The 274,273-nt window shown below is 56.0% G+C and overlaps 9 protein-coding genes and 3 long non-coding RNA genes across 36 annotated transcripts in view; 7 read left to right on the top strand and 5 right to left on the bottom strand.

Annotated features, from left to right (window-relative positions):
• Nucleotides 1–31,052, top strand: part of LOC104050256 (H(+)/Cl(-) exchange transporter 5) — a 43,044-nt gene extending 11,992 nt beyond the window's left edge. For 3 of the 6 annotated variants that reach the window (XM_064463491.1, XM_064463493.1, XM_064463492.1), the window contains 12 exons: nucleotides 3,976–4,125; nucleotides 15,649–15,800; nucleotides 18,030–18,129; nucleotides 20,345–20,529; nucleotides 21,141–21,263; nucleotides 21,760–21,966; nucleotides 22,858–22,938; nucleotides 23,835–24,377; nucleotides 25,575–25,761; nucleotides 27,096–27,494; nucleotides 29,610–29,826; nucleotides 30,688–31,052. In XM_064463491.1, coding sequence (XP_064319561.1) covers nucleotides 3,976–4,125; nucleotides 15,649–15,800; nucleotides 18,030–18,129; nucleotides 20,345–20,529; nucleotides 21,141–21,263; nucleotides 21,760–21,966; nucleotides 22,858–22,938; nucleotides 23,835–24,377; nucleotides 25,575–25,761; nucleotides 27,096–27,494; nucleotides 29,610–29,826; nucleotides 30,688–30,778 — 2,435 coding nt within the window. In that variant the 3' untranslated portion in view covers nucleotides 30,779–31,052. Of the gene's footprint in view, nucleotides 1–1,054; nucleotides 1,162–3,975; nucleotides 4,126–9,342; nucleotides 9,364–9,898; nucleotides 10,083–15,648; nucleotides 15,801–18,029; nucleotides 18,130–20,344; nucleotides 20,530–21,140; nucleotides 21,264–21,759; nucleotides 21,967–22,857; nucleotides 22,939–23,834; nucleotides 24,378–25,574; nucleotides 25,762–27,095; nucleotides 27,495–29,609; nucleotides 29,827–30,687 lie in introns of those variants that run through there. The other 3 variants (XM_064463490.1, XM_064463496.1, XM_064463494.1) reach the window with 3 other exon arrangements.
• A 1,931-nt stretch (nucleotides 31,053–32,983) lies between these two features.
• Nucleotides 32,984–36,393, top strand: LOC135315409 (uncharacterized). 2 transcript variants are annotated; one of them, XR_010374875.1, is made up of 3 exons: nucleotides 32,984–34,669; nucleotides 35,319–35,398; nucleotides 36,166–36,393. It is a non-coding gene; the product is annotated as an uncharacterized LOC135315409 (long non-coding RNA). The 2 variants fall into 2 exon arrangements; XR_010374876.1 differs by lacking the exon at nucleotides 32,984–34,669 and adding an exon at nucleotides 34,688–34,952.
• Nucleotides 36,394–39,749: 3,356 nt separating this feature from the next.
• Nucleotides 39,750–46,548, bottom strand: LOC135315408 (tumor necrosis factor ligand superfamily member 10-like). The gene is made up of 5 exons (XM_064463497.1): nucleotides 46,244–46,548; nucleotides 42,644–42,790; nucleotides 42,299–42,335; nucleotides 41,652–41,759; nucleotides 39,750–41,395 (listed from the first exon to the last, which is right to left on the bottom strand). Exons 1-5 carry the CDS (start codon nucleotides 46,478–46,480, stop codon nucleotides 40,953–40,955), a joined length of 972 nt encoding a protein of 323 aa, XP_064319567.1. The 5' UTR covers nucleotides 46,481–46,548; the 3' UTR covers nucleotides 39,750–40,952.
• LOC135315410 (uncharacterized) lies at nucleotides 41,919–43,351 on the top strand. Its single transcript, XR_010374877.1, has 2 exons — nucleotides 41,919–42,370; nucleotides 43,081–43,351. It is a non-coding gene; the product is annotated as an uncharacterized LOC135315410 (long non-coding RNA).
• Nucleotides 46,549–60,890: 14,342 nt separating the features above from the next.
• On the top strand, nucleotides 60,891–134,027 carry LOC135315406 (contactin-4-like). Of its 4 annotated transcripts, XR_010374873.1 has the most exons (8): nucleotides 60,891–61,377; nucleotides 62,142–62,471; nucleotides 62,594–62,863; nucleotides 63,058–63,117; nucleotides 64,162–64,213; nucleotides 64,923–65,028; nucleotides 65,334–65,614; nucleotides 134,016–134,027. XR_010374873.1 is itself a non-coding variant. In XM_064463488.1 (6 exons), the coding sequence occupies exons 1-6, from the start codon at nucleotides 61,290–61,292 to the stop codon at nucleotides 65,342–65,344; spliced, it is 807 nt and encodes a 268-aa protein (XP_064319558.1). In that variant the 5' UTR covers nucleotides 60,891–61,289; the 3' UTR covers nucleotides 65,345–67,176. The 4 variants fall into 4 exon arrangements, 2 of the variants coding, with proteins under 2 accessions (XP_064319558.1, XP_064319559.1); XR_010374872.1 differs by lacking the exon at nucleotides 134,016–134,027 and having other exon boundaries at nucleotides 65,334–67,176; XM_064463488.1 differs by lacking the exons at nucleotides 64,923–65,028; nucleotides 134,016–134,027 and having other exon boundaries at nucleotides 65,338–67,176.
• Nucleotides 71,088–91,255, bottom strand: LOC135315405 (uncharacterized). Of its 4 annotated transcripts, none has more exons than XM_064463476.1 (12): nucleotides 91,156–91,255; nucleotides 89,303–89,363; nucleotides 83,903–84,015; nucleotides 82,412–82,753; nucleotides 79,161–79,430; nucleotides 78,830–79,018; nucleotides 77,645–77,746; nucleotides 76,708–76,830; nucleotides 76,372–76,467; nucleotides 75,906–75,998; nucleotides 73,623–73,699; nucleotides 71,088–72,833 (listed from the first exon to the last, which is right to left on the bottom strand). In XM_064463476.1, exons 3-12 carry the CDS (start codon nucleotides 83,934–83,936, stop codon nucleotides 72,786–72,788), a joined length of 1,374 nt encoding a protein of 457 aa, XP_064319546.1. In that variant the 5' UTR covers nucleotides 83,937–84,015; nucleotides 89,303–89,363; nucleotides 91,156–91,255; the 3' UTR covers nucleotides 71,088–72,785. The 4 variants fall into 4 exon arrangements, with proteins under 4 accessions (XP_064319546.1, XP_064319548.1, XP_064319549.1 ...); XM_064463478.1 differs by having other exon boundaries at nucleotides 71,088–72,830; XM_064463479.1 differs by having other exon boundaries at nucleotides 78,830–78,946; nucleotides 91,156–91,254.
• On the bottom strand, nucleotides 96,742–105,630 carry LOC135315404 (carcinoembryonic antigen-related cell adhesion molecule 7-like). Of its 3 annotated transcripts, XM_064463473.1 has the most exons (11): nucleotides 104,167–105,630; nucleotides 104,020–104,074; nucleotides 101,718–102,062; nucleotides 100,478–100,747; nucleotides 99,847–99,963; nucleotides 99,204–99,305; nucleotides 98,561–98,683; nucleotides 98,262–98,354; nucleotides 97,867–97,959; nucleotides 97,535–97,592; nucleotides 96,742–96,923 (listed from the first exon to the last, which is right to left on the bottom strand). In XM_064463473.1, exons 2-11 carry the CDS (start codon nucleotides 104,072–104,074, stop codon nucleotides 96,872–96,874), a joined length of 1,308 nt encoding a protein of 435 aa, XP_064319543.1. In that variant the 5' UTR covers nucleotides 104,167–105,630; the 3' UTR covers nucleotides 96,742–96,871. The 3 variants fall into 3 exon arrangements, with proteins under 3 accessions (XP_064319543.1, XP_064319544.1, XP_064319545.1); XM_064463474.1 differs by having other exon boundaries at nucleotides 98,262–98,349; nucleotides 104,020–105,630; XM_064463475.1 differs by lacking the exons at nucleotides 104,020–104,074; nucleotides 104,167–105,630 and adding an exon at nucleotides 102,633–102,905.
• Nucleotides 106,028–119,811, bottom strand: LOC135315403 (uncharacterized). Of its 4 annotated transcripts, none has more exons than XM_064463469.1 (6): nucleotides 119,325–119,811; nucleotides 118,190–118,591; nucleotides 116,893–117,300; nucleotides 115,325–115,426; nucleotides 114,558–114,598; nucleotides 106,028–113,530 (listed from the first exon to the last, which is right to left on the bottom strand). In XM_064463469.1, the coding sequence occupies exons 1-6, from the start codon at nucleotides 119,374–119,376 to the stop codon at nucleotides 113,315–113,317; spliced, it is 1,221 nt and encodes a 406-aa protein (XP_064319539.1). In that variant the 5' UTR covers nucleotides 119,377–119,811; the 3' UTR covers nucleotides 106,028–113,314. The 4 variants fall into 4 exon arrangements, with proteins under 4 accessions (XP_064319539.1, XP_064319541.1, XP_064319540.1 ...); XM_064463471.1 differs by having other exon boundaries at nucleotides 114,558–114,592; XM_064463470.1 differs by having other exon boundaries at nucleotides 116,899–117,300.
• TMLHE (trimethyllysine hydroxylase, epsilon) lies at nucleotides 130,364–148,923 on the bottom strand. Of its 6 annotated transcripts, none has more exons than XM_064463483.1 (9): nucleotides 148,803–148,923; nucleotides 147,868–148,128; nucleotides 142,781–142,971; nucleotides 141,120–141,296; nucleotides 140,083–140,362; nucleotides 138,838–138,957; nucleotides 135,467–135,703; nucleotides 134,606–134,744; nucleotides 130,364–133,427 (listed from the first exon to the last, which is right to left on the bottom strand). In XM_064463483.1, exons 3-9 carry the CDS (start codon nucleotides 142,959–142,961, stop codon nucleotides 133,296–133,298), a joined length of 1,266 nt encoding a protein of 421 aa, XP_064319553.1. In that variant the 5' UTR covers nucleotides 142,962–142,971; nucleotides 147,868–148,128; nucleotides 148,803–148,923; the 3' UTR covers nucleotides 130,364–133,295. The 6 variants fall into 6 exon arrangements, with proteins under 6 accessions (XP_064319553.1, XP_064319552.1, XP_064319555.1 ...); XM_064463482.1 differs by lacking the exon at nucleotides 148,803–148,923 and adding an exon at nucleotides 148,437–148,534; XM_064463485.1 differs by lacking the exon at nucleotides 148,803–148,923 and adding an exon at nucleotides 148,382–148,513 and having other exon boundaries at nucleotides 142,781–142,962.
• A 35-nt stretch (nucleotides 148,924–148,958) lies between these two features.
• Nucleotides 148,959–155,562, top strand: LOC135315407 (uncharacterized). Its single transcript, XR_010374874.1, has 2 exons — nucleotides 148,959–149,074; nucleotides 151,114–155,562. It is a non-coding gene; the product is annotated as an uncharacterized LOC135315407 (long non-coding RNA).
• Nucleotides 155,563–165,871: 10,309 nt separating this feature from the next.
• Nucleotides 165,872–173,750, top strand: SPRY3 (sprouty RTK signaling antagonist 3). 3 transcript variants are annotated; one of them, XM_064463466.1, is made up of 2 exons: nucleotides 165,872–166,003; nucleotides 170,175–173,750. In XM_064463466.1, exon 2 carries the CDS (start codon nucleotides 170,222–170,224, stop codon nucleotides 171,140–171,142), a length of 921 nt encoding a protein of 306 aa, XP_064319536.1. In that variant the 5' UTR covers nucleotides 165,872–166,003; nucleotides 170,175–170,221; the 3' UTR covers nucleotides 171,143–173,750. The 3 variants fall into 3 exon arrangements, with proteins under 3 accessions (XP_064319536.1, XP_064319537.1, XP_064319538.1); XM_064463467.1 differs by lacking the exon at nucleotides 165,872–166,003 and adding an exon at nucleotides 166,029–166,393; XM_064463468.1 differs by lacking the exon at nucleotides 165,872–166,003 and adding an exon at nucleotides 166,959–167,271.
• A 73,276-nt stretch (nucleotides 173,751–247,026) lies between these two features.
• Nucleotides 247,027–248,801, top strand: LOC135315306 (brain-specific homeobox/POU domain protein 3). Its single transcript, XM_064462731.1, has 2 exons — nucleotides 247,027–247,146; nucleotides 247,784–248,801. Exons 1-2 carry the CDS (start codon nucleotides 247,027–247,029, stop codon nucleotides 248,687–248,689), a joined length of 1,026 nt encoding a protein of 341 aa, XP_064318801.1. The 3' UTR covers nucleotides 248,690–248,801.
• Nucleotides 248,802–274,273: the final 25,472 nt, after the last annotated feature.

Genomic DNA, 274,273 nt, shown 5'->3' with positions numbered 1-274,273 from the left:
GCTGAAGCTTCTCTCATGGAGTGACCTCCTGCGCTCTTAAAAAAAAGCCCTTTTTATTTTTTTAAGGGCAAGGTGAGCCACTGGAGTGCTAATCTTGCAGCAAAGCCTTGCTCTGATGGCTCCAGTATTGGCATAATGGCTAAATGATTTTTTTCTCTCCTTTTGGTTTTTTTTTTCAGTTACAATTGGTTTATTCTATCTTTCTCCTTGCTTGTGTACCGTTGGATCTGGTAATTGTGGGAATTTTGGATTCCAAAATGTGGGGATAATTAGAGGGCACCTCCCCTGCCCCTGTGAAGAGATGCTGTGGGGATGGAGTGGAAGAAGGGCCCTGGACCGTCAAAGCCCGGCTTAGATTTGCCGATCTCTGGGGATAAAAAAAGACAGTATTGTGATCTGGGCTTTGGTTTTTCACAGGAAATAGCCGCTAGGTGGTAAGCTCGCTCCTTCCCCCACAGCAGCAATGACTCACGCAGGCGGCTCTCAGGGCTGCTCCCTGCTCCTTTTTAAGTGGTGTTCTCGTGGTGCGATGTCTCTGTGGTGCCGGCGGAGCCGGAGCCGAGCATCCCGTCCGATGGGGGCGGGAAAAAATGCAGCGGGAACTTTCACCACGCTCTGGCTCGGGAAGCGTTGGACCTGCATGCTGGAAGGGCCGCTCCGAGCCCTCCGTCGGCGGCGGCGGTGGTGCCCGTGCCAGAGCTCGCCGGTGCCGCTCCGCCGGCGGCTGCCCCTGCAGAGAGGAAGGGGCGACCGCGCTGGTGCCGCGGTGGCAGCGGGGACGGGTGCTGCGCCGAGGCTGGGGGAGCAGATTTGCTGGATGTGCCGGCGATGCCGAAGCGTGAAGTGGGGAGAAGAGCCTGCAACGTCTGGTGTTGATTGAAAAGCGCTGGGAGGGCTGAAGCTGCCGCCATGCGGGGGCTGGGTGTGCTCTGCAGGATGGCAGCAGGGTGCTGGGGCTTCCTGGTGCCGAGGGCTGTCATCTGAGTCACTTCCAGGCATCGCGGGGCTGACCCCGTCAGGTTTTGCTTCGTTGCTTCCCTTTGCTTGGCTGCGATGGGAATAAGCAGGACGGACTGCAGAAGGCAGAGGAGGTGAATGGGAGCAGCTGGAGGAGGATGGCTTCTCGCCCAGGCAAGCGTTGGGTGCACCAGGAGCCTTTTGGTACGTACACGCCTGCTGCGGGGGCGTCCCGGGCAGTGCCGCGACCCGGTGGGAAGGAAGCAACCATTGCCCGATGAAGCACTGCAGTGAATTAACAGCGTAGATAAGCTTGAGAACAGTGGTTTAGTTTTTGAGGTTTTTTTTCTCCATGTTTTGGTGCACATGGTTTAGCCTGGAAAGGCACCGCTTGCCCGTAGAGGGAGCGTTCTTGTAAGAGAAAGTGACTTAAACCTGTAGCCCAGGGACTGCTTTAGGACTTGGGAGAGAAGCAAGCACTCAGTTATCATCTTCTGAGTCCTTCCTGTGCTGCGTACGTGCTGGGTGTTACCTGGACGCTGCTGTGACTGGAATGTGATGTGCTTGTTGGCTTCGTTTTGGTTTTTTTTAAGCTGTAAATGAGCAAAAACTTGGGGGTGGGTTGGGAGGAGCAGGAGGGGACGTTGCTCCAGTTTTCAAGCGGGATTTCTGGCCGCCTGTGCTGGTGGTGCCGTGCCTTCTGCCGGCCGCGGCCTCTGGCTGGGCTACAAACTTACGCTTTTTGTGCAAAGCTAATATGTGAATACTGACATATTTTAAACCTCCCCTCCTACATAGATGTATATATACACACACACACACAGTGTCTTATTGGAAAATACCTATCAAACTGCGTTATGCTGCAGACAAGCCCTGCAACACACAAGTACAGAGTTTCTTCAGTTCTCTGCTGGGGTGCAACGCGCCATCCCTGCCTCCTGGGCTGGCAGCCGTCATCCACTGTGCTCCCTGGAAGCAGCTTACGGGAGGTGCACCACAGCACTTCAATGAAATTTAATGGTTTTTAGTTATTATTAGCTGGCAAATAACAGCTTTGAATTCCTCAGCTTCTGCTGCCTCGGGCTCTCCGTGCACGCTCCGTGCTGCAGCCCGCGCCGCCCCTGTGCTTCCAGCGTGCGCTCACAGCGTGGCCGCTGGCGGGGCGGCGTGCGGCAGCTCGCGGGCCTTCCCGAAAGCCCAGCTCCCCTCGGTCGGTGCTCGGCGCTTTCTTTACTGGGTATTCCGCACCAGTTTAATGAGTAAACATGGCTTAAAAGTCAAGTAACATCGTGTTCCGCAGAGCAAAGCTCAGCAAAGAGCCCAGTGCGTCACTTCGTACGATGCCAAGACTTTTTTTTGTGTGGAGTGATGGCTTTTTTTTTGTAATAGGAAGTGCTTTCTGCCGAGTGTGTAATTCATACTGTTTGCAAATGCTGGCTGGCTTTCTCCCTTCCTGAAATAAGGCTGAGCTGCATATTTGGTTCCTCTATAATTCTCTTGAAAAATACGTATGCTCGCAAGAGAAAAGCGAACACGGCCTGTCGTCTCATTAAGATGAAAAGATTCCTGCTTTCAGGTTGCAAGAGCTGTTTTTGAGGCTGAGACCTGAAATTTTTTTTTCCAATTTAGTTTATTATGTTTTCAGAGCTTGTGCTTTTGTAGTTCCCCTGCCATCCTAGAGAAGAGGAGGGGAGATGGCGGCGTCTTGTGTTGTGGCTTGGCACGGGCAGCTCCTTGAGATGGCTGGGTCTGGCAGCAGGTCAGGGGTGCTTAATTAAGATTATTTTTGAAGCTTAATAGCACGCTTCCAGATTGCATTTTGCAGCTTCGTGTGTGGGGGGGTAAGAATCATCATTCACTTGGGTTGGTTTGATAGTTTGCCTGCGTGTCAGAGGAGGACGGGCAGGTGAGCTCGGCACATCTGGAGGGCATCGCAGCCGCGTTCCTGCTGCGAGGATCCTCGCTCTGCACGATGCTCGAGCAGTAACTACAAGGACACGGGGGGAGGTGAAATGGTCAAAAACAAGTCACTACAAACCTGATGAGAGCACGTGCGGAGGTCATTTAGAAAATACCTCAGTGGATGTCTCGCGCGGTGTTGACCTGAGTCATTTTTCACCTGCTGTTAGAGTGGATTTCTAATGGCTCTGTCTGGTAGCGATCAGCAGATAGAAATCGATTCACAGCCTTTGTGGGAGATACAAAGGAGAAAAAGTAAATACCTTGAGAGGCCTTTTAGACCAAGAACTTAGAAATAGAGTTGGTTTTCTATAGAAAAAAACATTACCTGAGGCATTTGGGCTGCTCTTGTGTTCGAGATCGTAGTCGCAGAAGTTAGCGCTAACTTGTACGTGATTATCAGATAGTGGACTTCGTATGACACATCATTTTCAGGACGATCCCAATCCCACCTCCAGCAGAGCTCTGACGCACCCGAGTGAAAGCCGTGGCGGTGGGTGACACGGGACAGCGCACCCGAGCTACAGCCGCTGAGACGAGGGCGGTTCCTGGGTTTTGGGTCGGTTGGTTGCAGTTTGAGGCTCTCATTGCCTTGATTAAGCCCGTCTCGTGGCTGGCAGCTGGTTTGCCAGCAGGCGGTGGATTGAGGAGCAAAGGATATGTGTGTAGGATCCCTTATCATGGAAGGACTTTCCTCTGCGAGGCTTAGCTTCGGTGTGCGAAGCTTTCTAAAGCCGTTTTCTTTTAATAACCTGGGCACCCTCGTGCTGCTGTGTTTGTATGTCTTTCCAGTTGAGTCCAGATGCCATACTGGGACTTGATGTTTGTTTCTGGCATGTGGCAATATGAAATCTAGTGCAAGAGCTGCGCTTGGAGTTGTGAACACCCAGTTTTGTCCTGTTCTAGCCCAAACTTCAGGCGGTATTGCTGCGTTTCTTCACGTGGGGAGAGCAGTGCGGCCTCCTGGTCTTCAGGACAGTGTCAAGCGGGCGTCAGTCCAGTTGCCTTAGGAAATGAGTCTTCATGCCTGTGCCCTAAAAATTTTCCCTTTGCTCCCAGGTTTGGAAGCTCTGGCCATGGATCAGAAAGGCTATCGACGGGGGAGCTTCCAGAGCAGCACTAGTGATGAAGATATGCTGGAAATAGCAGGAGCATCTCTGGACTTCTCCATGGCAGATGATGACCCGCCACTTGACAGGGAGATGGGAGGTAATACCTGTGCATCTCTTCACTTTCTGTTTGTCATAATGGCTTTCGATAGGTTTTCCCATTAATATTTTCTGTGTGGGTCCCGCTGGCCTCTGCCGAGGGTGGGAGCCTAGCGTTTCACAGCACCAGTATGAATAGTTTGCAGGATTCTGCGCTGCATCGCAACCATGAATAGACTTCTGCAGAACAGCTGAGCGCCTGCTGACGTGCCACAGTTGGCTCCCAGCACCGCTTTGTAGCCGAGGCTGGTGGGAGGCACGTGTTCTGTGCAGAGTAGAAAATCTCCTTAAAATAAATGGCAATTGCGAGAAGCGTGTGAGTGACTTCATTGTCGTGGGGAGGCACTGCTTGTCTGTCTCCAGCAGCCGAGCTGTCGGAGCTCGGGCTGTGTGCATCCAGTAACCTGTCGGCGGGGAAATCTGCCCTCTGAGCCATCTGTGTGGTTACGTTGCTCTTTAACGTAGCATGTCCTCTCCCACCACTTTGCTTTAGGCCTTCTGGATAGTCCTCTCTGGAGTTTTCAGAAGTAGCTGCTGTAGGGAAGAGCTGGCTGTGCCACGAGGGAGGTGGCGTAAGCGTGGTGGGCAGGGATGATGGCGCAAAGCGATTCCTAGGACTTTGTGATATGACAGAGGCTCTCCCCTCCCCTTCTTCCTTACCTATAATTTCAAAGCATGTGCGTTGTGGAGAGACTCCTGAAGTGTAACAGCACAGGGGTTTGGTGCTGAGCTGGCACGCAGTGGGGCGCTGGGCTTCCCCTGCCACCGCTCGTCTGTCCAGAGGGTCTGTTGCTGCCTCCTGGTCTGAGCCTGAGGTTGTGAAATTAATGGGGGAGGAATGACTCTGCATGGTTTTGCTGAGCTTTGGCACTAGACCAGCAAGTTCTGCCTGATTTTTGTCTTCTGTGAATTATCGTAAGTTAGTGTAAAAGCAAAAATCCTTTGGACAGCAGACTGCAAGTCCCCATGACCCCATAAACCTTCTTGTTCTCTTCTTCCCCCACCCCTGTTCACTGTAGGGCAAAAATTAAAAAGAAATCCTTCAGGTTTTGCTTCCCAGCTATGTGGTCTGCCTCCAGGTAGTGCAAATGAAGGCAGACTTCCTCAAATGTCACCTGTCAGTAGCCGAAAGAACCAGCTTCTGCTGCTGGAGATCCTGTGAGGATGATTGTTTTCTGCATGGCTTGGTCCCTCTCACCGCTTTCAGGCTCAAGCAGAGGAAGGATCACCGTGTTTTTGTAGCCGTTGCGTTAACTCTGAGCGATAAGCCTGGGTTTGTAGTTAAAAACCCTCTGTCGATGCGCAAAGGGGGCGTGTGCAGGGTCCGCATCCCGAGTGCGGTGTTCCCCGGGTTCCACCCGGCGCGAAGGAGGGTGGCTGGTGCGCGGGGTCGGCTGCGGCGTGGGTACCGGGCAGCGCACCGCTCCAGCCTGACCCCGTGGTGGAAGTCACTTTTAAACCGGGACACGTCTGGGAGTCCACTTCAAAGCTCCACACACAGAGCTTGAAATAATGGCTTGTGACCGATTTTGCTTCTGAAGATCTATTAATTACAAGGACGTGCAGAATTAGGTGCCCGGACGTAACCACGTTATGCTCATTGGTAACGGAATTGTAAATGTTCTCTTACCTGCTGGTGAGACTCATTGGGGTATCGACTGTCTGAAGTTACACGTGTGCTCGTGTTTAGTATTTAGAGAGAAGGAGCTGAATTCTTTAACTCCTTGTAAGGAAATTATTATTCTGTGGAGCTTGGAAGCAGTGGTGGGTAATCGAGTGGACCTGAAACAGCGCTCGGTTCTGTCCCTCCTTGCTTAAATAAGCTTTTCCCATCTCTGCTCAGGGCGTTTGAAGGCCTGTGGCTACTTCTGTGATAAAAGCCTGGGGACAGGAGCCCTCGCCAGCGCGGTGGATGGCCCTTCAGCCGGGGCGGCACGCGCGGCTTGCGGTGGCGGCGCTTTGGAGGGCTGCCCTAAGCCCCGTGGCCGGCTCCCCTGAAAGAGGCGTGCTCTGTCGGTGGGATGCTTAAGTCTGCGAGGGGAGACACAGAAGTAAAGGATGAAACTGAAAAGGGGAAACTGTTGCCTGCCCGAATACCAGTTTCAGTTCACTCTGTGAATTTCCCCTACCGACTTCAGGAAATGTTTGCTGGCAAGTGTTTGGGTGCCGGGTGCGCAACCTGAAGGTGTGGTGGCATGGGCTTGACTGGAGCTGGAGAGCTGGTAACCGAGGTTCTCCCATGGTGGAGTTGGCTGCAGACCTCTGGCTGGGACCTGCTGCTTTCGCTGCCTCGTGTGTTGTCGGGTGGGGGTGAGCTAGTGACACCTTTTGGAACCAGAACCCAGCCCCCTCTTGCCGCCTTCTCCAAGACTGTCAAACTCCCCTGCAAGAGTGGTGGCATCTCAAGTTGAAAACACAGCCACAACTGGAGCTTTTGAGTCCTGTCCAGTGACTGGAGGAGGAAGGGTCACCGGCTGCTTGGTGGATTTACAAATCTGGAGTGCATTTGGCAGCCGGTGCCCCTCCCTGCTTTCCTTATGAGCCCTTGAGTAACGAGTGACAGGGCTTCGGTACTGTGTCAGGTCCCTGGTGGTACCACCAGCCTCGCCTGCTGCCTGGAACACAGGGTCCTTGTGTCGAAAAATACCTTCACGTAGGATCTAGACTGTGAAACTTCGCTCCTAACTGGTATTTGCAAGAACGCATCTACTTCCCAAAGACTGGAGCTCTTCAAGAGCCTGAAGCAAAACGTAGATATTCCAAGCGCTTTGGGGTTCTTTCAGTTAAAACGATTTAAAACGGACTGCAGTGCCTTTTCACGCCTGCTGCTGTGCTGTTTGCGTCATTGCACGCGCGCTGTGGGCAGCACGTTCTCTCACTCTTATCTTCCCTGGTTTGGACTTCAGCATTTCACCAATAAAAGGTAACAATAAGACTTTCCTTGATCCCCGTGTGTCCCCGCTGTTAAGTTGTGCTTGGGAATCAGACCTGGCTTTTTGATAAAATCCCCTGACACTTCTCTAGTTGTCCTCGTACCGAGGTGATGTTTTTACGCCAGGCAGCAGGGGAGTGAATCTTAGCAGCGCTTTCTCAAAGTTGTGGTCAAAGCCTGGGTTTTAATCTTGGCCAAAGGGTTGGGGGGGGTGGCACAGCCTTTATAAGGATACAGCCATGCTTCCTAGAAGTTGTTTCATCTTACTGGCATCATCACCTTCCTCTGGCCAGGACCACACGTGATGTTCAAGGTACATTTGTACAGCAGTAAATCTTTTCTGTTTCTTAGTTTAAGTGATTAAAAAAAAAAAAGCTATTTGCTATTTCCTTGTCAACTGTTTTCAAGTGTTGAGCAACTCCTTGCAGAGCATTATCCGCAGACACTTGAATTTTTAAGTCAGGCATGCTGACTTGGAGCGTGACATTGTTTACCGTTGTCTCTTCCCCCGCTGTATGCCTTGCTGCATTGGCACTGAGTTTCTTCTGCTCCCTCGCAGTCCAGCTGCAGTCCGTCAAAGCCAGCTGAAGAGATGCTGGTTACCCAGCACAAGGTACCGTAAGTGTAGGCACCACTTTTCCAGACCGCTTACAAATACATCGAATAGTCCAGTACAAGCACGAATGAATGGAATTCCACTGTTGCCTTCCTCCTGTTGTGGAAACGTAGGAATTTATGCCTTTAAAAGCTTGTGTCTTCAGCCAGTTGCTTTTCTGTGAGAGAACTTCCCCTGTTACTCCCCGAGAACTTAATTTGCTTAAGACCTTCTAAAGGAAATCCTGTCCAAAGCCTCGTGGATACCCAAACACATGGTCAGTTAGATTATATCTGCAGTCCTGAGGGTTTGGGTGGGGTTTTTGTTTGTTTGTTTTTAAGAAATACAAGGTTTATGAGGCTTGATGCCTTTAGCAAAACCTCTGTTGGAACAGCTGCCTTACCAAATAATATCTCCTACATGAGGGGTTGCTTCTGTCAAGTGGTTTGTTATGAGGGTGAGTTGTTCTGATTTCTGATTCCTTGACATCCCTTTCCAAAACTATTAAAATACAAATGGTTTCCTCTGAGCGGGTGAAAGCAGTTCTGGTTGGGTGTGTAAGTTGGGCAGCGATGCCGGCTTACTTTGTGCTTTTCTTTAGGCCCTTTCTCCGCTCGCTGCAGTGGTGAGGCAGACGTGGGCTGGGAGGAACAAGATGTCTGGGCATCACGGTTGTCTCTGTGTGCTTTAAAGTGTGGGGAGCAAAGGCAGGACTGTGGTTCCCACTTCTTCTGGAGGAAGACTTGAAAATGTTTCAGTGGCTGGAAGGTCTCCTTTTTCCTGTAGGATTTAAGAAGGTTTTTTTCCTCTTTGAGCTCTAAGGGCAAGAATTGAGAATTGCAATAGCAACAAATGACACCCAAAAGCACAGCAGGGTTAGTGAAGCTTAGTTTCATATGGGTTTTTGGTTTTATCCTCTAGCCCTGTCCTTGACTGTGCTCTCCAGACACCCTTGCTCTATGCAATGGGAGTGGAGGTGGGTAGCGTAGCTAGCGGCGATACTGGGGGCCAGCCAGCTGGCTGCGGCTCTCGGAAGGATTAAATACCTTTCCTTGGTCTGCTAGCCAGGGGATTTCACCCAACTGCCGCACCTCGGCAGGTTAGACTTAACTGACCCACCCATTAGAAGTGCTAAAGGGCTGACCTCAGAGAAACCCCCCAGCTCAGGGGTCAATCTGCCCTGGCTTTTTCCTTCAGCCGCCTTCCTCCTCGACCTCCAGACAGAAACCCGCGGTTGTCAGAGCAGCCTCCGCCAGCGTATCGGGTGAGAGCAAAGGCAACGTTTGTTAGGGTGTAGTGTTTCAGACTTGCCAGACAATGTTTAAATGACAAGCTATCGCTAGCAAATTGGAGCCAGAAGAACTTAATCACCAGCCCCTTTGAGCTCTTATGTATGTTGAATGGCAAGATAAAGAGTGCTCGTGGGGCCCGGGAGGGGTTGGGGAAAGCGCTCTGAAGTAGTGCCTGTGCGGAGAGGACAACAGAAAAATTCAGTGCCCGCCTGCTTTCTGGAAAGCCTGGGAGCAAACGGCGTTGCTGCTGGCCATTTAGCAAGCAAAATGCCATCTGGGTGGGAAGAGAGAGGGTTTTTTTTTCCCAGTACATCTGTGACTGACCCACCGACGTCGGGAAACTGTCGATAAACGTGTGTTTTGCTTGTGCTGAAGCTTGGCTTGGTCCAGACCGTTGGCAGTGTGCGGGTGCGGAGCAGGGTATGTCCCAGGCTGGCGTGCCAGGGCAGCACCGCTCTGACGTGGTTCACCGGGTGCTGGCGGCCGGGGCGCCCCACCACGGACAGACTGGGGGTGACGTGGTTAATGCTGGGTTTGCCGGATCTTTGGGGTTGGGGTGACGGGGATCCGGAGGTCTGAGCGCACAGCTTGAACCTGCCTGACTTGTAGTGCTTACAAGAGCAAACAGCGTTAGCAACGAGCTGCTCTCCATCTTAAAGCCCTGGCGCAGTCAGCTTCAGCTGTCTGCCGTACAAGTCTGTGTAGCACAGCAAACGGGCAGATTTTAGTCCTGGGGAATATATCCTGCCAGATAAAACATCCTGAGCGCTGTCTGAGCGGCTCCGCTCGCAGCTTCGGGGTGCAGCCTCCCTTCTGGGCGCATCCCTGGACGTAGGCAGCTTCCCCTGTCCTTGCCTGCCTGCCTGCAAGCGTGAGCCTCTCCCCGTGCCGCTCAAATCCTGCCCCTTCCAGCAAGGTGCAAGGGCTGGCTCATGTGACGGCCGCCCGTGACGACACGCCGGGCGTGCAGGGAGGGCCCAGCGCTGCTGCGGGCTCGTCTTCGGCCGAGTCCGGAGGAAGAGGATGCAGCAAGTGCCGCTGTAAGACGAAAGAGCGCCCGCCGTCCCTCGACCCGCGCGGCCATGGGACGGACGGGCTGCCGAAGGCGCTCCCGCGGGAGGAGGAGCGGTTGAGCGAGGGTGAGGAGACTCCTTCCACGGAGGAAGAGGGGACGTGAGCCGAGGGGGATTGTGGCTGTCTGTGGGCGCGCCTTGCGGAGGCTGCGGGGCAGCAAACTGCTGGCGGCAGCTCCAGAGCTGCTCCGCCGGGATGGAGGGGTGGCTGGGCCGGGCGAGCAGCCGGGGTGGTCTGTTGGATTTCTGCTGTGTAATGGTTGGTTGTTTACTGCCGCTCTCCCTTTTGTCTGCAAACCCCTTTCTTTTTCCAGGTTTGCTAGAGCCAGGGAAGCGGTGCGGAGGCAGACCTCTCCCAGGTGCCGTTGCTGTCATCTTGCTGTGCTGGCAGGACAATTAATAAAGCCCTGTGGGTTTGCTGTTCTGCAAATGACAGATGCCTGTAACTTTAACAAGCACTGCCTTTTTTTTTTTTCCCTTAAGCCAGGCAGAGTCTTTAAAGTGGAGAATTAACCAGTCTCGGGGAGAAGAGGTGATCAAAACGCTAACAAATCTGTGTTTAAAAAATGAACTGTACTTCCCTAACAGGGTCGCATTTAACTTGCAGTCTCTAGGCATTAAATACTGATTTAGAGACATTAGGAACCGGGGAGACCTGAACGATCATCTTGACAAGGCATTACTGAGCTCATTTTCTTCCTTTATTCCTAGCTGGTTGTCCTAGGATCCTTGATTTGCAACAAGCCATGGCAGGAAATATAATCTTGATAAATATTTAGCTTGGCAGCCATTTTATAGCTGGGTATTACTCCTGGAAAAAAATATAAGGACATTTTCTCATTATTTTCTGTCAAATGGACAGCTTCTCCGGCAAAGGGCTGGAGACCTTGGGGTTCTGCTTTCGTAACATAAACCCCTGGGGCTGTAGGGACGGCAGGCTGGGCTGAGCAGGGCCGGTGTCTGGAGGGCAGGATCAGTCTCCAAACTGCACCTGGCTGGTCCCGAGCGTGCAAGTCGAGCCAGACCGGCCCTCCTGCGCCTGGCCTCACCGCGAGATCCCCGTGTAGCTGCCGGCTGTGGTATGGATGGGGCCGTGCGAGGTGGTACCATGGGACTTTCGGCGCTGTATAGCGGGGTAGATCTGAGGATGCGATGACTTGCAGCCCCTCCTGCCTGGCGGGCAGTGCTCTGTGCTGACTTTGTGCCCCCGGGGTCTTGTTCGTGTGGCTCTGCGGCAGCTCCGAGCTGGGAGAGTGCTCCCAGGACAGCTAAAAGTTGCTGGTCTGGGCAGTTATTCCAGAAGAGTGAGCAAGGAATGACCCTGATCTCATCTTCTTACGGAAAATGCTTCTCAAAGTAGTCTCAGTTAACTAGGTTGAGCACTGCTTTATTAGCACTGGTTTGTTTGGTTTTGGTTTTTTTTAGGACAACTATCTTTTTACCTTTAGGAAAGATTGCGGTAGGTCTGCCAAAATAAGACTGAACAGACAGTGAAAGCCTGCTGTCTTGCAGCGTGGAGGCAGGAGTTGTTGCACTTTTCTAGAAGAGCTGGTCCTTCCTGTAGAAAGAAAAGCAAACCCTTGTGGCTGGGCTGCTTGGCTTTGAGAGGTGAGCATGCAGGAGGTAGTCCTTCATCTTCTGTTTCTCAGGGTAGGCTCAGTGTCGTCTTCTGCATCGGTGGGCATGGTAGAAACCCGCCGCCCACACGAGCAAAGCGTCAAAGACCCCCCGCCAGAGCCACCTCATTACTTGTATCTGAAGCCGCCGTAAAAGTGATGCGGCCGTGGTGGTTCCCTTGTCTGGGGGCAGAGCTAAAACGAATGCCTGGGTAGATGCTGGCTTTCCATAACACCTTACCGACAGTGGGTAACCACCCTTCCTTCCCCAAATCTATATTTCAGCTTTCCCAGAAAAGCAGCTCTTGCCTAAGCGAGCATCATGGTTTAACCCCAGCTGGTGACTGAGCCCTATGCAGCTGCTCGCTCACTCACCCCCCGGTGGGATGGGGGAGAGAATTGGAAGAGTAAAAGCGAGAAAACTCATGGGTTGAGATAAGAACAGTTTAATAATTGAAATACAATAAAATAGTAATACTAATCATAGTAGCATATGCAAGGCAAGTGGTGCACGGTGCAGTTGTTGACCACCCGCTGACCGATGCCCAGCCAGGCCCTGGGCAGCAGCCCCTGGCCAGTTTTCCCCCAGTTTGTGCTGGGCATGATGCCATGTAGTATGGAATATCCCTTGGGCCAGTTGGGGTCAGCTGTCCCGGCTCTGCCCCCTCCCAGCTTCTTGTGCATCGCCAGCCTTCTCAGTCGGCAGAGCATGAGAAGCTGGAAGGTCCTTGCCTTAGTGTAAGCACTGCTCAGCAGCAACTAAAGCATCAGTGTGTTATCAGCGTTATTCTCATCCTAAATCCAAAACACAGCACTAGACCAGCTACTAGGAAGAAAATTAACTATTTCAGCTGGAATCTACAACCTAAATATGCTAAATGAAATATTAAAACATTCTTTTGTATGGGACTTTTAATACTCCTCTTCCCCACTACCTTCCAGTTCTGACTGGGTTTTGGATTTGTACTTTTTATTCCCCCCCCTTCTGGGTGACTGTAAATGCTTAGTGTCTTACAGAACCATGATTAGATTTACTCTCCTGCCCAGGTCTGAAAACCCAGCCTCCCTACTTGTGTCTCCACATGTATGCCTTTGGAAGCTTTTTGTAGCAGCCTATTGCCAGAGGAAGAGCGTGCACGGTGTATGTTCTGCCAGTACGGGTTACGAGGAGCATGAAGTCACGCTTGCTCTGCGGAGCAAACAGGGTATAAGTGGCCTTGGTGTGCTGTGGATTGCCAAGTGAATGATATGTGGTGATTTAAGGCTGGGGCTCCCAGCGCTGGTGAGAAATGGGCTACTGAGGACTTCAGTCTCCTCCTGCCTTCTAGATTTTCTGTACTCCACTTCTCTTTGGTTTGCTGCTGGCTGGCAACCCCTTACTGAGACTGCTCAGCGTGCACGTTAGCTGGCTGCCAGCACCTTACTCTTCCCCTTTTCTGACCAGCAATATATGTTGTACAAGGCTGTTTTAAAAGGTTTTCAGAGCTGTGGTGTCAGGGAGTTCATCTGTGCAGCTCCCTGCTGCTTTACAGCTTGTTGCACAGCTCCTTTCCCTGTCCCCTCCAAATGCTGAGTGCAACGACTGCGGCTCGCTGCTGTGCTGTCTTCCTGCACGCAGAAGGTAGAGGCCGGCTGCAGGTGCAAAAGGAGGGGTTTATCAGTTGCATCCTCCCCTCCTTCACATGCCTCAGTTGTGTCCTTTCCACCTTCATGTCTTAAACAGAAGGGTAGTGCACAGCAGGTAGCCTGGTAGGTCGCTGCTGCCTTCTTCTAGGGGCATGGAAGTGAAACAGTGGCGGCCAAGGGTGCCAGAGATGCCTGTGCAACTTGGGGGGTATCAGACAGCTCCAGAGTGTGCATTGGTAATCGGCTGGGCTCAGCGTAGGAAGCTCACTGCTCTCTCTCCAGTTTGCTTATGACAGAAAAGGTGTTCTTCTCCCGAGCTTGGTTTGGATCCGGGCTGTGTTAGCGTGGGAAGGATGCTGTGCAGAAGAGCTCGAGTCCTGCGGTCGAGGGGACGGTCAGCCGGCAGCTCTAGGCAGCCCGTCCTGCTTCGTGTGCTTTTGTAACAGGGATTTCCCTTTAGCATGGCTTTAGTTTTTAGAAATTAAAAAAACAAAATCCCCAGGTAACATGACAGCAGATGTAAATCTTAGGAGGTCCCCTGCTGTCAGGGCCATAGAGAGCCTTTGGGAGTGACAGTAGCACGAAAGACATCTTAAGGGAGTTAGAGAAACTGGTATTCAGTGTGTAAAGTAGCGTCACTCATTTTCTGAGGGTGCTTTTGCGCTGTGGATAATAGACTGCAGGGAACCTTTTATCTCCACTGAAATTTAACAGACTGTTTCTTGGAGTAACCCAGGGGATTTTTGCCCTTTCAGCATTTGGTGACTTAGAAAGAAAAATATCTGGAGTAATTACTGAAGGATTCTCTTGGTGTTGACTTGGAGCAGGGGCCTCAGTGCTTGCACGAGCAAAGGGATGAAGCTTAGGCTGAATTGCACAGAAAAACTTGTTCCGTGTCAATCTGTCAAGAAAACCTCTTGATTTCCTTGGATAAGGTTTAAAAGACCTTTGCTTTGTTTTTTCCTCAATGTGTTTCGACACCTTCAAAATACTTGCAAGGGGCTTTAAGAAACCCATTTTTAAAGGAGCAAGTGCTACTTTAATGGGGGTTTTAAGGTTCTTTTCAGGTCAAAGATGCTCAATATTTTGTTCTAGGAGCAAATGAAAGCAGGAATAGATTTGTGGCTGTTTTCCAGGTGGAAGGGATTTAAATGTGTTTCCCAGGGCAGGTAAAATCCGCTGGGGTCGCAGGCCCCTGCCCCAGGTGCCGCAGGGGCAGGCTGTGCTCTGCCTCCTGCCCAGCCGCCCTCTCCCCCAGGTACCAGGGGCAGCCGGGCGCTCCGGCGGGGGCGCAGCACGTAGCAGGCGGAGGGGCTTGGGAGGAGGCAGGGGCCAAACATCAGCTTGGCTGGGAACTGGGGACATGGAGACAACGTTAATCCACCGGATCTGACCCGTTTTCTACACTGGGGTCCAGGACTAGGGGGTTGGACTTAGATGATCTTTAAAGGTCCCTTCCAATGCAAATTGTTCAACGATTCTACGATGAATGCATTTATTTTCTTGGCAGACCTGGGGTGAACGACATGGGAGGCTTTGCTTGGGAGCATGGCTTGTACCATGCGTGTGTTGTCTTCAGAGGGACCTGGGCAACCCTTGTCACGCTGTAGAGGAATAGTTTTCTGTAGGTCCTCGCATTACCCTGCCCCACACCCTTGGTCTGCGCTCCTAGCTGTGAAGAGACTGTCTTGTCGCCAAAGTTTTGGGAACATACATCCATGCTAAGCATCGTTTTCCATGGGCTGGAGCAGGTTAGGCTGAGCTTGAGTGGTTTGGCCAAGTTTGTTTCAGCTGAAGGGAGGCTGTGAGCCCCGATTTGGTATCTTCCCAAGCCCCCATTTGGTACCACTCCCTGCTTTTCAGGCCCTCCTGGTCCCCCACCAGTGACGGGGAGGGGTTGGATGCTTTGCTTCCCGTGTCCCGCCCGCCCTTCCTGCTTTCATCTTCCATCTGGGACTCCCTTCAGCACTCCTGGGGCTCTTAAATATTCACCTTCTCTCCCCTCTGCTTTCCTCAAATGGCAAAATATCATCGTGGCAAGTCCTGGGTTTAAGGAAAACCTGACATCTGGATGCTAGTGTTGATGTACTTTGGTTCCTGGACAGTCATCTCCAGGAATGACCCCCACCTCTACGCGAGCTGCTGGAGCTGGGGAAGGGTGTACCTGTGCTGCCCAGGTCAGCCCTGGGAGGTTTGCTTGGGCTATTTAGCTCAAGGAGCAGCTTGTTAGCTCTTTGCTTCCACTGAAATCTGTGGTTTTCCCCCTAAGTTAGTGTTTTGGTGATGTGCTTGGGTTTTTTGTTGGTTGGGTTGGGTTTTTTGGTTTGGTTTTTTTTTTCTAAAAAGGGGGAAACTAAGAAATGCTCAATTTCCTCTTCCTCCCCCACCAGGGTTTTCCTCATATAATGGAGGAGGGATGAACGGCACAAGCACAATGATGGATTTCCTGGAGGAACCTCTTCCTGGTGTGGGCACCTACGAAGATTTTAACACTATAGATTGGGTGCGAGAGAAATCCAGGGACCGGGACAGGCACAGAGAGGTAACACTTCTTACTACTCCTTGCTGGCACTGAAGGCAGAATAATTAACTTGATGGGGTGAATCTTAGTTCTGATTGCCGGACTAGGGAGGCGCGCACTAGAGACACCTTTGATGGAGGGATTGCCCTTAGCTCGGCAACTGAGAGCCTCTCCACAGGGTCTCTAGTTCGAGCTAAAGGAACACTAAACTGAATGTGTTGCAGTTCATCAGTTGCTACTTCTCACTTGAAGGCTTTTATTTAAAAGGCTTTAGTGGATTTCTGATACACATCTTAAATGCCTTAATGGCACACTTCCTTATGCTGTGTTAAACTCGCTCGAGACAGAAGCAGAGCAAAACCTAGGTGCATGCATTATTTGGAAGAATTACATTGCTATTGCATGGTTTGTAATGGAAGAATCCCAGCACCTGTGGTCCTGTTTATCGATAAACAGGCTATTTTTCTGCTCATGCTGTGAACTTGCAAATGATGCTCTTATATTGGAGGGGTTTTTGTGCTGCATGTTTGAGAAAACAAAGTGCAGTTCTTTCAGAATTCATTCCCAGGACTTCACCGTGCTCTGCAATTAAAGGAATCTGCTTAGAAAGCAAGGGGTGCCTTAAATAAAGTACCGATGTCCCCAGCACGCTCCTGATTCACGAGAAGCCCTTGCTGGCAGAACTCTTGTAGGGTGATGACTGAACTCACGTTGTCCATTTGCTTGCCAAAATATTCTTTTAATTTTTTTTTCCCCTGAGCCTCACAAAACAACTTGTCTCAGTAACAGCGCACAAACGGAAGGCAGTCCCTGCTCCGTGTGTGAGTACGTACAATACGGTGTAAAGGCCACACCTGAGCAGGTACAGACCCAGTTAGGGGGCTCCGTGCCCCGCTACCTCCTGCCCAAAGCTCTGTTCCCGTCTATGGATTAAGAGTAAGACCCAAAAGACTTCTCGCACGTATGCCCCCACGCACAGACGCATACATACAAAATGATGCCCATCAGCGTGGAACAGGGCTGTTTCCTATCTGCAGAGAGATGCTTGTGTAAAACAACCGCTTCTGTCGTTATCAAAAGAAGTTGAAATCGGGTCAAGGCAGAAGTTTTTGCTGGCCAAAGAGGTGTGGGGTTAGTGCAATGATAAGAGATATAAAGGAGGTAGTTTTGGCACCGGCCCCAACCCCTGCCTTGATTCGGTAGCGGTTCTACTCGTGATCAGTGTGGCATCTGAAAGACAAAAATCCGGAGAAGAAAAACAAACGGCGCTCATTCAGGCAGAAAGGATTCTTACTTTATTTATTCCTCATTTAGTGAGTATTAGTTGTTTGCATTAATGTGCCTTTTTATCTGGGAATAATAGTGGTGTGCCGGAATGTTTCCCTTGGGAGAGGCCGCCAGGGCACTGGGGCACACAATAGCTGCTCTGTCACCCTTTTGTCCGCCTGTCGAGAGCAGTGAGACTGACAGGCTTCAGCCGTCCCTGCCCGCCACAGGCAGACAGGGCCAGAGCCTCTGAGGAGCTGACCCTGCTGGGGCATCTTGGACGGGTCTGAGTCCCGCTTCCCAGTGCCGCCAGCACAGCCTGGTTCCCAGCCTGACCATTCCTCTGCGGTGGTATCAAACCTGCGGCCCCCTCGTGCCCGGCTGAGCAGCGCTAGGAGAGTCTCCTCCAGCTAAAGCAATGCCTAGTTTGTGTTTCAGATGTCGAGGCAGTAGCTGGAGGCTGTGAAATGCTGGCAACAGCTTCTCTTTGCTCTCCCAGTTGGTGGGTATCAACGCCCACGAGGCAGCATTGATGAATTGCTGGGGGCAAAGTGCCTGAATGGTTTCTTCAGTGTTCAGATATGCTTGTGGCATCGGGATACTGGTAACTCGCTATTACTAACAAGTAATGGCCTTAAAAGATTAAGGGATGAATTTTGTCTTCATTTTATGCGGAAGACACCTAGGAGGAGAGCGCTACTTGAGTGCTTTCTGTTTTGCTGGGAAAATGGAAGTATCCGTGACGGTTCCTGCACACCTGACGGGAGCTGCCTTTGCCGTACCAGCTGGAAGAGCAGGCACTGCCTGATGGTTTTTCTCTCGCCCCTCAAAGCAGAATGTCACGACAGCTGCTGTTTTGAATGTTAGGGGCTATCTTCCACTAATGACGTCAGCATGTAGTTTTTAGAGCATTTACGCCAAAGTAGGTCAGCGTCTTAACAGATTGTTGTTTCTTTTTGAAAAAAAAACACCCAACTTTTCTAGATCACCAGTAGAAGTAAAGAGTCCACGTGGGCACTGCTGCACAGCGTGAGCGATGCCTTTTCTGGCTGGTTGTTGATGCTTCTCATTGGGCTGTTGGCAGGTAAGAGCAAACCTCAGTTTAAACCTAAGTCCTGGTCCTGCACTGCAGCACCGGTATCGATTCCTCCCACAAAGCCTGGCAGATCGCTGGAGCGGCAGATTTGGCCCTGGAGCGAGGGCCGTGCAAGGGGCTGCGCTCATCGGTGGCTCTGCTGCTGCTTTGCAGTTTATGGAGAATTATTTTTAAATGCTTTGAGGCTGGGTTTGTGTAAATACCCAGACACAAAACTGAGACTGAAAGCTGTCCTGGCCGCTGCTCTGGATCTGCTGCTGGTACAGAGCTCTGAAACAAAAACAGACAAAAACCACACATAAAAAACCCCAAAACAAAAGACTATTCATGAAAGCAGAGCTGATCAAAACGCTGGGCCAGAGGAGGGTGTCATGCTGTACATCGTCTTTGCCGAACGGTCTTCATTGACACTGGATAGGTTAATGCCAAGGACTGCTAGCAAGATTTTCTTAATCTATTTTTTTACTCTCCCCCCTACTATGCTTAAATATAAAAAGTGAGGGGCGTTTCTTGGGAAGTCGGGCTTCTCTCAGAGGTTGACTGGCTGAGGCCTTGTAAATGATTTCAGAAGCAAACTTTGGACCCAGTGCAGCAGAAGAAAATCAGTTGGATACAGATCTTCCCGATAGAAAGCAGCTAAGCATTCATCACGAGGAATGAAGTGAAATCTTGTGTTAATATTTACATAGGAAAGCTGCTAGCCAGTTTTTCATTAACTGGAAGATTTGCTAAATACTAATTGCTACCTCTGGAGCTTGTGCTAGCACTTGCTCTGAGAGATCAGAGGTCTCTGTTCCTGGCCTTGGTGTTATTGTGGCATTTTTATTGACAGCAGAGCTGATTGCAGCGTGTATCTTTGGGGCTTAGAGGAGTTATTCTTAACAGAAAAATAAGAAATTGCACGAAGATTCCTCTTTTAAAATCAGAATTACTTTCTGTACTGGCTCTGCTTGCTTTGTTTCACTTGGCACAGTTGTAACTTTCCCTTCCCTTTTTTTTTTTTTAACACTGGGATTGGAAATTCAAAGTTATTCCTGTCACAGCCTTAGCGTTGTTGGTGTAACTCCTGGATTCCAGCTCTGCAGCAACCCCAGGCAGCGCCCCAGGCCTGGGGCAGAGGGGCTGGGAAGTGCCCGGCGCAGAAGGCCCTGGGGGTGCTGGCTGACAGCCGGCTGGGCATGAGCCAGCAGTGCCCGGGTGGCCAAGGAGGCCACCAGCCCCCGGGCTTGTGTCAGCACTGGTGTGGCCAGCAGGAGCCGGGCAGGGATGGGGCCCCTGTGCTCGGCCCTGGGGAGGCCCCACCTCGAACGCTGGGCTCAGGTTTGGGCCCCTCGGGACAAGAAGGGCCTGGAGGGGCTGGAGCGTGTCCAGAGAAGGGCAGCGGGGCTGGGGCAGGGTCTGGAGCACAAGTGTGCTGGGGGGCGGCTGAGGGGGCTGGGGGGGTTTAGCCTGGAGAAGAGGGGGCTGAGGGGAGCCCTTCTCGCTCTCTGCAGCTGCCTGAGAGGGGCTGGAGTGAGGGGGGGGTCGGTCTCTGCTCCCAAGTCACCAGTGACAGGGTGAGAGGGAACGGCCTCAGGCTGCGTCAGGGGAGGGTTAGGTTGGGTGTGAGGGAAAATGCCTTCCCTGCCAGAGGGGTCAGGCCCTGGCACAGGCTGCCCAGAGAGGTGGGGGAGTCACCGTCCCTGGGGGGGTTCAAAAACCTTGCACACGTGGCCCTTGGGGCCATGGTTTAGGACGCCTGGGTTTGTTGGGTTGGCGGTTGGACTTGAGTATCTTAGAGGTCTTTTCCAACCTTGATGATTCTATGATTCTTGTGCTGAAGACCCATGGCACATTTTGCCTGTGTCCTCCAGAAATGCCATACATCCCTCTCTGCCTCTGCTTGCTGTGCTGTGTTTAATAAGTGCTCTTTTGGTGTAACTGGGAAGAATTAGTTTCTAGTGATGCATTTGAACACATTTTGTAATGGTCAACCTTTGAAATACTATTAGGCATGCTTTGTTTCCTGACCTCCTCTTTTCAATATATATACTCTCTCAAATCTTCCCATTTAACTCTCTATAGAATAAAAGTTAACTCTAGGCAAAAATACCAGTACCACTGTATTTGTTGGTAGGTGAGTCAAAAATTAGTAGGGCAGATGTAACCTTCAGGTATTGGAGTCTGCATAAGGCGATTATTCACTTTTTTTTCTTTAAACTAGGTTCCTTAGCAGGCCTGATAGACATCTCTGCCCACTGGATGACAGATTTGAAGGAAGGAGTGTGTTTAGCAGGCTTCTGGTTTAACCATGAGCACTGCTGCTGGAAATACAACACAACCTTCACGGACAGAGACAAGTGCCCCGAGTGGAAGAGCTGGTCCCAGCTGATCCTTGGCCATGGAGAGGTGACGTGTGCCTACAACTGGTTTTGCTGCCGACTGTCCGGTTCCCCTGGCCTGTACCATCCCCTGCTTAGTGATCTGGGTGTATGTGCCACAAGTGCAAGCTCTAGGTGGCTCGGTGACTTTAAGGTTCACCATTGGGGTCTTCCAAGGGCATAAATAAACTCAAGTTACTTATGTGTTGTCCTCGGAGGGGAAGCAAAGCACTGACATGTTTACAAGTGCAGTGTTTTAGCTGTGTGTCAGAGACTTGTGGCTTGGAGGATGTTTTGCCCATGAACGTTTCAGAGGAATGCTAGATGAGCTCAAGCCTTGTGTTTCTGGCAGCTCTATCCAGCGGAGCAGCCCGCATGACTGGGGCAGCACTTATCCCAGTGCCAAGTACTTGTGTACCCTGTTTGCTATTTATATAAATGGTCTTTGGAGATATGATTGGTTCGTATCCCCCTAACCCAGCAAACGTAACTCGTCCTTCAAACCTCACACCTGCTGTAGGTCTCTTCATTTTTTGGCTGAGGGATTACCTCCTATTTCTGCACGCTTGCTTCAGCACACAGCTTTGATGTGATCTCAGCTGAAATGATCTAATTTGGGTAACGTTCTCTGCATTTCAGGGGGCTTTTGCATATATTCTCAACTACTTGATGTACGTTATCTGGGCCTTGTTATTCTCCCTTCTTGCTGTGTTACTTGTGAAAGGCTTTGCTCCTTATGCCTGCGGCTCAGGGATCCCAGAGGTGAGTGAGGATGACAGTGGGCTGGGTTTTTTTAAGGTGGGGTAGGGATCCGCCATCCAAGGGTTACACGTGCCTGCTATGGAATAATAATTTCTGGCACTTCAGATGGTGGCTTAATACATGGGGCTTTTTTTTTCCTGAAACACGTCTGAAGTACCAAAGTGTCTATGCAATCCCGTTAAAAACTAAAATGTTTATGGCATTTACTGCAGGAGGTACAAACAAAAGTGCACTGCTTGCGTAAGATGGGCTACAAAAGCTGGGCTCAGACTGTTCTTCAGCAGGCCTAGTGGCCCTGAAGGGAGGGCTCAGATGGCTGTTTCAGCCTTTGCACGGAGGGATATTTTTACTGACTCTACGTTACTTTTGATGGCTGGGGGGGACTCTGAAAGCTGTAGAGGAAAGTTCAGGGCAGGGTTGGGAGCGCCTAGTAAAACAGGAGCTCTGACCAGGGCTTGAATGAAAGCCTGTAGAGCTTTGTGTGCTTGACTTCCAGATCAAAACTATCTTAAGTGGTTTCATCATTAGAGGCTACCTGGGCAAGTGGACGCTGATCATCAAAACCATCACCTTAGTGTTGGCGGTGTCCTCTGGGCTGAGCCTGGGCAAAGAGGGGCCCCTGGTGCACGTCGCCTGCTGCTGTGGGAACATCTTGTGTCACCTCTTCACCAAATACAGGAAGAACGAAGCGAAGCGCAGAGAGGTACGGAGAGACACCGATGTCAAACTGCGGGGGTGGCGCGGGCAGACCGTGCGCTGTGCTGTTCTCGGTGTGCCTCAGCGCGGCCCCTAGTTGGAGCCGAAGGCGTCTCGGTTAGGAAGGGACACCACAGCGTCTCCTCAGCGCAGGTCAGCGTCCCGTTTGTTTGCCATGCAGCTCTATAAACTACGTTGGGACTGTCTGGGGGACCTGGACTTGGCCGTAGGAGTAGAATGAAGGGCTCCGCTTTCAGGGACACAGCGATGGGCATGGTGTAAGAACCAAGCTAGCGTCTAACGTGAAGCTCAGGAGTGTTTCCTCACAGCGCTGCATGCTTGTCTCTGGACAAGTCACTGGAGAACAGTTAATGTGAGGTGTGTAGTATCGCATTGGGCAGTTTACATTCTGCAAAACCAAGACCCGACAGAATCCACCCTGCGGGCTGCAGGATTTGGGGTGACCCCACAGCACCTCTAGTTACACTGTGTTACCCTATTCTGAGAAACAGGATGAATGTGAGACAGGCAAATGTGGCAAAAGTCAGCGTGAAATTACTGCTATTCTGTTTTACTGGAGCTTTATCTAAGGTGGAAGCGTAGCACGAGATCAGCTGAAACAGGAAAAAGGGAATTGCTGGTGATGCCACTTCTGCTGGCTTTGGGGTGGGACTGGTGAAATGCTCACACCAGTGTTTTTGTAGCTACTTGCAGCCCTTCTCCCTAGGGAATCGGCTCACTCTGTCTTTTCCCTGCTGCCTTTAAAATGGGTCTGACCCTGGCTTACTGTGCTTGCGCTGGAGACAGAAGTTGTACAAATTTAAGTCAAGGCAAACAAAAAGGGGGAATGTTTGGAGGGGGGCTGAAAACGTCTGACTGGCTTTGGTTTCTCCCTCAGGTTTTATCAGCAGCTGCAGCTGCTGGTGTGTCTGTAGCTTTTGGTGCACCGATCGGAGGAGTGCTCTTTAGTCTGGAAGAGGTAACATCAGCATTTTCTATTAGCCCTTGGCGAGCTGTTTTATTGCAAGAACTGACCCTGCTGGTTTAAAAATACAGTCCACTCATAACTGCTTGGGTGTGGAAAGGAGACCGTGTTCAATACTGATTGGTGATGTATTTACAAGGCCAAGCAACCTAAAAGCTTATTGGGGTTTCAGGTAATTCTTGCAAATACTGGAGAGTTTATTTTGGATGATGTCATATCCGTAGCTTTGCAATAAACCTGTTGGTTTCCCCCGGTGTGCCCGTGCTCAGCAACACTGCTCACAGCCACAGCCTCTGTCACGTTTTCCGTGTGTCCACGATCCCCTGACAGCTCTGTCCCACGGCACCTGGGAACAAACTTGTCTGGCTTATCAAACCCCTTTTCTTCCCAAGGAACTTCTAATCCTTGGTGTTTTGATCCAGACGTGAAGTGGATGACCCCTGCTCGCTTCAGGGCTTAGCTCGGAGGAGGAATGGGATGGGTTTGCTCAGCTGAGCAATAGTTGTGGTGGCAGCCATGGCAAGCACTGTTGTTTGGCACTTTTGGACTTTGCAGAGCATGCAAGGCAAATAATTGTCCGGATTCAGCTCGTAGCTGGTTTGTAACAGCTTTTGCTATCTGAGTAAGTCGCCTCCACTTCAGGGATCGTAGAGGGCACTTGCCGCGCTGGAATTATGCAGGCCAGGGCTCGTCCTGGTCATTGCAATCCGCATTGAACGGGAGCTCAAAATAAAGCCTTGGGGTGCGTGGCTGGAGAGGAGGGTAGGTGGCCAGTACACATCGATCTCAATCCTTGCCTTTACCTCATGCAGTGGTGATTGTGTTACTGGGCAGCCTTCGGTGTAGTGACAAGTGTCAAAGTGACTGAGTCTGCTTTGGTTTTCCTTTAGGTCAGTTACTACTTTCCTCTCAAGACACTGTGGCGCTCCTTCTTCGCTGCTCTGGTCGCTGCATTCACCCTGCGCTCCATCAACCCTTTTGGGAACAGCCGCCTGGTTCTCTTCTATGTGGAGTTCCACATGCCGTGGCATCTTCTGGAGCTTGTGCCATTCATCCTTTTGGGAATATTTGGTGGGCTCTGGGGAGCTTTCTTCATTCGCAGCAACATCGCCTGGTGCAGGCGACGCAAGACGACCAAGCTTGGCAAATACCCTGTGCTGGAGGTGTTTGTAGTGACCGCGATCACAGCCATTCTGGCCTTCCCCAACGAGTACACCAGAATGAGCACCAGCGAGCTGATTTCTGAGCTCTTCAACGACTGTGGGATTTTGGACTCCTCCAAGCTCTGCGAGTATGTGAATGATTTCAACAGCACCAAAGGGGATGACCTGCCAGACCGAGCTGCTGGCCCAGGAGTTTACACAGCCATGTGGCAGCTGGCTTTGGCCCTCGTAATGAAAGTCTTCATCACGATCTTCACCTTTGGCATGAAGGTGAGAATCGCCTGTAAAGGAGCTCACGGGGTTCCTGCAGAGAATGAGAAGAATCACATCTTAGAGTTTTATTTGCTCAATAAACAGACATGTTTTCCTCCCTGAGCTCTGTTAAGAAGGGGGCGAGGTGATAGACTGCAGTTACTTCTTCTGTTGCTGGTAGCTGAGGGCAGCAGAAACCTTTTAGCGTGAGTGTGAGCGTCAGATGCAGTCACTGAAGCTGGCGTCTCAGGGCTCCACGTCCCATTTGCCAAACACGGAATGCTTCTAAGTTGTCCTGCCGTAAGCGTTTTTGATATGTATGCAATATATGTGCAATAGCTAATTGCAAAGCAGTCGATATCTTAATTTGTAAATGCGTACTTATCATAGCTGTTCCTTGGTCAGATGGTTCTGAACTTGTCTGGTGGCAGCCTCCCGAGCTGTGGATATACTGCCTAGGTCTGAGCTTTCCTGCAGTGGGGTTCAGTGGGTGGAGCTGAGCATCTCCCCTGACCCCAGTCCTCGAGTGGTCTGTCCAGAAAGGTGACCTCACCACAGAGGTTTGGACATCATCGTTGCCGTGAGGTGGTCGCTGACATTCGAGGACAACCAACAAGTCTGTGAGAAAGGTGTACAACGTGTGAGGAAAGCGGTGTGGCAAATGTGTAAAGGAAAGGGGGGGAGATTCTCCGACTTCAAAGGACAGGAGCTTTCAGAGCCCCAGAACAGCTGAAGTGCAGAGGTGAAACTTGCTGGCAGTGGCTCTGCTGGGCGTTGCCTGTGCTAATTCCAGGCACCCTCACTTCCACAGTGGAGTCTGAATCCTGCCAGGGAAGCAGGATGATCCCGCTGCCAGTATGGGAAGCCAGCAGAGTGGGAGAATCCCGTGGGTGCCATAAACAAGTACTTGTGCGGTTGGAAAGGCAGGGGGAGCATTGACGGTGTGCAGGGGAAGCTTTATTATATTCTCTTGGGAAATAAGCTTTTGAAAAAAGGTGGTTCTGCGCCACGCAAACCTCCCACGTGGCTGTTCCTCCTGCTCGGGAAGGAGCGTGTTTCAACCCTGTTGCAGGGAGTAGGAGAGCGCAGGAAGGGCAGTGGTGGCAGAGCGAGGCGTCCGTGCCGATTTTAACTTCTCAGTCCCGTTTCGAACGTCCGTCTCTAGTCTTTGCGAAGTCTGAGGAACGGCGCGTTTACCGGCGGGTGTTTTCCCAGGTGCCGTCGGGTCTCTTCATCCCCAGCATGGCGGTGGGTGCTATAGCAGGCAGATTGCTGGGAGTAGCCGTGGAGCAGCTGGCCTATTACCACCACGACTGGGCCATCTTCAGCGGCTGGTGCAGCCAAGGAGCTGACTGCATCACCCCTGGCCTCTATGCGATGGTCGGGGCTGCAGCGTGTCTAGGTAAGCAGGATGTTTTCTGAAGCCCAGGTGGTGGTTTGGGTCGTGGTTGGCCATGTACAGAGGTGTCTTGGGGAGATGCTGCGGCTGTTGTCGCAGTCCGTGGAAGCTGGCTTCAGCTGGAGAACAGGGAACTCCCTAGTGGAAAACGCAATGTTTTTCTCATCTTGTTTGCATTCTTTTGCCAGCACCACCCTACGGTTGGACATGACCGGTTTCAGTGGGGAGCCTGCTGAATAGGCAGCTAGAACAAATGAGGCTGGCCAGGGGCTTCAGATTTTCCTGGGCTGGTTTAATTCACTTTACTTTCTGTTCTGGCCCTAAATCTTATGATGCAACTCTTCTTTCAAGCACTTTGTTTTTTTGGTAACACTTCTTCTGCTTGGATGAATTTGAGAAATTGGGTGCATGTGACTGAACTTCACTTGCACTGTAATTCCCAATCCTTTCCTCCACTGAATAATATGTTTAACTCCTGAGGGAGTACTCTATCAGGAGAAACTTTCATTTCAGGAACAACAAAAGCATGCTACCAAAGCCCCACCTTTGGTCTTTTTAAAGGGGATACACCTTCTTGTTTGCATGTAGTTGATGAAAAATAAATATGGTTCCACTGTTCTGTTTACCCCTGGACAGTACTAAAGGGTTGTGCTCCTTTAGGAGATTGGTTATTGGAGTAAAACTCCTCTAAAATATTTGGGAGTAGCTTTGGGACTTGAATCTCAAAAGCATAACTAAAATATGCTGAGACAAAATGCTGTTTTAAAAAAAAAAGTCAGTATTTAAGAAGATTCATCTCTTCTCCAAATGCCTCAACTGTTTTAATGTTGAAAACCTACAAAAGCATAATGACCGGTAGTTAAAATGTCGGCAAACTCGAAAGGCAGGTTGTCTGAAGCCCTCGCTATTGGGGGAGTTGATGCCAGCAACCAGAGGATGCCCGGATGACACTTGCCTTTCGTGTACGGCTTGTCAGAGGTTGCGTTTCATGACTCTGCCTATGGATAAGGCCCTTCTATGGCATGGCCAGACTGAGGTTGCTTCAGAGGTCAGGGAAAGACCCAGCAAAAACACGTAGCAAACCCTTAAAGCCAGCCCGTGGCACGATATTCTGGAAGGGAGGGATGGTTTCAGTACTGCATTCTGCTTGTGCTTGGCTTCCACTGCGATGCTCAATTAGATGTAGGGGTCCAGCAGCACCACCGCTTGCTGAATCAAGGCCTGCTCTAGGCGCGCTGGCAGAGGGCAGCTGTAACAAACCTCAGAAGAGCTCTCCTGCCTGGAAACCCCCAAAATTGCCTGTTCACGTCAACTGTCTTCCTGTGCTCTGTTTGCAGGTGGGGTGACCCGAATGACTGTGTCACTAGTGGTCATTATGTTTGAGCTCACCGGTGGGCTGGAATACATCGTTCCTCTGATGGCAGCAGCCATGACCAGCAAGTGGGTGGCTGACGCTATTGGGCGGGAAGGCATTTACGATGCCCACATTCGCCTCAACGGATACCCTTTCTTGGAAGCCAAGGAAGAGTTCTCACACAAGACGCTTGCGATGGACGTAATGAGGCCACGGAGGAACGATCCTCCGCTGACTGTCATCACTCAGGGCAGCATGACCGTAGAAGATGTTGAGAGCATCATCAATGAAACCACGTACAGCGGCTATCCAGTGGTGGTGTCACGGGAGTCCCAACGGCTTGTTGGATTTGTCCTCAGGAGAGACCTCATCATTTCAATTGGTAAGAGGCAAGATCCTGCATAGATAAGTGATGCCATCAGAGGCCTTAAGTGGCACCAGCTATACCTTACTTGATGAGTTTAAACACCCAGTGGTGGTGGTGGCTGTGCTTACTGGGGCAGGCATCCCATCCCTGAGCAGCAGGGATCTGCATGCAGTGGGTGCGAAGGACGGCATGGACTGCCCGGCACAATTAGCGTGGCTCTGCTGCCTTCATACGCCTTAGGGCACGGTTGTGAAGCATGAGGCTTCTTGTCAGCAAGAGTAAGGCTTCCCAACTGTGTGGGTGACTGGATGCAGAAAGCTTTCTTAACTGTTAATGTCTCAAACCTTATTTTATTTCATTACGGAAAGAAGTCCGGTGGGCCCATGTACTGGGTGTTGGGTCACTTCTGAGGCGGTGCTGTCAAACCTACAAATATCGATACTGATGTTCAAGTTGTCCATCTCCACCACTGAAAGCCAGCCTCGTCCTTCACTTGTGTGCTGGGGGCTGTGAGGCGGGTGGTGTGCGGTGCTGGCAGGACTTGGAAAACCCTGTCCTGGCATCACTCAGATGCAGTTTCCATCTGTGGTGTGAGTTGAGCTCCTTTGGAAATAGCATTGTCGTGTTACATAGGGCACATTCAGTTTTCTCATGCTCTCCAGTTTCTTAGAAACTGCAAGTGCGGTTTCCCAGCATGAGACCCGCGTGGAAGTTCTGGTGATGTTCTTGCTGGCTTGGGTGAGACAGTATCTCTTCTCTTGATGAAGCAGGAGACATCTGTGTGTTAGGGTCAAGGGGCACGCAGGCATGTAAGTCCTTACAAACTGTGCCTGCGTTGAAGATTGGGCATGAGGGCACCAAGCCCCACGCTTGTGCCAGCTTGAGTCCCTGTGGTTTGTGCCCAGCTGTAGCTCAGACTCCAGGCATCCGCGCTGGGCGTGGGTGAGCTGGAGTTGCCCAAGGCAAAAGCAGAAAGCGATTGTGGGAACAGGGTGATCGTGGAGCACTGAAGACGCCCGAGCTGTGCGGTGTGTTCTCCAGCGCGTGGCTGAATGCACTTAGCTCAAGCTTGATGACTTTGTGGGTGGCGTGATGGCTCAGCCCTGAGCTAGCTTTGTCCCCTGGCAGAGCTAGAGTAGTTTTTATCACTAAGTTGCCTGTAGCTGCGAATCAACCCCGTGTGTTCCCTCTCTCCTTTAAGGTAAGTTTTCAGTGTCAGTTTTAGGATGTGCAGCACAGTCTTTTGGAGCACTGAGTGTTGCTGTCGTTATTCTGATAAGTATCTGGCCAAATGCTCATGGCAATGTGGAGTGAAATACAGAAAAAAGTGCACTATCATATTATAATTATGCACGTTGCCTTCCTTCCGTAGGGCTGCCTTGTGGTATGACCACAAATCCTTGCATTTGTGTTATTCTCCAGGACTTAAGAGTAATTATTCCCCCAAGGCAGGCACAGTAACGCGCTGTCGTGTGCCATGGGACTTGGCTCTTGATGGCCAGCTCCGAATATCCCGCCTGGCGTTTGGGCTGCCAGGCTGGCCCCTTCCCGGTGAGTCTTGGAGTGCACGCACCAAATCGAAGCTGCAGTGTGGCAGATATCCGAGCTGCCCGTGTAGCAGGAGCGTAAGGCACGACTGTAAATATCTGAGTGAGGGCAAGTACTTCACTTGTTTTCTATTCTTGACCCTAGTCGCGGGGCCTGAGCCAGTAGGTTAAGTGCTTAAAAATACTTCTTCAACGACTCTGCGTGGGACCCAAACTGGTGACTGATGAAATATGAAGCATTTTATCTACATCCTCTTAAAACCAGGAAGTTAAAGATCTCCAGAATGTACATTTACGTGGCCAGAGCAAAATGCGTGGCAGCTTGATATTAGGCAAAGCGTGTGCTCATCCCACCCCTGGGGGGAAACTTTGGAGACCTTAGAGGTTACGATGTAGTGATCAGAAGATGGGACAGAAACACATCGCGCCCTCCGTGGCTCACCCGTTGCCTTGAGAAACAGCGCAGGTGAAAGGAAGGAACGGACTATTCGGGCCATCCCGGTGTGGGCAGAGAAAAGGGTATGCTCTTCGGTTTGGGAAGGGAAAGGAGGGTTGATACTTAATCAAATGTTTCTTCTTTCAGAAAATGCCCGGAAGAAGCAGGATGGGATCGTGAGCACTTCCATTATTTATTTCACTGACCACTCTCCTCCGCTGCCTCCAAGCTCCCCCTCCATGCTAAAACTCAGGAGCATCCTGGACCTCAGTCCTTTCACCGTGACAGACCAAACCCCTATGGAAATCGTCGTGGATATATTCCGCAAGCTGGGATTGCGCCAGTGCCTGGTTACTCACAACGGGTAAGAGCGCTGCAGGCAGAGCCCTGGGGCCCCGGGGTCGCCTGTAGACCTGAGTCAAAACCTCCTCTCCCTCAAGTGACCAAAGGCCTCTGGCGTGAGAGCACTGAGCATCTGCTGGAGCAGCTGTTACCTGCAAAAAAGCAGCTGTGGAACCCCTGAGCTGCTTTCACGCGAAGCAGTAACGTAGCGCCTGTAAGGCGGAGGCACAGCTCTGTCGGGTGGTGGGTGTCTTGAGCTGAGGGAAAGGGCTCACAGCCTCCTCTCAAACCTGGCCACGTGTGTCATGTAACTGCTTGAATTCGCCTGGGTGTCGATGAGAAGCAGTGTGTTTGGTGAGGCGGGAAGGAATGAGGGCAAAGATGGCAACGGAGGGATCTGTTCCCCGAAGTGTGGCACCGGCAGGACTCCTCTCCCTGTTCCCTGCTCTGCTGCGTTTGGACCCGCTGATCTTGTCAGCCGCTGACGGGCAGCTGCGTTGCTCAGCTCCGCGTCGCTCCCCAACAGACGCTCTGCCTCGTTCCCCGGCTCCTGGCGTGCCTCCCGGCGCCTTTTTGAAAGCATAGCTACTGAGAGCACTGGGGCTTAAAATACAGCGCTAGACGTTCAGGTTGACCTTTTTGGAGGAGGTGGATGTTAATAACAATTAATATTTGCCTTTTGGTTATAGCCTCCTTGCCTGTCTTTAGTGTAAAACACTGGCAGAGTTTCTGTTGGGGCTTGTGAGCGCCGTGCTTCGTGCGGAGTCTCAGCGCTGTGATCCAAAAGGGCACTTGAGCTGAAATTGCCCTACGTGAAGCTATGCGAGAGCAAGGGTTCCTCCTGTGGGCGGTGAGGCACTAAAAACGTGGTTTTGTTTTTCAGGAAGCTACTCGGGATCATCACCAAGAAGGATGTATTAAAGCACATCGCACAGCTGGCTAACCAGGACCCAGATTCTATACTCTTCAATTAAAGGCAGACTCGTAGGTATTGTGTGTTCAACACAAGAGGAACTTTATAGAAGATCCTGGATATACTTCTCCGTTTTTATTGAGACCATGGAACTGTTTTCAGCGTTTCCTTCCACGGAGCTGAAGATAATTTTTTTTCTATCAGATAACCAATTGCACTACATAATCTGTGGAACATAATCTTCTTTTTAGAAGAAAAAAGACTTTATTTACGTTGCTTTTGTGAAGTTGCATTGGAAAGATTCCATGAAGGAGTAAAAGCAAAATGCTAAAGAATTATATCTCTTATTTTATTTGAACCCTTGTTACTAACACGGGGAGGAAAAGACAAGGTCTATACCTTCAGAAGTCTTGGAGGAGAAGGATGACCTTGCACACAGCATTCAGGTGGTGGCAGAAAGGTACAGTTGTAACTCAGGGCTGGTGTATTCCCAATTAGCCACTTGATAAAAATAAGGACCTTGTAAAGTCAAAATAGGGGAGGGGAAAGAAAAAATGGGCTAGCTGAGACTGTTTTGCTGAAAGGAAGAGAAAAAAAAACCACAAAACCAAAACCCCCAGAAGACCAGATCCCCTTAAAACTGGGCCCAGTTTCTGGTTGGGAAGAAGGTTATTTTGATTAATCTTCTGTGAATGTATTGAGTCAGTCTGATGCTGCCTTGCCAGGAGAACCCAGAGGAGGAGGCAGAAGGAGTTAACAGCTGTATTTCATCGCGATCCCTTCTTTAGACATATGCCTAAGGATTTCTTCTCGATTTCCCTCGAGCGTGTAATTTAAATCGCAAAGGCCACGTCCTAAGTTATCGCCCCACCTTTACTGCCCTTCCCAGTAAACTCTGATCACGCTAGATATTGCACAACTGCCCCTTTCCTTGATCAGCAGTGTCTTAGGTGGCTGAGGAGGCCCTGCTGGAGAGCCCTGCGCCCGGGACGTTCACGTGGATGCCTGTGCTGTTCCCTGCTCCTCTCCTCAGCCCCGCACCCAGCTCAGGCCCGGACCCTGGCTCTAGGATCGGCAGCGCTGCCACTTCACATACGAGCACCGCTCGGTGCCTCCTTTTGCCAACAACTATGCAATAAGTTACTGTCAGCCAAGTAACTCCTTCCCCATCTGTGCTCCTCAAGCCCCTGTCCCAGATCTTATAAAGTTATTTTCCTGTTAATAAAATTGTGACCATTTACTGGAACGTTGAAGGTATATGAATGCTTTCGGAGGTCGATGTTGTCCACCACGGCTTCAGCCTGTAATGGGTGTTGCTTTACGGTCTGTGGCTGAGGCTCGTCGGTGGCAGCAGAGCTTCCTCTCGCCTCTGGCTCGCCACCGAGGCTGCAGGAGGGAGCCAAGCCGTTGAGTAACGGCTGAGAACTTGGAAGTGGGGGCTTGTGCTCTGCCTCCTGAGGGACAAACGTCGGCTGCTGAGCAGGTGTCGCGCTTCAGCCGGCCTCGGCTGCAGAGGCTGCGGTAACAAGGGCCCTCGTGTCCCCTCCCGGGCACTTGCAGCCGCGGGCTGGGGCGTGGTGGCAGGAGGTGACGGGATGTCCATGGGGGGCTGCCGCTGCCTGCGATAGCCCTCTTTGGGGGGAGCTGCCTAGAGCCGTCTGGGAGTTTGGTCGATCTTTACATCTGAGAGAGTTTAACAAATTCCTCATCTCTACCTAGAGCAGAAGCCAGCTTGCTTGTTTTCCAAAGCCACCCGACAGCGAGGACCTGCTGCCGCTGCTCTAACCTGGCAGGGAGGTGGTGACGCCTTGAATGCTTGAGTAGCTTAAAGCTGAATCAAACCAAGATGGTACCACTGGGTCAGACTCCTTGTGCTCTGCGAAATAAACCCCTTGACTTTGTCTGTGGTGGTTTTGTACAGCAGGAGGTGGTTGCTGAGTTGAAACCAAGACCGCGGCGTGCCTGTAAGTGGCTCACGGCTCGAAACGCTTCACGTCCTGCCTCGGCCGTGCCTCTTGGCCGCCCTTGCCCAGTGGCAGCAGCTTTACCTTTAAATGCTTTTTTCCTTTGTCCCCTTTGGAGAGGGTTGCCCCCCACTTGCCAGCTGGGTGTTCTGGGAGTCTGGGTCCGAGTCCAGGCAAGAAGCTGCTACATTCCACTTCCCTGGGGTCTCCGTCTGGGGGACGTCCGCGCTGGGAGGGGTCAGGGATGCCGTCCCGTGCAGGCAGGCTTCTCTCCTCAGTGGCGTGCGTGGGATACCAGAAAGACAAAGCTTTTTTCTGCTGTTCTACTTACCTTACAATCTGCAGGAGGGCTCCGGCTTGACAAATATGGTCCCTGCTTCCATTTGATCCACAATACGTGGGAGCCCGTTCCTCGTTCTCGCGGGAAGGCTGCGGCAGCCCGGTGCGAAGGTAAGGGCAAGAGGTGCCGAAAGGGAGACGCGCGAGCGGGCTGGAGCGTCGCAGCTGGCCGGTAGGTTACCGCGGGCGCTCCTGGGGAAGCGGCAGGGCAGGGGGCACGCCGCCGAGGGGCACCGCAGCCGCCTGGGCGTGGGAGCGCTGGAAACGCGGCGGAGCTCGGGGCAGGAAACACCTGCCCGGCAGCGCTGGGGCTGCGCCGTCAGGCAAGCTCCCGGCTCCGCGGCAGCCTTCGGCGCCCCTATCGAGGGGCTGCTTTGGGTGGAAGAGGTGTCCTCGGGAGGCCGGCCTGAGAAAATCCTGTGCAGGAAGGTGGGAGTGTGGGAAAACACAGCCCCCGGCTTTGCGGGAAGGCCTGGTAGAGCTGGGCTTTAGAGCGGCTCAGTCCTTGCTCGGGCAGTGTTTTGTGTCCTCACGATGCCAAACCAAACGCGCTGACGATGGACAAGCAAAAGAGAAACGTTGCAGTGTCTTTGCAAGAGTCTTTGCCTCTTGCTTGAGCAGATCTCACCACTCCTTGCTTCCTTCTAATGTGGAAACCTGTAATTTTCCTGTGAACGGGGATGCACGCTTTAACGGCTGGAGGTCTGGTACATGTGGGCGAGGTGGAAATGGGAGCTTGGGGCGTGACTTTGTAGCTGCTCAGTCTGTGTGCAGAAGCCTGCTGACCCCGTTAACCAAGGTTGGCCCTAATCAAGAGGGGTTTCCTCTGCCCAGGGCGGTTTGAGCTGCTGCGAAGGGTTTTGCCCTGTCCAGCTCTTGCTTTTCCATTGCTTTACCTTCGGAGTGACTCCAGGAGGAGCCCTGGGGTTTCTCTTCAGCAAACAGCTGGTTATACAAGTCAGAGCTGGAAGCGATCCATGCACTTGATAAATAACACCGAGCCTGGGATCTCCTGAGCTAAGCAAGAAAGGTTGCTTAAAGCACTGGGTTGAACAAACAGAGATAAGGCTGGGGTTGATACTCTTGTAAATGCCTTTGTCATCTGTTGCTAAAACCTCCTAACTCCAGGGGTGCGAGGAGGTGGCCATAGGGCACCCTTCTCTTTACCGACCCCCAGAAAAGGCAGGGACCCGGCGGGGGGGTGTTACGATACCATATTTATGAAGTACGATAGTGGGGACCCTTCTGGGGAGAGGCTGGATGCCTGCTCTAGCTGTCGGCCTTCTTAAGGGCAGGATGTGGGTTGGGGTAGTTGGCTCTGCTCGTGCCCCCGCCTAGCGCCGGGGTTTGAACGGGGCACAAAGTGCATGGGGGAGGTTGTTACGGGGCCAGCGGGCTCTCGCCTACGCTCTGCTGCTCGCCTCGTCTCTGCTGTTGGCGGCGAAGCTCCCATCAGAGCTTTGCCTTAATGAAATGTGGCAGATGAGGGAGCCCTTTCCACCCTGCCAGGTTCCCAGCTGGGCTACGGCAGGGGATACGGGGGTGTCCGTGAGGGGTGGGCTCCTGCGGGGGTCAGGGCTTGCTTTAGCAGCTTTGCCCGGCTGCCCAGGGCCGGGCTCCTCCTGCCTGCCCCGCGCTGCAGGCGGTAGGTAAGTGGCATTATTTTTCCCTGGTATGTCCAGCTTGTCTCACTTGGGGAAATAAAGGGGAAAACTGCGTGTCCTTCGTGCCCGAGATCCATAAGTCTGGATCAAGCTGGCTCAGCTGGTTTTTTGTGTACCGCTCACTCATCCCAAGGGCAGAGCGGGGAGTTGTCGGTGCTGGCAGGGGAGCCTGGGACCACGCCAGGCAGCGGCGGTGATGTGTCTGCGAGTCAAAAAGGAGGAATGGCCGAGCTGCTGGCACCGGCTTCGCCGCTTCGGCAGCCCTGAGGTCTGTTGCTCAGAATCCAAGGTCTGAGCAGTCAAAGGCGATTCACTCTGGAAGGGGAGAGAAATCACGGTCAAAGCAGTGTCTTTCCTCTGGGGCTTCAGTGGGTCCTCGGCACCAGCGCCCGTGGGGCTGCAGCCGGTTGGGGAGGGCACTGTGAGCAGCACGGCTCTGGGAGACCGGCTTGGACGGGATGGATGAAGGCGGGCTCCTGCCTGCAGCAGCACAGGGGTCCCGCTGCTCGCTCACGCTGCAAGAGCGTTCTTGTTTTCCCATGTAATGCAATGAGCACCCTGCCTCTTACGGCTATTGCAGTCCTTGCTGAAGGGAAGAGATCTGCTCTTTCATTTTCCTCTTTTTTTTTTTCAGGCTTAATTAATGCTTGGGGGAGAGCCGTGGCTGGGTGAGATGTCCCGAGGTGCCCCCAGGACTTGCATCAGGACGGAGCGGTGGGTGCCGGTGGCGTGTGTGTGATGGTGGGGTCACAACCCCTGGCTTGCTTTCTTTGTACGCTTTGTTTACAATGTCCCAAGAAATTATTTCCTAGGGTGTTGACGTCTTTTTTCAGTGTGGATTTCCTCCTTCCCGCTGCGAACTTGTTCTGGGCTTGGGACTTGAAAGTAAAACAAGATCTTGTTTGGAAGGGAACAAAGGACTTGGGTGTAGCGGTGAACTGGTTAATAATAACAGAAGGGGGAGCTGGGGGAAGAGTTTTCAGCCCCAGAATTTGTTTTGAGCCAAAGGGCAGCGCAGTTAGGGCTGTAAATGCCGCTGGCTGGCTGGCACATTTCTCTGCATTGAATTGAAAGCAGAGCTTCACGGCGGCAAAGATAAGACGGTCCTTTGGCAGCGACTACAAGGAAGCAGCGTGTGTCTGGAGCAAATAAACACGACGAAGCCATGAGAAATAAGGTCAACCTGAAAATGTTATTAGAGCTGCAGCCCCCCCATCACCACACCCCGGCCTCTTTCAAAGCAGCAGGAAAGGGCAGGGGAGGTTTCTGAGCCGTCGCCGGCAGGGACGAGGCGCCCGAGCGGGCTGGGGAGCTGGAACAGCTTTTGGTTTTGGTTGGTTTTTATTTTTTTTTCTCTATGTGGTCCTGAGCTTGACGGGCGCTGTGCTGGCAGAGGCCGGGAAAGGCCCCCGTGAAGCGTGCGGGCTGATCTGCGCTGCCTTTGGCACAGGAAAGGCAAACGGCTTTTTTCCCTTCGGCAGTGCTTGTGTAACCAACTGGCCTGCTGGAGCCGAGGCTGAGCACCGATCCCGTTCCCTGAAACCACATGTTCCTGCAGGCAGCGCGGGCGGGCAGCGCGGCACCCACCTTCCCCAGCATTGCCCCGGCTGTGCCCTCGCAGCTGCAGGGAGAAGTCACGTCGGAGCAAAGTAACCCTGCCGGGGGCAGCCGGATGAGTAATGCAACAGGCAGTGTCATTTTATACGCTACTAGGTGTCAGATGCTCCGTATGTATTTATACACACACACTTTTTGGCTCGTGGTCCTTGCCTGGTTGTGTCTGTGGCACCAGAAATCCACCCTGAGGCTCGTGAGGCTGAGCCCCAGGCGCCTCCAGTGTGCTCTTACCTGCGGGTCTTGGAGCCTTTTACAAAGACCAGTGTCCGTAGGCACCTTGTGCAAGTGGGGGAGTTGAGGCACGGAGGCTTAATGAGCGACCGGGTCTTCTGGTGAAGAAGTTTAGTGCCCACCTGTGATCTCAGTTCTTGCCCAATGCAATCCGCTTTCTCCATCCCCAGCAGCTGCAGAAAACGAAGGTGCTGAGGGCTAACAGGTTATGGCTCTGACTTTGAGCCCCCTTGATTAAAGATTCCCCGTCCTCATCACACCTCCGGGCTGTTCTGCAGGTATTCCTGAAAAAAAAATAATCTTTGCATAATGTTGTGTCAATGAGATCTCAGCTTGGAGCAGGGCACGAGCTGGGTTCTTCCAGTCACTGCCTAAAATGAAATGCTGGATTTCTGAGGACGATGCACATGTGGCCGTTGGGTTGATCTTGTCCTGTCGTCGGGACTCTCCATTAATGTCAGACTTAGAAAACCCAGGACCTGCTTTTGTACAAGCAAGCGGTGAGGCAGCCTCGCCTGCTGCTGGGAGCATCAGCGCGACTGTGGGCGAGTCCATTCCCCACTGGAATGAAACCAGAGAGTCTCTGCAGGGGCTGGGCTGGGGTGTGCCGGAGCAGGAGGGTCTGCATGGGCACAACACGGTTTTGGCTCCGATGGCGCCTGCTGCTCGTTGTTAAATGTCAAACGAGTTTGGGAAACTGAAAACCATCTTCCAGTTTGGCGCGTGTCAAATGTGCATCGAAGTCCCGGGATTGTTTTGCTTTTTTCAGCCTCCTGGGTTTGGTGGGGGTTTTTTTTGTGTTAAGCCTCCTCTAAGCTCACGCTGGGAGGGTGAGGCTGCTCTGAGAGGGGAGATGCCCCATGGGGGGAGATATGAAGAGTCAGGACGTGGCGAGTGTCCTGGAGCAGCCTGTGCCTCTCAAACCCGCCCGTGTCCGGGGCACGCAGCTCAGGGGGATCCCCTCACCAGGCGCCCACGCTGGGTCTGCTCCCTGCGGCAGCTCCGCCTGGCGCTGGCAGGCTCCTGCGGCGGGGGCTCTGCAGGAGCGTGCCCCCCGCCCAGGGGCCCCTCGGGCCAGGTCCACCCTGCAGCTCCGGAGGCGCTCGGCAGCAGCTGCGGGGCGGGGGGATGCCTCCAAGCCCCTCTCCCCACCGCTGGCCATTGCGAAGAGCCCAGAGCAGGAGACCTGGAAAAGCTGCAGCGCCGGGACCTTGAGAGCACCCTCCCAGGCCAGGGCCAGCCCACACCCCACCCTGCCACCTCTTCCCCTCCCCGGTTTGTGCCGTCTCTCATTTCCCAGGGCCGCTTGGCTCTCACCAGCCTTGCCGAGGCTGCCATTTGGCCTCATGCTCGTGGAGTTTGTCTCCTCCAAAAACATCCGCCCACAAGTCTTCTCCCTTCCAGGAAAGCGAAGCGACCCGTTGGCGCCGAGCCGGGCTCTCCCAGCTCACACGAGGGGCTGCTTCACCTGCGCCGCCGCCGGCTCCCGCTCGCTGCCTTGGCAAACCCTACCCGCTCCAGCGGGCTGGGGGCTGCTTTCGGCCCCATTCCAGAGCAAAACTTTGAACCACCTGCTCCGTTTCCTGCAGCCCCAGGTTGTCTGATTCAAGGCTGAGCTCCCGCAGCTGCTGCCAAAGACAGCTCAGGGGCTGGGGGTGCGGGAGCCCGGGGTGAGCTCGGCGCTCCCCGCGGGGGGAGGTTTCGGGTCGGTAAGGATTTTAAGAGCCCTGGGAGCCTGATTCCTGCTGGTGGTGAGCAAGGTGGTTGAGAAAGCAGGCGGAGGAACGAGAGGTGGAAGAAAAAGGGACCACTTCAAAGGTGGTTTTGGAAGGGAGGGGTTGGCGGGGCTGGGCGCGTTTGGGGGTCTTCGCTGAGCGATGTCATGGGGGGGCCCAGCTGCGCTGCGGCACTTTTGGGTTTTGTTTGTGTCGGGCAAGAGCACAACGCGCCGGTCAGGGCCGAGGCTCTCCTCGCCTCCCTCCACGGGGCCGGGGGACCGTGGCTGGGGGGGAGCAGGACCCTGCAGCCCTGCCCGGAGCGGGGAGCAGCCGTGTTACCCCTCCTGCAGACAGCAGGACGGTGGTCTCGGTGCTCTCTGGCTGGGTGCGTTTGGATGAGCTGGGAAAGCTGCTTGTGCGTTTGGGGCTGATCCAGGCGCTTGTGTGCAGGGTGACGGGGCCACACTGTGCCCCTGGGGGGGCTTTTTGTATCATCAGCCTCGCTGGAGCAGGAGCTGGCCGGAGCTGGAGGCTGGTGGGTGGCAACAGCCAGTGCCTGTGGGTGGGGGGACGTGGGCGCCGACGTACCTGCTCCCAGCCCCAGCCAAGGATGCAGAGAGGGGGCTCCAGCCTGGAAAGCTGTGGGACGGATAGCGGGAGCAGGGAGCAGCCCCTGCCTGGCCACGGCGTGATGGGGAACAAGCCCATCTTGGCACCCTGGGGTTTGGCTGTGCCTTGGGCTGGGCTTGGCAACGGCAAAGCGGGGAGAGGAGGAGCAGGACCGGGATCCCCTGGGGCAGCGGAGCGAGATGTAGCCCCCAAGAGCCGATGGGAGCAGGGGAGGAGGAGGAGCAGGGCCGGGCTCAGGTCCCGGAGGGGGTCTGCTGGAGCTGGTGGTGGAGCTGCGTGGGGTCCCAGGGGAACTGAAGGCTCCGGGCTCCGGAGCAGGAGCACCCTCCCTGGGAATGCCCCAGGCGCCTGCGAGGGGAAGGCGGCAGCGGAGCCCTTTGAGATGTGCTACAGATGCAAGATGAGGCAGGACCCGGTTATGGCCTGCAGCCTTCGCTGAGCTCTGTTTGCAGCTCTCAGGGCCAGAGCTGCTGGGAACCGCACGAGCCCGTTCCCCCAGGCCGCCTTGGCACCCAGCAGCTCTGGCACCGCACCAGGGCTGCTCCGCCACCGCCGCCGGCGTCCCGGCAGCACCGGGCTGGCGCGGCAGGGCTCTGCTCAGGCAGGTGTGGAAGCGCGGCGGGAGGCTGGCGGGAGGCTGCAGGCAGCCGGGGAGAAGCTGCCCCTCTGCTCTGCCCCCTTGCAGAGCTCCGCTTGCAGCCAGCCTCTGTGCCGGGCCGGGGCAGGGACAGGGAGAGAGGGGGGCAGATAAGGCCGAGCTGCAGCGAGGGGGGCTGCTGGGCCCCAGACCTCAAGATGTCTGGTTTGTGCAGCAGCGTGGCCCAGGGCGCTTTGCCTGGGGTGCCTGATGCAAAGAGGTGCGAGACCAGTGCTGGAGTACAGGCTTTATTTAAACCGGCACTGAGAGCCCCCCCGCAGCCGTGCCGGCGCGGCGGGGTGTTTGCGTCCTTCGTGGGAGCCTGCGCTGCCGTCCTGTCCGTGCACACCAACAGTCTTAATATGATACAGAGAGTATACAGGTAATTACAAAAGGGGGCTGCGTCCACCCCAGTGTCCGTGGGCCGAGCCAGCTTGACCACACTCTGCCCTCCTTGAACCCACCTCTTGCATCTGACGTGGCCTCTGACACCGAGGGGTTGGTCTTGTCCCTCCTGGGTCCTGTGCTGCTACCGCCGGGGCTCACCCACGAGTTGAAATCCTGCAAGTTAACGATTGCTGGGGCGAAAGGTGTCAGTAAGCGGGTGGCTGCGCTGGCCCAACAGGGCTGGGAGGACCAGAAACCCCAAGGAAAGAGATGCTTGGCCAGAAGCGAAGGGGAGGCGTGATGGGAAGCTCCTGGGCTGGATGATCCTGTGCAGCTTGGCTCGGGCAAAATGCACCTCTCTGCCACGTGCCTAGGTGCGGTTGTTTGGGCTGGTGATTACTCCAGCTTCATCGTCCTGGTCTTTGAGCTCCCCTGAACCTGATTGCTGGAATCACTCCAGGTTTCTAATTAGCCTGAACTGAAACTCCTTCACTCCTTTCGAGAAGCTGATGCCTCGTACCTACAGGCTGGCCCCGGTGCTTTGCCCTGGGGGGGTGCCAGCCCTGCGCCCGCGCTCGCTGCGCTGCTGCTCTCTGCTAACCCCGGCTTCTGTCCCAGCGCCTCCAGCTCGGGGTCCCCGAGCGCTCGCAGCCTGGCCGGGTCTGCGCCTGCCAGGCGTGGGGGTCAGCCCTGCAGAGGGTCATCCTGCCGCGGGGATGCTTTGTCTTGCGGTTGCAGATGTGACGCCGGTGCCTCTCCTGCAGCAGGGAGCCGCTCGGTGCTACCTGCCCCGCGTGCTCCGCCGGCAGCCAGGGAGGTGATGCGCTACCAGGGCTGCCACGTCCCCCCTCCTGCCTGCCTCCCGCGGGCCCCTGGAGACCCTTCCTGGCTCGTGGGCTTCCTCCCGGCCGGATGGCGGGGCCCCGTGCGGCACCGAGCCCCCCGGCCACTCGGCTGTTGTCCTGCTGGAATAGCGGCTGCCCCGGGGGGGCCTCACGGGAGCGTCGACGGGCAGGAGCAGCGGGAAGGTGGGAGGCGGGGGCGGCCGTCACAGGTCGAGCCGGAAGGCCCCGAAGTAGCTGGCTGCTGCATCGTTGTAGTCGATGGCCAAGGAGGAGACGGAGACAAAGAGCTCATCGCCGGCCTTCAGCTCGAACAGTCCCCCCTGGTAGAGAGCGTGGAGCCCGTAGTTCGCCTCGGGCGCCCAGCACTTGGTGCCGACCCCTTTGAGCAGGAGGATGGGCTGGCTGTAAGACGTCTTCCAGTTGATGCACTGCACGAGCTGGGGGACAGAGACTCGGGCGCTGGCCCCGTCGCTGGGGTAGCGAAAGTAGATCTGGGAGTAGACGTAGTACTTGCCCGCCTGGTTGACCCGCAGCCGGCCGTCCCGGTAGGTGATGTTCTGCAGGTGTGAGTGGATGGTGCTGTCTTCCCAGCGGGCGATGGCGTGGCGGCAGGACTGGGAGAGGTTCCCGAAGCGCTTGGAGTTTCCTGGGGAGAAGGAAGGGTCACCGAGGGGCGCGAGATGCCTTGGGGAGCACCCGTCAGGGGCAGGAGAGAGGTGGCTCTAACCCTCTCCCGCCGTTATCGAGCTTGGAGGGGTGGAGAAGGTGGTCTTGGACTGGAGAAACCTCCCCATTGCCACCAAACGCATCCTCCCATCCTGGTCCCCTGCCATTTGGGGGAGATCTTTCCCCTGTTCCCATCTCAGAAACCCCCTGGTGCCCAGCGGGGCTCCCCGACTCACCCTCCTGGGCCAGGCTCTGCGGGCGGAGGGTGAGATGTGCCGAGGGCTTGCTGGCTGTTTTGGGAGGAACCTGCCCCTCCGAGGTGTTGAAGTAGCTCCTCCGGGCCTCTGCGAGAAAAGGGACACGTGGCTGTGCAGGACAGAGAGCGTGGGGACCCCCAGCCCCGGGCCGGCAGAACAGGCCAAATGTACTGAGCAAGCAAAGTGAGCTGGGCAGGGACGTGCCCCACTGACCCACCGAAGAGGGAGGTTATTTGGGGATGAAAACGTCTAGTCAATCATTATCTAATATTTCTGTGCTGTCCCCTGTGGCCCTGGTTCCCCAGACTCCAGGCAGACGCACATGGCTGTCCCTCCAACCGACTCCCCGGGGCCGTACGCCCTTCACCCGCCCAGCGGGACAGTCCTTGCCCTCCCCTCTCCTGCCCCAGCTCGCAGCACCGTGCCCGGCGGAGTTTGCCCCGGGAGCAAGCGAGCCCCGCCAGCCCGCTGGCATGCCCACCCGCACGCCGAGCTGTGCGCACGTGGACCACGGCTCCGTCTGTCTGGCTGCAACCCGGCCCCAGCAAACGGGTTGTCGACGCTTTGCGGCGCCGGCGAGCGGCACCCCGGCCGCTACCCCCGGTGCTGGGCCAGGAGGGACTCACCCTTCACCGCGCTCCTGCGGATAACGTTCTCCGTCACCTGGAGCATCAGAGAAGAGAGTCCCAGGGTTAAAGGTGAACCAGGCGCTCCCTGCGCCCCAGCTCCCCTTGCCTCTTCTAAGCCTTCACAGCCTCGTCTTCCACGCTATATGGCTCTGGGCTCCACCGGCTCCTCGCTGCGGCCAGCCCCACTCCTCCGCCCCCCGCCTTAAACCACCCTTGCGATTGCCCTCTGCCACCCCTCCGGTGAGGCAGAAGGGGAAACTGAGGCAGGGAGGCAGACAGAAGCCCCCCCCATCGGCCGCCCCATCCTCCCCTGCTCCCCAAAGCTGGCGGGTCCAGGCTCACCGTGGCCACGTAGGCTTTGATGGTGTTGGCCAGCTTGAGGCAGGGCTCGTTGCTGATCAGCTCCTCCAGGCTGGATCCCTCCTGCTGCTGATTGATAACCTGCAGACACCGCAGCTCCTCCGTGCTGCCCGGCGCCTGGGCTTTCAGCTGGAACAGAGACACCCGGACACCCCCTCGTCAAAGCGGGCAGGCGAGGGCGGCGTGCGCGGCTCGGCTGGACGGAGCAGCGGGGATGCCCGGCGGGGTGCGTGCACGGGGCAGCCGCCTTCGGCCCGGCTCCTCCAGCGCCAGGGCGCTCACAGCCGCACCGCGGGCTGGAGAACAACCCCGAGCTGCCCTGGTCCCAGAGCTGTGGGGATGCTGTGCTGGGTTAGGTGGCAGGAGGCTGGGTGGGTCCCAAGTCCTGTCAAAAATCTGTTTTTTTGTGAATTTGACAGGTTGAATCTCATCCTGACCTCCTGCGATCCCTGGTGGAAGCGAGTCTTGCTCATCCCAGCTCTTCAGGAAATACAGAAGCATAGAATTGTTTGGGTTGGAAGGGACCTTTAAAGGTCATCCAGTCCAACCTCCTGCAACGAGCAGGGACATCTTCACCTAGACCAGGTTGCTCAGAGCAACGTGACAGCCCCTTTCCTGAGTTACAGCGCCGAGCGTGAGGAGGAGGGGAGGCACAAGGACTCTCACAAGCTGCAGAGCACCGGGTAAAGAGAGAACCCAAAGTTCCCATTCTCCATCTCCTTCACCCCTCCCTCTCCTGCCATGGGGGAATGAGGCTTCTCGAGCAGTAAAACCCAGCCTTAGCTTTGAACGAGATGCTCACGGCTGCTGGGGAAGCGGTTGCCCTGCGAGGCTTGGCTCCGTACAGCGCGCAGAGCTAAGAGCTGCAGCTGGAGGCTGAACGTGCCCAGGCAGCCTGGTCCACGCTCGTCGTGCTCTCCCGCTGCTGAGCTCAACTGGGGGTTGCAAAACAAGCTCTCACGCAGCTCTGCCCTTCCAGCTGCCGAGCCGCGCTGGCTGGAGACGGGACCCCAAGCGCTCGCAGTGCTGCGTCAGCCCAGGCAGAGCTCAGACACTCTCTAGCCTGTGCTGGCTTGTGGTTTGGGCTGGGAAGCCTTCCCTCCACGTGACGCTGGCTGCTGCACGGCAAGCTGCCCCTTCCCAGGCTGTCCCGGGGCTGACCCAGCTCGGCTCTGGCCGTGGCGTCACCGTGGGCACAGGCACGGCTGGCTGTGGGGTCTCACCACACCGTGCCGCTGTCTAGGGCGTGGGGAAACTGAGGCACAGATGGGACGGCTGCCCTGAAATCAGCGTGCCAGGAGCTGGGAAGGAACACTGGCACCTTGACCGCCCTACCTTTATCACCTGGGTCGTTCCCAGATCCCAGGACGGGACCCAGGAGTCCTCGGGCTTGGCCACGTCGTCACCTGGGGCTTGGCCTCCTCCAGCACCCCGCACTTCCCCCACATCCCTGCTTGCTCTGAGCCCCCACCAGGCTCCTGCCTGCCCACCGCCCTCGGCAGCGCTTTTGGGCACTCGCTTTGCCTCGTACCAGCACGCGCTCCTGCTTGGGATCAGTACCGACTCCAGGAGCAGCAGAAAGACTGTGCAAGGTCAGATAAAAAGGGGTTTTTTAAATTATTTTTTGCACTATGGGGCCAACCGTCTGCCCCAGCACTGGCGGCTGGACCTGCCAGGAGCACGGTGGCTGGACGGGCTGCAGCGGCGAGCTCGGAGGGCTGGATGGCTGGCGGAGGGCGCGCGCAGCCCTAGCAGCGTGTGCCCCTGGGCTGGGTTCAGCCAGCCGGGCTGCCGTCTTGCAAAGACCTGCCTGCCCGAGTGGGCGGATGCACGGTGCCCGCCGAGGCAGCAAACCCCCAAGTGATGGGGGCTGTTCCCATGAAACGGCACAACGCGGGTGCGTGCTCGGGCAGCGCCAGCGCGGGCAGCTCCTCCGTGCTGCCAGCAGCGCTAATTACGGCGCGTGCCCACAGACCCGGGGCCAGCCCTCTCCCGAGGTTCCCGGTGAGGGGGTGGCACGTTCCCGGCAGCAGCATGGGGTCTGCAACCGCGTGCCTCGTCCCTCTGGCTTCTAACAACCGCCTGGCACCGCCTGGGCACGCTAATTGCCTCGATTAAAGCTTGCCGTGAGGGGCTGCGGGTACCACCAGCACCCCTCTCTTTGCAGGGTAAGCCCTCCGCCTGCCTCCTCCGTCCCCCCTCCTGGGAACCTTGTGCTGGGTGGGGTGTTTCAATTAAGGAAAAAACAGGGAAGTTTTGTAAAACTGGAGGCACGGGAAGTACCCCCCGAGAGGGGGTGAGGGCGGGCTGGCCATGCTGAGCGACTCAGTGCCCCCAGAGATGCTGAGCTCTGACTACCTAACCCCAGCACAGATCCCATGCAGGGATCCAGTGCCTAGCCTCTGAAATTAGCCCAAAAAGGTCAATTTGAGTGGCTTTCTCCTCCCTTCAGCTCTTCCCTGCGGCTCTGTCTGCCCGCATTCCCCTCCTCCCTCAGTGCCTTTCATGCAAATCCCTTGCAGCGGGTGCCACATGGGATGGAGGGATGGAAACAAAGCCCAAGTGAGGGCTGGTCTGCTCCAAGGGATGCGCTGCTGGCACCAGACGGGCCCTTCCTCCTGCATCCATGGGCTTTTTCCCTTTTTTCCCTGCCTCTGTTGTGGTTTTGTGCAATGCTTGGCGGGACCCTTTTCTTGCTGGGCGCTCCACCACCAGGGATGATCCATCCCTGGAGGAGCCCGGAAGTCCCAAATTTCCCTCTCCCCATAGCAAAGACCTCTCCTGTTTGGAATTTTCCCCTCCTTGACCCTCCTGTTGCTCGGGAATTGCTGAATCGGCAGCTGGCAGGGGGGTCTGTTAGCAGGATACGTCTGTGTTTGGGAATGGCTTGGCACGAGTGACACTCATGGGTCATGGGTGGGGACGTCTGGATCCCCACTCAGTCATATGCTGTGTTTAAACTGGAGCAAGCACCCAAGGGCTGCTGGAATGGGGGGGGTTTCCCAGCCAGGCCGCTTCCAGCATCGCACAGTGTGGGTGAGGAGGATCCCGGCGGTCCTGGAGCGGGGGTGGGATGGGAATGGAGGGGGCAGGCAGGGGAAGATGAAGTAGGAACCAGAGGTGAATGGGGCCTGGAGCCCCGGGCAGCTCCCACACCTGCAGCTGCAAACTCCGATGGGACCCCAGGGTAGGGCCCCCACCCCACCCCCCAGTGTGGACCCCCAGCTCTGGACGGAGCCCAGGACAAAGGCTCCTTCTCCACATCTGGAGGGAGCGGCCGCTCTGGGCGGAGCCGGGGGCAGTGTCCACCCCCACTCCACATCTGGATCGGCGGCCCCCAGGGGAGCCAGGGCAGCGTCCCCCCTCCACATCTGGATCGGCGGGCGGCAGCGGCGGTAGCCGCCGTCCCGGGCGAGCGGAGGCGCGGAGGAGGAGCGGGCAGACCCCCCCCCCGCGCAGCCGCCGGCTCTCCCGGGGGTGCAGCACCCCGCCGGCCCCGGCCCCGCCCGCACCGGAACGGCTCCGGGGAGGGGGCGGGTGGCGCGGGAAGGGCAAAACCCCCCCTCGCTCCCCCGGGCTCACCTTGGAGATGGCCATGGTGAAGTAGACGAAGAGGCCGGTGGTGGAGGCGATCTGCAGGGCGAGGATGGCCATGACGGCCACGCTGCCCCACAGCGGCCCGCACCGCCGCCGCCGCCGCCGCGCCCCGCCGGGGTCCCCGCCGGGCCCGGGGCCGGGCCCCTCGGCCAGCACACGGACCTCGGAGCCGCCGCTGTCGGAGCGCAGGTACTGCCCGGCGCTGGGCTGGTGCGGGGCCATGGCCCGGCCCGCCCCGCCTGCCGCTCCCGCGCCCGCCGCGCTCCGGCCGCAGCCTCCGGCCGGGGGGGCGTGGCCGGGGCGTGGCGGGGGGCGTGGCCTCCCCACCCGCGGCGGGGAGCGAGGGCGACCCCGGCGCTGGGGACGGGGTGCGGCATCAGGTGCCCCGTGGGAGGTGGGCGGGGGGGGGAGCGGGTTGCGTGGCCTCGGGGAGCCCCCGTGAGACCCGCAGGGCGGCGTGGGGTGACCCCACGGACACCCCGCCTCCCCGTGCTGCCTGGGCTCAGAGCGGGGGGGGCTCTGGGCTGGGGGGACGCGGCCTGGCACGGCTTAGGGCGATCCCTGGGGGGGCCAGCAGCGCTCAGGCGGCCGCCCCCAGAGCTCAGACGGGTGGAGCTTTGCAAAAAAGGGGGGCAACTGCTGCTGAGCAGCTCCGAGGGGCCCTGCCCGGGTGGGGGGACGAGCCCGTCCTGGCCACCGGCGAGAGCCCACCCTGGGCCGGGGGCTGCAGCGCGGGGCTGGGGGCGGAACAGCATCCTCTGTGCACACCGGTATTTGGCCGCTGAGCCCCAGTGCTCTGTCCTGCGGGAGCGTAGAGCTCCCAGTCGCCCTGGAATAGGGGTGCGGGGTTGTTTGGAAAGCAAACAGGCTGGAGAAACAAACGGCTGCCCCCCGACGGCTGCGATAGCCGCTCCGAGGTCAGGTGAGGCTGTGGCTTTTAGTGCTTTCCCCTCCGAAACGAAAGCAAGATCGTGATGAAACACACGAGCACTTCAGTCCTTGTGGAACCGCTCCCTCTCCTCCAAGGATGGGGCATGGGAAAAGCGGGCTGGCCTCAGCCCAAAGCCCCAGGCAGCTCTGGCAGCCCCGAGCCTCGTCCCGGGGCAACTTAGGATTGGTGGCGAAATCGGGACGCGACTGTGAGTTTGGACCCAGGTGAGACCCATGACGGAGGGAGCTGCCCCGTGGCCACCCCGTCCCCAAGACCTCAGGCCCTGCAGCCGTCCCCAGGCTGGGGCACAGGCCAGTGCCGCAGCCACAGCTCTTCACAGGGACGTGCCACAGGGACGCGGCCGTGAAGCCAGAGCTGCTCCGAGTCCACCAGCACTGGCCTCCCTGCGTGCCACGGGGGTCTCCAGCTCATGCTGCTTCCCCTCGGCACGAGCTGGGAACCAAAGCCCTGCCAGGCTGGGCTTTGATCCTCAAGGGGCTTAGAACTGTGATGTTTAAGCAACAATATTGGCTCAGGATTTGGCCCTTAAGCCTGGACTTTCTGGGCTGGGTCTTGCAGAGCATGTGTCATCTAAGGCCCCCCCCACCTGGGGAACAGGGAGAGCTGGTGGGAAGGGGCGCCTCACCAGCACTCGCTTCTCCAGCGCTCTCACACAAAGACTGGCATTATTTTTCTTCTTTAAAAAAAAAAAAAAAGGAACTTGTCCTGTTTCACATCCTGCCTGCCAGGAACGGCACTGTCTCCTCCACCGAATCCTCTTGCCTCCCTGAGGCTTCGTGCAGACCAGTTTCCTGCAGGGAGCCCCAGTGGACACAGGGGACGAAGGCGAAGGCAGCTACTCACGGGTACCGCTTAATTAAAAGGGAAAGAGCAGGTCCGGTTTCTCTTTTTAATGATTGGTGGGGCTGGGGGGAAGCAGCAGCTCTCCCTAATTGCCCTGGGCTCGGGTCGGGGACAGGAATTGTCCTTCCCCTTAGCGGCAATAGCAGGAGCTTGATGAAAAAACCTCTCAAGCATCTTTCCAGTCCGATGTTTCTGCTTATGCGTTCGTGTCCCCGTTATGGCCGGTGTCGTTGCCCACGCGGCGCTGCCAGGGTCTTTGCCCGCTGGTGGAGCGAGGCAGAGCCCACCCTCCCGCAGCTCAGGAGGATGGTGAGGCAGCGGGAGGCTGTTCAGGGCTCCCTCCCCAGGAGATGGAGGAGATGGCCCTTGTTGGAGGCCGCTCGGGGATGAGAGCGGGTCCCCTGCCCACCCCCAAATACGGCCATTGCTTGGGGTGCCGGGAGCTGAGTGGGTGGCCCATGGGTGTCCCTGCCCTGTGCTGGTGGCCATTCCTGGCAGCGGGTGTTGTCTCTGCAGCGGCTCGCCCCCATCACGCAGGTGCTGCACCCTGGCACGGGGCTGCTGAGCACCCAGAGAGGGGAGCCGGAGGTCGAAGGTGGCTTTTGCGCAGGAAGAGTTGTGCGGAAAGAGCCAGCAGCGATGTGGGGGTGCCGGAGCCCCCTGCCCAGCCCCTCGCCCTGCCCAGCCCCTCGCCCCACGTTTCTCCTAGAGCAGGCGCTTGTTTCGGGCGTGAGGGCTGGCTGCCCTCGCCCCTGGGCAGGGCTCCGGGCAGGGTCAGTATCGGCTCCCTCCTCGCTCCTCAGCTGATGTTGGTGCACGTGTCCTTCCTCCCGACCCTTGCTCTCTGGACCCGCCGCTGCAGCCTGGCTGGGTTGGCATCACACGTACCCCAGGAGCAGTTCTGAGCGGGTCTCCTCCACGAGCCTCCCTCCACCCGTGCTTGCTGTGCCACGGGGCGAGCGTGGGGACGCTTAATCTCAGCACGGTGGTATCCTCAAGCCTGGTTTTATCCTTAGGCATGCACATAATGGGCAGTAGTCCCTGCAGCACCGGCCAGGCATGTTGGGCTCCTGCAGGCTGCTGCTCTGCCCAGCACGCAGAGGAGCCGCGTGACCAGCTATCGTGACCTCCCAAACATGGGAAAGTGGGTAACTACTCACCTTATCTGCTTTTATTGCTTTTGTAAAATACTTTGCCAAGCCTTGAATAATGCAACCTCCATACAGATGTCTTCAGATCACTGATCTAATCGCTCGCTGCACGAGGGTCTCCAGTGGACTGTGATGTGCGAAGGGAGAGGATGGGGGGGATTGTGTGTGTGGAGGAGGCTGGCGGTTTCCTCGGCACCTTCTGGGGAGCCAAAAGGTTCTTCCTCTCAGTATTTTGCAGAAAGGCAGCGCCGATGCTGTCTGGGGCCTGAGGTTCCCCACCTCGTGGGGACCTGCACCAGAGCCTGGCCAGAGCAGAGCTGTGGGAGCGGGGCGAAGGAGGTGGGGCCAGATGCGGACCACAGACGTGGAGGCGGATGCTGAAGGGCTGAGGACTGATTTATTACCAGCTGTCCCAGCCAAAGCCTTTCAGCTTGGGCTGCTCGTTGGTCTTAGTGGCCACCCTCATCTCTCCCAACTTTGCTGTCCTCCCCTCTTTCTGCAGGGAAAATGCTGCTGAACTCCTGGTGACTTGTCTTGCAGCGACCTGGGTGGGGAAAACGCTGCCCCTTCCACCCCCCAGGCTGTGTCAGTCAGGATGCTCCTGAGACAAGGGGATCTTCCAGCCAAAAGCATCTGCCAAGTCCCCGAGCGGTTTCTCCCCGGCTCTCTGCCAGCCCGATGCATGACCCGGTGCCCAGAGCCCGTGGAGGCAGGCGCTGCTCTGCTCAGCACCGGTGCGGGCATCATTCCTGCCCTGGCAAGTCGCTGTTGCTCCAGGCGAGGTGCCTTCTTTGGAGTCGGGGAAGGGCACCGAGCTAGGGGAGAGATGGCTTTTAATTTCTAAACAGTTCAGTGAAAAATGAGCCCTCCTGGTTGTTGTTCTCATTTAAAAAGGCTCAGGGCCTTCAGAGCCAGGTGGAGGGGGAAGAGCTGGAAAAGGTGCATCTGTGGGACAAACTACTTGCAGACCTTGCCCTGGTCTCAGGCAGCAATTCTGCCTGCTTCTGGTGTTGAAGGTCTGCAGGCACTGGGGGCTTGCAGGGGTCCCCCCATGCAAAGGGCAGTGTTTGCCTGTCAGAGCAGCCAGCCAGGCAGGGTGGAGAGAGGGCAGACATGGCCAAGCTCCGGCTTTTGGTGGCGGTGAGCTTGAAGAGCCAGATGCATTTACAATTTGGGGCATGGATGGACGTGCAGAAGCAACCTGGGTACTGCTCGTCCGTGCGCTGCAATCCTGGGCCACACGCTGCTCCGTCGGATGGGGCCAGGGCACGTGTGGGCTCTGCTGATGAGCAGAGGGAAGCCTGGAGCTACAAGAACTTGGTAGCTTGGGGCTGTTCTCCGTGCCTCGGAGGTAGGAGGTTTGCAGCGCAGACAAGCCTGTGAGCGAGGGCAGGACCAGCACTGGAACTGTGCAAAGAGAATTGGGTGGGAGCCAGATTTAAAAAAAAGCCTCCTGATACTGGCTGAGGAGTTGTTTTTCACTTTTAATGTTTCCTGGTCTGTGCACTAGGAGAGCCGGGTCAGCTGAGCCTGGAAATTTGTTTCCTCAGCACTCAGTGGTGCAGAGCAAGTGCAGGAGAGCGGGAGAAGGTGTTTTGCTGGGGTCTTGCCAGTATCGTCAGCGAGGCACCGGGGTGGGTGGGGGGAACCAGGCGGCGAGCCCCTGCATGGAGATGCGAGATGTGTGCCTGGGGTTTTCCATCCCTTGGATTCGCTTCAGCTTTGCTTCAGGCAGCATGGTGGAATGTGCAATCTAGTCATGTTATTTTCCCATGGTTTATGGGGGTGATGTGCGTGCAGGAACTGTTGGGTTAGCCTGGACCGGACCCCTCTTGGGCTGTGTTAGCGACAGGGCATTCGTCCCTGGTTCGCATCCTCTGGAGCAGAACTCCAGTGCTAGGTCTCGGCTTCCTGAGGCTGTTCCTTTAAGGCAAACCACAGCCTGGCGTCTTTGCTCAAGCAGCCGATGATTTCTAACATGTGTTGGCTACATGATCTTCAGTCAGGAAACAGCACCCCCCCGGGATGTGAAATCATTGCGTGCAGCTCAGGACAGCCTTCGCTAACCGCCCTGGTATGCTCTCTGAAACATTTGTCTTTCGATTAGAACTGATCGATGCCCGTGCTGAGATTGTTTGGGGGGAAAAACTTCTTCCGCATCACACCGCACTTCCAAGGCTCAGCTGGAAGGTCAGTGCTTCCAGCCGAGGCACCGGGTGAGCTCACCTTCCTGACCAGGTCTGCCCCGACCACGTGGAGAACCCGCTGGGACCTCAGTGCCGGCTCAGTTCTGCCCTCGCCGCGGGGAGCAGCCTCCCCTGGGGAGGCAGGGACCGGCTCGCCTCCTTTGGCCTCCTCTTCCATGGCCCAGCAAAGCCGGGGAGGTTCACCCCATCTGTGGGGCAGCGCAACATTGCACCTTGTAGCTGTGGCAGGAGCCTGGGAAACAGGAGGCTGCAAGGATGTGCCCTGGCCCCCTGCCCTTCTGCGCCTCAGTTTCCCCCCGTCCAGCATAGGTTCTCAGCGGGCCTTGCTTCCCGCCTGGTTTCCCAAGTGCTTGAGATCACTGGCAGGATGATGTCCAGCCTGGACGATGCCCAGGGCCCCTGGACAACGTTCATCCCGGAGACCGCCGCAAATGCTCTGCTGCAGCAAAGTGCCCTGACTGAGCCTGTTTGGCTTTGGAAGCGGATGAGGGATGCTATGAGAAAAGACTTAAATAGCAGGAGGGCTCCCGGAGAAATTATTATGTAGAAAGGCGGGAGAAGGGAGGGCCAGCTCGCCCCCTCTGAGGGTGGTACCACATTCCCTGGGTGATGCTCTAACCCGTGGGTGGAGGCCTGGGAGCTGGTGCCTGCACACGGTGGATCTGGCCACTGACACGGGGCTGTGGGGTACGTTTGGCTGTGAAGTGGGTCAAGCTTTCCAGCGGTTGTGTGCTGGGACCTCTCCTCACCCACCTGTGCGGTGCTTTGGGTATCCAGCTGCAGTGGCAGCACGGGGCCCTCATCGCCATCAGCCAGCACCTCTGGGAGAGATGCTGGTGCAGGGTCCTGGGGAAAAGAAGAGCCTTTGCGAAACTGAACTGGAGACGGGTCTGTGGGGACCGGGATGGAGACGTGGGATGGAGCAGGGCAGGCAACCTTCCTCTTGGCTGGGGCAGCTCTACAAGGCCACTGCAGAGGGGACGCTCCTGGGAGGTGTGGTGCTCAGGTGGCCTGGTGCAGCACAGCTGAGTACTGACCTTCCTGGGGGGATTTTCCAGCCGGGGCCGTGCCAGCTCATCGGTGCCTCTCTCTGCCTGTGGAAACCAAAGCGTGGCACTGGGATCAGTCTGGGAACGAGAAGGGTGTTGGGAGGCCCAGAGGGCAAAGGGATAGATGCCAAGAGCAAAATGCCCAGTGTTGGGATGCTGGTCCCAGCTCCTGCAGCCAGTTTTGAGCTTTTCAAGAGTCAGTGTTACCCCTTGCCACACATTTCGGAGCAGAAGGTCACCATCCCTGCATCAGGCATGGGCAGAACACCCCTGGAGATGGCCGTGGCAGCCCTGCTGCTGCCTGGAGCAAAAAGGGACGATTAAAGCCGTGTCTTTTATGTCCTCCCCTACCCAGAACAGCGGTGACTTTACAGCACGTTTAACTTGTGGTGAAATGTGGAGGGACCCATCTGCCATGGGGCGGTCTGCTGGGAGGTCCACTTGGTGCTCCAAAGAGCCAGCAAGAGGCTGGGCTGCTGCAGAGGGTCCCACCAGGGCTGGGAAAGAGGGGTCTGCTGGGTCTGAGTGGGGAGAGGGGTGGGAGGAGGACACATCTGGTTTTGCCCTCTGGCCACGGGCAGGCTGGGGACACACAGCCCCTGGGCAGGCTGCGGGCCGGGGGGGCCGGGGGGATGTTGCAGAGATGCCAGGCTGGGTGAGAGACTGATGTGGTGGCCACTTTTGGATGAAATAAAGCCTCAATTCAGAATGGGAAGAACTGAAGTATTTCAGCGCAGGGCTCGTGGTGCCCCTTCGCGGTCGCCGGTGGGACCTCGAGGTGAGGAGCGTGGGAGCACACGGTGCTGGGCGATCCCGCTGTGGGATCCCCCCGGCAGCACGGCTTGGGGGCAAGGGTGTGCCAGCGGGACCAGGACCGGGTGACCCAAGCAGACGTGACTCAGCACCCAGACAGCGTGACTCAGCACTCCAGAAATGCTGCCTGACAACGCCTGAGTGCTGGTGCCGCAGTAACTGGGCACCCAGTTTCTCCCTAGGATTGGCAAAAGTTTGCAGGGTGGGAGGGATCGGTGTCTTTTGAGAGATGCACAGAGAAGCTCTTCTTTCCCAGCTGCATCCAAAATATCCCTCCAGAAAGGGAGCCCCAGTTATGGGGCGAGAAGGATGATGCAATCCTGGCTCAGGGGTGGTCCTGGAGGGTCTGCAAGCGTGAGCACCCCACAGCTCCGGGGGTCTGGCAGTTTGGGTCAGGCCGTGCCGATGCTCCCAGGAAGACTTGTGGAGGACTTGTTTTAGGCTTTATGAGCAGTCTTACCTGTCTCACCCCTTCTGCCCTTCCTCCCACACAACCCAAGCACATGGTCGGGCTCAGTTCCTTGCCTCAGTTTCCCCCCAGCACTGTGCCATATACCGCATCCTCGCCGCCACGCTGTCGTGCCATGTGGCAGTGTACAAACCACAGTCCCAGCCCTCCATGTAAACGGAGACTTTGCTTTTCAGCCTTGTCCTTTCCCCTAAAGTCACCTGGGTCAGCCCCAACCTGCCCAGTTTGGGCCAGTCCCTTGGCCAGACCCGTGCAGAGCCCTTCAGCCCGAGCGCCAAGAGGTCCGGAGACCCTGCCCTCCCTCACGCAGGCACAGGCACACTGATGCAGACGGGCGCAGGGTGCTCTCGCTCTGCGAGGTGCCGAGACCCTCTGCTTTGTTCCGGGGAATCTGGAGAACTGTGCGAGCCATGCCGAGGCTGGGGAGGGGGGACGACGGACAGGTTTCAGCAAAGCTGTGGTTGGAACTGACTCAGAGCTTCCCACCGCAGGTTTCCGTCTGGCTCAGGGCTTTCTCATGCCTTCCTCCCTCCCCCTCCCCAGAACTATCCAGCTCCTTGTGAGGATGCTGACATACATTTACTACCCGCAGCGCTGCGAGAGGCCCCTTCCCCTTGTCGAGGCAGCTCACGGGGGGGAGCATGTGCTCACTGCCTGCCTATATCTTAGTAGAAACACTCTTTCTGGGTGAACCTTGCTCATTCTGGCTTGACGTACCCCTGGCTTTGGCTGCGCAGCGCTGAGGGGCAGCAGGCTTCGGCCCCTCCGCCTGCTCTCAGCCTGCAGCAGAGCTAAAGCAGCCTTTGGGCTGCCCCGCTGCGTGCTGGCTGTGGGGATGCAAGGGGAGGGGGCTGCATCCTTCCCCCCCACACCCCCCCAGCCCCCGTCTGCCCATCAGGTCACTCCCTGCCTGCGGCTGGGGCCGGGGTTTGCTTGTCCCCTTTATCACAGGGAAGGGAGACCTCCCCTGCATCAGGCCAGCTGCTCCAGCCCCACACTTTGCTGGGCGCAGGGCTGAGGCTGGAGGCCCTGGCGGTCACCCCGGACAGGACAGGATGGCTTGGATGGGCACAAGATGGCCCTCGCTGAGCAGAAGCTCCCACTCCCAGAAGCTCTGATGGAGCTGGTGTGTGTGGCCTCCTGTGAACCAGCAGGATCTGGGCTGGTTCAGCTCAGCTTCTCCTCTCACATGGCACAGCTCAACCCCACGGTCCGTCATTGCATCCCGAAGGAAGATGCCTCCATCCTAGGGCTGCTCCTGCCATCCCTCAGCTGTTAAGCTGGGACACGGCGCTTGGCTGCTCCTGGGCTTCAGAGGGTAAAAGGGAGCTCCGGGTTGGTTTGACTCATCGCCTGGGTTTTGCAACCTCCTGGCAAAGCAAAGCGCTAACAAAAAAAAACAAAAAAAAAAGAAAAGAAAAAAAGAAGAGGAAAATGGACAGCCAGAGCCCAGGCGAGCTGGGGTCCGGGTGCGTCAGCCGCCTGCGTGGGCCAGCCGTGCCTCCTGCCCCTGGCCTCCGCAGCCCACTTTTCCTAGTCCTCCTTCAAGGCGGCTGTCTCTGCTCTTGCTCTCACAGTGGGAACGCCCAGCAGAAGGCATTAGGGGTAGCCCCTCTGTGTCCTGCCACCCCCCCCCATGGCATCCCTTGCACAGGATTACATCCATGCACATCTCTGCGTGAAAGGAGGGTCTCGTGGTGCAGGGAAGGATGGGTATGAAGGCGCCAGTTCGGGGCTCCGCGTCCATGGTGTTAGCGCAACGTGGTGGCAAGCCGTGTGCTAGGAGGGGGTACACGGGTGGTGACCAAAATGCCCTCAGCCCCTTTTCTTTCAGAGGTTCAGGCCTGGGAAAGGCTGTTTCTGGGATGCTCAGTGGGCAGCCAGGCTTCTATGGAGCGGGAAAAGGAGACAGAGATCCCGGCTGCCTTCACCCTCCTGCCGCCTTGGGGGTCTGGGCTGGGCCGGGCTACGCTAAACCTTTTTCTCAAGAACTTGCTTGTTTTTAGGTTCCAAGCTTCAGGATCTCCGCAGCCAGACCTCCCAGGAGTCGTGCACGGAGCAGCTTTGTCCTCTCCGCCTGTTCAGAGCTGCGGGCTGGCTGGAGGCGCGCGGAGCCCTGCACGCCGGGATGCGCCCGCAGCGGTGCCTGGTAGGGCTCCCTGGCAGGCACAAGGCAGCCCCGTGACGCCGGCTTCCCTCCAGCCTACCTTCCTTTGCTCCCTGCCACTGCCTTCGTGAGGCAAATTGACTCCCCAAGGGGTGAAAAGGAACTTAGGTGGAAGGTGCTGGGAGCTGCTTGACCCGTCCAGGAAACGCTGCCATCATCTTGGCCTTCCAGGCAGCTTTGTACTGCTTTGCCCAGGCAGCTTCTCCCCTGGCCCTCCAGGTCCTCTGTCCTGCTCTGCATCCTGGATGCTCCATCCCACCTCCCCAGGCTGGGAGCCTCCCTGCAGAGCTCAGGCTTAGCAGGGCAGTGCCGGCCGGCTGCTGCCAGCTCGGCGAGGGCTCGGGGAAAGGGTAGAGCTGCGTTCTGCGGCAGCCTTTGCCTTTGATGCATAGAGTCCGCTGCTGCTGCCCGTGTGAGCCCCCCGCACCCCGTGCCCTGGGTCTGCTGCTGGAAAGCACCGGGGACATTTTCTTCATGGTCCTTGGCAGCCCAGGTATGGCTAGAGATGCCTCCTCCTGGCTCAAGCACTGGGGTGAAGGATGTAATGCTGGGAGAAAAGGGGTACCCCGGGGGTGCAGGGGAGGCAGCAGTGGCTGGACAGCCCCCACGGCGTGATGCCCCAGGCAGAGGGGAAGCTGCGCCAGGGCCTGGACAGGAGCATGGCAGAGGGTCTCAGTTACCTTGGCATTTCTTCTTCCTCTCCCGTCAGGGCCTGGCCAGGGTCTCGTGGGACATCCAGTCTTAGGCTGAGGCTTTGAGCAGGGACGTGCGCCTGTGTTGGCTCTGCCCCGCTCGTCGCTGGCTCTGGTCATCACCTGCATCCGTCTGGCCAAGGGCATGCCGGCCGTCCTCACAGCCCTTCCTGACCCGCAGGCTGGTGGCGGGACCTGGAGGTAGCTGGGGTGAGAGCCAAGGGGTAGCGAGGGAGGGACAGCAGGGGCAGGGAGGCTCTGGGGGAGCCGCGCTGCGCCCTGCTTTGCTGGCGGGAGTTGGTTAGCTTGGCAGCGGAGGGATGGATGAAGGGGGAAGACTGGGTCCGGCCCCACAAAGCCACAAGCACCCCCAGGAGGGATGTAGAGCCCTAACGCTGCCGACGCAGCCGCACGCTGCGTAACAGCACAAGGTGGGACTGCACCCTCCCGAGACACGCGTGCCCTGGGCAGGAGCATCCCCAGGCTCGGGCGGGGGGTGAAGGGCCAGTTCTTCCCTGCAGCACCTTCTCTGTGTTGGGCTCCCTCATCCCAACTCTTCGCTTGCCTCCTCCGACAACTGGTCTTCTCGCTCCCTCTAGTGGGATGGTGTCGGGCCTGTGCACACACACGCGTGTCCACGCTTCTCCTCTTGCGTCTCGGTGTCTTCCTGGAGATCTTCCTCTGGCCAGGCTGGGTCGGGTCCCTGGTCTGGCCACCCCCCTCCTCCCTGCAGCCCTGTCCCCCCCACTGTTCCAAGTATGCAGTCTGGCACCTATGGAGGGAGCGGAGCATCCTCCAAGAGACAACCCAAAAGCCTTGGGTTTATCGGAGGGTGGCTTGTGACATGGTGGCTCAGTCCCTGCCCTTGAGGTTTTGTGCACCCACAGCTGCCAAAGGCTGTGAATTCATGGCCTGGGCAGATCCAAGCTCCCTGTTTCCAGCTGGAGCATCCCCCAGCACTGCCGCAGCCCAGCTCACCCGCCCCTTGGGAACACCTTATTGCGGCTACTTTCACCCCAAGTCAGAAGTCCCGGCACAGCATTTCCCCTCCGAGGAGGTGCAGGTCGCAAAGCCACTCTCCTCCCAGGTGTAGGGACGCTGGTTAACCCCTCGTGGGACAAGCAGCTCGCAGAGCGGACCCTGATAACGCACCACCCTGTGCATGGAGGCTGCGTCTGTTCCCTGGGGCGGCCGCATCGTGACATCTTGGGAAGCACCTGCACCGCAGCCCTGATCCCCCACGAGGTGATCTCCGGCCTTGGCCCGCCTCGCTGGCCGGGCAGTCGTGGTGGTGACCACCCGGGCAGCCCCGCTGCCCTCCCACCACCGTTCTCTGCAGCAACCACCTCAGCGTGGGACTGCGGGGAGGCAGAGCCAGAAACCCGAGCGGGTTCTGACGATGCGAAGGCCAACGCAAGGGGCTTTGGGCTAAGCGGGTCTGGAAACGGGGATAGAAAGCAGCCTGCTCCCTGCCTGCACCATTGATAGGCGTTATCCCCTGGGATGTCTCTTGGCAGAAGCAAGCTGGTGAGATGAATCCTACCTCCATCCCTGAGGAAAAGAGAGGTGGAAAAGGTGTCGGTGTTCTTTGCACTGAGCCTGTTTGCGTGGCAACGAGGACCATCGAGCTATGACAGGGCACGTCTCCCGGCTCTCTCCGCGCATCTCCGCTGGCTCCCATCAGGACCTGTTCAACCCTGGGCACGGCCCTTCTGATATCAAACATAAAAGATGCAAATCCCCAACCACAGCTTAAACTGGCCTCCGAACCCGAGCGCCAGGAGTTTCCTCAGTGCATTTAATGCGCGCAGAAGCCTTGCAGAGCGGCACTGGAGGATGTTGGATCAACATCTGCAGCGCAGTGATGGGGCAGGGGCTCTCCTGGCTTTCTCCAGACAGCTGCTGCCGTGGTTTAATGGCAGCTAACCCTGAAGACCCCAAGCTAACAGAGGACACGGGCCAGGAAAACAGCTCCTCCAGCAGGGACCCAAAGTGGCTTTACACCGCGGCTTTCACTGGGAGCAGGATCAAGGCCAAAGGCAGTTGTACTGCGTTGCGCGTGGTTTTGCAGCTGCTGGCAAGGGTTTGCTGTCCCAGCGGGGATGGCGAGCCCCTTCTTTGTCTACGGGAAGATCTGAGGTCTCCCTTAACCCACGTGCTTGCTGGACTTGACTGAAACCGTCTCTTGGCCCAGACCAAAGCCCTGTGAAATGAGGCAACTGACCCAAAACAGCACGGTCGATTTTGTTGTGTTTTCCTCGACATGCTTTCCCTGCCCTCATCTACTCGGGAGAGGTGGCAGCTCCGGGGATGAAATCACGGGTGCCACAGCCATTCCTCTTACGGTACCAACTGCTGTCATCACATCATTGCTGGAGATTTCTACCCTTTGGGTTTCATTTTTTAGGCAAATTCTAACTGCGGTCTACAAGGGTAAAGAAGCCAGAGGCCTGTCTGTTCTTCTACACACCTCTGACTGCTACATATGTATGTATATATATGTATATATACACACACACTTTTTCAGGCGAAGCTTGCAGCATTGCTATACTCACAGGGTTTAACAGTGTCCTTCTAGCGGTCTCAGCACACCAACCACTATCTGTGTTTCACCAGCCACAGGTTCTCCGGGCTGGGCTTGTTCACAGAACATATTTGCTTCTCCCCAGGGTCACTGGTTTGGCACGGAGAGCAGCGGTACGAAAGCACAGCTGGCAAGCAAAGCTGCCCAGACGCTGTCGCGGGGGTCCTGCCCTCACCATCCCGCAAAGGACCCATGGGGCCAGGGAGTATAGCGACGCCGTGGCCCCAGCACCCTTTTGGACCTGGGATTTGGGGTTTCTGACCGCAGCTAAGGGCTGTCAGAAGAGCAAGGCACGGCCACCTACACCTGGGTGTAACCTGGGTGTACCCCAGGCTCCCCAGCCTCTGCCAGCACCCACGGTTTCTGCAGCAATTATTTTCAGCCGTTTGTTCCTACTCCGGCTGCGCGTTAGCCGGCGCTCGCGCCGCGCGCGTTGGCCCGTGCAATTCGCCAGGCGCAGCAGCTTGCGGGGAGCCCCGCTGCGCAGCGGGCTGATGCACGGCTGCCCGGAGCAGCAGCTTTGCGCAGCCCAGGCGTGCCCGTGCCGCTTGTGGCAGCAGGTCCTCGCAACCCTTCAGTGCGGCGCGTGCGCGCACATTCCGTTTGTGCGGCAGCTTTGTGCGTGTCCAGTTAGAGCAGCATTTGGGGGGGGGACGGGACGTTGGGAGGCCCCCCCAGCTCCAGCCCGCCCATCCCACCCTGAAGGTGTCAGGAAGGGACCGAGGGGACCCAGCTGTGGCGGGTGTTGAGCTCATTCTGTTTCTGAAGCTGCTTGGGGCCGGGAATAGATGCCGCGGTGGTGTCTGAACCTGCCTTTAACAGGAAGCTCTCCTGCATGTGGGTTTCTCAAACCAGTTTGGCTTGGATTAGGTTTTTTTATATATAAATATCTGCAGGGTAGGTTTCGTCAGACATCAGGCCACGCAAAGCACCGCGTAAGGTTTTGCTGCAGCAAAACAGCTCTGTTCGTGCACCCTTCGCCGCCCTCCTAAGCTGCTACGGCGATGGAAACAGTGCGGGGAAGGGGAAGTAAAAAACCCCACCCGCCTTGTACTTTAACTGATAAACCTGTGGGAGCAGCGGGAACCTCTGCGGCCTCCCCTGGGCAGGCAGAGCCGTTTCTCAGCTACAGCCCCGTCCTCTCGCGCAGCCCTGCCTGCAGCTGCTCCGGGAAATTATTAAAAACCCGTTCTTTGCTGCTGCATGGGCTCCTCGCCTGCCCTCCGCGTCCTGCAGAGGACCCACGGGGCCAGGGACCACCGCGTCGCCGTGCCCCAGCTCCCTTGTGGGCCTGGCTTTGGGGCTTCTGCACCGTGGCAAGTGGAGCGGGACCGCGAGGGGCGGCCGGAGGCGCTGCTGTGGCTTGGTCGGTGCATGTTGGGTTTGGGCGCCCTAGGAAGGAGAGGGGAGGGGAGAGGAGAGAGAGGGGAGGAAGAGGAGGGGAAGAGGGAGAGGGAAGGAAGAGGGAGAGGGAAGGGAGAGGGAGAGGGAAGGGAGAGGGAGAGGGAAGGGAGAGGGAAGGGAGAGGGAGAGAGAAGGAAGAGGGAGAGGGAAGGGAGAGGGAGAGGGAAGGGAGAGGGAGAGGGAAGGGAGAGGGAGAGGGAAGGGAGAGGGAGAGGGAAGGGAGAGGGAGAGGGAAGGGAGAGGGAAGGGAGAGGGAGAGAGAAGGAAGAGAAGAGGAAGAGGAGGAGGACGAAAGGAGAGGAGAGGAAGAGGAGGAGGACAAAAGGAGAGGAGAGGAAGAGGAGGAGGAAAAGGAGGAGGAAGAGGAGCAGGGGAAGAAGAGGAGAGACAGCCCAGCGGCCCGCCTTTCCACCCCCTCCCATCCCCCTCCAGCCCCTCTCATCCCCCTCCAGCCCCTCCTAGCCCCGCAGTCCCTCCCAGCCCTTCCCAGCACCCCCCAGCCCCTTCCCGCCCCACCACGCCCTTCCCAACCCCCCAGCCCCTCCCAGTCCCCCCAGTCCCCTCGCCGGGGGGGGGAGGCGGGGCTGCAGGAGGAGCCCCGCTGTCCCGCCCCCCCCCGGCCCTTCCCGCCGTCCCGGGGCGGCTCCCGGCAGCGGAGGGTCCCGCTGGCTGCGGCGGAGCTGCCGCCGCTCCGGGCCCGATGCTGCCCCCCCCACCCCTCCTCCTCCTCCTCCTCCTCCTCCTCCTCCTCCTCCCCGGCAGCCCGGCGGCCGGCCCGGCGGTCACCGGTGAGTCGCCGCGCCGGGGGGGCGGGGGGGGGTGTCGCGGTGCCCCGGCGCCGATCGCGCGTGGGGGCCGGTCACGCGCCGGGGTGGGGGTGGGGGTGGGGGTGGGGTGGGGTGGGGGTGGGGGTGGGGGTGGGGTGGCGGGGGGCCGGAGCACCGCCCGTTTTGGGGGCGTTTGGGTGACTTGCGGGGGGGGTGCGAGCTGCGGCGGCAGCTGGAAAACTTTCCTTCTATAAAGAGCAAAGGCAAGTCCCGGACTTGGGCGCTCCTTAAGCCCGACTTTTCCCCGGCCAAAAGCTTCCCAAGGAAGATCGGGACAGGGCTCGCCGGCTTTCCTGTGCCTTGAGCGCGGTTCCTTGGCAGCGATCCGACGGGAAAGCGCCTGTGCGCGGAGGGGGCTCCTGCAGCCCAGTCACCCCTGGGCTTGTGCCCCGGCAGAGCCGGGGGGGGGGCGGGAAAGGTCCCCCTGAGCCGGAGCTGGGAGCGCTGGGCTCTCGCAGCCGTCCCCAGCTGCTGGAGCTGTGCGGACACACGGTGGGCCGCTACCGCCAGCAGCTGTGTTTTTCAGGTGAGAGATACGAAGGGAACTCGTTGGCAGCCGTCGGGACCTTCTGCCTTTCCATGTCGCTGCTTAAAGCCAGAAATAATTAAGCCCGAGCTTGGCTGTTGGCAGAGCGGCTGAGCCAGGGAGGGTTTCTGCGGCCACCTCCCAGGTGGGTGAAGTTGAGGCTCTTTAGCTGCAGAGCAATATCTGATTTCTTTTTCAGCCCGCACGCTTTCTCCGTGCTACTCTGCTGACCTCAGGCCGGCTTCGGAGAGGCTTGTCTCGGCCGTGGGCTGCACTGTGCTTTTGACAATACCGCCGCTGAATGCCACCGAAGCTGTCTTCTGGGAATACAAAGCCGGCCTGCAGGAAGGAGTCATCGTCAATTATGCTTTCGACAGACCCGCCAACACGTCTCGCCCCTACAAGGATCGCACGAGGTTCAACGAAACGGACTTCTCGCTGCAGATCGTGCTGCAGCGGGGAGACGACCGGCTCTACCGGTTCAGGTCCGAGTCGGAGGCCACGGGCTGGTTCCAGCTGCGCGTTGTCGGTGAGTGTTGAGATGGCGAAGCCTCTGCCAGAGGGCTTGAATCGCTGCGGAGGAGGGTGCTCCGGGTCTGGCGTCTGGGCAGGCGTGGGTTTGAATGCTGACAGTCGCTCTGTCTCTCCCAGAACCGCTGTCGGAGCCAGAAATCGTGGGCAACTCATCGGTGAAGGCAGGAGGCAACACCAAACTGGTTTGCAATGTCCAGGAAGGGAAGGCAGACTTGTACTGGTGGAAGAAGAACGGGGAGCTGCTGCTGGGAAGCGACCACATCCAGTTCGTTGACAATGCCACCCTGTGCATCGTTAAAGCCTCGATGAACGACAGCGGCTACTACGCTTGCGTGGTCCGCAACGAAGTCAGCCAGAACGAAACCTCCTTCCTGCTCCACGTCCAGAGTAAGTGGGGTTTCTTCCTGATGCCCAGGGAAAGAAAGAGGGGAAATAGCCCCAAAAAACCATATCCTCTCGCCTGGTGGCTCCATGCCCCTGCGCCGAGCGTAACTGCCCGGCGGCAGGTTTTTGCTTGGAGGGTGTGAGTAGGGGGTTAAATTCAGTCTGGCCGCAGAGATTGTGGATCCTCTCCTTCGCAGACGCTGCGAACGTGGTGTTGCCCGTGATCCTGGCGTGTGTTATGATCGGCTTGCTCGCAGGTGAGTGCTGGGGCCGACTCTACCCTGGCTTTTTGGCCGGCTGCTGCATCGCTGGTGGGTGCTTCGGCAAGTGCCGCCTGCGAGACGGGATGGGGTGAGAGGGTCTGTGCTGGCGGACGTGCACGTCCTTGCTGGGACCCGGGTGTCCCGTGGGCAGGGGCTGCGGCTTTGTCACTGCTGTCATTTCACGCAGGGTGTCCCCAATCCGAGGAGGTGGTTTTGTCCTCCGTTGCCTTCCCTTTCCTCCCTGCTCCCAGGCGTGGGAGGGAGGGATGTCATGAAAACGCCACCTGCGTGTCCAGAACAGCCACGAGATTATACTTTACTTTCCTTGTGTCGGTCAACCCCCGCCAAGTCCCACGGGCACGGGGGGGTGTCACACATCCCTTCTAGGGTGAGAGCACTGAGCTCCCCCAGCGCAGTCTGCGGCAGTTTTCTGCCCACAGAAGGGAAATGTGCTTCCTTACCCAGCACTCTTGCTTTTCCTCCTTTTTTGGAGCTGGAGAGCATTTTTTCCGGCCGATCCCCAGTCCCTGGCAAAGTGGGGAATTTAATTCTCAGATTGCCAACTGGAAACTTGGAGGGGGGGAAAAAAGGAAGAAACGCCCAAGTCTGGACCTGAGAATAGGATCTGGCAGTGGAAAATGGAAGTAGGAGGTTCTCCCTAGGTGATTTATATGTATGTTTTGCTATTGCACAAAGTTTTCAGGTATTTCCTGTGAAAAGCCTCCAGGCGCTGGGTAGGTGCTGGAGGAGCTCATCGGCGTGTTCCTGCTCCCGTCATCCCCGTGACGCTCCCCTTGTGCCTGCTCACACCTGGCCAGAGGTGGTGGCCGGCTCCGCTCCCCGGCCGTCGGCTGGGTGGGGGGCGATCGGTGCCCGTGGGGTGGGGCGTGGCCAGGGGTGGTTTCCTCCAGACCCCCAACACCAGCACCGCCTCAGGGAGCGCCGACGGGTGCTCCCGGCTCGAGGTTTCCCTGCCGAGCGTTGCCTGAGCACCATCTCTAGGGCGTCTAATGGAGGTGACGGCTGGTTTGTCCCCAGGTGTCTTCGTCTGGTGCAGGAGAAGGGACCGCCAGTATCACGATGGCTGTAGGTAAGATGCCTTCATCCCGTCCCTTGGGGGTGGCCCTGCTCCTCCAGCCACAGCTACAAGCCAAAATTTGGCTGGAACTGAGTAAGCTGGACAAGCGGGAGGGCTCGGGGTCCTTTGCCAGCCTCTCCTGGCAGATGTAAGGGGCAGCTGAGGGGTTGCTCTCCCCGCTCCAGGGGGTCAGAGGATATGCTGCCCCCCCATTTAGTCCCCGCTGGGATTTGATCTGGGAATACCCTCAGTTCCCCCCCCCAACAGACCGATAGTGCTGGTTATCTCCGGCAAAGCAGGCGCTGGGCAGCCTGGGCAGCGCAGCTCACCGGCAGCGGGGAGCCTCCCAGTTCCTCCTGGCCCATCGTCCACTTGCTCCATCCCCCGTTCTCCCTCTGCACTGGCTTTTTAATTCCCGTTACACATTTTCTGAAGTCAGGTGTGCTGGGGTAGTAAGTGGCAGTCCTGCCCCAATTCTTCCCATTGCAAAAGCAGTCAAAAACTCACGCTATGTTTTTTGTGAGAGCAGAATCTTGCCCGGAGGGGAAATGCTCAGCTTCTCCAAAGCACGTCTGTGGCTCAGATGGGGCCAAACTCTGGTTTCCAGTAATGCTTTCCAGATTGGCATAAATCAAGCTGCAGCAGCCTCCGGGGCGGAGGATGTGCGGACCCACTCTGAAAAGTGCTCCTTAATGGCTGGGTTTTTTTGAATTCTCCAAAGGGCTTGAGAGGTTTCTGGGAAGCGAGTGATTCTCAAAATCTTCTCGGAGCTTGCTCACTCTATGTGACCACAAAAAGCTCAGGCTGTTAACTGAAGCTTCCTGGAGGTGAGGACAACGACACGATTCCCTAAGGGTAGGAAACCCCATCCCACATTGTGGCCGGTCAAAAATAAGAGAGGTCTCAGTTGTCTTGTGCAGCCAGGCCCCAGAAAACCCCTCCGAGAGATAAGTTGGCTGAGGTAGCTCCTGAAATTTGGAGTCGAGCACAAGCCCAGACCTTCTCAGCGCTGCCACCGCCAGCACGCGACGCCTGCAGCTGCCTGAGGCCTCGGAGGGGGTCTGAGTGAGGGGCACGTGGAGGATCCACACCCAGGAGGTGGCTGGGACGGAGCCCTCTCTTCTCCTTGCAGGTAGAGCGTGAGCGGCTGTGCCCTTGCTGCCTTCCCCTGATGGTGGTGGTGGGTGCTGCGTGGGGAGCCGCCGGCCGTCTGATGCTGTCCCGACCCCTTCTGGGCTCACCTCTGAACCGCTCAAGCTGCTGAACCCCACAGAAGTTTGTAAAACACTGGCTTGGACTATTTCCGTGTTGTCCTGCCCTTCCCCAGAGCCCCTTGTGCATCCCTGGGGGAGAGGTGGGCCCATGGCTGGAGACCCGGCTGCTGCTGTGCTCCAGCCCGGCTACATCTCCCGGGTAGGTGCTTGCACACGGGCTGGAAGGAGCCACCGTCCCCGCCGGACAAACACACGGTCCTGGGGCTGCTGGCGAGTGCCGCGGTGCCAGGGCTTGAGCCCCTCGCCGTGGCCGCCTGGTGCGCTGCTGTGCCTGGCATTGCCAGGGCGGCTCGGGCTGAGGCCGTGGGCATTCTGCTCGGTTTGGCCCTCGGAGCGAGGCAAAAAGGGCAGGATTTTGCTGTCCTGTGCGCTGGGGAGTCCAGGAGATGAGTGGAGCCAGCGGAGGGCGGCAGGGATGGAGGAGCAGCGAAGCAGTTTTGTTTTAGAAAGCAAACCCCAAAGAAATCCCTGTGGCCGGCTGCGTTAGAGCCGTGTCGCAGCCCGGTGTGGGAGGCGTAGGGATGCTCCCGAGCCCACCTCCTCTGTCTTCCAGCCTCAGGCTCCAGTGGCACCTGGGGACATCCCTTCCTCTTCCAAGCACTAGCCGCCTGGGTCGTACGTGTGCCGCTGCAAGCTTGTCCTTTCCTTTTGCCGCTGCTGCGGTGGTGGTAGATTTGATCTGGTTCGATAAGGCCAGGGCAGCCCTGCTTCCAGCCCCTGTCACTGTTGCCTCCCTTGCCCGTGCTGCTTCTGCAAAGCTCTTCTGGGTTTTGCTTGTGAAGGGGTCTTTATTAGTTCTTGTAGTTGAATTACTTAGCCTGGAGGCTCAACTGGCATCTTCACCCTGGAGAAAACTGGATGCTCTCCCAGGAATGCTGGACCTCCCACCGTGCCTTGCTCAAGGTCAGGCCGGGGCGTTTGCACCCATCTTTCGTTCTGATGGGGACAACCCCAGGTCCAGCACCCTGTCTGAGCCGGTCCCCAGCACCTCTGCAGGGGGCAGGCGTTTTGGGTGCCCTGGTCTAGCCACTGGATGGTCACTCCTGCCCCAGAGCAGCTGGTGGCTTGGGGACCTCTCCTTGCCCCGAGCAAAGGGAGAGCGTGCTTGGGTCTTGCCTGGAGACCTGATTCTGCAGCAAAGGGCTCTCCTGGCCAGGGGAGCAGCGGGTTTCCCTCTCCTGGGGGTTACCCCTTCCCTGTGGAGAACAGAAGCGCACCTGGGAGAGGCTCAAATTGTATCCCGCGGCGGCAGCAGTCGCTAAGCTGTCCTACGCCACTTTCCGGGGCAAACAGGAAAATTATGAGAGAAACTGGCTCGTGGCTTGACCATCTTGGACGCTGCCTGCTCTGCCCCTGCTCTGGCTGACGGTGCAGCGAAGCTCTGTCCCTGGGTGATAGCCGGGATATAAAGGGGCTGGCAGCAGAGGTCCATCTCTCAGCCTGGGATTTCATGTTGCAGTTAAAGCGTTAAAGGGAGCAGAGCAGTTTGGGTGGAGCAAACTAGATTTCAACCTCAGTTTTAAGCTGCGATGCAGGTTGTCAAGTTCCCTGTTGCACTTGCAGGAATAAGACGAATGCAGCCACAGGTTTTACAAGAAACACTTTCCTCAACTTTTTGGAGAGTCGTCTGTAAATCATTCTGGAGCTGCTCTGTGTTTTTTAATGTCTGTTGCTACTATTAAAAGTGTGTGTGTTATCCCAGCTGATACTCTCGTGACCTTCAGGGGTGGGAAATAACCCCTCGGGGGTACCCAACGCCTGCGGTAGCGGAGGGACGTGCTCCCCGCTGCCGGACCCTGCGTGGGCTTCAGGCTTCGCTGGCGGGTTGCAGCTGGTGGCAGACCTTGGAGATGCTGGGTTTAGCCCTGCTGTGCAGCCCTGCGGGAAGAGCTGCCGCGCTCGGGGAGGACATTTGCTACCGCTGTGGGACTCCTGCATCCCCATCCCCTCCCTCGCCCCGGCAGCCCGGCTTCTCTGGCGGCGGCCGCAGCTTGGGGAACTGAGCTGGGGTTAAAACCAAGCCGAGAGCCTTGCTCCAAAGCTGGGTGAGGATATTTTTAACCTGTATCAGTTCCCTGAGTCATCGGGACCTGGCAAGCAGCCGCCCTGGCACGGTCCGTAGTCCCAGCAGTAGCTGGACTTGTAAGAAGATGCCAACCGAGTGAGACGGGGTCTGAGGTGCCTCTGGGGTTCACCCTGTGGGTGCTTTTCAGGGGAGGTTTTAGCTTCGAGGTTAATCTGGTGGCCTTTGTGTGTGGGTTCATGCATAGTAGCTGTGTCTGTGATTAGAAAAGCCTCCTCTAGGCTGTAGGAAATACCTCTGTGCATTGTAACAGCTAAATGTAGTGGGGAAAATAGCCTTTGGGAAAGATAGAAAGGATATGCAGAGTTTAAATGTGCCCTGAGTAAATAGGTCCCTGCATTCGTATACCGGAGCGTGAGATGCGCGGGGACGTACCCGTAGAAGGGATGTTGCCAGCATCCACCTCCTCTGCGTCCTCGTGCCCGTGCCTTCGTGTCCTTCCCTCGTGTGTCTCTTCCCCCTCCCTGGGAAGCCTTGGCGGCGTAACGCACCGCACACCTAACTAGCGAAGCTGCCAGCAAAAGACTGTGAAATTCAAACATTTTCCTGTAGCAGTGTAGAGAAAATCTGAGCAAGCCCTTGTCCCAGGCAGCAGAAGCATTTTGGCACGCTCAAGTTTGCCAAGCAAACAAATTACTACTGGTAAAGCAAGTATATATTTCAAGTTACTCCCAGAAAAGCAAGTATTTCAAAGTACTCCCTAATTACCACTACAAAAGCAGCAAGTATCTACGTACCTACATATCTGCATCTTCATATTAAAGTATGTGTATCTATTATTAATTTATCCTATGAATACCTATATATATAGGTATTATTTGAAATGTTATGAGTTGCGTGCTCATCACAGCGCTCCCAGGAGTGAGGCCAGTCGGTGATGGACAAAGGCTCCCTGCAGGGATGACCCATTAGTCGGGCAGGCATCCCCTGGTGGGGGTCCCATCTCCTGTAGCGCAATTTTTGCAGGCAGAGGCTCCGTTTTGGGTAGAAAGCGAGTAGTTTTAATTCCATAGCGACATGAGGGGGCGTAGGACACCAGTGCTTGGAGCAGATGTTCCTATTTCACGCGGAGCAGCCCATAGATGATGTTGTTTTCTATTTTACCCAGACCAATCTTTGCTTTTTGGGGCTGTTTCTCTATTCCTCCAGCTGAAGCAGCCACTACCTGTCGCTGATTCCTACCTTCCCAGACTGTTTCTCACCTTTTTTGACTGATTTCCCCCTTTCTGGATGATAAGTTTGTTGTTGTCGTTTCTTGTTTTTGTGGTTATCGAGGCTGTCTGGGGCTGTTTCAGGTTCTCGGGTACCCAGCTACACTTCAGATGCCAGCTGTGCTCCCAGGGCTGCTGCTGGTGCCCAGGCTGGCAGCGCCCAGGCTTGCAGACATCTGCTCTCAGAATTTCAGCAGGCGTTTTCTGTCAGTATTTTTCTCGTTATAACCTTGATGGCTGCTCCCATCAGCTGCTCCCACCAGTCCCCACCCAGCACTGGCACCGAGTCCTTGCTGCACATCCCACACAGGATGCAGGGTGAGATGACACAGATAGTTAAGAACAGCTTTAATAGGAGGCTGGGGCAGACGGCGGTGGTCAGGGCTTGGTCAGGCAGGCACTGCTTACACACAACCGGCCCCTTTTACCCTCCCTCTCGACCCCTTCCCCCAGCTGTTCCTTAATACGTTTTGCACAGTGCCACATCCGCCCTCAAATAACCCGAATCCTCATCTTCCTCCTGTTTCCCCCCCTTACCAGTTGCAAACTCCAGGTTTGTCCTCTCCAAAGCTCTGCCTGTCAGATCTTGGTGGCCCATCAGTCAGTGGGTTTTTGGTCTTTGGCATCATCTCCCTTCGCGCCAGCGTACCTGGGCTGCATCGCCGTGTGCTTTTGTTTATCCCGTCCCCCTTTGCGCCGGCAAGGTCCTTGATCAGGGAACTGAAATGAGCTGGGACAGGATGGCTGCAGCTCTGGCCCCCTCCCCAGCGCCTGGAGCTCGCTGAGAGCCGTTTCACGGGGTTTGTAGCTCGGTGTAAGAAATCCGTTATATTCCAGCTAATGGCTGGAGCTCGCTGGGCTTGCCGTGTCCCTCGCCCTGGTCCCCGCCGCGGGGGTACAGTGACACGCAGGCTCCCAGCCCAGTGCTGGCTGGCTGGAAGGATGTTTTCCTCCTTACTACAGGGCAGCAGCCCCTGCTGCCAGCGTTGCTCTGGGGCGCAGCCCTTCCCTGGCCCCCGAGCAAGCCAAGACCCCAGTGGATACCCCAGAGGTACAATCAGCCTGCCCAGCCTTCGCTGCCCCGTGCCTGGCCCTGCCGTCACCCCTCCTCCCCATCCTCCTCCTCTGTGTGCTTTGGGCTCAGTGGGGGCAAAAACTGGGGAAGTCTCAGGTCTGCACCCCGGGGCTGATCCACGGCATCCCAAACTGCTCCCCGTTTGCTGCCTGCAGTTGCACTCTAACAGGCAAGCGCTGCTGGATGCATGTCCCTGCCCCGGGCTTTCCGTCCCTGTCCGAGCCACACCGGCGGAGTGCCAGCCTCCGGCTCTGCCACAGCCCTGCCCGGCTGCGCTGCTGGTGGGAAGGGGTCCCCTGCACCCCAAATCCAGCCGGGGAGAGGGCGGGTCCTCCTCCAGTGAGGAGGGGCACCCAGAGTGCAGCCTGGTGTGCGTATGCGGGGACGAGGGGTGTCCCGATGCAGCCAACAGGGTAAGTGAACGTGGGAAGAGCCCGCTGCTACCCACAGCATCCCTGCCGGCACGGCTTGGTGGGGTGGGGGGTTCGGCAGGGCCACGGGCGCTCCCCAGCTCAGGCAGGGGAGGCAGGGCTTGAAGTACGGAGGTCGAGGGAGGTGGTGGTGTCGGGGGGGAAGCCCCCCCCAGCCAGGGCGCAGCACCCAGCACCCTCCTGTGGCTTCACAGCCTGGACGGTTCCTGGCTGCACCAGGGGAGACCTTGATGCCCATCCCAGCCTCGCAGCGCTCGGCAGCCAGCAAGAAGCAGGTCCAACACAGGGTGAGAAGCCGGCTTCTTCCCAAAACAGCATTCCCCACTCATCGATGCAAAGCAGCGCCCGGTTGGGGAGCCGAGGGCAGAGGCAGCTGTGGGAAGAGCAGCAAAGCCCTAAACTCAGACCTGGGCAGTGAAACCTGGTCCAGCACTCGCCGGGGCAGGGCCCATCTGTGAGCAGGGTTGGGAATAGGATGGAGCTGCCTTCTGCTTGAGGAAGCAGGGTGGGGATACACACAGAAGTGTCTGTGAGAGATATATTAGAGCAGCTATAACAAAGCAAAGAATAAAGCCAACATAAGGTAGTTTTAGAGCTGACATCCCGTCCAAGGGGGATAAAATAAAAGGACCTTGGCAGCACTTATGCCAACTTCACCTAAAATGCTACAAGCTGCAATGGAAACTGCTGAAAGGCTGTTGTGGTTTAGCCGCAGCCGGTAACTCAGCCCCACCCAGCCGCTCAGTCAATCGCTCGCTCCCCGGTGGGGTGGGGGAGAGAATCAGAAGGGTAAAAGTGAGAAAACACGTGGGTTGAGATAAAGGCAGTTTAATAGGTAAAGCAAAAGCCACGCACACAGCACAGGAAAACAAGACACTCATTCCGTCCTTCCCACGGGCAGGCAGGGGCTCAGCCATCCCCAGGAGAGCATCACGCCTAGTGGTGACTTGGGAAGACGAACGCCGTCACTCCCAACGTCCCCCTTCCCCCTCCTCCCCCCAGCTCCGTGTGCTGAGCATGACACTGTGTGGTATGGAATATCCCTTTCTTTGGCTTTGGATCAGCTCTCTTGGCTGTGCCCCCTCCCCTCCCGGCTTCTTGTGCACCCAGCAGAGCGTGGGAAGCTGGAAAGTCCTTGGCTAGTAGGGGCACCACTTAGCAACAACCAAGACATCAGTGTGCCATCAACACTAGTCTCATACCAAATCCAACACACATTCGACCAGCTAGAGTGAAGAAAACGAGCCCTATCCCAGCCGAACCCAGGACATGGCCATGGCATGAATGCGAGGTTGGTTAAGAGTCCCGTGGAAGGGAAATCAGCTCAGGCCAATGTAGCTCAGGGGTGCTTAAATACATTTTAAAAGTCCCAGCCCGAAGGTACAGAGGGATGCTGATGGAGCTGCCTTTCCTGGTCGCCCTTCCCAAAGGCCAGGCATCCTTGCTAAGGGTGGGAGTGTGGGGTCAAAGCTGTGCCCGGAGGAGCTGGCAGCAGACAAGGAAGGGCAGGAGCGAGCGTCGGACAGACAGACAAGGGCTTGGCCTGAGTTTTCTGGGGAAGGTGGTGTGACACAGGGACATTTGCCTTGCAAAACTGAGGGAAGGCAAGCTAGAGGGGAAGGTGCGATTGCAGAGCGGAGCTGCCACGCCTGAAAACCACTGGCCTGGCTCACTGCACCTTAAAAAGGGCCTTACCGAAGCAGGCGGAGGAAGGGTGCAGAAAGCAGTAGCACACATGGGTGGTGACACCAAAATCTTCACATGGACAAAGTCCAGCAGAGCTCTGCTGAACGCAAACCAGGCTCAGCTTAAAGCTTCAGCGGCAGGGCAGCTCTGGCAGCGGCACATCTCGGCAGTGCTTGGGCAGCATGGTGCGCACGTCTTGTATGCTGGAACAAATACTGACTGGGCCAGCAGCTGAAGGTGAGAGTTACTCTGATCTTCTGCAGTTGTCTACACTAAGTAATAGCAGAACCACTCCAGTTGCGACAACTCAATCAAATTCCTTGAACCACTCCAGAGCATCAGCTTTTTCCCTTGATTGACATTTGCCTGTCTTTTTGGTCTGGTTTTTTTTGTTGTTGTTGTTGTTGACTCATTAACATACTAAAAATGAAGGCACATGGTGCAACAGCATTAGTGAGGGTGGCTAACTGCCAGCTTGGAGTGTGATACAATTTCTAGCCCTTGGAAAAGCTGCCCGTGCCTGGGTGATGACCAGCACTGGCAAGAGCAGTGGCTTCTATTCTCTCTTAGCCTGGGCTTTATCGATAGAGGGCAGGGAAAGTGAGGTGGGGGGAGTATCGTTTGTCACCTGGACCTATTGCTTGGTGATCTGGGTGCAACGTTTTGGCAAGATTTTTGCCCCACGCTTGTCTTGCGAGTGCTGGGGTAGAGGCAGAGCTTACGGCTGTCTTGCTTTGGCCAACAGCAGCTTCCCAGGTCCTCGGGGCTCTTCCTCCGCTGCCCATGGTGTTTAAGCGCAGCTGCTTGGCTGGTAGAGGGATGGCTCATTGCTCCCTTTCCTGCCTCTGTCTTTGGGTTCCTTCCATCACCTGCTGAAAACACAAGGACAGTGTCCTTTGGTGGCATGAAAACGACGGGGAGCTTTTCGGCCGCACTGTGAAGCATCCCATAGCAAGCCGCGCTGCTGGGGGGGGCAGGTTGTCCCAGCCCTGGGACGAGCACCTCCTCAGCACACAGTGCCATTGCATGCCTCTTAAACATCCCAATCCCTCAAACCACCCCAGATACTGACCTGGGAGAAGGCAGTGAATCCCCCACCTCACACCACGACCCCCTCCAGAGGCGGGGGAAGGCTGCAGCTGCACGTGCACCAGTGCCCCCGAAATGCAGGGGTGCAGCGTCAGCCCCTGTGCCGACATCAAGCCTTAGCTCGGCTGCAGGAGAAATAAGGGGGAGCTCCCCTGACCCTAAAATCATTCTGGAGCCTCTGAAGTAAGGAGGCAGGAGACAAAGATGGGGCTGGGGCAAGCCTGCCCCAGCTTCAGCGAGGCTGAGCGCTGGTGGTGCTGGTGTGGGAGGGAGGGAGGTTTCTCAGAGGCAGAGCAGGGCGGAAAAGGGAGAGAGTGAAGCGACTACTGGAGGCGTGTGTATTGAGTGCTTATGTCATGGATAAAGACCTGTGGTTTTCCTTTGTGCCTTATTTGTAGGTGTTTTGGGTTATGTGTAGTAGAAGACTATGTTTTTACCCAAATCAAAGTGCAGCAGCCCTGAGAACTAGCTTCCTTGTAATTATGAATTAAATACTCATTATTAATTTAATATTCATCATTAAATAATAAGGATTTGCAATAGTGGGGAACCAGCTAATGGCAGTGAGTTACCAAGCTGTCCATGACTTCTGTGGTCTCGATCATATGCGGGTTTTTCATCACCATGCTCTTCTGCTTATTTCTGTGATCTGTAAATAAAGGAAAGGCCAAGTAACTGGTGGGTTTCCAACAACGCCACAGCAATTCTGGCCACTCCCTGCATCTCATGGGATGGGTGAAGAAAAGCTGTCTGCAGAGAGATCCATGAAAACGGAGCCTTTCACCGCACAGGGTCCCTCTGTTTCCAAAACCAGGAAAGCCCTGCTTTGGGGGGACGGGGGGAGAAGCAAGAAGGCAGCATGGAGAGTGGACTTGTGCCTATGACACCTGCCTTGCCTGCAAGCCCCGCAGTTCTAACCCGCCTCCTTTGGCTGTATGGACTAGGTGCAATGTTTCCTATACTTCAGACTTGGAAATGCTCTGTGCACTCTGGGAAAGCAAGAGAGTGTCCTTTCAGTCCTCCCCTCGAGGGCGTCCCCTCCTCAACGTGCTACTGACCTTCCTTGTCACTACTTCTCCCGAGATGCTACACGTCATCCCGCAGGCTGAGGCTGAGCCAGCATTTTTGGGAAGCCCGCTGGCATGGCCAGCCAGCCCTTGAGTCCAGGCCACCACAGAGCCTGTGCAGGGGGAGGCCAGATACAGCTGCTACTCACGGCAGTGGGGGGATTCACATGGCGAGACCACAGAAACCAGGAATGTTAAAAGGATAAACTGGGAAAACCACTGTAGACATGTGGAAATCACCTGCCTGATCTCTTCCCTCCCTTCTCAGAGCTGGAGGGAGGGAAATGAACTACCCAACCTCACTTGGCAAGCCCCACTTCACTGGGATGACTGGTCAGCGGCTCTCCTGGCTCATCCTGGACTGGATGGCCGAGCCCAGAGAGCCGTGGTGACGGAGCTAACCCCAGCTGGCGGCCGGTCACGAGCGGGGCTCCCCGGGGCTCAGCGCTGGGGCCGGCCCTGTTTAGTATCTTCATCAATGATCTGGGCGAGGGGATCGAGGGCGCCCTCAGGGAGTTGCAGATGACACCAAGCTGGGCGGGAGTGTCGATCTGCTGGAGGGCAGGAAGGCTCTGCAGGGGGACCTGGGCAGGCTGGATCGATGGGCCGAGGCCAGTTGTGTGAGGTTTAACAAGGCCCAGTGCCGGGTCCTGCCCTTGGGTCACACCGACCCCAGGCAGCGCCCCAGGCCTGGGGCAGAGGGGCTGGGAAGTGCCCGGCGGAGAAGGCCCTGGGGGTGCTGGCTGACAGCCGGCTGGGCATGAGCCAGCAGTGCCCGGGTGGCCAAGGAGGCCACCAGCCCCCGGGCTTGTGTCAGCCCTGGTGTGGCCAGCAGGGGCCGGGCAGGGATGGGGCCCCTGTGCTCGGCCCTGGGGAGGCCCCACCTCGAACGCTGGGCTCAGGTTTGGGCCCCTCGGGACAAGAAGGGCCTGGAGGGGCTGGAGCGTGTCCAGAGAAGGGCAGCGGGGCTGGGGCAGGGTCTGGAGCACAAGTGTGCTGGGGGGCGGCTGAGGGGGCTGGGGGGGTTTAGCCTGGAGAAGAGGGGGCTGAGGGGAGCCCTTCTCGCTCTCTGCAGCTGCCTGAGAGGGGCTGGAGTGAGGGGGGGGCTGGTCTCTGCTCCCAAGGCACCAGGGACAGGGCGAGAGGGAACGGCCTCAGGCTGCGTCAGGGGAGGTTTAGGTTGGGTGTGAGGGAAAATGCCTTCCCTGCCAGAGCGGTCAGGCCCTGGCACAGGCTGCCCAGGGAGGTGGGGGAGTCACCGTCCCTGGGGGGGTTCAAAAACCTTGCACACGTGGCCCTTGGGGACACGGTTTAGGAGGCCTGGGTTTGTTGGGTTAGCGGTTGGATTTGATGATCCCAGAGGTTTTTTCCAACCTTAATGATTCTATGATGAGATGTTCCCAGACCTATTTCTGTCTGTTTATCAGAGAGTTTTCTCCTCCCAGAGCTTGCCATAGCTGAGTTGTTTTTAACCAGGGTATGGCTAGGGAAGATCATGGCAGGACATTCTGGAGGAGAAACTTGCTTTCCTTGAGCATCTGTTGACAAAGCAGAGGTGCTGGAAAGGACCGCAGACCTACTGTGGCTTTCCTAAAAGGATGGACACCAGAGCTGGGTCCTCAGCTGATTTGGACTGTCCTGCTCTTTAAAAGAAAAATCTGGCTTTTGTCTAACTGAAAGCACCTTTCCTCATACCCGCTGCTGGGGGGGGTGAGAGCCGAGCCTGGGGGCTCTCGGTGTCTGAGCAGCTCGTTACGGCTCCTGGAAGGAAACTGTGGGGCTACTTACACCGCAGGAAGATGAGCAGTAGCATTATGAGGATTGTTGTTGCAGCACAGACACAGCTGACGGTCAGATCAACGGCCTCCGAGCAACCTTGCTCTGCCAAAGAGAAAAGGAGGACTTGTCAGCAGCTGCTCCTCTGGCCAACATCCCCCTTTGAACACTTAGGCACCATGAATTTAATCCACCAGGGACTTCCTATGCGACGCAGAGTGGGGATCCCTGTGTTTCAAATCACAGAGCCACGGGGACGAACCTTGCTTTGCTACGTAAGAGCTACGACCTTCCCGCTCAGCGCGAAGCTGCCACGACTGCGTCAGCTACGACAAGGCTTCTTGCAGGACCGGCCACGTGAAGCCACCTAAGGATTCCCTCTGCCCCGTGTGAAGCCCACCTCCCCCAGATGCCCCACCGCTCCCCAGAAGAAAGGTGAGCAAGGGTACGAGCGGTGCAAACCCGAGCCACCCCTTACCATGGAGCTCCTGGATATTGTGGAGAAAGAGGGTGGCGAACAACAAGTCGACAGCAAGGGTTGTGAGGGCTGTGGAGCTCTGGATGACTTGGTACCCTGGGAGAGGGAAAAATTGCTGATGGATGAGCGGAAAATGGGTAAGGAGTGCAGGCTGGCACAGGGGGGAGCTGGGCTTCAGTGGGAGGGTGAGCAAGGCATAGGCAATGTCTCTGGACGCGCACCACAGCAGCGTGCCAAGCATCTGCTCCCTCCTGTGAGTAAAAACCTACAGAGTTTACTCCTGGGCTCTTATCAGACCTTTTCCACCAGAGGTTTAGATCATAAACAGCAACTTACACATTTTGCTTTTGAAGTGGTAGAGAGCTGCTGGTCTCCACACTGCTGCTGCTCCCACCCAGGTGGTGGCTATTGCTGCAGCAAATGAGAACAGCCCAAGCAAGATGTAGACAGCAGAAAGACCTGCGGGAGCAGAAATAAACCAGAAGGTGAGATGGAAGCTGGCGGGGGCAGTGGTCTGAGAACAAGGCAAGGGAAGTTGGCCTGTGGTGACCCTGCACCCGACTGCTGCACCTGGGAGTGCAGGATCCGTCCCCCTGTGCAACGAGGCTGCGCAGCAGGAGCAGGGCTGCAGGCTGCAGCCCAGAAGGGTCCCCATGGCCTGGGGGCAGGTCTGGAGGTGGGACTGGCTGGGCGCCTCTGGCCAGGGGACCGTGACCTACAGCTGAGGACAGTTCTTACCCTGGAAGTTGGTAGCAAGCAATATTTATTATAAATGTACACATAAGCAGCAGCTTTCTTTGAACAGAGAACTGGGAGAACAGCTGCATGTTTTGGGGGGGATTTCTTTGGGCTTGATTGCCTTAATGGCTGCTTGTAGCTCAGCACGTAGCAAATGAGCACCCATGTCATGACAAATACAGGCCTCAGTCTGGGGCAGGGAAGAACTGTCTACGGAGCAGTGTTAGAACAGCTGAGTTTTGTGTTTGTCTCCTGTGGTCCCTTAAGGTCTGGTGGAAGTCGTTTCTGAACTGCTTTTTGATTTTTGAGAAGTCCTGGGGAAGGCGTAGTGGTACCTGAGGAGTGCAGAGACAAATGCAGCCCTTTGGTTTCAAAAGAGCAGAGAAAGAGGAGCCCGCAGGCTACAGAGCAGTGACGTCTAACTGCAATTTCTCCAAATCAAACACTGCTACATCAAAGACACTAAAGACCTGGAGGAAAAAGAAAGATAAAACACTGAAGCAATCAAGAACAAAGCACATTAAATTACTCCTACCTTTTTCCTGCATCCAGATGATGGACGTGGCAAGCATGAGGAGAGAGGAGATACACAGCAGCCCGTGGATGGACAGATTTAAATGTTTCTTTGCCTCTTCTCCTGGGAAAAAAGGCAAACGTACTTAGTAGCACACAAACAGGATGGGTGCAGCCTGCAAAGGGAAGATAAACAACAGCACAGGTTTTCTCTGTAAAGAACTGAATCTCTGAGGTTTAGAAACCCTGAGAAGAAAACCTGGTGAACTTTCAAGGGCTTGCTTTGACTTTAGGAGGAACCAGGAGAAACCAGCTGGATTTGGGGTTGTTCCACACTGAACCAGACACCAATTCTACCTAGTGAGACACTTTACAACCCTTCTGCTCAAGTTTTTGCCTCCTATAAGGACGTGACAAGTGCTGGATTTCCTCTGGAGACCCACTTGATGGGGGAAAGCCCACGTGGCACAAGCTCGTGCTACGAGCACCAGGCACGGAGAGCTCCTCAGGGGAGATTACCCGCAAAGGCAACGCCTAATGCCACAACCTGCGCGTGTCCCCAGTGTTAACGCTGAGAGACAAATACACATGGGAGAGCTTTCCTGCAAGCTGTAGGACTTCACCTTTGCTCTCTAGATGGTCTCCGTTATTCTGAGGGTTATTCCTGGTGGGTAGAAGCAGCAGATTACAAAGACTGTGCAGGAGGACTTGCTGTTGGCTATGTCTTTAGGTTTGTTTTCTGTTAATCAATATGTGTGTTGCTTCTGAAATGCCCACATTAACCTGTACGGTACTCTGGTATGGATCCAATGCCATGACCCAAACACCAGTGTGCTTGGTCACCAAAACCCGAGACATGACCTTTGGCCAGCTCCAGGCAAGAAGGCTCTTCCCATGCAGCCTGTGTCCCCTGCACATTTTATTTCTCCCCAGGAATGGGAGAGGACGAGTCATATTCTTGGTACTGTGACGTTTTTGGCTCCATCTCTCGCAAAGCCATTTGGGATTAGCTGTTTCTAGGGAGTTTTATTCTCTGAGCAAGCTACAGAGGCATAAGAAATGCACGAGCTGAGCACATTCCCTCCCACTACCGAAGTGAACTGGTACAGGGGAGAGGGAACTTGGCCAGGCTTTCTGCTGTCTGCCCTGTCCATCGTGGGAGAGAAGGGTTCGGGCTGGGGGGCTGGGGTGCAGTCCTGGCACTCACCGTAGCTGTGGTCTCTGGGCTGACAGAGCAGGATAACGAAGGTGACGGTGGAGACGGTGACGAACATCAGTGTGACGACGACCAGCTTCTGCATGTGGTGTAGAGGAGGCGTGAGACCTGCAAGGCAGGGCAGGAGGGAAACCCCATGCTGGGGGCAGCCCCGCAACACAAAGTGGCGATCCCAGGAAACTGCAGAATGGTAGACAACCTGAGGGACAAGTCCTGGGGCCTCCTTGCTCAGGAAAGCCCATGAAAGACAGTTGTACCCTGCAGGGTGGACCTGCAGCAACATGATGAACTGCTGGACCCACCAAGGCAGGGCAAGGCTAACCTGTCACCACCAGGTTCCGGGCTTCCTCCTTCCAGCTTATTGCGTTGCTGACGTTGCAGGAGTAGGAGCCACAGTCTGACTTCTCTGCTTTCCTTATCTGCAGCTTGGTGATGTTTTCAGAGAGCAGACAGAACTTTTCAGGGGGAAGGGGATGTCCATCCTTCTTCCAGGAGATGGAAGTCACTGTTCCTTCTGGCACCATGCAGACCAGCTCAATGGGCAAACCTACTGGGTTCAACCTGAACTGGAGCTCAGGCTGGGGCACAGGCTCTGGAAAGAGGAAAGCAGCATGGTAGCACTTGCAAAAAGCATGAGTACTGCCTTGCTTTGGACCTGAAAACTGGCCAACATGCAAGAATACCAAGCCCCATGGGGACTGAGCAGGTCCTTCCCTCCCGATTTACAACCCAGGTCGGTCTGGAGAGAGAGAAGATACTGCAGGAGCAGGGCAACATCTACCAAGTTCAAAGCAGAAAGCAGATGTCCCCATCCCTGCCACCACCCCACCCCTAGGATGGACACTACCAACCCCTGGAGATCAGGCACGGCACCCTGGGCTCAGGGATACCGACCCAAAAGAGCCGCAAGTTGGGATTATGCTGGGAAGAGATGACAGGGGCTTTCTGGACGCTGGCTGCCATGGGGTGTCCCAAGAGAAGAGGGCTTTACCCACACAGCAGTGGCACAGTGACATATGGGAGGGGTCGAAGAAGTCATGAAGTCCAGCCAAAGAGCGGCAATGTGGGACTCCGCTGCTGCCTGCGTCTAAACGGGTCCAACTCCACGTGGGCCAGGGCACAGAGAAGCAAGCCTTGCATGCTGGAGACCCCTGCCACGTGCAAAAGGAGGGCTGACCCCGTCCCTCAGCTAAGGCCTTGTTGCCTGCACCAGGTGCGGCTGCTCTTAACTACACCTGGACTTCCACTGAATAGCTCCCACATGCTCCTGAGGTCCTTCATCCCTGGATGACCTACATGCTCATGTAGTGATGCTGAGCTCTAGGAAAGGGCAGTTCAAAACAGGGTGAGCTCTCATTTCTGTTTATCTTTCAGCGAAATTCAGAGGCAGAGAAAGGCAATGCTGGCGTGAAGGTAGGCAGTCTGCAAGGCCCGGAGCTCCTGCAGGGAGCCACAGATCAGCCACATCTGCCTGGCAGACCCACCCTCTAGTGAAAAGCATTCATAAACCCAGCTGATCTCAGGATCTGATCCTGAAGGGGTTAGTGGGGCAATTGGTGAGGCAGCAGCTTATTCTGGGATTGCTGGCCCCAGCTCCAAGGGACCAGCCACAACCTGCAGGTCCTGAGTTTCTCAAATCATTACCATGGCGTTTGTTTTGCTCATCAGATGTGAGCAGAAATCCCTTCTCTTGAGGGAATTTTATGCCATACACTTCCTGTGAGTGGCTGTCCATGACAAAACAACTAGATAAAAGTTAAGGCAGGAGGTGTCCCCCGTTCCGTCACTCCAGGATGAAGGCACCATGCAGCCTGATGTCCCAACCAGGAGCAAAACCCATAGCTGGAAAAAACCCTCTGGCATTTCCCAGCAGCTCCAGTCTGTGTCTTTCAAGGCAGCGATGATACCAGAAATCCTCCTCCAATCTGGGACTTGCTGCTCCAGCTGGATGCACGTAAGCCCAATGGGATTCATCCCAGGGTACCGAAGGAGCTAGCTGATGTTATCACGGGACCCCTCTCCATCATTCTTCAGTGGGCTTGGGCTTGGGAGAGGTCCCAGGCAACTGGAAGCTGGCAAATGTTGTCCCAGTTTTCAAGAAGGGTAAGGAGAAAGACCCTGGTAATTACAGGCCTGTCAGTCTCACTTCAGTGCCTGGACAAATTATTGAGAAGGATATTCTGGGAGCTATTGAAGTACACTTGAGACACAATGCAGTCATTGGCCAAAGCCAACATGGGTTCACGAGGGGAAAGTTCTGCTTAACTAATTTAATCTCCTTTTACAACAAGGTCACCCACCTAGTTGACCAAGGGAAGCCAGTAAATATAGTTTTTTTTGAATTTTAGCAAAGCCTTTGATACTGTCTCTCACAGCATCCTTCTGTGACGGGTGTCGCAGCACACAGCTAGACAAGTCCATAAGATGTTGGGTGAGCAACTGATTGACAAGTCGGGCTCAAAGAGTTGTAGTACATGGGGTGACATCAGGCTGGTGGCCGGTCACCAGTGGGGTTCTCTGGGACTCAGTTTTAGGGCCAGTGCTCTTTAATGTTTTTATAAATGATCTGGATGCAGGAGTCGAATACATATCAAGTAAGTTTGCTGATGATACCAAACTAGGAGGAGCTGTGGACTCCCCTGAGGGTAGAGAGGCCTCACAGAGAGATCTGGATAGACTAGAGAGCTGGGCAATCACCAACCGTATGAAATTCAATAAGAGCAAGTGCCGGATTCTCCATGTGGGATGGGGTAATCATGGTTATACGTACAAAGTGGGGGACGAGAGGCTGCAGAGCAGCCCCTCGGAAAGAGATCTGGGGGTTTGGGTTGATGGCAAGTTGAATATGAGTCAACAGCGTGCCCTGGCAGCCAAGGGGGCCAACCGAGTCCTGGGGTGCATCGAGCACAGCATCGCCGGCCATCGAGGGGGGTGGTTGCCCCTCTCTGCACTACACTGGCGTGGCCCCACCTCAAGTGCTGTGTGCGGTTGGGGCACCTCAATACGAGAAGGACATCAAACTATTAGAGTGTGTCCAGAGGAGGTGACCAAGATGATGAAAGGGCCCGAGGGCGAGACTTACGAGGAGCGGCTGAGGTCACTTGGCTCGTGCAGCCTGGAGAAGGGAAGGCTGAGCAGTGACCTCATCGCTAAGGGGTGACCTCACGCAGCCTCCACCTTCCTCAGGGGGGCAGCAGAGGGAACGTGCTGGTCTCTCTCTGGTGACCAGCGACAGGACATGAGGAAACGGAATGAGGCTGCGCGAGGGGAAGTTCAGATCGGACACTAGGGAAAGGTTCTTCTCTGAGAGGGTGGTTGCTCACGTCACCAGGCCTGTCAGAGGTCGGGGAGCATCTGGATGATGCTTTTAGTCATCCGGTTTAGTGTTAGGTAGCCCTGCGAGGAGCAGGGAGTTGGACTCGGTGATCCTAATGGGTCCCTTCCAGCTCGAGATACCCTATGATTCTATGACTCTGGTCGTAGAACGCTGGTTGCCATCTTGTGGACTTGTCTGCTGCACCGACTGGCTAATCCTTGGCTGAGAAAACCATCCTCTCAACACATTTGACTTACTGATAACTTCAAGGAGGGTTGTCCGAGTTTTATCCCTCATCAGATCAACTGTTGCTTTATAGATGCCACTGTCTGCCTCTTGTAACCTCTGCAGGAGGATCGAGCCATTCTTTGGATAGAAAATCACTCTGCCTTTGTAAGCTGGGTAAATGTTCGGAGACGGGCTATCTGCATAGTACTGCAGGATGAACTCAGGGGTGGTGTTTCTTATATATTCCCACTCGGTGAACTTTCTGTTCTTGACATCTGGCGCATGCATCAGCGCAGAGGATCCTTCAGCTGCGACTCTTCTTTCTGTGGTTTCCACCACTGCAGAGGAGCCGTGCAAAACCAGCAACAAGTCTGGAAACAGGAGAAATGCCAGAACAGGATGGGTCAGTTCTAAAGCAAAAGCCACAGAGCAATTTAATTTGCTTGTACTTCTTTTCTTTTGTGGTTTGGTGTTTTTTTTTTTTGGTACAAGTTCCCAACTGATTTCCCTAAAGTGTTATGTCACATGTGTGATTTCCTTCCTCCTTTGTCAAGGCAAAACCTAACATTTTTGTTGGTGTGTTATATAAACGCTTCATAGCTAGTTAAGACAATTCCTTGCCCTTTGGAATGAAAATTATGGGAATCGGGACTTTTTGGCATTTTCTGCCCATCAGGAGTTGCTAACAGGGACCATAATCAGTGTGGCTTCACCCCTGGATCTCAAGTTGCTCCCTTGGCACCTGAAAGGAAGAGTATTGCTTGGAAAACAAGCTCTGAAATGCACTTTGTTGGGCTGTTGTAGTCCTGGCTGCTGAATAACAGGTGTCTGAAAGCTGAGCTTTCTGAATGCTAAAACCTACAGGTGTTTTTAGCCTCGGCCTCACCATCCTCTCAAGAGGAGGGTAAGCCCTGCAAAACTGATGCTCCCGCTCAGCGAGGCACCCAGCGACCCTGTGCATCTGGAAGGTGCAAATTCATCATGCATTCACATTTCCCGACACCTCTGAGTAATGCAACGGCTGGTGTAAAATGACTTAGCAAGTGGAAAGTCACGTCTGGTATCTCCAGCCCCCGGATCCACCAGAGCTGTCATCCTAGAGCTGCTTTTAGCATATTTAACAGTTTAAGCTGGTTGTTGAAGAGGGAACAAGCTACAGGAACAGAGCGCAAAAGGAAAGCTTGTCTAAGCAAAGAGGAAAGATGATGGAGGGGAGGCTCAGGAAAGGGTACCAGAGGGTACACCATGGTGGGAGAGCAGAGAAGAGGCTCACAGGGAAGCAATCCTTAGGCGTACAGTGGAGGAGAGCTGCTTGTAAGAAGTGGTGGTACCCAGGTACGGTGATGCTGCAGCACTGGAAGGAGGCACCTGCCGGGATGGCACCCAGAACACATGCCTTTACCAACACGGCAGCAGAGCAGAGCAGGGATGCAAGAAGAGCACAGAAATGCTGCAGGCATAGGCTCCAAAGGAGGTGCGCAGCCAGTGAAATCCCCACACAACTCCCTTTTCATACTCACAGCCTATGATGGCCATCTGCAGCCAGGTTAACATGGTAAAGCCCTGCAGGCTCCTTCAAACAAGCATGAGGGATGAACTCCTCCTGCAGCGACGTGCTCTTGGAATGGCCACTCTAGGCATAGAATCATAGAATCATTAAGGTTAGAAAAAACCTCTGGGATCATCAAATCCAACCGCCAACCCAACACCCCCAGGCCTCCTAACCCATGTCCCCAAGGGCCACGTCTACATGTCTTTTGAACCTCCCTAGGGATAGTGACTCCCCCACCTCTCCGGGCAGCCTGTGCCAGGGCCTGACCCCTCTGGCAGGGAAGGCATTTTCCCTCACACCCAACCTAAACCTCCCCTGACGCAGCTTGAGGCCGTTCCCTCTCATCCCATCACTGGTGCCTTGGGAGCAGAGACCAGCCCCCCCCTCACTCCAGCCCCTCTCAGGCAGCTGCAGAGAGCGAGAAGGGCTCCCCTCAGCCTCCCCTTCTCCAGGCTAAACCCCCCCAGCCCCCTCAGCCGCCCCCCAGCACACTTGTGCTCCAGACCCTGCCCCAGCCCCGCTGCCCTTCTCTGGACACGCTCCAGCCCCTCAAGGCCCTTCTTGTCCCGAGGGGCCCAAACCTGAGCCCAGCGTTCGAGGTGGGGCCTCCCCAGGGCCGAGCACAGGGGCCCCATCCCTGCCCGGCTCCTGCTGGCCACACCAGGGCTGACACAAGCCCGGGGGCTGGTGGCCTCCTTGGCCACCCGGGCACTGCTGGCTCATGCCCAGCCGGCTGTCAGCCCCCACCCCCAGGGCCTTCTGCGCCGGGCACTTCCCAGCCCCTCTGCCCCAGGCCTGGGGCGTTGCCTGGGGTCGGTGTGACCCAAGGGCAGGACCCGGCACTGGGCCTTGTTAAACCCCATACAGTGACTTGTGAGTGTCCAGGTGGAGCAGCAGGTCCTAAACTGCTTCCTCCTGGAATATGCGGTGTTTGTTCTACTCCCCGTCCCTGCCTCCCAGCTCCAGGGGCTGGATGCCCCGGGGATAACTGGTCTGATGGTTAAAGACCGAGGCAAAGAAGGCATCGAGTACCTCAGCCTTTTCCTCATCCTCTGTGTCCATGTTCCCCCCGCATCCAATAGAGGACAGAGATCCTCCCTGGCTCTTTTTGTTGTTAATGTGTTTGCCAAAACACTTTTTGTTATCCCTTACAACAGTGGCCAGACTGAGCTCTAGCTGGGCTGTTGCCTGTCTAGTTTTCTCTCTGCATGGCCCAACGAGATCCCTGCACTCCTTGAGTTGCCTGCGCCTTCTTCCAAAAATGGCAAACTCTCCTTTTTGTCTGAGCGCCAGCCAAAGCTCCCTGTTCAGCCCGGCCGGTCGTCTTGCGGCGCTCGGGGACAGCGCGCTGCTGCGCCTTTCAGGCGTCCTTCCTGAAGGATTCCCGGCCTCCGGACCCCTCTGCCCTTCAGCACTGCCCCCCGAGGGACTCTCCCAGCCGGAGCCCTGCGCAGGCCAGAATCCCCCTCCGGAATCCCTCGTAGCGTTTGGCTGACCCCCCTCCGCACTTCTCTGGGAATCGAGACCTCTGTCACGTCATGGTCGCCGAGGCCCAGGCGGCCTCCGACCGCCACGTCCCCAGCAGCCTTCTCTGTGTGTGAAGAGCGGGGCAGGCCAGGCAGCTCCCCGCTGGGGTCCCCGACCCCCTGCCTCAGGAGGTTATCTTGTCTTCCACACGCTCCAGGAACCTCCCGGACGGTTTCTTCTCTGCTGTGTTGTATTTCCAGCAGACCTCGGTGAATGAAGCCCCCCACGGGAGCAAGGGCTAGCGACCGTGAGACTTCTGTGTGCTTCGGCGTTGGTGCGCTGGAGCTGGGCTAGCACAGGCATGATGGATGGGCCTGTGAAGGGCACTGTGAAAAGCACCACTGGCATCCGCCATGCAGGTGTTGGGAAAGGCAAAGGGTGCTCAGTGCGGCGATGGGGGAGCCCCCAACCTTCCCCGCGTGTCCCCACAGCACCGGCACCTCCGCAGGCGCACAGGCTGAAGCAGGGGGTTGCTGTATGGCAGCCGAGCCCACGCCACTTGTAACAGCACAGCGAAACCATCACAGTCACATCTGTGTTCAGCACCAATTCACCACAGTGATTAAAAAAAAAGAAAGCTCTCCACACAAAGACCAACAAGATCCAACAGCATCAAGACGGGCACAGGCGCGGCAGTTATTGGGGGGAGAAGAGTGGCTGGCCACTTTCTGCAGCCCTTCCTGTGTGCTGCAGCTTTACAATGCTAGCAAGTACAGCCCTGCCTCGTCCCTTTAGTATTTGTTTTTGCACCTGCTGGCTGTGAAATGCCCCACTTATTTAGCAAACACCTCCACAGCCTCCCAGGGTAGCAGAAGCCACACGCGCTCACACCTTGCTGCCTACACAAGCACTTTTGTCTTCTCAGGTTTAGCCCATTTCCTCACTTGCTCGAGCAGCCCTGACCCTCGTCCCGTGGCATGGACTGAATCTAGGCTCCGCATCTGCCTTATGCATCGCCTTCACGACTCTGAGAACCTCCATCCCATCCCCTTTCCCACCCTGCTTCTCCAACCTGAAGGCTCCCACACTTTTCAGTCTCTCCTTGCAAGCTCTTGATCATTTTGGCTGCTGTTCTCTGGGTCTTCTCCAACTTTTTCCAGAGACCTTTTGCCTTAGTTCCTTCATGACAGAGGCTGCCACACACCCCGCACCAATCGGTGGGCATGAGGGAGCTCGAGAGCAACCTGCCTTCCTCCAACACGCCTCACAATGGGGTGGTATTTGAACAGGAACAGCGCTTGGAGCTGGTCTGCAGACCCAAACAGAAAGCTTTGGCATTTGGACAACAGGGAGTGCTTTCACTGTCGGGTTTTGCAAGGCTCTGGAGCGAGGGGGAGGGTGGAGGACAGTGGGAAAGTGGGCAGTGGGACAATTGTTTGCCTCAGCCGGGGCCAGGGGAGATCAAGATGGCCTGGTTTTAGAAACAGCCTGAGGCTGGCGGAGACTAAAGCAGAGGCCTTCTGAGGCAGCGGCGTGGAGGTGTGTTTAAGGCTGAGCTCCCTCCCAAGAGGCATCACCACCTGGCAGCATCCAGAATTCCTCTGGGGAATCCGGCAAACAGCAGAGCAGCATCTGAAAGGGAAGCTGTCTCCACCGCGGCGCTGCCCATGTGCCCAGCGTGCTCTCCCGGACCCAGCCAAGCAGCCCCCCAGCCCAGACCTCCGAGGCCAAGGAGGGGAAGAGGGCAAAAAAGAAAACCCCAGAACCCAAGGGAGGAGAAAGCAGCCAGGGGATGTCATGTTCATCCCTGCAATGGAGACCTCCAGCCCAGGCCGTCCCCACCACCAGAGGAGCCAACTGCACGGCCCTGGCTTCTGCCGTGCTCAGAGGAATTCCGGAAACAAAGTTCTGGAGAGAAACACCAGAGTTAAGGGTGATTTAGCTTCTGTGCAGCTAAAATTTACATTATCTGGGACAGCGTGGCTGCTGCAGGCTGCAAAGCCATGCCAACGCATAGAAAGCTGGCTATTTGAATGCCTTTGTGTCTTCCATGAACTCCTAGGTGTGCTATTCCTAGGTTAGCGGGTACACGGACACCATGAAAAATCCTGTAATTTCTGTTGAAGGATTTCCTCCCAGCTGGCATTTTATCTGCTTGTTAACCAACGGTCCAACTGGAAGTCGAGAACAAGCAGGAGACTACGTCTTCTTCTGCTTTGTAAAATACCTGAGATCCTGGGAGGGGAGTTTGAGAGAGGAAGGTTGCGGGGCTAAAATTAGCCTCTTTTTTTTTTTGGCCATTTCTCTGGTATCCTCCTGCTCTTTCAGGCTTGGGCAATAACTGTTTGTGGCTTTTGACAGCAAAACGAGAACTATATTTTGTTTTATATCTCACAGGGCTGCTTTAAGGATATAAGAACAATAGCTGTGGAAAAAGCACTTATATGCACTGGAAATGGATGGTTTCCTTTATCCCGCCAGGATAAGGTCAGAGATTTTATCCAAGCAAATGCAAATAATTGTGGAAATGACCTTTTTCCTGCAGCTGGGTACGACAGCCCCTCCCTGTGCCTATGGAGAGGGGAAAACACTTATCCCAGGAGATGGAGAATAAGGTGTATTTGGAAGGAGGGCATGTACCGCACCTCCTGCTCGAAGTGCTGCTGCTTTTCTGCAAAATGAATCCCTCCTCCTCCTCCCTTCTCCCCTCCACCAGCAGAGCAGGACTCCTCAGATACAGGGCTGGGGAAATGGATGAGAGCTGTCGGGTAAAGAGACGCCCACGCAAGGCGGAGGGTGGGTTAGACTTGCCTGCGATCGCAGGGGCTGTTTTATCTCTTGCAGAGAACCTCTCGGCTCACGCAGGGCGTTAACACGGTTGGACATTTGCAGTCCGAGAGGCGGCTGCAAACGCGAACCAACGCTTTTGGTAAGGGGCACATTTTTTCAGAAGTTTTCAGGGAATCTTATGTGAACAGGCAGAGGCATCGGACTTGGAGATGCACATACCTAAGGCTGTCATGTTTTCCCCTTGGCCTCTAGCACCATTGCTCTGCTGTGTTATCTTTCATTTTTACAAAATTCACATGGAAAAGCTGAAAGAGAAGCACGCTGCAGCCTTCTGGAGTTTTACAAAGACATCTTTTTAAGAAATATTTTATGATCTTTGTTACGAGGCATGCATGCGGTACTTGAAAAACATATCTGAGGCACTCCAGCCTCTCATGCAGCCTTTCATAGGATATGCATCAGCTGTTTTTTGGCTGCAATGGAAAAGCTTATTATGTGAGCTGGAGCTATGATATCACTCAGACACCACATATTTCTAAACAAAAATGTCATGTGGGAGTAAGGGAAGCTTCCCAGCACTACAAAGCCCTTCCAATGCTTTGACCACTGTTGAGGACATTAACTGACCTTTTGCTAGCAAGGCAGCGAGTCCTTCCTGCTGCTGGAGAGGGGCGAGAGGCTCCCTCAGGGATGGGGGGGGGGCAAAGAAAGGCTCTGCCTGTTTTGTAACTGCCTCCTCATCCTCTGGCGGTTTGCATGGGGCACAGACGTTGGCAGCTGCCAACGGCTAAGCGAGACAAAGGGGCCTGTTGTGGTCTGGCAAAGCGAGCGGCAGCTGCACAGGGAGCAAGGCCAACGCAATCAGCGCGGACGCAGGGGCTCGGCTGCTTAGCTCTGGTTATCATTTCGCCGGTACCCCCGCAGTCATGCTAGGAGACTAAACGTGACAGTTAAAGAGGAAACATGGTCTTTATCGGTCCCTAATGAAAGGAGGAGTGGGGAAACACTTGGGTTAGGCCTTATCTGAGCACGGGACAGGGGCTCCGTGAGTGTTATCTGCAGGGGCTGGCTGGCCCCACATGGGATGGGGCTGCTCAGAAAATATCTTTACCTGGAGGCATGTCTCCCGAACGAGCCAGTCAACACCGGTTCCTGCAGAAGGGTGCCGGGTCCTCCTGCATAACACATGAGTTTATATTAGCAGTCATTAAAAGGATGCACTTCCCCTGACCTAGGCTAATGGATAATTAGAGCTTGTAATGACAGACCTTGCGATGGGAAGAAAGGGGTGATTTGCAAGGACAAAGGCCGCACATCAGGTAGCGGAGGCACCTGTGGTAACTGGCTGGTACCACCAGGCCCTCGATAACGATGTGTGACAAATGTTTGCTCTGTGACAACAGTGACACTGTGCTCTTCCTGCTTCTACGAAAAGCCCTTACTGCAAAATTATAAGGAATGATGTTTGGTCCTCCCCCACGTAAAAAAAAAAAAGGCAGCAAATCATCCTATTATAAGTCATCCCACAACTTGGTATGATTAAATATCACATGAGCAAATATGAAAGCCTACTGAGAAATGTCTAGCTATACTCTCAGTCTCACATCTGCTAAGGCAGAGCAAAGCAAATGGCAACAGGGAAACTGCCGCTACTGATGACAAAGAGGAAAACTGTAAAATGCTACTTAGCAGTACTGGTTTGCATGGAAGGGAAAATACCTTCTGCTAGAACCCCAAGTTTGCTGTAAACAGCAGGACTGTCATGAAGGTATCGTCACAGCAGATACGAACTGTGAGAACCTAAAAATTTCACAGATTTGTGCTCAAACCAGAAGTGAGAGCAACGAAAAAAGAAGCAGGTGTAATACCCATCTAGAAAAGGACAGTTTTATGCATGAGTGCCAATCTAAATAAACCAAGAAATCCCCTTTCTCATAAACAAATTATGAGTTATTTCAAAGACTTTTTTAACTTTACCCTGGCCTTTTATAATGCTCTTCCCATCCTGCAGTCAGGACAGACAAATTAAGCTCAGCAGAGTCCTGGGACCAAGTAGCCCAAATCCACGTGCAAAAAGCCACCAAACCCAACCGCAAGTGCCACGGTGAGTTCCTCCACGTGCGAGGGGGCTTCAGCCAGCCACCGGTCCGCTACCCGCAGAGCGGCCGGCTCCGATGGGGCCGGTGGCGTGGGTGAACAGGGCTCAGCAGGTAGCTGGGCAAAGCCAGCGGACGCACGGTCGCAGCGGCGAGGCTGCAAACGCTCGAGCAGAGCTCTCTGTGCGCGTAACCAGGGAAGGGACCGGGGGCAGAGGCGCGTTGTTTAGGAGCTATATAAACAGCACCGTAAGGACTTCGGAGAAATCTGCCTGCCTGTAAGAATTTGTTTAATATTTCTGGTGCTGGTTAGGAGGGGAAAGCGGAGCCTTGGGAGCAGAGCCCAGATCCAGGTGGGGAATAACGCCTGTGGCCCACAGGGAAGTGCCCAGGGGGGGAGTCTTCTGGCCCCTGTCTCCTGTCTCGTCCCTCCATCCCTGTTGCTCCGGTAGCCATCCCTATCACTCCAGTACACATCCCTATCACTCCAGTCCCCAGCACCACCTCTCTAGTCGCTGGCACCATGGGACCACTATCTAGCCCCCGCTCCAGCCGCCCCCCCAGACCCCGCTCCCGCTCCGCTCCCCCCGCTCCGCTCCCGCCGCTCCCCCCGCTCCGCTCCCGCCGCTCCCCCCGCTCCGCTCCCACCGCTCCCGCCGCTCCGCTCCCCCCGCTCCGCTCCCCCCGCTCCCCCCGCTCCGCTCCCGCCGCTCCCGCCCCCGCTCCGCTCCCCCCGCTCCGCTCCCGCCGCTCCCGCCCCCGCTCCGCTCCCCCCGCTCCGCTCCCGCCGCTCCCGCCCCCGCTCCGCTCCCCCCGCTCCGCTCCCGCCGCTCCCGCCCCGCCGGAGCCCACACCGGCCCTCCGCAACACTCACCGTGGCACCGGGGCTGCAGCCCGGCCGGCCCCGGCCCCGCCGCGGGGTGCGAAGGGGCGGCCGCTCTCTGGGGCGGGCTGTGCCTGAACTCTTTGCCCCCGCCCCTGGCGCAGCTGCTGGTGATGAATGAGATGTTTCCCCTGCTCCACTGCAACGAGCTCTCCAGGGACCTGGACCTTCAGGTTTCCACTCCACAGGAGACATTTCGGCTCCAGGAAACATCTCCAACCTAGCCCCGTCCCCCAGGTCTTCTGGCTCCTCACTAAATGCCTTCTGCACCCACCACCGTCGCACCTGGCAAGCTGATCTTTTGACAGTCTCTTGTAGCATCCTCATCGCCAAGTCCGGGTGGGATCGGTGGGCAGTGGGGTGGGCTGAAAACCAGCTGACCAGCCAGGCCCGGAGGGCTGTCGCTAACGGTGCATCCCGGGGGTTGGTGGTGGGGCCGGTCCCGTTTAACATCTTCACTGGCGACCTGGAAGATGGTCAGTGTACCGAGGCTGCAAAGCTGGGATGAGCGGCTGGTACACCTAAGGGATGTGCTGCCACCGAGAGGGACCGCAACAGGCTGCAGAAATGGGCTAGAGAGGGACCTCTTGCAATTCAACCAGGGGCCATGCGAAGTCCTGCCCCTGGGGAGGAACAACCCCAGGCGCCAGGACACGTAGGGGCTGGCTGCTGGGAAGCAGCTCCGCAGAGCCTGGGGGTCCTGGTGGGCTCTGTCTTGACCATGAGCCAGCAACGTGCTCGTGCAGCAAAGGTGGCCAGCGGTGTCCTGGGCTGCATTAGGAGGAGCATCGCTGCAGGTCGAGGGATGTGGCCCTCCTCCTTTGCTCACCGCTGGTGAGTCCCCACCTGGAGCGCTGGGTCCAGTTCTGGGCTCCCCAGCACAGAAAGGACAGGGTTTTACTGGGGAGAGTCCAGCAAAGGGCCACAAAGGTGATTCTGGTACTGAAGCATCTCTCCTCTGAGGAGAGGCTGGGGCAGCTGGGACTGTTCTGCCCAGAGGAGAGAAGGCTCAGGGGGGCTCATCAAGGGAGATAAATGTCTGAAGGGGGTCTGTAATGAAGGAGCCAGACTTCTCAGCGGTGCCCACTGGCAGTCCAGGAGGCGATGGGCACACATTGCAAAGCAAATTAAATCCAAATAAGAAAGCGCTGTCTTACTATGAGGGTGGCGGCGGTGTGCTGGCACAGGTTCCAAGAGGTTGCAGCGTCTCCAACCCCGTCAGCATTCAAAAGCCATCTGAAGACAGTCCTGAGCAACCATGCACCTCAGCATGTCTAGTTTAGCCTGCTAGATTAAATCAAACACACTAATATTTTTTTAGCCTTAATGGTATTACAGAAAAACCAGAGGCTCTGCTGATGGGAGCTACGCAAACAAAGTCAATAAACAACTTGAATTGAGTGCTGCCAGGGTAACAGGAGATAAGGCTCGGAGATACATAGAAGCCTAGAATCCTAGAATCGTTAAGGTTGGAAAAGACCTCTAGGATCATCAAGTCCAACCCCCAACCCAACACCCCCAGGCCGCCTAAACCATGCCTTTAAGTGCCACGACTACATGGTTTTTTGAAACCCCCCCCCAGGGATGGTGACCCCAGCACCTCTCTGGGCACCTGTCTGGCCCCATCCCTGCCCGGCTCCTGCTGGCCACACCAGGGCTGGCCCGGGGGCTGGTGGCCTCCTTGGCCACCCGGGCACTGCTGGCTCATGCCCAGCCGGCTGTCAGCCAGCACCCCCAGGGCCTTCTCCGCCGGGCACTTCCCAGCCCCTCTGCCCCAGGCCTGGGGCGCTGCCTGGGGTTGGTGTGACCCAAGGGCAGGACCCGGCACTGGGCCTTGTTAAACCTCACACAACTGGGCTCGGCCCATCGATCCAGCCTGCCCAGGTCCCCCTGCAGCACCTTCCTGCCCTCCAGCAGATCGACACTCCCGCCCAGCTTGGTGCCACCTGCAACTCCCTGAGGGCGCCCTCGATCCCCTCGCCCAGATCATTGATGAAGATACTAAACAGGGCCGGCCCCAGCGCTGAGCCCCGGGGAGCCCCGCTCGCGACCGGCCGCCAGCTGGGGTTAGCTCCATCACCACGGCTCTCTGGGCTCGGCCGTGCAGCCAGTTTTTACCCAGCGAAGGGGCCACCCGGCCCAGCCACGAGCCGCCAGCCTCTCCAGGAGGGGGCTGTGGGAGGCAGTGCCAAAGGCTTTGCTAAAGCCCGGGCAGACGCAGCCACAGCCTTTCCCTCCCCCACCAGGCGGGTCACCCTCTCACAGAAGGAGACCAGGGTGCTCAGGCAGCACCTGCCTTTCATGAAGCCGTGCTGGCTGGGCCCGATCCCCCGGCTGTCCTGCACGTGCCTGGTGAGCGCACCCAAGATGAGCCGCTCCGTCACCTTCCCCGGTACCGAGTCAGGCTGAGCGGCCTGTAGCTCCCCGGATCCTCCTTCCAGCCCTTCCTGTAGACGGGCGTCACATCGGCAAGCCCCCAGTCGTCTGGGCCCTCCCCTGTTAACCGGGACTGCTGGTAAATGATGGCGAGTGGCTTGGCCAGCTCCTCCGCCAGCTCCCTCAGTGCTCTCGGGTGGATCCCTCCGGCCCTTCCCGCTGCGGGGGCTGGATGCCCCGGGGATAACTGGTCTGATGGTTAAAGACCGAGGCAAAGAAGGCATCGAGTACCTCAGCCTTTTCCTCATCCTCTGTGTCCATGTTCCCCCCGCATCCAATAGAGGACAGAGATCCTCCCTGGCTCTTTTTGTTGTTAATGTGTTTGCCAAAACACTTTTTGTTATCCCTTACAACAGTGGCCAGACTGAGCTCTAGCTGGGCTGTTGCCTGTCTAGTTTTCTCTCTGCATGGCCCAACGAGATCCCTGCACTCCTTGAGTTGCCTGCGCCTTCTTCCAAAAATGGCAAACTCTCCTTTTTGTCTGAGCGCCAGCCAAAGCTCCCTGTTCAGCCCGGCCGGTCGTCTTGCGGCGCTCGGGGACAGCGCGCTGCTGCGCCTTTCAGGCGTCCTTCCTGAAGGATTCCCGGCCTCCGGACCCCTCTGCCCTTCAGCACTGCCCCCCGAGGGACTCTCCCAGCCGGAGCCCTGCGCAGGCCAGAATCCCCCTCCGGAATCCCTCGTAGCGTTTGGCTGACCCCCCTCCGCACTTCTCTGGGAATCGAGACCTCTGTCACGTCATGGTCGCCGAGGCCCAGGCGGCCTCCGACCGCCACGTCCCCAGCAGCCTTCTCTGTGTGTGAAGAGCGGGGCAGGCCAGGCAGCTCCCCGCTGGGGTCCCCGACCCCCTGCCTCAGGAGGTTATCTTGTCTTCCACACGCTCCAGGAACCTCCCGGACGGTTTCTTCTCTGCTGTGTTGTATTTCCAGTAGACCTCGGTGAATGAAGCCCCCCACAGGAGCAAGGGCTAGCGACTGTAGGACTTTTGCCAGCACCTGTAGAATGCTTCATCTACCTCTTTGTCCTGGCTGGGTGGTCAATAACAGACCCCCAGCACGATAGCTGTCTTAGTGGCCTTCCTCCTCATCCTCACCCAGGAGCACTCGTCCTTATTACCACAATTGCTGACCTCTATACAACCGAAGCACTCCCTACCCTACAGAGCCACCCCACCGCCTCTCCTTCCCTTCTGAAAGGCTTATGGCCATCCATCATGGCACTCCAGTCACGAGAGTCATCCCACCATGTCTCTGTGACGGCGACTAAGCCATCGCTATCCCTCCGCACAACGGCTTCCAGCTGCTCCCGTGTGTTGCCCGTGCTGTGTGCTTTGGCGTAGACGCACTTGAGCTGGGCTATCGGTTTCAGGCCCAACGCTGGCACACCACCCCATGGCTCCTCTCTAGGGGGCCTGGCTATATCCTCTTCCTCTTCTTCCTTGGACCTAGTTGAAAGCCCTCTCGATGAGCCCCGCCAACTCACAAGCCAGAATCCTTTTCCCCCTTTAAGACAGCTGAACTCTGCCACCAGCGGGCCCGGTGCCGTGTAAACCTCCCCAGGATCAAAACACACCCACGCGCCCCAGCGAAGCTCCTTTCCATCCGTTATTAACTAGACATCCTCGTGACACTGAGCTTGTAAGAGGAAGAAAATGTCCTTTATAAACAGCAGTAACTCTCAGTCTGTCTGTGGTTGCTTCCCCTTGGGGCGGCTGTGAGCTTTCCTGCATGCAGAACTGCAGGGCTCCGTTACTTCTGCAGGAATACCTCAGGGGTGGAGCTGAAAAAGAGGCTTTAAAAAGCCGTAGAAATGTATGAATTCTTAACTCCTACGTCTAACACAGCTGTGATCTCTGGTACAGCAGAGCAGGCTGCTCTCGGGTACCAGCACGAAGCCGAACATCGCATTGGCACCGCGACTGGGAGAGGGCATTTTGCCTGGGACACCTGCTAGGTCCGTGAGCTAATTCCCCTCTGGCTGCTCTCAGCTGCCTGATTTGCTTCGTGCAATTAGCTGCCGCCAAAGGCCCTAACGACCCCTGTGGCCTCTCGCAGTTTGACATCCCTGAAACTTGCCAAACACTCAACCTGAGATTAAGCTACGCCAACGGCTGAAGCCAGCCACGTAACATCGTGTAGCGGGGGGATAAAACTACAGGGCGCTCAGAGTCTAACCCCCCACTTTTGATTTTAATGTCTATTTTTGTTATGTCTCAGTCTTACTTAACTCCCGATCTTCAGCTGCATGCTCCTCCTAGGTCGGGTTGTTTGGAGAGGGCTCTGCAGACGGTAGGGTTTCTGCTGAAGGTAACAGGGTTGTGCCCCACGTTCTTGGCACCTGAGGCTCGGGAGCTGCTGCTTCTCTACACAAGAAGGGGGTGAGGGGGGGCGGGCTGAGAAGCGGATGTGACGCTGCCTGTTTGGGCAGGGAAAAACAAAGAGGATGGCCCAAAAAAAAAGAAATGAAATTAATAAGGATTCACACTCCTGCTGATCACAAGGCATGGGACCTCCCCTGCCCCAAGGCGCAGGCAGGACTGGCTCCACGGAGGCAGCATCCGTATCTCAGCTCCCCCATCCCCAGCCCATCCCCAGCTGGGTCCCTCAGGAACAGGCAGGAAAACGCAGCAGGGACTGGGGGAGGTAATATCAACATTGCCTGACACAAGGTCAGGGCTTGTGTAGAATGATTTGCATTTAAGAAAATAGATTAAAGGGCGGGCAGGCTCAGGTCTGCTGCTGGCCCCCTGCGCCCCCGTCCTTGCGGTGGAGGGGAGAGCGGTCCCCGGGAGATGCTGTCCCCTACTAAAGGGTGTGGGCGGCGCAGAGGCGTGTGGATTCAGGGGGAGAGAGCCTGACACCCCCCACCCTCACCCAAAACATGCCCTGAAATCACCCGCACCAGGGAGCAAGAAGTCAAACTTGGCCGTGGGAAAGGGTGGGGTGAGCGCCTTTGGTTACTCACATACATTTATAAAAAATATGTGGCCTCATTATTGTGATAAACTAGTTAGAGAGACTCCTGCAACAATTACTGAAGGTACTTCTCTAGGGCCTGGTTTTAAAGAGAAAGAGAGGGGGGAAAATGTGCATTTGGCCTTCCCTGGCCCTGTGTTAAAAAAACAAAAGCAGAAATAAGTTCATTTCATTGCTGTTTATTACAGGTCTCCCGGAGGCTCAACCCCCGCTGAAACCGAGAACCCTGGACGCGTCAAACCCTGGGAACGACTGAGTTGACTCAGCCAAGGAAGAAACGCCCCAGCCGACCTCTAACGGATGGAAACAGCATCCTGTCTGCTGGGCTGAGACATTTCAAAGGACCTGGAAGGAAGAGGAGGTGGCACGTGCTGAGCATCGCTGGAGCCAGGGGCTCTGCCGTGCCCGTCCAGACCGGCCCCCCCGCACCAGGCAGAGGCGAGGGCTGCGGTGGTCCCTCCCTGCGCCCACCCTTGCGAGGCCAAAGACGAAACAAGACCCTACAAACGGCTGTGGGTGTGATGCTCATGTCTCTGCATCTCAGGGGGATTTTGGCCAGGGCAGAGGGAAGCTGGCTGAGGCCCATGGGGCTGCGATGCTCTGGGGGCTTTCCTGCAGGGCATGCAGGTTGGCTAAGCCCAAATGCACCCACAGCACGGCTGAAATCCAAAAGCGCTGGGATGAAACGAGTAGGAGTTAAGGTTTAAATGTTTTCAGGCTGAGGCCATGAGGGAAAAATTTGAGGAGTGATTTGAGCAGGCAGTGAAGCGCTTCGCTGGGGGGGACCTCCCCCGGAGCTACCTGCTCTGAGTCTAGGTTGAAATCAGGGGCTGGGAGGGCAGCATCTTTCTGGGGGTCTAGGACTTAAAACAAGGCATGGGATAGTTTCCATATCTGGCTCTTTTTGCTTCAAGACAGTATGAATTTACGCAGAAAAAAGGCAATAGAGGATCTACCTCTCCTTGTCCGCCCAGCTGGAGTCATGTTCCTTCAGCCACCCCTGAGTCGTGTGATCTGTGAAAGGACAAGGCCGTTCCCAGGCATCAGGCGAACGTGCACGAGAGGCACCGAACGCACTGTGCGGGATGTTGTACTTGGGGGATGGTGTCTGGGGCGCACTGGGGAAGGGGAACGCTCAATGGAGAGGTCTTGGGGTCTTCATCAGAGCCATACACATAATTTTTGAATAATTAAATGGCTGCTTGATTGCGTGGGGACAGAGGGAAACCAGCTCGCTAAATATAAGGCATTCGGAGGGGCAGGGAAATGAAGGAGCAGCGGGACTTACAGCAGAGGAAGATGGCGAGGAGCGGGAGGGCCGACACGGCTGCTGTGCTGACCGTGAGAGCGGTCACGTCCATGAACTCCGTGCATCCTTCTTCTGTGGTGAAACAAACCAGACATCAGCACAATACCCCGTTCAAAGCAGAAGGTGAGAAAGGAGAAGGGCAAATTACCACCATGGAAACACACATACGAAAAACAGAGGTGGGGATGTTGAAAACTAGTTCTACTTTTGCAAAGATTTCACTTCCTTGAAACCCCCAATTTGTTGGGTTATTTTTTGAGCAGGTCTAACTCCGAACGGCTGAGTTGAAGGGATATCGGGATTACGTATCGCGGACAAGTTTTAACCTCAGTGTGACAAATCCTTGGGGTGGTCCCTGGAGCATCCCCTCTCACCGTGGCGATGGTGGATGTTCTTTAAGAGAAAGCTGGTCATCAGCACCACCGAAAGCACTCCTCCAGGAGCCGCGTAGCCCATCGTGCGCTGTGCTGGCCGAGGGAAAGATGACAAAGCGATGTTAGCGTGCGTTACGAGGTGCAGATGGGGGTCGGGTGTGGAACCCGCCAGCCTGAGTTAGCGCAGAATTAGGAATAGTTTTCATGTAAAAAAGTTAAGGATGAGGTTTTGGGCAAAATAAAAAACCCCGTGGACCAGTTTTATCTCCCTCCTTGCCACCCTAGGTAAAACAGCTCACCTGTTTTGCTTTTCAGTTGGATGAGCTTTGTAGGCTGGAAGGTCACGGTGGCGGAGACCAGGCAGGTTACCACGATCACGTATGTAAGGGCGATCTCTGGCAATATGATCGCAATAGAAGGGCCTGAAACAGGACGAGGCCGAGCACCAGTTCTTGCACGTCTGCCACCTTCACCACGTTGTAACCCTCCATCATCTCCCTTTGCCGCCCTCTCCTGACTCCCAGCCTTTTCAACCTGTCCTTGCAAGCGGCGCCTCCATCCCTTGATCATTTTAACTGCTCTCGTGCAACTAACTCTGGGAAAGGGCTCTGGGTAAAGGGGAATAACTATATTAACTGTACGGATGGGTATGTAATCCATACGGTGGTCCAGATCCCCACAACTAGCTGAGATCACACATGGGGAAGACGCGTGTCTCCCTGGCTGGGTCTATCCCATGTGTTTAGCTGCTTAACCCTCCCTCTCCGGGCCACTGCCTTCCTCTCTGACCCCCATGAGACTCTACATCTCCCATGAGGTCATCACCCATATGGTTTGCATAGCAAGGATTGTTTTTCCACACTGCATCCTGCACAGGGTAAAGGAGTTGGGTCTGCACAGCACCGCTCCCCCCCCCCAAACCGCCCCACAGCCGCCTCCTACCTTCCTCTCGCATCCAGAGGATCCCGGCGGTGCCTGCCAGGACGGAGGCGATGCACACCAGCCCGCAGGTGTAAGCGCTGAGCCACCTCCACAGCTCCCCCCCTAGACACCCAGAGCAGCGTGGGGTGACTGCTGTGACCCCTCGTGATGTCCCGCGCCAGCCCACTCCCCTTCCTCAGGGTGGGATGCAGCCTGTCCCCACCGGGATGCTGCCGGGTATCTCTGGCCAGGGCACGGTGGATTTGAGAGTGGGTAGCTGGAGAGGGCTCTGTGCTGCTGGTACAGTGTATTATTAAACATAGTCTCTTAAAAATTGAGCCTTTTAATAAAAAAAAAGCTCCTGAGAAACTTTTTTTCTATTAAAGTGTCAAGCAATCACCGCAAATCTCTAGAATAAAAACCTCTGGGAAGTAGCAGGACCTAAACTAGCTTGAAAACAGCAAAATCAGTTTTTGCCATTAAATTTTGCCAAGGAAAGTTTCTCTACTCTCCTAAAGACCTGCCAGATGAGGAGAAGATGAGATGTTTAGAGAGCTGGAAAGCGACCTAGCTGACTACCAGCTCTTCCCACAGCAGCGCTCCTTGCTCTCCTCCACCAGACAAGGGGAATGAGGGTTCGGCTGCCCCCCGACTGCAGACTCACTTATTCTTAGCTTTTCAGACTGGCAGACGGGAAAAATTAATCCCCATCCCGAGACGGCAGCAAAGACCACAGCAACGACCGCGATCCTCAGCACATCTTGCAAGGGAGGGGAGAGACCTGGGGAAAAAAAAACGGAGGAGGCAGGAGTCAGGCCACCGGCAGGACCAGCACGGTCGGCTCTGGTGGGCCACGGGGCTTCTCCATCACCAGGGCAGGCTCCCTTTATTTGCCCTCTGGTGGCCAAATCAGCACTTTCTGCTGCAGGCTGTGGTCCATGGAATGTCCAACCTGGGACGTGTGCTTCCCGGCCACCAACCCCCTGCCCATGTCCTGCTCACCATCCCCTTGGCCGAGGGCCACCACTTGGGACCTTCTCCGAGAGGGATCAGCCAACCTCCTGGCGCCCACCCTGCCAAGGGCAGTGCCTTGGTGGTACCCGAGACCAGGAACTGCTGCTCATCATCCCGCGATGGGGCGCTCCTGCCAACAGCAGGCGGCCCACAGCCTCACGGGAGGGCGGCCGGGCCTTGGGGGATGGAGGCTGCGGGATGGGATGCAACCACGCGGGGATCCCCAGGGAAGAGTGGGGAGCAGGAGGAGCAGCGGGAGGTGAAACCCCAGCCGCGATCACCTGCAATGGTGACGTTCAGGGAGGCTTCTTGCCAGCTTATCCCATTGCTGGCGTTGCAGGAGTAGGAGCCGCAGTCTGACTTCTTCGCCGACCTCAGGTACAAAACACTGAGGTTGTCAGAGAGGTGGAAACCTCTGTCTGGGGGAAGGGGCTGCCCGTCCTTCTTCCAGGCGATGGTGTCCACCCTGCCCTCTGCCACGTCACAGAGCACCTCACCGGTGGCCTGGGCCACCAGAGCACTGCTCCGGAGCCGAGGGCGAGACACAGGCTCTGGAAAGGGAACAGAAACACCAGCACTTCTCTCAGACGTGACCCTGAGCATCCGTGGCGGCGCTCTGGGCTGCAGTTATCACCGCAGCATCCTTGAGGCTGCAACGGTGCAATCGCAGGTGCCTTTCCCTTGGAAAGCCCTGCTGCACAGGGCTGCTGTGCATTCTGGGTTTGTTTATTTTTCCTTCGAGCTGAGTCATTTCTTTTATTGCATTAGGGCAAATACAGGGCATTTAAAAATATGTCAGGAAATGAGAAAAAAGAGGAAAAGCAGATCCCATTTAGATTAATGTGTGGTGGAAAAAGTGGGTGGAGAAGGGCTGTGGTAGCATGGCAGCAACAATATTCTAGCAGAGGAAGGATAACACCAAAGCAAATTAAGGGAAATGCCAAGAGCAATATTGAGGAGGAACTTCTGTGTTATTTAAAGCCTGCTCTTATCTCTGTGACAGCGGCTGGCGCCTGCAGATTGCACACAGACTATTAGTATGGTCTGAGGGGGAGATTTTTTCGTGACTTCTCCATAAAGCCTACCCTGCTGAGCTGTGCTGAGCTGAGCTCCATCGGCTCTGCCAGGTCCCTCTCGCAAAAGGTGTCAGAGGTACCCTCCACAGGTGGCAGGGGGTACATGGCATCCCACCAGGCCCTCCATCCCTGCACTGGGAGTGAAAAACAAGGGAGGAAATTGCCTTTCCAGGATGGACTCCAGCCCTCTGCCACAGCCAGGCACCCTAGAAGGTCTCCTTGGGCAGCACCACCAGACCTTTTCCCCCGGGACAGATTGGGAACCTCTTCCCAAAGTCTCCCTGGTGCTGTCCCCGTGCATGGCAGGTTCAAACAAACCCTTGATTGGCCCATTAGACTTAGCTGAAATCCCTTTGTCTGGCCGATGACCCATATACAGTCAAATTATACCACTCTCCTGCTTGCATCCATCACCCCGCTCCTCCTTCCCATGCCCACCACTTACTGAGGACTTCCAGCAGGATTTTCAGGCTCTCCCTGTCTCCCACGTTGACAGTGGCTTTGTAGATGCCACTGTCGCTTTCCTGCACATCCTCCAGCAAGAGAGATCCATTGGATGGATGGAAAACGGCTCGTCGTGTGTAGGGCGCGTGGACGGCTGGGTTGTGGGACCCGCTGAAGTACTGCAGGATGGTGCGGGCGTTGGTGCCATTGAGGTATTCCCACCGCATGGAGTAGATGTGCGTGATGTTGTCCGGCCCAGGAAGCAGCACCGAGGATCCCACGGCGGCGGCTTTTCTCTCGAGGGCTCCCACCGCTTCTGCAGCCTGGTGCAAGGACACCAGCAGCCCTGGATGGTGGGAGGAAGGGCAGATGAGCTGGGGAGACGGAGCAAGTTGGCGTGGCTTGGGAGAGGCTTTGGTACCCCCCGGTGCCAAGGCACACGTGTGGTACCTGGACCACTTGGTCACAGCCTCTCACAAAGCCATCGCCCGTCATGCTGCCAGGCAGGGAGACATCCCAGCTGGAGCCGATACAGGTGCCTAAATACAGCACAGGGAGCCTGGAGATACCTGGCTGCAGGGCTGTGAGCTTTTTCTACCCAAGTTTTGCGTGCCTTTTGGTGGCATTTCCTCCCAGTCTGTGCCCAGAAGGGACTTTCTAATCCTGACCTAATTTTCATGTCTCATTCCCAGTTCCTGGCCTTGTTTGGGGCTGAAAGTACCCACACACTCCAGCAGAGCAGGACACAGCTGTTGCCCCAAAACACACGGCAATTTCTGGGCTTGTCACGGCTTGGGCTCTAACAGGTGCTTGAGGACTTCAAGAGGAGCTGCTGTGGGTAGGTCACAGTTCCCAGCCCCAAAAGGAAAAAGAGCTTTCTAGGCAAGCCAGGCAGAAGTCACTACTGCAGTCCTACCTTGTAAAGTGGATTCTTTAAAATAAAAAGTTGAGGTTAGAGGTTTTAAAGCAAGGAGCCAGCCCTCGGCAGAAGAAACGCAAGGAAGGCAGAGCTGCAGTTAATTGCCGTGGCAATCCTCGTCCTCCCAAGAGGCTGCTCTGAAGGAGGCGCCGGGATTTCTGCTAAAGGTCCTCTTCTCCCCACCAAAGCTGCCGATCTAGCCCTTGCACGCACGGGAGCGTCGGGTTTGAGCCTCACGAGGCGGCCACTGTTGGCAGCGACCCCAGCCCACCCCCAGACACCTGCTACCGAGCGACCGCGGCCACTCTTCCCGACAAAGGAGAAGTCGGGAACGCGCATTTCCAGCAGCTGCAGCTGCCCCGCACGCCTGGCTGGCTGCGGCGAGGCGTGGGGATGCTCGGCGGGCAGGGGGTGCGTGCCTCGGGCGGCCAGCTGCTCCCGGCACACACCCGCCCGCTGCGCAGGCTGTGTTTGCTCGCCTCTCTCCACCGTGATTCAATTCCTGCCCTGATAAGCAGATGTTCACATGCATTTACACTGCCGCCTGCTGCCTCTGCAAACAAGCCTGTCCCTTATGCTCTGACAGGCGGTTTCTCTTGGTAATTTTGCAGCACGGGTGGGAAAGAAAATAGGTGTAAGAATCCAAGTAAACCAAGCTCGTCTGATGATTTTCATTTCTCGCTCTCATAACCTTGAGAAACAGCTATCGGTTGTTAATTTTGTGCCTTCATGCCCCCCCAGACTGTAAGATGTGCAGGGAGAAGAAACAATCTTATGAGTGAAAACCCCCTTGCTCTAAGAGAACGCTGTTCATACGGGAGATGTGGTACCACCAGCACAATGTAGGAGAGAAGACTTCATCTCAGGCATCTTTTACCACCGCACTATGCAAAGCTCATTCTACGGACACTCGAACAGAGCTCACTAACAGCACGGCATCTGAAAATCTGGGTATATTGTAATGGGTTTATTTTCTATTTTAGACGCTCACCCTGAAAATCTTTGTACATTTGTGCTTCAAGGCAGCCAGCGCATAAAAGGACCGCAGTGAGATTGCTCACATGAGTATAACTGCAATAAATTTCGGGTAATCGCATATATCAACCCCACCATAAATCTATCTGCTGTAGACTTTTAGCCTTGGCGCCGTGCCTAGCTCTCGAGCCGCTCCTACCTCCTCTGTCTTTGGAGGGCGAAGCAGAGACACCTTTCCCTTTCAGGTTAAGCATTTTGCCCGATCTAAAAAGTCTAACATACATGGACCAGAGATCCCCACGCACAACTGCAGAAGCCCCAGGCTCCCTGTGGGTTTGCAGCAGGTGAGGATCTGGCCCAGAGCCCAGCGGATGGCACTAGCACCTGGCCCAGCCTGGGGATGATTTACCTGCAAGGAGCGCCCAGCTGGTCCCCAGCAGCTCTGCGGGACGGCACAGCAGCATCTGCCAAGGGAAAAAGGCTCAAAAATAGCCACGCTTTTAAAATAGCCCCTTAAAAGACCACGCTGGAACGAGAATAACAGGTCGGGCAGTACCGTGTGAGGAGTTTTCGCCGTTAAGGACTGGATTTCCGATGCTCCAGGGCAGTGCCGTGGATACTCCTGCCTGGACTGGCTCCAGACTCCCTGTTTTCCTGCCGATCACTCCTCTCCTTCCTCGCTGCCTCCTCTCCTGCCCCTCTGCCGGGGGACCCTTCCGGAAGGCTGGCCGGTGGCGGGTGGCAGCTCCCGGCTCTCGCCCTCCGATGCCGGCAGCGACGCCAGCGGGAGCCGGCGGCTCCCCGGTGCTGCGAGCGGGCAGCTGGCGAGGGCAGAGCTGCCTGACGGCTCCCGGCGCTCCCGGCCCGGACGCCTTTCTGCCAGGGCAGGGCAGAGGGGGATCGCGGAGGGGCCACGCTGCAGCCCCACAGGGGCACACGGGCAGAGCTGCAACGCGCCCCAGAAGCAGCCCCGTTGCAAGAAATGCTGGGCTCGATCGCCGGGCCAGACCAGGGAGAGAATAACCCGCCTGACTCCACTTCTGTGTGGGCTTTCCTATTTCAGTTCTCGCAGCAATATAAATTACAGGGGATGTCCCAGATCTTTTCCTTGCTCTGGGGCCAGAATATCCATCCCCATCCCTTATAGCTCCGCCATCCTCCATCCTGCCCCTGGGAGAGGAGCCCAGCACCCTGAGCGGAGCAGAGGTTGAACCCGTCCTCCAGCCTGTTTGTCGTGGTGGTTAGGGGCTCAAGCAGGCTCTGAAATACTTGTCCCACCACGAGCAGCTTTTCCCCCCACCAAGGCAGATGTGGGCTGGGATCATCCGTGTCCCATAAGCTTTCTGCAAAGGGAATGCCAGTTTAAGGGAGAGACACTCCTGGGCTCAGAGGAGCAGCTGGGGACCAAGTTTCAAGCTCTAGACTGAAAAGCAGAGGGATGAGAGACTTGGGAAGGTTTGAGCTCTGCCCCAGGCCACTGGGGAAAGGTTCCTGCCCTGCCAAGCGCCGCTGGCCCTGTCTGACTCCCATGGACCACCAAAACCAGAGCGAGACGGATGCTGGGACGGGACAGCTGTGTGTAAAGCATTAAGAAGAGGCAGGTGGATGCAGATGTCATCGGGTCCAGAGCACAAACACATCGGCTCCGCCAGCCCCGTCTATGTGCTCCCTGCCAGCCGGGGAAAGCACCCAGCCCGCGCCTCCCCCCTGCCAAAGCACAGCCAACCCGTATGCCGTCATCAGCCCGACGCTGACCTTGCCATCCCCTTTCCCACTTCTTGACCCTTCCTTTCTCTACCTGTCTCCTCCCAGACAAATATGCCTCTAGTCACTTTTCCCCCATTAGCCCTCGTTTTGCTACATCCATCCCCAAATTTAGTATTCCTGACACCACTACCTAGGCAACCTCAGCTTCAGCAGGTATTGCCAGTTTGGTTTTACTTAGACAATATTGTCCTTGCAAGTTTGCACCCCAAGAGGGCCCCAGTGCTCCCCGCAGTGACCTGCGAAATTCAGTTGTGTCTCATTTTCCCCCCACCCCTGCCAGCACGGAACCCAGCCTGACCTCACGCACCCACTCTGAGTTTCGATGCTCCTCACGCTGTGATTGGTCCCATCCACGGATTTCAGTAGTTTTCTATGCCCTGGTCAGGCTGCTTAGCCTTAGGCTAGAGCCTAGGTGGTGACTCCGTCATTTCATAGAATGACAGAATCACAGGAACCATTAAGGTTGGAAAAGACCTCCAGGGTCATCAAGTCCAACCGCCAACCCAACACCCCCAGGCCTCCTAAACCATATCCCCAAGGGCCACGTGTGCAAGGTTTTTGAACCCCCCAGGGACGGTGACCCCCCCACCTCCCTGGGCAGCCTGTGCCAGGGCCTGACCCCTCTGGCAGGGAAGGCGTTTTCCCTCACACCCAACCTAACCCTCCCCTGACGCAGCTTGGGGCCGTTCCCTCTCGTCCTGTCACTGGTGACCTGGGAGCAGAGACCAACACCCACCTCGCTGCATTTTCGGTCAGGAAGGACAACCACCTTTAAGACAAGTGGAGCTTACAGCTAGCTCAGTACAGACTGTATGCCAAGGAGAGTTTTTGGTTTGGATTTGGGGGTTTTGGGTGGGTTGGTTTTTTTTTTTGTGCTCCCACTCAGATTCTGCCTTTCATGTTTTCTTGTGGCCAACTGGGCATTTTCATTTTTAATTTAACTTCTCTTTCTCTCCGTGCCCAGCAGAGTACAGGTTTTCTGTTCCCGTCCGCTTAGTTCCGCAACGCAGGACCAGGTATTTGCGGGGTCGTATCACGCATCCCTTGGCACTTTGTCGTCGCAGCAAAGGGCTGCTGCATTCTGCACGCGGTTTACGTGAGATTGGGACGTCTGAGAAGCTAAAAGCAACAGAAAGCAGTGCAAAGGCATGGGCGCAAGACACGAGCAGGAAAAAGCAATTTATGAACAGGAACAACAGCTCTGTCCTTTCCTCAGGGATGTTCCATCTCCGGAGCAGCACATTTCTTGGGTAGCCCTTGGCAGCCGCGGCGAATGCATCAACGTGCAACAGCAATGTTTGGGGTGACCATCCACCCGAAGGTGGCTTCAGAAAGACACTGAAGGATGGAACTTTCATTCTCCAGGCCGACATTTCACTTGCCTGCAGGAGGGATGAGCTACCGTAGACGAGTGTTGCCCACCTGCCGCTCCCACCATGTCCCCATCATCCATATCCACCTCTTCTTTTAACTGCTCCAAAGAGTAATTTTTGTCAGTCGAGCCACGCTGTCCACACCAATCCTTCCAGGTCACTGGAAGGAACCTTTAAAAACATATTCTCTACTTAATCTTAGATAAACTAAATGAAAAACGGAGGCAGGTTTCTGCTAGCGCCTAACTCCTTTCACAAGTATTTTAAAAGCTTTTCCGGCACTTGTGTTGTACCCTGCATCTTTGAGGGGCTGGGAGAGACCAACCAGCGAATACAGCAGCACAAACCTGTAAATATTGGCTGCGAGGAGGTGTTTGCACACCTGCCACTTTGGGCCAGTGCAGCTTATTGTGGTCGGAGGGAGATAAGAAGAGCAGGCAGCCATCAGCAGAAGCGAAACTCATGCCACAGGCTGCCTGTAAGCACAACCCCAGGGCCTTCTCTCTTCCCGCTCCCACGCTGCTGCAACCCCAAAGCCATTGTCAGTCTCTGCTAGAAATCAGAAGCGTAGGGATGAAAGAGTTGCATTTTCCGGTCAGCCCCAGCACCCCAGTTGCAGACAGCAGTCGGAGGCCCCCCGACGCCCAGCAGGACCAAGCCCAGGATGCAGGAGGCACGTGCACGGAGCAGCTGATGGCTGCTCACCCCCTTCTGCGGTCCCCAGGCTGGAGGAGACCAGCTGCCGCCCCCCTACACCCTAGGGCAATGGGGAAGGACTCGTGTCCTGCCCACAAAACTACTGAGCTGGACAGGAGGGTGCTGGGGCAGTCAGGCTTTGCGGTGGCCAGCGTGCTCCTGGCCATCACCGATATTCCTGCGGGCGCTCAGCAGAGGTGTCTGTGCAGAGCTTTGCATATGGGGGGAGTGTGTGTGTGTCCGTGTGTGTCCCCTAAAATTCTCTGCCTAGGATTAAATGAGAAAAAAACAGCAATCAGTAAAAAAGGAGTCAGATTCACCTGATCAGTCCCAGTGAAGAAGGTGGTGTCTGGAGTCCCGGCTCTGGGAAACCTGCTGACAGCAAGCTCTTCCAGCCTGCTCACATGCAGAGAGGTGCAGCTTGAAGCCTTGGCAGACAAGTGTAATCTTGACTGTGCTGTGTTCGTCACTTTAAATCAGCTCAGGTAGCCATGAAATGCATCCCCTAGGCTCTGAGCAACCCCTATACAGGGGACAACTGCGGCACTTTTTCCCTCTAAACAAATAATGCGGCCGAATCCCAGAATGACAGAAGAGCTGAGGTTAGAACTAGTCCAAGCCACCTGGGTCACCTAGAGTAGGTTGCCCAGGACTGTGTCCGGGTCTGGTTGTTTAGCCAATTTTCAACCCACGAAACTGATAAATCCACTTATCTAACCTATACTTTGTCAGCTTCTCTGTGAGGATGCTATGGGAGATGGTATCAAAAACCTTACTAAAGTCAAGGTAGACAACACCCACCAAGTCAGCCACCTCATTGCAGAAGGCTTTCAGGTTGATTAAGCAGGATTTCTCATTCATAAATCCATGCTGACTCCTCCTGATCACCTTCTTGTCCTTCACGTGCTGGGAAATGGTTCCCAGGTTTAGCTGCATCATCACCTGCCCGGGGACGGAGGTGCAGCTGACTGCCCTGTAGTTCCCTGGGTCCTCCTTGTTGCCCCTTTCTGAGGACAGGAGCTCTCCTCCAGTCTTCAGAAACCTTGCCAAGTTGCCACAACCTTTCAAAGATTATCAGGAGTGGTCTCGCCATGCTGCCAGCCGGCTCCCGTAGGACTCATGGGCGCATCCTCTCAGGGCCTATTGGCACGTCCGGTTTGCTTAAGCGCTGCCTAACCTGATCCTCTGCCGCAGAGGGAGTCCTCGCTGTGGGCTTTCTCCGGGCCCTTGGACCGCTGAAGGCCAGACTTACTGATAAAAACCGAGCTGAAGGCGGCATCGGGTGCCTCGGCCATGTCCTTTGTCGCCAGGCCTCCCACCCGTTCAGCAGCTGTCTCAAAGGGTGATATTCAGCCACATGGGCCTGGGATGGGTTGAAACATGGAAGAATAAATGATGACAAGCAGCAAGGCTGTTGCGAGGACTGGTGTGCCGCTTGAAGTCTTTAAAATACAAGGCTACTGGTATTCAGCCGGAGGAAGCTTGCTCTGCGACGCAGCCAGCGAGCACCTGAGATCTGCAAGCACCAAGCCATTTGCAGCCACAAGGAAAGCCACACTGACCTTTACAAGCTTTAAAGAACAAACAAGGACGGGCCTGGAGGGCAAAAGCCCTGTGAAGAAGCTGCTCAGAGAAGGAAATGAAAAGGCTGAAGCAGCCGGTACGGCTGCGATGTGGGTTAGACACAGGGATGGCAGACACAGTGTGGGCAAAGGCCAAATGTCTTCTGTGGTGGGAGCTCAGGGTGAGCAAAGAGGTGGAGAGGAGAAGGTAGAAACAGCGAAGCATGAAGAGCGTCATGGAGCAAATGCGGCCAGTCTTGTCTCCTCTCACTTTTCTTTTTTTCCCCATTAATTTCTGCAGTTTCCTCCCCGTTTTGCACACAGTGTGCTCTTCCTCCCGCAGAGGCGAGACCCTGGCTGCAGCCCTGCAGGCGCGCGGTCTCTGGAGCTGCAAGAAGAGCTGCGGGCTTGCTGCGAGGACTTCACAGCTGCTCAGCTGCGCGAGGAGGCGAGCGCAGGGCCTGCTTTCTCCTCCCCCGGGCTAAGCTTGCAGTCTACCAAAAAAGTGCAGAATTTCAACAGCTCGGTGCCACAAATGCCGTTGCCCCGTTACCATACCGGCCAGCGCCGAGGGCAGGTCTAGGCACAAATCTGCACGTAATTAGTCCTAGTGGAGCATCTTGCCAGCAACCAGCAGACGCTTGCCTCTCCCCAGAGGTGCATGTACTGCTTTCCAGCCCAGCTGCCTGGTGGGAAGAGCAGCCGCTGGTGGCAAGGGCGCATGGGCTAAAGCAAATATAGCAAAGTTTGGGAGCTCCCGAGCAGGCGTGTCATAGAAGAGCCCGTTTTTCCTGGTTGACACATTCAGCAAACGACATGCACGTTACACAGCAGGCAGAAAAATGAGTGCAAGTGGCACTTTGCTTCCAGAATCAGATGCTGAAGTTCCTGTTAAACCCATCGCCCCAAATCCTGGACCTGCAGTCCAGCCAAAAGACAGCCTTCCCCCTAATCAGGCCTGAGACAAGCTGAGCATGGAAGAAATTGAATTTTAGCTTGATTCAAGAGGAAAAAAAAAACCAAGTGAGTTTCCAGAAAGAAACTAAGCTCAGTCTTCCTATGGGCGTGTTAAAGCAAATGTGAAAACTGCGGTTTTCTGTGAAAAGGCCAGGAAGGTGCTGCATTTGCCCTTTGGTCTAGATGAGCTCACTGAGACCCCTCCACGCCCTTCGTCTCCACGCCGCCGCCAGCTCACCCAGCCAGAGAGGGGCCAGCCCCGTGCGCGGCTCCCTCCAGCCAGGGCAGCGCTCCTCACCCTCCGCACCACTGGCTCCGGCCCCAGAGAGGCGTCTTTCAAAAGCCGACGCTAGTTATTGATGGGAAATAAGCCTAAAGAGACAGCAGGTTTCACCCCTGGGAAAAGGGTCGTTCCCAGCAGTGGCTCTGATGGGGCTGAGGGGGACCAGTAAGCCACAAGAACCATAGCATGCCTTCATGCTACAGCTCGTCGAGCCCACACCAGCATCCTGCTCAGAGATAAGCCTTGTACCATAAGCACTTTGTATACAGAAACACGCCAGCCCGTCAGGTGAATTTTGCTCGATAGCTCTGTTTTCCAAGTCCAAAATAAAACCCGTACTAAATCAACCGGCCAGTTTGGCACGACAGCTCGGTGGCGGAGTAATCTCCCAGGCAGCGCTCCTTTATCTATCTGGCCCATCACGTGCTTATATATTTTCACACCGAGCCGCAACAGTTGGTCTGAGTCCAACGTATGAGGTTCCCCTTCCTCTCTACCTCCCAAACTTACCAAAAAAGCAGAAGGATAAAGCAGAATTCTGGAAACTCTTGCAAAACTTCACTTTCTGCTGTTTTCAGCTTATCTCGGGCATAACTAGGGAGAGATCTGCCTTTGCACTGATGGCCAAAGCACAATTTCATTCCAAGAGTGACGTTGCTGTGACCTAGCTGGTCGCTTAACCCAACTTCCATTTTTATACCCCCAGCAGCCTGTCAGCAGCACACGAAGCGTCACAAGTTTCCCGTAGCCGACTCCTGGTTAAGCAGGACTGTTGGTCATAGCTTACCTCATTCCTGTAGCCCGGGAAGACATCGGAACTGAGGGCAGCCCGCTCCGCAGGGGTGCCACAGCGCCTGGTGCGACGCCAAGCCCCGAGTCCCGCAGGGAGGGTTTCATCCCCCGCGGAAGCGCAGGCCCAGACAGACGTCCAAAGCAAACCAGCAGCTCAGGGCGTGCGCAGCTCCACGGCAATGAGCTTCCCTCGCCCTCCGCCGTCACTCGGCTCCGCGCGGTATGAAGCAACCAGAAGCACCACCGTGCAAAGCAGAGGAGAACAGCGCAGGACAGGGGAGGTACAGGACGGTCTGTGCATGCCCTGCAACATCTAAAAAGCTTTCCTGCAGACTCACAGAGGTGCAGAGGATCGGGGCTTGCTCCTGTCTCTTGGGATTATCTTCTGGAAGCAGCGGCTCAGCCTGGAGTGTCCCCATAGCACGTGGGCCGGGCTCCCCAGAGGTGCTCTCTCGAGGAAGGAGAGGCTGCTCTGGGAGACACAGATGCTGGAAATGGGGCAGTTGTGTTTCGCGGTGATTACCGCGAATTCAGGACACGTGAATTCAGTTCTAGGTCTTCATTTTTCTCCAGGGCTGAGATTATTTTGTGGCTTGCCAGATGCAGGGGGAGGCTAAGCAGTTATTCTGCTGACCCTTTCACTGGGTTCCGTGGCTGCTGGCAGGTGCTGAGGACCAAACCTGTGCCCTGAGCAGCCCTCCCCTGCCCTTGCACGCTCCCCAAGGATGGCGCTTCCAAAGCCCTTCGGTAGCGGGGCAGAGACAGACCCCCAGCTCTACCGAGTGGACTGTCAGTAAGGCAGTGACCATACACGCTTCAGCCCCAGGAGTGACAGTCATATTTCCTGTGTACTTATTTGCTGCTTCTTTGCTTTTTCAGTACTTTCATCTCTCCTGCTACTTAAGGCCTCACATTAACCACAGCAGTAGATCTGTCTTTACTTAATGCAAGTTTCCAGCTTCTGTGCCTTCACTGAACCACAAAACCCGTCTCTTCTCTGAAGCTGGCAGGGCTTTCTGAGAGCAGAGCAGCCAGGCCCTGGGGCAGGTCTTCCACCCAGTGCCAGGAGAGGGGCTGGAGGACACTCAGCTGGAGATGCAGGTGAGCGGAAAGTGAAAACTGCATGTGCCGCTGCATCTCTCTCCAGAAACAAGTTTCTTCCCTCGCTAACAGCAGAGAGGGGCATTGGAGCGGCTGGAGGCGTTGGCTGCTCTCTCCTTCCCGCCTGGAGGGAGGAGGGCAGGAGGGAAGGTGGGAGCAGGCTCCTTGTGCTTGGCGCTTTGAACATCGTCTTCAGCATCATCCCTCTTGCACGTCACCCCGGGCGACAGAGGAGCACCCAAGCAGGGAGAGAGGCGGCTTCGGCGGGCTGTCCGAGGGAGCCCTGCCCCGCAGCCTGGCCCTCTCTGCGTGCGCCGACAGCGGCCGCGGCTGGGAGACGCCAAGAGCTCTCCCCGTTTTGTAGCACTCCTTCATTTCTGACGGGGCCCCATGCTTTGGTACGTACTAACTGGCTTTCCATGAAACCCAGAGGGAAGTAAAACCAACATATGCCCTCGCTGCACCTTAAAGATGCCTGAAAACACTGGCACTGCTGGGCGAGACGCGGCCTTTTAGTTTTACACTAGAATTACACGGCTCAGCCTTCTCCACCCATGCACGCAGCTTTGAGGAAACGGCACTATGTGCCAGGAAAAGCGTTGTACAGAAAGCCCCACCTCCTTCAGAGAGACATTTCCCCACACAACAGTGGAGGAACCTGTTGCCCTGGGATCCCGAGGCCGAGCAAATTTCACTGCAGGAAGAGTCTGCTCAACAGTCACTTGGCATACTTATAAAAAATAAGGACAACTTTTCAGGTCAAAGAATCTTCATACATTCTTTTAATATGACAAGACTATTGGTAGTGAGCCCGGGACACAGGATTAAAATCCAATTAACGCTCTCCGTTACCCCTCAGATTAAGGTGAGCCTATGGAAGGAAGCTTCCCATGGATGAACTGTTGATCTGCCTTTGCCTTAGGCATCTTCCTCTTACGCCGGGTGTCTTTGTACTCTCAGGAAGTCTCAAGGAGAAACTAAAGCCAGCTCATCCCTGAAATTCAAGAGAGACTGCAGTTTGAGGCAAAACTAATGCATTTCTGTACTCAGCTGCTCCAAATCCTTTACAGCCTAGGCTCAGAGTGCGGAGCTGCTGGAGGGGGAGCCCCGAGGGTGCAGCATCAGCAGAGACAGCATCAGTGACAAAAACATTGCCTTTGCTTTGAGTAACGACTACTTTCTGCAAAACTCCCGCTTGAGGCGGTTCCCAGAGTCAAACGAGGAGGTTCCAGCATCCAGCCTTTGCGGACTAGAAGTTATGGTTGTGTACATGACCTCTGATGTTGGTCTCGGCTGTGGCTGTTCAAAGCTGCCTCCAATGGTGTCATAAACGGTTATCACGTTCCTCATCACAGCGCTTTCCACGTAGGACTCCTCCCTGCTTGAGACCTAGAGAAGTACAAAGAAAAGCCCACAGACGAGAGCCTTCTCCAGGGGCTGTGCTGGGATCAGGAGGGGTCCAGAGCTACTGACTGCACGCAGTGAGAAGCTACGTAAAGCCCAGATGGCGTCACCCGTGACAGTGGTAGGGCCACACTGGTCCCAGCTCGCCCACCCCACAGATGCAAAACGGGCTCAGCCCATCAGGTACACCGGAGGGTGACATCTGCTTTGCCCAAGGACCTCTCAGACAAAACAGACACAGCCTGGAGAGAGGGTGGGAGAGCTCGATGGACACTGGAAACAGGGGCGAAAACCTTTGCTGCAGTTTTGTCGTGGTTTCCAGACCAGGGAGCGCAGGGTGGGGAACCTACCCTCGACCTTGGCTATTTTCACCAGAAAAAAAGTAATCACCAAACCCTCTTTGTGTGAAACAACTGTAGGCTGGCAGGACCTGCAAGACACGCTCTCTGGAGTACTCTAGTACTTCTGGGACACCTGCCACCCCCACGGAGTCACCTTCCCCAGCGCTACGTGGTGCGCAGAGAAATGACTTGAGCCATCTCGCTCTCACATCCCCTTCTTGGGTTTCTTTGCCTCTTTCTTTCTGCTTTATTTATCTTTCACAGGTAAAACTCGGTGTGAGATCAGTCCCTAGATCATCCACACCGACCCCTGAAGGAGTGCTTTAACATAAATTCATGAGACTAGGAAGCAGGGGGGGGTGATTATCTCTGCGTTTCTTTGCCTTCAACAGTTCTGCATTTTCCTTGCTGCTGCTGGCCAAAGCTGTCCCAGAGCTTCTCAGCCACGAAGGTAAGGCTCGTGTTGGTTTGGGGTCTGACTGGGAGGGAGGTGGAGGGGAAGCGTGCAGCTGGGGAAAGGGCAGGCACTTTGCAGCCTTCCCTTACAATAGTGAATTAACTTCCTAATTTTATATCCAGCACCCGGTTCTTGCCGCTCAGTACAGCTTATCCAAGCCAGCGGTTAGCACTACACCCAGGGTGCCCACGAGCTCTCAGATTTTCCCCCGTACCTGCTGTTCCTTAATGATTCTCCTCTTCTTCTGAGCTGCACCTAGGAAAAAGAGAGTTTTATTATCTGGCAAACATGCTGCTAGTCTGTACCTTCCTCTCTCCCAGCACTGGAGAACCAGGAATACTCCACTGGCACTTACACCAGGGGGTTGATGTGCATTTTGCCTCCAAGGTGGAGATTTCTGTAAGTTCTTTCTCTCAGTGCAAGCAAAATTCCCCCCTTGGAAACAAATGAATTTGTTTCCTGACAATGGCATCCTCGGGGATGAAGGTTTTGAAGACACCGCTCATGGAAGCTGTGGAGATACGCACCTTGTTGCCTTATTTTAAAGTGGAAACACCCCAACGTATTCTCCCCAGTTGGAGTTTTAAAGTAACTACAACAGAATAGCCATGGCCACCCTTACAGGATGCCTTTCAGCTTCCATGAACCTGCACCTCTCTTACGGACTCGATATGCTGCAGTATCTTGATTCCGGTCTCAGCACCAAAAGGTATGAGTTCCCCAGAAAACCATCGCAGCAGCCCCGTGCTGCGCTTCTGCTTCGTTAAGCTGCATTACGAACCTGAACTGCACTCAGCAGCTCTTAGGACTGGAAGGAGGTGGCACATTGGAGAGGTGCTCTTACAGAAGGAATAATTTTAGTGTGAAAAGCAGAACCCAGGCAACTCCCGAGCCCTCCACTAACTTTAATACCCAAGAACATGCCTAGGTGAGCTGAGGGATGCAACCTGGAAGGGTAAAAAGCAGGAGCAGATCACTCACCCCGGTGCTGTATGTACCAGAAGATCAGGAACAGCAGGAGGAGGAAGATTGAAGAACAAATTCCAATTACATAGTAATAGTTGTAGGTTAGCACCGTGGGGCCTGTTGTTTGAAAGAAAACGGGTGGTGTCAGTGTTTGCTATACAGGCAACTGCAGTGGTTTCACCCCATTTTCTAGAGAATTCCTGCTGATTACAGCACTCCGCTTGGCATCGGAGAGCAGCACCGCGGACACACAGGTCAAAGGAAATATTGCATTGCAGAAAGCCCACTCACATCTACAGCTGAAGCACTGCTGAGTTCCCTTTCCTGCACCCACTGCCTGCACGTCTGCCTGCGCCCTGCCCACCCGTGACACCACAGCCCCTGGAGGTGCCGGACCGGGGAGCTGCGGGTGCCCAGCGTGGAGCCCGCCAGGGCTCAGACTCAACCGGTCCCTGGGGTTTGCGATGGGCACCTTCCCCCCGCGCCCGAAGCCGCGTGGAGGTGCAGAGCCTGTGCAGGAGGCTTCTCTGTCGGCACTGCTGGGGAGGTGGCTGACAGCTTCACCCCGTGCCGGCCGGAGGCTGGAATTTGTGTGTCTGCCCCAAAAATATTCTCAGAGATATTTCTGTCATGTGCACATCTCCCGCGCTGCCGGAGGGGATAGGGAAGGGGCTCGCCACTCCCGGCACAGAAGGCGCAGACGTTCAGGTCCTGCATGCAACGATTTGTGCCAAACCACACCAGATACTGCCACAGAGACCATTTCATGTACTTTGCGTGTAGGGTGGCAGCAGGGTTGTGGAAGTCATTGGTACGAAGGAAGCATGCTCTGTTTCGTGCCCTGGGGGGTGGCAGAGATCCAGCCGAGAAGGCAAAACCCAGGGAGGGAACTGGGAATTTACTGAATGCAAAGTTAGGGTTTCAAAACCCCTGAGTTCACTGTGGAGAGTGATAAACCAGGGCAGGGAACAGCAAGAAACAAACACAGCGAGGGAGCAAGATGGGTGTGAGGCACATCATCAGGACTGCGCGGCACTGCGAATAAACACGCCGGACTCAGGCAGGTTGAAGGGGCCTGTCCTGCCAAAGGGACCGAGGCTGCCAGCCTGACTGCCCCTGCCCCATGATACACGCGCCTCGCACAGGCGTAGATAGCAATCATTTGGTACGGTTTCCCTACCCATGAAGCCAGAGAGTTAGCCCTGAGCACCCTATTCTCCCCAGTGAATACTGGATTTCCTCCAGTACGGGACCCAACCACAGGGTTCTCAGCTCACATCGCTCATCCGTAGCCATTGGCGCTGGGGAAAAGCAAGGCTGGAAAAAGAGTATGTCTCATGTAGACACGACCAGCTGCATGGGAAGCCCTTAGACGTTGATTAAGGTAGCAGTGCAGGACAGCATGGGTGTTCTGCCATAAAAAGAGAGACATAAAGCACCATAGAAGAGACCCCAAGAAATCCTCTCTCAGGTGCAGCAGTTCCCTTTGGGTGGAGGGGTGAATACCCCGCCAGCGCCGCCCCTCCCTGCACACATGGCTGGGGCAGCGCAGAGATGGTTGAGCTGAGCACGCACACGCTTACACTCACCTGTGTGGTGAGGGGTGAAACGCTGCTCGTGCACTGTCAGGTTGATGTCCCAGGTTACGTGTGGTTGATGGAAGCTGACAGTGTAAACCCCGCTGTCATTGAGCTGCAGGTCCCGCAGCAGCAGGGACCCGTTCTCGGGGAAGAACTCAGCGCGGTCATGGTACTTGTCGTGGGAGAAAACGTTTGCAGAGCAGTTGCTGGGAGCCCCACCAGCACCCAGGGAGCAGTTCCAAACTAAGCAGGTGATGACTTTGTCCGTGCTGTCACTGAAAGTCCAGAAAATAAACATCGGGAGTTGAGGGTCACCACAAAATCTGTAGGAGACGGGCAGGAGCACGGACTGACCCACGGTGCCGTTGGTAAAATGCTGATGGATGTTGACGTGCACACTCAGGTTTCCCCCTGCAGAGAAGGAAGGGGAAGAGGCAGATCAGCGACACGCTTCACCCCGCAGTGTGTGAGCACGGGCTGGACCCGCTGCCCCTTCCCCGCTTCAAGCACAGCCCCGTGCGGGCGTTGACAGCACCCTGGCCCCAGCACCCCTCGCCCCAGCACCCCGTTAGCTGCAGCTCCACGCACAGAAGCCAGGCCTCAGCAACGTGCAGCTGCTGCGTCCACGTCTTGGGGCAGGGGGGATTTGGTGGGGGACCCGAGCTGTGTCAGCGACGGGCTCTGGCTCTGCAGGGCGCTGCCTGGGCTGAGCCTGCCCGCAAGGCAGGGCAGCAGCGGAGGAGTCGGGGCAGGACCTCTGGCCTCTGCTCACCACGCCTCCAGCACCGGCTCAGCCGCAGCAGGCTGGGCGCCGAGGCAGGCAGCGAGCATCCCCGAGCCGTCGCCTCGGCAGGGGGGAAGCTGGCGACCCTTCCTCAGCCCCCGTGCGCTGCAGGGGGTTTGCGAGCGTGCGAGCCCAGGCTTTCTTCCTGCGCGGGGCAACCGCCGCGCTCCGGCCGCTGCGAGCGCAGGCAGGGGGAGCCGGGGAACAGGGGGGTCCCAGCCGAGACCAGCCCAGCTCGGCCGGGGGGCCAGGGAAGGGCCGGCTGCGCTCCCTTGCCCTCCCGGCTGCTGCTCCTCCCCGAGGGGAGAGGGTTTGCCAGGCTCCCAGCCCGAGGTGCAAACCCCCAGGCAGGCAGGTTGAGCGCCGGGCGGCGGAGCTGCCCGAGCCCCCCCTGGGCAGGCGGGGGGGCAGGCGGGGGGGCAGGGTGGCAGGCGGGGGGGGACAGGCAGGGGGCAGGCAGGGGACAGGCAGGGGGGCAGGCAGGGCTCTCGCAGAGGGTTTTGACCTTACACTCACCTGCGGGGTGAGGGCGGATACACTGCTCGTGCACTGTCAGCTTGATGTCCCGGGTTATGCGTGGGGGAGCGAAGGTGACAGTGTAAACCCCGCTGTCACTGAGCTGCAGGTCCCGCAGCAGCAGGGACCCGTTCTCGGGGAAGACCTCAGCGCGGTCACGGTACTTGCCGTGGCGGTAAACGTTTGCAGAGCAGCTGCTGGGAGCCCCACCAGCACCCAGGGAGCAGTTCTCCACTGAGCAGGTGATGACTTTGTCCGTGCTGTCACTGAAACCCCAGGAAATCGACATCGGGAGTTGAGGCTCACCATCAAATCTGTAGGAGACGGGCAGGAGCACGGACTGACCCACGGTGCCGCTGGTCAAATGCTGATGGATGTTGACGTGCACACCCAGGTTTCCCCCTGCAGAGAAGGAAGGGGAAGAGGCAGATCAGCGACACGCTTCACCCCGCAGTGTGTGAGCACGGGCTGGACCCGCTGCCCCTTCCCCGCTTCAAGCACAGCCCCGTGCGGGCGTTGGCAGCACCCCTGGCCCCAGCACCCCTCGCCCAAGCACCCCGTTAGCTGCAGCTCCACGCACAGAAGCCAGGCCTCAGCAACGTGCAGCTGCTGCGTCCACGTCTTGGGGCAGGGGGGATTTGGTGGGGGACCCGAGCTGTGTCAGCGACGGGCTCTGGCTCTGCAGGGCGCTGCCTGGGCTGAGCCTGCCCGCAAGGCAGGGCAGCAGCGCCGGAGGGGGCCGAGAGGTGGGCTCCAAGCCCCCAGCACCCTCAGGGTCATGTGTCCCTCGGCACTGCAGCGCGCCGGGCCAGCTGACGGCCGCCTTTGCCTGAAGCAGCTCTCAGTCCTCGAGCCCCGGTGGGAAAGGGGGAGGCAAAGGCACAGCCCCCTCCTGCCCTTCGTCCAGCGGTGCGTGGGGCAGCCCCTGGCACCGGGAGCCTGCCCGGGACCGATGCCAGCGCAGGTCCCCGACGGCGCACACGGCTGCACCGACGGGGCCGGGGGCCGCGGGCGAGCTGTCGCCGCCGCCCAGCCCAGGAGCCGCGGCAGCACCCCCCCGCACGGCCCCCTTCCACCGGGCTGCTGCTGGCCGTGCACCCCGTGCCGCGGGACCCCCGACTCAGGCCAGACTCACCGAGGAGCAGAAGGAGGGAGCCGAGGCTCCAGTGGCACCGCCCGGGGGACATGTCTGCGTGGGCTGGGGACCAGCCGCGACTGCAGCGGAGGAGTCGGGGCAGGACCTCTGGCCTCTGCTCACCACGCCTCCAGCACCGGCTCAGCCGCAGCAGGCTGGGCGCCGAGGCAGGCAGCGAGCATCCCCGAGCCGTCGCCTCGGCAGGGGGGAAGCTGGCGACCCTTCCTCAGCCCCCGTGCGCTGCAGGGGGTTTGCGAGCGTGCGAGCCCAGGCTTTCTTCCTGCGCGGGGCAACCGCCGCGCTCCGGCCGCTGCGAGCGCTGGCAGGGGGAGCCGGGGAACAGCGGGGTCCCAGCCGAGACCAGCCCAGCTCGGCCGGGGGGCCAGGGAAGGGCCGGCTGCGCTCCCTTGCCCTCCCGGCTGCTGCTCCTCCCCGAGGGGAAAGGGTTTGCCAGGCTCCCAGCCCGAGGTGCAAACCCCCAGGCAGGCAGGTTGAGCGCCGGGCGGCGGAGCTGCCCGAGCCCCCCCTGGGCAGGCGGGGGGGCAGGCGGGGGGGCAGGGTGGCAGGCGGGGGTGAGGCGGGGGGGCAGGCGGGGGGGGGCAGGCAGGGGGGCAGGCGGGGGGGGAGGCGGGGGGACAGACGGGGGGGAGGCAAGCGGGGGGGAGGCAAGCGGGGGGGAGGCGGGGGGCAGGCTGGTGGGCAGGTTCGGGGGGATGGCGGTGGGGCAGGCGGGGGGGAGGCAGGCGGGGGGGCAGGTGGGGGGCAGGTTCGGGGTGCAGGCGGGGTGGGCAGGCGGGTGGGGCAGGCAGGCGGGGGTGAGGCGGGGGGGCAGGTTCGGGGTGCAAGCGGGGTGGGCAGGCGGGGGGGAGGTTCGGGGGGCAGGCGGGGGGGCAGGTGGGGGGGAGGTTCGGGGGGCAGGCGGGGTGGGCAGGCGGGGGGGAGGTTCGGGGGGCAGGCGGGGTGGGCAGGCGGGGGGGCAGGTGGGGGGCAGGTTCGGGGTGCAGGCGGGGTGGGCAGGCGGGGGACAGGCAGGCGGGAGCAAGGCTGGGGGGGCAGGCGGGGTGGGGCAGGCGGCGGGGCCGGCGTGGGGGGGCGGAGGGGTGGGAGGAGGCTCCAGGGCTGCGCAGAGGGAAGTGATTCTCCCCGGGCGGGGCCGCGGGGAGGCAGGGACGGGGCAGCGCCTGTGCCGGGGAGCTGCCGCTGTGGGTGCGGGGCCCTGAGCGTGGGAAGGAGAAGCGTGAGCTGCGGACGTGGGTGCGAGGGGACAGCTCTGGCCCCGGGAGCCGCCAGCCCCCTGAGCCCCCGGACCACCTCCTCGGGGCCACACGGAGAACCGCAGCTCCTGCTCCCCTGCTGCGCTCCCCAAGTCCATGACTGCCAGCGCCCCGTTGGCGAGGGCGGGAGCAGGGCGGTGGGTCTGGACCCTCTCGCACACAGCCGCCCCCCCACCCCCCAAGAGGCAGCCGGAGCAGAATCAGAACCCCATCTGTCTTTTTACTGTATCTTGGCTGCTGCTGTTCAGAGACGACCACGGCTCTGGGGCCGCAGCCGTGGGATGTGGGTCGGTGCTGGGGGAGCGCGGCTGCAGCGGGGACGGGCTACCGACCTCCTCAGGCCTGCTCTCTGCAAAAGCCCTGCAAGACACGTGTGGGGCCGGCTCTTGTCGCCTGCTCGCGCCCAGCGGCCACCCAGGCAGGGCTTACGGCACAGCCGCTACGCGAGGGGCGCCCACGGGCACCGTGGGACCCGCAGGGAACGGTCAGCAGGGACCCTGCGGAGGCGGCCGGCGGCTCCTGGCAGCCCCCGCTGAGGTGCCTTGACCTCTCTGGGCTTGCCCCAGGCTTTGGAAAATTATCTCCCCTCCTGCCTGGCTGCCGGCACAGGCCGAGGTGATGCTGCAGATGCAGCCTTGGCTTTTGTGGGGAAGAAGCTGCTGGAGGAAGGGGCGTTTCTTTGCCTGGAGGAGGGGGGACTGCGTGGGGAGAGGGGCTTTGACTGCAGGGAGCGGTTCAGCGCTGGAGGAGGGGGTGTGTGGCTGAGGACAACCAGGTCACCTTCCCCTGGCTGGGATGGAGCGCTGGTCCAGGGGAGGACGGGTGACCCAAAGTCTGCTGGGGACACATCCGCACCATCCCCGGCACACGGGGAACGTGCTAGGGTGGGGAGCGCTGGCGAGAGGCCCCAAGCCTGGTGCTGCTGCCCTGCAGGGTCGCAGGGCGGTGGGCAGGCACCCTCCAGCCTGTGCCCATGGGTGGGTCCAGGTGGCTGCTGCTGCCTGGGGCTGTGCCGGGGCCGATTCAGGCTGGGCAGCCCCTGGGCTGGCCATGGGGTACAGCACACGCCACTCTCCATGGGGGAAAGTTGTGCCTGTCATGTGGGGTTACTGGGGACCATTTTATGCCGGGGAAGCCATGGGCCTCTCTCTCATCAGCAGGCATGCCCCAGGCACGTTTGCTCATGCAGAGTGAGCAGGAGGTGCCGCAGTGCAAAGCACGTCACCGTGCATAGACGGGGCACCATCTTTGACGCCCCCCAGGAGTCTGGTTGTGGGCACAAAGCACAAGTTACCCACAACTGCCACATTCCCTGACCGGGGCTGCTCCATCAGCAAGGGAATAACCAGAGCGGGTGACACCAGTCAGTGAGCCTGAGAGATAGTATTTCTTCTCTTCCAGGAACGGGCACAGCCAGGGGCTGGGCCAGCTGTTTTGCATGCCCTGTCAGGGTTAAATTTGTGTTTTCCAACCCATACCAAAAATATGACAAAGACTTTTCCCATGTATATTATCAGCACATAGATGAAAGCACAAGAGACCTCCTGAAGTTACAGCCGTCCTGGTTATCACCCTTCGTGGGCTGTCCAGAGGTTACCAGAGGTAAAGAATACAGCCCTGATAGAGCAGCTGAAGCTGCGGACGGGAGCAGGGTGAATGGCTTTGCTGGGTCCAGCTGGACACTGCTCTCTCTGGGGGTGGCTTTGGCAGAGGCTTGGCAGCGTGTATACAAACCATGTTGTGAGGCTTCCCCCCCTCACCCTACCAAATTTCTACCCTTCTGGGGTTCAGGGGAGCACTTCATGGTCACCACCAGCTCCTTCCCTTTACCATATCAGCTCAGCATTATCCCAGTGTCAGCTTTTACATCCCCCAATTCACTTTCTGCCTGCCCCATCCCAGACTTACCGATGAGCATCAGGATGGAGCAGAGGGTGCAGCATCCCTGCAGGGAGCTCCTGTCCTGCTTGCCTTGGAGGTGCAGCGAAGGCATAATCATGAGAAGCTGAGCACCTCCGCTCGCCTCAACATTTGCATGAAAATATGTCTCAGGTAGGAGGTCAGTCGCCAGCAGCTCTGGGGCATCGACTTTTAACCACCTGAGCCAGCCCTGGTGAAGTCTGGCCACACGTCCGTGCCTCTGCAGCCCCTCTTCAGTTCTTCACTTCAGGATGACATCTGCTGTCACGGCACACAAGGGCTGGGGTGGTGGGATGCAGCCAGCCCAGGGGAGGGCTCAGGGAGGGGCTGGAAGGGTGAGGGTACATCAGAAGTCTCTAGCAGCGAGGCTGGAGCTGGAGGGGTGTTGTCAGAGCAGGCGGGTGAACAGGATGGGGGGCTGTGATGTTCCAGGAGATCAACGAAGGAGCTGCAGAGGATAGCGATGGTCCGGGAAAGAGCAGGAAAAGTCTGTAAGGATTTGGGAACAAAGGAAAATTTGAGAGGCTGGCATTTCATCTGAGTATATATGCTTACATGAGGCAATACTTTTAAGTGAAAATGAATCATATTGGTCTTCAATAATCAAGCTTTGTGTTAAGCAGAGCTGAACCAGGTGGGTTTCGTGAGCCCAGAGAGGGTCCTGGGCCACTAAAGGTGAGGTGGGTCCCATTGCTGAGCCCAGGCAGCAGGGAGACAGAGCACATACCCCAGCACATGCAGGCACTCTCTGCACAGCCAGCCGCCGGCGGGTGGGCACAGACAGCGAGCGGTGCTTTCACCAGCACCCCCGTGCCCACACGCGGCACCTACAGGGTCACGGAGGATGCAAAGGGCCCGATCCTGCTCTTGCTCCCCAGCTGATGGGGCTCAGAGCTCGCTCAGGGGTCTCACACTCGTTCGCATCACACAAACACCCCTCCTGCGCCCAGCCCCGCTGTCCCTCTCGCACGCAGCCCCCTCGTCCTATTCACCAGCCAGTGTGGCTGCAGCTTTGCTACAGGCTCAGGTACAAGCACAGACTGGAGAGCACCCTCACACAGAAAACAGGTGGGAACCGCCCTTTTTATGCCCCCTCCTCTTTACTTTGCCATGCTTGTTCTTCCCCCTCGACTCCTCCCAAATAAACAGCCCACCCTTAATTCCTTTTCACCCCATTTCTCCCCTTTCTGGTACACCAAATTCACTGTTTCCGATGCCGTTACCTAGGCAATCTGGTATCCCTGATCAGGCACAGAGCCTTGCAGGACTGCTCCCCAGCATCCCTCAGTTACCTGGGAAGTCTGACCATTTCTTACATTGCAGTAACAATATCTTGGAGGCGAATGATTACATAGCTCAGAATTGTCTACTGTCATGATTTTAAAGAGGATTTGACCCCTAAGGTCTAGCGAAGCGACTGTCACCTTCACAGATTCCCACCCAGCCAGGATCACTGCTAGTCAGGGGATTTATTAGTTTGAATGTTTGCAGATTATAAACCCAGGAGAGACAGGGTCAAAGCACCCGGTGTTTGTACATCCCCGGTTAAATCAAGGTTCAAGCTAGAACACTTGCTTTACGTGTAATCACTCAAAGATGCGTCCTCAGCGGCCAGATCAGCCTTATTCCAGTGGTCAGCAAGGTATTGCGCGGCAGTCTCTGTGCCAGAGGATTTCTTACTACAGCACATCTTACTCTACGGTCCTGATTCTCTTTTGTAAGCGGTAGCTCTGAGAGTTGTGGGTTTGTCATGGGTGGTGTTTTTTGGTTTGGTTTGGGTTTTTTTTAAAACCCTATTATTATGAGGGTTACAGGAAGTCCAAGCAGATACTCACCCTCTCTCAGCACCAGGGGAGAGGTGTTAGACAGGATTTCTGAAGCCCATGAAAACTTCAGAACTTGCCTTAATTAAGGTGGGTTTCATCTCAAAGTTTTCTTAGAGATCTCCGTCGCTGCAGAAGTATAAAGTGCTGTGACTATAAGGGCTTCAAGTTTGCCAACAAATCTAGCCCAAGGAGTTTTAAAGGATGAAGTGAGGGGCAGGTGGACACTTTGCAGGGGTCTCTCCCTCCCTCTGTGTACTGAAGGGTCCCCTTCTCCTTCAGAGCGCCTCATGAGGCACATCACAAAATTCAGGTTTGCTTTGCAAAAGCCTCGCGACGCCCCAGCCCAGAGCACAGCACGCGACAGCGTCCGTTGCCTCTAGCCTGCTTTGGACCGACGGACGTAACAGCCGCGTTGCAGAAGCCCTCGCGCACTTCAGAAAGCCGTTCTCTGCTCGAGTGGCTGTGTTCTGCCGTGGGACGGCACCTCTGTGGGTCAGCTTTGGGGAGAGCAGCTGGGATGTAGGGGCAGATATCAGCTCTCTGCAGCTGGCCACAACCACCAACGTGCATCTAGAGAGTCTTTCAGAAATGGAGTTTGCAGCCGCAGCAGATGAGCTCATCCTTACCTCTGCCACCTACAGCAGCCTCCCAGGAGGCAGGAAATCCCTTCCTTGGCACTTTCCAGCATTGACATAGAAACATCCTGCCTACCCTTCGTAGCTTTGTAAGTACTTTTAAAATAAAGTTTAATTGTATGCGTGTTTTCTCTAGAGACTTTTGTTTCTTGTTTCCAGAGCTGTGTGCACCCTCGGGAGTTGATGTAGCCCAACCCGCTGCAGAAATACCAGAGCATCCATTTCCACGGGACCTGCCTGCACATCCCAGCAGCTGCGGGACCGTTGCTTTGGTCTGGGGGCTCCTATGCCACACGCACACCGACACAGTAAGGCTATTTTAAAGGCATGAGCAATGCGGGGGCAGGAGGTGAGAGTACCAGGGCTGCAAGATGGGCTCAGCGTTGCAAAAGCAGCATTACCTGCCTGAAACATGGCGAGCCTCTGCCTCGCGCTAAGGTGGGGACCTTGCAGAGCACCGGCAAACGCAAGACAAGGCTAATCAGCAAGTGAAAAATTAGGAATTTAAGAATTCCTCCATCTACAGCAGAGCTTGAGAAGCCACACTGTAATAAGGATCTGTGAAGCACCAAGAGTAATAAACAGTGATTAAAAGTACATAAATGGTAAAACCATGACCATTTACAGTAGCCTCCGTGACACCCCTGAACTGCAAGGCTTCACAGCAGAGCCTGTCACCCCGGGGTGAGCAAGTCACGGCCCGGCTGCCGCCCCCTCCTTCTGCACACGAGTGTGGCCAGGGCTGTTGTCACCCCAATTACCGCTGCCTTCATCTGCGCCGCTGGGGGAAAGGTGTCTGCTTGGGGCGGGGGTGACATCCCCGGCTGGGGTTTGCCGTCGGAAGGTGACAACGTGCCCCCCCACGCTGTCTGTGAGCGGCAGCGGGGACCCCTTCTCCGGAAGAGCTCAGCGCAGCCAAGTTCAATACATCTCTTCTGCAGCTCAGAGAAACCACCTGTTTCTCTGATATCTGAAGACAAATGCCGGTTAGGTCACTGGTTTCAGGAAAGCACAGCAGAAAAGGTGTTTTCCTACCACAGCCCCGCTGGAGATGCCTCCTTTCACACCCCCTGCACTCAGAAATAAACCCCAAACCACAGCTCACAGGTGCTGCTGCAGAGACTCATCTCTAAACTGAGCCACCCTGGACGCGACCCCCTTCCCTTGCTCCAGCCCAGGCACCCTGCGCTCCCACGGCCCTGGGGCTCAGACCCCCCTGGACTTACTTGGGAAGAGCAACCAGCACCGTGGGGAAGTGCCCGTGTCTCCTGGCCCTGGGACGTGGCCCTGAGGACGGACGCCGCTGGTCACAGACCTCTGCAGGGCGCGGGAAGGAGCTGGGAGCCACCACCGGCTATTTTCCTCTCTTGGGACAGAGGCTCGCAGCTCAGGGGACAGCAGGATGAGGGGGGCAGGAGAACCCCTTGACACCTCTATGGATCTGTTGGATTTTCCCTGGGCAGGGAAAGCCGAACGCCTAACAAAAGGCAACCGCAGCCCAGGGATGAGTTACCAGCCTGGTACCCCGCTCCCTGAAGGTCAGAGAAGTGCAGTCCAAAGCCAAGCAGGACTCAGGATCTTCCTTTTGCCCCCCCCAAAAACCAGAATTTGAGCAGACAAGCACAATTTCTCCATAAAGCAGAACTGCCGTATTACGCTGGCTGGGGAAGGACTTTGTTTTCCAGCCCTTTCACAGCTACAAATATGAAATACATACAGTTTGTCCCCATCAGCACATAACACAAAGTGCATAGGAATGTTTTTTTTCTCTCTGAAGCATCCTGAAATTGACTTAGGATGGGTTTTTCTGAGGGAGGTTGGGAAGGAAGGACCCACTGAAAGGGCTTCACAGACCACAGATCTGGGACCCCAGCCCACAGCCTGGGAAGCGCCACATCCAGCAGCCAAGAGACACCTGTTTTGGGGGAGGACAAGCTGGAAAGAGTAAAGCCCCTCCCCTTCACATTTAGCCTGGGAATAGCCAGCATATTTAAGATATAACAGTACATTTTGCTTAGTGAGGATCACCTGACAGGACACAGCAGTCTCCTGGCTTCCTCCCCCAAAATGCCCTGGAAAGAGCAGAAAATCCCCCACCCTAGCCCACACCAGAGAGCCCAGCTGGTTACAGCTACTCACAAAAAGACACACCTCCTGCAATACTTACTTTCCACTTAATTTGTGCACAGGGGGAAACCCCCACCACAACCCCCTCTACTTCCCCCTCCCCAAGAAACCCCTTTCAAGGCTGATTTTATGGCCCACAATTCATCAACACACCCGTGGGACAAGACTGCCCCTTTGCTACCTAATTCCCTTCAAATCCTTTTCACCTGGAGCCACATTAAAGGGAAAGTATTTGTGTAAAATATCCAGGAAGACACGCACGATGGCTGCAAATATGTGGGAAGGACAGAGGAATAAACTGAAAATCTTGTGGAAATCAAGATTAAACCTGAAAACAGGAGGGAAAAGGTTATGTGCATCCTTTATCCAGGTGATTTGCTGCAAACTTGCTGATGCAAAGCCTTGTCAGAGCTGTCCCGGTGCCTGGAGCGGCTTCAGGCTGTGTTTAGAGACCTCATCCCGGTGGCGCACGTGAGCTTCCCCAGATGAACTGAATTACAAGGCCTCAAGGGCTGGGTTGTATATAAAACCCTGCCATTCAAAAATAGACTCGTTTCTTCCTTCCCTAAACTTATGTGGGGAGTAGTTTTGCCCCCTCTTGCACGTTGCTGAGCATAAAGTATCGTCATACCATCTGTGACTCCTGTATTTGACATTAATAAGCACATCAGCAACATACAAAGCTCTAGATGGAAGAGAAGCTCACAGATGGAGAGCAGGCAGTCGTCAGCAGGGTGTGTGACACCCCCTCTACCTGCTCGCTGGAGGAACCAGAGCAGACGTGCTGCTTGACCCTGAAAAATCAGTTTTATGTATAACCAGTGTTTTAACAGAAGGATTTTAATGCAGGGGAAAGGGCTAATGCTCGTTTTCCTGTGTTCAGCCAGCTTGCTTGTGCTCTGTGTCTTTCACAACTCTCTCCCCCCACCTCCCCTTTTTTGACACCGAAGTCTGACTCAACAAATGTCAGTAGTGAAACTTCCCCTTATCTTTCACCAGGGCTTATGTAAGTGCATTTAAAAGTGTCCTTAATTGGTGCTGGATGGGGATTGTTTGTTCAAACATGCAATATTTTCTTAGAACGTAACTCTGTCTTCCAGGAATCTTTATTCTCTATTTCACATCTTCTCTTCTGCTTGGTAGCAACCTTTCCATTCTTGCTGCCTCTTACATCTTCACCTTTCCCCCTTTCAAGTGTTTTCAAGCCCACAGTCTTTATCAAAATCATCTTAGTGAGCATTCCCTGATGGTATTTATCGGTGCATAATGCTACGAGCTCTGCAGAGACGGGACTGATCCGCTCCAGCGGGGTCTGAAGAGGAGCTTCTGCACCACAAAGCTGGTTTTGCGTTCAGTTCTTTTCAGTAAAATAATGAAATTCCCTGCCTATAAAACAGTTTGAGGTTTGGCAGTACTGAGAAATCAAACTGCTTTTGAGCAACGGCTTTTTTGCTGAGCCTTAGTGGCTGTTTTTACATAAAACCCCCTTTTTGAGAGCCAGGGAGGATCTCTGTCCTCTATTGGATGCGGGGGGAACATGGACACAGAGGATGAGGAAAAGGCTGAGGTACTCGATGCCTTCTTTGCCTCGGTCTTTAACCATCAGACCAGTTATCCCCGGGGCATCCAGCCCCCGCAGCGGGAAGGGCCGGAGGGATCCACCCGAGAGCACTGAGGGAGCTGGCGGAGGAGCTGGCCAAGCCACTCGCCATCATTTACCAGCAGTCCCGGTTAACAGGGGAGGGCCCAGACGACTGGGGGCTTGCCGATGTGACGCCCGTCTACAGGAAGGGCTGGAAGGAGGATCCGGGGAGCTACAGGCCGCTCAGCCTGACTCGGTACCGGGGAAGGTGACGGAGCGGCTCATCTTGGGTGCGCTCACCAGGCACGTGCAGGACAGCCGGGGGATCGGGCCCAGCCAGCACGGCTTCATGAAAGGCAGGTGCTGCCTGAGCACCCTGGTCTCCTTCTGTGAGAGGGTGACCCGCCTGGTGGGGAGGGAAAGGCTGTGGCTGCGTCTGCCCGGGCTTTAGCAAAGCCTTTGGCACTGCCTCCCACAGCCCCCTCCTGGAGAGGCTGGCGGCTCGTGGCTGGGCCGGGTGGCCCCTTCGCTGGGTAAAAACTGGCTGCACGGCCGAGCCCAGAGAGCCGTGGTGACGGAGCTAACCCCAGCTGGCGGCCGGTCGCGAGCGGGGCTCCCCGGGGCTCAGCGCTGGGGCCGGCCCTGTTTAGTATCTTCATCAATGATCTGGGCGAGGGGATCGAGGGCGCCCTCAGGGAGTTCGCAGGTGGCACCAAGCTGGGCGGGAGTGTCGATCTGCTGGAGGGCAGGAAGGCTCTGCAGGGGGACCTGGGCAGGCTGGAGCGATGGGCCGAGCCCAGTTGTGTGAGGTTTAACGAGGCCCAGTGCCGGGTCCTGCCCTTGGGTCACACCGACCCCAGGCAGCGCCCCAGGCCTGGGGCAGAGGGGCTGGGAAGTGCCCGGCGGAGAAGGCCCTGGGGGGGCTGGCTGACAGCCGGCTGGGCATGAGCCAGCAGTGCCCGGGTGGCCAAGGAGGCCACCAGCCCCCGGGCTTGTGTCAGCCCTGGTGTGGCCAGCAGGAGCCGGGCAGGGATGGGGCCCCTGTGCTCGGCCCTGGGGAGGCCCCACCTCGAGTGCTGGGCTCAGGTTTGGGCCCCTCGGGACAAGAAGGGCCTTGAGGGGCTGGAGCGTGTCCAGAGAAGGGCAGCGGGGCTGGGGCAGGGTCTGGAGCACAAGTGTGCTGGGGGGCGGCTGAGGGGGCTGGGGGGGTTTAGCCTGGAGAAGGGGGGGCTGAGGGGAGCCCTTCTCGCTCTCTGCAGCTGCCTGAGAGGGGCTGGAGTGAGGGTGGGTCGGTCTCTGCTCCCAAGGCACCAGTGACAGGACGAGAGGGAACGGCCCCAAGCTGCGTCAGGGGAGGTTACTGAATGCTACTGATCTTGAAATTCCCATATTAGAACTTTCTTGTCTCTCTGATCCTGACAGTTCAGGTGTGAACTATGGTTTTTAATTAACTTCAGGCCCTACATTTTTAATTAACTTAGCTGAAGGACCCTATTAAAATAACTTCTGTATTTTCCTATAGCCAAAAAGGAAAGAAATGAGGAGTAAAGCTAAAAATGTAAAGCCAGAGGGATGGGACTCATCTTTGATTTTTTAATATCAATTTCTTGCATCTTCTGCCATCGTGTGGCCACTGAGAGAATGAACGATGAGAAGTCAGGGGAGACGCATTGGGTTATTGCTCCACACCTTTATTCCACCTTTGATGGGTAATACTGACTCATTCTCAAGTTCATGAGGTTTTGAGACATATATTTTGTTAAGCTAACCACTTTATAGATCATTTATTCAAAGACTTGATCTCTCAGTTTCGGAAAATGTCTTAAACACATACATTGGGTCACCAGCGTAGGGGGAAGAGAAGGAAGCAGTTTATCATTTATTGGCTGAAAGAATGGGAAAAGCTCAAATACAAAAAATAATCCGATACCGTTACAGCAAACAGGACCTGTTCCATAACGCGGCACAAGAAACACCCATATCGGACAGCTGGCGACTGCCACGCTGCCCTGTTCCTTCAGGTGAAGTTTTGATGCTCACAAGCTGCTTAGGAAGAATTTAGCCCTCTTGGGAAGCGGGGAGAGGTGAAGCACAAGATTTAAAACAAAGCTCTCTCCACTCCCCATTTTTTTGTTGGGGTGGCTAAATTAATTTGAATAATACCTATGAGGAAATGTGTTCCGTCTACATTCACAGTGAACAATTTCCCCCCAGACAGATTACGCAGTCACCTGGAGGAGCGTGTTGGCTCGGGGCTGGCTCATACGAGGTTGGTGTCCAGAGGCCACAGCCCTCGGCAGCAGCCGCCGCAGCCGGAGGCAGAGCTACAGTCACCCCGCTCCGTGTCAGAAAGGCACCTATGTCACGACAACCTGTCATCAAGACACTTCGGTCGGTTCTCCCTTGTGCTAGCCAGAGTCCTGCAGGCTCCAGCTCAGCGGCAGATTTTCAGCTTGCAGCTGATAAAGACAGAGGTCCCCTGAGCAGAGGAAGGTAAAGCTGCTCTCGTTGACTAAGGAAGTTTTCCACATTACCCAAGTGCTTTCCCTTGGATCCTGGGGGAACAGGGAGGCAAAAAGAGCTCAGGAACCCTTAATACCCCCAAATAATTTGAGAGAGGGCTCCCCCTGCTCAAGGGTTTCAAATACTGATCAGGGTCCTTTGCCATCCAACACAGAGATTGTTTTCTGTCACCACCTCCTGCCCCATCCCACGCTCCAGGCCACGGCTTCACCCCGAAGCACAGGGTGAAACCAGCCGTGGAGCACACGAGCCGGGCTGCTTGAGAGACAGCGCACGTAGCCGCTGTGGTTTGCTACTCCAACGTGATCAGCGAGGATTTGTAACGCTTCACGCCTACGTGGTGCTGGCACCTAAGGAGAACCTGTGAGCAAAATGCGTGACACAGAAAGTAACAGAATATATGCTGCAGGGCTGCTCAAGGAATCCACTGGCCCAGCCCAGAGGAAAATTCAAGTTCCTGCCTGTGTCTGCGGCTGCCGTTCACAGGCCCTGGGAGACGCTCCTGACAGAAGCCAGCTCACTTCAAGCTTGTATTACCTGCCACCATTGCTCGTGTTTTACTTCCTCACATACCTTCTGATCAACAGCTTCCTGCCAAGCCTTCACTCAGAAACCCCTTTCAACTCCTGATGACTGCAGCGGTGGCTCCCTGCAGACGGGAAATACTGTGGAAGACAGCTCCAGGTAGCTCAGTCCACACGAAGAGAAGCTTTCAAGAGTGTCTCTTAACACTAGGATCTATATATTCAGTATTCAGGTTAAACAAGGGTAACAAGTTTAGCACCTGTGCACCTACGCTGCGCTTGTACCTGGGACACGAGAGCATCCTGCTTGCACAGAGAAGCCACAAGTGAAAGGGACCAGCCCTGTTTTAAGGTATGGTCAGAGCAGAGCGAACACCCCCAAAGATAGGGAAGAGTGAAAAATAAAAAAATACAAGAATCCCCTCTTGGTTCTAAAATTGAAATGTTTCTAGTAATGATAGGATTTGCTTTTGTTCTTTAAATTTTGGCCCTTCAGTGAGCCAGACTCCAATTTATCCTCCCAGCTACGAGGAGCTGAGAGGCACCTCTGCGTTCATCACCTCCATATATGCATGGGATTCTGGTGGAAAAAAAACCAAAAAAACCCCGAAAAACCAAACCCCAACAGTCAGCCTCATCCAGCAGCCAGTGTAATGATGTCCTAACACAAACCCCTTCTTCAGAAAAGACGAAAGAACAGGCACAGTCGGAACTTGTCAGCAAATACTGTAGCTGCTGAGCCTTCGCCCTTGATACAAGCACAGTGCAACAGGCAGAAAGAAGCATTATGTTACTGGACATCAAGGAAACATGAGAAATACCTCCCTCATCTAACACAGTCATCTCTCCTTCCCAACATGCAGATCTTGCTACTTCCCCCTTTTCCTTCTAACCTAAACCCCTTCAGAAATACCCTAACTATAACCAGGTTCTCTTTCCAGGCCATCTCTCAAGCAGCACAGCTTGTATCAGCGACTCTTTCAGGCGTACGTAGTATGTTTAAGAAGTAGTCAGTGAAATATGCCAACAGCCCTCAGTTTGAGTAGTGACATCTTCATCAAGTAGGGACCATAGATTTTCATTTTCTCTAGACGGGCTAAAGTCCAGGCTGGGGTGAGACAAGACCCCAGAGATTTCCATTCTCCTCTGCTAAAAAAACAAAAATTAGAACCACCAGCTGGCAAAAAGGCTGAGCAACAGGGAAAAATACAAAGATTTTAAATCCTGAAGGCACTTGATTAGAGGAACACTTCACATCAATAGGTGCTGGGAGCACTTCCCGTGGTGTGATTAACCCTTACTCAGCAGAGCCGAGACAGACTAACTGGAAAGACCAGGCTGGGTGCACGGACAGCAAGAGCCGACCATGCTCAAAGGCAGAATATGGTCCCATAAAGCTCCCGTAGCCTTTGGCTTCCACCTGCTCCCTCTCCTGAGCAGGCACCGAGAACTGTTTGGAGAGGGCGGAGGTGTCTGAGGTATGTGCAACATCTTCATCGTGGCGACGCACCAGCGCGGTGGCGCTCGAGGTCTGGCTGCCTCTTCGGAGCGTGGTCCGGGCTAAGCTTGGAGTCCCAGTAAGCGCGCGGTGTTCAGCACATCATCTCTCGTCAGGTAGCAGCCGCAGAGCTGGCGGTACCCCGTGAACGCTTCCCGGCCGTGCAGGACGCGCCAGTTATCTACGAACAGCGCCTGCAGGCGAAGAGAAAAGGCCGTCAGAAGAAGGGTAACCACGGCAGCCAGGGCCAGGACCCTCCGGCAGGACACGTCCTGGAGCTGGAGAGCCCTACAGACTGGAAGCATGAGTAAGGGTGTGCCACGGTGGGCATGACCCTTCCTGTTCAACACTGTCGGACAGCACGTGACACTACAGCCAGATGTTTCATGGGGTCTAGCACAGCTGATTTACCCGAAGCTGGCAGTTCTGCTCTGCTGCTAGCCACAAGTTAAAACGTGACAGCCAGCAAAGCACAGAAACACATTCTGGGCTGCTGCTTTGCTTTTCTACTGGAGAGGTTGCACAAGAGCTCACCAGCAGCAGAAATTGGCCATCTTCAGCCTCTATGGTGTTGCTTCCCTGCCAGGCATCCTTGGGTGCAGAGAGGTGCAGGGACTCCAATATCATTGTCTTCCCTGCTGGACTGTTTAATTTTTGGGGCCCTAGGCTCAGGCTGAACCTAGACCTTGTAGGAGTAAAACCCCTTCAAGCAGGCACAGCTGAAGGAAGAAGCCATGTACTGTAATACCTTCAAGTCTATAACTGTGGCTCTAGCTCTTCAGGCTCCTCCAGAGCTGCACCCAGCATCAGCCTTTCAAACGCAAGGCAGAGCTTTTTCCTTTCAGTACCAAGGTGTGCCAAGGCACCCGAGCCCTTTCTGGGACAGTGAAGATCGCTGGGGTCTCCTGTGATTCTCTGGCAATGTAAGGGTTCATTCAAATCTAACCCCAGAACAGACGTAAGTTCAGCTTCCCACACCTTTATATTTCCATCAAAATAAAAATTTCTTCTGGAAGAAGTTAAAGGCTGGACATTAAGTGTTCCCAGCCTCTCTGCTTCTGAGGGTCCTCATTTCAGTGACTGGGAAGACCTTCCTCCTCTCCCCCAGCTGGGACTAACTGTCCTCTGAGGCAGAGTTTGAATTAACCATTTCTGCCTTATCTGGAAGCTTGTACGTTTTTAGGACAGTAGGAACACACACACAAAACAGATGCTTCCCCTTAAAACAGCTGTAAAGAGGAAAACTGCAGCACACAGAGCCTGCCTGACGCTTTTACCTTCGTCACAAGCCTGCACACGCAAAGCAGCACCCTGCCACGCTGCCTCCCTCCCTGTACCAAACACACGTGAGCCTCCCAACCCCGAGTCCCACCTTGCCCGGTTTCAGTTTGACCCACAGTTCATTTTCTGGTCTCCTGAGCTCTGTGGTGAGTGTGCGGTGAGCAGCGTACCAGCGATGCACAACGTCGTAAGGCACAGTGTTGATGACAGCACGATCATAGTTATTGTATCTAGGAGTAAAGAAGAGATAAGAGATTGCCCACACGGCTCCACGAGCACAGCCAGGTACTTCTACAGGGAACCTCAGGTGCCTGTAGGATTAGCCAGTATTTAAGGGAGGCTACAGAGATGACTAGGGAGGTTATGCTGCAAGTGCAGGACTTTCAGGAGAATACACAGCCTTGGGAGCAAGGAGGAGTTTACTGTCAAGCCGAAAACTGTTCTTGCTGTTTTTCCATGGAAGGATGCGCCACGACAACGGGCACGCCTGAGGGCTGTCCAGAATAAAAGTGTGAAGCAGCGCTGGACAGCCTCCTCCACTAAGCCAAGCCGGAGTTTCAGAAAACAGGCCAAATTTCCACATTTCCTTTGGAAGGGGACCAGTCTGCGCCCTCCCTGTTCTCTGTATGCCAGGCTAGTTTCTAGAGGCTCTTTCAGAGAAGGGCTGAATTCTACTGCCTCTCAAACGAAGCGAGAGGAAGGCATGGAGCTGTCAGGAGTGAAAAAAATAAAAATAAAAATCAAAGCTCAGTGCTGACACTCATCTTTGTATCAGTGGCTCTGACACTTCCTCTAAAGCAGCAACGCACAGCCCAGGAAGAAATGCAGGGTGTTCCTGTGGTTTCACACCTGCCTCTCAAACATACATTGGTTTCCAGTTTACAATATCTCCTGGAAAACCACTACCATCTGCCACCATCCCATAAGCAAGAGGCCTCTTGGCTGATGTTACCTGATCAGATAAAGCTCGTTGTTCCAGGGATAGACGTTGAGGACTGGCCCAACTCCAATCATGTGGTTGTGACAGTCTCCCACGTTCTCAACATACTCGTGCTTCAACGGCACCTTGCTGAGCAGCTCGAACTGATCAGGGGCTTGCCGGAGAACCTGCTCTGCCGCGTAGAAACCGTCCACCAGCAGCGTCCGCCCGCCTGTGCCCTCGTGCTTCAGGCAGTGGAACACCTGGATGCTGCATGGGTGAAAGAATCCAGAGCACAAAAGACCTTGGCTGCCTGTCCTGCGGAGAGAAGGCGCTCCCCGCGGACCCGGACAGATGCAGAAGGATGCACGACCCTTCTGATGGTTGTGACATACTTCGTAATATAATTCATTTTGCTAAAACCTGTCAGGGAACGGAGACAGACCATGAGAAATGGCTGTACCTGCCGTTTCTTCAGGCTCAGTCTCACCCATTTCACTTTCCAAGAGAGCTGCTGCCTACACTGCCTCCCAGATCAAGTGACATGATCAGGATCAGGCCTGTATCACTCAAAGTCCATCCAGGCAGTAGGATGCAGAGGTTCAAAAGCATAAAACTAACTTCCCCAGAACATCTCAGTACAAGAGGACAGTTAAAGAAATGCTGGTTGTACTGCTGAGTTCTCCAGGAACTACAAGGGGAGGCCAGGGTGATTCTCTCTCCAAGGCACGTACATCGTGGTCTCCCACAGGCAGTCAGGAGAAGCCCTTCATGGCCACACATTAAAGACCCTTCAGAAAGCCCGGAGCAGAGGAGTCCCCAGTGAGAAGTCTACCTACAGGGATATCCCCTCAACAGTGGGAAGCCACCCAACTCAGCCTTTGCCCTTCCATTACTTCTCTGAAGCTTCTCCTTCCCTTCACCCAAGCAAGGCAGGCATTGTGCCATCAGGAACACACACCCAGGAGCTGCCTTGAGCCACCTACTCCCAATTTTCAGTGTACGAACTTCACTTGTCAGAAAATTAATTGTGACCTTCTGGGAAAGCCTTTTATCTTCTGATCTCCCTTTGGGGCCTCCTAACCCAGTCCCACAGCAAGTGATGTGGCAGGACCTCCCAGCTCCACCCTCTGCAGCACCTTTTCCCCCCGGGGCGCTCTAACCACCCTCACATCCACAACAGTTTCAGGGTAATTTTACAAAGTCAGTTCACAAGCACTGGAGCGAAGGACACTCCGTGCCTCAAAGGCAACAACCTCCTCCCACAGCTCGAGGTGCTGAGAAAGCCTCTTCTGAGGGCAGGCTCTTCGAGATAAGGTTGCAGTCTTTCCCATAGCTTGAGGAGTTTCTATCCTCCTACCCTTTGCAATAATTTAACTGAGACTTGTCAGACTTGGCTGATTTCAGCCAAAGCAGCAGGGGAGAGCAGACATTCAAATGGACATATCTTTCTTGAAAAACACCTAATTTCCTTTAGAAGCAGGTCAAAGGCTCTTTTAAGTGTTTTGGAAGCAAGTCTGAAACAGTCTGGGAAGAAGGGATTTCTGGCAGGGACGGGGAAGCCAGAAATTCATGTTCTTCCTGCACAACGATGGTTTTGCAGAGTTGCAAGCATTAACAGTTAGCCCGAATAATTTAGCCCGTGCTGTCATTGCTTGATATACTTCAGTTGGCTGCAGATGAGAATACACCTACCTGAAGGGAACCCTTCCAAGTGGAGAAGAAAGGTATAAAAATAGCTAATGAGCGCTGTAGTTCTGGCACCGAGGAGTTTAATCAAAGCTCTTTTGTAGGCTGAAGTTCTGATTAATAATTACTTATTTGATTTTGGGCAATATTTTGTGAGCTCCTAAAACAAGTCAGCCAAGCAGGTAACACTCACAAAAACACAGGGTTTTGCAGTCAGCTGTTCACTGAGGACAGGGGAGCCGACTGGATCTGGCCCTAAGTGTGTGGCAGGACCTATGCTTTACACATCTATTTCTAGCTACAGAGCACGCTAAAATCCCCTTACTTTGCTCCCGATCCGAGGTCCTTTAGAAGGAACCCTACCAGCTAAACGCTTCCTGCCCACTTGGGCACAGACAGCAGCGCTCAGGGTGCTGCCTGGGTAATGCCACCCTTCCTCGTCCAAAGGGCTGCTTGGAGACCCACAGGCAGCCAACAGATCTCACCCCTTAGTCCTCCTCTGCTTTTACAGCTCAGCGCCACACACCTTTCCCATTAAGATGTTTAGCAAGTTAACAGCCTCACTTGGGAAGAGCTAATCCTGCCCTAGGGCAGGAGGCTCGGGCTGGAAGACTTCTCTTTGTAGGCCTAGTTCCATAAGAGATCACAGTACTTCCCTCGGTTCTTCCCCAGGCCATTTCCCGATGATTCCCCTCTTGACTGAGATGAAAGCAGACAAAAACAAAATTAAGCTAGAAATTAAGCCTAAGTCTCTTGCGCTTCATTGTGAACCACATTCAGGGCTGCTGCCTCTCTTTCTCCAGCTGTGTATAAAACTCACAGCCCAGGGGCTATATCAGAAAAGCAGTTTGCAAACTCGCATTTGGGAAACAAAGCTCTAGCTACAAACTGCTTTTAAGAGCACAGGCAGGTGCGAACTTCGAAGAGCCGGGGAAGCCCGGCTTCTGACTACCCACAGGGCTGCGCCGCTGCCGAAACGCAAACCTCAACCTGTCTGAACGGAGGCAGAGCGACCGCACAGAGCATACGTGAGCACAGCACGTCCGTGTCACCACTCACAGCGCGGGAGGGCAGAGACAGTTACTGCAGCCTGCGCCAAGGCGGGCTGTTCTCCCCCCTCCCCGCAGGCTGCCAAGCACGGGGAGCTCAGGGCGGTGGGGAGGGCTTGCCCCAGGCCAGCAGGATTAAGTCAAAGCAAACTTTTGCAGGAACTTTGTACAACAGTTGATAAGAAGCCCTTGCTGCCAGAGGAGCTGAGCCTTGCCAGATGTACCCAAAAGACAAATCAAATCAACTGTGTTTCTGTGAGGTTGAATGTTGTGTGTCACTTATGAGACTGAGGGAGATTGCAGAAGAGACTGTCAGATAAGCTTCAGGGCAGCACTGCAATGTCTACAGTGCTGAGCCTTCTTTCTGGCTACAAAGACTACTGCGTGGTATTGCTCTGGTTGAAGCAGCCAGCCATCTAACAGCCAAGTCCTTCGCTGCCTGCGTTCTGGAAGACCTAGAAGTCTCAATCATCGGAAAAAATTGATCAGCAGACTACCCCACTCCATGGGGATCAGACGGGCCCCAGAAACGCTGTGTAACTAGTAAAAGTACATCCGTCACCAGCACGGGAGACAACGAAGCCCGTGCACCAGAAACAGCATCGTTGTGAAGCAGTCACTCCTGCCTTGTGCACTGTGTGTCTGTGAAACAGCAAAAGCACCTACCCGCAGGGCTCCTGGAAGTAGGTTGTGTCGGTGTGACGATCCAGAGCCAGCTTCGTGTAGGCGGTGTCTCCCCGAGAGAAGTCGGAGGTGAAGTACCACATCCTACCGTAAATGGTCTCCCTGCAAAAGGGGCGGGCAGTTATCATGAGGCACTGCGGGGAAGCAGATCCTCTCTTGCAGTTGAGGTTACACCCCTCCATCCTATGTGCGGAGTAAACTGAAGCAGAAAAACTTAACAAAACTCACACTGCAAGAGTTGGTGCTTCTAATGCCTCCTCTAGTGCTCAATTTGTCTTTCTTCCCCAAAAGACTGATGGCAGTGAGTATTGCTTCCCCTCCACAAACACTGACCTTCCTTCCACATCTAACATCAGCCCCGGTCAAATCAAGGAAGCCACTGAGTGACATGAGGAGTTGCCAGAGTGCAGCCAGCCCTTGCCTGTAGCTGCCACAGGGTTACCTAATAACCCCACATCTTGCTCCTAGGGTCCTGCGTTTTCGCCCACCTCCCCCCTACAACGTGCACGGAAGGGATCAGACAGAAGGCAAGGACAAACAGTACTCAGGGGCTACATGGTGAGGGCTCCTGGAGACAAAAGTTGGCTGGATATTCCTTGGAGCCCCTCATTTCTATCCAGAGTGACTATTCATTAAAAGAAATCCCTCCTCTTCCAATGGCCCAAGGCAAGTTAAGCTGTTTCTGCAGCTTGGATAAAACTCAAAAACTCAAACCCCGGCTTGCCGTGCTCTTGGTGTGTTTTAAACAAACACAAAAGAAACATTTCTCAATATTTTTCTTTAATGAGAGCTACAAATTGGTTTTGATATCCCTGGCTCCCAGGGCCAGGGCTGCCCTCCTAACCTTTCAAGTCATAACAGGAAATGTCTCTCCTTGCAAAGCTCTAGTCTTCCCAGAGAGGCTACTTCCCTCAGGCACTCCTCTCTGTCCACAGTCCCACTGTCACAAAAGTCATCGTACGCTCCCTAGGCAGCTCCGTAACCCAGTGACTCCAGGCTCTCCCCTGAAGAGAGGTCAGGTCCTGCAGCACCATATTCCACCTCGGTTCTAGTGGACCGGCCAGAGACCGCAGAAGACCCCGACCTCTTGTTTGCCAGCCAGGCCGCACTGCACAGTCTATAGGGATAGGAGGGCAGCACCTTCCCCAACAAAAAGCAAACAACAGTCTGCCCTGCATGGCTCCTCTACAAAGCTGCCAGCGGCCTTCCCAGGGCAGCCAGAGTTACCTGATTAAGCTGATCCTTTCCGCTAAGATTTGTGTGTCCTCTTTGGTGGGAGTGACGTTCTCTACAAAAGCAATCCCGTATAACAAGAAGTTTTGCAGGAACTCCTTCAGCCCCTCGTCTGTCTCCAGGAAACTCCGGCAGTCGACGGAGGGGACCTGGGCTTGGCGGTAGATTTCTGCGTTCCAGAGAATGCGCGGGTGCATGACCTGCTGCTTCTGCCCCTCATAGCTGTTCTTCACCAGCCACTCCAGCCCGTACCGCGTCACGTGCCCGTCCGGCCCTTCGACAAGGGAGGAGAGTCACCGCAATCACACTGGACGGCCTGGCCACCAGTCAGCGCAACCATCAGTCTAGGACAGCCCTCACCCTTTTAATTTTGTCTGGTGACAGACCCTTTGCACCCTGATGCCCCCCAAAATGTTATCTGGATATGGCCACAAGTCCTAAAAAGCATTGTCGTGGCTGCAGCAACCTCCAGTTCAGTGCTAAGTGTTTCAGCTTCTGCGGTTTTGTTTTTTTGTTGACAGGACTCCAAGGAGAAGTAAAGCACTGAAGACAAGCCCATAAATAAAGGTAAGCTACAACAGAAGGAAGACAGCAGCTGGGAAGCTGAGGAGAAAGGACAGAAAATGCAAATTCTGATCAGGGACACCAGCTCAAATAGGATAGGGTAAGGAAAAGAAAACCCACTGTTTCTTGACCGGTCTGCTCGCCACCTGCATCGCTGCTGCGTTCACACCAACCACTAACACCCAGACACTGAAGTTACACACATCTCTACCCAAAAAGGGCTGGAGGGGAGCGGGAAGAAAGACAGGTGCAAACTTAAGACTGAGGTGTGTTTACAGTAACAGCGCTGCTCAGAAAAGCAGTGTTTAAAACGTGCTTACAGCTAAACCTCTTCCCAAAACAGCTACTGATTTAGGGAGGAGGGCTGCCCTCTCTCAGCAAACCTAAGGATGGGATCCACCAGGGCTCCCCCCAAGCTGAGCTGGGGGTTCCTAAGACATGCAGGGTACAGTCACCTTGCTACTTACACGTGAGGAAGAGTGTGGTCTCATCCACTCGGACAGCCTTGGGTTTGATTCCCAGGTCCACGCTAGCCGTGTCCAAGCTGCGCTGGTTCGTCTTGGCATTGTAGCAGGAAGCCGAGCGGCAGTGGTCCCGCAGCCAGACGAAATCGAGTCGCATCAGCGTGTTCGCGTACCTGAGCTCTGCAAAGAAGGACAGGCTCAGAAGATGCGTTGGTGTGAACAGCGAGAAGAAATAAATCAAGAACTGAAGCCGAGAGCCCACAAGTTGCAATCCCCTCTTACAGGGGATGCCGAGGCTGTTACACTTAGCCCTTCTTCACATAAATTAAGCTAGCTCGTCACACAATGAAGACCAGGCAGAGTATCTTCACAGAAGGCCTGGCTGTCAGTGATCTCGCCACGGTTTCCCTTCTCCCTGAGTCTACAGGCAATCTCACCCTGCAGCAGGAAGAAGCAACGTGGCTAACGAACGTGCTGGTCACACACTTACATCTCATCTCTCTTCAACAAGTAGTAAATTCAGAGCAGTGTGGCAGCTGTGGTACACAACAGTGTCGTGTCCCCCCACCACCGCATAGCTGCAGACCCCAGCACAGGCATACAGATAAGAGCCAACCAAATAATCACTCCATCAGCCAACCTGCACAAACATTACAGGCGAGTCCAGACCTTGACGCAAAGCTTCGATATCCATTTAGCATGACAATAAAGCCTCTCCTCCCTATTCCACCTTGGGACAGCTTAGAAATACTTGAAGCCCTTCGGAAGTGGGTCAGAGCCAGCAGAGGCAACAGGAGAGCCCTTCCTGCTCTAGTCCTGCTCAGCTTTGAAATCCAAGTATCTGAGGTCACTCTGCAGCGGGAATACAACAGTATCCTTTCCTGGGGCCACTGTGCTGGATAAAGTACCGAGCAATTCCCTTTGCTTACAAGTGACTTAGAGTGCCAACATCTAGGCAGCCTGGTTAGACAACACCCAGGCACGGAGCAAACCAAACAGGCCATGGGGAAACACGTGCCTCAGTGGCCAAGTCACCTCCAAAACCCAAAGGACAAAAATCAGCATTAGCAAGCATTTATAACTGGCTTGCTGTGTTACTTCACATCAAGACACGCTTTCCTTGCTTTTTCTTTCAGCTGCCTCACAGTCAAGTTCCATTTGCATCAAAAAGGCTTTTATGCCCACCCTGCCTCCTGCTGCTCCTGCATCCAGCCCCACAAAGTCAGGCTGCTTGAAACCTGCTTTAACAACTGCGTTTCACACATCAGCCTTTCAAGGAAAGCCTGCTCAAGAGGGGGCAAGAAAGCAGGGCACACACCAAACGAGCCATCCCACCTGCCAGTCAGAGCCCCGCACATATCACAGAAGATAAGCGACTGACAGGGCAAGGCTCAGATGCAGTTAGTGTTCAGGAATCCCTTGATTTGATTTCCGATTTAGTACTGCCTCGTTTATCAAAGTCTCACCACGAGCCGACAAACCTGCTCCGTCCTGCCTTTGGGAATTCCCAAAGGGAGCATGAAACACCGACTCCTGCGCGCATCCCTCTAACGCAGGCTGTTTCGGAGGAAAATAAATCACTCCCGGGAAACAAGGGCAGGAAAATCTCACTCCTCTCCCCAGACAGACTCACAAGCAGGTACGCACGCACCCAACGCACCTACCTAGATGGTCACCGTGTAACTGCCAGGCACACTTGAGGGACTCTGGGGCTGTGTGATGCCAGCGAGCCGCAGCAGCGAGGACGGTCCTTCTGTCACGGGGCAGCCACGGCGAGCGACGTCTAGCGCTTCCACTCAGCTGGCACGGCACCTTGGACAGACACGCCAGCCTCCTGCACCACATCCTGAGCAGCCTCGAGAGAGGGAGGGGAAAGAACAAGGTGACTCAGCTGTGCTACCGCATCGCACCCTGGGCTCGATCTCTGTGCTCCTGTGCCAGGCACCGTCAGCACTTCTGGGGAGGCTGGTATTGTCCTGCACCATTTGTGGTTTACTGACAGAAGAGGTGAGCGAGAACTAGTCTGTTGAGGAGGAAGAAAAGTGGGCATGATGACTGGCAGCCTGGCCAGAGGAGAGAGCCACCTAACTCCCAGGCACCTTTTGACAGGAAAAAATAACACAGAGTTTGGAAAGTCTCATATTAAACACCTTCACTGCCAAGGCCGGGCACCGGTGGCGCTTTTGCATCCTCCCAGTGACAGTGCAATCAGGCACGCTGCCAAGCTTTTCCCAGTGCCTGGAATCCAGGCTTATTGTTAACACCACGCAGGCTACACAGCAACCTCCCCGAAACTGGGCGCTTTACCCTTGTTTATACCAGCTGCAGCAGTTACTTTTGTGGGCATCACCAATACCCTGGAGGAAGACCGCGAAGTTGCATGTCAAAACCGGCTGCCCTCAAAAACTGCACATAATGGAAGCAACAGGGAATTAGCTGTTAGGGCGTTAATTAATTTTTTAAACAAACAAGCTAATCCGATCCGCACACATCAGCTGAAAACAGAGGAAGAGACAAGGGTGTCTTGCTTGTATTGTGACCACCATAAACCATGGCAGAAAACAGTCCAGAGAAGAAACAAATGAGATCCTAGGATTTATCAAGGAAGGCAATTCCAGAAGAGACAGCTGTGTGTTCAATGCTCTTGTGCAAAACACTGGCAAAACCTCATCTGCTGCAGGTCTGTTCCCCTCTCCGGCCTTCCCAGTTTGAATTGACCACTCCTGGTCAGAACTACAGGGAGCAGGGAAGCAGAGAAAAGTGACCTTTGTCAGAGAAGCAAGAACTAGAGGAATCCAGTAATTCGGCCAGTTCTAGAAAAAGTATGCAAAACAAAGAGGAGGAAGAAAATCTCTGCCTCCCCTGAAGGATGCAGCTGGCACAGAGGGAAAACCAACCACGGTTAACCTTGGGCTAGAGATTAGAAGGCGATTTCTCAGAGGGAGATTTGCAACAGCTCTTCAATACAAAGAGTGAGGGCGAAAACCTTCCAAGTTTTAAGACATAACGCCACGGTCTGAACGCCCTGTCGTGTTTAAGTTCTGGAGGTCAGGTCTAAACCCAGCAGGATTTTAACAGTGCTTTGGTCTGAAGCGCATAGAAAAGCTGTATCGCTGGATAAGACACAGTCTCGGAAAGCATTTCTTATCCTAGACCTCCAATTTTCCTTCATTTTCTTATCTGAAAGGTACAGGCGCTGGTGCTTTGGCTGTCCAACCTGCTCCTCCACTTCATAGCTGACTCAGTGCAGAGATCTCAGAAGTTGGTAATAACAATGAAATCAGAGGTGCCGTATTCCCAGACAGCGACTTGCTAAGTAGTAGGAATAAAAATAAAATACAGGCAGCCAGCTCTAGGAAACAAAAAAAGCAGAAACATTTCCATAAAGAGAACACGGTTTGAGATTAAGACGCACACTTTTCAGCCACCGAGTTTTGCGAGGCTCTTGGCCACACTTGCGTACGAGTCACTGACAGCTTTAGCGCTGCAGAAAGGTTTCAGCTCAGAAGTTTCTGATTTCTGCAGCTGCTAAGTGCAGCACTCACTCCTCAGCAGGCTGCAGGGAGCCAGGCTGTCCTGCAAAGCGGCCTGTTTTGGACCAGAAGCTGTTGTTTTGCTCCACACAGCAGGAGCGGGGGCACTGGGAGCTCCTTGCCTGTGGCTGGACACCTGCAGTAGCCAAGATCTCTGCTAACACAACCGCCCTTGTTCTTCAAACACTGCTGCGAAGGCCCTGAAACGCTGTTTAGATGCTGACTGAGCTGCTACATCCTGGCACACTCTAACACTCTCACTACAGAGAAACTGGGGCACCAGACCACTTACACGGCCTGAGCCAGAGTTACCGGGCACCCAAAGACTCACAAGGCCACTTACTTCTCCCTTCGGTGGTCTCCAGCCAGAACATCAGTGTCTGCAGAAATGCCAATGCTACGTGCTGGGATAATGCTTTCCAACCCACCCCAGCTTTGAAAATTTAGTATAGGAAAAAGAATTTGCCAAATTTGATATGCAAACTTCGTAACTAAGTGAAGAAAATCTGCAGCTATAGAAAACCGGGAGCTGACCGTGATGATTATTGGCTTTACAAAGCTTAAAGAAATGATGTGACTTCCTGAATCACACATTAAACCTCACAAAGCTTAAGGCTATTCTTCAAGAAAGACACACAGGAGGGAAGACTCTGTCCAGTTTGGCTTTTGGATATCGAGGATATCCACTAACCCAGCAGAGGGGGGGGAAAAGCAGCAGCTTGTTTGCACACGCCTGATATCTCCTCACACAGGACCCAAAACTGATAGGAGAAGCTCATCTACAAATCCATTTGGAAAGCGGCCCCTGCCTGGGGCAGCTCCAGCCGTAGTTATCTCTTTCTGCACACGTTCCTTTTATCTCGTCCTCTTCCAATATCAAAACTTACAGGAGAATAAACACAGGTAATGGTAAGTGACCCAGATATTTAATCTAATCAAGGAGACCTCTTGCTTCGCTGCTGTTCTTGCTGGAAGCAGACACCACAAACAGCTCATAGAGAAGCCTTAAATTAAATCTTTCCAAGAGATACTACCTCTAAGAGGAGCTGAAAACAAAAAAATCTATGTGATTAGGCAGGGTTTACATTTTGCCTTTATGTTTGTTTAATCAGCGCTAACAGCTCTCTCCTGGCCAGAATTAGCTCTATGAGCAGCTCACTCTTTCCCCCAGTCCTCCTGTTCACCTCACCTTTAGGCTGCTCACCTTTACGCTGTCCAGACCCCACGCAGCTCACCTGGGCACGAGTGAAACGCAGCAGCTGAGAGATTTCAAGACAGAATCGCCCTCGACATTCAAAAAGAAAGGGCAGGAGGAAGATGATGTTAAACTATGCTGCCTGTAAACACAAGTGGACTTTGAGAAGGGAGAGATGTTCCCTTACCGGGGCTGCCCCTCTGCCCAAGCAAGACAAGATCCCGTGCAGACATTACACGTGAATACCTTCTGCGTGGCTCATCCTGTCCAAGAGCCCACCGCGAGGTGGATGAAGAACAGGAGCGTGCACAGAACCCTCGCTGGAAGCAACAGGGTGAACAGCAGGAAGAGAGCTATGGGTGCTGCAGGGAGAGGCAGAAAACTCAAATGTGTTGTAATTTCAGGAATTACCATAAGTCTCTTAAAAGAAAAGAGATGTGCTGTGAAAGGAGGAGGAAGGAAGAGTGGGCCTCCTGCGGGGCTGGTCTGTCCAGGAGACTTCCCGCCTGGCCCTTCAGCAGTTTGACACAAGAAGCGTTTGAATTAACCAATGCTGGTTTTTAAGTTCTTTGATAAAAAGCCACAACCTCCATTTTGAGCAAAGACAAATACTGAGCTGGAAAAATCAGTAACCAAAGAGTTTCAGCAATGAAAGCATATATGGAAGGAGAAACCACATAAGTCTGTGGTCTTCAGTCAAAGCCTTCCACCGGCCCGCTGGCGTCAGGGAAGCCGCTCCGATGCCCTAACTGCTTGTGCTGCGAACAGATCTGTTCCGTCACGCGGTGGCATCGTGGCCAGCCTGTTTTCCAGGCTCATTTGGCATCTGAAAAGAATTATCTTGTTTTTCATTAAGCATTTCCAAACATCCAGCTGCTCGCACTCGTGCAGCCTTTTGCATTGCTAGAAGCACCTGGCTAAAGGAAAGGTGTCCGATCCATAAGAAACAGGAAAATTTCAGCAGCACAGCAAGCCTTACGCTTCAGAAAGAGAGAGAAAGAGAAAATAAATTGGTTTTTGAGGCAGCCTGAGAAATACTCTGCCTGCAGACCCCAGACAGGTCTCGTACTCTGCCGGCCTCCTGGTTACATAAATTTATTCACAGGTTTTAATCTAACATTTCTACCAGCTTTGGAAACGTACCCAAACCCCACACCGTGCCGCTGCTTGAGCAAAGGTAACCTTTATGAAGGGACCACAGATAAGAGAAGTGCTGCAAAGGCTGAGGCAGAGCCGCTGCCTTGCGAGGTCAGTGCCGGAGCCAGATGAGCGAAGCGCCCGGTGCCAGGGCCCCTGGGCCGGCGGGCACCTCCAGCAGGCGCTGGGCTGCCAGCGGAGTTAAAGGTTTAACAGCCGGCGCTGACCTAGCTTACCTATTAATTACAAAAGAAACAAAAAGCAGGTTGGCTGTCCCCTGCTGAGAAGGGCTCCTGCCCCCCCGCCGCGGCAGACAGCTATATTAGATCTCAACTGTCAGGAATCAGATTCCCCTTCCAGCCCTTCCCAGCAAGGGACTTCAATTAAATTAAGGCACTAATAAAGACATCCCAGACACTGCCAGCTTCACAGCTACTTCATTTCACTAGAAGTAAAGGTAATTATCTGCTCACCCCACATTTAACACCAGAAACACGGCTCCAGACCCTGCTTCCCATAACCTCGTTGCAGTTTCTTCATCTATCTCAAGCAAAGCCTTTCCAGGCTGCGGAGCTTAACAGAAACAAGCTCTATTTTTTGTATTATTTTTTTTTTTTCCCCAGCAAAGCAGCCAGCCCTTGCGCTGTATCCCCCGCAGGGATACTTGTTGCGGTAAAACCCTATTATTACATCACTTTATTCACCCACTCCGGGTCCTGCCCTGGCAGAGAGGGGCCAGGCAGCTCTCCCGGGCAGGGTGGGGTTGCCTTTCACCACGGAAGGAGAGAAAACAGCTTTGCCCACGAGCTGTCCTCGGCTTTCGCTCGCAAACTAATGGGATCTGACGCCTTAATCGCCGTCTGAACTCCGGGTCAGCCGATGTTACCTGGCACCGTGCGAGGCGCGGAGGGAAAAGCCGGAGCGAGGCGTCGGACGGGCTCAGGACGTTGAAGGAGCTGCGAAGGGGTCCCCGCCGGCGGTCTCGGCTCTGCCCGGCTCCCTCCGCTCGGTCCCTGAACCTACCGGGGCAGCGACGCCGCCGCGGAGCCCTCGCACATCCCCCGCCGCAGGAGGCTCATCCCCTCCTCACGCCAGGAAGCTGTCGCTGCCCGGGAACCGAAGGCTCTTAAACCAGGGTCTCGCTGACCTTTTAAATACCAAAATAAATAAAAAAAAAAAGGAGAAAAGTAACAAACTGCACTTTGTGCTCCTAGGTCCCCCAGCGGAGGAGGCCCAAGCGCAGCCCCCGCGCTGCCGGTACCTGCCCCGGCGGGGTCCGGGGTGAGGGGACGGGAACCCCGGGGCCAAGCCCGACCCGACCCCGGGACTAGGCCCGACCCTAGAGCTAAACCTGACCCCCACCCCGCGGAGCCGGGACCCCCGCGCAGGCCTCGCCCCACCTCGGCAGCTTCCCCACAGCCCGGGCCAGCCCCGGCTCCCCCCGAGCGGCCGTACCGGGCCCGGGGCCGGGCCGGGGAGCGGCGGCGGGGCCGGGCCGGGCCGGGGCCGCCCCGGGGCGGGGCCGTACCACCGAGAGCCGGCGGGCTCGGGTAGAGCGCCGCCTGCCATAGAGAGCGACCCGCGGGGTAGAACGCCTACACCCATAGAGACGGGCCGGGAGGAAGCCGTGCACCGGGATGAAGCGGGCCGGGCCAACATCGCGTTCTGCAGGAAAGGGACACAGCGCAGCCCGCACCGGGCGGCAACGGAAAGTGCTACCAAGCGCGGCCCCGGCGGCTACAAACCGCTGGGAGACCGTCGTGTAGAGTGCCGTAAGCACCATAGAGAGTAGAGGGGGCCGATAGAACGCCGCACACACACCATAGAGGGTTGGGAGTCCTGAGAGCGGTGGGAGCAGCGAAAACTCTCTGCGCACGGAGGCTGTCCCCGGAGGGGCTTCCACCATAGAGCCGGCGGGGCCAACAGGCGCGGTATTTCTTTAACCATAGAGCGTCCAGGGACAGGGACGAGACCACCGAGAGGCACGCTACAGGCTAGAACGCCGCCGGAAGAAGCGGTGTGCTGGGGAGCGCATGCGCACTGCGCCGGGCCGGGGGGCGGATGGGTTTCCGCCGTATTGGCGGCTTTTTCGGGTATAAACCGCTGATTTTTCATCCTAAGGCACCACCGTGAGGGCGCGATCTTGGCCCTGGGGGTGCTCCGGGGTGCCGGTCACCGCGCCCTGAGCAGCGGGGACGCGGCGGGGGGCGCCACACACGGGGCGGCAGCTCTACTCGCAGGCGCGTCGGGTTCTTCCTCCAGCACGAAGCATCTTCAGGGCAGGATCGTGGTCCTGAGCCACGTTTGGGCACGGGTGGAGCGGGCGGCGGGAGCGCGCAGGTGGCGGCGGGGGCGCGGGGCGGCAAGATGTGACACATGGTGGCAGTGGAGCGCTGGGGCTGGGCTACGCAGGGGTGGCTTCAGCCCCTCTTAAATACGCTGAGGTGTGATGTGTCCGCAAAGGGACGGATAGACCCCCGCTGCACCTCGCCAGCAGCGTCCGTGCCCCGTCTGCGGTGCTGAGGGCCGCCCCAGACCCTGTCCCTCCCTGCGGTGGGGCTGTCTGGCCTAGGGGGTGTCCCAGGATGTCTCTCGGCTGGGGACAAGCTGTGCTGGCAGGCAGCGGGGACGACACAGCCTCCCAGAGCAGGCTAACCCTGCTGCCCCCCAGCACACGGGACACAGCCTGAGCAGTGCGGAGCCCCGGCACCCTCGGACGTGCTGCGTTCAGGTCGCTCTGGGATGGCGGCTGTGTCCTGGGCAGGATCTGCCCTGTCTCCTGTGCTGGAGATGCGCAGGATGAGGCCTCAGCGCTGCCTCCCCCAGCACCTGTATAGACAAACCACCCCAGCGAAGCACTGGGTGCTTTGCCCCCATGTGGTATCGGTGCTGTGCCAGAATTTCCATGCGGTTTTCCAAAATTCAGGCCTTTTGAGTCCTTCCAGTTTCCCCACCGTGGCACTCCTGGGAGTGCTGGTCAGGCAAGAGGCCGAACAGCCTCTTCCCGCGATTGCTTTCGTAGCGAGGGGACGTGGCAGTGTGTCACCACAGCTCTCTGTTTTCTGAGAGTGTTTTTTCAGGGAAGGGGTGGGGGTGGCGCCTGGAACGGGCAGAGGAGCTGGCAGGGATCTGCTGCTTCCCAAAAACTCAGTGCAGCTCCCGGGGGAGATAAACAAGTTAGTCACTCGGTGAGCTCACGGCAGAGGCATCTTGGCCTCCATGAGAATTTGTCGTGGGCCCTTCCCGGGCTGCCGGGGTGCGAGCGTGCCCCGGCGCTGGCTCCCTGGAGGAGGTGGTGGCTGTGCAGCTGCGGGTGATAACTGGCCACGTGCTCCTCGTGCTGGGGCAGTGCCTCTTGCCTGTCCCTTGGTCCTTCTCCCACTCGCCGTGGTCCTGGCAGGAAGCCCCGGCCCCTCTCCCACTGCGCCCTGGCACTCACAGCACCTCTAACGCGGCCCCTGAGCCGAGCAGGGACTTGCCCCGGTGTCTGTGGGATCCAGGTGCGTTCCTGTCCCGAGCCACAGACATGAGCAAATGCGAATAAATAGTGAATCAGCTGAAGGGCTGCTGTCAGGGATCTGGGGGAGACTGGGGGGTCTGGGGAGGGATGATCCCCCTCCCATGGCGTCTCCCCTGGCTGCATTTGGGACGGGAAACACGGTGGTGTCAGGATGTCCCATGGCTCGCGGGTTCGTTCCTTAGACAAGCCGCCCATGGGGCTGTGGAGCGTGGTCTCTGGAGCTCACCAGGGTTTGTGGTCCCTCTTGTGCCCCACAGAGCTGAGCCTGTGCTGCTGGCCCGTACCTGCCTGAGGGTCTCGTGAGGCAGGCGGTGCCGCAGCCCCGGCCCCCTCGGAGCTGCACTGGCCGCCTGCCGTCTCCCCCAGGTGCCCAGCGCTTCGGACGCGCACCTGCTGCTCGGCCCCGGCACGTGGGATCTCGTGTGCTGGGAAAGAGAGCGCCTGGGAGCTTTCTGGGGATTTCCCAGAGAGAGTTGGGATCTGGGAATTTTCTGCGCTCCCCCTTTTCTCCCCTCCTTCCTCCAGCAGTTGCTCTCACTCGCAGGCTAGTCCCGGGGTCACAAACGGCTTTAAAAAAAGCAACAGCCCACACAATGCTCTTCCCTTCGCTAGCGGGTGCTGGTGACGAGCTACCGCATCCGGCCCGGAGGACACGGAATTAGCCCTCCGCCTGGGAAAGGCCCTGCCAGCCCCTGCCGGCAGCTCCAGCGCCGCGGGGCTCTGAGGTCAGCGCCGCGTCGCCACGCACGGAGGAAGGTGACTCCGCATCCTACAGATGTATCCTCCGTTGGGCTCCCGCGTTTGCCTCTGGCGAGTCGTGCAAGAAATCAGTCTCCCTTCCCCGCTCGCGGGATTTCTTGGCGGTCGCGTCGCCGGCGCTGATGACAAGGAGCGCTTTCTGTGACGTGCAGGGCACGCGCAGGTTTCTCTCTGTGTGTGGCTTCTGCGCTGGCAAAAATCGGGGGATGTTTCCGCAGGCCAGGACAGGGAATTCACGTTTTACCGGAAATGTGGAAATTTCCACAAGAGCAGCAAGAACAAAGGGCGGCCGAGGAGATCGGGGATGTTCCTGGAAATGGTTTGTAGAATAAAAATTCTGAAAAATGTTAACGTGGGTGTAGGAGCTGCTTCATTTTGATGCACATCCAGCCCAACGCACGCCAAACAGCGCAACTCAACACCGCCCAACCTGAACGGTGCAGCCCAGCCCACCTCAACCCGACCCAACACAGATGACCCAACATGACCCAACCCAACCCAAGTGACCCGATCCAACCCAATCAAAGTGATCCAACACAACTCAGCCCAACATGAATGATCCAACCCAACCGAAGTGATCCAACACAACTCAACCCAACATGAATGACCCAATGCAACCCAACAGGGATGACCCAACATAACACAGCCCAATGCAACACAACCCAACAAAACCCGTCATGGATGACACAGCACAGCAAGATCAGAGGAAAATCCAGAGGACTTCCAGAGAGGCCAGGGAGAGGAGGGTCCCTGGGCTGGAGCTCCAGTTGCCAGCTGGTCCTAACCTACCCCCACTGCAAGGCTGTTGTCGTGAAATAAAACAAAACGACCTCTGCCCACCAGGACTTCCACTCTAAACAGGCCATGAGCTGGTGAGACGGGGGGGTGTGTTGGGAACCTGAGAGCCCAGGGGTTTTTCTGGTGTGTAATAGGGGGTTGAGCCTCTCTGCTCTTCTGAACTCTCCTTTCATGATGCTTACCAGGACCAAAGTCACCTCCAAGCATCCGTCTCTTACAGGGGTATTGGTCAGTGATTTCAAGGGGATTGAGGGAACGGAGCCCAGCGGGAAAACCTGGAGCATGCAACTGTGTTAAGAAAGTGAGCCAAAGTCTGAAGCGAAGCCCCTGGTGGGGCTGCGATCCTCCCTGCGGTGTGCGGCTGCCTGTGCAGCGCTTGATCCGAGGGCCGTCGGAGCCAAGGGACACGCGCTGGCTGCAGCGGTGGGCTGCCCGTCGGGCTGCCTGTGGTATCCCTGGCCTCGCTGCTCTGGCAGTACTTCTCCCTGAGGCCAAGCTCCCACTCCCAAGAATGCATCACATCCCCATGGAAACGCAAATGCTTATTTATTTGACTTGTTTCAGTAATTTAATTTACTTCTTCCCCCCCCTTCTTTTTTTATTTTTTTTGGTTATTCGAAGGAAGGAAGGAAGCCCAATCTCGGATGTTTGTTTGTTCTCTCCTGGCTGATATTCCCTTGGTCGCGCTCCAGTGGCCAATAAACTGGCAGGGAACCGGAGCGCGGAGCACGGCAGAGCCTGGGAAAGGCCGGGACCCCGCTTCCCCTGGCCTTACGTCATGGTTTCTCTCCGATTAGCTTGGCCCGGGGGCCGCATGCTGCCAGCTGCCTTCGCTCCCTCTGCTCCCCCCGGGACAGGCAGCGCCTGCCTGCCAGCACCTTTGTCATCAGCTCGCGGGACCGCTTGTGGTGGGATGTCTGCAAGGAGAGCATCTCCCCGCAACCCGGGTTCCCTCCGCCCTGCTCTGGTGCCAGCTGAGCCCCTGGCCCACGGAGCGGCTGGGACCGGTGGATCACCCCTGGCTGTGGGAGCATGGAGGGGGCGAATCCGCAAGGGATCTGGGCTGGGTGCGAGCTGTGCTCATCTTACAGACCTTCACCCTCTTCATCCAGGCAGGTTCCACCCAACCACAGGCATCCAGTGATGTCTGAGGCCATTACGGACCCCAGAGAGAGGAGGAGGGGGTGCTCGCAGGTCTGAGCAATCAGTGAGGAGCCCGTCAGGAGTGAGTCATTAGGTTGGAAAGTCTTTCCTTCCTCCAAGCTGGAATATGTGCTCAACGTGGCCCCTCAGAGGCAAATATTTATGGGGTATTGATAATGTGCCACGGGTGAGTGATGGGTGGGGGAGCCGGAGGCTTTGCAGTCTTCTCACTCCCTGTTTAGGGCAGGGACATGATTCAAAGGAAAGGGGAACATGCAACGGGGGCTTCTTCAGCTCAGGAAACTTCTGAAGCTCTCCTGGGAAGAGCATCTGCCCAGGGATGCTGGGGTGTCTCTGGGAGAGGTGAGACCCTGCCTCATTCCCCAGGGTCCCTGGGGTCAGAGACAGTGCCTGGGACTCTTTCAGGGTAAAAGAAGATGCTGGAGGTACTGGAGGGAGAGGCATGGTGGAAAATGCTGGAGCAAGGAGGCAGCAGGGGTTGTCTCTCTGTTAGAAACGGAGCATTTGCTGTCAGTGGTCTTCTCTTTGCAGCAGTGGAGGGGCCCTGAAGACACCGTTTGGGTGCTTCAGGTGTCCCCTCCTTAGGGGAGAACAGTAGGAAATACAGGTGTCCCCCACCGCCACCCAGCTCCTGCTGATGTCCTCATGCAGGAGACTTGAACTTCGCCCAGCCAAGGCAACGCAGGTGGCTCCCAAACCTCCTGCCTTGTGCCCATAACCCAGCAGCTCTTCTGCCTCTTGCTCCTCTGCCATGGAGCAGTTTTTCTCTGAGCTCCCAGCAAAATTCCTTATCTGTTCCAGGATCTCGGTGCCTTGGGGAGGTTGGAGGGGATCGCTCAAATGATGCAGAGCGCCGCCATGGGCATCTGGCTCCAGCGGGGAGAGCGCAGGAGCTGAGGGGGAAGGTGTCTCTCTGCCCCCCTTTTGGCACAATGTCCCTTGCCCCTCCCGTGGTCCCGGCAGCCGCTTGGCAGGCTCCCCGGCAGGCTCCCCGGCTCGGGCTCCCTTCTGACCCCAGGCGTTTGGCAAAGCGGCCACCCCGCACCGTGCCGCCTCTCGCTGCAGAGGAGGGCACTGGGCACGGGGGTCTTTCCTAGGAAGCGAGTGGGGATGCTCTGGAGGGTGCCCGGGCTCTGTGCGAGGCCAGGTCACCCCCAGCACCGTGCGGCGCAGCAGGCACCGCGCTGGCTTGCTGCCTGCTGGCCTGGGCACTCCTTCCAGAGGATAATATATAGCTTTGATGCTGCTAATTGGAGCTCTTTCCCTTCACTTCCTCCTTTCAATCTTCCTCCGCCCTCAACTCTGCAGGGTCAATAAGTGATTCGCATTAAAGCAGCCTCTCCATCGGCAGCCGGGTCTCTGCCAGAGGTGCTGGGCGGAGGGGGCTGCCTCAGCAGGGTGAGTCACCCAGACCCTCCGGGGATGGGAGACAAACCCTTGCAGGTCTTCTCCGTCCAAACCTTCTTCTGCCACGCGGCTCTGCTGCCTTTCGCTGAGCCCCTGGGGTCCCCCTGCTCCTTCTCTGTGTCCCCACCTTGCCTCAGCCCCTGCCTCTCCCCCGTCTGATCCTCTTGCCCCGGTCTGGCCGTCAGCAGACAGCCGCTATCGATTTTCCTGGGTCAGCAAAATCCAGCAGTGAGGGGAGCGCAAGCCAGGGCCGGGCAGCGGTGACGCACGCGATGGCAGCGCGGTTGCGTCTGCAAGGCAGGCGCGAGGATGACGGGGGAGCCGTCTGGGGAGAGCTGTCACGGTCCCCCAGGTCCCCACCAGCGCTGCGCCCCATTTTCTGTGAGACTTGGGTGGCTCTTCGTGCCCTGTGCCCTGAGCAGCCCTGGTTCATGAGATCCAGTGGTGGGGACATGCAGCTTCTCCATGGGACCCCTCTGGAAACCCTTCAGTGGGGAAGCCAGAAACCCTCAGCCCTGCCTGCTTCGGGGATGAACGGTCCTTTGCTTTCTCCAAGCAGACCCGTGTGCATCCGGACATGATTTTCCCAGGGAGCCCGTGATTTTCTCAAGCCCATTCCCAGCTGAAATCCCACATGTACCCCTGAGCTGCCTGGGCACACCAGCAGCGGGGGAGAAGCTACATCCAGCGTCAAGGCTGGATCATTGCCCTCCTTCCAGCCTGCTCGGTGATGACCCCCAGAGAAGATGCTTTGGATGGTGGTGTCTTGGAAAGCCGTGGCCAACCTCTTCCTCTGGCTGTGCCCTGGGGGTCTTCCACACCTCCCATCACATGGGGGTGGGAAGGATCCTTCCCAAATTACTGCAGACTAACAATAAGCCATTGCACCTCTCAGAAGGGGTAAACTGAGTCAGGAATTGCAAACTGACTGAATTTCCTGATTTCCGTGAATGTGTGCTTGGTGATTCCTCCAGAAAGGGAGGAGCTGACCAGTGCGGGGAAGGACATGTCCTTCCTTTGAGCTTTATTGCCTGTGTGTTTCTTGTGGAGCAGCAGCTCCTGTCCCAGGCTGCTCTCAGACCCTCCACTCAAACCTCACATTGTGCCTGCGGTAAAGTGGGGTGTCCCTGGAGAGACAGACACACTGGGTGCTGGTGCAGGGATGGGGCAGCATCTGCACCCTCCCGTGCCTCCCCACGGAGGTAGGGGAAAGGTGAGCCTTTATACAGCAAAAATTTCCCCTCCAGTGCTGGGGGTGGAAGCTCTTCCTGCCCCAGAGCAGATATTTGGGGAGGAGGAGATCAGCCTCCCCTGGGGTGAGTGGGAGGAGGTGGGACGAGGCAGGTGGGAGCCACGCAGAGACTGAGGCTGTTAAATCCAGGACCTCCGTGGCTCCTTGTATCTGAGCTGAGGGTCAGAGCCCCACTAGGACCCATGTCCCCAGGTCTGCCCCACAGCTCCTGCACAGGCTCCCCAGCATCATCCCCGTGCCGACCCCTGCACGGGGGGCTCAGGCCATGGCTCCTCTCCCACGCCGCTGGGACCCGGGACCAGCACGGCCATCGAGAGGGGATGCAGCCTTGTACTGGGGCTCCCCAGCTCAAAACTGCCCAACAAATTGCCATGGTCTCTCCTTGCAAGGTGTCCAGCTCTGCTGGATGTGGTCCCCGAGCGAGGGACATCCCCGCGCCACCCACCTCCGAGGCAGGGGACAAGAGGGGTGGTGCGTGCAGGTCCCCCTTTTTGCCAGTCACCATAATTTGGAGCAAGGGCAGCTTTGCCTGCATTGAAGGCAGCATGGCGGCGGAGGGCTGCATGCTAACTCCCCCTGCTCCGCTCCGTCCCACTCAGGGCATCCTTGGGGTCACCCCCTCTGCTCACCCTCCCCACCCCAGGGGTGCCCTTCACCGTGGAGCCACCGCTTTGGCTGCTGCCCAGCCCCTTTCCCCACCCGTCCCACCTTTCCCGCTGCCTGCAGCCGAGCCTGGCCCTGCCCCAGCCTTCCCACGGCCCCTCGGGTCCGGCTCGGAGCAGAGGAATGCAGCTCTCTAGCCTGGGGTCTCTTTGTCCTAATAAGTGTCCCTGGGGGGGTCTTGGTGTCAGGGGCGCTTGGCAGACAGCGTGGTCATCCCGACCCAGGAGAGCCCCTCCGCTCAGCCCCCCACCCCGCGAGGGCAGCGTGGACCAGCACATCCCTGGGGAGCATCCCCGGACTGCCAGGGCCTGCCCAGCCGCTCTGGGAAGCCCTGGGAACAGCCGGGGGAGAGCCCAGCCCCATACAGGGGGCATCAACCTCCTCCTCACCCTTCCAAGCCCATTAAGGGGCTTCAAGCGTCTCTGCTGCTCTCCATCACCGGCTCTGCAGGGCAGAGCTGGGGCGTGGTGTTGGGCTTCACCCCGCGTTGGTGCCGGTGTGAGAGAAGACCCCTCCTCGTCGCGTGCTCAGCCCCAGCCCCGCTCCCCCCGGTTGTGGGTCCCACCACAGCAAGTGCTGGCGGCCGAGGTCTGCAGCCGGGCAAGCTCCAGCCACCCCTGAAAGGTGGTTTTTGGGGGGGTGCGGGCAGGTGGGGGGCACTGGTGTCACCCCTCTCTTGCCGATGGGGTCCTGAAGCCTGTCTTGGAAGGTGCTTTTCCTGGGACCCACAGCGAGGGATGGATGAGCTGGGTTTGCGAGACCCTGGAGCAGAGCATCAGCTCGCCATGGGTCTGCCCACCACCCTCCCCGCTTCGCTGGCTCCAGCTGGGCTCGCTTTGGGAGCGGGAGGGGAAATCCTCTGGCTCCTGCCATGCCTGAGGTGGGGGCAGACCACCCCCCTGGCCTGACCGGGAGACCTTCGCCCTCCGAGGCGCTGCCTGCACCTCGGGGGCTTGCTTACAGGCTTTGGGCACCTTGTGCTCTGCGTGTGCAATGGGTGGATGTGCCCCGGGAAATCTGGGGCTCACGCCAGAGCAGGTGCCTGCGGGGGGGCGGGAGATGGGCTGTGTTGGGGGACAGCGAGGGATGGGGTGTCAGGGGGTCACAGCCGTGGGGCAGAGCCCCTCTGCCGAGGCAGAGGAAGGCAAGGAGGTGAGAGAAGGTCAGCAAAGTTTTTGCCTGGTCCAAAAGCGCTTAGGCAGGAGGGTCCAAGCCTCCAGATAACCACTGTTATTTAATTTATTTTTTCTAAATAAAAAAAAGGAAGGAAGTTAATAAATAATGTAAAGTGGAGAATGCATTAATGAAAGAGAGAGCGAGGGAGAGAGAGGAAAAGAGAGGAAGGGACAGGGCAGAGTGAGAGCGTGGGGGAGGAGAGAGAGATATTCCTGCCTGTATCGATTGGATATGATTACATTAGACCTATCAAATATTCATACTACATTCCACAAGAGGTCATTGTGTGTGTTTTTCCAATTTAGCTCTGCCTTGACGCAAGGAGCAGGCTCCGAGTGGGAAAAGGGCTGCACAAACGGCCCCAGCCCCGCGGCCCCGGGGGTGCCGGCTCCCCCTCGCCACAGGGATGTCACCGCCGGACGCCCTGGGGCCGTGACGTGGTCCGGGTGGGATGCTGGGGCTGGGGGCGAGTGGGGAGGGGGGTGCTGAAGGGGGTGTGGAGGGGATGCTGGGCTGGACGCTGGACCTGTGGGTCCTTTGCAAAGCCCTTGAGGGCTGTGGGTTGTACACAGGCACGGCGACCGATGCTGAAATAGAGGCATGAGGACACACGTGTCCCAGCTCCAGCACCTTGCACCTCCATAGCAAGCATTTCCGCTCCCTCCCTGGGCAAACTCAGCAGCTGGAGGTCACTATTTACTGGTTGCTGCAAGCTGTGCCTTACCCAAGAACATTTTAATGGGGGATTTAACTGGGATGTCCCTTTGCCAGCCGGGAAGGGGTCAGCCCAGGCCACGAAGGGCGGCAGGAGGCGGGTGAGGTGCCGTACGGAGGGCAGGCAGGAACGCGTGGCCGCTCTCTCACCGTGGTGCCCATCTGCCAGGGCACGCCAGCTCTCCTCACCCTGCTCTCCATCCCCTCCGTGCTGCCTTTGCTGGCCGGGAGCCTCGTGGAGGCGGGTGCCCCTGGGAGAGGATCCCCAGGGAGAGGGACCCGCAGCATCAGTGGTCCTGTCTCAGGTGGCTTTCAAGGGCACAGCTGTCCAGTGGCCGGAGAGAGCGATCAGGGTGAGCCCACCTCACAAACCCCCACACTGCAGCCCTTTGCCCTGGGGAGGCAGCTGGGGAACTGCTGCCCGATTTCACTTCCACGCGAGGCACTTCCCTTGCCCCTGCCTCAGTTTCCCCGTACCGCGACGCGGCCGGCGGGGAACGCAGCCCCGTACCCCCACCTTCCCGCAGCATCACCGGGGCACCGCTGCCGTCCCTGCGGCCCCCGGCCCCGGCTGCTCCGCCGAGCCCCCTGCTGCCCTCCGTCCCGCTGCGTCCCCGGCCAGCGCGAGCCAGGGCTGCGTTCTCTCCTTACATTAATAAAAATTTTACAGCACGGTGGCAGGAAATGCATTTTCAGTTCATCTGCTGCAGCTATTAGATTACCAGGAAATGGCTGGCTGGCCGGCGGCCAGGGCCTCCGAAGGGCCGGCACACACCCGGCGCGGGGCGGAGGGGGAAGGCGAGCGGAGCCCATCGCGCTGACGGGCACCAGGCTGAGCCGATCAGACCGGTCCTGGTCATCCTGGATGTGCCCGGTGGCGTGCCAGGCTGTCCCCCACCGGCTCTGCCCGTGCCCCGTGGGTGCCGGGTGGAAGGCTGCCTGGAGATGCAGGGCAAGGGATGCTCCGAGGCGGTGGGGATGGATCCATTCCCGGCTGTTTTGGGCAGCTGGGGGGAGCCGAGAAGGCAGCTGTTGATGAAGCTCTGCTCCATCCTAAGAGCAGCAGAGCCCAGACCGGCTGCAGCCTCCGCTGAGGCTCGGCTGTGCTGGGACTGGAGAGAGGTGGAAGATCTGGGGCTGGGACAGGGAGGGTGCATGCACCGAGCCGGGGAGGTCTCTGCAGAGGTTGGTTATTCCAAGCTATGGGATTTTGGGCTGCCAGGCTGGGCTGGAGTCAAGAGGAGCATGGGAAGGAGTTAAATTTGTTGTCTTTGAAAAAGCTGGGAGGAGACGGTAGGTGCACTGGCTATAAATACCTCCGAGGTGGCCGTGCTAATGAAGGGAGGGAATTGTGAGCAGCCCCTCAGAGAGGAGGGCCAGCAGCAGTGGTGGCTCTGGGACCCGGGGGAGGGACGTGGTTTTTAGGCTAGGCCGTGTATTTAGGAGAGCCCTCTTAGAGGTGACTGTGGGTGAGTGCTGGAGCTGGCCTCTACAGGTGGGACAGCTTCGTGCTGTGACCGCTGGGTCCAGCCCGGCTGCGTGCCTTGGGTTCCCCGTGCATGAGCATCAGGCACCAAAATGAAGCATCTTCCTTTGGTGGAGGTGATGCCCTGGGGCTGCCCCTGCTCCAGCAGCACTTTCGCACCTTCCTGGGGTGCAGCGGGTGGTCCCTGCTTTTGGGGCACTCCGATGAGCACCTGGGAGTGGGGCTGGGCTCCAGAGGGATGCTTGAGGCACCCTGCCTGTGCCTGGCAGCAGCTCGGGGGTCTCAGGCCCTCGCTGCCTGCTTGGCCTCCCACAGCCCCGGACTCTGGGTGCAGGCTGCTGCTTTTGGGTAGGAGGCAGCCCCAGCCCCGTGCCCCCCCAGCCCCGCTGCGGTGACATCTCCACTCTGGTCCCTGCAAGCCAGGACTGGATGGGAGAGGGCACCTGGGCAGCAGGAAACGGGGGATGGCAAAGGGGGAAAAGCAAGGGATGATGGAAGGGAGCAGAGCAAGCAGGGGAGCAAAGTGTGGGCAAAAAGCAAGGTCTGAACCTCGCTGAGGTTTATTAAAGTTTAACAGAAAAGAAACCCTGGTTTGCGTGGAGGGGACCAGCTATTTTTAGCCATGGGTAGGATGTCAGCTCTGAAAATAGCCCGCTACCAGATCCTAATGAAATCCTCTGTCTTTGGCTCTCACCCGGAGCGAGTTTGGAGGGGGAGGATCGCTGTCACACCCGCAGCCGAGGAGCTCCTGACATTCACAATGACTCGCCTTATTTTTTTATTTTTTTATTTTTTTCTCTTCCCCCTCCGGTTTCTCCTATTCTTCGCCGGCTCTGCCTTACGCCGAGCAGAGGAGTCACCAGCCAAAAAAGTGAATGCGGGGGTGGTGCTGCTTAGCTACGGCCAAATCCCAGGCAACATGTGACCAGATTGGCAATTTAATACCAAGCCTTTCTCCCCTGCACACACGCGCGCTCAAGTTAAAGTGACATTGAAACGGGAACTCAAAGTGCTGAAGGCAAAGAAACTGGGGGGAGCTGCCTCCCCCTTCCATCCCTGGGGAATGAGTTTTGCTCAGTGTGGCTTGAGGGGGCTTGGTCCGGAGCGGGAAGGGTGGTACCCAGGCCAGGGAGGATGCTTGGGTTGGGTACCTGGGCTTAGAGGGCAGCAAGGGGTGGAAGATCTGCTGCTGGGCGCGTGGGCCAGCTGGTCTGCGGAGAGCTGAGCCCACCTGGGCATCTGCAGGAGGGACGCCTGGTCCACGTGCTGGGGCTCAGCCTCTGGAAAGCCTGAAGAAGACCTGAAACAGTGGGTGGTGACTGCTCCTAGGGAAGATCAGGGTGGTGGAGAAGCACCGCGGGGAGCGTGGGGCAGAGAAGGCAGGGAGAGGGACGGCCCTGAGGGCTTGGGGACAGAAGAGGCAGTTGGGGGGGCATCATGTCCCCATCAAGCCGGGGGCTGGAAGTACCACACAGACCCAGGTGGGATGGAGAGCACGTGTCCCGCGGATGCAGAGTCAGGCCTGGCAAGAGGGACCGGTGCTCCATGGGCTTTCTGGAGACATTCAGGGACTGGAGGGTGCAAACCCTTTGGTGCTCGATTCCCCGGTGGGTGTAGCAATGGGTTTTGCGGGGAGGAATATATCCCCCACCCATTGCACCCCACACAGACCTCAAGCTGTGGCTCACCAAAGACAGCCTGTTCCTAACGGGAACGAGAAGCCTTCAGCTCTGCGCCCTTCGCCTGCCGAAGGAAGGACCGCACGCAGCCGGCCGGCTGATACGGCGCGAGGGGTCCAGCCCCAGAGCTGGCTGCCCGCACCGCAGGCAGAACGCGTGCCCAGGCTCCTGCCTGTCCTTCCAGGGAGCTGGAAGACAGAATTAACAATTTCCCAGTGAGCAAACGCTTGTGTTGGCAGGCCCCCCAATACCTCTATAATCAATGCACCGTCCCGCTTTTCCCACCCCGCTCAGGGTCTCGAGGAGCTCGGCGCTGGGTGGGCACAGTTGGAGTCACACTTGCTGCTTGAGTCACATCTTCGCTCTGGTTTCTCTGCTGGGAGGGTGATGTGGATTTGGGTGGGGGACCTCGTGGGGGCAAATGTGTTTTCTGTAGAAGAAGAGCCGCTGTGGAAGCGCGGGGAGCCCGTCAATGCACTGGGATGCCCTGAAAGGGAGGAAAAATAAATACACCTGCTTTTATGTTCACCCTCTGGCTGGGTTCACACGCCGGGTTAGCAGCTCAGCCCCGGCGCTGGATGCTCTCCCTCGAGACGGCACCTCCTGCCTCGCCGCCGCCGGCGTGGGGACGGAGCCATCTGCATCAATGAGTCAGCAGGACCCACTTAACACTTCTCCAGCAGGATCTACTCCTCCTGACAGAATGGGCAGCTTCTGGCAAGCTCCGTCAGCGTGTTACAATCTCAGCTCATTAAAGGGACGCATCCTGAACTCTTTATTGATGTTTTATGCTGCCTGGCTCCATCTTCAGAGAAAAACTCACATTGCAGTCAATGACTACACCTCCGCGGTGCTGCAGGCTGAGTAAGAGCTCAGGATCTGGCTCGCATGGCGGGTCGGGCTCAGCTCTGACTGCTACCAAGTTGCGTTGCTGCAAACAGTGGGGTTTTACCCCAAAGCGGCCAGGAGACACCTTGGGGCCAGGATCCCAGTGGGGCGTTTTCTTTCCAGGGACTAGGGAAGGTCCAAAAGGAAAATGCAAGGAAGGAGTTGCTTTTTATTTGTTCTTGCTTGCTTATCCCTCCTTCCTGGGCAAAGGAACTGCGTGATTTGGGAGAGAAACGATGTTTTCTTTCCCCCAGCGCTGCCGTCTGTCCAGCTTGAGCCCGGTGGGGTGGGTGTACCTGGCCTCCTACTTACCAAAGCGTGTGTTGGGAGCCACGTGCCCCTCCACCTTAGGAGAATCACCATCTTTTAGTAAGTTCCCCAGCGCTTGCTGTTGCTTCTAAAAAGCTAGTGGCACTGTCTGGCTTCAAGTGGCTTTTACATAATACAGACTGTCAGGCTAGATGAACATCATGGTCCCTTCTGGACCTAAAATCTGTGAATCTAAAAATTAGAGGGCACCAGCACCTCATTGTTTCTGGCTGATTTAATCAAGGGAATTGCATGTTCTCTTTATCCTCTCCTTTTTTTTTCCTCCTCATCTTTAACTGAAGATGAATTTGCCCTCCCCCTGTGCCCAAGCTTGGCTAATAGCATCAGAGGAGATGAGACATCTTCAGCCTTGGACTGGGATATTCTCCTCTCCGCTGCCCGCTGTGTGCACGGGCAGGACCAGAGGCGGTCAGGCTTGGAGGCGGCTGGACAGCGTGCCTAGGAAACAGTGCTGAGCTCTCCTGGTTATTTTAAAATTGCAGCTAAGTACTTGGAGCTCTAGATGTGGCTCTTTTGGCTCAGTATAAACATGTGTGTGTATCTAGAGAAACACTTTTTGAGGAAGGGAAGCAAGGGGAGTAACTCCCCAACTTTTGCCCAGCGTTGGGGATGTGCAGGGGGAGCGGGAAGAGCAAAGTAGGGAGGAATTGCTGGCGACCTGTGGGGATCGCCAGGACGGAGGGTTCTCCCAAGGCAGAGGTCGGCAGCAGGCACTGACGACGTGCCGAGCGGGCTCAGTTGGGGTTGGGAACACGGGGATGCGCTGCTGCCATCTCAGTGCCCGTCCCTCGGTGCTACCAGCTGTCCCAGGCAGGAGATGTGCTGACAGCCACTAAAATAAGGGCAGAGGACGGGACTCCTGGGAGCTGCTTCTCTCCCTGACCCTTTGGACGGGACCCCAAGGGTGTTCGAGGGGTTAAAAGGTGGTGGATTCAAACTGGGAGGAGGAGTGAAAGCAAAAGACCAGTTAAGAGGAGCTGGGATCGGTTGCAGGTAGCGGCTGGGCAGGGGCAGGGGCAGAGGGAGCGGCGCATGGGGCACAGCGTGAGCTGTCACAGCTCTGCGGGAGGGACACTGAATCCTCCGGCCAGGGGCAGCTCTCGCTCCCACAGACCCCACGAGGGGAGAGGTTATCAGACATCACCTGCAGTCTCACACCTTGCTCTGACACGGCTCATCTCATGGCTGTGCACCATCAGGGGACAGCATCCCTCTTCCAACAGCCTAAAACCCTCTGAAAACCTGCCGGAGGCTCTGTCCCAGACCCTTCCTTTGGGAGCGGCTCTAAACTTTTCTGCTTTGCAAATGCATTCGGGTTCCCAGCCCTCCTCTTCAGAGATGCTGCGGTCAATAACTCACCAGGAGGCTGCTATTCTCCCTCCGCTTCCCACCCTCCCACTTGTCTCGGTATCTCTGCATTCATGCCTTTTTGGCCCTCCCTCGGCAGCGGGTGAGGAATAAAGCAGCGCCGGCTGAGCACGACGCAGGCTGCACTAGGGATGCTGTGAGCCAGTGGAGGGAAGCCTGAATCACCAGCACCTCGAGGTGGGAGTGATAGATTTGGGCTGGGAGAAAGGGAGGACATCACACGTGCTTTTAGGAGTCAGGTGCTCGCAGCCGGCTGGCAGTCGCTCGGAATTGGGCAACTCAGATCCTTTCTGAGCCTTTAGAGACGGAGCTGAGAGCGATGTGGAGAAGAGGAGGGGCTCGTGGGAGCGCAGAGAGATGCAGCGTTAAGGCTGTGAGCTGTAGCAGAAGCTGAGGGATGCTGCCAGGGACTCTTTCCTCTTGGAGGAGCACCTCTGGTGGGATCCTGTGGAGATGGAGAAACACTCAGCCTAAAGAAATGCCTAAAAACGAGCCTGGAAAGGCTCAGCTGGGTGCCCTGCGGGGAGAGTAGAGCCACTGGCCCCTGCTGGGGAGGGCTCCGGTGCTTCTGCTGGCATCAGCTGGGAAGGAGCCACTGGGGTCAGTGGGATCACCCTGGTTTATGCCCATCTGTTAGGGCAACAAGCGGCAGAGCTGGTTTTGCCACCCTTATTGAGGGTCCTTCTCTTCCCCCTCCCCCACCGCGCACCCTTCGGCAGCGCACAGCCGAGCCCGGGGCACCTCCCTGCCCCAGGGAGCGGGTTCCCGTGCTGCTCGGGACCTGGCGGGGGTGGCGGAGGGCTCCATGGCTTCAGCTTTGCTTCTTGGAGGCAGGTTCTCAGCCCTCCCCGAGCTGGTAACGCTGCTTTGCTCATCGGGCGAATGCTACCAGAAAGGATGGGTGAGCAACCTGGAGGGGCTGAGAGGGGTAAAGCGAGGGTCTGTGGTCAATGTCATTAAGGACAGGCCTTCTGCTGTCGGGGCTGCCAGAGCGGGTCCGATTTATTTAGAAATGGGGCCGAGGGGTGTCGCAAGGATCCTCGGTGCCCCTGAGCGGCGGCCGTTGCCTTAGAGAAAGCGGCACAAGGAGGGAGCGCGCAGCGACTCAGGGAAGTGTCCGGGACACGAGGGGCCGGATCCTGTTTGGACCTTGAGCCTGAGCGTGCTGTTTCTGGGAGAACGGGATGTGTGTGGGCTGGTTCTGTGGATCTCAGTGCAGAAAAGCCCCTTTCCGGCCTCCCTGCCCTGAGCTTCTACTCCAGGAGCTAGTTCAGGCGTTAGGGTAGATTCCTTGGTGGTAGCGGGGGCGGACGGCATCTGGGCTCCCGTTGGTGCCTCCTGGGATGCGCAGGGAGAGGGGAGAAGGTGACTGCGCCCATTTCACAGGCATTTACAGACCGCGCGACGCGCCCAAGGTGACGGAGCCCGATGATCGATGCCAACCCTTGGCGGCCGAACCCGCCGCGCTCCCCACCCAACCTGCCCTGGGTGTCAGGCCGAGCCCATCCCGCGCCGCCGGGGTCGGGGGATGCCGGGACAGCGCGGACCCTGCGGCCGGGGCCGGCGGCGTGACCACCGCCACCACGACGTCCCTGGGGGGGACGATGGGCCGGGGGGGCGGCGGGGCTCCGGGGCGGGCTGTCCCGGTGGGCGCAGGGGGGGAAGCGGAGCCGGAGGCAGACGGAAATGTTTAAATAGTGCCTGCTGCATCCCGCAGCTCTCGGCTCCGTTGCAGTCATTATCTGGGGAGCGGATGCTCAGGGCTCTATGGGGACCGCTAATGGGCCGATTCAATTTCAGCTGGATGACGCCACTTAGGTAAGCATTAAGAGCTCCAGCTCCGGGAAGGCGAGCGGCAGAGCGAGGGAGAGCGAGCGATGCTAACGGGCAGCGATAAATCCCTCCCTCCCTCCCATCCTCCACGCTGCCCCCATTCACAAGGAGCGCCGGGGACGAGCCTGCATTCACAACCCGGGGCCGGGCAGCCCCCCCGGGCTCCCCCTCGCCGCCCCGGCCCGGCCCCGCTCCCGCTCCCCGGGGCGCGGAGCACGGCCCGGCTGCGGGGCCGGCGGGGCGGGAGGCGCCCCGCATCCATGCTCGCCACCGCCCGCCCCTAGGTAGCCCCGGCTCCGGGCCGGCCGGTGCCCCGGGGCTGGCCCCGGCCGGGCTGGGCGCTCCGCGGGCGGATGGACCGGCGGCGGCGGCGGGGTGAGTCCGCCCGCTGCGGCCGCGGGACACGCGTGGGGTGGGTGTGCGCGGCGGGGCTGGGCGCGGGTGGGCAGCGGGGCGCCGCCGGGACCGCGGCGGGGGTGCGGGGGTGTAGGCACGCGTGGGCGGTGCGTGCCGAGGGGGCGGGGGGCCCTGGGCACGCGTGGGCTGCTTGCGAGGGGACGGGGGTCCCTGGGCACGCGTGGGCTGTGAGTGTGCAGTGAAGCTGGGGTTCCTGGGCACGCGCGGGCTGCGGGGGTCCTGGACACGCGTGGGGTGTGTGCGGTGGGGCTGGCTGTGGGTCCGAGTCACGCGCGGATTGCCCGCACGGCGGGGCTGCGGCGTCCTGAACGCGAGCGGGCTGCGTGCGCGGCGGTGCTCGGAGGTCCGGGGGACGCGCGGGCTGTGCGGGCGGTGGGGCTGGGGGCTGCGGGCCGGGCACGGATCCGAGCCACGCGTGGGCTGCCTTGCACGGAGGGGCTGGGGGAGGCAGCACGCGGCGGCTGCAGCCCGGATCCGGGCCACGCGTGGGCTGCGTGCAGAGCGGGGCTGGGGGACCAGCCCCCCGCCACCGCCCCGCTCCACCCCGCAGCCCCCGGGGCAGGGCGCGGGGGTCCCTCCGGAGGGAAAAAGCCCCTTTCTCCCACCTGGGCGCCCTGTGCAGCTCGTCCCCGGCTTGCAGCCACCTCCAGCCTGTAAATCATTTGCTTTTACGATCCCTCCTCTGGCCCATTATCACACGAACTTTATATGTTTGGGGCTGGTGGCGGCCATAAAGCTCGCCCGGTTTCCGGGGCTGGCATGCCTGCCTCGCAGGCAGGGTGTGAGGAGGAGGAGGAGGCTGGGGACACGCTGCCCCGGTCCCCCCAGACGGGCAGGTAGGCAGGGAGGGGTGCAGCAGTGCCTCGGGGATGGTGGCAGCCGTGGGGGCCGGGATGTGGACTGGTTGCAGCCCTGGGATCGGGCTGGAGCAGGGAGGGCTGGGAGCGAGTGGGGGGTGCTGGGCTCCCCCGGAGTGGGGCGGAGCAGGAGTGGGGTCCCAGCTCTGGTCATTGAGACCGTCTTCCCCCCATCCTGCTGGACTGGAGGACCCACAGCTCCTCTGGCTCTCGTCCCCCTTGGGCCCCAGAGGGACCTTTGCCTCCCCCCGGCCCGCAAGTCTAGGTCCGTATCTAACCCCTGCGCCTGGGGATCGTAGGTCCAGGAGCGGTCGGGCCCCCATTCAGTGCTGGGGGTCCTCCCAGGACCTCTCTCTTGCCTGGGATGCTGTGTCCAAGCACTGGACCCACATCCAAAATGTCCATGTTGCAATGCACTGCACGGCCCGATTCCCAGCTCCTCTCTGTGCCTGCTGCCCCCGGGACTCTCCTCCTCCTCGCAGTGTCCCCTGCTCATCTCCTCCCACCTAAGCATAGCTCACAGGCCTCCTCGCATCTCCCAAATTCCAGGTCTTGTACAGAGGGTTGGGTGTAGCTGTACTGGGTCTGCCCTTTGGCTGCTCTTTATCTCCCAGTCCCATTGCCTCTATCGCAGTGGGACCCTCCACTGCCTCCGTCTCTCCCTTTGGGTCATGCCTTGGTTCAAGCCCCCCACAGGACCCTCATGGGAGTCTCGCTGGCTGAGTCCTAATGCCCAGGTGCTGCCAAATCCCTGCGCACAGGTGAGAGGGGATGGACACCGGGGTGTGAGCAGCTCCTCCCCGGGTGCAAATCAGCATCGTCCCCTGAACGATCCCACCCCAGGATGGGGTCTGGGTCATGAGGGACGTGGGAACCCGCTGAGGCTGCTCTCTGCTCCCCTCTGCGTGGTCCTAGATGCAGGCTGAGACATGTCATATCTTGTCAGGGGTCCAGGGGGTTTCAGGTCACCAGCCTGCGCTTTAGTAAGACCTTCCCAGGTGAGGAGCTTGGTGGCAGCAGGGAACAGCTCACAAGAGGGTGTTTTGCCTCTGCGGCCCGTCTCGTCCCAGCAGCGTGCTCACTAAGCCTTCCCTGGGTCAGCCGTGCCCTCCTGATTCACCTTGATATTTCTGTTGAACAAACTGGGTCCAAATCGATTATGGGTGTCCTGTGAGAGCGATTCATTCACTGTGTGCGTCTCCCTGGATGGGACGAGCATCTCGCTTGAGATCGCACGGAGAGGGTGGCGGCCGGGCTCCGTGCGCAGGAAAAACCCAAATCTGAGCGGTTCGGTTGCCTTTTCTTTCCGGGGAGGGGGATGGGAGAGACCAGATCTTGCTTGAACAGTCAAAGTAAGTTGCCTTTGCTTTTCCCTGCTCTTCAAGGTCAGCCTAGCTAATGAAAATCAATCTTCCCTCTGCCTCTCTCTGCTGCATGAGCAGATTCTACCTGTGGCCCCTCACCTACTTGAAAGCCTCCGCCGGTGCCGGCCGCCTGGCCTGCTGACCATGTGCAAGGCTGGTGGGGAGCTTCCTATTGAAACCGTCTTCCTGTGGGCCTGGGCACCGTGACAATATCTGTGTCGCTGAGGGATCACTCATCTGATCTGCCAGAGGAGAATGGCTTTGTCCCGGGGAAGCTGCCCGTACACGGAAAGCACGTATCCGATATTGAAATCTGGGCTGGAAGAGCTGGGGGAAAGCTCTTCGCTGGGGTCTGGCATGCAACGAATGGCTTCCGTCCTCTGTGCGCTCCTGGGCAGCTCCGTTTTGCAGGCAGCAGAAGTGGGAAGTTTCCCTCTCCCTCCCTCTTAAGGGCCAAGACCCGGCTCCGTTGCAGACCCACTCCCGCCTGCCGCCTCTCCTCGCCCAGCCCCGCGCAGGTTTCGCCCAGGCGCCAGCGGCAAGGTCTGGCAGCCCGAGGTTTTGGCGATGGTGCTGATGCCGTGAGGTCAAACCTTCCCGGGGTGGGGGGGAACGGTGGGGGGGTCCTCCCTGCCCCAGCCCACAGCCCTCGGGTGGGCCTGACCTTCCCTCTGGATAAAGCGGGCGCCACTGCCGACTCGGGAAGTGCCATTTCCTGAGAACAGCAGCAAACAGCATGGCAGCTTCGGTGCACGGAGCAAGATGGGGCTTGCCTGCTGCGAAGGCTGCTTTCCCTGCTTCACCCTGTGTTTGTGCCGGGGTTAAAGAGAAACCTGCCCTTCTCGGTGTTCGTGACGGGGGTAAATTGGTTCCTGGGCTGTCGCTGGGTTGCACATGGGAAAACTGGATGCTGCAGTGGGAACTGCTGGGACTCGGGGAGTCCGTGGGTTTGGCCTGTCCCTGACCGAGTGTGTGTCTCATTTGTTGCTGATGCTGCCTGAGATGAAATGTGTTCAGCTCCCCTCCATCCCCGTGCCCCTGGTGTGCACGGGGTACAGCACCAGGAGGCTGCTTGCGGTGTGCTGGGAAGCCCCAAAACAGAGTGTCCTGCTCTGGAGGAGATGCCGTTCCCAGTTCTGTCACTGGCTCTGGATAAGTCACAGCCACAGGTCTCCCCTCCCCTAGATAGGGCTGGCACTTTCCCCTGGGGAAGGAGAGGGAGGACAGATGGGGTCCATCAGTGCTGGCAGGGGGCGGAAAATCCTCTGGAAGGACGCAAAAAGCTCAAAAGCATGGGGAGATGCTGCGCCCACCTGTTTCAAGGGACGGATCATACAGCCCTTGCCTTTTGGACATGTCCAGCCTAAGCGTCCCCAGGCACAGAAGTACTTTGAGTGTGGTTGTTGGACACGTCACTGCGAGTTCTCCAGCCAGTCTTTGCTTCCAGGCTTGGATGGATCGATCCATTATAAAATGTAACACAAATGTTTTTCTCTGTCTTCCTGCCCCATCCTTTAGGATTTTTAGATGTGCCCTGATGCCGCAGGGTCTCCTCGCTCCTGGAAATGCAGCTCTCTTCCAGTGCGGCTGAACTCAGTTGTGACGAGACGATGGACCCACCCGCTGAGGACTTCCAGCAGGTCCTGTCCATTGACCAAATCCGCTCCATCCGTGCCAGCAACAACTACGTGGAGAGACCAGCTGCCTGCTTCCAGCAAGCCCGCTCCAACCCGTCCCTGTCCCAGCCGCCACACAAGCAAGAGTGGTCCCAGGACCGCCTGGTGTCTTCCACCTTCCAGGACCTGCACCGCAGCCACAGCCAACAGCACCAGATGCCACCTTTGCAGCAACACATGAGCCATTCCAGCACGGCCAGCTCCGTCTCCCAAAGCACCACTGCCTCCGACCAGCGCCTCCTGAGCAGCCTCACGCCCTCCCACTCCGGGCACTCCCTCATCCGGACGCAGCCCCAGGCCGGAGAGCTGAAACCGGAGGAGTCGCCGCTGAAGGGGGTGGCGGAGAAGCCCACCCTCCACACCGGCCACCTCTTCATCTGCGAGGAGTGCGGGCGATGCAAGTGCGCCCGCTGCACGGCCGCCCGCAGCCTGCCCTCCTGCTGGCTCTGCAACCAGCGCTGCCTCTGCTCCCCCGAGAGCCTCCTCGACTACGGGACTTGCCTCTGCTGCGTCAAGGGTCTCTTCTACCACTGCTCCACCGACGACGAGGACACCTGCGCCGACGACCCCTGCTCCTGCGGGCCGGGGTCCTGCTGTGCCCGCTGGGCTGCCATGAGCTTCCTCTCTCTCCTCATGCCCTGCCTCTGCTGCTACTTTCCTACCCTGGGGTGCCTCAAACTTTGCCAGCGGGGTTATGACGGCCTGAAACGACCCGGCTGCCGCTGCCAGAGCCACACCAATACGGTCTGCAGAAAGATCTCCTCCTCCAGCGGCACGCCTTTCCCCAAGACGCTGGATAAGCCGGTATGACCCTCCCGGGGAGGAGAAGCAGGCGTTTACTCCTCTTCCTCCTCCTCCTCTCCCCTCCATCCCCCTCCTCCTTCGGCTCCCTCCGCTCTGCAGTGCTCCCCGCTACCCACCATCACCTCCCAGGAATGAGACGGGTGAACTGGGGGTCCCCCAGCCTCTGGGAGCACGAAGGCGGCTGGGTGGCCGGGGGAGCTGGCACCAAGCTGGTGGGGAACAGTGATTTTGCACACGCGGGTGAGGGACCAGGAGAAGCAGAGAGAGCTGTGGGTGCCCTCCCTGGCCGTGCCCCACGGGGAAGGGCGACCCGGGGGGCCCTCAGGACTCTGCTCTCAGGAGGTATTGGGAGCTGCCGCTGCCCCATGGTGCGGTCCCTCCCCATGAGGGGAAGGGGCAGGTCGATGCATCCCCTGTGCAAGAGTCCTCCAGGAACCAGACCTCCTCCTCTCTCTCGTCATCGCTCTCCAGCACTTCTCGTGGGTCGCCTTTCTCCTCTCACGTGGCCCCTCTCCCCAAGGGGCTGGGGTGCCGCGGGGTCCCACCAGTGGCAGTGGCTTCCCTCTGGGCTTGGGAGCCGCTGGGAGAAGCAAGCGAGCGTCAAAATGAGGTGGCATCGTATTTTTTCTGTCTCAAAGAGGAAGGGAAGGTGTGGGAAGCTTTAGAAACCTTCTGGCAGGGGAAGGAGCTATCGGAGGCAGCCCAGCCCACTCGCTTCTGCCCGACTGCAGCGAGGGAAAGGTCCCCTCTGGGATTTGGCTGAGAACAAGAAGCTGGTTTGAATTTGCCATTCATTTCTCAATGCCTTGAAGGGCTGCCTCCGGAGCGCAAACCCTGGCGGGGTGGGGGCTGCTGCCCAGCTCCATCCCACCACCGAGCAGATGCCACAGGCACCGCCTCCGTGCTCGAGCCCCGATCTGGTACCTTCCACCAGCACTGAATTCACTTTAAAAAAACCACCCCAAACCCCAACTGCCAACAGCTGCCACTCGCACTGCTCTCCCCATCAATTAGCACCAATCCCGGGGGACTCCGCGGCGGGGACTTCTGCAGCGCCTGCTTTGGGCTGGGGGGAATCAGAGAGCAGAACGGGGTGTCAGAAGATGGGAGCCCGACCTTCCCTCCCTGCAGGAGCTGCCTTTGAGTCCTCACCTCGCTTTCCTTGGCCCACCGGCGTGTCACACCAACACCAGCGTCACGCTGGCAGGCAAACCCTGCTGGCACTGCTGAGGGTATTCTGCAACGCTGGCTGCCTGCGGCAAACCGGAGATGGGTCTGAACCAAGCCCTGGGGCTGGGCCATCTGCAGACCAGAAGGAAACCTGAATCGGGGTCAGTGCTTCGCGGTTTACTTGCTGTGATGGTAATAAGCCCAACCCGTCGCTGCAGTTGGGGGCAGCTCCTCCTGGTCCTGGACTCGGCCCCATCTCTGCTTGCAAACACACGGCGCCAGCTCTCAGCTGTGGCCCTGCTGACATCGGCCGATCGGTCGGGGTTGTTTGGAGCCGGGATGATGTCCCAGTGCTCGGCTCTGCCTGCCTCCGAGGTGTGCGAGTGCAGAGGGAAGTGAATGGTTCCCCTGGAGAAATGTACGCGACATGTCCCTTGGCTTCCCCCGAGACCCCGTCGTCCAGGGCTCATCCGTCGCCTTCCCTCAGCCACCTCTTTACGTAGAGTTCTGTGGATCTATTTTTGTATATATAAATATAACGTTAGGATGGCTAGGTCTATTACTAATAATATTCATGATACTGCTGTGAATGGTGCCAGATGCAAGGTTTGGCTTCCTGGTACATTTGCACATGCTGGAAGATGATTTCCCAGTCTGTTTATTGCTAACCCTAGACCTTTAGTTCCTAAGTAGTCAGGAGAGGGGGAAGGGGAGGTTTTCAGGTTGTCCTGGGCTTTGCAGAGAGAAGGTAGGATGTAGTGCTGGCTCTGGGGTGAGGCCTTTCATGATGGGATTCCTCTTTCCATACATTTGCTATCTAAAAATCGCGGCCGATCCAAGCTCCCTCTGTTGCAGAGAAAAGCGGTTCCAGAGAGTGACTCATCCCACTTGAAAACATTATTCATTAAATTATGTTCTGGCGGTGCATGTCTCCCTTGACCCAAATGGGACCCAAACACTGAACTCGCGGTTCCCGGTGGACGGGGAGATGAATCCCATCCCTGGTGTGAAGATTGTGCCTGGGGCACGTTATGGACGTGACCAAAATCCTCACCCTGATTTCACCTAGAGCCTGAGGGGGGATGCTGGAAGATGCTTCCTCTGGCCAGAGGTGGAGAGCCCACTTCCATCAGCTGTGGGGAGCTGAGGACGATGCCCCGCGTTACAGCGAGGATCTGCTGGCATTAAGAAGGGAGAGGGCCATGCCTGTGTGGTTTGCACATCCTCTGAGGCCGGCCCTGCACCCTGAAATCGTTTGGGTTTTAAGGCAATTGCCCTCTCAGAGGATGCCCTGTAGGTGTGCGTACCCCCATACGATCAGTCTCTGTGACAGGCGTTATAAATTATACCGCAAACACACTTATCCATATGCCAATAATTGCTTGGCCCGTGCGTCCAGAGCAGGGCAGCGGGGCTGGGGCAGGGTCTGGAGCACAAGTGTGCTGGGGGGCGGCTGGGGGGGCTGGGGGGGTTTAGCCTGGAGAAGGGGGGGCTGAGGGGAGCCCTTCTTGCTCTCTGCAGCTGCCTGAGAGGGGCTGGAGTGAGGGGGGGCTGGTCTCTGCTCCCAAGGCACCAGTGACAGGACGAGAGGGAACGGCCCCAAGCTGCATCAGGGGAGGTTTAGGTTGGAGATGAGGGAAAAAGTCTTCACCAAAAGTGTTGTCAAGTGTTGGAACAGGCTGCCCAGGGAAGTGGTGGAGTCTCCATCCCTGGAGGTGTTTAAAAGACGTGTAGACGTGGTGCTCAGGGACGTGGTGTAGTGGTGGGCTGGGCAGTGACAGGTTAGCGGTTGGACTTGAGGATCTTAAGGGTCTTTTCCAGCCTAAACGATTCTATGATTCCAAGTGATGTTTGGGGGAGACGCTTCCATCAAGAGGCACCCTTCCTTTTGAATGCTCAGTTCACTTTTCTATTGGTGCTGATTAAACTCCTTCTTTTGAAAAAATGTAAAACTTTTTTTTGGGGGAAAAAAGGTCCCTTTTTCAGTAAGGATTTGAAGAACTGTCTCACTTGAATGAGAATGTGAAATAGTTCATTGAAACTTTTTAAAGAAAACTAATGAACAGAATTTTCCAACTTGCTCTACTTTGATTTTTTTTTTCCTCCTCTTTTTTAAATGGATCCTACTTGTAAATTTAGTTACCACCTCTGTATCTTTGCAATTCATTGCTTCCTCTCCTGATGGTGGGATGACTCAACATGTGAAGCTTCATCATTTTCACGGCCTCCGAAGTCATGCAAGCAGAGGGTGACCTCCCCCAGGTGCTGGAGATGTAGGATGAGAAGATGGCTGGCCACGTATCGGCTCCCCAGAGCCCCTTTCGCTCGGCTCTACCATGGCGAGGCAAAGCCCTGCGCTACTATTGCGGTATATTTACCTTCAGCAATCGGTGGGAGGCCAGGACGCCTGCCGGTCGCCTTCTACCTAATGGGATTTTTCTGGGTCAGTGCAAAGTCCCGTTTCTACCAGGGAATCGAGCCATAGCCTGGGTGCCGGGCTGAGGAGTCCGGCCAGGTCTCTGGAACGTCTCATCTCCAAGAAACGACAAACCTGCGAGATGTATTTGATGAAATACTGGACATGCAGAAGGGAATTGGAGAGGAGGAGAGTCCCAGATGGGCACTGAGGGCTGTCAGACCAGTGCAGGGCTTTGGTTTAACTGTGTTGGGGGCAAAATGCAAAGCCACACCCGGGCCTTGCAGCTGCACGGGCTAGAGACGTTTAGAGCTGTTGGCCCCTACCCTGCTCGTAGGGGCAGGTGGCTTCACGTGGGGTTACTGCTTCCCACTCCATCTGGGGGGCCTCAGCGAGCTCCCATTCTTTGCTCTCGGCAGAAAGGACGGGTCAGGATCTGCCAAAAGCTCTCCGAGGAGGCCAGGTCTGGTTCACTGAGCTCATCTGGTGTCAGGAAGGCTGCGGGTAGCCTCTGATCATGTTTTTTCCTGAGCTTTTCCTAACATCTTCAGACCAGATCCGTCCCGCTCCCTCCCCATCTCTGGCTGCCAGATAGTTTGGTTTCCCTGCAGAGAGGACTCCAATTTTGGTTGGGGTTGTGAGCCCCGTTCCTGCCCCACCCTGTAATGAGTCAGATAACATCTGCTCCAGATGTTTGTTTGCAGCTTCTTGTCCTGGCAGTTTGGGTTTCTCTCTGTCCTGACGTGTCTTTTTTGGTTTTCTTATGGGAGAGTCATGTGTTGAGTCCTCCGTTTTCCCTGCGCCCCTGCGATTCGACAAGGATGGATCCACTTTGCAAGGGAACATTTCTCCGTGTTGTGCCTCTCCACTGGTTGTGGGCTCCTTTGCAGGGAACGTGCAGCACTGCAGGGCAGATTTAGGCAGGGAAAGAGAGACTCAGGTGCCAAAGGAAGAGGAGACAGGAGCTATGGAGCAGGACCTGATCTCCCCCTGCTCTGCTCCCCATGTAGGAGCCTCCTCTTCCCACCCAGACCTCCAAAGCTCCATCCACACAAGAGCTCCTGCTCATCTTTGCTTTCTCCAAGGCTTCCCTTGGTCCTGTTCCCCTTCTTCTCTACTGGCAAACGTGTGATCAGTCCCAGCACTGGTGAGGAGGGGGTCACTGGGGGCTGAGGTGGAGTCTCCCTTCCATCCTAGCTCCTCCAAACCTCCTGGTGGAAGAGCAGAAGTGGTCCTTGGGCTGCTGTCCACCCATCCCTGAGAAACCTTGGTGCCAGCCAAGTACCTCAAAGAATAGTGGGGAAGCTCTTTGGTCTCAGATCCCCATAAAATCCCATTGAGTTCGCTCTTCCCCACCCCTACCCGCGAACCCAAAGAGTGGTGGGGAAGCATCATCGACCAAAAGATGCCAAAGCACAGACTAACAGTTTATGAACAGCTGTTTTGGTGCAATAAAGAGGGATGGGCGGCGGGGTGAGAGGAGCAGCCGCAAGGTTTGCACGACTGGACTGCACAGGGAAGGAGCACGCCATGCCCCAGACTTGCTGTTTCCAGCACCCGCTTTCTTAGTCTGATCTCTGTCTCTGGCCCTTGGGTGTTTTGAGGCTGGAGAAAGCTGGGAGGTCTTCAAATATTGGAGGGTCTAACTTTTTATGAGCAGCATGTGAGGAAGGTAGATATATCCCCACCAAAGCCCATTCTTGGTCTTTAATAGGATCCAAATTCAGGCTCGTCCCCTTCACGGAGCCCAGGGAGCCCGGACCTGCGAGATGCTTGCGGCAGCTGGAGGCTGCGGGTCGGCATCTGGTCCACGTGGGCCAAACCAGAGCTGCGATCGGTTCGGGCTCAGCCTGCTGCGGGGTGTTTCTCAGTGAGCATCGGGATCTCCTGCCAACTCTTTCTCCCAGAGTGCAGGTTGGGAGCTTGCGCCGGTGAGATCTGTTGTCTTGCTTGGGGTGATGTTGCAGAAGGATCCCCGGAGGGCGTAAGCCAGGGAGGCTGAAGGGTCCCCTCGCAGGGGGACTGCAGGCGGGGGGGGGTGTTGGATGGGTGGGGGGGGACCACGCGCCTCCGTGGGGCAGAGTCAGTGCGCGAGTGCCGGGCGAGGGGAAGCGGTGCGAGGTCTCGCGCTGGGTCTCGCTCCTTCTGCGCCTTCCCGCAGCGCCCCAAAGGGCTTCGGCGCGAGCAGGACCAAATGCACCCTGGCGAGCTGGCCTGGGCACCGGGAGAGGAGGTTTCTCACATCCCTCGTCCCAACGGCAGCATCAGCCGAGGGGCGTGTGGTCATCCTGGCGCTGGCACGGCCGGTCCTCGCCTTGCCCGCGCTGCCGCTCTGCCCCCGCGGAGCCCCTTTCCCGCCTCCCTCCCCTTCCCCCCCATCCTGTCCCAGCGGTTCCCGCGGGCCTTCGCGATGCTCTGCGGACTGGCAGCAGCCGCCGCAGCCTCCTGCCTCCCCTGGTGTCCTCAGCACAAGGTTCTCCTTAGAAGATGGACCACCCTTGGCTTCAAAGGAGAGTCTCATACCAAGAACCGAAGCCTCTAATTCTCCATTTAATTGGTACAAAGGCATTCTGTACAGTGTATAAAGAGATCCCTCCCCTGGCTGTCTTTATTTGGGTTCCTTTCTATAAGGTATAATATAAGTTTATAACCTGATGGCCGTTTTTTGACAATACTCTTGTATCTTTTAAGGGAAAAAAATAAAATAACCAAAGTATTTATTTGAAAAGTTTATTTTAAAGATAAGAAAAAAAATAACCTATTTATTTTAATGCACCCTCTTCTGTTTGGTTTTCTTCTCTTGCAAAGCTAATAACTGTTACTGAACCACTGCTGAGATGAAAGAAGTAATTCTATGGGTGGCTTCACAAGCCCACTTAGAGCAATTATACAATAAAAATATATATTAATTTTGAACGTGGTCTCATTCTTGTCTTCGTGATGGCCGGGGCATGACTCGGGCTCCTGCTTTGGCAGGGCTCCTCCTGGCTCTGGGTGGCTGGGCTTGGGCTGGCACGGACTGAGCGTTGGGGGATCATTTTCAACTCCATGGGATGATCTCCCCTGGTAGCCCTCTCCTGACGCTTCAAGAAAAACCTGAGAAATCTCAGTGTGTGCTTCCCTGCTGCCGCTGTCGCAGATCCTTGAGGAAGGGTAGGCTCCCACCGCAAAAGGGCAGGAGCAAATAGGGAGGGACTGAGGTAAGAGATCCCTGAGGTTTGGGGGATTTCAGTCACTCCACAGAGGTTCCAACACATTCCCAAAGCCTCTTCTACTGCCAGAAGAGATGGGGTGATGCCACAGGGCAATGGACACGTTCTGCAGGACGAGCTGCAGTTTGGACGCGGCTGTCTCTTCCCACCAGCTGCAGAAGGCACCTCGGTGATGTGTTTAGCCCCAAAAGGATGAATCTGGGCCAAAGCACCAGCAACTGCTGGATCAGGCTGGTGCCTCTGATCTCTCCCTGCATATTCCAGGCCAGCGTTTCACACACTTCTGCACGTACAGAGCCCAGTAACGTCTTGGCTCAAGGGTGTCTTCGGTTCACCTAAAGCTCTTCTCTCACAAAGACGGTGAATCTTTATTCAAGCAGTTCCAGGGCGTGAAGTCCTTTCACATAGATTCAGTAGCTAATGAATCCCATGGTTAGTGGCACCTCCCTTATCCCCATTTGAATTTGTCGGCTTCAGCTTCTAGCCCTCGACTCTGGCTGAACCTGGCTCCTCTAGCTGCAAGTGTCCTTTCACAGGGTGGTTTTGCTGGGCTAGACCTGTGCTCGTGAGCCCTCTAAACCTCTGTGCTTAATGAAAACAGGCGCTCTCTGTGTCTCTCACCATAAAGCCTGTTCTCAGGCCGTTTTACAGGTTTTGGAGCCCTGTTTGTACCGTCGCTGCTGTCAGAGCATGCTTTCCAAAATACGTTCCAATGCCTCGGGCACAGCGTTCGGGATCTGCCTCAGGGTTGAGGAGTACAGATGTGAGTCCAGTCCCTGCTGTGACTCACTCTTCCCCTGCTTGTAGAACAAGAGATGATTTTAAGCCATTTGTCACCCATTGGCTCTTTTCAGTGCCAAAGTCCATCTTTCTTGGACACAGCCAACCGTTTCATTCCTAGATGCACAGCCTTCTTTTAACTATGATAGAGCCCTTTTGGTTTGTACAGTACCACCTTCCCAAGCCTTCCCTGACCCCAGCAGTTCATGCCACCAAATCTTACTGGCATCTACGGATCTTTATCAGCCCTGGTCCTTTAGAGGAAGGCTGAAGGGGAGCTCAGGAGCTGGACTGTAACGTAAGATTAGCAGAGAAGCACAGAGAAGTGGCCTACAGACCATGATGGTCTGAAAAAGACGGTAATTGCTTGCTTAGATGTTTTCCTGCTCCTGTGTAAAGAAAGTCATTCTGGTCCCAGGCATCACAAAAAGTGTTGGTAATTGGGCTTTCTCCTAAGACTAGGTTGATTCTTTAAACTGCACAGTCTTTTCTGTTTTGCATCGTCTAAAGACCAGGGAGCGACTCCGCAGGCTCAAGCACACCATGGCACGCACCCTAGAGCTCAGGGCCCCAGGTGAACTGGTCGTAGCAGCAGGTCACAGTCACGTTGCTCCACCACCTGGACGGCTGAGTCACTCTGGCTGGTTTAGCCTAGAATAATAAGCCACTTTTTCTCGGCCAACACAGCCAGGTGTTGGTTCAGAGCTGAAATGGCCTGTACCGTGCTGCCTCAGGACCAGCGTGGCCAGAGCCAGGTGAGCTCCATGAAACCCTCCCTTAGAGGCAAAAAAGGTTTTCCAGAAGTGGATTTCCACCCTTTTGGTGTTGAAATCTAACCTTGCCTTCAAAGTGAGCATAGTTAGGCCAAGCTCAAATTCCTCTGAGGATGTCCAGGTGTGATCCAACCCACAAGAAACCCGCATCCCTCACCAGCCTGGGAAAGGTGCCCGGCATGCTCCAGGAGAGCAAGGGTAGGTGTTTGCAGTCGCGAGGTTGGCTGTCTAGACAGTGGAAAGAAACAAGCCCTCTTAAGGACTCATTCATCTCTTTCTAAGATGGCTAAATAGGTCAGATGACTCATGCCCTGAAAGTGCCTATTTCTCTTCACTGACTACAAAGAGGGAAGGAGCTCTCGACAGCCCTCCACGCTGAAGACATCTGAAGGTAGCGGATCTGAACCTGGATGCTGTGGCAGCTTCAGCAGGTCAGCAGGGGAACTCAGCCTACCCTGAGGATCCAAAGCGCTGCTTCGTCAGTGACTTCGTCAGTGACGGTGATGAGGAGACGAAGGAATAATTAAATGCCAGCTGGTTTTTAATTCACGCTGAAGGTGATATGCCCATAGGAACCTGGGCGTTCAGAGTTGGATAGGACCAAGTCGAAGGTGAAATCTAGTTCCCTGCTTTCACCACAGGTTGTAGGGACCATGGAGTTTAGGCTGGAGGGGTTTGCAGAATGGCTTCTCAACACCCATAAGCGCTTCCTCACTTGGCCATCGTCATCCTCCATGTAGGGCCGAGGGCAGCTTATTGTTCTGCAGACCTCTGACCGCTGCTCTGGCCTGAAGAAGCTAATGCTGCTCTGGTCTGGGCAGATACGAAGAGCAGAGTCTGATGTTGCCCTCTGGGTCTGCCTTGCCTACCGCTGTTCAGAGCTGCTCAGTGATGTGTGGGAAAAGGGGGCCTGGAGAGATCATGGGTTTGGGATTCACCTGGACCAGTGAGGGGGCAAGTGTGAGGGCAGCTAGAAGCCTTTGAAATAACCCAAACAAGAAATGACACCTGCAAAAGGTTCACCCATGCTGTGACTGCAGCCGCGGGGGTGCAGGGGGGCTTCGCTCCCCCTAGGCAAGAGGGTCTCAGTGACCCCAATGATGACAAAGAGCCTCAGTCCTTTTGCAGAATGGACAGTTTGCTTATAAGCACCCAGAAATGCCTGCAGTTTATGGCGCTGTCCTGATATCACAGACCCCATGCTTTGGCCCTGCAAAACATCACGAGATTGGCTTAAAAATCAAGATACAGCTCACAGCAGATTCTTGTTTTTCATTGCTGCTTTTGGAGGCTGACTGAGTCATGCTCACAAGCCTCTTTTGCCAGACACCAGGGCTAGCAGCTTCGCTGAGATAATTAAATGAGCACAGAGATTTTCATGTGAGCCCAGGAGCAGGCGGTTCCACCGGTGCCCCAGACGTCGCAGCCGGGGGCTCAGGAGTCGCACTGGACACCCCAGATGCACGTCAGAGAGTGCAGAAACCCGCAATGCGCAGGAAGGCTCCTCAACTGGGGATGATGCACCAAAAGCAGGAGGGACAGGAGGTCCACCTTCCAATTTTAGTCCAGTCACTGACACGCTCTTTCCTCTGGACACCTCGCTCCTTCCCCAGACTTTGTCCTTGGCAGCTGCTGAGTGCTGATGCACCAAGCCGAGGGGCTGCTGGTCTTCCTGGGGTTAGTGCCATACCCCTACGAGCACGACCAGCAAGGTCTCAGCCCTTGGCTTTGCAGCCAACTGCATTTTAAAGTTCTCCACTGGTGTCTAAAGAAGCAACCCTCTCCCTGGGGCTGGAGAGCTCAGCCGGGTGCTCCCATGGCATCCTCCCTCTCCATCTTTCTGGTACTCAGGAAGTGGCTGAGGTTGAGGATATTTTTTCCAGGCACGATCAGAGCAAAATTGTTTTCCTGAAATGAAACTCAAACTCCAAATTCCCCTGGGTAGCCTCTAAAGGGTTTATTTCCTGTATCCATTTCCCCTGTGCCTTACTGTTATTCATAAGGACATTTGCATGAAACAGTAGGATCTCAGTCTTTTGATGTGCAATTATCATCTGCAGAAATGACTAATCAATTAAGGACAGTCACTCCCAAGCTTTCTATTTATTTCTTTCTCATTGAAACCAGAACAAATGTGCCCTTTTTCCACAGGAAAATGCTGTTTTTTTCCAGCCATCGCTGCTGAAAACTCCCCGACGGATCTGAAAATTACATCATGCCCTCCTTGGTCGCTGCTGTTGTCACCACCAGCACTGAGCTGGCCGTGCCGCCGACAGCGAGCAGGCAGGCGAGCAAGCCCATGCCACTAGCCCTGCCAGCTCAGCGCTGCCAGCGGGAGCGGGGACGTGCCAGGAACGGCTCAGATCGCGCTCGGAGGGCAGCTCAGGCAGGTGAAGAGGTGCCCCGAAGTGTACGCAAGTAAGATACTTCGTCCTAAAGGTGGTCCACCATGAGAGGGTTCAGCTAGAGGAGAGCCTAGGCTTAAACTGCAGGTCTGGACTTCCCCTAGGCATAGGGGAATTTGGATTTGAAGGGTTCAGCCTGTCTTTAATCACAAAGCACTGTGTGGGATTTTCTGGCAACAGGCAGGAGGGCTGGATTGTCTCTCCGAGACGCATCTGGTGACATTGGTGTCTCCTCCTGACAGGAGCGTCCCCACTTCTCTGCATGGTGCTGTCTGTCTCAGCGGTCATCCCTGCTCTCTTACAGGGAGCCGGGGTCGGGTGGGCACGGACGGACGGGCAGGGAGCCAGTGGACAGTCCTGGCTGGGCTGCGGAGGGAGCAGGGGCCGGGCAGTGGGGAGGAGCTGCTGGAGGGGCGCAGCATGGGGTCGGTATTGGTGGGAGGGAGAAAAAGGGTAAAAGCAGAGTCCACAGAGGGAATGGGACGAGCCCTGGGACTGCCAGCACAAACCGCCTTACCCTGATGCTTGTCAGGACTCCTGTGCTCTGATGGCTTTAGGGTGTTGCTGGCCTAGAGCTGTGGGCGCAGCTCAAGGGGACGATGCTGTCCCAGATGAAGGGGTGGCCACAGGTTGTGACCGGGAGAGGCAGGCTCTGCACTGGGGGACCGAGGCACCTCTCTGTGTGTATGTGTGCACAGAGCTTGGGGAAACCGAAACGAGGGTCCGGGAGGTCTCGGGTTCCCACCTTCATCCTGCCTGCTCTGTCTGAGAGAGCTGCCCACAAAAGGAAAGGAACACCCCTCCTGGCCAGACAAGCCTCCTGGTCTGGTTCACTGTGGGCACATGTAGACACCTGAACTGGCCCCATGTTCAGCAGCTGAGGGGGCAGAGGAGCTTCAGAGCAATGAGCCAAGGGACAGAGGAGGTCCAGGTGCCTCGCACTTGCCACCTAGCAGGTAATGACAGCCAGATGCACTTGGGAAGGATGTTTGCATGAAACCTTTGCAGCTGAGCGTGCTGGGCACTGCCGCTACCCGTGCTTATCGCTGCTGTGAGCATCCTGGGGAGCAGCGGGGAGGCTCCCACCCCGAAGGCTGGGTTTCTCACCTTTTCTCCTCTGCCTGCTCACTCTATCGACGCTCCCAGAAACTCTGGCAAGGGGCACAAAATTGGGGGTGGCCCGGAAGACAAGAACAAGATGAAGCTGAAAGAGAAGCAGAGCTGTTTTGTAACAGCCTGCCCCTGGGGAGAGATCACACCACACCGGAGAAGTGCCTCCGGGGAGGTGTGGCAGGCACGGAGGTGACCAAATGAATTGACACCAGGCAATTCTCGCTGGAGCTAAAGAGACAAAGTAATTGAAAATAAATGAGGGAACATGACACCTGGCTGGCAGATCAGTTATCTATAGCGTACCTTTCCTGAAATAACTGCCTCCTGAACATCATACGCTGAGGCAAAACCAAGGAGATGCACATGTAAAATAGGCCACTCCAGCAGGGACCTGAAGGCCCCTTTATTTTTAATCGAAGCTGTCAGAAGGGTTAATTAGATGGTGCACAGCAGTGCCCTCTGTCTGGGGTATCGGCTCCCCTTGCCACCAACGGGTACTGCGCGCTAAGTGTAAGATGCCCCGACATTCTTGTCCTTGGGCAAACACTTGGGTCGCAGACCAAGGCAAGCGGGGGCTTTCTTGGCTCTCCAGCCTCAAGGAGAAACCCAGGTGCCTTGGGGAAAGCCAGGATGTGGTGCTCTTGCCCCATGGGGCTTTGGGTGATGAGGGGAAGGGGGGAGTCAACAACTCGTCCGAGCTCAAAAATGCCCCCAGAAGTCCTCTGAGAGGGTCATAAACAAGCCACTGACCCCAGGGTGGTAGTCGGTGAGGATCGTTCAATATTCCTGATGGGATGCAGCTTTTGTCCTGCAGAGCATGGCACGGACTGTCCCTCCCTTTGCGGAGAGGTGGAAGCAGAGCTGAGGAGAAGGGAAGGTCTGGGTGGGAGTGGTTTGGGCAGTCGTGCTAACACCGGGAGTGAGACTCTTCAACCAGCAGCCAAAACCACACCAATCAAATCACCCCACTGGCCCTTCCCATTGCTCACCAAGGGTGTGGGCTGATCACATCCTCCCCCTGCAGACACCTGGGAAACGGGAGGTGCTCAGCACCTTGGGGAACCACGAGGTTTGACAGGATTTGGTTGCCAAGTTCAGAGCCCAGTGGCCCAGACTTGCACAGTGGTGGCCAATGGCTTGGCCACGCTCTGTCCTGCACCCCTCGGAGGTCTGGTGCTTTTGTTGGGGAGCAGCTTTTTCCCAGCCATGGCTATGGCACTGGCGTGACATCTATCCAAGGAATCCGCCTCTGCCCAAGGGACGCAGCATGCTGGTGTATTGCAAACGGGGCAATAGCACCGTCAGCCCGGCCAGGCCACATGGTCCCTGGCAGCCTTGCTCTGCCGGGACGCAGCCCTGAACGCCACGGGGACAGGACCCACAGCAGCAAACAGAGAAGAGCCTGCAGACACTCGGTAGCTGGCCATTCCTGGGTGAAGAGGTTTGGCTTAGGCTTAACCGCTAGGTTTTCCTCCCTGATGAAGTGAAGCTGGGTTAAATGTCCCTTTGGAAGCAGCACCATCAAAGCCCTGCTGTCCCAAGGAGACACCACAAGATTTTCCCTTTTCATCTGTTCTTCTCCTTGTTCTAAAAATGAAAGAAACCAGGGCAGAAAGCAGGTGCCTGTACCTTTTGCACAGAGGGGAAAAAATATAAATGACCAAGAGGCAGGTCTGTGCCTGAGAACAGAATGGCTTTCAAATACAGTGGCTCTTGACTGTGCGCCCTGAGAAGGCACGGCTCACCCAGCCCCACAGCGGGGTGCGCTGAGGGGTCCCCACCACTGTGCCTGCGACGTGGGGTGCAAGGCAGGGACCTGCACCCTGGCCGTGGGTCCGCAGCCTCCCTAGGGACTCTTTCCCCAGGGAAGAGGCTTGGCCATGCAAGAGGCTGAGCTTTCGGGGAGAAAAAACTGGTGCCCCCCCCTTGCAAAGCCACAACGTTGCTGCCAGAGCTCTTCCGTGCAGAGTGAGCGACTTCTAATGGGTCCCTCCATTACAAGGGACACAGAGACTTTGCACCCCCAAAGCACCCTGGCTGTCTGAAAGGGACAGGCATGAACAATTCCTTTCTTATACCGAGATGTGCTGCTGATCTTTCTATTTTACCTTTTCAGGCATCCCCATTTTTAGCGGTTCCCTTGCTCACTTTCATTAAATGAGGCAGAGGAGTCAACAGGCAGCCAGGAGCTCTGGTGTCCCAGCTGGACTAAATTTCATGAAAAGAAAGCAAGAAAGAAAGCAAGAAAGAAAGGCTCTCCCTCCCCCTCTAACAAATGCAGCTGAAATCTCGTAATGAAAACATGGCCAACACTCTGCTCTGCCCTCTGCCCTTTACGGTGCAGGTTGCAAGGTCACAGAGACGTGGTCCCCCAGTATTGATCAGGACTCTTTTGGGCTGGCATATGGCACCAGGTTTCAAAGGCTGAGCAGCTAAAAGAGAATTAAGTGGGGGCAAAGAGTGGAACGTACCAGATTGAACTCCTGACACACAGGGGTCAAAGATCACTGGAGATAAAGCGGGTGCTGGAATAGCCTGTGCAATGTCAAAAATAAATAAGTAAGCATTAAAAATCAAACACCCCCCAACGCTCGGGCTAAAAGCCCACTGTGTTTCGGAGGGAAAGAAATGGGCTGGATGAGTCTGATGTGCTAGAGAATAACTAACGGGGAAAATCTCTACCTAGGGATGAGTACAAGGGTGCCTCACCTGGAGAGTGCGCCTATGGACTCTACCACCTGGTATTTTGTGGGGTTTCGCCTTCCTTTTGAATGTCCCTCGGCTCCTCAGGGACAAAAAGACCAACTTCAGAAGGAAAGGGAGAGAGCTAGAAAGTAAACAGAGCATCCAGCACCTCTGGCTGTGCAGGAGCATCACCTCTTAACTGGCAAGGTGACTGGGATGAGAAGAGAGCAGCAGCTTCAGCAGTCCACGCTCCAGAGCAGGAAGAGATGGGAGAAGTGGAAGAGTCCAAAGAGGACTGGAAAGGCAAGCTAATATCAGAGGTTTTTTATCTCTGCGATGAGCCACTGTGTCCAAAGAGTCAAGCCAACGGGCAGAGTCTTTGGCAAGGGGCATGTAAGGAGGTGCTGAGGAGAGAGAACCAGGTTCTGCTCCCTTCCCTCAGTGGGTCACTCTTGCGTTGGGGGGCACCAGGCATGAAATGTGGTGCAAAACTGACCCGAGTAGTAAGTAAATCATCAGCTTCAGCTACGAAGCTCGTGGGGTGCTGTGTCTGGGTTACATCCTCCTGGAGGCCGTGGCTTTGGTATCACGCTGAGAGTCTCTTCCTAGAATCAGCTGGTTGCTTTTCTCCTCAGCTTAAAATGCGTTGCAAATGTCAACTCCTGAGCTACCTTCGAGGCAGAAAACTCCGGCCTGGCTCTTCCTTCAGGTCCCCAAAGAGGGACAGAGTCCTGAGAGAGGGAGAGGGCGTGCGTCCCGGTCACTTACCTTTTCCATCATAGTGTTTCCTGGTTTTCATGCCCTGGTCTCTGCTGACTCTTTGTAGTGTTTGGTAGGACATGGGTCCTCCGCCCCAGACACGTGCTAAAGGGGTCACTGATAGAGACCAGCTGTTTGGTCTCCGAGGAATGGGAGACTGTCAGAAATCCAGCAAAGGACAAGGGAATCTATGGAGTGTTTCTGTGCTGGGTGGAGGCTGGCTTAGAGCTCTTGGCTGCCTCTTTCCAAGCATGTTTCAGGGCTTGCACAGGAGCAGGGGGGGACTTTGTAGGATCTGCCACCTCTTTGGGCAGCCCCATTAGCAGTACAGACCTCGTGCGAGGGGTCTCACCAATATGTAGCCGTGTAGCCCACCAGCAGGAAGGATGAACCTCCTCTCCGAAGCAATGACTCAGTAAAGGACTAAGCAAAGAAAGGATGGGTGAGGTTGCAGGACTTTCTGCAGCTGTCACAGGACTTTGCCAGGCACATCTGTGCTGCCTACTGTGAGTCTACATTTGTCTTCCAGAGCAGACTCACCAGAGCCTTCACCAGAGCCCTCAGCCCCATGCTGGGAGCTCTGGGGAGGAACATACTCAGAGTACATTCAGGATATTACGGGAACCCAAGCTTCACGCAGTCCGGATGGGCTGGGAGCAGGCAGGGCTGGGAAGGCAGCAGGCAGCTCAAGTTTTGCCTTCAAGTTTTGCCACAGGAGGTTGAAGATCTTAAACCTGATTTTCAAGCTCCCTCATCATCTCTGCATGCAGTGCCAGCCTCTGTGATCTTCAGAGTCACACTGGGGGTGAAAGGCACATGGCCTGGAGGAAAAAGGCATGAAAAGGAAGAAACCCCCCAGTTAATGGACTTACCCAGGGCATCCTGTGGTTGTTTCAGTTCTTCCCAGCGTCACGATGCTCTGCGGGAAGCCACGTGGCCGTACTGCATCTTTGTCCCTCTCTCCAGTCTGGGCCATGTAAGAGATGAGGAGGTGCCCTCCCCTCCATCGTTACTAAAGCCCCCAAAATCTCTGGTGTTCAGTGCTGAGAGTCCGTGGCTCTTTGAACAAAGCAGTGAGGTCGTTTTCCTGTCTAGTTTTTGTTGCCTCCTTCTCTTCTTTTGCTCTCCTGGAGCCTTTCGTATCCAGCCAAGGTGCTCTTTCTTCCCCAGCTCTGCCTGCGGGACACGCTCTGCTCTGCTATTTAACGTGTCTCCTCTGTTTGGTTCCTGATAAAATGAATCGCTCGGTGTGGTATGCCGCAGGACCGGGTGTGCTCCCGAACAGAGTCTGTGCATCCAGAGTCTTGTGGCCATGCAGTTCCAGCAAACCGCTTCCCCCACGGACACCAAAGCACCTGGCCATGAACGTGCAACAGCACTTTCTCAGAATTCCTTCTCTGAGCGTTTCTAGTTGCGCACTGAGAACGGGGACCTCCCGTAACGCTGAGCACCTTACAAATATTTTCATTTCCCTGGTTGTCAGGGTTAAAACCCTTCAAAATTCAAGGGGGCTGAGCGGTAGCTTAGCAGCCAAAGAGAAAGGCTGAATACTTGGAGGGATGGAAGGTGCCTGGCTGTGAAGCCCAGTGACAAATCTAGAAGGTTATGCTACGTCTACCCTCCCCACTGACCTCTCAGATGTACTGGACAGGATGGGCAGAATGGGATTTTGTGCCCTCACATGTTCCTGCTACATCTGGGTAGGTGGAATACGCTAAATGGCATATTATCCCTTCCACTCTGCACTTCCCCCTGGATTTGTACTTCCCATGAATGTTAGAAAATGTGTTCTAGAACTGCTGTACGATGAGCAGTCAATGCTTAAAAATGCAGCCTTCTTTTTTTTTTTCCATTTTTTCTTGGTGAATTTAGTGCCAGATGGTAGCCTTGCAGCCCTGGGAATGAAGTGCTCCGTAATTGACAGCATAACATGACTAGCAGCAGTGAAATCTTCCTCCCCTCTCTTCCACCGCTGAGACTCCGATGGTGCAGAGTGAATAATTTAGCATCCATCTCTCATTCAGCAAACGCTGCCGGTGAGCTGTGTGAGGATGATTTTTATTAACTGGACGGCTGGATGCAATTTTCCAGCAAACCCTGTGTGCAAACAAATTGTAGCTGACTGCTGGGTAAGTGCCAGTGCTTATGACTGTCTACTGGTATGGAGAGATTAGATGCCCACATCCTGTTACACCATCTCCTCTGCTTGTGAACTGGTTCCCAAGCCCACAAGTAACTTTGCTGGTGAACAGTCACGGTTTCGTATCAGAGTGACTGCTTTCAGCAAGACACGTGTTCGTGATGGTTTTTTTCTTTTCATTCCCTGGGAACCCTTGAACAAAATCGCACTGCCCGGCCTCGTCTGTAAAAGCCATCGCGGGTATTGCTGATTGGGCTCATGGGATCTGACCAAGAAAAACATTTACGAGCCCTTTTGTTTTTGCTCCATTTGTCCCTTTCCGCCTCATTCCAGCATCAGGGTGACCGTGTTAGGAGGTGAGAGTGGCATCTGGTCTCACTGGGCCCCTGCGTTGGCACCTGCCGTCGGCAGGACAAGTTGTGGCCATCCGGGGGCCACGCCGGAGCCGCGGTAGTAGCCAAAGCCAGGCAGATGCTGCCAGACAGACAGACTGCTTTAGCTGCAGGTGAATCACTGGTTTTGGTGTAGTCTCTCGCACACCAGGCGTTGCTTGCGACCCGCTGCAGACCCCAGCAGGTGACAGTCAGGGTGAAAGGTCCCGCGAGCTGCTGTCCCCGCTGCGGATGGCCCTGGCGGCTATTTCGAGGTCTTCCAGAGCCTTGCAGTTTTGCGATGGCACATCTAGCTGCCTGTTGGGAAGTGTGATGGATATGAATCCCTGCAGTGGGCAGGTAAGAAGACTCTTGCGTTTGTTGGACAGGTGCCTGGAACATTAGGCTGTTATTGGAAACATGAGGCTTTTATGGTAAGTAATTGTAACGTTATTGGGCGTTTTCCTTAAATAGTCCACCACACTCCCATATGCCGGCAGCTGATGCTGAAGGGAGAGGTGTGCGCGAGCGCAAAAAAAAGGGAAGGTGAAGGGTTGTTGTTCAGATGGGATGTAAAATGGGGAACCGAGGCAGCCGTGGCGATGAAGGTCTCTCCGGCCCTTTTCCTCAGCGGAGGGGTGCGTGTCCCTGCTGCCCTGGACCCCGTCCAGCTCGGATAGCTCTTTTCCAGCTCCCCACGAGTTCCTGTGTGTTCGCAGGTGGACGTGGTATTCTTCTCCCCTTCCTGCCCTCGGTCGGAGCAGGGAAGCACTTGAAGAGATGCAGGAGATAGCGGTCCCTTCGGCAGCGGAGGCGCGTTGCGGGCAGACAGCTTGTTTTTAGGAGTGGAAAATACCACAGCGGTAAGTCAGGTCTGGAACGGGCTGGTGCTCGTCCGCGCGGCCGGCTGCGCAGCTCCACAGAGCCCGTGCTTGTGAAGCCCTCGTGGCACTGGGAGAACGCCGGTGCTTGGTCGCTCCTCGCAGCTTTCTAAGTAAGTAAGGAGATTTGCAGGGACGCAAGACCCCTGGTCACTCAAAGTTTGCAATGCCTCCTTTACCCTGCTCTATTCTCCCAGTGATGCGGGTCGTGCACCTTCTACAGAGAAAAAAAATGCAAGCAAGAGTCCTGATTCACTTCTCCTTTTCCATGAAGCAACGTAATCCCAACAGACCCGAATGCTGAGTCTTTTCCAGTGTCCCTGGACACGATGGGCACCATGGAATGACAGAGCCATAGTCTGAAGTCCCCTTTGGTTTCTCCCTACAGCCTGGCCAGGCTTCACTGCCAGACAGCCAAGCGCAGGAGACGCCACGCTCTCCCCCTCCACCGTGATGGTGGGTCAGAGCTTGCCTGCGGTCGGCAGCTCACCTGGTCACCAGCGGGGCTCTTGGCATCTTTGGGAAAGGTCAGCCCAGCCGCGTTCCAATGGCTGTGTAAGAACCGACCCTTTTGGCTCCTAGTGATGCAGCACTGGGTGCTATTTCCCCAAGTCCCAGCCAGGGGAAGCCTTTTTGCAGCCTGGATACAGGCATCTGCGGGGCTTGTGGCACTGCACGTTGTGGAGGCATCCAGGTCAGAACAAGCGGGGCTTTGAGATCATCAATGATGTTGTGCCAATATGATATTCATCCTCCTCTGAGCACCTGAGGAAGAATAAGACCATCCCCAGAGCTAGAACCAGTGAGAACAGCTACGGCAACTAGGCCACCCTCACTTGAAATAGCCCATGGGGCAGGATTAGCATCGTTTCCCCCGAGGAGCATCCCAAGCGTGACGACATCTCCCCGGCAAATCCAATATTTTCCTTTTTTCTCATATCCAGCCTAAAGGAGGTTCTCTTTGCTCTTCACCCCCCACCCTTTCTGTCTCTGTCTCGTATCCAGGACTGTAAGCTATACCCCGACACTCCTCAGGCTTGCGGCTGGTCCTGGAGTTACTCACAAGCAATGAGCCATTTCTATGTGCACATCGTCACCATACAGTTGTCCCCGAAAGCTGGGCTGCCAACGTCTGACAGCTATAAATAGCCCAGAGTTTGAAGGAGGCAGGAAAACACCTTTGAACTCCCCTGAAATCTGATGGAACTGGGGAGCTGCAAAGGGGCAAACCATAAATATTTGGCTAAAAATATACCTGAGCTCTGTCTGCTGGGTGGGCTGGGTGGGGGAGGCTGGAGGCAGCGTAAGCTGGCAGTTGGAGCGGGCAAGTAGCCATTGGGACTGACCGGTCCCATTGCAAGCTCAAATGGTGACACCCGCTGCGAGCAGGAGGGAGCTGGGGAAGGTTCGATTAGAGACCAAGAGATGCGAGCAGAAGGGACCCCTCCGTGCTCGACGCGGCATACAGCTGAGTCAGGCCCGTGGTCCAGGGAGGTCCAAACCTTCCTGCTGCCGTCTCTCACCTTCCTCCCCATCAGCCCACCCTCCTCCTCCTCCCGTCGTCCTGGAAACCAGAGGCCAGGATGCCTTGGCCCGGGTGACAGCCCAGCAACAAAGGCGGCTTTCAGAGTGCCGGCGGGACGGGGTCGTCCCCAGCGCCCCTTCCTCCCCGAGCGCTGGGGGTGGCCCGAAGCCCCGGGGGATGCCCAGCGCCGGCAGCCTCGGCGGCTCCCGCCTTTCCCCCCTCGCTGCCTCCTCCCTTTCACGTTTCGCAGGTCGGGGGACAGGGTTCATGGGCTCCACTCGGCGACGGGGCGAAGGTGGATTAAGGAGGGGGCAAGGGCTCATTCTTGTCACTGATGCAGGGTGGAGACGGGGTCAGCTGTCCTCACAGCTCCCTCACACAGCCTGGTGGGTCCCCAAGTGTCATTCAGCGTGAAGGAAGTTGTCCATCAAAGCTGGGGGGGGACTGTGGGAATACCTGCGGGCAGTTGGCAGGCCAGGCGATAGGGACTGTCTCGGGGAGCTGAGCGGAGGGGCAGCAAAGCAAACTGCTGGCCCTGCTGCTTTTCCCTTTTCCTTCTCCTCCCGCAAATAGCCGCGCTGTCCCAGGCCCGTCAGACCCGGGGAACATACTGGTGCAAGCCTGGAAACAATCTCCCTGCAGCAAGACTTTGCAGTTGCTTGGGTAAAGCATGGGGGCTGGAAAGCCATTTCAGGGGAAAATCTGATCTGCAGATAAATATTGGTCTGCCAGGTCTTCTTGCCTGAACCAGAACTAAATCTACCTCAAAGTCCCAGAAATGTCAGATACATAGTGAGGGCAGGCACATAATTTTGGAGGCAGGCAGACCACTGAGGCAGATAGGTTGTCCCAAAAATATGAGGCAAGAAAGAAGAAACCCTCCTCAAATACACGTAGAACCTGTGGGACACACATTGCTGGGCAGGTGGGTGCGGAGCGCTTTAGGAAATACACACCAGCAGGTCTGCCCCTAATTATCACGTCTGCTTTATGTGCCTGGAGACTGACTGATGAGGGATGTGCGGACCATGTGTTTTGCAAGCAAGGATGCTGGGGCTCAGCCACGTCTCCTTGCTGCCATGCTGAGCGGGGGGCATCACCTCCCTGGCACAAGGCAAAGGGGGATACAGGTGCCACGCTGAGATCAGACAGTCCCTTGATTTGAGGGTTTGCCTTAGAGCCTGGGAACTGCAGCTTCAAGCTGTTCTTTTTATTCCTCATCAGCCGTGTCTCTTGGGTGAAGAAGCTGCCTCCAGCATCATGCTGATGCCACCCAGGCACCAGCAGAGCAGAAAGCTCTCAATCCTGTCCCATGAGCCTGCAGAGGACCTGGTAGCTTGGGCCAGCAGCCCTTGCCAGACACCCCAGAGGCATCAGGGTGCTGCTGGGGCAGCACTTTCAGGGCTGCAGGCACACAGGGAGGATGGGAACCTCTGGGCTCCCTCCAGCACTGGGGAGGGAGCATCTTCTGCCCTCTGTGCCTGGGTCTGAACCCTTTCCAGCCTGCTGAGGTGCCCTACTTAGGCGTACTTATGAGCATCTAACTCAGTTGCAGCAGTGCAGCTCTCAGGCTCCCCTAATCCTCTCCTTGCAGCACCCTTCCCCGTGTGCCGCAGCATCGCAGCCCCTTGCCAAGCAAACCTGCCTCACTCCCCATCCTCCCACTGCTCCCACCAGCAGCGGATGGGGACAAAAGCCAGTGACTGGTGTGGCCTCTGCAGGGGACATACCCCCAGGCTGGGGTCTCACGGGATGCTCTTGGAAGCTCCTCTCCCCCCACCGCCACCTCTGCCCTCTCCCGTGCTGCCCCCGGCTCGGCGCGGGGCCCCTCCACGGTCCTTGCGTGCACAGGCGGCCAGGCGAGTGTCTTCCCCTTGGGCGGCTGTTTCTGGGAAGCTGGTGGTGTGTGACAGAGGAAGGAGCCGTGGTGGCTGCAGGCAGGGAGTGCTCCTCGTATCCACCCTCCGGCTCCTTCCTGCCTTGCTAAGCTCAGCTTTCCTGCAGCCGGGTCCAAACTCTTCTTGGCCCTTACCTCCTGCCTGCGGTGCCTAAAAATAACTCCCCTGTGCAGGTCTGGGGAAGAGCTTCTGGGCTGGAGTTCAGCCCTGGAGGAAAAATGAAATAAAGAAGAGGCAGCCAGTGTCCCCTGGACAAGCTGACCTGCAGCGTGCTGGGGCTTGGAGCTGCCGAGCTGTGCTGCTCCAGCCTTTGAGGGCAAACGCTACCTTCTGCCCAGGGATGGAGTGGCCCCAGGGCTTTGGAGATGCTGCCCCATCAGCGTGCAGCCTCCATGTATGGAGGGCGGTGCGGGGTTGGGAGGTCGTGCCCACCGGAGGTGCCCAGGGCTCAGCCCCTTACAGATCACAGCTGGACACAGCACAGGGGGATCATCAGGTTGGTAGAGGGGATCCACCCCTGGAAACATCCCGGACCCATCTGTGCCCCGTGGGACCTCTTGGGGCACCCGTGCCCTCCTCAGCTGCAGCTGCTGGGTCTCAGCCCTGCCTTTGGGTGCCTGTGGGATCTGTTGTTTGGGTATCTGCACAGGGATGGGGAGCGGGAGGCAGATCCACTTGCAGTCTGGCAGGGTGCTAAGTCTTTTTTTTGGGGGGTGGGCTTCACTCTGTGCACTGGCCCACAGCTCATGGTGCCACGTGGGGCCAGGTATGCCCTGCATGGGGGTACCACCTCTCCCTTCCCTCCATCCCTCCCTCCCGCCTTCCCCCTCTCCCTCTCTGCCCCCAGGAACCTCATGCCTTCCAGGAAACAGGGTATTAAATGGTGTTAATGAGCCTCTCTGGCAGAGATTTCAACAAATAGCTCTTCCCCAGCCTGCTGGATGGGAACGGATGGGTTCAGGGGAGGGGAAGGCGAGGGGGCACATCTGGGGCTGATGAACCTCCTTCCTCTGTGCATCGATCAGCTGTCAGGCCAGTGGAGAGGCTCAGAGCAGTAATTCCCTGGTGACAGCCCAGCTCCGGGTGGAGAGGGGTAGTGTCCTGGATGGGCTGAGACCCGCTGGCTCTGCCAAGCTGGGTGGGGAAAAGGAGAAGTGGTCTCTAGGGCTGCTGGATGGTTTTATTCTCTTGACACTGGCTGCATTTCTATTTATGCATGTTCAGCATCACAGCCGGCTTGTGAGGAGTGGAGGGTGCCCAGAGCATTTCTGGGGAGGGGAGCAGGAAAACAAGAGGTTGTTTTAGACTGTGGGTAAAGGTTTACGGGATAGCTCTGCAGGTGGACAGCAATTTGACCTGGACAATATTTCCCAGGATGCAAGGTGGTGTTAGGTGTCCCCCGAGGCTCCCTGGAAGGTGGGAAAATGCAAAGTTTCATGATCTATCATGAAACTCCAGCCTGTGAGGGCTGCTGCTCCCACCTGCACCACCTTCACCCCATCCCTCCCCTCCTCCCAGCTGCTGGAGCCCCTCTGCTGCCGCCAGAACACCCAAGCCACCAGATCACTCCATCTTCCAGGACACAGAGTGGGAGGAAATTCTCCCATTGCTTCCTCCCCATCAAAATGACACCCTTGGCTGGGGCCAGCAGTGGATCTGAAGTTAATGGCTTTCCCTAGGAGTGAAATTTGGGCCCTGCTGGGCTGATGACCCAGATCTTGTTGGGTTGACGGGATCTTGATGGCAATTGGGGTGCTGAGGCTCTAGAAAACCCCTACTACCCCCCCTCTCTCCCCCAAGTTTTGCTGCAGGGCTTTTCATCTGCTGAGCTATGGTTTGGACCTGCAGCCCTGCCTGCTGCCCAACCCAGCAGGCTTTGTCCACTGTATTGTGGAAAAGAAAACGTTTGAAGGCTCTCCCTTGCAGAAGCTGCCCCTTCATTTCATTTCCCTGGGGTTTATCTCGCTGTGGATGAGGATGCACGCATGCATCTTTCCGCTGGCTGGCTTACACTGCCTGCACGGTCATAGGAAAGGAGGTCGGCCAGTGTCAGAGCTGCCCTGCTCTGCACGGGCTGGCCCAGCCAACGTGCCCGTCCTCAGGCGGGCTGGTGGTCCAGGTGGATGTCACAGGGCCCTGGCACATCCCACGTCCTGCCCCTCCGCCTCCTGACGCAGCCCTGATCTTTATATAGCCGATGCTTCCTGTTTGTGGGGTGTGCGGGGAGGCTTCTCGCTCCCTCGCTCGCTCCTTTCCCTCTTGGCTGAGGGCAGGAGGGAGTCAGTGTCCTGGGAAAAGCAAAACTTGAAAGCAAAGCTGGACTCTTCATTGTCAGGAGGCTTTTCTTTTTTTTTTTTTTTTAAAAAATACGTTTCCTTTGGGCCGTTTCCTTTTCATTCGAATGCGGGTTAAAAATATGTTTCCGCTGACATCACCCCGCTGTCCCTTTTCGGAAGAGGTCTGGTGCTGTTCTCCATGAACACCCCAGGGCTTTGCATTCCTCTGACGGCCATGAGAAACACGCCTGGAATGAGGAGCCGGGGCAGCTGGTGAGGACAGGGGAAGGACCAGCCCGGGAGACAGAACCCTTGGACTTTCTGTGGGTTGTTAATGGGGTTTGCTCATGCTGCTCTTTGCCTCGGGGAAATTTGGCCTCGTTTGCTGCCCAACAGGTGAAGTCAGCTTGGGAAAATTCAGCTCTTCCCTCATCCCAAGCAGGGGGTCCCATGAAGGAAGACGATGAGAGACCGCGTGGTGCCCTGCTGCTCTTGCGACTGCTGTCTGCTGGAGGAACCCGCTGCTGCTCTGGATCTAGTCAGTCCTGTGTAGGTGCCGTGGGACAAGCAGGTCCTGAGCAGGAATGCGCATTTTGGCCCTCCATCTCTGCCCAAGCCCCATCAGTCATCAGCACAGGTCTCAGCGGGCTGGGGCTGAGGGGTTTGATCCACAGACACTGGTGGGCTCAAGCGGAGTGGTCGCAGGCTCTCTTTCTTCTGGAGCCCTCAAGCCCCGTGGGGCCAGCACCTTGCTGTCTCACATGGATCCAGCCCAGGGCTTTCTTCCCATCTCTCCAGCCTCACAGGGCTCTCCCCGTGCACATCCATGTTGCCTACACTGCCCAGGGGATCACCTGGCACCTTCTCCACCCATCTACCCTGTGGTGGCGAGACCTCAGTGAAGGCTCCCCGTGGAAAGGCTGGAGCTGTTGGCAGCAGGTCGATGGCTCAGAGATGTGTGGAGGGATGAATACAAGGGTTGCTTGAAAACCCAAGACCTTTTCTGCACCCCAGCTGCAACTCCATGGGAGAGAAGCTCCTCTCTGCAGCCCACTGGGGATGGGGGTGAGGCTCAGGCATTTCTCCCTTGGTTGCCGCACACATGCTGAGAGGTCCCAGAGATCCCGGAGGAAGGGTTATGGCCAGCGGCCCCAGATATTTATACAGCTGTGGCTTCACGCTGTTTGCTTTGTGCTGGGTGGCCCTGAACTTCCACGAAATATTTGGTGTGTGGGGCAAAGGGTCCGTGCAACCATGCCTTGTGCTGCTGCCTTGGACAGGGAATAAGAAAAGTAGCTGGCCTGGTCTCCGATGGCTGAAGCTGCTGAGAAAGGATTTGTCCCCGAGCGCTCGCAGTTTTCCCATCCTGATGAAAGCTTTTGGGAAGCGAGAGGCCAAATGACTATTTTGGAGCTGCTCACTCCAAAGAGGCCGTTTTGTTGTGCAAAGCAACTTCAGAGTGAGTTTCAGGAGGGAAAAGCTGTACTAAGAAAAATGCGTCTGTGGAAAAATGGGATGTTTCAACTACTTCCAAACATGTTTTTAATGAGGAGAGATCTCAAGGAGTGGAACAGCTCCAGTCCAAGCGAACCATCATTTTCTAATGAAAGTGGTTTGCTTGGGAGGCTCCCGGCTGGCACAAGTCACAGCAAGTCCCTAGGAACAGCCACGCTGAGCCTCCTCTTCGTGGCCAGATCGACGGTGCGATGCCTCCCTGGCACACACTGTCATCTCACTGCTCCACCTCCTCACATGTGCCACGCTGGCTGAAAAAGGGGCATCTTGCCCCATTTTATTTCTTCCCCCAGACACCTCCTCCAAGAAACCACCTCATCGCTCACCCCCTCCACCTCCACCTTCCCCACGGGCGGACGTCAGCCTCCCACATCCCTCCCTCACTATTTGCTCCCCCCCAACCTTTCCCGGGCTGGCTGTCTCCTCCCTGCCACGGTGCTTGCAGGCAGGCCATCAGATGGTCCTGCCACCCCCTGAGCTGTGGGGCAGTTCTTCCTCTGTCCCTGATGCTCCTGGAGAGTTATGAGGTGCAGCCACATCCCAAAATACCAGCTGTGACCTGTGTGGTTCCCAAGGCGAGTTCCACATCCCAGGTGGGATCTCGGCTGCCTGCTGAAGCTTGAGGGCACTTGGGCATGAAGAGCTGAACCCATGCTGTGCTGTCAAAGGCATGTTCATCCCCAGGAGCTTTGAAGAGACCTGACATCTGGGGATAGAGACACTTCTGGGTGCTGCTCTGAGGCTGCACCCATCTCCTAGATGCAGAGAGCCCAGTGGTGGGACAGACCACGGTGCAGAGGTGCGATGTGGGCTCAGGAATGTGTCGCTGTGTTGGTGGCTTGTGCAGGGAATGTGGTGTCCCCGGGGGAATTTGAGGAGCAGGTTCCTCCAGACTGGGGTATCCCCTGGGGCAGGGACCTGGGCCCTGAGCAAAGAACCCACTGATCCAGGCTAGGAAAAATCCCCACCGCTCCCCAAAGACAGGGCCGAGGACAGCCCGGTGGTTCCCAGCCAGGAGTGACAAATAGGGCAATTGCTCCATCTTGTGACCCAACCTGCAAATGCAGCAAAGGAATGATAACGGGAATTAACGTCGAGGCTGCTCCTAGCTCGGCCTCTCCCTCACCAGGCCCAGCGGCGCTCCCTGTCCCTTGGCTCAGGCAATGAGCTGGGGAGGGGGCATGAGCCAAACTCTATCTTGGGTCAGTGTTAACTAGATCCAGTTCCTGATCTGGCTCGTCATATCGTAGAAACCACTGAAAAACCCGTGTAGGAGAGGACCTCTGCAAGCCTGAGGGCCACCCTCTTCCTTTCCCTTATTCGACTGGAGTTTTCCTCATAGCAGTTTTTGGCCGCTGACCTTTTGCAGTCTGCCTTTGGGAGCCTGGCCCCATCCTATCTGTGATGCCCCGTTAGGCAGCTGAAGGCACCAGTCAGATTCCCTCCCTGGACTTATTTTCTCCAGGGTAAGAAACCCTGTTTCCTCAGCATCTCCTTGTATCCCATCTGCTTCATCCCCCGCCCTTTCTTGATGGCCCTGCAAACCCCGGTAGCCTCCGGAGAAGGCGAGAGGGAGGGGTAGATGAACATTTGGGGCACCTGGTGTTTTGGGGAGCAGTGTGGGCTTGTGCTGAAGCAAGGTAGCGTGTGCCCAGAGCCCGTGAGTGGGGTAACAGCCAAGGCATGCCCTGTGCTAGCTGCCGTGCCGACAGCAGGCTCAGGTGCCCCGGTGACAGCCGGAGCGTAGGGACATGGGGAGAGAAAGTGCAGAGGAATTACAGAGGGGGAGGCTGGGTGCAGACCTTGCAAAAGGATGGAATTAGGAGGAAATGCATTGCTGCTGGTAAAGAAAATGATAATACGGTAATAGTAGTGAGCTGGGATGGCAGAACAGGAGGAACCAGCCTCCTTAGTCCAACTCCAAGGGGCTGAAGCTCAACATGTTGCTGTTAAAAATTAGATGACTGATTTCTGGTGAGGGATGGGGTGGGTTGTTTTATGGATACAGAAACCTTTCGTGGATACAGAAACCTTTCATGGATACAGAAACCTGTCTCCCCGGCAGGGTGTTTCTCCCAAAGGGCTGGTCTTGTTCCGCAGGGCTGACTTTGGTGGTGGCTGAGCTCCAGGGGAGGCCAGGAAGCAGCAGCCCAGAAACCGTGAAGCTTTTTGCAGCCTCTCCGCTTTTCCAAGCAGGCCACCTCCCTGGCGTGGCTGGAGAAGGGGCCGGTGCGCTCACCCCTTACGGCTCTGCTCGGCGCGGGGGCCTCGGGCTGCTCGGGGTGATGAGCGGGGCAGCGGTGAGCAGGCAGCAGGGGCAGCTCAGCTTGCAGGAGCGGTGGAGGCGCTGGCAGGGACGTGGGCTGGGGTCTGGTGGCGTGGTTAGCCCTGCCGGGGATGCCTGGCCAGGCTGGCAAGCCTGTCACGGCGTGCGATGCTGTTTGTGGTAGGGATGCGTGGAAGTGTGCAATGAGCACCCAGAGCAAAGGCTTGAAGCTGATTTTTATACTACCTGAGAACTGACTGTGATCTGAACAAGCTCTTCGATGCAGATGTGAGGGCTGGTGCCCCCTTTGGACACATCTTCCCCGTGTCCTGGACTGTTAATTTGTAGCTGGGGGTTGGCAGTGTTGGAGATCAGACGCGTGCTGCTCTGCGGGAGATCACACCTCTCCAGCAGCCGTGTTTCAGGTTCCTCTGATTCCATGGCATGGTTTTGGCAGTGCGTGTGATGTTTGGGCTGGTCATGCTGTTTAATGACCTCAGCTTTCATCTCACTGGGGCCCAAAAAGTTTATGAGAGTGAAAAAGCCGGTGGCTTGCTAGTAAGGGTTGTGTTTGAAAGGCACCATGGAGGAGAGATCCTCACGCCAGTGCTGCTCTCAGGCTGCCAAGCTGATCATATCCAGCCTTGCCTCGGCTAATTCAAACCAGATTCATGCCGTTAGATTGTACCAGGACTGGGGGGTTGGACAAGACGATCTCTAGAGGTCCCTTCCAACCCCTACCATTCTGTGATTCTGTGGTCCCTGCAGGCTTGTGACCCACCAGCTAGTGTGCCTCTGAGCCACGGCCCCTGCCTGCCCGGTGCTGCCTGCCACACAGGCAGCGTGAACCAGTGGCTCTGGCTGTACCTGATGGTTTGGGATGATTTTCTCCATCACCATCCCACAGGGGTGCAGAAGCCATGGTGGTGCGGCTGGGAATGCAGTAAATACCATGCTGGGAAGGACCCTTGCTCCCATACCCCCAAAACCCCTCCCCACCTGCAGCTTTCGGTCCTTCCTCTCCCCAGAGACGGACCAGCCTTTCCTTGTCTCAGAAGGGCGCAACACAACCATCGCTGCTCGAAATCCGTCTCTGCAGGGATGCTGTCCGTGCATGCCTGAGCACAGCGCACCTCTGCAAGCTGGGGCCGAGCCCGAGGGCGGAGGTGTTGGAACGCGGCGGCCCCAGCAAACCAGGGATGCCCCAGCAGGCGCAGCAGCGTCTCCCTTTAAGATTTCACTACCTCCTTCCTCCTGCCAGCGAGAAACGATGCCGTGGAAGAGGCAATTATTGGGCACCAACTGCATCTGTCCGTCTCCGGCTTGGACCTGGGAATGATCTTGACCGGCAATGAGCCTCCTCGGCTTTGCTTTAGGGCTGCGCGTTAATGGGAAAGCAGGAAAAAAAAAAGCTGAGAGAAGCCGAAGGGCTCTGTGGGAGAACCAGCAGCAATCTGTTGTGCTATAGATCACGCCGGTCCCCCTCCGAACATAAAAACAAAAATTAAAACCATTTACGAGAAAAGTCACTTCCTGGTAATTTATAGCCCTTGGCTCCGGAGCGGCCGGGCGGAGGAGTTCAGGGCTGCGGCACGGGGGGATGTTGCTCTCTCCACCTTTCCTCCTTCCTGTAGTATTTTAATTTGGGAAAGGCGCTGCCATTCAGATCAGCCCCCAAATGCCCATGGCTCACACTCTTCAGAGGGAACCTTCCTGCCGGAAGGGTTTGCGAGAGTAATTCAGAAGTCATTTAAACCCGCATGGTTGCAGCTTGCTGCGGGGGCTCTGCTTGCTTTGGCAGCGGGGGAAGGCTCGAACTAAATCTGCTCCCGATCCCTCTCAGTGGCGTGCGAGCCCCGTTTCGGGCTGCCGGGGTGCGGCTTCGGTGGCTCAGGTGGGACGACCCACCGAGAGCAAGAGGCTGTCGCTGATTTACTGGTGGGTCTGCAATCCGGGAGCGAGGACACCTCTAACAGAAAAGCAGATAGGAAGGAAAGCAGCTTTGCTCTGCCCCTCTCTCAGAGCCCAGGACTGCTGTGCTGCCGCCCAGGGGGTCTTCTGGAAAACCTGACTCTCTTTTTTGATGTTGTTTGCACAGCTTGCCCAGCGCAAAGGTGGGGAAGAGGCAGTGAATATAATCAGGACGCTTTGTTGAAGCATAGGAGGGTATTTCTCTTAGTTTCATGCAGAAAGCACCAGTCTGGGGCTTGGGAGACCTGGCCTCAGCCCTGCGCCCGCCCCACGCTTCCTGCGCGAGGTGACCTGTCCCCGAGCCCTGACTGCCACTGCCGTGGCACACGGGGAGTCGCGCGGCCTTCGCTGGGGCTGCTGCTGGCCTCGGGACAGCTGGAGCCCTGGTAACCCTTCCTCCTCCCCGCAGCCAGTCCTGGGGGCCGGGGAGCACTGGTGGCTGTGGGGTTAGGTCAGACAGCCCAGAGAGGAGCAAACCAGAAAGTTCAAAAGCAGCCACTGGCGCTTCAGACCTGTCCGTGGATTTTTTTTTCTTTTTTTTTTCTTTTTTAAAGGAAAGTGCCACTAATGTGTTTTCTCCTAGGAGTTATTGCTGCCTGCTGGACTGAGTGCCGAAGCCATCACCCCCAGCAGTGATGGGCGTCTCGTGGGAGAGCGTGGTGGAGAGGCAGCAAAGCAGAAAACCCAGAGGTGTCACGGTGCAGAGGAAGGTGGCATGCCTCATGCATCACAGTCCGGCATGTCACCGGTCTCATTGAGATAAATGGGGAGGTGGCCCCGGGAGAACTTGGAAGTCACTTCCACTTAGCAGCTCGCAGGAGCTGGCCTGAGACGGGCCAGCAGGAGACAAATCACTCCGTGGTGGTTGCGGCTCAGCTCCTCCTGGAAGGGAGAACCTGTCCCACCCCGTAACCCGGCTGGGCAGGCAGGGAAGGGACCCTGGGTGCCCTTGTGGGCAGACACGTGAGCCCAAGCAGCCCCGCGGTGCCGTGCTGCAGGGGCAGACCGTGTGCTTGGGGACAGTGCCGTGGGTCACAAGAGTGAGGAGGGAGACGTGGCATGGCCAGGAGATCACGCACGTGTGAGCTGTGACACGCAGTGACACACCAGGGCACCTTTGGAGGGGTTCGCTAAGGACATGGCATGTAGAGGGTGACCTGGCTCTCCTCAACTCCATCAAGACCCTCTCAACGTGCCCTTGGGACACTTCATGGGGCTCTCAGGCTTCAAGATATGGGAAGAATCTAAAATTTTAATGCATCAGCATAAAAATCAAGACAGGCCAGGGAAAGATGGCAGGCAGGGTGAAAGGGCCGGGTGTGCGGTGCTCCGAAAGGACGATGCGTCAATTGTTTCTCGGCAAAATGGGTGCGCAGGGAGGGAAAGGACATGTCAAGGCATAAAGGGAATGCAACGAAGAAGAATGGGGCTTTTAATTTAAAACGAAATGCCCAGGGAAACCACTTGACAGAGAGTTGTGTCAGGCCATGGAAGATTACCCAGGGAAGCGCTGGAGATCCCCTGGGGGACACTGGAAAGCAGATTAGAGGAGGATGCTCTGGTCCCAGCGAGGTGGCCAGCAGGGCCAGCAGCAGCAGCGAGGGAGGGAGCGTGGCCCCTTGCAGCCTCAGTCACCACCGTTTGCCTCCAGCTGGGAGTGGGGTTTCCGTCTGAGCAGTTTTATCACTGTTTTAGGTTGTGAAACACCAGTCTCTTTCATCTTTGGACCGAGCTCAGACATTCTCCACTTCACAGAGAAACTCATGAACTTAAGAGCTGCCCATCCCCCATGGAGCTGGGTTCTCGAACATGAAGGAAAGTCCATCCTCGTGGAGGATCCCCAGGGAAAGGGAGGTGTCACTTCCCCAGCCCCTGGGGAACACATCCATCCAGATCCTGCCAACGTGTGGACCTGGGCTGCGTTTAAGGCCTGCATTTCTATGTGCCTCCTTTGATTCGACTAATTGGCCGGCGAGCTGCAGGGAGACCCAAGTGCCGTGTTAAAAGGATGAGATGAAATAAGAGCGCAGAATAAATCATGAGCCAATTTCCAGCATTTTCTTGGCTGAAATGGAATGGCTAATCATTTTGATGGCAGAATTAACATAATTACTCTACCCACTGGCCCAGTCCAGGCTGAGCAGTGAGAAAAACAGGCTGCTGTTTCAAAGGGAGATGTTTATGGAAGTGATTGAGTGAGTCGTGGGACTCGGATCTGGGAAGAGAACTGGCTTGGTCGCGGGGAGCCACGACTGCTGTGCTGGGCCTGAGCATCCCGTTTGCTCTGTGCAGCTGTTGCTTCTTAGACAGAGCCACGTAAACAGGATTTCTCGTTCAGTATTTCCACCCTTCGTGCACAAGATTCAGCGAGTGGTGGCTGCAACGAGAAGGAATTTGAAAAACAGAATTAAAGCAGAAGAAAGTTGGCAAAGTTGTGTTGCACGGGTTAGTGCAGTGGGACCTCAGACCTCTGCTTACACCCGGAACAGCCAAAGAATTTGAGCCCAGAAAACTTTCTTGAAGGACCCAATCTTGCAGGCTACTTTGCACCTGCATCTCCTGCTCTCAGTAATGTTTAAATTGATTTTACCACAAGCAGGTGCTATCTTTGTTTTCCTCTTTTTTCTGATGTCACGCCCCTATTTTTCTATACTTCATGCAAAACCATCACGGACTCCATAAGGGCAACATAGCAATTACCATGACTTCTGGCAAATACGGTGTTTGTGGGACTTTGACTCACCTGAACTGGGAAGGTTTGTGCTGCACGAGAGTCCTGTTTTTAATTAGGCTCCATCTTGAGGCCATCAGCTGAAAATTAACAGCAATAAATTTCACACTCTTTCTCACCCAGGTATTTTGGGCTGGATGCTTTATAATGAAATCTTAATCTGCATCTTGTGTCTTTCCAGATCTCCCATTTGAGCATCTGTCTCCTGCAAGCAGCCGGACTGGGTAAGAGCTTTAGAGAGCTGTAAGCTCCGTTAGCTCAGGCAGGAGAAGACCATGCGAGCAGATGCAGGGGCTCCTGGTTTCACCTCCCTTCCCAACAAGAGACGTCAGGACATTTTTGTGATGGTTTCAATCCTTTCTGCTGCTTGTTTCCTTGCTACACTAAGACTATCTAAGGCGGTGAAGCTACAGCCAGCTTGGCTTCTTGACCCTATTGCCTTGGTGCTGAACTATAGTCTTAGGGCTGAAAATATCCCTACCCCCTGAGGAGCCTTTGGGGGTTCTAGGACAGCCCCTGAGATGCTAGGAATTGGTCCAGTCAAGCCATGAGGTCCTGTGCAGCCCCCGTGTTTCTCTGATCCTACTGTAATATTTAAAAGAAATTCTCGTATTGCTTGGGGAAAAAATCAGATCAGCAAAGCAGAAACCTTTTAATGACAATCTGAGTTAATGTAGTAACAGAGCCTCCAGCCACCCGAGTTTCCTATGAGGTTATCGATTGTAGAACAACACTTGTATATTGTGTTAACATCGTTCATAAGGAGGACAATCCTTGTTTACTTGTTTTGTTAACATTGGAAGACTCCAGGGCCTTCCCACACACATTCATTTGCATGTTTCTTCCAATGAAAAGTAATAAAATATTAATATCATTAAAAGAAGGGGGGAACGAAAGAGGCCTTGGACTGCTCCTCTGATTGAGTGAGCGGGTGAGCTGCATGTTCTCCAGCGGAAGAGCAAGGGAGGTTGGAGGGTAGAGGTGCACACAGATTTCAACCCGGTCACCCGGCCCTTGTGAGCGCGACTGCAGCAAAGGCTTGCCCAGCGCCGCGCCCGCCATGCCACGCGGCTGGGCTCCAGCAGACCTGGGTGAGACAGGGGGATGCTTTGCAAAGGTTCCCCTTCCCTGAGCCACACGCCAAGACTGTGGCTGTCTGAGGTGGAAGGAAACAGCTGAAAGTGGATCTTTGGGGCCTGATTTCTCTCAGTCTGTTTCTCAACTGGAATGAGTGGGTTGGACCCATTTTACACCCTGCAGCAAGGCATCAGCTCATGCCTGCGCCCAGCGTGCCACACTTACCAGCAGGGAGGTCCACAGGGATCCACGGGGTCGTGGTCCCTCCGTGCCAAGGCGCGGGGTCCCGGCTGGCCACCCTGCCCGCTGCGATGGACCACCTGCTTTTATTTCCTTAGCGAGGAGCAGAAACACCCTGGACTCCAGGAGCTGAAGTCATGGGCTAATCAGGATGTATAGCCAGCCACTGAGGCCATGTATATTTAATGAGCCCTGTTAAAGGATTTTTAGAAGTACTCTCCCCATGGACGCGACGATGACTTCTTTGTTTATAGTTTTTTCCCCCCTTTCCTGTTGCCACTAATCACTAACCCTCTGCTCCTTAACGGCACCTTTGGGGAGCTCTGGGGATGACTTATTTATTTATTTGCTTGCCCCAGACTGGAGAAAAAAACGCCCTCCCTCCCTCCTGCCGTCACGGGCGGTCGCAGGTCTCGAGGTCCATCTGCACAGGAGCCTTCTCCAGGGCAGGGACTCCAGGTTGTGGTGGGCTGTCAGAAGCAGGATCTGGATCCATCTCCCACCCCCCAGCTGAGAAAGGCTGAAGTGGCAAACGGAGAGGAAGAGGAAGGGAGAGCTCCTGAGCTGGAAGGTGGCTGCAGGAAAACAGGCTCCTTCCTCCGGGGCACCCAGGCTGGGAGGTGAGCGCTGCGGAGGAGCTGCCTGAAATCCCAGGTGATGGCCCCAGAACACAGGTGGATGTTTAAAGTTTATATCTGGTGCCTGTGAGATGGCACTATGAATGCTAGGCCCTGCCAGTGCAGCAGAGTTGGTCCATCAGCCTCCTCTCTCCCTGCCTGTGCTGCCCACCAGCTGGGGTACCCCGCCACTGCCTGGCCCAGGGGACGGGGTGCCCCTAACCCCAGTCTCCTGGGGTCTGGGGCCCTCCTCTAGGACTCTGGCGCCTGCCTCCTCCTCCCCGTGCCCCCCACAGCCGGAGGCGGCGAAGCCCCGTCCCGTCTCGCAGGCAGCAGGCTCTGTCTCCAGGAAATTCCCCCCTCTCTGCACATCACGAGGGTCGGACTCTTCGCATCTCTTCTTCTTCTTCTTTCTTCTTCAGGGCTTTGCCAGTGAGAGGAAGGAGCAGCTGGGTCCGGGGGGACCCCGGGGGAGGCGCGAGTGACTCGTAACGTTAATGTTAATGTTGATGTAACACCAGAGCGTCCCGTTTCGCTCAGCCAGCCTCTTGTTGATGTGACCTACTTTGCTAGAGATAGGCTCATGCACTTGGTGCTGTGTGCGTTGTGAGCCTGTCAGCTCACGGCCTCTTTGACCACGTCCCCTTTGACCACGTTCCTCTCTTGCAAGGTTTCCTTGGAGCCCAGGGAACCACGATACCTTGGTACAATCCACCTGGGTTACGCTTTGGTGCTCTGAGCTTCAGTATGACATAAAGCCAAGGGTATGTCGGGGGGGATCATCGTCCTCACCCCCTAGGAAGCTCATAGGAGGCTGCTGTCCATGTTCCAATGCAGAGATTATTGTAACCTCAGGTGGGGACCCCATCTGTGGCAACTCTGGGGGCTGGAAGACCTCACTGCTGGGTATCTCTCTGAGCTGAAAGTCCCAGGGAGAGTCTTCCTTGATCCTGAATCTGCAACTTTGGGGAAAAGCTGGAATTCAAAGGCTTCAAGTGAAGCTTTGCTTCAGCCCAAATCAGGCTGGGAAGAGAGGCGTGGGAGCATTCGGAGTTGGGCATCACCTGGGTAGTGCTGGTTATTCTTGGTTAATTTGGATGAGTACATTGTGTCATCCAAACTCACCTGCAGGCTGCAGGAGGAAGAAGGGAGCTCTCTGGCTTTTGGGATTCAATAGTTTTGAGCCATCTCTGAGTATTTCTCTTCCTCTTGGGTTCTTGGACTTGTATCCTTTTGCTACAGCTCCAGACCTCTGGACAAGGCATCTAAGAACTAGATGCAGGGGCACATCCTGCACAGGATGGAGGAGCCAGGGCATACCTCGATTCTTGGCCCAAAGACCCAGATGACAGCCCCGATGGTGACCCTAGATGGATGCTTGTGTGTGATATTTAGCTTGCTGGCCTTTTTCTGAAGCATCTGAAGGTATCTTGTGTCTCACACAGCCTTGAACATTGCCAGTTGGGCCTGGAAATCAGTTCCAGGAGAAAAAAAAATGCCTTTTTTTTTCCTAAACTTAGAATTTATTTTTTTTTTGAAGGTGGAAGGCAGAAAACTCTGCCTGCTTTCAGACAAAAGTGTTACATCTTTAATTTTGTGAAGAAGAAAAAGAGCCGAGAGCTGAAACTTGCTGATGCAGGTTTCCAGGCTTCTACCATTGATACTTGTGCCCTGGTGTCACTCAAAATCTTCCTTCTTGCGAGGTCACACGTGTCAATTTGCTCAGGAAGGCTGGTGGTCTGGACCTCCCTCTGGCCCCCTGCTAGCGCGGGCCGGCTGACGGCAGTCTCCCCCAGTCTCATGTAATGTAATGCAATTAGAGAGGAGCAGCGCCGGTCCCAGCCCCACGCTCTTCCCAGCTGAGGTCGCTTCACGTCGGGGCTGCTCAGGCTGCTGAGTGGCAGAAAACTCTCCTTCCTCTGTGCATTAATTTGCACTTGGTTCTATTGCTGGCTCTCCCTCCAAGCCAACTGGTAGTGCTTTTTAATTGACTGGAGGGTGCCAGCTGAGCCGAGGAAGGGCTCTCCAGAGCCCCAGCCTCTTGCCTCTGTAGCCTTTCTGCTACTGGTAGGTAGAGCAGCAGGAAACCAAGATGGGGAATTGTGCTGGCTCTCCTCTGTGAATGCTCCCATACCTCTGCGGTTGGAAACTGCTTTTCCAGCCCATGTCTTCATCCCTCTATCTGGAAGGGAGTGCCCCTTCCCCAGTGCTGCTGTGAGAGGTGTCACAAGGCAACCAGTTACTATTCCCAGATGTCCTACTCCTGCCCAGTACACTGCACTGTAGCAGGGAGCTGTGGTCAGTCGGGATGACATTTTACCATCAGGTGAGACAGATCTTTCAGTATTCCTGAACTTACTCTGACCCTCCACATCTGTCTCTGGCCCCACACTTGTCCCTGCCCAGGGATAGCTGCCCACAGAAGCCAGATGTTGGTGCAGGGACCAGCCATGCGCTCAGCCCTCGAGACTCCCAGGAGCCAGAGAGGTCATCCATGACCCCCAATCCTTGGTTTAGCTTGTGGACCCCTTTCCTGCTCTCCCCCAGCCCCTGCTTTGGGGAGATGAGGTGGTCCCACTGCCCGGGGAGCTTCCTGCACTGGGGCTGGGACCAAGGATGTGGTGGCAGATGCCACAACACCGCCTGGCTCTTGGGCATTCAAATCCCGTTCCCTGTGTGAGCTGCCTCATCCAGTCTGACTTCCGTGCACTTGGTGCCTGAGCCATACGCCAACCTATCTCAGGGTGAGAAACCATGTCTTGTTCCAGATGTGACCCCGGTGGCACTGAAGCAGAAGGCTGGAGGATTGCCCCATGCTCTTTCTCTGCTCCCAGACTAGCGCGAGGCCATCTCATCCTGCAAAAAATAAAGACAAGAAGCATCCAAACCCTGGCCAGGAATTCTCCGTGTGTTTTACCCTGCAGATTGCATTCCTGACCCAAGGAGGCTGGAGGAACGGCTGCACCCGAGCCCTGACTCCCAAGGCCCTGCCTGCGCCTGCGTGTGTCCGTGCGCGCATGCCATGCACAGAAAGTTCTGCAGCGATGCTAATGGCATGGAGAAAAGCTATTAAAGGAGGAAGAGTTGAGGTTACAATATTGTGCTGAAAAGTTTATTGCTGCCTGTAGAGACATCAGGTCTGTACTTCCAGGATCACTCAGTGCTTAATGCCGAGCGCCTGCACATTAGTTTTGCCGGGAAGCCCATTTGGGGTTCTTCCAAAACGGAAAAATTAAAGGGCTTCCCTAATAAATGTGCCCTCCAAAAAAAAAAAGGCTCCAAACCCAGCCTAGGAACCCAAATCGAAGCAGCCAATGTGGGAGAAAGGCAGCACGCTGGAGCCTGGGGGGGGGAGTGCTGCTGTCTGAGCTGTGGATGGAGCAGCATTTGCAGCTGGCATTTGTGGGAAGGAATATTTGTACCTGCTCCCTTCCTCTGTTAGGGTCTTCTGAGTCCGAGCTACATAGGGATAAAGTGCAAATTTACACAAGAGTTTGGGTGCACAGCAGGTAGATTTGCTTGGGAAATTATTTTCCCTATTTTACTGGCAAAAGGAAACCGAGCTCCAGAGAGTCGCTCATAGCCTTGCTCTCCACCTATTCTCTGCACACAAGAATGAGAAACGACGTCTTGCGAGTCCCAGCCTTACATCCAGGCTGTTGGGCCACTCTTTTCCCAGCATTTAGCGTACATCTGGGAAAACAATTAGTGCTTGAAATAGATGCAGACTAGATGGTGTGGCAGCAATGATTTGGGGAAGCGGTAGTATTTCAGCCCTAAGTCAGGTGGTCCGGCTCACTTCTTGCTCCGGTTCTGGCACCTAACTCCTATCTGAAATCAATGAGAGTAAGGTGCCAAGATGCAAGTTAGACTCCGTGTCTCTTTGCAACTAGTAGATACCATAACTTCACATAGGCACTGCCTGGAAACCGAGTCGAGCGCAGACCAGCAGTTTTGTGCTGTTCTCAGTGGGTCTTTGAACTGCCTGTATCGACAGAAAAGCCTTGTGACTCTACCTTGCGTAGGTTAGGGATGCTTCGTCTGCTCCTGCCTGCTCCAGGAGTGATGAGGTGGGGGAGTGCAGGGATGTACGTGTGTTCCTAGGTGGGGGTTTTGGTTTAGTTGGCCATGGTGGTGTGTCCTGGGGCATGGCTGCGTGGTTCAGCTTGCCGTGGGAGTGGAGGGTGGGAGCCCTGCAGCAGCCCTCTGCTCCCAGGGAGGTTTATTCAGCAATGTCAGCTCTTTCACTAAGAAATGTCCTCTGCGCAGGGGAGTTTTCTCTTCATGGTGTCCCAAGAAGGGAGTTAATGGTTTGCCTCATTTGCTGAGCCCCTGGCTGGGCCATGCGATGGAGCATCTTGTAAGACCTGACCTGGCTGATCCGTGGGACTTGTTGGGTACCGATATTTGCTGCCTTCAGCTGCAGGGCTGGGAAGACAGCTGCAGCCCAGCTGTGTGCTGCACTGCAGCTGTTGTTGGCGTTGGTTAAGTACTGCTGGTGCTCAGGCTTAAGAACAGCTCGAGGCTGTTCTTGTTTTGCAGTTGGGTCATGAGACAGACAATTCTCTCACTTCATTTCCATTCCATTTCAACATATTTTTTCCTCCAAATAAACCCCGTTGTCCTTGTTTCTGCTTCAATCCCTCTTTAGCAAGTCAATGCTAGGAAGCGGATTTGTATATATGCCATCACCTACCATTCCCAACCTACCTTTCCAGTGCTCTGGAGAGCTATCAGAATATTCCTCGTGTCTCTGTACTGGAGGAAAAGCAATCAGCATTGCACTCATCGGGTCTCCCTTGCAGAAGGTGTTTGCCTCCCGTGGTACTGCCTCTCCCTGGCGATGTCTCCTCTCCTTGCCCTCCTCTCCCACACGGCAGCATGCTCCTGGTGGGGATGGCGGGGCAGGCTGAGGTCAGGCAGGCATTACAGCCTGTCCTGGTCTTCAGTCAGTCCCCTGGGAAACCGCTGCTTCCTAGTCCTTCTGCAAGCTCTGTGCTCTGCCACCTCCCAGCGGGGCTCCTCCAAGGCTTGCTGGGTTTCAACCATTGCTCTTCCAAAGGGCTTGGAGGGAGGACCTGCTTGGTCATCCCCTCAGGCTGCTTGTTCCAGACCTCTCCATCCTTTCCCACTAACAGACATGAGCATTAATCGTTTTGGTGAGCTGTAGAAGCTGGAAGTGATCTATCTGAGGTCATGCACCCACTGAGCTCTGTCCTCCAACCTGCTGTCCTCATCAGTTGGTGGACTCATACATTTATTGGAGATTACACATACTTTCAAAGGTTTTGTGGTCTCCAGAACCAGAGAACCAGGTGTGGGAACCAGATGTCTGCTCTCCTTTCTCATACTCACCTGGGCATTCCTGAGGCTACGTCCTTGCCCAGCACCCGGGGAGCTCCAGCTGCCTGCAGCAACTGGGAATCCGTCCTCCTGGTGCAGTTTTTGGCGTAGTTACTGTGCCAGGGGCATGGACTGCAGTAGGGCTGGAGAGATGACATGTCAGGTAAGTCAAGTGTGAGGATATTTTGGGAAGAGCAAGGAAAAGCAAAGGAAGAAGAGAGAGCAGAGCAGTACGGGCAGGGAAAGCCCAGCTGGCAGCAGGGCACTGAGTGCCTCCCGGTGCAGAGATGGGGCAATGCTGATTTGCATCGCTGGGGCCAGCTCCACTCCTTGGAGGTTACCTGGACTGCTGCTCACAGTTCTGTGCCCAAGAGCGTGCAGAATGCCCCAGCCCCCTTGGGTGGCCTGTGGGAGGGCAGACAGAGCTCAGCGCTGCCCCTCACCTGCAGAGCAGCCCATGAGTCCCCTGCTCCAGCTGCTGAGGGGCTCCGGGCTATCAGCCCTGTCTGAACAGGGGCTCAAAGCTTCCCCTGCCACCGGCTTCCTTGGCTTCCCTCTTGCTCACCCTGTCTCAGTATACCAGGCACCCCTGAAGGGCTGTCCTGAACTCATCTGGAGGGCTTCTGAAGGCACCAGCCCCAACTAGAGCTCCTTCAGCAGGGGAAGAGCTCACATTCAGAGCCAGGCTTGGCAGGGTGGGTGCTCACCTGGAGCTGGGTCTGAATGTCTCCATGAGCTATGTTTATTTCATCTTTAGATTAAATAAGAAGAGAGAGAAGCCTACTGTGCCTGAAGTTAGTAGAAAAGAGGTGGCAGTAGAAGATGGGTGGGTAAGATTGCAGGTTATGGGGAAGCAGTGGAGCTCTGGGAGGGGGAAGAAGAGTATTTTAAACTCAGGGAGCTGTGAATTTCCTTGCAAGGACAGGAATTGAGTATTCCAGGTTTCACGCTTCCAGAGTCTGGGTGCTCTGCCCACCGAGGGATCTCGAAGCCCATCTGTGTCTCCCTTTTTAATGCCTGAGGTTGCATTATTCTCCATTTACAAATCCTGCCGGGGAGAGCCGGGAGAGCAGACACTTCGCACTCCCCCAGGCGGGGGCTTGGCACACAGATCCATCTGCAGGGGGGCAATGCCAGCTTTTCTCCTCACCACAAATCCCTCTTCTGCTCTCCCAGGAGAGCCGCTCAGTTCACTCTCCGAGCCGCTTGGGCGGTAGGTTCATTAGTGCGCATTAGACAGGTCTGGTCCAGAGCTCAGGGAGTGAGACAAGGAGCTGCGAGCCCTGGGGAAAGCATTCTGGTTTCTCCACTCTTTCCTCCTCCGCAGCTCCTTCCCCGGGCCTCAGTTTCCCTCCCTGTGCAAAGCAGAAGCTGTCTAACCTCAGTGCCCCTGGCTGCTGTTTAAATCCATGACTTCTTGTCCTGTCCACCACGGACTGTTGCCTCTCTCCCTGCAGGAACACCTTGCGTATTTAAGCATATTAGTGTGTCTCCTCTCTGGTCTTGTCTTTTTTTTTGCCATTGCTGTTTTTTTTCTTAGATCTTTTACCTTTAGCTCTGGACTTTTTCCAGTTTATATCTCTTACTAGAGACACTCCCGTTTCTACTTCCTAGGGTGGTGGTTCATCAAGACCGGTGGCAGCCGCAGGCAGAGCTGGGCAGCAAGAAGGGAGGGGAGCTCAGTATCTCACTTTATTAGGCTACGTCCTGCCTAGGGAGGGGCTATTGTGGTTGGTAACCCTGTGACTGCTATGAGGAGGCATTGTGATGGAGATTATGGGTCAGGAGATGGAGTTAAATTCAGCTTTGAGAAACGGGAGAGGACAGGGGCCTGAAAGAGGAACGCCAGCAGAAGTCACAGCGTTGGACAGTCGGGTGTGGAGACAGCGCGTATGGGCTGTGGGACAGGGACCCTTCTCCTTTTTGCCATCCAAAGGAAACCCTTTGAGAATTACCACTGAGCACTTTCTGCTCTTCTTGGGCGGGTGATGTGGTCTGTTAGCCCCCGAGGAGACGAGTTAGAGCGAGTTCAGCCCATCTCAACTGAAGAGGGACTCTGCATCATTGCCCACTGTGATCTGCTCCCTGGATTAGCTTTTCCTGTTTCTTCCTCAGCCAAACTCCCCACGGGGAATGCAGGAAGGTTCAAACTGCAGATGAGCTCAGGCCCAGAGTATGAAAACACAGTGGATAATTCCCCTCTGTCCAAAGCCTCGACTCCATCCTTGCTCCCTTCCCCTCTGCACCCTGGGACCGAGCAGGGACCGTGTCTGTCGGCAGCTCGTAGCCCTCCGGGAACTCTCGTGCTGCGTGTTATAAATTCCACGGGGGAAGATAATGTTGTCTTTCACAACTGTCAGCTCTGCCTTCCTCAGGAGTCTCCCAGCCAGTTCTCTGATTAGACTGATGCAAATGAGCTTTTGGCATTGACACAGAGCCTGAGATTTAGGAGAACAGGATGGAGTATCTAGCACGGTGCTTGAGAGCGGGACCGCTTACTGGCCTCGTGACAGTCAAAGGCTTGCCCTGAGAGAACGAGGGAGGACTTGGGCTTGTCTTTTCTAGTGTTTCTCCATCATTTTTACTCAGAACACTCCCTTGCCTTTGGAGAAGAAGGTCTGTTGCTCCTCTCCTGGCTCCTTTCTGGGTCTGCTCTGCTGACCACTGCAGAGGGTCTGCAGGCTGCCAAGGCTGAGTAACTCCAATCTATTTGTCCATGGCTGTTTTCCAGTCTCTCGCATTTGGTACTGCTGTGGGGCAAGTTCCTGGTGGACTCGTGGAGACCGGCTGGTCAAAACCAGCTCTTTCCACCTGCAAACCAAGGGCCCCGCGACACAGAAGTCATCCACAGAGGGGAAAAATATGAGGAACATCCAGTCTTGTACCACTGCTTTTCTAACCAGAACTGCACTTCAAAACCAGGCGTTTCCTTTTTCGAGTCAAACACCTGTTTCTGCTAAAAAGCCACCCACCACTAGTCTCTCTGACTTGAGAGGCTAGTATTTTATTTAGGGCTGATCCATTTTTCTTTTAATTCAGATCAATGCAGGTTAATTGAGAGCAGCTTATTTTTACTTCTGCTGGTATCTGCCTGCCAAGATCAATACCAGTCATTTCCACTTAAACCGTTGTACCTTTACTGGAACTACCAGAGCACCCAGCTCTCCACGCAGCAGTGTATTACGGACCAGCCCCGCTCATGTGGTTCCTCGTGTTATAATTGAAACCGGTCTCTCGTCAGTCTGGCTGCAGCGGCATCCTCGTAATGCTGGAAGGAAATGGAGACATGCTCACCCTCAACCAGGGGATATATATCACAGCACAAAACATTTGCACACTAAAAATACACAGCGAGGGGCAACCGTTCATTGATCTCTGCTGCATTAATGGGGCCGCAGAGATCCCTCTGGCCACCCTTTGCCACTAGATGGGGCGATGCATCAGCAGCTGCAGCCCCAGAGCCCTGGCCTGAGAGGTGGCTTCCCCTTCCCTGTCCCAAAGACACCCAAGGGGTGGCTTTGCTCAGCCCAGGAGAATAAGGAGCCCTGTGTTCCCGGACCCACAACCTCTTTTTTGCAAGGGCTGGTTGGGTGCAAAAATCCCCACGGCGTCCCCGGGATGCGTTGGGCATGGGTGGGCTTCCCGCGGGGGCTGGAGGCGGCATGAGTGCTCTGTTGCTGTCTGTGTTTCTGTATCTCCCGAGGTAAATCCTCACAGAGGGACCGATGGGGTGTGGGTTTGGGAGCAGCCTGTTGCACCCCAGGGTTTGTGCTCACCGATAGAAGAAGTCGTCATCAGTGGAGCTCGCCGGGGAAGGCCCAGCCTTCCCAGCAGCGTGAGGGGCTGTGGCCGGGATGGGCAATGCCGAGCGGCGCCATAGTCAAGGGGCAGTGCAGGAGGAGGGAAACGTTCTGCGTCTTGCCATTTCTGTGGAGCTGGACCCCTCAGACACCAGCGCTGCTGGGGCCGGGGGCGATGGCGGGGTTCGCCTCGCGTCTCCGGCCACGCAGGGATGGTGGCAGCAGGATGCGCGGCCACAGACGGGTGACACAGGGAGGACCCGACCCGGAACGCAGCTGGACTTGACTTTTGCTGAGTCTCACACAGGGTTGCAGGGCACTCAGGGCAGGCGTTAAGGGGAGAAACCAGAAAAAAATAATTCAGGTGGAGCCCTGTCCCCCGCCCTGTATCATTGTAGCATCTCCTTTCCCACCCTGTGCTACTGCACGGGGGTGCAGAGAGACAAACAGCCACAAGCTCGCTATAACCCCTCACCCTGAGAAAGCTGGATGTGGGGATCGTCACCAGAGGGTGGTGGGACAGGGGTGTATCTCATCTACGTGGAGCCAAACCCGGGCAGGCTGCAGGATTTTGTGGCGTATAAGGCACGTGTTTAGGACAAGCTGCGTAACTTATGACTTGCATCAAAGCCTGTGGCCAGCGTGGTGGCCCAAACGCAGTGGTCTCCCCATTTGCCGCTGTCCCCCCGATCCGCCCGCTCCCACCTTCCTTCTCACCCACCCTGGCCACCCTCCCTGTGTCACCCAGCTCACCGTCCTCTCTCCGCTCTCACGGGGGCTGAGCACCCCCTCCTCTTGCATCAGCTGCGGTGGAGGGGCCTGTGGAAGCATTTTAAGAATTATTTTTGGCATTTCATTAGCTGATACATTAATGGAGAGCAAAATCGGATGGACACAGGGGAGGCAGAAGATCCTCTGCAGCGCATCAGTTCAGTGTTTAAAGGACCTTTTCCTCGCAATCTGCTTATTGGGCAGAGGCTCGCTGTGCTGGAGCAGCTTTCTGCTCCGATGGCAGTCTGTCCGTCTGTACAGATGAGGGCCAGCTCTGGAGGCTGCTGGGTCTTGTCCACATGGGGCGGAGGCAGGTGAAGCAAAGGGAGAAGGAGCCATCGAAGCGACTCTCCTTCCCTTGCAGCAGTCCCTGCCGTTTGCTGCTCTTCCCAGAGCGGGCAGGTCGAGAGCTCCCAGCACAGCTGCGGTGGCTGATGTTTGGGGGAGAGGAGAATTACCAGTTTCCTGATGGGTAAAACTAGCGGGCTTATGGAAGCCGTAGGGACAGGGCAGTCAGCAAGCCCTGGTCATAAATGTCAGAGGATAATGGCTTTGGCCCATACCCCTCAAGCAGAACTGATTTAAAGGGTCATTAAAAACTGTTGGTGTCCAAAAGGGTGGGACACGGGGGCTCCAGCCCAGGTCTTTTATTCCCTCTGGCTGTATCCGTCAAGGCGATGGACTTGGAGAAGCCATATGCCAGCTCAATGTGTCTCTGTGATTTGTGGATCTGCATGGAGTGTAAACATTTTACCAGTCAGAGAGCAGCTGATCAGGAGGGGAGGACAGGCGGTGGTGGGAGGGGAAATGAGGGCAGAAAGTCTGGTGTGAAGCTGTCCGGGAGTCTTGGAAAACGACTTTTGTCCAGACCCATCAAACCCCAATTTACTCCTGTCCCTCCACGGGGTTCCCTGGTAATGGAATCACTCCCAGGGCAAAAGTTAACTCCAATTAGAGGGTTTGAAGGAAGGGTTTTCAATGCCCTGTCTGCCCGCAGGAGCCGTGTCAGCTCACGTTATGGAGATGGGCCGGCAGCGGGCAGGGGAGCAGCTGGGAGCAACGTGTGGACAATGAGGGGTGTCCTGGGAATCCTCCCCGTGTGAGGATGCAGCCCCCTCCTCCTCCTCCTCCTCCTCCTCCTCCTCCCCTCTCCCAGCGATGGGCAATGGGCTGCGGACCCGCTCACACTCGGCTTGTCGCTGCTCACCTTCGGGGAGCCCTGGGGCGGCGGGGACGGGGGGCACACACCGTGCAGCCTGTGTGCACCCACCCTCTGCGAGGGCACGACCTCCCCCCACATTGTACCTTCAGTGCCAGTTTTGTGTTCCCAAACTGGTAGACGCCCCATAGACCCTACCTCTCTACTCACCCCTCTGCACAGCCCCTCTTTTTAACCCCTTCTTTGCCACCTCACAGGTGAACCCCGCTTTCCAGCCCTCTGTGTGACCAGCCACTCTGGTGACACTGGATGAAGCCTGATGGGACCAAAGAGGTAAATGGATGAAAAGGCTGATGCTGCCGTGGAAAGCTGATGGTCAAGAACCAGAGAACAGGTACAGGTGGTCAGAGGCGGGATGTGGGAAAGGGCAGGCGAGCGTGGGAATTAACCTGTTGGATCGCTGGGATTTTTCTGGAGAGGTGGCCGTGAGGCGAGGAGGAGAAGGACCAAAGCCACAGCATCACCCCATGTGAGAGCCCCAGTGGCACCTGAGACCCCCCGGGAAAACCTGCCCCCAGTGTCACCAACACCGCCAGGCTGGTCCCCAGGATGCCACTTTCTCACCTCACCTCTTAGCTGCCACCTGTTCAGATGGTAAACGGAGGTGGAAAACCAGAGATCTTTCATCCCGCAGATTCCCTAGATTCAACTTGCAAGATTTTACTCCGGAGGCACAAGGAGGAGGGAGGTTTTGGGGGTTACCTTTCTGAGCATGAAAATTAAGGTCCCTAAGAAATTTCCTACTTCAACTCAAGAAATAATCAGCTTTAATGAGCCTTTTGATAAAACTGCAAAACCAAGCAGATCTACTTCTTTTACACAATATTGTGGAACTCTTTTTATTGGAATAAAACACAATGACTTTATACCATGTTTTTCTTTCTTTCTCATCTCCAAGCCTGTGTTAAGCAAAGCTTTCACTTGATTTGGATTTCATGAACACATTCACCTGAGCAGGACTGAAACCCGTTCATGAAACCCAAGTTAAGTTCAAAGAGAAGAAAAAGTGGGGAAATTATTGATTTAGGGGGGAGTTGGGTTTTTTTTTTTCTTCAGAATGGTGATCTGGTTCTTAAATAGCCCTAAACTGGGAAATGACAGGCTGAAAACAGGTAAGAGCTGGAGTCCAGATAACTGCCAAATGAAATACAATGTTCGGTTCAGAAATAAGGACAGGCATCTTTTTCATAGGAACCTCATTTTTTCCCTAAGTTGGGAGAAAAAAAATGCAGCCTTCCTAGGTATCCAAACTGAATCTCTTCCCGATGTGACTCAGTGGGTTTCGCTGTACCTGTTCGCACAGGCTGGGGCAGGAGCCGCGTTTGCAGCGTGCACATGTGCTGGGTGATACCTCCCTGCCGCCGCACCCCACGGAAAAACCTGAGCTCTCACCCCCTCGCATTCCCCCGGCCCGGTTTCATCGCCGCCGTCTGCGTGTACCCTCCGGCCACGAGATCCAGGGTGGGTAATTGCGGCGGGTGGCTCTGCCTGACAGCTGACGCCGGCTCCGGTGACCCCGCGGGCCCCCGTGCCGCGGTGGTGGCCCCACGCTGCATCCCGCCCCGCGTCTGGCGCTGGACCGCCTCGCCTGCAGCCGGGGCCGGGACGGGCGTTGCGTGTGTGCTGGGAGCGGCGCCCGCCGCTGCCTCCAGCAAACCTGCCTCGCCAAAGCTTTTTCAAGCCTGGGCTGAGGCGCTCAGGCTGCCGGCTGTCAGGCTTGGGGATGGGAGAATAGCTCTACACGGCGATTACCCCCGGCTGGAAATTGCCGGCAATATGGGGAGCACGACAGGTAGCGGTACAGCCCCTGAGCAAGGCGGCAGATGGAAATCCCTGTGGTTGAAGCAGGCAGGAGCGCAGCAGCCTCCAGCGCGCGTCGGGTCCAGCCCTGGCCTTCCCTGCAATGGGCTCGCAACGGCCTCCCGGGTTAAAGTGCTGGCAGGGAGGATTTGGGGCTGGGGTGGGATTTAGTGAGAGCAGCTGCAGGTGGAAGTGTTGAACCCCCCTCCGCAGCTCTCCCCCACCTGCTGGGGGAGACGACTCCTCTCTTACCCTCCCAGCCATCCGCACTGATTTTCATTCCAATCTCACTGAACCACCCTCCCTCCTGGTTTGAAGGTGAGCGTCTTCTGCTCCAGGAGCCACTCGTGCAGCAGACGCCGGCGGTGAGCAGCGTGCAGCGCAAGGCATGGACGTGCACGGCCACCGGCCGCCCCGTCACGCAGGCAGGGTCACCGCTGCAGCTGGGACGGGACAGCACCCCATGCCTTGGCAGGTTGCTCCATCTGTCCTGATATAACTCCCATCAATGTTAGGAGAGCATCCCAGGCCTGCGTGGACCCCTCGCAGTGCATGATGCATTTTGCAGAGCGTGTGATGCTCGGACCCTTCCTGGAGTCACACCGTGACCATGCGGTGGTGGTGCAGAGCCACACGGGACACAAGACGCCTGCAACAAGGGGAAAGGCAAAAGGGGAGCTGGAAGTACCAGGAGGTGTCTGTATGGTGAGATTCCCAGAGAAATGGAAATGTCAAGGCTTTTTTGCCCCCTGGGATTTGCAGCCCGGCAGAGTCTCGTATGGATTACGCAGGGCTGCTCCTGCAAGCGGTTTCTCTTCCCATTGCGCCGCTGGTGGATGTGAACAGGCTGTAGCGGGGCGGGAGAGGGATGTTCAGCCCCGTGACCTGAGCAGCTCGTGGGGCAGCAGATACCACGGGGCTGGGACATGTCACCCCTTGCCCTGGATGCTCAGCTGGGCTCTTTCACCCTCTGGCAGCCGGGAGACTCAGCTCACTGAGGATCTGATGGTCCTTAGCTTTTCCCAGCTATCTGCAACCTTTGGCAGTGCCCAAGCACCTGGGGACAGGGGCAGGGACCTTCTGCAACTGCAGTTCTTGGGAACAAGCCTTCTCTGAACATCTCGTCCTTCCTCCCAGGGGAGCGCAAGCCCTTATTCCCTGCAGCAGAGGAAAACTGTCCCACACGTGTCTGCCTCTGTCAGTGGGGCGAGGAGGGAGGAGAGCTTGCCTGGGAGTTTGAGGTCTATTAAAAGAGGAAAGCTGCACCAGTGAATTCCTTGCTGCTAAAAGCTGCCCACAGAGGAGCTGTGCCTGGTGTTAGGCAGCGCAAAGCCAAAATAATACCGCTGGCTTTCTGCAAGCTTTGGAAAGGAGCTGGTTTTTTGTAGCAAGCCCCGACACGTGCTCTCCTTAGAAGAGGCTGGACACGGCGAGATACCAGACAGGCAAAGGCCAGCACAACACTTCAGCTGGAGCGAGACGGGGCGGTCACAGCCCTTCTGTGGCGGTTTGGGTGCCCAGTTCCCCAGCAGGATGCTGAGGACAGCGGGATGTGCCATGCCGCCACGAGGAAGACCATGGCCCTCCAGCTGGAGAGCGTGGGGACCGTGCTGGGGGTGGGGGGTGTGTGCGTGAGCAGGGTGCGAGCGAATGGCTGCTGCAGCATCTGCCCATCGCCTACTGCGCTTTCAGAGCTGGCGGGGGGGAGGCGAGTGTCAGCCGGTCCCTAAGAAACCAGGCTCTCGTTTCCTCCCCAGTAGACATCTATTGGCCGGGCACCAGATCGTGCTCGAGGGATGCGTATCGGGTGGCCGCGGCTCGCATTATCGGGCGGCTTCCCTGCTCCGTTTCTGTCCATGTGTCCCTGCCGTGGAGATCAGGTTACGGGACCCTCACAAAGCACCAGCCATCTATTATTCAGCCGCCGCGCTCTACTGTATATGTTGGCGTGCGGAGCTGAGCCGAGCCGGCCTCACGCCGGCTCGGGCAAGGTGGGCCCCCGTAAGTGCCTGCGCGGGGGGATGATGCTGTAAATCACCCGCTGTGAATTATCAGGATGCGAGCAGAAAGCTGGCGGAAACCACCCGGAGGTACCTGGCTCCAGTAATGCTTTATATAGCGTGAGCGAAACCCGTCCCGCGAATTCCCGTCAGAGGGACGGGCGGGCGAGGCCAGCGTCCCCCCGCCCGCGCCGCCGAAACGTGGGGAGCCTCCCACCGGCTCAGGCCATGGGCGATGGGTCTGACCTCCCAGACCGCCGGGCAGACCGGGCGCAAAAAGCCCATCAGTGGGATGAACCTCAGCCTCGAGGGGCTCCGGGCCCGGGAGAGCCGGGAGGAGGGAGCAGTGACCGGGCTCTTGGCCGCGGCTCTTTGTTCAGGGCATCATTCACATCTCCTGGCTGTCAGCGTCGGGGACCCGGAGGCACTTAGTGAACAAGAAATGCGCGGGACAGAGCGAAAGGAAATACTTCTGCACTGTTCCTAGGGATAAAAACTCCCCCTGGGTTGTGCCTTTTGTGGGGAAATGTTGTTTTGTCGACACTGAATTTGGGGTTGGTGGGAAAAATCTGGATGAAATTTCAGTGTGGAAACAAACAGACAAATAAAACCGAGCAGAGTTGATGAAAATGGAGTTCTGCTTTACTACAGTTTGAATATAATAATTTTCTTTTCCTTCCATATCAACTTTGTTCTAAATCATCAAACTTATTTTGCTTCTAAATTTTTCTTCCTTTTTTTAAAGCTGAGTAAAAACTTACGTATTACAGCGCTTTCAGATTGGAATAGCCCATTCAATCCAAATGCCGAGCCAGTCTCGCCCCTGCTCCCTTTCTCCAAATACCATCTTCTACAGGAAAAGCCAATCTTAGCTTTTTCCATCAAGCAGAAATTCAAGTTCCTGCATGGCTCTATGTTTTTCACCAACTCACCTGTAGAATTATTACCTGTAGAATTATTACCTGTAGCAAAGGCGTAAGAAAGCATGAGGCCTCTGTGCAGGATGGGGGGTCTCTGCAGCCCCACCGGTGGAGAAACGCCTCGCTGCTTCCCAGTCTATGCCATGCAAGTTTTGGGCCTGATCGGTGCACCTTTCGCTTTCCGGCCTCCTCCGTCTCTCGTTCCATTGGAGGCTGGGATGTGGAGCGGGAGAAGATGGAAAAGCCAGCAGGGTACCCTGCTTTGCAAGGTTTTAAATGCTGCTGGAGGTATGAAATCCCGGGGAGGTGAGGCGTCTCTAGACCCCCAAGCCCAGGGAGAAATGCCTGCTTTTAATTGATGATGGCTCCCCAAGGATCTAACAAAAACAGACCCCCTGCTCTGCTCTCCCTGCCTCCCAGGGGAGCCTGGCGGGGCTCGCCGGCTCCGTCACCACCCAGCTATCCTCCCCCACCCTCCTGCTCCTGCGCCAAGGCTCGCGCTCCACGTGGACCTGCGCTTGCAGAAGGACCGAGCTGCCCGCCCCACGCGGTGCTGCTCAGCTTCCCTGCCCGAGTCTCGCTTGCCCTGCGTTTTATTTCTCAATGGACAAGCTTAACAGAGATGTCTTGGGTTTTTAAAAATAGTTAATATTTAAATATTAATTGAGCCATTAATTACATCTGAGCCCCAGAACAAAACAGCTGTGAATAATTAATGAGAGGGCCTATGGTAAATGCCTCTAATAATTCACAAAGCAACGGAACCAGGTATTTTCAGAGCGTTCAGTGAGAGGAGAAGCGGGGGAGAAGGGAGGCGAGCAAATGCAAGAACGTCGAGGGAAGGGGCTAAAAGGAGAGATGAAGCATTATGGGCTGCTTGGTGATGTTCCTCCAAGGCTTTCTCAGCACGTTCACCTCCGCCCGTCCAGCTACCGGGGAGGGCATTCCCTCGGTGGTTTGTAGTGGGGGAACTGAGTCATGGGGAGGCTGAATCTCCCCCAAAAACAGGCTTAGGAAGACAACCAGGACTCCTGGAACACTCTCCCACAGCTGCATCTCCGGCGTTTTGGACCACGGCTCTCTGAAAAACGTCTCTGGTGGAGGTGTTGGGCTGCACGGGGGAGGCTGCTGCCTGAACCGCCTGCACTGCAGAAGAAACCGGTCCATAAGCAGGAGGGAGGTTTTTATTCATGCTCTCCCTTTCTCCCTCCTCCAGGGTGTTTCAAACACGCACTCTGGAGGCTGCAGTGAGGATGATGATGCTCTGCAAACACATGCCTGTACTTTGCAGGGCCTGGTAACGGACCAACATAGGATATTTGCGCTTAATAACTGTAATTCTTAATTACAAGCGGTTCAAGCATCAAGTAAGGCCGAGGGCTTCAGCACTGAACACACACGGCCAGATGATGGAGATCCCCTGCCTGCCTCCTGGAGCTGGGCATCCTAATGGTCTCTTTGTGCTTCAGTTTGTTTGTGCGGGAGAGTGTGACTAATGACCCCATTCACGGACCAGCTTCTCGCTGGAGCTGGCGAGGTCTTCGAGGCAGAGCTATTTCACCTCCGGTAACCGCCTGCGAGCCCCGCGCCTCAGAGGCGATCGCTGGCTCTCCGTCCACGGCTGCTGGGGAGGGGGTTTGTCACAGCTGCCTTGGCGAGGCACGAATCACGCTCTGGCAGCGCCGATCTCTTCCCCGTAGCTGGAGAAAGCCCAGGCAGCGAGCTCGGACTTACCTTTAGGCACTGACGTTACAAACAGGGGAATCCCACCTCTCACTCCGCCACAGGCAGCGCAGGACAGCTTCTCGCTGCTCTCCGTTGCAGTAATAATTGCATCACTGGCGGAGAGCAGACCCTTATCTATGTTTTACGATCCCATTTTCCAGTACTCTGGTCTCTGCCGTTGAGTAATAACCCCGTCCTCGCTCTGCGGATGATTGACAACCATTAAATGAGCGCGGGTTGCCGTCCTCCTTGATAGCCCTACAGATACACGACGCGCACCCCACTGTTACCAAAGCAGCTTCTCTTTGCAAGGGATGAAAATGATACAACTCACCATGTGCTTGAAAACTGTGACCCTCTCAACCATATTAAGAACCGTGTAATCAGCGAGCATCAGGACCTCTCTAATGAAGCGGTGCCGTTCTCCCCAAGCCACATAAAGTGTTCGCTAAATGTGTCTTTGTTCCTTTTAACAGATGAAAAATTCAGTCATCTTCCTTAGCTTATTGACCTCCTACAAACACAGGAGAGAAGGAAATGGATCCCTTTCTGTCTCTAATAGCACGATATTCACAACTTCGAGCTGTATAGAGAATAACAAAATGTATTTGAATAAATACTGTCAATGTCTACTTCTCTCTCTGTGTGGATGTAGCATTTATAAATTAACCAAAAACACTTGCAAATCTGCATAACCAGTTACCCGTGTTCCTAATGCTTTCAATTTATCCTAATAGACATTTAATGAATACTTTATAAAGCCTTAGATGGGGAATTTTAAAATCAATGGTGCTATTTTATTGCTGTTTGTATTATCTTTATTTGGATGGTGTCTTAGCACTCTGATGCCCATTGATTTCAGGCCTTGATCAATGAAACAAAGTCTCAGCTTAAATACGTTGAGATGCAACCGAGGAGCTGGGTCTGGGGGTACGGGGTCCTTTCCTGGGTGAGGCATGGCTGAATTCACGCTCACGGCTCGGGCTAAGAGAGCGTGTGGGACTCCTAGATATTGTCCTTGCACGGCTCCCGTCTCACCTTGCAGCTTCTGGGGCAACAGCAATTAATTACCCCCAAAGCAGCCTTGCTATGGAGGGGGCACTCAGCAGATCCGTGCCCCTTCTTTTGCTCAAGCTGAGCCAGTCCCAGGCTGCTAGCGAGGCTCGGGTGGTTTATCCGCGTTCAAATCACGGGTATTCTCCTAAATACCTCTGAGAGCCTTGTGCTAGTGCTAGCTCAGCAGCACTTACGCGTTGTGGCGACTATGCCCAGAACTGATGGATAGATATGACGCTTGACAGCTTCTCCCATCAGTATCAGCTCATTCAGTTCCACGTCCATCGATCTCCCCTTTCTGTCTCTGGTTCCCTCCAACGTGGCTGAGCGTGGGTGAACCCTGCAAGGAAACGGGTGAGGCCCACAGTAACACCAGTGCTTTTTGCATGGGTTTTGGGGAAGGGCTGTGTGAGTGAGGGGGCATCGCGGAGATTTTTCCTTGGATTTGAAATCAAAAACAACTTTGCAAGGCAACCTGGGATTTTTTTCCCCCTGGCTGGAGGTGACCGCGAATTCCACTCAGTTTGTCAAACTGAGAGGACGCTGGACGAAGTATGACTGTTTATTACATGATTTATTATGATTTTCCATTTAAAGAATGGAAAGATGCAGAATTTAAAGCTCTATTATGACAGGTTCATGCAGCTTTGCTTTCAGCCCATTCTATCATCCATGCAACAGCTGCGAGCCCTTAAAACCACTTCTTGGCAACTTAGGAGGTGCCCTGAATGGTTTTCAGCAACAGAAATTTGAACTACAGGCTGGAAATCAGGTTTAAACAGCAAAATCAGATCCCCTCTCTTCTTCTTGGCTAGCCTGGGGCTATAGGATTTCAGTGTAAGGTGGGTACCATAAGCCAGAGCGTTGGTCTGGACAGCATTGGGGTCTGGATGTTTGGTCTTGCTCCCACCGTAGCAGGGAAGTTTCCTTAAGGATGTGTCTTATATCCCGCTTTAAATTGCTTTACGCACAGTGCTGGATCTCTGGGCACGCCAGGCACTGTGCATTAAGGCAGTGCTGGTCTTCCTGGTAACCTCGTGGCTTCAAGGGAAACTGGAAGTGCTGGTGTGTGCTGGGAGCAGCTTCCAGCCTTCACACAAACCCGCTACTAATGCAGGGAGAGCTCGCGTCTGGCTCCAGCCCGCATCAGCTGGAGAGCTTATTCCCTTTGCTACAAGGCAGGCTCAGGTGTGTTTGCACGAAGGGAAGCGGATATTGTCAGCTGGGGAAAAAGGGAGGAAACATCTTTTGGGAGCTAAAACCACCAAATGGGGTAGGAAGAGGTGGGTCCCTTCCCACCAGCCACAGGTGAAAGTTCTCACTCAGCCAACAGAAGCTGCTGCCTTCTGGGACCTGAATCCACATTCCCCCTTACATCGCACGAGGTGCTGGTGATGCACTTTCCTGAGAGATCTGCTTTATTTTGCGTCGACCACTTGAAAATTCACAGGTATAAGGGCTGAAGGGGAGGTGTCTTACCACCTAGACTCAAGCCACAATCGCACCCCCACACCGTGTGGATATTGAATTGTTCCCAGCCAAGTGGAAGAGGTTTCACAGGAGTGGAGAGCTCAGAGTCCCAGAACAGCCTGAGGTCAGGATTTAGCTCTAGCATGAGTGACCTGAGTTTAAGTCCCTTCAGGACGCGATGGGAATCATACTCAAGGCTTCCCCTGGGATACTGAAGCCTTCCATCATGACAAGACAATCTTTCTCCTCGTTGCACTTGTGAACAGCACGTACCTAAGTCCTGCCATCCATCCGCCCGCCTTTGTTTTTGTGAAACTCGTCTGCTTTGCTTGGCCATGCTGTTTTTGCTTGACTTGGGAGGTTTTCAGGTTCAGGCGAGAAAATCCCAAACCAGATCATACCCGAAATCTCCCTTCCACTCTGCCTCTGCAATTTCTTAGTTCAGCCAAGCAGCCACTCTCTGTAGAGCCCTACTCCCGTGTCAGGGCTGTGGCTCAGCTGTACCCCTCGTGCTAATGCACTGCTGAGGGCACTAATTAGGGCTCCCAGGAACTAGAGCACAGCAGGTTCAGCCCATCGCACGCCCATCGCACAGGTCTTAGTGTGAGCCCTCCCTGACCTGTGAGCAGCAGCTTTTGCACCTACCCCAGCCTGGCGCTGAGCTCCTTGCTGGCTGCCTGGCTTGTGCAGCTCCAGGTTTGTCCACAAAGTCCCATCCCAGGGACTTCTGCACCTCCTCGTGAGTGGCTGGTGGCCTTGGGGAACACATGAGCTCCAAGGACTGGACGTCTCTCCCTCAGAGCAGAAACTTGATGTACCTGGTTAATATTCTCCACCATCCCTGCACATCCTCTCCCCCTCCAGCCCGCTGGACCTATTCTCCCGCCAGCCCTTTTCTGCCTCCAGCACGGACATCCAAGCAGTCCTCTGCCCTTCATCTCCACAGTGCCTGCGGGGCATAGACCAGGTTAATCTGCTGGCTGCTAATCTCCCCAGTGACAGGGGATAAGAAAAGGGACAATATGGGAAGGTCTGTGGGTCAGCCCATGGCCTGGAGGGCTCTTAACCCTTTCCTCCCCTGAGTCCCCCGTGTCCTGCCTGGAAGAATTCTGCCCGTCAGAAAGGACAATGAAGATTTATGCACGAAGGTCAAATGAACCATCCCACTCAGCTATTCCCCCCATCTCGTCCCTCCTCCTCCTCCTCTCTAAAAAATGTTCTCTCCTGTAGGGCTTGTTAGACACGTTCCTCTCCTACGGCTGCAGAAGATCTCAGGGCATCCAAAGATATTTTGACACCTTATTGTTCTTGCTGTTTTGGTGGGAAGTTAGAAATCTGTGTCTGTTGTGTGTCTAAGCCTAAGTGCCTACCACTGCAGTGGAGACGGCCGCGGAGGCTTGCCTGAAGCTAGCCTCACCTGGCCTGAGCCTTCTCGTTGCCATCATGCGGCTGCTGAACAGGACAGCTTGGAAGTGACTTGCATGTTGGGTGCAAGGCCTGAGCCCATGTCAGGTGGTTTTCTTCCAAGCTGTGCATTGCTTCTCAGCGAAGGCAGCTGTCCTCGCATGGTGCGTGAGCTCCTCCAGACCCAGGGGGAGATGCTATGGTCGTAGGACCACCCTACGGGCGGGCAGTCCCCTCCAGGCTCTTCACCCGGCTGCTGCAAGGATGACCACGGCTGGAGAGGAAAAGCGCCGACCACCAGCCTCTGAGCGACCAATGCACCAGGGAGCGCACTGGGAGCGCTAGGACCAGAAACATGGGGTTAAAAATGGGGGGATAGGTGCAGCGGGAATACGGTACCTGAGACACAGGGCTGCTTTGATCCCATTCCCCGGGAGATGTGGGTACCCAGGCGCTGTGAAAGCACGGACAGCTTTGTCTCCTCTGAGAGGAAAGAAAGCTGCCAAGAGGATAAACTTTCCCTGCTTTAGATGCCTCCCCTGTGCTTCGCTGACGCCCTGTGCCTGCTTCCCCCTGGGGAGAGGGGACAAAAGCGTGCTGCTGTCACCAGATAGCCTTGCGAGGACGCTCGGCTGCCCGTGTGAGCAACCTGCCGGGCCTCATCCCGCACGGCCGGAGGCACTGGGGAGGGTTTTATTTGCCGACGGGCACGTACCGCCTGGAAAGCCCGGCTGAACTGCTGCCCAAGTGTAATTTTGGCTCAGCCCTCCTTTGTCCCCAGAACAAAACCAGCCCGCACCGTACAGCTGCTGCCGCGCGCTCGCGGGCCGTGGTCGCCCGCAGAGGGGCTCTGGGCTAAAATCACCTCTCGTTTGCCACCCGCGGATGTTGGTGCTGACCCTGCACCTCCAGAGCAGTCTGCTCGGAGTGCTCGCCCCCTCGGCCCGGCTCGCAGAGCATCAGGCTGGGCTTTTCCTGCCCCGTGACCTCTGCTGGTGTGAGAGGAGGGGGAGCAGGGCTCGAGGGGCGCTGGGCAGGGGGCAGAGGGTGGGGGCAAGTCTCTGGGACAGCGCTGACAGGACACGAGTGAGTTGTGGAAGTTTCTGCGGCTGGTGGAAGAGAGACTCATTTATTCAGACGAGGTTTTCTGCCTGCGGGTCTCCCAGAAGCAAAGCAATTTCCTCAAGTGGCTTTGACACTTGGAATTACTCCTTGATTTGCTTTTGGTAACTTCCCTTCCCCACTCCAGGAGGGTCAGGATTCAAGGTGCTCAGGGGGTTCAGCGGGGCTCCCAGCCCAGCCCGATGCAGCTCCTCCAGACTTCGCTGTGCTGAGTCCCGCGGGCGTCAGAGGATTTCGGCTTCGGCCCATGGTGGCGATGCTCGCTGGAGGCATGGTGTCGGTCACAGCCCATGCTCTCCAGGTGAATGGAAAACTGGTCCGGCCCAGGAAGGAAAGGCATTCTGATTTCAGGTGGTCTCGGTGATGCTGGTGTGGGTTTGGCGTTGCTCGGTGGCTGCCGGCTATGGCCAAGGGGGCGAGGGCAGGGCACGGGGAAGCGACGCAGTGAGGCAGGGTTTGCCGTCGGGACCGTGGGGGCACGGCTGCCCACCTGCAGATACACAGGACACAGCCTGGCTGCCTTCGCTTAACACCCCTTTAATGAGACAACCCCTTTCTGCACTGAGCTTCCATCCTGTGAACATCAAGGCACAGTTGTCTCTGTGGAAACTGGGGGATTGGGCGCAAATCTCGCCTGAATCCAGGAGCATCTCTCAGGGCTGTGGACCTGGAAGTGCTCTGGATCCAGAGCAGAGGCGGTGCTCTCGCCGCCAGGCAGAAATGGTGCAGCGAGATCAAAACAAGTACAAGCAAAACCCTCTGGATGAATCTTCGCCTTCTTCATCTTCGATGAAGATTCGATGAATCTTCAGATGCTCACGTGTCCGGGTTTGATGCTTTTCTCGATAGCAGATGTTGACATGTTTTTCATTTCCCAATGACTGGTTGAAACAAAGCCTGCTGTTTCTGATCATAAAAATATTTCCAGTAGCTGGAAAAAGTTGAAATGAAGGTGGTGAGTTTCAAAATTATCTAATAAGCTTCATGTCAGTCCCTGATGATTTATGCTTAAGCCTTTTTTCGTGCACATTTGGCTTTTCTTTTTTATTCTGTTTAGAAACTGAAAAAAAAAACCCTACCAACCCTACCAGTTTTCCTAAGGAATAGAGAATCTGCTTCTGGCTCAGAGGAACGCAAATTATGTGTAAGGCTGAGATATTTTTGCCATGAAAAGGACCAGCGTGATGTGTCCAATGAGCACCAGAGCAATGAGTATTGCTCACGTAAAGATTTTTCTTCTGGTCTAGTTGCGAGGTGTAGTGAATAACCCAATATTAGAACTAATCAGGAAACCCATATAGTTTTTACTTTCATCAGATAATCACAAACTGACATTTCTAGAGTAATTAAAAGCCCAAACACAAACAATTTCAGAAGAAAGCTAAAAGGAAGGGAGAAAAAAAATTGTGGGCTGGAGGTAAAAAAACATTAGTTTTTAGGTTCTTGGTTTTCCAGTAAAGAAAGGAATTTTTTAAGGAATCGGAGTGTTTCGCATGAACGCTTCTGTTTAATCACAAGGGCATTTTAATGAAAATTAAAACGGTAGTGGAAAATTTTTAGTTTCCCACTTGCACAGTTTCTTCGGGGTCTCAGTTTGGAAATAACCAGCTTTCTAGAGGGAGGGCTGGGGACAATCTGGCTGTCCTTACGGCGGGGAGTGGCTCCCTAATGCCAGGAGCCAGGTCTTGAGTCCTGGCTGGGAGGTTTCTGAGCCGGGTCCGTTCCCATAGGGCGCAGAAGGGCTCCCCACCCTGGTGTGTGTGGGGTTGTTAAACCTGACCCCGAGCTGGTGTCAGCAGGAGGCTGACGGGGATGCTCTCCTATGCAAGGGATGCTCTTGTATGCAAAGATGTCCTGGGAGTGTCCCACACGGACCGGAGCAAAGGTCCTCTGATTTAAACCCATGAGCCCTGCTCCCATTTTTGGCACCCTACCCTTCGGAGGGGATCTTCCTCCTCCCTGCCAGCCTCACCTCCCTTCCCCCATGGCCCCCTCCTCCCCCCCCCAGGAGCCGTGCAAGCCCCATCTCCTCCGAGGGGTAATTGAAGCAGCACGTAGAGCATATGGCCAAGCAGGGATCCCTGCTGGTGCACCAGCTGTGAACTGGGTGCTGCGAGAGAGCAGGCGGCGAGAGGCTCCCCTCTCCCTGTCTGGCTGCCTCCCTCTGCCCAAGCGGTTATTCAAATGACACCTCTTAAGGAGGTCTGCGGTTTGGGGTCTCGCTGGCTGGCTGGGTGCTGGGAGTGGGGGGGGCTGAGGTCAAGGTTTCATCCTGGGCAGCCCTGCCTTGCTCTCTTCCCCTCACCCTCAGGTCCCCCCTTAATGGTGTTGCCCCTCCTGCCCCCCCAGCCAGGCTGCTCTGCCCCCACTCCTGCGATGTACCAGCTCTGCTGTGGGGCTCAGGGTCCCAGGTGGTGCTGTGGGGCAGCTTGTGGGTTTGCTGGGCACCTGCCAGCAGCCACCCAGTTGTGGGTCCCCCTGCACTGGGCTGTTTCCCATCAGAAGACCCTGACTTTGCAAGTGAACTTGCTCCAGCTGCTGCAGACCCCCTCCTCTGCCCTCACAGCCGGACCTTGGTCTCCCCAAAGCTGTGTCCTTTGCCCTCCCAGGGATCCCTGAGACTCTGTGGGGTGCAGGGTCTCAGGGCAGGAGCTGGGGTGGCACTGCTCTGCCATGGGAGATGTGTCCCTCTGAGGATGGTCCTGCTGCTGCAGCTCGGGTCACTCCCCTCCTGCCACATGGGCTGAGGTGGTGGTCCTCCATAAAGTGTTTTAGCATGACATGGAAGAAGAAGCCATGTGAGATGTCCAAAGTCCCCTAGTACCCTTGCATTTCCTCCCCAGCCAGCCGGGGGACTGTCCGGGCTGGGTGGGTTTTCAGCCCCTCCGCAGCTGTGGTATCACTTGACAGTTCCCTGCCTCAGAGATCAGCTGAAGTGGTGATACAGTGACCCAGCCTTGCCCCACATCACCCATCGGACTAGGAGCTGGACAACCTCTCACTACACCCCAACCCACAAGGTAGCTCGGGCTGGCACTGGGGCTCAGATCAAGTCCAACAGCTGCCGTGGTGCTTCCCTTCTGCAGCTCAGTTTTGGGATGAGCCAGACAACCCTGGGGAGATGCCTTGTCCTTAGGCACACACTCCAACAGGTACCGACCAGGCAGGTGGGATCTGAGCGCGAGCCCGTTCTCACCTTGCTCTTCCCCACATGGATTTCCTTTTGCTATTTCCTAGCCTGCTGCAGGGCTGGAGCCTTCATTTCCTATTTTCCCCGTGATGTGTCCCACGAGGCAGCTACCTACCACGAGTCACATGCTGTCGTGTGTCCTCTTGTGTGTCTCCTCAAAGGTCCCCTATAGGAAAGACTGAATGAGAAATCACTCCACTCCCAGCCTTCCTCCCCGCTCTGTGCAACCCTGCAGCCATCCCTCTGCCATGTGGGCTGACGGGGGGAGGGAGACCTGAGTATAGGGGCCACGTGGATACGACAAGCTCTGCAGGACACACTGGGGAGCATCACTCAGAAACACCCCCATGGGACCGCCTCAGACATGGCAAAATCTGTTAGCTCAGAACCAGTTTTGGCAGCGCAAGAGATCTGCAGAGATGGTGGGAGCTCTGGAGCCAGATTTACCATTTCTGGGACATCTGGTTAATATGGGTGCTGTCCCTGCATGGAGGGGCTTGGGAGGTGGCCATCCTCCAGCGTCCTGCCCTGTCCTCTGTGCCACTCCCCACTCCCCAAATAGCCTTTCATCTTCAAGGCTTTGCCCCAGCCTTAGGTAAGGACCCGTGGAAGGAGACCAGCCAACAGCAAGTCCTCGGGGCAAGGGGGAGGGCAGCCCTCCACACGTGGAGGGGGTGCACTGAGGGCTCTGTGTCCATGGAGGCTGGAAGGACAGCAGCCCCCGCTTGCTGCAATGGGGATCCAATTAGGGCGGCGGGTGGAGAGGACCCCTGCCCTTCTGCCTGGCGGAGAGGGGGATCACGCTGTCCCTGCAGGGGCCAACTGGCTCTCTGGTGCCCATTCTCAGGTGTGACACTGGGGAGGGAACAGCCGCTCAGTGCCGCTGCTCTGCCGAGATCCAGCCACCATTCAGCCTTGGAAAACCACAAGGGTTACCGGTGGGTGGCATTTTACCACCAGCATGTCAAATGGTTTGAAAAATCATGGGGAAGATGGGGAATGGGTGAATCCAGACACCCCCAGACCTCAGGTCTGCCAGCACTGGCTCCCCTCCAGCCCTGAACACCTCGCTGGAGAGGACCTCTGGGCACAGAGGGGTTCGGGGGAGTCAGACTTCCTTCTAGTCCAGAGAGCAGGTCCTGACCTCACCCATCTTCCTGCACGGCTGTGATGGAACAGTGAGTTGGTTGGTCCCATCCCGAGATGGGACATGTTTATATGTGGAGTTGGGGATGGTGTTGGTTCCCCTTGTGGGGGACCTGGCTTTGGAATCTAGGATGCTTGCAGGTGGCTGGGCAGCGTTAGGGCTCCTCTGGCTCCCCACGGTGCTCATGGCACCTGCCCTGATGTACATACCCATCTCCTCCTGTATCCTGCTGCTCCCTGCCCTCCTCATCCCTTAGGGGGTCCATGGGGGGTCTGCTGGGCACTGACACCTCCCCTAACCCCTACCTCTGTGTCTAGACAAGCAAATACTGTGAAGCCTTGAGTGCTTGTCTGTCCCACTCCTGTGGCAAGGGGAATAAGGTTCGTAGGGTTTCCCAGCGTGACGAAGGGAGGTCCCTGCTCACAGCTGCCGTGCCTGTTTTGTGTTGTTACAGCCAACGCCATTCAGCCACCAGGTGCTTATGAGCCATCCCCAGGAGATACACCCTACCTGAGGGGGTGTTGGGGAAGGATGTCACCAACCTACGTCCCCTCCATCACCACCCTCAAGAGCTGCATGGAGAGTGAGGTCTGTGCAAGTGCTGGGGTAGGAAGGTATGAATTTGCCCTTTTCCCTGAATCCTCCAAAGAACTTGCAGTTGTATTGTCCAGGACAGAGACCAAATCTTTCCCCACTCATTGCCCTGAAACCAGACTTGGCTCTGGTTCTCTTTCTATCCCACACTGAGTACATTGCCAGCACTGCCTTTGACGGAGAGACTCCCCATTCCTTCTGTTCCAGGGCTGTCACAGCCTTCCACCCAGCCACTAGCAATGGCTTCATCTTCCCGGTCAGGTCTGGGCTCCCCCAGGCAGACGAGATGTCCTTCTTCCAGCTTCTGTCTCTCCTGTCTCTTCCTGTCTCCCAGGACCGAGGACCAGGGAGGCTGGGTCTGCTCCCCTGTTGCTCAACTGGCTTGACTTGGGAAGGGTGATCTGGTGTTTCACCACCTCCATCCTTGCTCCACCACTGTCTGGGCAGCAACCACCCCCTGGACCTGGGTACATGTGATATACATTTAAACTCACAAGCTGGTGGTGCCATGGCCATGTGGACTATGAGATGGAGATGAGTGGTCCAAGACGTCCAGGAACTGACCCTGGACCACCTGCTTTACAGCATAACTGGGATTCCCTCTGAGATGAAAACATTTGGGATGGGACATCTCTAGCTTTCAGGATCACACCTCCGTGTCCTGCCAAAAGCTGAGGAGGCAAAAAAAGGCTCCAGTTCCTCCAGCACCTGTCAGACTCACCTTATAAGATGATTGCAGAGCTTCTCCCTCTGGGCGTAAGGACAATGTCCCAGCTTCCCATGCTGGGCTCCCACTTGGTTCCCCACACAGGGGAGGGGTAGGGGGAGAATCTTTATTGAAAGGAAAGGGGCTTCATTTGGACTAATTATTCTCAAACTGAGGTGGAGGAAGCCGTCATTTCAGCGCTTCCCTTTTTTTCCCCTCCTTTTACATTTGTTGTGTGTGTTTTTTAACACTCTGGCAATGGCTGAATATCACACAAGTGCCCTGTCAAGAGATATATTCAATAAACACTTGACACCCAAGCTCAGGAATACATGGCCCATGGCAAACATGAATTATTCAAATGGAAATCAAGATAATTTTGCTTCTAACTCAGAAAACCAAGACTCTCTCTTTCCTTCCTTATTTTCCCTCTCCTCATTTTCTTCCTGTTCTTTCTTTCTTTTTTCTTATCATTTCTTTCTTGTTCTTTCTTTTTCCCATTCTCTCTTTCTGGAAATCCTAACTGCATTAATTTCTAGGGAACTCCCGTTGCTGAATAAACCAAGGTGAGGACCAGAAGGAATCTCCTTGGGGTGAGGAGACAGTCTGCGAGTTTGTCCCCTGTGGCTGCTGTACCCCTTTGGCTAGGGCTCGCGAGCAGCGGGACCCCAGCGGCCGGGTGCCATTGCAGCCAGACGTTGGATCATCCAGCCAAAACCCCACCTCTTAGTCAAGCGTGGCTTCTCTGGGAGAAGCAGGATGTCACAACTGGCCTTTGGGATGACTTTCCTGCATGACTGGGCCTTTCCTCTGCTCAAGTAAGTCTCCTGCCGGCTGTGGGAGTTGGTCAGGATGGGGTGGGCTTGTGGTAGGATGGGTTTGGGGTGCTGGGGTTGCATGGGCAGAGCTGCCTGGGGATCCCTGCTCTAGAAGGACCTGGGTTGGACTCATGAGACCAAGGATTAGCAGTAGGCTGAAGAGCTGAAAGACTGTAGAAGGACAGGGCCACAAAGTAGAGATTATAGTGACGACCAAGGCTAGAGGATAGGAAGGAACCTCTATTGCTACCCCTATTCATTATCTCCTTTCCCCTTCCTCTCTCTCCTTTATTAGAAATGTGGCCTCAAGCTGATCAGCACCAGCTGGTACCAAAGGCATTGGCTCATGGCGTCTCTTCTCCAGCCTGGGACTGAATGGGACGCTGAAGCCCTGTTGTTTGCCAAGAAGAGCCAGGGGTGACTCTTAGGAAGGCTGTAGAAATGGGATGCCTTGACCAGAGTCGTGGACAGCAGAGGGGGCATTGTCCTGTTTCTTCCCACCATGTGGAAGGTCTCTTTCCAGCTCTTCATGGACTTCTCTTCCATAGACGACTTCTCTGCTGACTAATGACGTGGGCTGAGATTCTCCACCAAATCACGGCACAAGAAAGAACTTGAAGAGTTTGTCTCTGCACAGAAACATGCTGGCTTTTGATATGGTGCTCTGGCTTACAAAGGAATACAACACCCTTGAGCCCTCCGGGTACACAAGGGATGGTTCAGAATGGCACTTCTGGGCTCCACAGGCTTTGAGGTGCACAGACACACGTAGCAATGCTGCTCCCATCCGTGTCTGCAGTGCATTAGGAGCCACGGGGGGTGCAAGATGGGTCAGAGGAGAAGCAACCCCACCAGCAGCCCACGGGGTCTCATCCACCGGGTCCTGGCAGACCCTGGTAGCAGGTAGGACAGCGAAGATGCTTTCCACAGCTTCCATGGCTGCTTTCATCTGGCCAAAGCTGTTAACTATTTTACGGCTCCTCTTCCTCTCCTCCCTGGTAACATTCCCCCTGGGTGGCAGTAGGCTCCAGCCAGCTCCATCCTTCCTTCCTCTCCCTTTCTCCAACCGTGCTGGCAATGCCGGAGTTCCCCTGCTCCTGGTGAATGGCCGCGGTTACTTGTGAGGTTGGGACTGGCTGTCAGCCAATCACAGCCCAGCAGCGGGGATCTAATAGCCCCGGCGCCAGCCATTTAAGAGGAAGGAGAATATAGGTCATCAGTGACATCATCTCTCGGAAAGATGGGGGGGGGGGGGGGTGTTGAGAGGAGAGGGGGAAGCAATCGTTTAAATTTGGAGAGGAGCTAACTGGAAATTTGGGCCATCAGGAGAATAATGGGCCGAGAGGAAGAGACGGGGATATTAATAGAGCTGGTTTCTGTAAGAGCTGGAGCAAGCAGCAAGGGATAGAGAACCACAGAGAGCCTCCGCGTCGGCAGGCGTGTATGTGCCGGAGCAGGCTGGGAGTCCCCAGGGGCCCAGGAGCACCAGCCTGGATTCCTCTGTGGCCACACTGTGCGAAACCTCCCTCTGCACCCCAGAAGCCCAGCAGATTTCTCCTCCTCCTCCTCACCCGGTGGTCTTCCATCCCCCGTCCACCCCAACCTGACCGGCTGCCCTTGTGTCCCAGCCACAGCAACCCTGAGAAACCCCCGTGGGGTCATGGGGACCGGTGTGGAGCTTGGTGTGGGTCTTGTTCCTCTCTGCCCAGCCGCTGGTGCCATCTGAGCCCAGTTCCCTTCATCCCCAGCCCCGCAGTGTTTGCTGTGCAACACCCGCAGGCAAGTTTTGGTTGCATTTGTAGATGCAGATCCTTGACAGCCTCTCCCTGCTCACTCAACAGGGGCCCAGAGAGACCATGGTACCTCCATCCTCAGAGATGTTCAGACCTCACTGTATAAAGCCCTGAGCACCCTGCTCAAACTGGCCCTGCTTCAAACAGGGCGTTGGGCTGGACACTGCCATGTATCTCTTCCAAATCTGGGACTCTGTGCGCCTTCAAAGGGCAGAGGACTTGCAGACCACCCCTCCCGGGGCACGACTGGGACATCCTTTCCCAGAGCGCAGCACAGCTCTGCCTTACCCCATCTCCCTCACCGAGAGGTACATCTCAGAGCAGGGCTGTGTGTCTGGCTGAAGAGTGCTGGGGAACAGCCCTCCTGGGTGCCGAAACTCTCTTGGCAGCATCTTACATTGTCAGGGCACTCTCTGGAGTGGCTTGACTCGAACCAACTGGTACCCTGCGACAGCAAACTGGGAATGCCCTCGGGGCGCAGCGCAAGCCCCAGAAAGCAGCCGGCACAAGGGTGTCCAGCGGTGGGGACACAATCTGTTCCACGTTTTTCCACCTCTGGACCAAACACCCTTCACAGGTACATCTCATGCTCTTCACTCCTACCAAGCTCTCACTGTGCCTGGGCTGCGGCCACCCCAGTTAATTCCCCGCTGCCCGTGAGCCTCCGTGCTGCTGCAGGGCTTTGCTGCACCGCCTGGCGCTGCAACGGAGGAGGGCTGGAGAGGGAGAGGGGCAGCGCGGCCAGCTGAAGGAGATGCAGGGGCTGAATATGCATGAAGAGGGGAGGGAGGAGGGAAGGGAGTGTTCCCCTTGTTAAATATTTACCATCCCAGGCGGGCGATGTGATATTTCCTACCCTCTAGGAATTCCTAGGGACTGGCAAGGTCGACCAGAGAAGAAGAGGGGCTTTCTCCCAGCCGTATCTGAGCAGCAAAACCTTGTCCCTATGCCAGAGGCATTTGCGGTCCCGGGGGCACTGCTGTCCCTGGAAAGGTCTGACCTTTCAGGTGGGGCACGGAGACAGTTAATCCTTTGCTTGCCAAGGCAGCTGGTGGTGCTGGGGTGGGCTTGGACAGGCTCCAGCAGAGCTGGCCAAAGCAGGGACCTGGGATTTCCTCCCGGAGGAAGAAGTGCTTCATTCCTTGTGGAAGTCTAGTGGGGCAGAGTTCATGAATTCACCTTTCCCTCTTTTGCAACCAAATCGCTAAGGCAGCCACTGTGGACTGTCTTCTGGGAGCTCTTCCTTCTTTGGCTGAAGGATGAGGTCAACCACCTCTTTGCTTTTCTTCACCAGCATCCTCCAGCGACCCCCAAACGCTGTGTACCAATACCTGCTGTTTGTTCCTGTGCCCGGGTAGAGCTGGTGTTACAGCTGGAGCTGCCCAGACACGTGGCGGGTCAATCACTTTTGGCCTGCCTGCAAGTAAAGTACTGCTAGCATTTTTTTTTTAAGAAAACAGTGCTACCTACTGTATTCTTTGGTTGCCTCGGGACCTGCGTCAGTTATTGTGGGTCTTAGTTGCTGTTTGTTGACCTCAGTGTAGTTAGCCGTGCTCACAGTGAGATCCCAGCGAGCACTGCTGAATTCCCCCAAACCCACAGTCTCAAGGACAGTCCACTTGGCAGCCTCAGGGCATGACCAGAAATGCTTCGGTCGGTGGTTCTGCTTGGTAGAGGGGCATCAGGGGGTCACTCCATCTGTGATATCCAGGTCAGACTGGCCAGGAAAAAGAGAAGAAGGTTCCCAAGCTGAACAAAAATGCTCATTTGCCTCTTTGCTGCTAGGGGAGTCTTCCTGGTCACTACGTGGGGCTTCTCTCATCTTTGGTAGCCTGTTCCTGGCCGCTGCGTCCCTTTTTTCCAGCTCTTAATTTCATGGTGTTTCGCAGAGGTAATGTTTTGAGGTCTTTGCTGCTAACTTCAGGAAGGGGGGCAGGACTTGCAGATCCTGGTTGATGTGCTGAGCTGTAGAACTGCTTTCTGGCTGGAATTCAGGGAAATTGCTTAGAAAACGGAAGGGAGATGGAGGGAGCCAGGCTCCCCAGCTGGCTGGTGCCGCAGCCATTTGCTGCGCAGGAGTCACTGAACCAGCTCCCTGCTCCAGGAGGGAGGAGGGCAGGCAAATCTCGTTCCAACCTGGATTTTCCTGGTGGTGCAAATGTGCCCGAGACAGTGGCACACTGCAGAGGAAGAGATGCTCTACAGCCCCTTCCCACAGGCTCTGCCAAATTAATTGTGCTACGAATACACACGAGTGAGGAAAGGGGTGTGAATATCCCCAGAACCAAAACGGTCCTCAAAGGGGATCGTGTGAGGTGACTTTGCTTGCTCCTTCAGCATTTCATCAGGCAGCAGGATGAGTCTCCTGTGGCAGCAGAGTCCCTTAAAAGAGAGGTCCCCTTACAACCAGGGAAGCCTCGTGCATATTTTCCCTTAGTTTTCCAAGCAAACTGAGCTGCTGAACTGTGCAAAGGGAACAACGTGAGCTGGGGCAGGTCCCCGAGTCAGGAAACAGGCTTTGTGAGCAGCTGAGCATCTCCCAGGGGCAGATTGCCTAACCACTTTGCTGTTCTCCTCTTCGCCTGGGCTAAGGGACGCTTGTCTTCTTGGGAACAGAGCTGCCAGTGGCAAAAGCTGGAGTGGAAATAGCCAGGAGCTGTGCAGTGCCAACCACTGATCTTCGGATGAGTTTTCAGGCTAGGCTGCGCTGCTGCATGGGGGACCAGGGCTGGATGCGGCTGTGGAGGGCAGGAGGGACCCGGTATGCCCGTCCCAAGGAGGAGAGGCAAGGAGTGTATGGGGCAGGGGTATGACCTCTTGCGCCTCTCCTTACATCTCTCAGTTGTACCCAGGTCACTGAGTTTGTCCATCCTGCACATTAATAAAATAAGAAAAGCTGTAAGGGGCTGGGCTGGGGCTGGGCTGCACAAGCTGGGCGTGAACTTTGCAGCCCATCTCTGCTGCCCTTCCCACATCCCGTGTATCCCCATCCCGCTCACTATCCTGCAGCCAAGGTTTGGGCCAAGGCCAGACCCTCCTGTCACTGAAGGGCACCTTTGCACAGCCACCGTGATCTAGGGCCGGGAGCTGCCCGGGGGCCACCACCTCCAAGCCATGGGCACAGCCGCGGCAACAGCAAAGACTGCTTTTCCTGCTGGAGTGCTGGGGAAAATGCCCCCTCTGAGGCACGGAAAGGGAAACTTGGGCTTCTTATGTAAAATCAAACTGTTGGTACAGGGGAAGAGCCCCTATTTTCCAGTGGAAAGCACACGTTCCCACAGAACACAAGCGCACCCTAAAAGTGGGCTAAAACATACCCTTTGCAGCCTGCAGGGGCTTAAAACGAGCGTGCTTAGCACCGGTTACACAATAGAATGGGCTCAGGTACTCTCTGGCTGCAAATACATTTGATACACTGAAAGGGTTGCGGGAGCGTATCAGACGAAGTTCCTTACTTTGCTCAGGCAGCCTATCAAATATTTAACGGGCTGCCATAGGCAATTACATTAGAGGAGATAGTTAAACACCCCCTACCCTAGGGCACCCCCCTGCAATGTAAATCAAACAAATTGGACTCTTTTCACAATTGACACACACGATTTTACTTACTGTAAATAATTTAGTATTAAAAAGTCGAGCTACACTTTGCCCCATCTGGATTTTCTTTTCTCTTGCTCTCTCTCCTGCTCCGCAGAGCTGAGCAGCATGGACTCGGGGCTCCTAATGCAGTAGATGGAGTGGAGGAATTTTGCTGCCTGGGTGAGCTGTTAAAAGATTCCCATTTCCTAATGGAAGAAACCACACTCAGGAAACTTGTGAAGCTGCCCATTTAAAACAGCCAGAGATGTTCCCTGCCAGCTAACAAGGGATGGGAAAAATCCCTCCCTCCGGAAGGAGTTTAGTCTATCGCTGGTTGGCATCTCCTGGGGTCGTAGCAATCTCCCATAAAAGTTGGCTGAATGGTTGCACTTTTTAATTAAAAGCTATCTTTCACGATTAGGCTCAGCGGGGTTTTAATAAGGATATTTACAAGCTGGATTGCAGCGCTGGCCTGCACGGACAGTCTTTCTCTTACACCTAAAGTGCTAGACCTGCGCATTAAAATCCGCTGTGCTGTTCAGGCTAAGGAAGGGCTCTCGCCGTCATCAGGAGCTATTTCTGTATTCCTCTCCCAGCCTCCAGAAAAACAGGCATTTTTGAAAGCAAGATAGTTTGAACCGCGACGTGACGTTTTTTCCTAACTCCAGCGCAGAATTTGGGCTCCCCAGAGTCTTCCGTAACGCCGCTGGTCGCCACGGAGTCGCCTGGGGCATCCCTTCGGCGTGTCGTGAGCGTGTGGTCGGTCTCACACCAAGTTTAAGTCAGCACAAGCACCCTGCGCGGGTGGAATGTGCTCCTCGATGCCATGGGCCTCTCTCAGAAGTCAGACAACTTAGAGAGTTTAGTTAAAACACGCTTGGGGCTTGATTTTCCTTTCCTGCACTCAAGCGGGTAATTTAAACCATCACCCGAACACAGCGCACGGACCTCGGGCAGGTAGAGCCAGTTACGCATTTTCTGACAAAACTAATTTTCATCAGAAAATGTCAGTTCTGATGAGATCGAAGCATTTAATCCCCAAACATCTTAATTTTGACGGACGGACCCTCCCCGGGGTTTCCACAGACGGCGGCGGGCGGTGTCAGAGCTGCCAGGCGGCCGAGCAGGGCCGAGGAGACGTGCTAAGAGGAGCCGTGGCCCTGGGACAGCGAGGATGCTGCCGGAGGCCGGGCCGAGCTGCGGGCAGGCACTGGGACGGCTGCCGGTAGTGAGAACCATTGACTGTTTGGGGCTGGAGTGAAGTGTAAGCCTAAAATTTCCAGTGCACTAGAAATCCACTGTTTTTTGGCTACTTCCACCTGCTCAGGTCCTGGGACAGACCACAAGGAAAGGGGAGGGGGGAGAAGGGTCCCCTTACCTGTCACACTGACCAGATGGGGGGATACCCTCCACACGCTGATCGCCTCATCTCTGCATCGCCCCACACAACGTTTTCCAGGCAGTCAGCCCATACGGATGGGTAGCTGTCCCCCAGTGTTTCTGCCCACACTTTGGGGTGACACCCACCCTCGGCTGCCCGCCGGCATCGACACCCCCACTGTCCCACCGCTGGAAGATGTGTCTGAGCTGGTACAGGGTGAGCCTGGGACAGCTGAGCCGGGCCTCCGCTGATGAGAAGAAAGTGGCAGCGGTCACCTGGGGACAGAGCCATTTCCAGCCAACACAGCTGTCTGCCCGGGAAGGGCCCCTGTGCTCCATCCTTCCACGGAAAGTCGTGTCCCTTCTCCACCGGATCCTCTCCCAGAGACCTGGAAAGCCCTGTCCCCTCTGCTCCCTGTTAGTGTTATGCTGGAAGCTGTTAATCGCTGCCAGCGGGTTTAATTGGTAGCTAGAACACACAGACCCCATTAAAGCCCACGAGGGTGCCAAAGGCTCTCATTCAGGCACAAATGAAGGAGCAATCAAACCCACTTAGGTAATAAAAACAGCTGGAGTCTGGAGGCAACTGCCTGAGGCACCAAACCACATGGCAGGCAGGACAATCCTCTAAAAAGTCTGCATTGAGCTGTCCTTTGATTGAAAACGTGGGGATTAGGCGGAGTGTTGCAAGATTTCATTGGTTAGAGACAGGAGGCCAGCCAGAGAAACTATGGGTCATCTTCAAAAGGCAACAGAGAGATGGAGTTTCCTGAACACGGACCTTGCTGGAGAGAGCCTCCAAGATTGGTTTCCAGTGGGAATGAGAAACGAGAGCATCTGAAGCACTGGCTGTAGGTGTCCCGATACCCACAATATCCCTGGCCCCTTTTGCTAATTTTTCGTGCCGCAGCAGATAACCACAGCATCTGACCATCACTAGGAGCGACGATAACGTGATGAGCTTTCTGGCTCTTCATTTCTGCGTGGGGATTTATCTCAGAAAGGATTCCCAAAGCCACCAGCCAGGCTGGGATGCCAGCTCTTGGCTTGGAAGCTGGGCTCCCCCCCGAAGGAGTTTGTTTTCAAAGGATTCAGATCATGAGGCTCTTTATTCAGTTTTTTTATTTGGTCTTAATAGAAGAGATCCTGGCTCTCCTCTCTTTTGTCCTGATTCTGGTGAAATACCTCCTGCTTCACAGATGGATAAGAGAGGGGAGTCTGGACTACTGCGTTGATGGAATGATCGGGGATGAAATCTAGTATACACGTGAAGAGACTACAGTGAGCGTGGCAGAGCTGCCCCACGTTACTCAAGAAAGCCAGAGCTGAGCACTGGCAATCACCTGGAAGTTTGGCCCATCCCTTGCAAAGCACGTTCTCAAGATTCAGGAGTGCGAAGGGTTAAAGAAACAACTGGCACACCGTTGCTGTGAAAGTAATTTACATGTTAGTTATTATCACTGCTGTAGAAACTTGGTGCTTTGCTCTGGTTTTGCACATCCTGGTTATAAGACACCACTTTTTTCCCAAGCCAGGAGGAACCTGATAACTCCTGAGGCTTTGGGACAGTTGATACGGAGGGGACCCGCTCCCTCCCCTGCCGGGGGCAGCCCACAAATCCATGCGGGAGCTGGTAGGAGGACAGGTTCATCATGGAAGAGAGCTGGGAGGAGGTTCCTGCTGTCAGCGTGGTGGCCCGCTGTGTCCCTGCTCGTGCACGGACGTGTGCCTGTGCGCGGTGTCCGTGCTCGCGTGTGCAGAGGTGCCTTCGGGGATCCTGCCCTGAGGACCTCTTGCTCAAAAAAGTTTGTTGCCAAGGTAAAGCAAATCAGGAGCTGGATGCTCAAGGGTGCGACGAGGAGAGAGTCAAAGGGTGGAGGCCTGGCTGTTTGGAAAAGAGGTCTGCTGAGCTCTGATGCACAAGGGAATGAAAGGGAGGGAATGCCATTTACTTCATCTGTTTCTTATCTAATTTTCCTAGAGGAGCACCCAAGACCCAAGGCTAGTTGGGTCTTTGGGCTGGCCTGGCACAGCTGTTCTGCTGCTCCAGCAACCATTTCTGTGGTTGCAAGTGTGGAAGATGAGATCAGAAATGGCTTCGTGCACTAGAAAATGTGTTTCTGCGCTTCCTGCTGAGCTCGCTAGCCTTGTGCTGTGCTCGGGGGTCTCGGTTCATTCAGGTCCTGAGCTTCCTGGAGGTGCAGAAAACCAGCTGCTGAGCCCCTCAAAGAGGAGACTCTCATCTGATTTCCCCCTGCTCCAGCTGACTCTGAGAGATGTGCAGAAGAGGAGCGTGCCCAGGTCTAATCCCAGAGTCCCCAACCTCCTGGGCGCGTTCTGGGGCAGTCTGGAGTCAGTTCCTTGCAGCAAAGTGCAGCTCGGGACAAGGTTTGCTTCCCTGGGGAGAGTTAAATCCAGGCCTAGGCACTGCTTTCTGCAACCTTCCTTCTCTGAGCTGCTGAAATGCAGAGAGCGAGGAGAAAGAAGATAGAGGGGTCACCAAGAAGAGCCCAGCAAAAGAAATTATTAAATACCCTGACAAAAGCTTCTGGCTGCCATGAGAGAGTTAACAAACCCAGGGGCTGTCAGCTGAAGGGGAGACAGAGTGCCTGGGCCCACCGCAGAGCACCCAGGAGGGACAATTCCCCTTTGCAGTAATTCTGCCTGAGTCCCCGTTGTACAGAAAGCTTCCAGTGAACCTCCCTGGCAGCCGCTCTCCTCTGCCCATCACCTGATGCTGCAATCTCTCCGCAAGCAGCAGAGGGGAGACCATGACTCAGAGAGCTGTGCTGATGGAAAGCAGAAGGGGAAGAGGCTTCAGAGCTCCTGCCTGCTCTTGCCTGCGGGTAGTCAGAGGCACGGCACGTTGGCGGGCCGCGCTGCTGGGCCCGGTGGCCTCTGGCACATGTAGGATGCTTTAATGAACAGGAAGGGCAGCCTGGACCATGGTGTGTAGGCACGGCTCGTTGACCCTCTCCCGCCTCTCAGGCCGCCAGGGACGGGGCTTTCCTGGCCGCACCAGAGTGCCGATGCCGTTCTTCCCCCAGGCAGACCACTCCAGAGTCAGGATTCGGCCCCCTGCGGCCTCTCCTCCGTCCCTCCGCACGAGCGATGCGCTACACGGCTCTAGTGCAGAGACCTTCTTGCTGCAGAAGCATCTCTGGTGATGGTGCCTGAGTCTGGGCAGCAACGCAGGTGGTGGTGGTTGCTTTCAAAGCTGTTGGTGCTCTGGCCTTTCCCTATGCATGTCCAGACCCGGAGAACCACCTTTTGGGGGACACTTCAGCCTCTCGGGTCAGGCTGCGATGAGGTCGAGATTCTCCTTTCCTTGGGACTCTGCTGCCCCTGCCTGACCCAAGGCGCCTGGCAGGACCCCCGTGAGAAGGGACATCTCAGAGGATGCCATGTGCAGGCTCTGCAGAGAAGAGGGTGGGTGGGAGAGGGGCCAGGAAGGCGGGTAATAACCCTGCCTGCTAAAACACCTGCACCGTGTAAAATCATCCTTAAAATGCATTGCTGGGGATGGATTTTCTGGGCTGGATAAAAACACACTGTTCCCTTGAGAAGGGGTTTGCTCTGAGCATGACCGAGCACCCTCCTACCCTCCATCAGCGCCGTGGCCGCCATCCCCCTCTCCAGCAGATGTGGGGGTCCCCCTCCATGGGTCCCCCTGCTCCGGGCTGACGGTGCTGCTGTGTGTCACACTTCTCGCCCGCCTTTCTGCAGCCGGAGCAGCCGGGGGGCTGCGAAGCACCCCTCCATCCTGCACGCAAGCACCAAACCTCACCTCCGCGCCTTTTTTGCAGCGGCAGGATGCGGGCTTGGCGGCAGGCAGGGACGGGAGGGAGGGAAACGCCACGGGGCCGCATGGAAATTCATACGGGTGGGTAAGCGGGGAGGCAGAAGGACTGTCAGGCAGCGATGGGCTGGAGAGGGGAGGCTGGAGAGGTTGCAGAGAGGCAGACGGATGGATGTGGAGCTCGTGGGACACTGTGCTGGCAGGAGACTTTGGGTACCTGAGGCAGGTAGCTCCATTGAAAGAGGGCAAAAATAAAGTTGGTGAAACTATTCTTTATTTTGTTGTTCTTACAGATTTTAACCCAAGGTACTTTTTCCCTTTGGAAAGCAAGAACGGGGGTCGGAAAGGCTCTGGTTCACACTCGGGCTCAGATCTGCTCTGGTCCCCAAATCGCCCCGGGGGGGAGCCAGCCTGGGGTGGCGGGCAGGGCTGGGCAGGGGTCGGGCAGGGGTCGGGCAGGACGGGCAGGGGTCGGGCAGGGGTCCGGCGGGGGTGGGCAGGGGCCGGGCAGGGGCTGGGCAGGGGCTGGGCAGGGGCCGCGCAGGGCGGGCAGGGGTCGGGCAGGGGCCGGGCAGGGCGGGCAGGGGCCGCGCAGGGCGGGCAGGGGTCCGGCGGGGGTCCGGCGGGGGTGGGCAGGGGCAGGGCAGGGGCTGGGCAGAGGTGGGCAGGGGTCGGGCAGGGGCCGGGCAGGGGCCGGGCAGGGGCTGGGCAGGGGCTGGGCAGGGGCCGCGCAGGGCGGGCAGGGGTCGGGCAGGGGCCGGGCAGGGGCTGGGCAGGGGCCGCGCAGGGCGGGCAGGGGTCCGGCGGGGGTCCGGCGGGGGTCCGGCGGGGGTGGGCAGGGGCCGGGCAGGGGCCGGGCAGGGGTCGGGCAGGGGCCGGGCAGGGGTCGGGCAGGGGCTGGGCAGGGGCAGGGCAGAGGTGGGCAGGGGTCGGGCAGGGGCCGGGCAGGGCCGAGCGGGAGGGTGCAGCCGGGGCTCCCCCCGACCACGGGGCTGCTCGACGGCGGCGTCCCAGGGCAGGAGCGGGGCTCGGCGGCCGCAGCCCCCCGCCCCCACCCCCGCCGCCGGCGGTGCGGGCTAGAGGGACCCCGGAGCGACCCCCCCACCCATCCCCGCGATGGGGGGGTGCCCCGGGGGGTTCGGGAGAGCGGCGCACCGGCGGGGACCCCCGGGGCTGCGCAGTGCCGGGGCTGGGGGGCTGGGGGTGTGAGCCCCGGTTTTGGGGGGGTGGGGGGTACAACCGGGTGGGGGGGGTGTGAGCTCACTGCCCGGGGGCGGGCGGTGGGAGGGGCCTCCCGAAACCCGTCCAATGAGCGGGCGGGGGGGCGGGGGGGCCGGGCTATAATGCCATTGATGCCGGGCGGCGGAGCCAGACAATACCGCGCCCCCGGAGCCGGGCTGCCCGGAGCGCCCCTGCCCCGCTCCTCTCCCACCATGATGTCCATGAACAGCAAGCAGGCGTTCAGCATGCACCCCATCCTGCACGAGCCCAAGTACCCCCACCTGCACACCAGCTCCGAAGCCATCCGCAGAGCCTGCCTGCCCGCCCCCCAGGTAAGCCGCACCTCGGCGGGGCTCCGCGCTGCCCCCAGCACCCCAACGCCACCCCAGCATCCCCACCCCGCGTGGCTTTCGGGGTGTCCGCACCCGCGGACCGCCCCGCGCTGCGCCCTCCCCAACTTTCTTAGGGAACCGACGGTTTCCGTCTGGGTTTGGGTTTTGGGGGGGTCCCCTCCTTCCTCCCGGGCGGTTGGTCCGGCGGGCTGGGGGCCGTCCCTGCCGCCGGGGGGTGCTCGGAGCGGGGAGGGGGGCTGGGGCAGCCGGGGGCAGAGCTGGGGGGTCCGTCCCGGGCTGGGAGGGAGCAGCCGTCCTGCCCAAGCCGGCCGTGCCAGCCGGCGCAGCAAAGGCTCTGCGGGACCCCCGGCGGCTCCCCCCGCTCTGCGGCTGCCGTCTTTTTTGGGGAGGTGGCCCCGGAGGGGCCCGGGGGGGCCCGGGGGCCGGCACCCTGCTCCTGGCCCTTTCATTTAGCGGGGGGAGCTGGGCTGAGCCTCGGTTCATCCCAGCTGTCCCAGGCACCGCTGGAGGGGCAGAGCGGGATCTCCGTAGCGCTGCTTTCCTTTTAATCCTCTCCTGCTCTTTTGGTTTGTTTTTGCTCCCACTTTTACCACCCCACCCTCTCGCTTCCATCCAGATCCAGGGTAACATTTTTGCGGGCTTTGATGAGACCTTGCTGCGGGGTGCTGAGGCTCTGGCCGCTGTGGATATAGTATCGCAGAAAACCCACCCCTTCAAGCCGGATGCCACCTACCACACCATGAGCAGCGTGTCCTGCACTCCTACCTCGTCCTCCGTCCACCTGCACCACCCGTCCGTGCTGACCACGCACCATCCCCACCACCACCACCACCAGCCCTCCCAGGGCCTGGATGGCGAGCTCCTGGACCACCTCAACTCCGCTCTCCCACTCGGAGGGGTGCCGGGCCCGGACGTGGGCTCCACACCTTCGCACCCTCACTCCCACATGTCGGCCATCAACCACATGGCCCACCACTCCCAGCCTATGAACATGTCCCACCCCCACGGCCTCGCTTCCCACGCTGTCATCTCTGGCCCCGAGACGGAGACGGACCCCCGGGAGCTGGAATCCTTCGCCGAGCGGTTCAAGCAGCGGAGGATCAAGCTGGGGGTGACCCAGGCGGACGTGGGCTCCGCATTGGCCAACCTGAAGATCCCGGGGGTGGGCTGCCTTAGCCAAAGCACAATCTGCAGGTTTGAGTCCCTCACCTTGTCCCACAACAACATGGTGGCCCTCAAGCCCATCCTGGAAGCGTGGCTGGAGGAGGCCGAGCGGGCTCAGAGGGAGAAAATGACCAAACCTGAGATCTACACGGGGGGTGACAAGAAACGCAAGCGCACCTCCATCGCTGCCCCCGAAAAGCGGTCGCTGGAGGCCTATTTCGCCGTGCAGCCACGGCCCTCCTCAGAGAAAATCGCTGCCATCGCCGAGAAGTTAGACTTGAAGAAGAACGTGGTGCGGGTCTGGTTTTGCAATCAGAGACAGAAGCAGAAAAGGATGAAATTTTCTGCCACCTACTAAAGAAGGGGCTGGGAGGGCAGTGGGCGGGGGGAGCGTGCCTGCCCTCCCCATCCAGCCCACCGTGGTCCTGGCCCCTGGTCCCTCCGAAACAGGCTGGGTTTGGGGTTGTTGGCTTTTTTCTTTTTGTTTGTTTGTTTAAAAAAAAAAATTGGTGGGGGGAAAAAAAAAAAAGGAAAAATAAACCTTAAAGGGAAAAACCTGCCCAAAGCAAAGCGAACAGTTTGGTGCCTGCTCCTCACCCCCCGGCGAGGTGGCCCCCGCTTGTACGACTGGTACAGACTGCTTTCGTAGGTAAAGCTGGAAAAAAGATGGAGAAAAAGGAAAAGACAAAACGAAAGGCCAAGGGGGGAAGTTTCGGGGTGCCCGGAGTCAGGGCAGCAGCAGCGAAAGCCTGACAGGTCTTTGTTGCAGCTCCTCGCCCCGGCTCGCCTGGGCAGGCGGGGGCCGCGGCACCGCTCTCCCCTCGGTGCCCGGTCCTCTGCTTTTAAAAAATTAAAAAAAAAAAAAAGAAAAAAAGAAAACAAATCAGAAAGAAAACGAGCTTGAAGCCGCCCCGGACGGCTGTAAATATGGAGGTGCCGGCCCGCGCTCCCCGCGCTCGCTGCCAGGGTCCCCGCGCACACACATGCACACACACGCACTTGCATGGTTTTGTTCGCTCTCCCCTGCCCCCAGCAAACCCATCGCATTTTTGCAATAACGTTTCTGTTTCTACCTCATCGGCTAAATTAAAAAAGAAAGGGAAAAAAAAATTAAAAAGAAAGGATTTTAAAAAGAAGAGCAAATAATTTTAAAAAAAGAAAAAAAATTTGGCACGTCCCTGGAGTCACGGTTTGTTCGGGGAAAATGGAGATTTATTTTGCTTTGGTTTCACTCAAACTGTTCGATATTCGTATGATTTTACTGTAAAAAAGAAAAAAATACCCTACGCTTCGACAATCAAGTCATTCGGGCTGACGGGAGCGGCCCGGCAGCCCCGGCCCTCGCGGGCGGCTGCGGGCGGGTGGGAGCTCGGCACTTTCTAAGGCAAGAATACTCTTCTTTTTTTTTGTTTTTTCTTTTTTTTTTTTTTTGCTTATTTAATAGAGAAATTTGCCTCCTTTTTTTAATTTTTTTTTTTTTAAATTAAACGAGATTTCGTTTCGCTGTGTGTGTGCTGAATGAAATTTGGTGTCTGTGTACGCTGCAGCATTTCAAATAAATCATGCACGTTTTACCTCACCCTCCTGCCTCCTGGAGTTACTGCGCCGGCCGGGCCCGGCTCCGGGAGCCCCTTCCCCGCCTTGGGGACCCCCTTCCCTGGCTTGGGGAGCCCTTCCCCGGCTTTTGGGACCCCTTTTCCCGGCCCGGGGCGCCCCTTCCCCGGGGCGGCTCCTCCCGCCCATCCCCGCCGCCTGCCGTCGGGGTGGGGGCTCGGCCCTTCCTCCTCCGTGGAGAAAGAAATGAAACGAAACGAAAGGAAAAGGCAGGGGTTCGGGGGGCAGAGCCCCCCTCCCGGCCCGGGGCGAGCGTGGGGCCCCCCCCCCAGCAGCCCCACCGAGTTTCAGCCCCGCCGGCGGCTCAAGCCGGGTCCGGAGCCCTCGGGTGGGTTTTTTTTGTCCCTTCCCCTGCCGGGACCGACCCAAACCCCACGGGTTCTGCGGCCCCACGTGTGGGTGGCGGGGTGGGTTTCGCTCCGGAGGCCGGACGATGCCCCCCCGGGCGCCGCTCGTTGCCGGGAGCGGGGGGAGCGGAGCCCGCAGCGCCCGGGCTCTCCCGCAAACGGCTGCGGGGCCGGGCTGCGCCCCTCGCCCTCCTTCCCGGCCCTGCCGGGGGGGTCCCGGCAGGGAGCCCCCGCCACCCCCCGGCCCTCGCCGGGGTGCTCCTGAGTCGGCCGGGAAAAGGGTATTTTTAACTCCCGGTTTTGCTCATCGCGGAGTTTCGCCCCTCGCAGCCGCCCGCATCGAAAACTCCCCCGAAAGGAGGGGAAACCTCCCGGCGGCGGGGCAGCGGGGGGGGGCAGGCCCTCGGGCTGCCCCTCCGTGCGGGGGGTGCGCAGGGAAGAAAGGGGGGGGGTCCTTTTTTTTTTTCTCTTTTTTTTTCTTTTTTTTTTTAATAACTTATTTGGGGAAAAATATATCCCAGCGCACGGAGCGTGGGCGTGCGGGGAGAGCGCGGGTGCGATGCTGCACCCCGACAGCCGAACCCGCAGGTTTTCCAGCGGGAAGAAAAATAAAATAAAATAAAATAAACTGAAAAGAGGGGAAAACTGTGCAGCGCCCGAACTAACCATCGGAGGAGCCGCTTCACCTGCGGGAGCGGGGCAGGCTCGGGGGGTGGCCCGTGGGAAGGGGAGCGGCACCGACACCGGCCCCGGGGGTCACCGGCCCCGGGGGCCACCGGCCTCGGCACCCCCCGGCCGTGGGGCTCTATTCCTGGGCCCTTGGCAAACCCCATCCCCGCCTTTGTTCTTTCGCTCCGTTCCTGTTTTTTCCATGAAGAGAAAAGCGCATTTTCATAAATAGACCTTGGCCAAGTGCTGGCGATGAAATTTTAATGAAGGCTGGATGCTGAGTGCTGCCCGGGGGGGCCTTGGAGAATCAGCTCCGCGCAGCATTAGCAGGGCCCTGTTCGCTCTCTTCCCCCCCCTTTCCCCGGCTCTCCCTCACAGACATAACCCACTCCAGCCTGCTGCTGCCTCACTGACCCCCCTGTCAGCCCCCTCCCCGAAGCCCCCAGCCCTGCCCGGGATGCGGTGCAGGGTGCCACAGGGTCGCTGCTCCGGGCCGGGGTCGGTGCCCGGTGCCGGTGGCTGGCAGGTGCCGCGATCTGCCCCAGCTCTTTAAAAGTTTGTGAAGGCGAGCGATGCAATATTTATCACCCGCGATCATAAAAAGGCGAGTCGGTATTTCCCAGGCACAAATGCAAAGGGCTTAGGCAAATGCACGCTCGGTTCGGGAGCTGGAGTGGGGCTGGGGCTCGCCCGCGGGTGGGGAGCAAAGCCCCGCTCCCCGGACGGCGCTGCCGGCCGCCAGGTAAGGCTGGGGGCTCCGGCCGCGGACTAGAGCAAAGGACGGGGCAGCCTCGGACAACGAGCAGCGGGAGCCATGGCCAGCGGCTCTGGTGGCTGGGAAGGGTGGGCAGCGGCTCTGGGAGCGGTGATGAGGCCTGGTGAACTCATCACACACGGGGGACTGGGCAGGAGGTGTCCCGGGGATCCATCCTGCTCCTGCTCCAGTAGCACCCGCTGTGCCCAGGCTGGGCCGGGTGCAAGGATCTGGGGTGCAATGAGGGGGCAGCTGGGGGGAGGGGGAGAAGGGCCCCTTTTGCATCCCACCCCCTGCTCCTGAATAGGCACCTCCTGGGCACAGGTTGGGGGAAAGCTGCTGGTCCTCCCCGGCAGAAGGTCTGGGAGCCAGGAGAGCCTGGGGACCGGTCCCAGCCCTGCTCCAGCATCTCGGGTTCTGTGCCCGGCTCCTGCTGCTGCTCGCCAAGGTGCCAGGCTTGGAGAGAGGCTGGTGGGTGGGGAGAGGGGGGTGAGGGGAGCCCATCACCGGGGCTGTGGGGCTTCCCAGCTGCCCCTCCTCTGCGGCATCACATGCGGGTCTCCCCCGGAGCACTCAGGCCCAGGTGAGAAACCTAAAAGCAACCCAAACCTCTCCGAATTCAGCCTCTGCAGTTTGCTTTGTGCAGGGTGAGGTTGGGGAAAGTCCAGGTCAAGGAGAGTGGGCAGAGCTTTGGGAAGAGGAAAACAGAGGTGTCATGGGCACCCGGGCAGTCCCTGTTCCTGGAGCGCAAGGGACACCCCCGAAGCACCACCCTAGAGCCAAAATAACATTAAATGAAAGGAATATTGATCGGACTGGACACTCATCTCTCATCGTTTTTGTTTTCTTTTGAGGTCTGATACATGAGCTACCCATGAGATTTAGCAAACCTGTTGCTTTGGCAGCAGATCCACCCCTCAGGGCACCTGCTCACCCACCTCTGAGGCTGGTCTAGAGCTCCATGAGAAGGTGCCGGCCACCCTAGAGGACCTGATTCCTAATCTACCTCCAAGCCGGTGGAATGAGTGGGGATGGGGTGGGCCAGGCCTTCTCCCTTCCTCCAACACTCCAGCCAGGAAATTGTTCATCCTGGGACCTCAAAAACATCACGCACATCACACCAGGGATCTGAGCCTTGATACAGATGCATTTGTGGTCTTCAAAGCAGGGGTGCACAGGTGAGCGTAGACCTCTAGACTCCAGATATGGTCAGTGGAGAGGAGCCAAGGAGTCTACAGTGCAATTCATCTCTTTCTAACATCGACTTCTGGTGTAGGGCAGGTGAATGGTACTCTAAAGGCATCTTACTCACCTTAAGGACTATGAAGATGCTGAACGACCAGCTCAGATGGAGACCCGTATAAATGGGGACGTGACAGCTTAGCAGAGATGAGTCCTACCCCCGGTGCTGCAAAGGCTTCCTGAGGAAAGTTGCCCACCAGCTCTGGGCTGCTGAAGCAATCAGACATCACTTCTTGGAGCTCTGCCCAGCGAGCCCTGGGAGCTGGTGTGTGACCCTGTAGCAAGGAGCTCTCTTGCAATACAGTGCTTACTTCCACGCTGTTTAGTTCCATGCCACTCTCTTTTGTATTTTTTTTTCCCTGCTATAAAAGCCAAGACCCTACAAGAATTTGGTTATCTAAGCCCCCTGAACACGGGGAAATGGTCCAGGCCAGTGCGTCCATGCCAGCACCCACCAAAGTGTGCAGGAATGTGTTTAAAGTTACCCACGGTCTGCTGAAGTTGAGTCTGTTAACTCCAGGCAAACGCAGACGTGTTTGAAGAAATCTTGGGGGAAGCACTGTCCCTCCTTTATGTTTCAGAATAGAGAAATTAGGATGGAGTCTGGCTGTAATGCTGCACCGCTCCCTTCCACCCCACCTCATTTCACAGCCACAGGGCCCGACTGTGGTTCCTGAGCAGCAGGATGACAGAAAATGGTGCCGGAACAGTTCCTGTGTCAGCACCACATCGCCCAGCCAAGGGGCTGATTTCCCCGCCGGGAAGGGAAACAAGGAAAGGAAGGGTGTTGCGAGCCGGGCTGCCTGGGCACCGTCAGTGGGTCCCCCCTCCCCATCCACGCGACTCGTAGCTCTAGTCCTCGTGCCGAGCTTCAGACACGTGGGGGATCAGCCAGTGGGCACCACCACCAGCCATCCCCAGTGACAGCAACAGGCGTTGCCTGACCCCGCAGGAACAACTCCGGGCTACACGAGTGTCGCTGCAGCCAGCCCGTAAACCAGAGGAGGGGTACGTAAACCCCCTCGTTCAAATATTACCAGCACATCACAGCTTTGCACTCGGCTCTGGGTCTGGGGGAGAGAAAATGCTCCTTGTTCTTTAAAAGATTCCTGCCTTTGAAAACCATACAGGTAAAGGGTGCCCCTGCTGACGGACTCTCTTCTATTATTCTATGTGTTTTAGTGCAGTGCAGAGCAGATGTATTTTTAAAGAGGCCGATGCTTGAAGTAGGCTCTCTTCCACTACAGGGGAAAAAGGAGTAAAGCAGTAATTACAGGCTTCACAGGTGCCCGAGCAGGGAGGAGGACAGCGGGCTTGAGGGGAACCCAGGAAGAAGGCTAGCAATTATCTGTCTTTGGAAAGAGTTTGGGAAATGGAGCAGGGTATTGCACGGGGCAAACCCCACGGCTGACCGCAGGGTAGGGGAGCAGGCGGGACATTCGTCCCCCTCCCCAACTGACCAGTCGCTCTTCACAGGTAACAGGTCCTCGGTCAGGCCATAGGTTTCCCGTTTGTGCTCTTTGCTGTCTGCTACCCAATCCTTCCCCCGGCCTGGGGGAGTTGCTGGGGATTTTGACCGAGCAGGGAGTGCAGGATCAGGTCCCCTATTGTATGTCCCCACCGGAGCTCAGCTGCACCAGGGGAGGAAAGGCCTTTCTGTGCTGTCACATCGGGTCAGGGTATGGTGGCAGGGGTAAGTTGGTGACCTCCTCTGAGTAGAAGAGGGAATACCTTGGTGGGCAGAGGAGATGCCTGGCCCAGGGAGAGCCTGGGGGGGAGCTCACAGGGTGGGGGGGAGCTGAGATGGCCGGGCTGGTGCGTGTTGCTGCAGCCCGGCACCCACATGTGGGTAAATACTCACAGACCTCAGCTTTTGGTCACCCGGGTATCGCGTTCTGCACTGCAGAAATCGGGCCACTTTCCCCCCAGTCGGGTCAGAAGAGGGTGGGAGCTTGGAAAGCAACAGAAAAAGCTGGTTGCCCCCCCCCCCGCCCCCCCCCGTGAGGTATCTCCTGGTTTGCACTGCCAAGGAGCAAATCCTGAGTTTTCTCCTCTTGCTGCCGACATCAGGAGCTGGGGCGCTCAGCCTGCCTGCAGTATGAGCAGCTTTAACGTTTGACTCTAACGTGCAAAAATAGAGCTCCAGGCTCCACACACACACCCCGGTGACAATAAGGGATCCCAATAAAGCTAAAAGTATTTATTATTTTTTAATATGTGTTAAAGAAATACTTCTAGAAATTTAATCTGGCACTTTTCCCATGCAAAGATCAAGGTCTTGGTCTCACCAAACCCCCCCTATGGGAACAGCCCTCTGCTTACCAGGAATCCCACTGAAGTCCTGTAGGAACAGTCCCTCGTTTTTAGCCACGAGCCCTAAGGAAGGGCTGTGGGGTTTGGCTTTGGAGCACTGGGTGGATCAGAGGGTAGGGAAGCTCACAGGGGATTTCAGAAACTTTGGGATCTTGGAGATGGAGTGATCAGAGCTAAAATCTATATTTCGTCTGCAGCATCTCGCCGACGTTTCCAGCAGCTATAGGAAGAGAAGAGCTCTCTGAGAAATATGAAAATGTCAACTAAGAAAGATGTTTTATTTATACCAGGCGAAGAAGGTATTTGTTTCGCACAAGGGAAAAAAAAACCACGTGTGTTTCTACAAAATCTTCCTCAAGTGCCCTGTGAGTGCCCCGCTGCTACCTGTGCATCGGAGGGCGTTTGTTTCGCAGCGAGGTACGCCGCAACCCCTCTCCCAAACCAGCCAGCAGAAACTCCGCCTCGGTCATCACCAGCTCCAGGAAAGCACTTCCCAGCCTCGCTGCACGTTGCCGCTGGCTGAACAGTGGAGCAAAGCCACGTTTGTCTCTGCCACAAACCAGAGCGCCCAACTCGAGGAGGAAACACTCGGGAAGGGAGGTCGAGGAGGAAACCAGCGCAGCTGGTCTTGCACGCCGATGGGGGAGCATCCGCCACACCTGCTCGTCCGCTCTGGACCTTGTGACCTGTCCAGGCTTTCAACTGGTTTCTAACACCAAGATTAACGTTCAGTGCAGATTTTTTTTTTTTTCCCTGTGGTTTATCAATATTTGCACTAAGTACCTTGGGGTCCCACGGGAGATCAGCAGTCAGGGTCCTCAGATTAGGAATGACAAATTCATTGTCCCGTTTTTAGCCGTGCGCTGCTGACAGTAAAACATGAATGTAGGGCTGGGCCAGGGTCCCACTGGTGCTAGTGGAAGTTCAGGGCAGGAGTGTTGCTTTCATGCAGCCACCAAAATCAGTTAATATAATTTTGGAGGCCCCTTTCTTCACTTTGAGTCACGCCACGAGTGAATCTGTTCCCTGTCATACCCCCCTTTTCATTTTTCCCCTTCCTCTTCTCCCTGCACCCCCTCCCTCGTCTCTTCTGCTCATCTCTCTCCCTCTTTCCGTGCAGGACTCTCAGTCCCTGCAGTCTGCCCTCTCACGTCTGGCCCAGCCCTCCTGCTCTAACACCAGGGCTCTTGAGGAGCCCAGTCCCATGGGAAATGGTGGCAGCGCGTCCCAGGCTGAGCACGGCTCCCGTCGCGTCACCGGCTGTGCTGGCTGAGCCAGGAGGGGAGGGGGTTTCCCTCCCAAACCCACCCAGCCTTCCCGGCGTGGGGGACACTCACACCTGGGGGGGTTTCCCTTCTCCTGCTGGGAGGACCATTTGCTCCTTCAGGAGGACCCTTCAGCGCAGACCCGCTCGCACCTCCCTGCGCAGAGGGAGCGGACGTTGGGCGAGCCTGGCCTCTGCCCCGCTCCCCCACCTCCTGCAGCAGGGGCTCGGCTGCTCCGCTCCGGCAGGCAGAGCGGGACCCAACCGACGGCAGAGAGGCACCGAGGGAGTCCCGGGCTCCAGGCTCTCCCACCAGACCCCAGACCTCCCCGCAGGGAGCCGGGGAGGCAGCGCAGCCTCCTGCGCGCGGGCTAATGGCTTCTGATGACTCTTCCCGGAGATGCTTCAGTTGTGTTTGCCCGGGTTTCTCCCGCGCAGGCTGCTCCGCTCAGCACCTCTCACGTACTGTTCCAGCACTATGTCTCTCTCCTGCAGCCGGCATATGGGAGTGCTGAGTACCTCCGGGTTCTCGCATGGATTTTTTCTTACCCTAGCCGTGCTGTTTGGTTCAGATCTAAGTGAGCTTTTCAAGCGTGCTGCCTGTATGTCTTTATTAAAAGGCACAGCTTAAAGAGGGGGTTGGGGGGTGTGTGGAATGGATCTGCTCTAGATGCACTCTATAGCCAAAACCATGGGAATCTTCTGCTCTACAACTGTTCACAGCCGCCAACAGCTGCGCGGTACGGCCAGCCAGAGCAGCAGGACACGGGGTCAGTTCTCTGGCCATGACTAATTCATCACGAAGTGCGGCCCCTCTGCTTGTTACCCTTGTGCTGCTGTCTCCTCTGGTGTAAAGGCAGGTGGACAGACAGGGACGTGTCCCTGAGGGGTGTGAACCAGCCGTGGGTGGAGGGGGGCAGCGGGCACGCCGGTCGGGATGCTGAGTTGTTATTCCCCATGGCTCATGGAGGAGCCCAGCTCTGTTGTGAGGCAGGGGATGGAAAGCGGTCAGCCTATTTGTGATACCAGCTTATGAGGCGTAGGTTTCCCTTGGGAAACTTGGAGTCCTGGGTCAAATCTTGCTCTCCGCTACCTTGAAACTGAGGCAATCATTCCAGGCAGACCTGACATTGCTGAAAGCCAAGTCTCTGGGAGCCTCTCTGCCTGTCACTGAGACGTGCAGCTGCCTCTGGAGTGTAGCAGCAGCACCCAGCGCTGCCTGGCCCCTGGGAGCAGGGAGTGAGCAGGCTCCCAACGCCTGGGCATGGACCTCCAGCCTTGACTTCTTGCAGAAGTTGCCAGGAGCTGTTAGTGACTGCAAGGGATCGCAAAAGCAGGCTTGTCTTTCACCCGAGAACTGGTTTCCCACCAAAACAACATGCTGACCAGCATGGTGCTGCACCAGCCCAGAGAAGGACAGACTCAGATGCAATTATGCACCCAACCCTGTGATGTACCGGCCCCTGAGCCTCGGCCAAAGGCTTTTCACCTTCTGCTGCCCCAAATCGACCCTGCAACCCAGTTTAGATGTAATGTTTTCCTTTGCTCCTTGTCTGGCAGCGTGCTGTTAAGCAGCTGCTGTGCTGCGCACCAGAAGCACCTGCATTAAGCGCTCCTCTTGCTGGTGGAAGTGGCTGATTTTTGCCGTGATGGCTGTGCATCCCCCCCCCCCCGTGAATGACTGGCTGTTGTAAGATACTAACTGAGCCAACCACATGCTTCATAATGTCAATTGTAGTTCGGTGTTAATTATTTATGATAAAACTTCATAATGTGCTGTTAAATGGGCTGCAGGATATTTTGGTTAAATTAAGGAAACCTTAAAGCTCCCTCTGTAGGGCCTTGCTCTCTGGGCCTTGCTGAGAGCAAAGGTTCAATTAAAGCTTGGGATTTGTGGCCTCTGCCTATGGCCTTTGATTATTGAAATTATGGGAGTGTGGAGATCAATTCAATAGCTCAGCTTCACTGTTTCCAACAGTAAACTTCTAGGTGAAGTGTTTACCGAGAAGACTTCCAAGCAAGGTCTGCAGCGTCTCCCTGAGTCTGCAGAGAGCCTGAAACACCGGCTCTGCCGCCTCCTGAGCTTGGGCTTGCCCCACGCACACACCGCACGGCCGCAGAGCTGTGCTTCAGCGTTCCTGAGGACACTGCGGGGGCACGGTGCCCTCACAGACCTTGCAGTGCCTTTCCGTGGTCAGCTTCGGGAAAGCAAGTTGGCTTCGGTCTCCTACAGGGACCAGTCTGGCAGCCTGAGCTCCGGCTGCTCGTACACCCTGTGGATGCAGAGAGCTGAGCCAGCCTGGCAGGGACAGCCCTGCTGCCTTAGCTGCTGAAGGGAGCTGCCCTCCGGGCCACTTGTCCTGCCCTTCCTGGGACACAGGTCCTCCACCCATCTCCCCAGGGCCAAGCTGGGGAGCGGGCACTTGGTCTGCTTGGCCCTGCAGGGCTCACATGCATCCTTGCACAGCGGTGGGGTGGGGATGGAGCAGCTTCCACCAGCCCTGAGAAGCTGCCTAACTGGTACATTTGTTCATTAAAATCCTCAGGTGATGTGGAGTCCTTCAGAAGCGGGAGAGGCCGAGATGTGGCCTCCTCTCACCACTCCGCAGGCGAGGGGAAGCACAGATGTTGGGCAGCTCACACGGGACTTACCGAGCCCCCAGAGGGGATTTATTCTGACTGTAAGAAAGTTGCAGAGACCAGCAAAACCAGACCTGTGATCAAAAACACTGCTCAGGGACCAGACCTTGCACTCGGAGGCGGCCGGTCTTACATAGGCTTTTCTTCAGTGCCTGCTTTCTTTAAATATGGCTTGACCCTATTTCTGAGCAGGGCGGACAAGAGCCCCGAAAAGGAAGGAGAGGTTCTGGGTGTCTGCCTGTCCTTCCTCCACAGCATTGCTTTCCCAGAAGGATGAGCTTCACACCCTGCACCCTCAGACAACCCGGGACCTTCCTGCACGGTGACTTGCGTGGCGCAGGAGCCGGCAGGCTGGGGAGGTCTGAGCATCAGCTAGCTGTGCCAGGGCAGCTCTTCTTCTTGACCAGCACTCTCTGCACAGCTCCGAGCAAAGGCAATCGCACCCAGCCTGAAGCCAGGTCCCCACAAGCCTCTCCACGCTCCCTGTCCCAGCTTCCATCCCTTGCAAACCACCCAGATTCCTTCCTCACGCTCTGGCCCTGCTGCCCCTCGTCCTCCAGGCTCTGCACAGCTCTCACGCCAACTGCTCTGGGGACCAGAGCCGCCCCTTGGATGGCCCCTGAGACGAAGTGGATGTTGAAGCTTGGCTCTCTAACACCCCGCCGTGCTCTAACTGCTGTGCTAGTGCGTAACAGTGCTGTGCTTTCTAAAAGCAAAGGGGTCCTGCTCAGCCCTGCCAGATAATATTAGTGTGTATCCAGTAAGGAGTCCTAACTGGGCTGGCGTAGCAGAGTCCCTGGCTGACGCTCTGCTAGAGGTGGGGCTCATATACGGCCCTGGGATGGGGTTTCTACTCCACTGTGTCTCATCCTGACACCTTGCCAGGACACCCTCCTCAAGTGCCTGAATCACTGCACAGACTCAGGAAGCCCAACATGCGTTTGGGATCTGGCTGGGCACCAGGTGCCTCATGGTGAGGTACTGTAGCACTTAAGTGCTTAATGGGACCCTGTACCCCAAGGTTGCACAGGGAACTTGAACCTAAGCAGGGACTTGAGGCCGGCTCCCCTGCTTCCACCCTTGTCTTCACTTAATTTTGGGGGTTTTTACCAGCTCTACAGCTTGGAAGGGCAACATTGCATCATGCCTTTGGTGACTCCTGACTTCACCAGCCTTCTGCAGGCTGTGTAGAGGGGCCAGTTCACTCCCAGTCTCTCTTCCTCACTCATGGGCAGATGCACTGGGTTTTACCCCGATCAAGTGCTTCCAAGTGAATGGTTAAGGAGCTGCTTGCAGGGCCTGTAGCTCCGTTTGCTCGCTAATGGTGCTTTGCTCTGTGTGCTCGCCCGATGGGTTAGACCGTGATGTTGCAGCTCCCTGCCTGGAAAGGGGCCAAAGCCACAAAGTCCTCTCAGGGTGGCTGGGTGAATGCACCTTTCATCGATCTCCCTGCAAGCTGGGCCAGGCACAAGTGCTCCCTCTGCTCGCTGGAAAGCCTATGGGGATGCAAATGAAAACAGCAGTGAACCCCATGGTGGGCTTTACTTCTGCACATACCTACACGTTTTCACAGCGGCCTATTTGCTCTAACAGAGAGAACCGTACCTAGACGTGTCTTTAAGCTACCCTAAAGCCTCCACTGGGCAACCACCTGTACTGCAAAAACTTATCTCAGCCCCCACAGCCCCCTCCACGTAGAGTGCCTTCACGGGATTTTGCTTTTGCCCCCGTTTGTCCCCTGGTCCTGCTGTACGTTCAGTACTAGTGCAGCTGTGTGAGGCTCAGAGGAGACCCTCTGGTAGCTGCCCCAAATTCCCTGCACCCCTCATCTCTCTGCAGCCCATAGCTGAGCACAAACTCACCTGATGAGAAGAGTAACCCCTAGAGGGTCTTTGACATCATGTGGTGCCAAGGAAGGTATCTCTGCAAGGTATAAATACTTTGTGGGTGGTGTTGTGTGCCCACGGCCTACGGCAGAGATGAGGATGGTTCATGTAGCTCTGTTTGGGAGAAGGTTGACTCTGAAATCAAAGTAGGCTTCTCCAGTAGCATAGCTCTGACTCTGAGAGTTGGAGGGAGGAGTGAAGCTTCTAGTACCTAAAGACTAAAAGCTTTTCTTGCTTTGGGTATTGTTGAACAATAGTTTAACCTAAATAGGTCCCTTCCACTCACAAGCCCCTTGCCATTCAAATCTGTCATCCTGAAAACAGCATGTCCCTGCTCAGCTTGCCCACCTGGCTGTCGACGCCGGGTGTATGTCAAGCCTTGAATTTCCTTCATCGCATCAGATAAAATAATGTCACCTAGCATCAAATTTTAATGCCCTCGGCTCTGTGTGTGCACGAAAATGGGAGAAACAGACTGCTGTGGTGGCTCCTCAGCAAAATCAGTCCTTAGGACAGCCCCACTTGGGCAAGTCACGGACTGGCCGATTTGCCCTCTGCTTTCAGGTCTTCCACAGCAGACAGGAATGACCCCTCCTTTTCCCACTCCTGAGATGCTTCTGGAGCTACCACCTCTCTTGCTTCTCTCCTGTTTAGTGCTTTCAGAGGTGATGCCCAAGTCCACTGTGTCCGGCTCTGTGGAGTCCAACTCTGGAAGCATCCTCTGCCCTGCTGACACAATGAATCAACGATAATTTTCAGGGTCTGCTTGTGACCTCTCCCCTCTGCAGAAGGAGATGAGCTGGCACACAGGGAAGCTGGAAAGGAGTGTGAAAGTGAGAAATAAACTCCTGTCTTCCTGTGAGGGACCTGGTCTGATTAGAGCCATGCTGGGCTGGCACAGATTTATAGGGGATGGAGCCCAGGCATTGAAAAGGAGAGAGGACAGATCCTTGGTTTCATGAGGGAGCACCACAGAAGACCGTTTCTTCCTGCAGCTGTTCCCAGCACAGTAGCCTTCCTTGTGCGTGTCATTTTGCTCACCTGAAAGCCTCGTCCTTCTCCTGCTGCAGGTTACACCCCATGGAGTTCTCAAGGTCTGGCAGCCTTTGCCATGGGTTTTCCACGGCAGCAGAAATGGATCCAGTAAAGCATGCCATGTTCCCAGCTGGAGAGCAGGGAAGGAGATAAGGTGGGGTGGAAGGACGCTAAAGGAGCCTCTTTCATCAGGTCAGTCTCACACTCCTTCTCCAGTTGTTTCCTGCCTTGGACTCTCTCAAGCCTACTATGAAATAGCGGAGGAGCGGCTCCCACAGGCATCTGTCAGCCCTGCCATCTCTTGACCCCGGAGGCGAGACCTTTCTGAGGCTGAGGCTGTTGCCTTGGCACACCCAGGTCTGCAACCGCAGACTTGTCAGTGTTCGTGCTTGTGGGTCCTCGGCAAGAGGCGGTGTTAAAAAGGCCTGATCTGGCTGGTGTCGCAGGAATAGCACCCCGCCTGTACCGCACGTGCTCTGGTGGCTACAGCAACCCACAGTGATTTTTAGATGCTCTAGACAGACTTTTTTTGAAGAAGCTGATTCTTTTGTTAAAGAAGCCGATTGACTCAACTCTGACAGAAGAGGCATTTTGAACTCTTACCTGAGTATCCCCTTCGGCCATGCTGTTTCTTCCCATTCTCCCACCATTTATTACTAATGTATCGTATCGACGTGGCTTGCTATACCACTCATGAATGAGGGAGCATCTCTCTCCCTTGACTGATGGATCAATGTCCTTCCAGACCAACTTTCATGCCTACGATTTTTGCCAACTTTGCTGTTTCCCTGCTCTTTCTACTGCCAAGAGAAACCCTTGATTAGTATAGAGGTTTGGGTCTAGACCATGATATGAGGCCTCCTCTGTGACGAACTTGCCTGGGGGCCACTACAGTGCTTGCTGGTTTCCCTATCCCACAGTAACGTCCACGCACCCACCTTCCCCACTTCTTGTCGTGCCATTTGATACTAGCATCATCAGCAATCAGACAGTTGACCCCAGGTATCACTGGTTTATGAAGTACATGAAATTGCACACATAGTAAGAGCAAACCTAAACAAGTTATCAACTCTTCTGCTATTGCTAGAGTAATTGCACCCAAAACATCAACTCTCCCCACAGCTACTGATTGCAGAAAATCCCTGTAGGAGCTGTGCAGAGCCATCATCAGCAGAGTGCCTTGCAGTGCCCAGGGCCAGCTAGCTGAAGTGTCTGATACAGCTGCGCACTCAACTGCCTGAGCACCAAAGTTTCTGGGGGCAACAACCCCAGAAGCATGGGCAGGGCAGGTGCCAGTGGTGATGTCTCAGGCTTGAACCAGCCGTGAGTCTAGTTATTCTCAGACAAGAGCATCTCTAGATGATGTGCGCTCCCTTTGTCACATCAGACTTTATACGCTTCCTGAAAGACAAAGCCCCTTGTGCATGGCACTGTATTTTCTTCTCAAGTAGCCTCACAGTGCAAAGAGAGTCTCTTCTGACAGGCCATAAATATAAATAAGGCAGTTGAAGAATGATGACCCTTTGGTGTTACCGCACTTCTCTATCTGACCCTAGCAGATCTCTTCAGGCTATCCCTGTGAAAAACCCTGTTTAGCTCTGCTTCAGCTACTTTTTTCCTCCCTCCCTCCCTCCCACCTCCACTTCAGCTCTTGCCCAGGTTGGCAGGTCCACTGCAGTACTCCCCAAGATAATGCAAGAGCATCTCCGCAGCCGCTGGTGTTCGCCCACCCGCCTTGTCTGCCGTCAGCAGCAGGGCAAAGGGCTGCCGGTGTCTGCTGAGCTCCGGCTCCTTCTCCTGCTGGGCTGGAACTGCCCCTCGCAGAGGAGAGCGGCTGATGGGGTGGCATCACTCGGGACGGTGCCAGGGTCTGACTCGCCGCCTGTGACCTGGGGGCTGTGGCCCGGGGAGGGCAGGGACAGCGGGGGGGTCACCCTGCGAGGAGCGCCGGCGGAAGGGAAGCTGCTGGTTTGCCTTTTTCTAAGCACTGATGACACACAAATGTTTGGGATCTGGGGACAGATCACAGCGTGCCGTACTCCTTTTGCTGGGCGAGGTTGGAGTCAGGCAGTCACTTGCCTGGTATAAGCCATGACCACCAGCATAGAGGATTTGATAAAAACCCGCTCCTGGGCATCTTTCCAAAGGCGGGTGGGTGGAAAAGAGAGGACTTGGGCTGATTGGCAAGGAGTTGCTTTCTGTTCCCAACACAGCCTTCCACTCCAGCAAGGCAGCTGGCTCCTTCAAAACAACAAGCACCTGAAAAGCCAGCACAGATACAGAGAATACAAAAACCCACTTAAACCAAAGCGGGAAGGAGTCGTGAACGAGTGACTGTGCACTTTGCAGGGAATGGAAATGCAGCTTGCCTCCGCGCCAAGCCTTGATGGCTTCATTCTGCTTCGTAAGGCTCTTACCTCCCGTGGGCTGGAGCCAGCCTCCCGCTGAGGGCTGGGGAGGGAGGAAGGTGGCCTCCTGCAAGCCACTCCAAATATTAAACTCAGTAAAAAACTCTCCTGTTCAGGGATCTAAATTCTGCTGCAGGTTATCAATAGATGCTAACGGCCCTCGGAGGGACCCAGGTGAAGCTAAACACCACCATAACCAAATGCCTCCCCAGTGCCCCAAGTCCCACTGAAAAAGCACAGTCACTGCCTCCATATTAAGTTTTTCTGGAAATAATAAAGCATCCAGCAAATGTTTCCATACAAAGATCTTCTGCCTTCATGGTTCCCTTTGCTAAAATCCTCAATAGATAGCAATTTTCCCTGATGGCCTTAATTCATCAGCTCTGAAACCTTCCTGTGAATAAAAGGAGACCTTCAGGAGTGTGATGCTAGGGGAAGAGAGCTGGGCATGGCCAGTGCTGGGGGATTTTTGCTGCTGGGCTTACTAACTGCACTGTGTCTCAAATTGGGGTTCTTGCTGGTCCCAGGCAGTTTTGGGGTGAAGGCAGCCCCCTGAAACGACACTGCTAGCCCCCTCCTGTGCTCGCTGCAGCGCCGGGTGGGGGATATACCCCCAGGGATGTGCCTTCAGCATTTCTACACCACTGTGACTACGGTTTGCACCGCCAAGCCCGAGTCCCGCTGGGGACTGGGGTTGCGCTGTCAGGAAGGGCATGGTCATGGAGGCTGTCCCAGAGGTGGCCGGTACGGGAGGAGATTTGTGGCTGTGCCAGCTGTGTCCAAGCCTGTTGAATAAGCTCTGTTGGTTCCTCTTATCGCAGAGATGCTCCTGATCCAGCATCTGAAGTCCTGGTTTATCCCTCTTAATCATGAACCTTGGAAGATATGGATAATTGGGGAGGGGAAGGCAAGGCAAGGCAAAAAGTATTCCCTGACCACTGCAAAACAAGGTTCTTGTCTTCACCTTTGCCTGGAAGCGGGGGGGGGGCCTGTGCAGCTCCCCATCTGTGCTTCCATGATGGACAAACCTTTCCCTCCACCCCTACCTCAGTGCAAGAGGGACCCAATCCTGGTAATATTTTAGCACCTCCGAGTACAGCACAGCCCAGTCCGACAGGGACACCTTCTTCTCTCACCATGCCCAACTTCAGGCCTCTCCTGGCTCCTTCCTACTGAGAATATTTGTGTGCCTTCCGGAAGATGAGCTCGGAGTACGGGCAAAGGCAGCACAAGAGCTGCTCGATTTTGATTCTTGTTGGAGAATAGCAAATAGCAGCTGCTCCAGCAACAGCCCCTGATCAGTTCTGCGTGTGCCTCACCCCAGCAATGGAAGGAAAAAATGCTCCCACTGTCAGCCTCAGCTCCCACCTTGTCAGAGGTGTCAGCCTCTTCTGATTTTGGAGGGCTCTTTCCTTTCTTTCCCTCTTGCCTTTTTTTTTTTCCCCCTCAAGCTTTTCTCTTCCTCTTTTTTTCTTTTTTCCTTTTTTTCTTACTCCCCCCCCCCACTTGCAGCCTCTGTTCTTCATCCATTATTTAGGCTTTTCTGACTGTAACAGCAACATTCGCCTTGTATACCTTGTGTGGGGTTTAAAATATAGATAAAAGCAGAAGGTCGGACTTGAAACACAGATTCTGACGGTTGCTGCTGACTTTGTCTGGAAGCTACAAAATCTGGAGCTGTCTGTGCCCAGCGATGGTATTGGTACAGTTGGGTTTTTTGGTTTGTTTTTTTTTTTTTTTTTCATCTGGTTGATATTCCTGCGAACTGTCTTGGTGTTTGATGTTTTCATTCAGCCTTTCAGTTTCTAAAAGTTCTGGGGCCTGGCTGGCTTCAGGACAGGGGAGCTGGACTCATGCAACTTTTGCTTCGAGGCTGCAGCTCTAATCCTGACCCAACGTGGCAGTGCCTGCAAATGACCGCTGCTCTCCTCTCGAGAAGGAGCTGGGGAGGAGGAGGCAGGTGTCTCCATCCAGGATCCATCAGTCTCTAATTGGTACCTTCGGTAGGAGATTCAACAAAGCTAAGGACCTTCCCGTTCAATTATAAATGCCCATGTTTCTTTTATGTCTGATTTCTTCAGCCATCGAAGCAATTGGATTTTGAGGACAAATGTTTGCGGGAAACAAATTTCAAAGTCAATACTTGAACAGTCCCAGAAAACATACTTTCTATTTGAACGGGCAACAGGGCAGCCAGGGCATCCTTCCAACCAGGAGAGGGAGAGATGCCATGTGATAAAGCCAACCAATGCAAATGAGCTGCAATTTTGACTATCATGATGGATCTAAAGATCTGCTGATGAGTACAAGTGATGAACAAGGAGACGGCTCACCAGCTAGGGACGTTCCTCAAGCACAGAAAAAGAGGTGAAAGTCAGTGAACAGGACATGGTCAAGCATTACTCACCAACGTTTGCAGTTCAGAAATACACAACACATAACATTGGGAACCAGGAGGTCCGTCCTCCCTCAGCTTAATGTCTTAAAGTTACTTGTACATGATTCCTCTATTCACTTTGCTGATACCTGAATGCAGAAGCTTCATGGAAGACATCTGTCCTGCAGAAGGACCCCTGTGCAGAGTCCCCATCTTTTGATGGCTAGGTGGGGTCCCAGGGAAGAAATCACCTGATAAGCACTACCAGATGTCACAGCACTGAGCAACATTTAAGGGGAAGAACAGCCCACCAGCAGCAGGGACCACGCAGATGAAGATCTGCAGTTAAAACACAAAATATGGTGGTTTTGCTGTAGCGAGAGCTGGGTGGCTGGTAAGTAATAGATGTCTGGCCACTTGGTCTTCAAGGCATTGCTTGTCCTCCAGGATGGGGCAGCAAAAAAAATGCTCATTTTTCATGTCAGTAAGGTCCATGCGAGTAGAGAAACACCCCGAATAAGGGCAGGAATTGCTCTCGGGATTGTCTGAAGTGCCATTTAAATGAAGACAGCGATGGAGAAATGCCAGCCAGCATTTACCAGGAGCAGGGTGGGGGGGGGGTGTTACGCTGGGTTTTGCCTGCTAGGAGGTTAACGGGGCATATTCTTACTCTGCACAGAGTATTGACAGAGAACAAAGGAATCAACTCACTTAAAACCAGACCCAAGCCTTCCACTCACCAGCCAAACCAGGAGCCTTCTCTGTCTCTCTCCATGACCAAGACCCGCACCCTTTATTATCTCTATCTGTTGGCTTAGGCAGTGCCTGGCGTTGCAGGGATCTGCAGCTTGGGTGCAAGCTTCAGCCTGAAAGCGCTTAGGTGTGTGCCAGCAATCATGTAACAGAGCTAGATATTTTAATGGCAGGTATTGTTAAGATGTCTCCATAGACCATCTGGCACTCTCAAAATAACTTTTTTTCACTCTAGCCCAAGGGAAAATGTATCTGTCAGGGTAAGGCTGGCTGTGGTTTCCTTCCAGGCACTGCCTTTATCCAAACAGGATTTGGAAGGAAACAGAGAAAGACTCATCAACTTTGATGGTCGTTGGATGATATGGGGCACCACTGACCCCAGCAAGACTACGGCAGTTGGGGTGAGCGAAGAAGGCTGGACAGCCTTGTCCCTCAAATCTAGCAACTGCAAACTTTGTGTCTGAAATACATCATTCAGCACTCTCTAAAAGTCAAAATGTGCAGTAGGAGGGTGACATTTGGGGCACGGATCCGTCTGTGCTGTGTGGTTACATCAGCTCTGGGAATGGCTGACGAGACACGGTCCGTGAGCAAGTCCGTCACCAGGGAGTCGTACCCTTCCTCTCAGCTCACTGAACGTGGAGCATTTCCTTCACTGTGCCTACAACTACAAGTCATCTGGCAGAACATCATAGAGAAGATGCACAAACACAAATAAAATCATTTACAAGAGGAATTAAAAAAAAAAAAGCATTATGAAAGGGTATCCCAAAGAGGTGCAGCTGCTGGCGAGCCTGCGTCTCGGGATTGGGGAACCACAGCAGCATTGCATGGATTGAAACTGGCCTGTTATGGGTTTATGGGGCCTTCAGAAAGAGCATTGAGGAACATCTCTAAAATCCTTGAGGTGATATCTTTAATTAGTCACCAGGTTGGCCAAGCCAGGTCCACAATTCGCTCTTCCCAGGATCTTAAACAACAAAAGGAAATAAAGAAATAAGACTTCCAATAGATCCAGGAGTCACAGCACTGCTCATCAGAACTGATTAAACTGGCATCATTAAACTCAGAAAGTTTTGCACTAGGAGTACAGGGCTCTTTATCTACACAAATGTCTCCCTTCAAATCTTACTAAATTCCTGGCCTCGGTGGCAGGCTGGCACTGAATAATTATCCATTTTTAAAGTTCCTTCTTTCCACTGATGTTCAGTACATTTGGGAATCCATTTCCATTCTGATGCTTTGAACATTCGCCTTCTGACACCTAAAGCTATCTGACTATCCTCATGCTTAAACACTGAAATATAAAAATCAGTGAATATCCTACTGCTCCTGACAGGGTTGACGAGAACTGCAAGTCTGTGGTGCTCTGGGAAGGGAACCAGAATTTTTACCAAGAGGACTTTCCTCTGGGTTTTGGTGACAAATGTCCAGTGTCCCAAGTTCAGCCTCATCCTTTTCTACTTCTCCGGGCCCTGACAGATACCGAGCGCTCGATGCTCCCGCTGACGGCTGTGGGGACCGAAGACGCTCCAGTTTTCCAAGAGCAGGTCCGCTGCGTGCAATAATCTCTCAGAAGCCTGATAGTTACTCTTGTTTTCTTCCACCGGTACTGTCCATTTTGCCTTTGGCAAGCATTGATTTTCCACAATTCCCCGAAGCCCTTATAAAGCAGCTGCCAACACGGCTCCCTCGTGGGCCACTTCTTTTATTTGTTGAACAAAAGAATCATCAACATTGTCTTCGGTGATGCTTGGCGAGTGGAGTCTGGGACTAGGATGCCGAGCTCCCTCTCCTGGCTGCCGGATCAAAAAGAATAGCTGAAAAGTCCTGCGTACCTAGCAAATCTGAGCCGCCGGGCTCTGGCTGAAGGAGGAAGAGCCCTTCCAGCTGTTTTGCAGATTTTCAGATTTTGACATTTTTTTTCCTCCCCGTGAAACGTGTTGGAAAAAAGTTCAGGTGGAACATTTTGGAGAGAAGTATTAATTATCTGTGCGTGCTGAGCCTGCTTCCCCTTTCCTCTCATCTATCACTGTTAGCGAACAGATCCCAATGGGCAAATAGCACCGAGGGTCTCTGCAGAAAATCCATGGTTGCCTCTCACTGTCAATTATCAGTGAAATGTTACTCCACGGGGAGCGTGCAGAAAAGGACACCCACGTGTTGATTGTCCTGGTTGGCCAGGGCAAAGAAAATCCCCACTTTTCTTCAAACAAAGAACTTTTTCTTCGGTTCCTGCCTGGAATCACGCCAGCTCTTGTGCACAATGAAGAGCGAGCAGAGCACGGGTCAGGAGGAAGGGTCTGGGTCGGCCTATCACGAGATGTGGCCAGTGAAGGTCAGGTCAACGTGGCCCCGATGGGTGCTGAAGGGCTCGTGGGTGGCTCTGCCAGAGAGGCGGTGTCTGCAGGGCCAGCATGACCTGATGGGAAGCAATGAGCAGCACTCGGGGCTCACAGCAGGAGAGCAGGGAGCTCAGCTGGCTCAAACACTTAAAATCTTCAAATCAGGGTCACAGCAGAGGCAGTAGACACAGTTTAGTTCCATGAGACCATTAAATATCTCCAAGCGACCTTTGCTGTCTCCAGATCAGGACTATCTTCCTCTCTCTTTAGCAATATGTAGTGGCCCAGCACATGCTGCGGACTCGGGAAGTCTGGTTTTAGTCTTGAGCTGGGATCCTGGAGGAATTTGGTCTGAAAAGCTCATGGCTCTGCTGTCTGACACGCACTGATGTCTTTTGAAAGAGCATTGTGAGACCTGTGTGTCCACCCTGTTGCACCCTCTGTGAGCAAAGGTGTACCACAAGCCCAGTGTTAAAATTCAAGAAGCCCTGGAGAAATTTTAGTCTCCCCACAATGCAATTATGTGACCCTCCATGCTGGGCTGGGTCTAGGGAGAATAATCGTACTTGCTGTCCTCAGAACTGGTGAAAGTCTCCTTTAGTGAGACACATCTAGCAATGCCCTGGGGCACCGTGTGGGTTTCCCCAACCATCCTAGTCCCAGCAGTCCCCATGAATTACATTACAGCTGCCTCCCCTCTCCAGCTCCACACCCAGGCAAAGCCAAGGAGCAAGTAAGTTCCCACCATGCTCCAGGAACAAGTGCCTTTATCCTGGGAGCTGTTTAGAAAAGGTTCAGGCCAGGTCACTGCCCAGATTGTCCATGGCATAAAAATGAACCACCCTCATCCGCGAGCATGGGTGAGCCACTCCATCCTTCTGTTCAGGACCATTTGTCATCGTTGACCACAAGGCATCAATCTTGGCATAGCCAGAGGATGGGCCAGTGCTCTCCTGGTCACCTCACATGCATCAGCGTACGCATGAGCGGAGAATACCATGAGAGTCTACACCTTAGGTAGACCTGTGATCACCAGCTCATTTGCTGAAATCTTTTATTTCTTCAAAGCAACTTCACTGCTTCCACCCTGTTCTCTGACAGGACCTAGGAGAACAAGGAGAGGTACAGAGGTAATAAAGATGGCCAGAGGTACACAGTGGTGGTCTCTTCAGAGCAATGAAGCTGCCATTCTTCTTCCATCAGTTCTGGTAACCTTGTGGCACATGCTGCCCACGAATCCTCCCACTCTTCTCCTGCGATGTCCGACACGCTACACCTCTCAACTCTTCTCCTTCCACCGCAACAAGCCACCCGTAGCATCATCCTTTCTAGCCCACCTCAGGGGCTTTGGGGCAGAAAGGACCCAAGGAGAGGAGTGCAAGCTGGAGGCAGATGGGTGGTCGGGAGAGGGGTACGTGCTGGCCCTGGAGCTGGGCTCAGGCACGGCAGACCATGTCTCACTTTCTCCATCTTCAAGACAGATCCAGGGCAGGCAGATCAGGTGGTGGATGCTGGTAGCATGAGCTACAACACCCTCTCACTGGTGTCTTTCATGGCCAAATCCTGCTTGAGCGAGACTTGTTCTGACAAGACGGGAAAACGAGCTTCACAGCACGGTGACGAGCGGCTCAAAGGAGGAAGAGGCTTCCTATGTAAAAGGGAAACGAAAGCTCAGCAACAAGGTCACCTCCACTGCCTCAGGCAATCTGAGGGATGACAAAAGTTGAGACATGTAGCACATCGGCAGAAGACAAAAGCCATCCCTGGAGGGCAGAAAGACAGAGGGAGTGCACAGCATACAAGAAATCTAATGTAGGGAAAGCCACAAGGATTGCTGCCATTTAAAGGACAAACTCCTGTGTGTGGATAAAGGAGCCTTGACCAGGGTTCTTCAGAGCCATTTATGCTCCAGACCTGGCACTGAGTCCTCGCCGCCCCTGACGGTGGGCGGATGGCCAAGTGGCACCCAGGAACACAAATAACTGTCGGAATTTGGATCTTGTCTCCAAGCCTACAACTTCTTTCCTCCCTGCCCACAGCATCCGAGCCCATTAGGGATGGGTGGGAATCGGTAGTGAATCAAAACGCGAGGCTCAATGAGCCTTTCCCAACATCTGAGCTGTGCCAACAAGTACACAGGGAAATAGTTTGCCTTTGCCTAGGAATTAGATTATTTCTCTTTGCCGAGGACTTGTGACTGTCCCTTTCACAGACCCAACAGCTTCTAAGACCAGAAGGGTCAGGGCAACTGCTTGTTCAGCCTAGGAGAAATGCAAATGGCCTTAAAGCCAACAGCACGTGAGATGCAGAAGGCTCTAACGCGAGAGAACATCTGGGATGTGCACAGGTTTTCCAGAGACATGAGGGGAAGCCAAATGGAGGGTGGCTAGACCCGTGCTGCGAGTCCTAGGAGAGCAGAAAGTCAGACATTATTCAGTGCAAAGTGCTGGGCACAGACAGAGTAACCGGGAATATGTATCAGGGTAGGACTGCAGACTGCACACGGCGGCGCATCTGGAGTCGGCGTCCTGGGCACACAGGACGGCCCTCGTAATTTTATCCCTCGTCCGAGCTCTGCTCTAGAGCATTGAAGATACGCAGCCTCGGAGGTGTTAATTCAGCGCTTCACAGCCATGAGTGCTCTGAGGGCAGAGGGGAGAGCGAGGAGAAACCAAGCCCCAACTCTGCAGGCTGCCAAGACACCCTGCACCGGGGCCAGTGCCCTTCTCCAGCCTCCCAGGGCTCAGCTGGCTCCAGGCTCGCTCAGCAGCGCTGAGTGGGCACCTTTCGTCCGTGGCTGGGGTGGGTGCAGTGCGTCAGCACAAATGTGTCTGCAAAGAAAAGTGGCTTTGGGTTTCTGCTGGAGGCTCTGGGGTGGGGGACCTCCCCTCACAGCCGTCCGAGGACAACGGTAACGGCAAGACTTGCGCAAGCGGGTTGGATTCTGAATAGCTGTGGTGTTTCAGGGGAATTCATTCAACCACAGGGATGACTAGGAAGAACTAAAATCTTCCCATCCTCTCCTATCACCCACATTCTTTTGCAATCCCTCTCCTGGGTGCCTGATTCACTTGGGATCCTTGAAGGCCCCACCGTGGAACAAAGGTGTCTTTCGGCTCCAAATAAAAGAAGAATTAAAGTGATGTGCGGGCAGCTTGGAAGCTGGTACCACAGCAATATCTTTCAGTGAGGCAGCTGTACTTCCCTTTCTATCACACGCATTTAAAAGCTTTTAAGAGAACGATCTATCCCCTCTGCTGGCAAACCCAGTGCTGGGCTGTTCTTTGGGTCCTTAAATCATTTTAAAATACAGAGCAATATTGTTTTAAAAGCCTTTGCTCTCTCCCGGCTGCAGGAAACCTCAGTGCAGCTCAGCAGAGCTCTCTGCACTTATGAGACACCAGCTCGGGGGGTTTCTGGGGATCCATTACAAGCCAGGAAAGGGCTGGGCACTGCCTGACAATGACAATGCATTGGTACAAGCAAGGATTTTCTTGCTACGTCATTTCTAGACACTCAACAAGACTGTACAGTAGCCCAGACACTCCTATATTTTGCCATTTAATATATTAGTTCTCTGTGCTCAAGCCTAGTATTTTATATTTGCTAAGCTGCTTAAGGACAAGGATGGATGGCTCAGCTGCAAAAGTCACCTTTGGGGAGTGAATGTACCCAAATTTCTGGTTATTCAGGCAGGTTTTTGGCTGCATTGTCCATTGTCTTGACATTCTCACACAGGCTTTGATTTCAAGCCCAGGTAATTCAATTTTCCCACTTTATCCTTTGGGCAATACATTGCCATGTGCTCTCAGGCAGAGGAACCAGGTGAACTGGAGACACTGGGAAGACTCAGAGGGCAGTACCCCCTATCCAGGGATGGGAGTGCAACTCTTATTTCATCTTCCCCTTGCCAACATCTGAAACTCTTGGCCATTTTCAGTCCCCTTGGCAGCGCTCAGCAGGGCAGAAGCCAGCGCGCTCCCCCCAGGAGGGTCAGCCACCCCTCCTTAGTGCCGGCGGTAGAGCCAAAGCCCAGCCACTGTAAAAAAAAAAACACAAAACATTTTGAAGACTTCTGGATATACTTTTTGCAGGCTTGTTGTAAGCATTTTTGGGACCTGTTTCTGGCCAGATTAAACAGCAGGGATAACGTCTGTTGCTGGTGGGTTTATATTCTGGGTTGCCGGGGCGAGCCTGCATGGCTGCTGCCTCCTGGGGAGTCAGGATGCCTGTGCAGAGCAACAGGTGACCCTCAGGGCAGGACTGCCATTGCGGAGAGGCAAGGGAGCCTCTGT

This window comes from Phalacrocorax carbo, chromosome 11 (assembly GCF_963921805.1).
Source record: "Phalacrocorax carbo chromosome 11, bPhaCar2.1, whole genome shotgun sequence".
NCBI classification, from domain to species: Eukaryota; Metazoa; Chordata; class Aves; order Suliformes; family Phalacrocoracidae; genus Phalacrocorax; species Phalacrocorax carbo.
Note: the sequence above shows the minus strand (reverse complement) of the source record. Positions and strands in the feature narration are given on the sequence as shown.

Bases quoted from the DNA above. Each gene is read 5' to 3' on its own strand.
- SPRY3 (XM_064463466.1), top strand. From the start codon at position 170,222: ATGCAGCTCTCTTCCAGTGCGGCTGAACTCAGTTGTGACGAGACGATG.
- LOC135315403 (XM_064463469.1), bottom strand. From the start codon at position 119,376: ATGTCCCCCGGGCGGTGCCACTGGAGCCTCGGCTCCCTCCTTCTGCTC. The intron at 115,427-116,892 runs GTAAGCGTGTGC...TTCAAACAACAG, and splicing joins CCCTCACCACACAGGTGAGT to GCCCCACGGTGCTAACCTAC. The intron at 114,599-115,324 runs GTGAGTGATCTG...TCTTTTTCCTAG, and splicing joins CTGGTACATACAGCACCGGG to GTGCAGCTCAGAAGAAGAGG.
- TMLHE (XM_064463483.1), bottom strand. From the start codon at position 142,961: ATGTGGTGCAGGAGGCTGGCGTGTCTGTCCAAGGTGCCGTGCCAGCTG. The intron at 141,297-142,780 runs GTAGGTGCGTTG...CCTTCTTTGCAG, and splicing joins GTTACACGGTGACCATCTAG to AGCTCAGGTACGCGAACACG. The intron at 134,745-135,466 runs GTAACATCAGCC...CTTTACTCCTAG, and splicing joins AACGAGCTTTATCTGATCAG to ATACAATAACTATGATCGTG.
- LOC135315408 (XM_064463497.1), bottom strand. From the start codon at position 46,480: ATGGCCCCGCACCAGCCCAGCGCCGGGCAGTACCTGCGCTCCGACAGC. The intron at 42,336-42,643 runs GTGAGCCTGGAC...CTGATGCTCCAG, and splicing joins TCAAAGCCTACGTGGCCACG to GTGACGGAGAACGTTATCCG. The intron at 41,396-41,651 runs GTGAGTCGGGGA...CCTTCTCCCCAG, and splicing joins GCAGAGCCTGGCCCAGGAGG to GAAACTCCAAGCGCTTCGGG.
- LOC135315404 (XM_064463473.1), bottom strand. From the start codon at position 104,074: ATGCTGCTGTGCCGTCCCGCAGAGCTGCTGGGGACCAGCTGGGCGCTC. The intron at 99,306-99,846 runs GTGAGTCTGCAG...CTGGGTGTCTAG, and splicing joins GTCTGAAAAGCTAAGAATAA to GGGGGGAGCTGTGGAGGTGG. The intron at 97,593-97,866 runs GTAAGTCCCGCT...GTCCTTTCACAG, and splicing joins CCTCGCCATCTTCCTCTGCT to ATCACACGACTCAGGGGTGG.
- LOC135315306 (XM_064462731.1), top strand. From the start codon at position 247,027: ATGATGTCCATGAACAGCAAGCAGGCGTTCAGCATGCACCCCATCCTG. The intron at 247,147-247,783 runs GTAAGCCGCACC...GCTTCCATCCAG, and splicing joins CCTGCCTGCCCGCCCCCCAG to ATCCAGGGTAACATTTTTGC.
- LOC135315405 (XM_064463476.1), bottom strand. From the start codon at position 83,936: ATGTTAACCTGGCTGCAGATGGCCATCATAGGCT. The intron at 75,999-76,371 runs GTAAGGGGTGGC...TCTCTTTGGCAG, and splicing joins CAATATCCAGGAGCTCCATG to AGCAAGGTTGCTCGGAGGCC. The intron at 73,700-75,905 runs GTAAGTAGCCCC...CTTTATTTACAG, and splicing joins ACTGCTCATCTTCCTGCGGT to ATCACAGAAATAAGCAGAAG.
- LOC135315406 (XM_064463488.1), top strand. From the start codon at position 61,290: ATGCTGCCCCCCCCACCCCTCCTCCTCCTCCTCCTCCTCCTCCTCCTC. The intron at 62,864-63,057 runs GTAAGTGGGGTT...TCTCCTTCGCAG, and splicing joins CTTCCTGCTCCACGTCCAGA to ACGCTGCGAACGTGGTGTTG. The intron at 63,118-64,161 runs GTGAGTGCTGGG...GTTTGTCCCCAG, and splicing joins TATGATCGGCTTGCTCGCAG to GTGTCTTCGTCTGGTGCAGG.